We start from the raw sequence: 288,358 nt of genomic DNA, 5'->3' as shown, positions 1-288,358 counted from the left end.
TTACCTTGGTGGCTCCATGAGGCTCTGTGTGTGGAGAGGCCCCCAACTTCATACACAATATTGGATAACTCGTCTATGAATGGTAGATTCACTTTTAATGGTTCATGTGTACATGGGGAGGGAATATCAGCTGTAAGACCGGAAGAACACAGCTGTAGAATGAACCTTACCTGTCTACAGATCACCATTAACAGGAGCGCACGAGCATGTTCCGAGGGACAAACTTATCACACTCACTCCAGATGAGCTGCCCTCCAGAGGGGATGTAGGAACAATTTTTTTTTCATTCTGGGGGAAGTGCATTTCTTGGATTGTACGTAATGCGTCTGGGGAAAAGGAGGCCTGGATACCGTTTCGCTCAGGCAAACACAGCACATGCCGATGACTGTGCCTTCTTAAAACAGGCTTCGTAATCAAATGGTGAGCAGATGTGGAACTTCTTCATAAGCGCTCAGCCAAACGTGGAAAAAGTCTCTCACAGGCAGTGAGCTTTTGAGCTGCATGGATTGCTCTGCAATTGTTTAACAAGATCTGACACTCAAATCCAACTTGCTAATTGTGCATGTTGCCCGGAAATTGGCTCGTTGAAATATTTTGATAAAGTGACAATCGATTGGTCCAGCAGTATTACAGCGAAACGACTCAAAACTCAAACCTTTTCCTCTTAACACACATCTATCTGAGTAATTATATCATCATAATACTTGCATTAGAATTAAAAATCAAGAGTACTGTACTTATTGAAAATAAAGCAGCCAACCCAATGGCTATATCTCCACCATATCAAATTGGCTGGGTGGTGTACCGACCGGTAAACTCACAATACAAAGGGCAACCGGTAAACAACTGCCTTTCCTTAGGCAATAATATTCCATACTAAGGACTGCTTTTCCTTAGAGAAGAGAGAACCTGCAGCCACATATTGTAACCACATTGTCCCCAAAATATTCTCCAAAGCAAACCATTAGGAAAATCCAGCACCAAGAGCCAGAATATTTGCAGTTACTTGATTATTGTCCCCCGTCGCACCGCGGAGCGAAAGGGGGACAATGGATTTCCCCTACGTCCGTGTGTGCGTCCGTCCGTCCGTCCGTGCGGACGTGCAGGACCGAATTCTAATTTGATGTATGGGTGCAACTAGGCATATGGAAGAACCCTATTGAAAATTAGGTCGCCACGTCAAAATCCAAGATGGCTGTCACCATATCTAAACCTTGTGAGCACGATATCTTGAAAAGTAAATGTCTGAACCTTGTGAGCGGAATAGCTTGAAAAATAAATGAACTACTAACTTCTAATCCAGTGTGTGGGTGTATCGAGGCATAAGGAAGAACACTATTGAAAATTGGGTCGCAACGTCAAAATCCAAGATGGCCACCACCATATATATGTCTGAAACTTGTGAGCGAAATATCTTGAAAAATAAACGAACTACTAACTTCTAATCTGTTGTGTGGGTGTATCTACGCACAAGGAAGAAAGCTATTGAAAATTGGGTCGCCACGTCCAAATCCAACATGACCGCCACCATATTTCTTTTCTTTTGTATATTCGAGGCTCGTGAAAGAGCTAACATTTATCAAACAAACAAATCAAACAAACAAGCAAACAAAGTATATAAAAAGGGGAGCCGTCGACAATACGGGGAGAGAAGGGGAGGAAGCACACAAACACAACATTTGAGAGCAGGGACATCGGGAGATGTGTGGGAGGGAGAGGGCCTGGGGGGGGGGGGGCAGGATAGGTATAAAACGCAAGGACACCAAGGACTTCCAGGAAAGAAGTCGGCACCTCAAAAAGTGGATTTAGGGTGAAATTAGCGGGGGTAGAAAAGATCAAGGTTTTGGATTGGGGAAGACAAGAGATGGCGGTGAACAGCCGTTTTAAAGACCTGGAGGGAGGAGTGGGATTGAAGAGAGTGAGGGAGTTTGTTCCAGAGGCGGGAGAAAAGAGGAATGAAGGAGTGAAGGTGAGCAGAGAGTCTTGATTTTGGCAGTTTAACCATAAGATGGTTGCAGGCAGATCTTGTGCGACCTGTAGGAATATTTGGGGGACAGAGCCCAGAGAGAGCTGGGGGAGCAAGGCCGGAGAGGAGTCGGTAGAAGACGGAAAGACCACCAACCTGCCTGCGGTGAGTAAGTGAAAGGCCCTCGGAGATAGCGTCATCGCGGGAGATTCCAATGATTCTGAATGCTTTGGTTTCAACAGCGTGAAGTCGAGCTAGGTGTGAGGCAGGAGCACCAGACCAGAGGGGAGAGCAGTACTCCATTGAGCTGCGGATGGAAGCCTTGTATGTGGTGAGAAGCTCAGGTGTGCCAAGGAAGGACTTCGCACGACGGAGGATGCTCAGTCGGCGACTGGCTTTGGAGGCCAGCTTGGAAATGTGGTTTTCCCAGGAAAGATCATGGCAGATAGTGAGACCCAAAAGCTTGAGTGACAGAACTTCTTGGAGAGGATTATTCAGAAAGTAGATGGGAGGGTTGTCCAGTCGGTCTTTTCGGAGAGACATCCTAAGAGTGTGAGATTTGTCCGGATTGAAAGACATGTTCCACTTGTTTGCCCAGTCTGATTTTTCCAGGTCTGCAGAGAGTGAGGAGGCTGCAGACTGCCGATCTGAGGGATGAGGAATGGAGCGGCAGAGAGTGGAGTCATCAGCAAAGAGATAGAGAGGATTTTCAAGAGAGTCAGAGAGATCATTGATGAAGACCAGAAAAAGCACGGGGCCCAGAACACTGCCTTGGGGAACTCCAGCCTGAACAGGAAGAGGAGATGATAGAAACCCATTCAGGGCCACACGTTGACTACGACTAGAGAGGAAGTCCGCCAGCCATGCGTGGACATTTCCATGGATACCAAAGGAGGAGAGTTTGGTGAGCAGAGCGGGGTGCCAGACCGTATCGAAGGCACGTGATATGTCGAGGGAGACAGCTCTAATTTCCTGTTTGGCATTGAGGACCTACATCCATTGTTGAGACAGCAGAAGCAGCATGTCCAGAGTAGAGTGACCTGGTCTGAAACCAAATTGATTATCAGAGATCAAGCCATTGGAGAAGAGGAAAGATTTCATATCCGAAGCAATGATGGATTCCATGACTTTGCTGATAATTGGGAGAAGGCTGATTGGTCTGTAGTTGCTAGGATCTGTTTTTGCACCTTTTTTGTGCAAAGCGGTGATGTTGGCTGATTTCCAAGCAGATGGCAGTTGACCTTGAGCAAAAGAGGGGGTGAAGAGAACAGAGAGAGGGAGTGAAAGAGCAGAAGAACAGGATTTTAGGACCCGTGGGCTGATGCCGTCAGGTCCAGTTGCAGAATCAGAGTCGAGGGTTGACAGAAACTTTTCCACCTTGTCAGGAGGAAAGGACGCAGGAGCAGCTGGGTACGACTGGGTACGGTGGGTACAGAGAGGGATGGGTTTGGGACACAAGATTTAGAGGCAAACACGGAGATGAGGCATTCAACTTTTTCACGTGCGGAGTCAGCTGTGTAGCCGTTTGAGGTAAGGGAGGGGATGGAGGGGGAACAAACACCAGAAACAGATTTGACCAGACGCCACCAGGATTTGGAAGAGGGAGACAGATAAGAGAGTTCGGTCTTGAGAACGGAGAGATATTGTTTCCTGGCTCTCCTGAGGGTGGACACACACTTGTTTCGGGCTTTGTGAAAGGAAATGAGATTTCCTTCCGTTGGATTTGCTTTCCAGGAGACGAAGCCAAGTTGTTTCTGGGCAACAGCCTCACCACAAGATTCCGTGTACCATGGACGGGAGGAAGGGTGTGACAACTGAAGATGAGTTGGGATAAATCTGTGCATGAGAGAGAGCAATTTACTTTGGAAGAATTCCCAGGATGAGTTGATGTCAGAGGTGGTAGAGATGGGAGACCAGTCCAGATGATTGATGGCTGCTTGAAGACCGTGCCTGTTGGCCTGAGTGAAATGCCAGACTCGTCGATGCTGAGGAGGCTCTCAGAATGGTCAGAGAGATGTCCACTTTAACAAGCACATGATCAGATGAGCCGATTGCAGCAGAAGAAAGCAGCAGACATTTTCAGGGAAGTTAGTCATAACCAAGTCCAGAAGAGAAGATGCTCCGTTGACTGAGATCCGGGTCAGGAAATTGACAGATTGTGTCAGTCCCAGTGAATCGCAGAAGTCCTTTGCTGAGGAGCCATGGCTGGTGAGAGTGTACCCACACCCAGCCAACTGGCATGGTGACAATTGAAATCACCACATATGAGGAAAAGAGAGTTGGGATGAGTAGATAGAAGTTGGTCCATATTATCAGACAGCGAGATGTAGATTGAGTCATCACTGTTTGGTGGACGGTACAACACACACACAGTATGAACAAGAGGTGGGAGCGAAGGGGAAGCCGTAGCCAGAGGTATTCCTGGGGGTGAGGTGGAGAGAGGGCAGTGCAGGGCGAGTGAGGAAGAGAGTTTTTGATAAAGATAGCAACCCCACCTCCAGGACGAGGCTCAGGTCTATCATACCGGAGGAGGGAGTAACCCGGGAGAGATACTAAGGAATCAGAGACATCATGAAGGAGGAAAGTTTCTGTTAAGCAGATCACGTCTGGTTTGTCAGAAGCAACCTGTATGGAGAGATCAGTTAAGTTTGATCGAAGGCCCCGGATGTTTGAGGTCCACACCGTTAATGAAGAGGAAGGGGGAGCATCGGATACAGAACAGGGGGGAGGAGGGGTAGGGTAAGATGTGGAAGAGGTAGAAGAGGTAGGGAGAGCTGTTGAAGGTGTGTCAGAGATTTCAGAATAGCTCAGAGAAAGGGAAGGATGGGGCGGACAAAAGGTTTGATGGTGATTGGGTGAGGCACAATGAGGTGTTATTTGAGGAGCGGGAAGAGCGAGGCAGAAGGTTGGGGGAGATGGAGGTGAGAGTTGGAAGGGGGAAGAAGCGGGGAGGACGCTTTGAGGAGGGGGAGTGAGAGGGGGGAAATTGAGAAGAAATGAGGGTGGGGAGATTTCAAGGGGAGGGGCGAGGGGGGAGTTTAGGAGGGAAGGGACAAGGGGAGGGATTTGAAAGGGATGGGATATGGGGGAGATTTGGAGAGGTGGGGTGAGGGGGGAGTCTAGGAGGGGAGGGGCGAGGGGGAGTCTTGGAGGGGAGGGGTGTGGGGGGAGTTTAGGAGGGGAGGGGTTATGGGGAAGATTTGGAGGGGAGGGGTGAGATTGGATTTTAGAAAGTGTACGATTAATGGGAAACGAACATTTATTGCAAAATGAGTTTCTTGTGACCTTCGAGTCAAAAATACGTTTGAGGACGCTGGAGGGAGGATGGAGTTCAGGAGAGTTTATAGTCAGGGCCCTTCGGGATATTTTGGGGCCGTTTGGTTCAAATTCTTCCAAAAGCACCAAATTTGGCCCAGATGTTGCCCATGCCATAATCTTTCGATTTTTGACGGGCGCCCCCCCCCCCTCCCCCCGGGGGCCCCATATTGGCGAAATACTAAATGGCCGCCACCCGGATTAGAGGAAAATCAGTTAAATAACCAAAAGGGTTGGAATCATGTATGATACCACTTTTCAGGGGTTTTCGAGGTCGAGGAATCCAATTATGATGTTATTTTGATGATTCGAGGCCAAGGTCATCTTAAAAGTCATTTTTGAGTCAAACATGTCGGTTTTTGAGGTTTTTGTCAAGATTTACGTGAGGTTCACCATTTTATGTTTCTGGGTTGGGTAAGCGAACTTGTTTGTTTGTTTTTTGTTTTTTTGTATACAGAGTCGAGGCTCGTGAAAGAGCTAACATTTATCAAACAAACAAATCAAACAAACAAGTAAACAAAGTATATAAAAATGGGAGCGGTCGACAAGATGGGGAGAGAAGGGGAGTAAGCACACAAACACAACATTTGAGGGCAGGGACATCGGGAGATGTGTGGGAGGCAGAGGGCCTGGGGGGAGGCAGGATAGGTATAAAACGCAAGGACACCAAGGACTTCCAGGAAAGAAGACAAAAGTCACCTCAAAAAAGTGGATTTGGGGTGAAATTAGCGGGCGTAGAAAAGATCAAGGTTTTTGATTGGGGAAGATAAGAGATGGTGGTGAACAGCCGTTTTAAAGACCTGGAGGGAGGAGTGGGATTGAAGAGAGTGAGGGAGTTTGTTCCAGAGGCGGGAGAAAAGAGGAGTGAAGGTGAGCAGAGAGTCTTGATTTTGGCAGTTTAACCATAAGAGGGTTGCAGGCAGATCTTATGCGACCTGCAGGAATATTTGTGGGACAGAGCCCAGAGAGAGCTGGGGGAGCAAGGCCGGAGAGGAGTCGGTAGAAGACGGAAAGACCTCTGACCTTATTTTTGACAGAGGAAATATTTACATGTCTATTTCCTAATTTTCAGGCATATGCAGTTCATCAGTCTAATTACAAAGGTACGGATTTTGATGTTTTATGAACTGTATGCCATATCCTTGTTTAATTTTTGTGCGATCATGATCCGAGTTCATGTATACATGATTGTATACATGTCATAAATATGACGTCATAGGTCATGTGACCTGGCGGCCATATTGGATTTTATGAAAACCTTAAAAATGGATCCCTGCCTTCATTTTTCGATCGATTCATTTTGAACTTTGACCACCGGGTGACACCGTCGGGTGACACCGTCACAATTTCGGTCTTCGAGGCCGGCCGATAGGCAAAGTGTGACCGGAAGGGACGAGGTTCTCCTGACCACGTGGCCCTTGACTTGGTTTGTCCGCACAATGTGGGCGCTTTCAGGATGAACTTTAGCCGGGGAGCGTTTGGGCGCCCCGGTCTGATACTGCCACCCACGCGCATAACAACTTGTGAGTGCACGTGGGTCCCGGCGGTCCCACTGGCCTAGCGCTACCATGTTTAGACAGCGAACTCCGTCCCCGGGCACCACGTCTGACTCTCTTATTCAGTGAGCCATGGCGACGTGGGCACGGTAGGACACCCGCGGAGCCCCGGCGGACCAGGGACGCGCAAGCCTACGCGTTAGCGTGCTACGGCGGAATCAACGGCTTCGGCCACGGCCAGGCCGATACTCGGCCCGGTCGCACCGGAAATGAACTGGTTCGACGCCCGCGCTAGAGAGGTCGCGGGCGACTGAGATGTATTAACCAATTGATTAATTAATTTGAGACGTCCGATTTCTAGTGTTTGGAAATTTGGAAGAGCTTGACCCTAGCCTTTCCCTTGCGAGGGCAAGGAGGAACTTAACACTTGACACTTAAGCTTAGTTTGAAGTACACCCTGCCAGCGCTCCCGGTGGGACGGCAGGGCAACCAGAAGGGACGAGGTTCTCCTGACCACGTGGCCCTCGATCTGGGAAGCGAGAGGCGTTCCATTAGTGGACGCGCCCCTCACGCCCGACTTTTGGGCGGCCCCGGCAGGCCGTTTGTTTTGACGTTCCGTGACAGGCCCCGCACCCCCACCCCCACCTCCGGGCCGACCGGGCGACCGGAATGAATCCCGGTGTCCCGATCCGAACCTTCAGAGCGGGCCAGCTGGGGAGTGCCAAGCACCCCGTACCTGCACTTTCCGTCCCTGCGGTCCCAAATACCGGAACCACCCGAATACCACTTTATTCGACAAAATGAGGTGCGGCCTACAGCCTTAGAAAACCAACCCTATATAAGTCAATACCTCCGACGACACCGGCGCACATTCGTGCCGCATGACGTCATCGCGCTTTCATCTTAAAAGACATTTGATACAAGTTAATATTTTGATATGAGCCTTAGAAAACCAACCCTATAGAAGTCAATACCTCCAACGACACCGGTGCGCATTCGTGCCGCGTGACGTCATCGCGCTTTCATCTTAAAAGACATTTGATATAAGTTAATATTTTGATATAAGCCTTAGAAAACCAACCCTATAGAAGTCAAATGGTCCAATAAAGGGTGATGGGACGGTGATGGCAGGGTGATGGGAGGGTGGTGGGAGGGTGATGGGAGGGTGATGGGAGGGTGATGGGAGGGTGATGGGAGGGTGATGGCAGGGTGATGGGAGGGTGATGGGGCAGGGTGATGGGGGAGGGTGATGGGGGAGGGTGATGGGGCAGGGTGATGGGAAGGTGATGGGAGGGTGATGGGAGGGTGATGGGAGGGTGATGGGGGAGGGTGATGGGAGGGTGCAATAATCCGGTGCAATAATCGAAAACCGATTCAAAATGGCCCCTCGCTACGATTTTCCACGATCACATTTTATTTTCACCACTTCAAATCGACCGAATTTCACCAAATAAGATACCACACTCGCTGCACTGATGTCATTTTTACAGCAAAAGTGAAAACAGATTTTAATTTGGAAATAAAACGAAAGCGTGCACAATGGAATCATTCGTGCCGCGTGACGTCATCGCGTTTCCACCTTAAAAGACTTATTTGATATAAGTTAATATTTTGATATAAGCCTTAGAAAACCAACCCTATAGAAGTCAATACCTCCAACGACACAGGCGCGCATTCGTGCCGCGTGACGTGGTGACGTCATCGCGCTTTCACCTTAAAAGATTTATTTGATATAAGTTAATATTTTGAATAACTCGGTCAATACCAGTCCGAATTTCGCCAAATAAAGGTTCCCGTTATCCACAGATACCCCTGTATCCTCCTAGAGGTGAAGTCAGGATGAATTTCGCAAAAAATAAAGTCCTTCGGCGACGAAAATTTAGCATGGGGTTTTCCTATGTAAATTTACCCTGAAGTAATTTTACTGAAAATCCTGGAGATTTCGCGGGGCCAGTTTCCGTCGAGTGTTAAGACGTACTAGCGACTGTGAAATCCGGAATCAGAATTAAAATCCGAGCCTCCGTTAGCTCTAAAGGCCCCCCAAAACAAATCGCATATATTCCTGATGAAAAAACCTCGAAGCTCCTAAATCCCGAATCCCAGACCATCCGATGTCAATCCATATATCCACACCTCGCTACGAACGTTATGCATCTAATGATAAGCATAAGAACCATCAAAAAATATTTTAAAACCACTTTATTGGACAAAATGAGGTGCGGCCTAGCATCGAGTCGAGACCAAGTCACCCAGGCCGACCACACATCCCGACCCCAAATTCCTCATCGACGGTAACTAAACAATATATTATATGACTCGCACCGTACATACCTCCTTCTAGATCTTGTTCTCGTCTTGATATACTCACTCAGACTCACCCTATCACGACTGAGTCCACTCAGCTCTTCCAAATGGCATCCGCTCCGCCTCGTGTCCAGTCCAACTCCGAGCTCTTCTTCTTCGGAAGACCTTCGACACTCGTGGCGGGGGCGTGATGACGTCACTGCGCTTCAGTCTTAGAAAACCAATTTTTATATAAGTTAATATTTTCAATAACTCGGTCGATTTTTACCTAATCCTCGCCAAACAAAGGTAATTTTACCAAAAATCCCCGAAATTTCACGGGTCCAGCCCTATTGAGTGCCTCCGGCCTCTCAAGTCCCTTCACAGAGTCGGGCTAGAGTCAAGCTCAAAAGGGTTTTCTTTCCCCACTGATTCCGTCAAGCCCATTCCCTTGGCTGTGGCTTCGCTGGATAGTAGTACGCCATGTGATTGGATGCATATCCTAATTATGACGTCATAGGTCAGGTGACATGGCGGGATGGACCGGTATGGTCCCCGGATCATACCGCCCTTGGCGCCCGTCAAAAATCGAAAGAGTATGGCATGGGCAACATCTGCGCCAAATTTGATGCTTTTGGAAGAATTTGAACCAAAATATCCCTGAGGGCCCTGACTATTAGGGAATGTAGAAAAGAGGCACTGTAAGAGATGGAATCTTTTTTTGGGATGAATAGATTTGGTGAGCAAGTCGAAAGCAGCCTTTTAAAGAAGAAGAAAAAGGTGTTATAATATACGACGGAATACAGAACTTGAGGGGAAAGTGTAAACATTTTAAAGTTTAACAGTGAAAACTATCTGGGGAAATGGGGGAGAAACACGTGGTCGAAGAACGAACGAACGAATAAGAACAAATAAACGAATGAGAACAACAAATAAGAACAAAGAAGGAAAAGTTTTTTTTGTTTTTTGTGTTTTTTTTTAGTTGAGATTTTAAACAAGGAAGTAGGCTATGGGGTGAAAATACTGGGAAAACAGAGAACGAAAGTTATTGGAGCACAAACGACGGACCGTTGAGAGAAAAACAAAGCCTCAAGGTTGGACACTGTACAAGGCCTCAAAAGACACGACACGAATTAACACTATTTTCTATACAGGTATGAAAGATTTGCACCGAAAATCTTCCTCGGGACACACTATACGTACAACACCATAAAATAAATACAGTTATAACGAAAATACAAATGGGAACAATTACTTCACTTCGATTTCGATGGAGAGCGTGGAGAGCTGCGAATAAACGAAACTTCGCCAGCAGGACCGGAAGCGGAGGTCTTCAAAAAGGTCTGAACGTTGTGAGCGAAATATCTTGAAAAATAAACGAACTACTAACTTCTAATCTGGTGTGTGGGTGTATCTACACATAAGGAAGAACGCTATTGAAAATTGGGTCACCACGTCAAAATCCAAGATGGCCACCGCCATGTATGTCTGAACCTTGTGAGCGGAATATCTTGAAAAATAAGCGAAGTACCAACTTCTAATCCGGTGTGTGGGTGTATCGAGGCATAAGGAAGAACGCTATTGAAAATGGGGTCACCACGTCAAAATCCAAGATGGCCGCCGCCATGTATGTCTGAACCTTGTGAGCGGAATATCTTGAAAAATAAGCGAAGTACCAACTTCTAATCCGGTGTGTGGGTGTATTGAGGCATAAGGAAGAACGCTATTGAAAATTGGGTCGCCACGTCAAAATCCAAGATGGCCGCCACCATATATGTCTGAACCTTGTGAGCAGAATATCTTGAAAAAAATTAATGAACTACTAACTTCTAATCTGGTGTGTGGGTGTCTCCAACCCACTCGCAAATATTATCGACTCTTCCATGTTTTCTGCGTCTTCCACTTTGTCAACTTATCACTTCACCGACGGGGGACCTAGGCGTAACGCTTGTTATTATTATTATTATTTTTATAATTGCAATTATAATTAATTAAAGGGATTCTTTGAGCCTCAAATAAAACATACAAAAAGGAAAAAGCTTGATCTTTCTAAAGGACAGATCTAAAGGGCAGTGTCCTGAAGCTTTAGAAAGTTATTTTCCTCAACAAGCTTGCAGTTTTTCGGGGGGTTTTTTTGAGGTTCACCTGGCTGCACCGGGATGGGTTTGAGAGTAGAGTAGTAGCAGCCAAAACCCAAATCCTATTCAGGTTTCTCCTGATGACACAATCTTTGCCTACTTGGTTCCTCCTGATACTCCAATGCTCTATTTGGTCAGTTATTAGCCCCCGTCGGACTTAGTCCAAAGTGGGGACCTATGGATTGGGTCTCGTCCGTCCGTCTGTCCGCAACCATATCTCGGAGATGTATGGACCGATTTTGTTCATACTTGACACAAGGACAATACATTATGGTATACATATGCGGATAATTTTGTTTCGCGATGCAATCAAAGATAGCCGACTGGCGGCCATTTTAGTTGTAAAAAACCCGATGTTGAACACGTCCTCAACCATTTCTCAGACATGCATTTACCGATGTTGTTCAATCTTGGCACACAGATAAGAAATGATGGCTTACATATGCACGTCATTTTCTTTCGAGATCAAATACAAGATGACCGACTGGCGGCCATTTTAGTTGTAAAAAAACCCGATGTTGAACACGTCCTCAACCATTTCTCAGACATGCATTTACCGATGTTGTTCAATCTTGGCACACAGATAAGAAATGATGGCTTACATATGCACGTCATTTTCTTTCGAGATCAAATACAAGATGACCGACTGGCGGCCATTTTAGTTGTAAAAAACCCGATGTTGAACACGTCCTCAACCATTTCTCAGGCATGCGTTTACCGATCTTGTTCAAACTTGGCACACAGAAAGTGAATGATGGGTTACATATGCACATCATTTTCTTTCGAGATCAGATCCAAGATGGTCGACTGGCGGCCATATTAGTTGGGGATAAAAAAAAACCCGAATGCTGAACACGTCCTCAACCCTTTCTCTGACATGTATTTACATACGTTGTTCAAACTTGGCACACAGATAACAAAATATGGCTTACATAAGCACGTCATTTTCTTTCGAGATCAGATCCAAGATGGCCGACTGGTGGCCATTTTGTTCCTTAAATTTGTCCCCAACTATTTATTGAACATGCATGGACCGATTTTGTTTAAACTTGGCACAAGCACAGTATATGATGGTGTTCACATGCACCTCACTTTTTTTAGCGATCTGATCAAAGATGGCCGACTGGTAGACTGGGGGCCATTTTAATTGTAAAAAAAAAAACGATATTGAACACGTCCTCAACCATGTCTCGGACACGCATTTACTGGCCTTGTTTAAACTTGGCACAAAGACAATACATGAGAGCATACATATGTGGAAGATCTTGTTTTGTAATCCAACCAAAGGTGGCCGACTGATGGCCTTTAACTCCGTACAGCAAAATTACTAAATCAATGGGGGGCTATGACATTTTATGTCTTTTTCTTCTCGTTTGATTGCAGATCCCACATCAAGAAGTTACACAAATATAATAATATAGGTGCCATTTCCTTTTGTTATGGACAAAATATATTGGTGTTTACCGTTGTTTTCAGCATTGATCTTCAAGAAGCAGAATAATTGGATGAAGGTGGAAAGAGGAGGAAAGGAACAAATAAATGTACCGCAGTGCAAGGACAGGATTTGGGGGTCAAAGGGTTAGAGTGTCTCAGCAGGTGTAATAGAGCCAAGTGATGCTAATTGAAGACGACGGGATTGCAATGGGCAAATACAGTTTTGCAAGGTAAAGAAAAGGAGGCAAAAAAAAATGTTGGTGAGCACTACATTTAGACATAGGGAGGGGAATAACATAAGGGATTATGGTAACCTGTGGTGAAAAAGCAGGTAAGCAGGGGTATGCAGGGAAGGAAAGAGGAGGGAAGACCAGAATAGGGATAGCTCACAAAAATATAATCAGAAGGGAGTAGATAAAATATACCATATTTGTCTGTGGCAAACAAAAAGCAGACATTGAGACATAGCCTGTCACAATATGGCAAGGACATAGAAGGCTTTATAATCTATGTCCTCAAAGAGGGTATGGAAGTTAGTAGCAGATTCAGCACATAGTGGGGAGCCACATTATATGGTGCTTCAATCTTAAGATGTTGTGCACTAAATATCAGCTTCTGAGAGGAGCTGCAGAAGAGCTCATTATTCTGATGAAGGAAGGACCTGCAGAGAATTCAAAGATGGTTGCCAACTTCCGAGGCCAGCTAGAAGGGATCTTCTTAAGGTAGGTTACAGCTTATCGGGAAGCCAAGGAGCTCCAAAGATGGTCTCTCCCAGCCGACAACATCAATAAATTGGGATATTAGTCATCAAATAAAATGAACATGTGGGACTTTCCTGCATTAAAATACATGTTCAAGGTCCAAGACAAGTTGTTTGGTTCCTCTCGATTAGCAGAGGGCTGCCACCGCAGCCTGCCTGGTGGAGGAGTAAGGAATGATGGTGTACAGGGTGAGGGTTACTTGCAAAGTTATACAATGGATTTTCAAGTGACAAAGAGAGTTGGGCTAGCGGCTAGGGTGCCGGCCTATGATACCTAGGATCCTGGGTTCGAATCCCGGTCTGATCGCTGAGTTAACGCCAGGGGGGTTGACTCAGCCTGTCTCATCCTTCCGAGGTCGGCTAATTGAGTACCAGTTCACTGGTAATTCCCTGTTTGTCGTTAAAGGCGGCAAAAAGGGCTGGCGTCAGGAAGGGCATCCGGCCGTAAAACATTGCTTCAAAAAGGGGACCGAAAAACAACAACAACCACAGTTCCCGAAAAAGGCCAACCCCCGCTTTGCGGGGAAAAATGGCCTCTAAAGGTGGTTATTTTTTTATTATATAAAGAGAGGTCGTTGATGTAGACAAAGAAAAGGACTAGTGTCAGAAAGCCTCCTCGAGAGGAAGAGAATGGGGAATAAATTCCATCCAATGCAACCTGTAGTTTTTAAGTGTGGAGGAAATCTGATAACCCAAATTATGCCCTGCATTCCAAGCAACAGCGGATCGAAAGTGCAAGGCAACAAATTGTGAATTTCCTGTTTTAAAATATGGCTGTGAATTCATTCGGATCCCAGACAACCTCAACTATGAACTATATATATATATATATATATAAAACCATAAATTTGATGACCAACTTATTGAACCAGACATTCATATGGTTCATCACTCTATGAGAACTTGCAAATGCGCACTTAGTCCTTGAATGGATAGACATCCTCAAAGGCCCGACATATTCTCATCTCCCTCAGCACCCGTTTCAAATCAGCGTAGACTTTGAACAGCAGTTAAGGGGGACATGTCCAAAAATGCATTTTCAGCAAGCTGTGTTCAGATTAAATTCTCCCACAATGACCAAATGCCCTCCTGTGGATTAAACAAAAAAAAAGAGAAGTCTTACCCGTCTTCTGCGGCTACTGGTGGAAAATAAAGCAAATCCCACATTGCTGTGTAAGTTCCACAAAGCACCACAGCAGACTTGTGGGTGTCTGGGAAGGCAAGAGAGATGTCATGTCTGGAATATACAGAGGGGGAGAGGAAATGAGAGGTAAAGGCAAAGCGAGTGAGAAACAGGGTCGTCGAGGCAGACGCAGACACATTCACAGTTCCAAAGAATGAAACCTGTTTGAGATGAATGTTTTCAGGCTAATGGTTCAATGACAACGTTTGAAAGCCTACACTTTTTGCTCAGAAGGTTTGAGAATGAAAATACAAAACACTTCTGGGTTCAAGATACCATCGAGTGGGTGTGATTAAATAATTGTTCACCAGCATAAGAGTTTCATCAAACAGCAGTCAGCACAAATCAAGGTATAATTATTGTTTTCCGATACTCAAACTTTGAAGATCTTATAACTCGTCTGATATTCTCCAGCATGATGGAAATGTTCAAGTCTTTTCTGTGATTCTTGGCAAGTTAGCAATTGATCTCTTTACCAGTCACGAGATGTGGACTCTTTTAACGTTTCCTTTTTTCAGCGTTACTTATGGTGCAGGCATTTATTTGCACATTGTGGTGGTTTAGTAGATATGGAGGGTGGTGTGGGGGTTCAGGCAGAGAGAGGGGAGGACAAGCAAACAGCGCAGTGCCAGGTAGCAATAGGTAAAGCTAACATGGTTTTAGGTTGTATCGTAGGGGGATCAATTATAAATCAAAAGAGGTGGTGGTAACACTACAGGAATTTAGTGAGGACCATCTAGAATATTGTGTCCACTTTTGGTCACCACATCTGAGGAAGGATATAGCTGACAAAGTTCAGCGCAGAGCAAGAAAAGTGATTTAGTGGCTCGCTGGACAAGGTGATGAGCGACCAAAGGAGACAGGAACTTTATACATTTTCAAAACGAGGTAATTATGAGGGGATCTGCTCGAGATGTTGAAGATGTTGAAGGATAGACATAGACAAAATGAATGCAGAAAATTTTCATTAGAATGGACAGTGAGTGACAGGACCAGGGGCCCACAGCATGAGAATCTATATGATAAAAGAGATGTTTGTCTGTCTGTGTGTCACCATCTTTATCAGTTGTGGCAAAACAGATCTTCAAACTTTCAGAGGTTCAACAGGGAGTGGCAAGGAATATTTGGGCAAAAAATGAAAATTTTGAATAAAAAGGTTGGGTTTTTTATTTTATTTTATTTTACTTTACTTTACTTTTTTTGAATCGTTTTATAGTGTCAAAGCCTTTCAGCTATGTGAAAGGTAATATTAAATGATCCCCAACCCTATTCCTTAGTGGGTGTAAGGAAGTGTTTTTGGCCCCCATAAGAGTAAATTAAAACAAGTACAGATAGATTCAAAGTACACCACCCCCATGCCAAAAAAACATCCTCCAGCGCGCGGCATAGTTGGGGCGCCGTAGGCGCCCGGCAATGCCGGCGTGCAGTACATAGAGACGGTATTGGGAGGGAGAGGTGTGCAATAAATGATTGATTAATTGCATAATTAAAATCAATAAATAATTATCGTAAAATAATTTCTTAATCAATTGGTTAATAGCATACCTCAACCACCAGTGTTTTATCCAAAGCTGCAACTTTTTGAAAATTGATTAAATAAGTCTTAAATCGAAAATAATAATAATTAATTGATTAATTGACTAATCAACAAATAATCGATTAATTGATTAATCAATAAATAAAAAATATCCTTTATAGCCACATCAGTTGGTCTAAAGAAAATAAATAAGTGACTAATACCAAAAATAAATAAATAGTAATCATAAAATAATTAAATAATTAGTCAACTGGCGAATATAATACCTAAACCACAACCGTTTCATCTGAATCTGGAACTTTAAAAAAAATTAATTTGGTCATCAATCAAATAATTAAATAATTAATCGATTAATTGATCAATCAATAAATCAAAAATGTCCTTTATAGCCACATCACTTGGTCACTTGAAGTGTCCAAATATTAGCTTCCTAGCTTAAAAGGTGCCTGAGATATTGCCCAGATGAGAAAGAAAATAAATAAATGATTAATAATGAAAATAAATAAATAATAATCATAAAAATAACAAAAAATTAATCAATTGGCTAATAGAATACCGAAACCACTACCCAAAGCACACAGCCAACGCTACACTGGACTGGCTAAATAACAAAAAGATAAATGTCCTTGAGTGGCCTAATCAGAGCCCTGACCTAAATCCAATTGAAAATCTGACTTAAGACATTATTCATATGTGCAACAATCCTCAACTGAAGGATGTCCTTAAGGGGAAAGTTAAGGAAATACTTAAAGAAATACTCAAATCTGTCCATAAGGATGCTTTATGCAACTGGGCCATCATCTTTAATGATTGCTTATCCTTGTTGGAAAGCTTTTTGGGTATTCCATTCCAGGGTTTATCAATTACAGCTACCTTGATCTTTCTTTGTACTTGTTGATTGCACTTCGGATACCACACCTTGAAAATAGGGTGATGCAAGCTATTTCACGCAATGTTTTCCTTCTTTATTCAGAAACACTATTCGATGGTGCTTTCCACTGAATTTTTAGCCATTTTGTTTTAATCTTCCAGTTAATCCTGATAGATATGTGTTGTGTCATACAAAAAGTGGTGAAATTTCCGGCTTGGTTTAGTCTCTCTGGTTTTTTGCATTTCTGTAAAACTAACACTCACACACACACACACACACACACACACACACACACACACACACACACACACACACACACACACACACACACACACACACACGCGCAGTTTTACCATTGCATCTATTGTCATTTTTGTACTCTCTTCTGCCCATTTTGTTCTCCTGCTCATTCCTATTTATTTGTTTGTATTTTCACCAAGCTCTCGTGCACACGTTTCCTTTTGTTGTGGCATTGGTTCAGGAATCTGTGCAAGTGTCTGCCATTCCTCACTACCGTCTTACTTTATTTATCCCGATTTGCTCACTTGGTCTTTTTTTTCCCCTCAAATACAACTTTCATTATGAATGATTTCTTTCCTATAAATAAATGAATTAACCGACGTGCACACACAAGAACAGACAGAGTGTGAGAAAGAGACATGAGCAAGAAAAGTCAACACAGTTCTTTTGCCAAACCAAGTGAAAGTCTTTCCCAGACAGCAAGCAGGACTGGATTAGTCAGCAGACACTTGGGTAGTTTGTCATAGGATTGGGAGTAAATGGGATATGGGGGTGGAAGAAAGGTTGAGCAAGAGCAGACTAAACAGTATATATTAATCATTCCACCTGGTACTTAAATTTGTTTTGAAATTTCTGCATCACTACAAGTTGCAATATATATATATATATATATATATATATATATATATATATACATATATATACTGTATATATATATATATATATATATATATATACACAGTGCCTATAGAAAGTCTACATTCCCTTTCAATATTTTCACCTTTTGTTGCCTTATAGCCTGGAATTAAAAAGCATTAAATCAGACTTTTTCCACCTTTATTTATACATCGTAACCCACAACTTCGAAGGGAAAAACAAAATCTTCAAATTTCAGAAAATTAATTTTAAAAATACAAAACTATAATATCTTGGTTGGATAAGTGTTCACCTCCCTGATAATGGCAATTTTAAATTAGCTCAGGTGCAACCAATCACCTTCAAAATCACACATCAAGTTAAGTGGCCTCCTCCTGTGTTAAATTGTAGTGATTCTGATTATTTCAGAATAGAATCAGCTGTTCCTTTAAGTTTCCTCAGCTGGGTAGTGTATTTCACATCAAAGACTCAACCATGAACACCAAGGAGCTTTCAAAAGACTTCCGGGATAAAAAAAAAAGTTGTCCTTTTTTAATTCTCGGGAATAAAAAAAACAAGTCCAAAAGTTGTGGAAAGGCACAGATCAGGGGATGGGTATAAAAATATTTCAAAGGATGGAATATCCCTTGGAGCACAGTCAAGACAATCATTAAGAAGTGGAAGGCATATGGTACTACCAAGACCCTGCCTAGATCAGGCCGCCCCTCCAAACTGGATCATCAAGCAAGGAGGAGATTGATCAGAGAGGCCACCAACAGGCCAATGAGAACTTTGAAAGAGCTACAGGCCTTTATGGCAAACACTGGTCACTGTGTGTATGTGACAACAATATCCCAAGCACTACACAAGTCTGGCCTGTACGGTAGGGTGGCAAGACCGAAGCCATTACTCAAAAAAGCCCACCTTGAGTCCCATCTGAGGTATGCAAAAAAGCACTCAGGAAATTTTGAGCACATGCGGCAAAAGGTTTTGTGGTCTGGCGAAACAAAGATGGAACTTTTTGGCCTAAATGCAAAACGTTAGGTTTGGCGCCAACCCAACACAGCACATCACCCAAAGAACACCATCCCTACTGTGAAGCATGGTGGTGGCAGCATCATGTTATCGGGTTGTTTCTCATCAGCAGGGACGAGGGCACTTGTCAGGATAGAAGGGAAAAAGGATGGAGCAAAATACACAAAAGTCCAAGAGGAAAACCTGCTGCCCTCTGAAAGAAAGCTGAAATTGGGATGGAAGTTCACTTTTCAGTATGACAGCAACCCAAAGCACACAGCCAAAGCTACACTGGAGTGGAGAAGGAACAAAAATATTGTTGCGGATCCGTCGCCGGCCTTCTCCCCTTATCAAGGGGGGATTAGTCCCCTTTTCTTGACTGACGTGGCACGACCCGAGACCTATTACGTCCCTTCCGGACAGCGCTAAATAGGGTTTCAGGACCAAATTCGCTGTTACCTAAGTACTAGCGCTGCCCTGGAAGCGAGGGAATAAGCCTCGCACAAACCACGTGTGATGGTGATACGCCGAGCGGTTTTGCGTACATGTGATCCGCGCTATTATGAGTTGCTATACCCGATTGGAGCGATCTTGTTCGTACCACGCTTAGTCAATGGAGAAATCACAAAGGCGATCGAATTGGAAAGGAAGAACAGAATTTATTTACACTATACAAGGATTGGTAGAAGGAAAGGGACACAGAGCAAGCCTTATACAGTCTTACTTAATACCCCAGGACAACGGGCCCGTCTGACATACACACTCACATGGGAATTGCAGATGGGCAGGATGATGTCCTCCAGCACGTCCAGGGATGGCTCTCGTGCAGCTCTCTCCGGTCCCCGGCACGTCCCGTGGAGATGGAGGCAGGAGAAGGCAGGAGCTCGTAGCGTGTCGCCTGAACAATCGGGTTATCTCGGGGCGCACGGTAGAGGGCGGACTTTGGCGCAACTGGCGGTTATTCACTCGCGGTTATGGCCGCGTTCACTCACTTGGCCGAAATGCGCTATCTTCGTTACCGGCGCGTCTGGCTGCACCCGCATACCTGTACGGCCAACGCCTCTTCCTCTATCCCCTGGCGCGCACGTTCTATTGTGAGGGTCAAAGTTCAACAACGGCGAGTGATGCAAATTCTCTGGCACAGTCCTTTCTCCTCAAGTCCTATCGCGCCACTGGTGCAAGTCCTGTCCAAGTCCTTTTTAGGGCTTTTCGTATGGGCTTATATAGACCCGCCCCACGAACCTTCTGGAATTCACCAGACTCTCTTCACCACGCCCTCTCACGCTATGCCGCTCGAGCTCTGATTGGCTGGTGGCTCTTACCGTCCCCCCACGCCGCTCCCCCCGACCCCGCTCCCCTCCTTCACCTTCCGAGGCCCACCTTTTGTTAACTCGACTAGGGGACAGCCAAATGGGACGCGGGATGGATTGCGCCCATAGAGGTAGAATGGGGGTTGGAGCAAAATGATTGGGGGGCCTATTCTCCTGTCTTAACACAACGCAGGTACTAAGAGGGGAAATGGCCTATTCTTACACATACTAAGACATAACTATACTACAAATGGGCCTATATGTTGCTCGTGTGACTATCTATGGGGGGCAAACCTTTAACCTTTAATGACTTCAATGTGCCAATCTCAAAACCGCAGCAATATATATGTCCTTGATTGGCCCAATCAGAGCCCCGACCTAAATCAAATTGAAAATCTATGTCATGACTTGAAGATTGCTGTCCATCAACACTCCCCATGATGCTACTTGACTGAGCTTGAACAGTTTTGTTCAGAGGAATGGGCAAATATTGCCCAATCAAGGTGTGCAAAGTTGGTAGTGACCTATCCCAACCGACTCACAGCTGTAATTGCTGCCAAAGGTGCTTCCACCAAGTATTAACTCAGGGGGTGGACACTTATCCAACCAAGATATTCTCGTTTTGTATTTTTATTACCCTGCACTTGTGAAACGAAAACAGGGTTAGGCATTCGGTTGTGTACGTGTGGTGTGTGTGTCTGCGTATTTAAAATTCATTTTCTCAGCAACCGTTGGTCCCATCAACAAAAAACTTTTACCATAATAGAGCATCTGCCTGTATCATTTTTTATTTATAATTAGGACATCATATGTCACATGGTACAGATGCCATCTTGGAAAAACGTTACATCTCTTACATCTATCTCTGAAACCGCTCCATCGAAAAAATGGAAACATAGCTCAATGTAAATAACTCCGCATGGGGAATAAGTGTTGTTAATGAGGACGTCATTGGTGCCGTAGTTATGACGTTATAATTCGACAGGGACAACACTTAGCATGATCAGTTTGAAATTTATTGAGCATGATCTACACAACAATGATATTAGAGGATATAAGTTTATGATGTCATCTGTCACGTGGTCTGGCAGCCATATTGGATCAAAAATTCTTTCATTATCTCAGCAACAGCATTATCTCGACAATGAAATTATCTCGGCAACCATTGGTCCGTGACCTACACAACAATTTTATTAGAGAACAGAAATTTATGATGTCATCTCACGTGGTCTGGAAGCCATATTGGATCAAAAATTCATTCATTATTTCGGCAGATTCATTTTTATGATATGATGTTATAATTCGACAGGGACAACACTTAGTGTGAAATTTATTGAGTGTGATCTACACAACAATTTTATCAGAGAACATAAATTTATGACGTCATCTCTCACATGGTCTGGCAGCCATATTGGATCAAAGAAAAAAACCCTTCAAAAACAGAGTTGGCTCGCACCAAGTTTACTGTGTTAGGGTAAGTATTCTTTGAATATTGTTATGTCGGTGGGGGTAGTGACACCATTAGACCAGGTAGATTTGTGCAGGTAGCATGCTCCGACTGTCATGAAGAAGAAGAACCACCACCATGTAATAAGTAGAGGACCTGTTTAGCCCAAATGTCGGATGAAGTTGTATATCTGTCCCCATCAGGAGGGGGGCGGGGCAATAGGGGCATGCTAATTAGCTCAGGGATTGGGTTAAGTAATTCCTTGTACGTCGTTCCCTATGTGATTTACCCCTTTGTCTATTTTGGCACCACACCACACGCAGGGCTAGAATCCCACATTTAAATCCCTAATAATAAAACCTACCGGAAGCGACGCATCAAGCACTAGGGCTGACAACCCCGACTTGGCAGGCATACGAAGGTGGAGCAAGCCGAAGACATGCCCAGAAGGACAGTGATTGGACAGGAGTTGACCAACAGGAAGACCGGGGTAAGAAGGGACATGCTGATTGGAGATGTGCCGATGACGTCAGGGCCAGGACGTAAAAACCACGTCTGACCAATATTTTTCGATCTTGCTCCATTGTCGTTCTTGCTCTCTGGTCTTCTTCTACTTGTTCTCCTGATCCTCATGGCCTGTGCGCATTCTGGGTGACGGTGAACAGCTGTGCACTGACGATTCTCCTCGTTCCCCTGTTTGTCTGACGTGAGGAGGAAGAACCACGGACAAAGAGATGTAGTTTTGCCAGGCAGAAACGACGCGTGGACAAACGCTCGGGCCTGCGCGCTTGAGGCCTGGTTCCACGGACGGACTTCGCGCCAAGGCGTGTTCGCGCGCACAGACCTCCGGGGCCGTTCGCAGACTGACGAGGCCCCACGATCTGATCAGAGCTAAGTGCACAATAAATCACACCTTTATTTTCATTCCAGTTCTTCCATCCCTTTTGTCTGTGTTTGGATCTGTGTGCGGGAGTGCTCCATATAGGAAATTTATTTATCGTCGCGCTTTTCTTTTTACCGGCATTCCGTTTTAATAAACCTGTTTATTTTTGCACATTTTAAATCTGGTTTGTTTGAATTTATTTTCTGCAGGTTCAGGAACTGCCGGCAGGACCACAGGTAAGTGCTTCAGTTTTCCCCTTCTCTTTCTTCCTCCGGCGCATGTAGTAAAATCAGCATTTGATCATCACCTCAGAGTTAAAAGCTCGCTATTGGCTATCCATTCCTTGGAGAGATTTTTATCACCAGGAACACGACAATACCATCTAGTTAATTAATTTTCTGCAATTTGTAGAATTTGTTTATCACTTGGAAGTTGTGGGTTAGAATGCATAAATAAAGGTGGAAAAAGTCTGATTTTAATGCTATAAGGCAACTAATTCCAGGCTATAAGGCAACAAAAGGTGACAATTTTGAAGGGGGTCTAAACTTTCTATTGGCACTGTGCATAGGATGGTGTCTGTCCCATTTCCTGTTTTCACTGTCACCACTTTAAGCATTGTCACAATCCATTGAAAGCATAATTAACAATATCTTACAATTGTGCTTGATGGAATCTAAATTTACTTACAAACAATCCCCCATTCATCCCGTTGGGCCAAGTCAAACTAGACTTTTGTCAAAGCAATCGCCATGCTGCATGACGTCATGACATTCTGGTGGGAGGCGCTTCAAGCCCAACCGTCGTGAGATTGTTGTTCGTGTGGTGGTTGTGGTCGTCTCCATTTAAACTGTTAATCACGGGATTGTCGGTGTTGTTCGATGGACTTCTCATCACTTCCTTGCTAGTTGGAAATATTTCATGACATTGGTATGGTTTCATCGATTGCAGCTCACCCAAGAAGTGCGCACTCCATTAAATGATTTTCAAGCTGCCTCACCATTGGAAATTTATATTTCCTGCCAACCTGCTCCAGAAAAGAGAGAAATGATTTCACAACCAAAGTGGGACAGAATTGTTATCAAACAAAAATAAATAAAAGCATTTATATCATTTTAAAATCATCTTAAATATTTAATTCCATGTGAAAAGGAGTTAACTGGGAGAGGAAGCATTTGACAGCCTCACAAGTTTGAAGTTGTAAAACCACAAAGAACGAGTCATAGCTTTGTCTTTCACTTCCTCTTTCAATGTATGTTGCTTTTCCATGATGAATACAGCAGCTACCTTGTACGCACTGGTGTGAATTTTAATTCTTACCGTTTTCACTTTTTCCTACTGGCTGCTAAAGTTCGGCGCAGACTGGACCTTTGGCACCAGGCATCAGGTTCTGCAGAACTTCTCATGACCAATAAACTATTTTCTTAAGCACAATGGAGTGTTGTTCTCACTTGTGAACTAGCACACCTGCATCTCACCTCGCATTCCAGGAAACCGTGGAGGCCAAGGCTTTGCAAAAAAAAAAAAAAAAAAAAAAGAATCAATGGTATCCGTGTCACCTATCAATAAGCTGTCACACAGGGCCTACTGCTTTCTTGCTGTAGACTGGTTGGTAGTTTTTCAATCTTGTACATTCTCTCATCTCATCTTGCTTCCCCTGCCCTTTTAGCCATCTGCCTCTTTCAGCTATACCAGGGTAAACACTTATTCAGTAAACCATTCAATTTCTATATTTCATATTCCAGGCTTCCTACTCACCTGCATTCATATGTTCCTTTCTTTTCTCATCTACAGTCGCCTCCCTACATCCTCCCGAAATTCTTCTAAAATGCAACTCACCACCATTCATGTAGTTTCCCATTTACATCAATGATATTTTATTATTGCTACCAACCTCCTGCTACGTTGTGCCTTTTATTCCGGGTCATGTTTGTTTGTCTGTCAAATCCCTGCTTCTTCTTCTTTGTGTTGGTCGAGACCCCTTCATTCTCTGTGGTTTTGCTCCTCCATGAGTCGTGCGTTTGTATTAAGCGATGCAAAACATCACTTGTGCCAAAAGCAAAGCACATGTATGTATACATCCTTTCAGGATTCAGTAACAGAACAATTGTTTTATTGTATTAACAAACAACAATTCAATCTAAAATATCCCCGATTTGAAATCCAGTTATTAATGGAAAAATTCGCACTGACATTATCAAGTCTGTTATAGACATGATCGACTTGGTTTTGCGTTTGTAACAGAGATGGAAACTCACGAAAGGTGCCTATTTTTTGAATAATACTAGCAGGAGTACCTTGAGTTACGCAGTGCTGTTCTAATCATGATGGCTTTCGAAGAAATCAAATTTTGTATTTTTTGTATTTTTTTTGTGGATGCCAAAACACTTCAATTACACCCACTAAGGAATGGGGTCAGGGGTCATTTAGTATTGCCTTTTACATATTACAAAGGTGAAGGCACTATAGCGTGATTTAAAAAAAAATCCAACAGTTTTTCAAAAAAGTTTTTTGCCTAAAACTCTACCCAGCACTCACCGATTATTTTATTTTTTTGGAATTCGACCTAAACAAGGTGGAAAGCCACTAAATGTAAAGGACCACAAGGAAAAAGAAGAAGAGGAAAATGGCAAAATCTTCACCGAGTCCCAAAACAAGGAAACCTCTTCACAGGACCATAATGCAGGAGCGGGTAACTAGGCCAGGTGCAAAAGTAAATTTTCCTATTGCCACTACCCTCTGAAAGTTTGACGAAGATACATTTGGCCATCTCTGAGAAGGATGACACGCAGACAGACAAACGTCTCTCAGAGTTTAATATTCAACCTATAAAGCACCCAAAATCCATCACTCTAACAAGTCAATAATACTTAAAATTAGGAGCTAACTAATGAATGAAGATCTATTTTAATGTCTATTTTAATATCAGAAGAGGTTGATGCAAACAGGTGCTTTTTATTTAAATAATACCACTTTGTCTGGTATTCACAAAGGACAAAAGCTTTAAAAACAAAGTATGAATATAATAATTCATCACAGACACAAATTCAACCAAAACGTACTTCACAAACAGAATTTCGAAAAAAAACAAAGTTTCAAAAGAAACTTGACACTTTTTAAAATCATTTATTAAGGAGTATACCCTGGAAAGCAAGGACTTGTGTTCTCTTCAATTATTATTGTGAAATAAATGGAGCTATGGAGGCAATAATTGAGACTACAAAGTTCAACAATCTTAAAAATATTCTGAATACCAGAGCCATGATGTCGGGTTAGACTTTGTTGAGCCTAACAGGCCTGGAATTTGGAACTTTTCCAGTGTGCAAGCACACAATGCCTTACTCTTTGCAAAAGAAAGTGAGGGATCTTTAAAGTCCGCCAGTCGCAATGATGGTCGACGAGTCGCAATGCTGGTTGACGAGTCCTGAGCTTAATGTCCCATCTGATGGATGGTGACCTCATTGATGGAACAAGAGTCAACAAGGAAAACAGGTGATTAATATGGATCAACCGTTTATGGATATTTCATGTCAGAATAACCAAGAGAGTTCAGGACCAATAAAGGTGGGATGGGACATCAATTTCAAGAAGAAACAATAATAGCAAACGTTGCACTCAATCAGTAAAATTACAAGGGAACACCTCTAAAAGGAGGTCACAACCAGGGCACGAGTGGATTGAAACAACCCGGCAGTTTCTAGTTACCCCCTGGACATTACTCACCCTATCCCTATGGCACATGCGGTGATGTCAAAGTGAACTAAATGACATTATATGATGACAACGACCGTCAATCACAACCTTCCTTCTCACCTGTAACAAACAGGCAACTTCATCTTCAGTCATGCCAAAACCAGACTGAACTTTGCAGCCAAAATATGTCAAACATCTCAATTCACTGATCTGGAAAGATGAATGATAAATGTTTCATGAAAACCTTAAGATGCAAGTACTGTAGTTGGATCGTAATAACCAACATGAAAGCTGTTGATGGTAACCGAATGGTCTTAGAAATGGTTTTCGGTGCCTGGCCTGCGTTTCTTGACTTTTTACGGAGTAGCACATAGGGCAAAGCCGTCTAGCACAGTGTTTGTCTGTCCGTATGTATGTATGTATGTATGTATGTCCCCTCAAAGGAAAACCAATCAGAGCTGAGGATCTGGTCACATGACAGGGTGATGTGACGTCATTACGACGGCAGACTCCACGCACCGCCATTTTGATTCCTATGCTGTTCAGGCCGGACATATCGTTGAACCTGTCATGTGTCACAATCTGCATGGTCACCTTTACGTTTTTCATTCAGTGTGAAACACAAACACGTGAAACACATGAAGTAAAAAGTTAAAATAAGGATCTTTTATAACACTCAATTGCATCGTGGCTGTGGTTGTTGTTTGTGGATTAATTCTGTATAGTTTTATATTTTTTTTATATTGCTTCGCAAAATATCACGATCATTTTGTATGCTCCTTCCATGTCATTCTAAAGGGTTTCTAGTGTCGTAGAACAATGAATGTTTCCGTTAAAACTGCTGCGTGACTAAACCATACATTAGCACTTCTTCCTCTTCTTCAAATTCACAAAAAGGTTTTACAACTGGTAAGTTCGTGATTAAACAAACTATTTTTTAGGGCGTAGATGTTTGGTTCCTTTGTTTACAGCGTTTGTCTCGCCGCATGTATGTATGTCCCCCACATATTTATCCTACATATGGGGTGAGTTTTATAACCGACAATTACGCTTCTGAAAGATAGAATGTAATGCCACTTGGCTTTGCGTTTTGTTTCGTTCAACACCCTTTAGGGAACGTTCATATATTACGTCATATACCTGGTTGGGGCAAATTATCACACTTGATGATTGGGGGGGGGGGGGGGGGGGGGGGAACTGAAATTATGACAACAGCATCATGATATATGACAGGGTGGGAGGGGGGTTGGTGCTTGCCCCCCATATCATCTACATCATTAAAACGCTTATTTCTGAAGTTTGTAATTGGAACTTCTCTCCAGCTATTGCTCCTGTCGCCCTAAGATGTGTGATACCATGTAGTTATGACTACCCCTTCCAGATAAGCATACCTATGTCTCCAAATGTCTATAAGTGTGGAATAAAAGCTGAAAATCAGTGAAAAGTTTTGAATAACCCACGCCATTTTGTTTTACGCACAGTGAGACGCTGCACTTGATACGAAGGAGAAGAAGAAGACGTCCCGATGTGTGCCGGACGCGCAGCGACTCGAGAGGCATGCTACGCCTTTTAATACAAATATAAATGCGATCAGAAATGTAAAAGGGATACTTACCAGTAACCACACTATAAGAGACAATACTACAGTTGAATACAAAGCGATATTCAGGAGATCCGCCAGAATGAATGTTGTGTTACGACCTGGCCCTTGTGTGAATGGCTCGGGGTATTGCCTATTGCTCCAAAGATCCTAATCGATGTGCTCGGGAGACCAATACGTTCCCCGTGGGCGGGTCGCGCCGTTTGAGCAATCAGAAGTGACCGAGCGAAGCTACCATCCAAATGATGACACAATCTTTTTACACCCCCCCAATCTTCAACACACAGTCTGCCAATTCAGAAATGCAATGCAAATTCAAAACAGGGGAATAAATGCAAATACTTTACTCAAAACAAGAAAAAACACAGGGTGCAACACCAAGGGAAAGATAAATCATAAGGAAAGGAAATCCCGCTGATATGCAGCGGCAAAGATCAAGTAATTAAAGGACAGACAGGCGCCAAGACAAAACAGACAAGACAATTAAACGACCCACCCGATATCCCGAGCTAATCCCAAAGGGGAGGGAGAGGGTAGCAAAATAACAAAGAAATATTCGCCAGGATATAAAGGAAACTAGAACGCCACTCAGTAGAGCGCATACTCCCGCCGTGGGTTTAGTTGGAATAATACGTTTTGTTTAACATCCCCTCTCCCCAAAACAATAAATGAAAAAGAAAGTAAGCCCTAACTGTCAGAGAATTTATTTTGATATATCTCGGAATTAGAGGAGAAAAACATCATTTAAGAATAAGAATAAAAGCTTTAATGCAGTAAAACAGAAAAAAATCTTTCCCAAAAAAAATTCCAAAAAAAATTCCTGGATCCAGAATAATATCCTGAGCTTCACCAAAAACTAATCAATTCTTCCTTATCCCAAGGGGAATCGTCCCACCAACTTTCATCCAAATCCGTTCAGAACTTTTCCAGATATCTTGTTCACCAACACACGAACACACACACACGGACGGACACGATCGAATGCGTTACGCCCTGGCAGGAGTAATAAACCTGAAAATCGCAGAGCCAGAACCAGAATTATTTATTTGGTCTCAGAAGCCCATGCGAGGTTTCTTCTTCTTCGGCCGCGCACAACCCTGGGTGAATATGCGATCTTTTTTTTTAAAGTTGGAATTTTGCCAAATCTGTTTTATTCGTTTGTTAATATACCTCAGCCATTGACAAATCTGGAACTAAGTCTTTATAAGTTCATCAAATACTGACACCGCGATTGACATTCGCCGAGGTAAATGTTGATATCTCTTCTGAGGTTAAAAACAAAACAAAAACAAAAACAAAAAAAAACTTCTAAAGCATTGTACGTATCAAACGATACATTTTATGAAACGGGAAACCTAATACACACTTTGGTGGTTTTAAAATGACAGAATATGTCTATTAGAAAGAAAAAAAAAGACCATTGAAGACGCTGCTAACAAAATACAGCGCTCTAATGCATAACCACGAGTTTAAACTATATTTACAACAAATATGAAAACTATTTTCATATCACAATGTTAAATATAGAATATATAGAAGATAATGTAAAAAAAAAGAGCCCTATCTTCTAATGGTAAAAAAAATCCTTCAAAAAAATTCCTGGATCCGGAATAATATCCTGAGCTTCACCAAAAACTAATCAATTCTTCCTTATCTATCCCAAGGGCAATCATCCCACCAACTTTCATCCAAATCCGTTCAGAACTTTTCCAGATATCTTGTACCCACACACCACACACCACACACCACACAACACACACCACACACCACACAACACACACCACACAACACACACCACACACGAATGCATTACTCCCTGATGGGAGTAATAAAAGGTAAAATAAAACTGGGAGAGGAGGGGGGGGAGGGGAGGGGAGGGGAGGGGGAGGGGAGGGGAGGGGGAGGGGGAGGGGGAGGGGAGGGGAGGGGAGGGGGAGGGGAGGGGAGGGGAGGGGAGGGGAGGGGAGGGGAGGGGAGGGGAGGGGAGGGGAGGGGAGGGGGAGGGGAGGGGAGGGGAGGGGAGGGGGAGGGGGGGGAGGGAAGGGGAGGGGAGGGGGGGGGAGGGAAGGGGAGGGGAGGGGAGGGGAGGGGAATTCAGGCCTGTTTCAGATGGCGTCCTGGCTGCCCGCCCCAACCACGTGTCCCGAGGGTGGAGCCTCCCCTCCACTCTTCTCTTTCTCAGTGGGCGTCTTCAAAATCCACGAACGACTTGCGCAGAGCAGTTCCTGCAAGACCATGAAGCCGCACGTTGCCTCCGGCCGACTCAGACGAAACTTGATGAGGAGCACAAGCTTCTGGCTCCCTCTCCCACTTCCTCACGATCGATCCCACATGCACCCAGAAAAGCCTCCTCCACCCAAATCTCCCCTGCACCGACTGTCCCTCCAACAAGCAGCCCTCAGAGAGATTAATCAAAGCCTCAAAAAGCTCACACAGGCCGAGTTTCTCATCAAAACTTGGACCACGCATCCTGCGTTTAGTTTTCGCCTTTTTCCACCGATCCAACGCCCTCTTCTTCTTGGCTCTGGCGCCCTCTCCTCTTCTTCTTTCTTTCTTCCCAAAGGTTCTTTCTCTATTCAATTATGTGGAGCTCAGGTGGGAGGGAGAAAGTCGATAAGGAAGATCTTTGTTTTTCTTTTAACAAAAGAATAAAAATAAAGTGAAAGGGGAGGCGGAAAGAAAAGAGCAAATCTGGTTTCACAGCCGGCCCGGAATTTCACATAAGGTACACCCCAACTATCACAGCTTCTAAAAATTGCAGGCCCAGCCCAGCCCCATGAGTGTACCATCCTTAAACAATCCACCCCAAGAGTGTAACAGTTGGTGCCAACTGACAATTATTTTGAAAGGAAGTGGAAAGGAAGAGGAAGGGCAAGTTAGTTTGTATGAACATAAACACTATTTATGCCCGTGATTTTCACGGGTTACCGCTAGTCTATATCATTAAAACGCTTATTTCTGAAGTTTGTAATCGGAACTTCTCTCCAGCTATTGCTCCTGTCGCCCTAAGATATGTGTGATACTATGTAGTTATGACTAACCCTTCCATATAAGCATACCTATGTCTCCAAATGTCTATAAGTGTGGAATAAAAGCTGAAAATCAGTAAAAAGTTTTGAATAACCCACGCCATTTTGTTTTACGCACAGTGAGACGCTGCACTTGATAGTTGATACCGAGGAGGACAAGAAGAAGACGTCCCGATGTGTGCCGGACGCGCAACGACTCGAGAGGCATGCTACGCCTTTTAATACAAATATAAATGCGATCAGAAATGTAAAGGGGATACTTACCAGTAACCACACTATAAGAGACAATACTGCAGTTGAATACAAAGCGATATTCAGGAGATCCGCCAGAATGAATGTTGGTGCCAACTGACACAATTATTTTGAAAGGAAGTGGAAAGGAAGAGGAAGGGCAAGTTAGTTTGTATGAACATAAACACTATTTATGCCCGTGATTTTCACGGGTTACCGCTAGTATATAATCAAAACTTTGATTAAGGGCTCTTCAAACATTGACGCATTTCTTATGACTGCCACCAACCACCCTAAGCCTGATGTTGGCTTCACGGTTAGGGTGGAGGGCTTGGGATCCTAGGGTCCTGAGTTCGAATCCTGGTCAGCTGTTGAATTAACACCAAGTGAGGTTGACTCGGCCTGTCATCCTTCTGAGGTCGACAAAATGAGTACAAACTCACTGGGTCCTCTCTCAAGGAGGTTGGTTGCAGGATTTGCACTCCGGCCGCTGTAAAACACCTCATTCCGTAACACACACAGTGGTGTGTGTCCGAGGTCACTTTGTGTAAGGTATCTCGACAAACTACGATCAATTGTAGTACACGTTTATTCACTCTGCCGATACAGGCCCGATTCACCTCAGCGCCATCAGAGCTGGGGTGTAGGGATACAATGCGGTCCCGGTGTAGGGATACAACGGTGAATATTTGCACTTCATACATGACATCCTCCCCTTTAAGTCCAAAATTACCAAGAGCAATACATGCTAGATTTCAAGAATTGACATTTCAAAAGCAACATTTCCAAAACATGTGAAAATATGTGTGCAAACGATTATGAGAATAATGAAAATACGTGAAAATAGAACATGTGTCACCGTGAAAATAGAACATGTGTCGCCGTGGAAAAAAAAACATCTTCAAAGATTCAACCGGTCGGGTGCTTTTCTCTCACGCATTGAGCGTCGCGGTGTACCAGTGGATACAGAGTCCGAGGTGATTCCTTTGGGTCGCGGTGTACCAGTGGATACAGAGTCTGAGGTGATTCCTTTGGTCTCCACGAAGGGTGTAGCGTTCGCAGAGGTTTTCGGGGCATCCGGGCCAGTTGGAGCGGCCACAACGATCTCCTGCAGTGGCGGGTCGAACTGTTGACCTGACTGTGACGATGCTGCAGGCTCTATCGACTCACAGTGACGGTAGGTTATGTGGTCCTGAGGTCGACGAATTTCACGGCCGTCCTGCAGGCGAATCACGCAGGACAGTGGACCTGGCTTCTCGATGATGTCCCCCGGGAGCCACGTCGCACCTGCACCAAAATTTCGGGCAAACACTGGATCTCCGATGTTGATACATCGACTGTTGGACGTCTTATCGTGCACCAACTTTTGATTAAGCTGGCTCTGATAAACATTTGACGATATGTCTGGTTTGAGATTGTCAAGTGTCGATCTCAAGTGTCGTTTCATCAATAACTCAGACGGAGCTGCACCGGTTGTTGATTGTGACGTGATGCGGTATTTGAACAAGAGACGAGAAAGCTTTGTTTCCAGGATTCCCTCCTGAAGTTTCTGCAATCCGGATTTGATGATTCCCACGGATCATTCGGCCAAGCCATTTGAAGCCTGGTGATGTGGGCTGACAAACTTATGTTTGATGCCGTTCCGACGTGTGAACTCGGCAAACTCGGTACTGGAAAAACACGAACCGTTATCACTCACGATCATCCTGGGCAGACCATGAGTGGCGAAACAGCGTCTGAGTCTTTCGATGACAATGGCTGACGTAGTACCACGCGTCAATTGGCATCAATCCATTTTGTGTGCGCGTCCGTAATTATTAGAATCATGCTGCCGTTAATAGGCCCGGCATAATCGAGATGTAGGCGGTGCCATGGTTCGCTGGGCCATTCCCAGGGATGCAGTGGCGCTTTCGCAGGTGTATTCCGGGTGCTCTGGCAGGGGTAACAATGTCGAACATGATGTTCGATATCAGCATCAAGATTCGGCCACCACACATAGTTTCTGGCGAGTGACTTCATCTTCACAATCCCGGGGTGACAGTCATGGATTTTATCCATGACCCTGGAACGCAGATTTCCCGGGATCACGACACGACATCCCCAGAGTAGGCAACCATTTTCCATGCTGAGTTCGTTTTTACGTGCTTTAAAAGCCGCAAAATCTGGGTCACCTTCAGGTAGCAAATGCCATCCAAGCTGTACAGCCTGGACAGTTCTGGACAGAACGGGGTTTCGTCGAGTATGAGTGCGGATCTGGCCGGAATCGACAGCACAATCTTCCAGATGATCCATCAGTGCGATAATGGATCCTGGTGTAGGCGAATCATCAACGGATTCTGGAAGGGGTAACCGACTCATGGCATCTGCATTTGTGATAGACGAACCGGGCTTATAACATATGGTGTAGTCATAAGCAGCGAGAAACAGGGACCAGCGGATGATCCTGGGCGGTAGTGTGTCAGATGTCGCCTTAGTTGGACCAAACAGACTGATCAGCGGCTTGTGATCAGTGTGAATCGTGAAATGATGTCCAAGAAGGTACTGGCAAAATTTGCTGACGCCGAAAACGATTCCCAATCCTTCCTTGTCAAGGTTGGAATAGTTCTTCTCTGCCGGGGACAACGTTCTGGATGCAAATGCAACAGGGCTTTCCGTACCATCAGGCATCACGTGTGATAATACACTCCCCACTCCATACCGACAGGCATCGCATGTCAGCACAAGATCCTTTTCTGGATCAAAATGAACGAGAACATTGGACGATTTGAGCAGATCCTTAGAGGTCTGGAATGCTGATTGTCCAGTAGACCCCCAGCTCCAGGAGACTCCTTTCCTCAAAAGCCGATAAAGGGGGCCCAAAACGTCGGTCACATTCGGGATGTAACGACCATAGAACTGAAGCAAACCGAGGTATGACTTCAATTCGGTCACGTCTCGTGGAGCAGGAGCAATGGGAGCATCCTTGATAGCTCGGACTTTCTCATCTGTCGGGTGTAGACCCTCGGCATCAATCGTATGACCCAGGTACGTGACTGATGGCACCATAAACTTGCACTTGTCTCGACGCAAACGTAGGCCGGAGTCCGAAATCTTCTTCAGAACTCTATCCAGGTTTTGTAGATGTTCCGCGTCCGTACGACCAGTAACCAGAATATCATCCTGGTAACAAACGACGTTGCGTTCGGCGGCAAACAAACTGTCCATGACACGCTGATAAATTCCAGGTGCAGATTTCACTCCAAAACTGAGTCGGTGGTACCTGTACAACCGACGATGTGTGTTGATGGTAAGATACTGTTTCGAATTCTCGTCCAAGCGGAGCTGTAGATAGGCGGATTTGAGATCGAGTTTCGTAAAAGTCTTGCCTCCCGTGAGACGAGCATAGAGGTCTTCGATCCTCGGGATTGGATATTTATCCAATAAAGAACACTTGTTCACGGTCATTTTATAATCTCCACATATGCGGATGGACTGGTCCGATTTTATGACCGGAACGATGGGCGCCGCCCATTCGGCATACTGAATTTGCTCGATGATCCCCAGATTTTCAAGATGATCCAGTTCCTTGTCAATCCACTCCCGCAGGGCGAAAGGGACTGGGCGAGCTCTGCAAAATATAGGATTGGCATCCCGGTCAACACTGAGTTTAGCCGTATGTCCTTTCAAGGTTCCAAGCTCATCCTTGAAGACATCCGGGTACGTATCCAGCACATTTTTGAGTGTGTATGCTGCGGTAGGAGAAACGTTAGCTGCCCGGAGTTGATGAATGCTTTTCCACTTCAGTCGAATTATGCTCAACCAGTTCCTGCCGAGTAAGGAAGGGCCCTTTCCAGGACAGGGGCAGGTGAAACTCACGGTTATTGTAGCCCACCGTGACGTCGCATGTACCGTAGGGAACAATCTTCTCACCTGTATAGGTGGAGAGTCCATAGGTAGTAGGTTTCAGATGGGGTCGGTCAAAATCACTCCACAGGTTTGTGAAAACAGTGTGGCTGATGAGCGAGACGGCCGCACCAGTGTAGACCTCCATTTGCAATGGTCGATTGTTGACGACAACAGTGGCAAGAAGAGGGTCCCGCCTATGGTGAGAATCAATATGAAGCAGGTCATACGATTCAGAGTTGTCGGAAACAGAGCTCACCTGGTCAAGCTCAGGTTCTTCCGAACCGATAAACTGATGAATCTTGTCAGCAGCTTTCCCTTTTCCCGATTTGCGAGTGATGCAAGCTGGAGCAATATGGGCAGTTTTTGAACAGAAAAATGGCAGGTGGCATCTTTGAACCGACACGTCTCCGGAGGATGCTTTCCGTTGCACCGAAAACATTTGTTGTGGGTTTGAGACCGCACTTGCTTCTGACGAGGAGCCTTGTCCCAACGTTTTGGCTGAACATGATCCAACCGATTCACACACAGCAGGGCTGGTACCAGACGAGCGAGTGGCACCGATGCTTGTAGCGTTGCGTTCAGCACTTTCCATGGAAATGGCGGTGTCTCTGGCATTTTGGAACGTCAGTCTTCTCTCAGCAAGCAGGCGTCTATGAGTGCGGTCATCGGACATGCGAACCACCAGCAAATCACGAAGCATGTCATCAATCGTGTCCCCAAACTCACACAGATGTGACAGTTTTTTGAGGAGTGCAATGAAGTCTGCGATCGACTGACCTTGCTGCTGTCTGCACATGTAAAAATTAAACCGACACAAGATGACTGAAGGAGATGGATTACAATGTTCCTTCAAAGCGGCCTTGAGCTCTGCATAAGTGAGCTCTTGGATTGTCCGAGGCCGAATCAGGTTTTTAATGAGTTTGAACGTCTCACCTCCGCAAACGGACAGCAAGACGGCCTTCATCCGGGCTTCGGTCGCGATGCCGTTCGCCTCGAAGTAAAAAGACAACCGCTCAGAATACATGTCAAAATCCCCCTCATGAGGGTCGAATTCATCGATATGGCCGAAAGAAGTCATGGTCTTGATGTTTATCCTCGTCGCCATGTAAGGTATCTCGACAAACTACGATCAATTGTCGTACGCGTTTATTCACTCTGCCGATACAGGCCCGATTCACCTCAGCGCCATCCGAGCTGGGGCGTAGGGATACAATGCGGTCCCAGTGTAGGGATACAATGGTGAATATTTGCAGCTTCATACATGACACTTTGATGGTGATGACTTACTGACCAACATATAGAATAAACCAATGTCTCAATGCAATCTCTTCACTTCCATGATGACAGACAGCTTAGTGACTTAGAGTACTTCAAAATAATTTAATGCAGTACTTACATTATTTGCTAACTGGTATCTCAACGCAGGTCATACTATCCTCTTCAATTAATAATGATAATAATAATAATTCATTTATTTTGTATAGCGCTTTTCCAGAAGCCCAAAGGCGCTTTGACAGAGTGGAAAACATAATGCATAACAATACATGAAAACAACAATTGCAAAAAGACAAGAATCAATAGGGAAATATTTAAAGCAAAAGGAGGGAGAAGGAGAAGAGATAGTCAGGGGTTAAATGCTGTGGGTTGAATGTTGAATGCAGTGTTGAACAGGTGGGTCTTTAGTGATGTTTTGAATGTGGTGAGTGAGGAGGAGTCTCTGATGGTGTGAGGTAGTGAGTTCCAGAGGGTGGGAGCAGCGATGGAGAAGGCCCTGTCCCCCCAGGATCTGAATTTGGTCCGGATGGAGGGGGTCAGGAGGTTGGTACCAGCAGAGCGGAGGTTGCGGGTGGGAGTGTGTCTGGAGAGGAGGTCAGCCAGGTAGGATGGGGCCAGGTTATGGAGGGCTTTGTATGTCAAGAGGAGGATTTTGTACTGGATTCTCTGGGGGATGGGGAGCCAGTGAAGCTTGTAAAGGACGGGGGTGATGTGGTCACGGGTCCGGGAATGGGTGAGTAGACGGGCAGCGGAGTTCTGAATGTATTGGAGTTTATTGGTGATTTTTGAGGGTGAACCATAGAGGAGGCTATTGCAGTAGTCCAGACGGGAGGTGATGAAGGCGTGGATGAGGGTTTCTGCAGCCGTGGAGGAGAGGGATGAGCGGAGACGGGCAATGTTTTTCAGGTGAAAGAAGGCTGACTTTGTGATCTGTTTAGTGTATTTGTCGAAGGAAAGGGTTTGGTCAAAGATGACGCCAAGATTCCGGATGTGAGGGGAGGTGGATACTGGGATACCGTCGATGTTGAGGGCAAAGTTATGGGTGGATTTTGTGAGTGTTTTTGGGCCAATGATGATTATTTCAGATTTATCACAGTTAAGCTTGAGGAAGTTGATTTGAAGCCAGGATTTTATTTCAGTGATGCAGTTTGTCAGGATAGAGTGGGTGTCGGTGGAGACGGACTTGGTGGAGATGAAAAGCTGGATGTCATCGGCAAAGCAGTGGAATTGGAGACCATGACGGCGGATTAAGTGACCGAGGGGGGACAGGTAGAGGATGAAGAGGAGGGGGCCAAGAACTGAACCTTGGGGGACACCTTGGGGGAGGGGAGCAGTGGGGGATTTGCAGTTATTGATGGAGATGAACTGGCATCTGTCAGAGAGGTATGATTTAATCCAAGAGAGGGCAGTGCCGGTAACGTTAAAGGTGGATTCAAGTCGGGTGAGGAGGATAGTGTGATCGATGGTGTCAAAGGCGGCGCTGAGGTCGAGGAGGACGAGAATGTTGAGGTTGCCAGCGTCAGAGGAGAGGAGAAGGTCGTTGGTGATTTTGAGGAGAGCAGTTTCAGTACTGTGGTTGGAGCGGAATCCGGATTGGAATGTTTCATACAGGTTATTGGCAGAGAGATGATGTTTGAGGTGAGTGGCTACAGCGCGTTCCAAAACTTTTGACAGAAATGGTAGGTTGGAGATGGGTCTGAAGTTGTTTAGGGTGTCAGGGTTTAGACCAGGTTTTTTTAGAATGGGGGTAACAGCAGCAATTTTGAGGGAAGGTGGGACGATGCCTGTAGACAGGGAGGAGTTTATTGTTGCAATGATAAGTGGAGAGAGAGCAGGGAGGGAGGCTTTGACAAAGCTGGAGGGGATGGGGTCAAGAGTGCAGGTGGCAGTTTTCATTCCTATGAGGAGTTCAGAGAGGTCAGTAGGGGAGATTGGGGAGAACCGAGACAGGGGATGGCAGGACAAGGGTGGGCAGGTGGTTGGAGGGGGAGCGGGTGCAGCGGTGGTCAAGCTGTTGTAGATGTTGTCAATTTTGCGTTGGAAGAAAGAGAGGAAGGAGATGCAATTGTCTACTGTGAATGACTGGGTGGTGGTGTTCAGGGGGCGGAGGAGTTTGTTTATTGTCGAGAAGAGTGCTTTTGGGTTTCCGGAGCCAGAGTGGATAATTTGAGAGTAGTAGGCAGAGCGGGTGCGGGAGAGGGCATCTTTGTAGTGTTGTAGGTGGTCCTTGTAGGCTTGGGAGTGAACTGTGAGACCCGTTTTATTGCGGAGTCTTTCAAGTTGGCGAGCACGAGTTTTCATCAGGCGGAGTTCAGGGGTAAACCAGGGAGCTGAATGGGTGAAAGAAACTGTTTTGGCAAACATAATGGGTATCAATTAAAGTATCAAACAAGCACGGCTGCACCGCTGTTGACTTTTGGTCTTGTTTTATTTATGTCAGGCACCTCAGCTTTGTAGTACCCCAAGTGTGGTGTTGTTACAATTGCTATCTGGGGTGCCCTAATCCTAATGGCTCAGTGGATACCCCAGCTCAAACCTAACCCTGACCAGGGGAGGCTCCTCCTTGGCGACTTACCCTTGACCCATGATGGCCATATATTTTTCAGTCCACCATATGACCTTGACCTTCAACACTTAGGGAAAGAGGGTAATTAAAGAAAATGTATCCTCATCTACAATATATCCATAAAACTCAACATCATGAAAATTATTCAAGTTAGGATCAAAAAGGTGTTTTTTGTTATTTAGATCATTATCCGAAAAAAGTAGGTCAATAACACGAAACAAATATCAGGTGGACAACTTCAGTACAGGTACGCTATTATGATGCAAGAACATTTTGGAAGGCCAAGCAGTCTGAGATTCTGCATTGGCAGAATTGAGCGATGACAAAAATGCATTTTTCAGACCGCCATTTGACCTTGACATTTAACCTGGAGGGATATGATGTGAATGAAGTGCAAATGCGGCTTACTCTGGGCTATGTAGAGAAGGCAATTTCATTCTGATTGGACAAACTTCAGTCTAGTTTTGGTGAAAATGCTTAAATATCTATAATTGGGCCATGACCTTATAAATTAGGTCAAGGTCAAAAATATAATGTCAACCCCGCTATGTACTTTGTTGTAATATAATGTAATGTATTGATAATGTAGTAAAAATATAATGTACTTTGTTTTACTGATGCAAATGTTTATTCCAAAAGTTCCAGCCAGCTCGGAATAAATCGGCAGCTCGGAAATTGATACAGTTTGGAAATTTGGAGTGTTGAGAGTGCAGGAAGAAAATAATAATAATAATAATAATAATAATAATAATAATAATAATAATAATAATAGCCGGCGAAGCCGGTGTTGTCAATAAACGCGTACGTATTATGTCGAAAACCAGATTATGCCTTGGCTTGAGAATTCCGAAGCGCAATGGAGGCCGCCATCTTGCGGATGCGGAAGTATGCATAACAAATTGAAAAACGTTCAATAGGAGTTTCTTTCACCCGTCTTTGTTTGATTCACAATCTTATGCACCTCTAATTGATAATTAAAATAATTTAAGACCAACCTCGGCCCGCACGGGCCTGGTTAACTTCAACCAAAAGCGTCACCAAACACCGGAACCAATGAGATTCGAGCATTTGAAAAAATATTTCGAAAACCAAATCACGCAATGGAGGCCGCCGTCGACCGGATGCGGAAGTTTGCATAAAACAATTGCGAAAAAGTTCAATAGGAGTTTGTTTCACCCGTCGTTGTTTCATTCACAATCTAATGCACCTCTAATTTGTAATTAAAATACGTTAAGACCAACCTCGTTATCTTCAACGAAAATCGTCACCAAACACCGGAACCAATGAGATTCGAGCATTTGAAAAGTATTTTTAAAAAGCTTATAACGCGTTTCGGACGCTGAAAACGGCGTCAAATATTCTAAAATTGACGAAGAATTATTTTTTAGAAATCTCGCGGCCGTTGGGGATAGTTTTTCACGGCCAGAAATATCCGAAGTTGAGACGGAATTCACCGAATTAATCAAGAAGTAAATTTTATCAATTTTAATCTCATCCAGAATGCAAATGCTACCTACTACACCTACTACACCTACTACACCTACTACACCTACTACACCTGCTACACCTACTACACCTACTACACCTACTACACCTACTACACCAACGGTACCTACTACACCTACCTACTACCAACTACCTAACCTACTGATGCCATCGTGATGGGTAAAATAGTGGCAAGAGGCTTTGGCTTCGCCGGCTCATTGCGGCTTTGCAGTCGGGTACTAGTAATAGCCGGTGAAGCCGGTGTTGTCAATAAACGTGTACGTATTATGTCGAGAACCAGATTATGCCTTGGCTTGAGAATTCCGAAGCTCAATGGAGGCCGCCATCTTGCGGATGCGGAAGTATGCATAACAAATTGAAAAACGTTCAATAGGAGTTTCTTTCACCCGTCTTTGTTTGATTCACAATCTAATGCACCTCTAATTTGTAATTAAAATACGTTACGACCAACCTTCGCCGTTACGACCAATCTATGCCTTGGCTCGAGAATTCCGAAGCGGTGACGCACCAAATTTGACGTTGACGAAGACGAAGAATTATTGACGAAGAATTATTTTTTAGAAATCTCGAGGCCGTCGGGGATAGTTTTTCAATGCCAGAAATATGGTATAAGCGGTTTACATAATTAGTTTAGAAATACGGATAGTTTTTCACGGCCGGAAATATTCGAAGTTGAGACGGAATTCACCGAATTAATCAAGAAGTAAATTTTATCAATTTTAATCTCATCCAGAATGCAAATTGTGTCATTTTAGGTCTGAATTTTCGAAATTTTGTGAGCTGACCAATCAGCGATCAGCATAGGTCAGCCAATCAGCGCCCTCGACACAGGACATCTCACCAGGGCGTCGTCTGCAACGCCGGGAACGAGGTTGGTGCAAAACAACCGAATCACGCGTAAGCATATGCTGCTCGAAATAGTTCTCATCATATGCTCAAATTTCCTGAGCTAAATCGTCATTGCTTTGGGCACTGTTGTCTGTTACGGAGAAAGAAAAAGAACCGAAATGAAAGGAAAAATGGTACAACCTCCACCAGTGCTATCATCACTGAAACATGATTCGACAACACGTCAACAGTCCGTGGGAACTTGAGAGAGGTTTTTACGCTGCACCAAGTAAAGCCATCGGATGTGAAACCTTTTTCTTCTTTTTGGGAATATGCTGCAGTAGATGTCCCTGGTGATGGGTCATGGTTTTTTCACTGTTTGAGCTTGAGAATTTTCAACACATTTCAAAGCACCACCTTCTTACGGCAATTCATTTGGAATATGCTGCAGTAGATGTCCCTGGTGATGGGTCATGGTTTTTTCACTGTTTGAGCTTGAGAATTTTCAACACATTTCAAAGCACCACCTTCTTACGGCAATTCATTTGCAGTGGTATACACGCTAGGTGGGACGAGTGGAAAAACTATGTCGATACTTTCCATGAAGACATTTCGAATTATAAAGGAAATAAACAGGAGTTATATTATGAGAATATGGTTAGATGTAACGGATAGGCTACAACATGCGAAATAATTGCAGCAGCAAAATTATTAAACTGCAAGATACATGTGTGGTCTCGTGTTCATGACCGAAATTCCACAGTGGCGATGAAGCACATTCTCTCTGTTTATGAAGGTGTATCTGCTGATGCTCCAACAATTGAAATACTGCATGATAGGAATCATTTTCTTCTTATGATTCCTATTCTTAATCATTGTGCATCGAGTACAGTACCTGTTGGAGTTCCATCACAATTCAGTTGTGGAGATCAGTATGAGTATGTGGAGCCTCAAAGATCAGAGTATAATGAAAGCATGAGTTGCAAGAGACCAAGGCTTCACAAAGACAACAAGCAGTCAAATGATCATGCATATGCAAAAGATTACAAGCAGCCGAATGATCATGAATATGCAAAAGTTTACAAGCAGTCAAATGATCATGCGTATGCAAAAGTTTACAACTTCCTTAAGCTTCTTGTGACATTTATTGTATGCAGGTATTGGGGAGGACTGTCTGCTCTTCTCTTTTACCAAGTCTTACTAGGTACGGTACATACTACACCTACCTACTACCAACTACCTAACCTACTGATGCCATAGTGATGGGTAAAATAGTGGCAAGAGGCTTTGGCTTCGCCGGCTCATTGCGGCTTTGCAGTCGGTACTAGTAGCCGGCGAAGCCGGTGTTGTGAATGGACGCGTACGTATTATGTTGAAAAGCCAGATTTTTCTGGATCCCTTGAGAATTTCCAAGCTTTGACGCACCACATCGCTCAATGGAGGACGCCATCTTGCGGATGCGGAAGTATGCATAACAAATTGAAAAAAGTTCAACAGGAGTTTGTTTCACCCGTCTTTTTTTGATTCACAATCTTATGCACCTCTAATTTGTAATTAAAATACTTTAAGACCAACCTCGTTCCCCGGGCCCACACGGGCCCTGGTTATCTTCAACGAAAATCGTCACCAATTACCAGAACCAATGAGATTCGAGCATTTGAAAAAATATTTTTAAAAAGCTTTTTACCACATTTCAGAGGCTGAAAACGGCGTCAAATATTCTAAAATTATAATAATAATAATAATAATAATAATAATTCATTTATTTTGTATAGCGCTTTTCCAGAAGCCCAAAGGCGCTTTGACAGAGTGGAAAACATAATGCATAACAATACATGAAAACAACAATTGCAAAAAGACAAGAATCAATAGGGAAATATTTAAAGCAAAAGGAGGGAGAAGGAGAAGAGATAGTCAGGGGTTAAATGCTGTGGGTTGAATGTTGAATGCAGTGTTGAACAGGTGGGTCTTTAGTGATGTTTTGAATGTGGTGAGTGAGGAGGAGTCTCTGATGGTGTGAGGTAGTGAGTTCCAGAGGGTGGGAGCAGCGATGGAGAAGGCCCTGTCCCCCCAGGATCTGAATTTGGTCCGGATGGAGGGGGTCAGGAGGTTGGTACCAGCAGAGCGGAGGTTGCGGGTGGGAGTGTGTCTGGAGAGGAGGTCAGCCAGGTAGGATGGGGCCAGGTTATGGAGGGCTTTGTATGTCAAGAGGAGGATTTTGTACTGGATTCTCTGGGGGATGGGGAGCCAGTGAAGCTTGTAAAGGACGGGGGTGATGTGGTCACGGGTCCGGGAATGGGTGAGTAGACGGGCAGCGGAGTTCTGAATGTATTGGAGTTTATTGGTGATTTTTTAGGGTGAACCATAGAGGAGGCTATTGCAGTAGTCCAGACGGGAGGTGATGAAGGCGTGGATGAGGGTTTCTGCAGCCGTGGAGGAGAGGGATGAGCGGAGACGGGCAATGTTTTTCAGGTGAAAGAAGGCTGACTTTGTGATCTGTTTAGTGTATTTGTCGAAGGAAAGGGTTTGGTCAAAGATGACGCCAAGATTCCGGATGTGAGGGGAGGTGGATACTGGGATACCGTCGATGTTGAGGGCAAAGTTATGGGTGGATTTTGTGAGCGTTTTTGGGCCAATGATGATTATTTCAGATTTATCACAGTTAAGCTTGAGGAAGTTGATTTGAAGCCAGGATTTTATTTCAGTGATGCAGTTTGTCAGGATAGAGTGGGTGTCGGTGGAGACGGACTTGGTGGAGATGAAAAGCTGGATGTCATCGGCGAAGCAGTGGAATTGGAGACCATGACGGCAGATTAAGTGACCGAGGGGGGACAGGTAAAGGATGAAGAGGAGGGGGCCAAGAACTGAACCTTGGGGGACACCTTGGGGGAGGGGAGCAGTGGGGGATTTGCAGTTATTGATGGAGATGAACTGGCGTCTGTCAGAGAGGTATGATTTAATCCAAGAGATGGCAGTGCCGGTAACGTTAAAGGTGGATTCAAGTCGGGTGAGGAGGATGGTGTGATCGATAGTGATCGGCACCGTCGGGGATAGTTTTTCACGGCCGGAAATATCCGAAGTTGAGACGGAATTCACCGAATTAATCAAGAAGGAAATTTTATAAATTTTAATCTCATCCAGAATGCAAATGGTGTCATTTTGAACTAGGTACGGTACCTACTACACCTACCTACTACCAACTACCTATCCTACTGATGCCATAGTGATGGGTAAAATAGTGGCAAGGGGCTTTGGCTTCGCAGGCTCATTGCGGCTTTGCAGTCGGGTACTTGTAATGTCCCACTTCCCCAAGACATTTTTCCTGCAGTGATTACGTGTATAAACAGCTTTAATATAGATATAATGGCGTTTCCGTGTGAGCAACCGCTTTTACAGGAAGTAAAAATATTATACACCACAAACACGTATGTTTTGCTTTTTAAACAGTCGCTAATGCTCTTTATAACACTAAATGAAGAAATTTGGAGGAATACCGACAGACGTGAAGTAAGGTTTACTTCCAGAACTGAACGAAGATCTACTGTACTCTATATATCCCACAAATATTGGGTTAATAACATGGCCCTTTCTGCAGCTACCGTGGCATTTTTCGTAGCCAACTTTTGAAATTCACTCCTGCTGTTTCATATGAAACTGAAAGGGAGAAGCTCAGGTTGTGCTCCTTTACCATGCAGCTAGCTAGCGCTTGCCAAGCCAGCCGTTCCTTAACGGTTTTGAATGGAGTGCTTGCTCGAATGCTTAAACCACTTGGCGATCTCTTCACAATAAACTTGGTAAATGAATACACCCAATGTTCTTGAGACCCGCCCATAGATCGACTGTAATCTATATACCCCCACGAGGGTTGGGGGAGTGCTCCTTTACCAAGCAGCGAGCTAGCGCTTGCCAAGTCAGCCATTCCTTAACTGTTTTGAATGGAGTGCTGGCTCAAATGCTTAAACCACTTGGTGATCTCTTCACAAGAAACTTGGTAAATGAACACACACCCAATGTTCTTGAGACTCGATCATAGATCGACTGTAATATATACATATACCCCAAAGAGGAATGACCCTTCCGGAGTCTGCGGGTGTACTAGTTTCTAAAATCCTCAATTTTCATCGGATTGACTTGAAATTTTAAGAGGATTTGCATATCTGGTCACTGAATTCAACCACCAACTATTTTTGATGTCAAAATAGGCCAAAAGGTCAACATAGGCCAGATTTTTTAAATCCTCAACTTTCATGGGATTGACATGAAAATTTAAGAAGATTTGCATATCTGGTCACTGAATTCAACAATCAAGTATTTTTGAGGTCATCATAGGCCAACAACTTATTTTAGGGATTTCACAAGTATCATGCTATGCATGACATATTTCTTGTTTGCTTGTTTAAAGTCTTATGATTATGTTAGTTTGAATCTACATGCTGCCCTGTCTTCTAGCAACCATTGAAATTGGTTTTAAATACCTTTAGTCAGTGCAGTATAAAGTTAATTCTACCAGGTGAGCAACAGCGGTATTGCCCCTATGTTTTTTCTTGTGCTTTAGCCCTGCCTCTGGATACTAACGATTCGTATGCCAAATTTGGTGGATGCAGAGCTATCTGCGTCAGCCAGAAATCATGTTTGGAATAAACCTTTCTGCACCTTGTTTTCACTGTATTTCATTCATTTTTGTCCAATTTGACATTCCGACCATTTTCTGTAATCACAACAATCCCCTGAAAACCATGTAATGATTTGTTAAAAATAATAATAATAACCCTAACCGTTATTTTTGCTCTAATTCCTTCAGGTTTGGTCAGATTTGACATTCCGACCACCTTATGTACTCACGTACTCACAGCAATCCTCTTCACACCGTGATGTGATTTAAAAACTATATATATATATATATATATATATATATATATATATATATATATAAACTTGGTAAATTCCACATATATATATATACAAGCTGAAAGCACCCGGCGTTGCCCGGGTTATTTTTGAATGAATTTACTACTATAATTCAGCTTTTACTCGCGGCTGAAGAAGATTGACTACGATAATTCAGCTCAGCTTTTAATTGTGAAATGGGCCCAGCTCGGCCGAGATGGGCCTCGACCGGCGTCTCTACCTAGCCTATAACCTTCCTGGGGCCTGTCCCGACATTTTTGGTTCTTTTTGAATGAATTTACTACCATAATTCAGCATTTACTCGCGGCCGTAGAAGATTGACTACGATAATTCAGCTCAGCTTTTAATTGTGAAATGGGCCTGGCCCGGCCGAAGCGGCCTCAACCGGCCTCGCCACCTAGCCTAAAACCTTCCCGGGGCCCGTCCCGACATTTTTTGTTTAGGAGGTTTCCTCCTATCTTTCACCGTTCAGGAGATTAGCTTGCGCAGACAAACAAACAAAAACTTTCTTTTATAATATAGAGAGAAGAGAGATATATATATATATTGTTACAGACGCGGTTTTAGATGTTAGTTTACCGAGCGGTTTGGTATTACCGCGTCCGAACAGTTACTCCCCGATTAGAACCCGATTCCACCCGAACGTTGACCAGATCGCACCGCAGATATTCAATCGGGAAACCTCTAAAGCGACCGAAAGAGAATGAAAAAGAAGAAGAAGACAGAGTACGGAGGAAGAACAGATTTATTATACACACACAAGCAAAAAGAAAGAGCGACCAAAATTATTTACAGCAATGGATGGAAGAAGCAGTCACACAGTGCATTGTTAGCTTAAACTATTCATTTTACTTAACCCCAAGACAACGAGTAGGACAGACGACGTTCACACTTACTCGGGGGATATTGCAGGCAGGTAGGGCTTGAGGTGGATTGCTGGAGAGGGAGGCAAGGTCGGAGGTAGCAGCTCTCAATTCCTCGCGGGTTTTGGCGGGAAAACCCTCCGTCGCGTATCCGCTGCTGTAGACGTCACGCGCTGGCTCGGCACACCTGCTCCTCTTCTTCTGGTGGAGCCGTCTCCCTCCTTTCAGCGCGTCTCTCCAAAGCTGGTTTCCTTTGCGAGTACCTCTCCTCTTTGGCTTGGAGCGTTTCGCATCTCACCGCTCCCCTTGGTGCCGCCTCTTCGCTCCTCTCCCAGGTCATCTGGTGAAGCAGTCCCTCCCAGTCCCTTTTATTACTTCGGGCGGAATCAAGCCGCCGGCTCCGAGGGCACGCCTACCAGGTCGCTCACCGCGGTGCTGATTGGCTGTTAGGGCTGGCTCACTCCTCCCCTCTATGACGAGGTGGAGACACGCCTTTCTTCTCCGAGATTAGCACATGGGCAATGGCGGCTTGCGGGATTGAACACAACTCGGACCCTTTTGAAAGGAACTTTGGAGAGCGGAGATGTTTGGGGAAATTGCAAGGGCCTATGCTTATTTTGTTTGATACAATGCAAAGTCAATCTAGTGGGAAACACATATTTAGCCTACATAGAATAAGGAAATACACTATTTAAAAAGATATATCGTGACCTGCGTGTAAGTTTCATGGAATTAACTAGGAGGACGGCTGCGACCATTATTTACATTACCAGGGTGTTACCATACTTTTGTAACGTTCACATTGTAACGTTTTCACATTCGTTACACTTCCTCCAAAATTGTTACACTTCTCAAAAACCGTTACACTTCTCAAATTCGTTACACACTTCTCAAAACCGTTACACTGCACCCTCCTCTCTTCAGGCCCATCCTCGGGCCCACAAAACTTTAACTTAGTGTGACACGTAGGTGTAATTCCCTCTACAATTAACCTGACCCTGAGTGTGACAATCTTAAAACACAAATAAGTATGTCCCCCTATTGCATTGCACCCTGTCTAACAGACTCAAGCCCACAACTAACCGAATTACGGAATTATTCTCAAACTATACATTTACGGTGGGGAGCATTATTTACAATGACGTGATTTCTTATTTACAACGCAACCCAGGACCTGTGTTTTTTGTTTTTTTTTCTTAGGGAACAAGAAAAAGAAATTCCTGTTGGGAGGGAGGAGACAGCACGCATTGCATCGATGCACCAGTACCAATACCACCAAAGCACCCAAAAGCACCAAAAGCACCAAAAAGCACCACAAAGCACCACTCGGTGCGCAGTCACCATGGTTCTTAATAAACACAACAAAACAACTGGTGGTGGTCTTCACTTTCTCTGCTGGGCCGATGTTCTTCCCGACGTCTTCGGGCTTCATGCGGCCTAGTTGGAAATAATAAAAAGCACAACTTGTGTCCATTTTTATTTAGGGCAACAGGGGCCAACTAAGGGTGGTCCACCTGTTTGGCATAGGTGCCACCTTACCGAGGTCCGCAAGCAAGATTCCCTGGCCACTATGGCCGGTCTCCAACAGAGGTGCCCTGCCCCAGAACCTGGGGTCCATCAAGTGGTACTTGGCCGCAGAACAGCGGTCCATAAAGTGGTACATCAACGCAATGCATGCTGGTTCTGGGAATCTCGGGCGCACAATGGCCACCTCACGCACGCTCCCCTCGGCACCCAATGGCGCACAGGTTATGTGGGAGACAAAAGAAAGACAATTGAGCGAGGGGTAAGGTCACAAGGGTACACGTCAATAAGGCAATGCAAGGCGAAATGCGTACGGAGGGCGAAGTGAGAAAGCTCGTCCCTACCGTACGTCACCCCCCTGTCACCTACACTACCCTTGCCCTTACCCCATATGTACAAAATCTACCCATTACCAATTCGTCACTACTGTCACGTCTTCCCCATATTTCCCCTATACCAAATTCGTCTCCACAATCCCTCGACTTCAAAATTTGCCATCACCAATTCATCATCAATCCTCATAAGGAGGGAGAGATGGAATTACGCACAATGTCACACCCACGTCATGATGCGTCTCACAATCCAAACATTTGCATCATAAAAAATAATCAAAACATGGCATGGTGTGGAGTACCTGTCACCTCAGGTGAGTGGATGCAGATGGTGCGAGGAGACTTCATCCTAACTACTTCCTAAATGACATTAACACACTTTACACTACCCGGGGTCTCTCCCTGCCAATCCATTGGCCAACTTACACTATGGGTTCTAATAACCAATTCCCATTGACCAAACTGTGGTGCTTCTCAATTTGGGGTCTCACTCCCCCGATTCATCTCCCGGTGCCCTCGCACAATTTCTGGGCTGCGACGTGTAGCTCTCCCAGCAGGTCTACCCACCTGCACACCCCCACCACTGTAGTTGCCACCCGAGCTTACCTAGCTCCTCACCCTAACCTATCTAACTGGGGAAGGCCCTCTCCTGGCTCTGTCACCCCTTGGTGCCCTCTGGCACTGGGCTACCCGGGTCCGTCCTCCGGATCCTCGGGCCCCATCCACAACAACTACTACCGGCTCCCAGAGCCTACCTGCGGCCTCACCTGGCCGACATCCTTACAGTGGTGGAGCGCCCAACCAACTACACACACTAACAGGCTACACGCCCCGCCATTTCCACGACACTAATGCACCCATCCAAAGACCATTCTTTCACCCGCACCACAGATGCCAATATCCAACCACAATTTACCTATACCCTCTACCTAACACTTACACTACCCGCCCCGGGTATCCGTGATGGGGGTCCACTCTTCCCCCATTCACACCTTCGCACCATCCACTCCACTCCACAATTTCCACCATACTCACTCCACGACCATCCATTCCAATACTCCATTTATTCCACACTACCATTCTCCATACCTGCTGTTGCACACCTGTGCCCTCACACCTGGTGCCACCTGCACCCTCCTTTCTTCCTGGACCATTTGGTCATCACAATACACAATCACTATCACTCACTCATACACTGCTCCATCCACCTGTTCAGTTGCACACCTGTGCAATCACACCTGTTCAATCACACCTGTTCAATCCTCACACACACGGCATCATCTCAGCTAACTACTCCCCTCTGAAACTTGCGCTTCCCAGTCGTCCCTTTAAACTATTGCACTCCCACGTCATTATAATCCACACTAATCTACCTGCGTCCCCACTACAGGTATCAGTCACTAACTAATCTTAACGTTACCTAATGTCATCTTCGCTAGATCCCTACAATTATCCAAGCCCTCCCTGGCTCGGTTGTCATAGCCACCCTATAAACTATTGCGCATTTGCCCCCACTTGTGAGGGATGGTGGATTGGCCATCCCATCACATGGGGCATCTCTTACTATAAATTTTGCTTACCAAATTCCAACAAATCAAAAATTTGTCAATCACTCTACCATCATCAAATTTTGCTTTTTTTTTTCTAATTTCGGGGCCAAAACACTATCCTCATCACCCGTCTACTTATTACATCCTCTCGGTGCGCCAATTCACGTCTACAGCCCGGCTTCGTACAGCCGAGCAATGAACGCGGGTCGTTTTGTGCCAGCGGCTGGATACGTCCCGCATTCGGGGCAGGGACGGGGGCTTACCCGGGCCGAGATCCCACGCACCACCTCGGCGTGGAGCCATCCAATGTCCCGATCTCGACCTGCCGGAACGTCTCAATAGAAAGTGGTCGCCATGACGACCCTTCCTATCGGGCTGCCCGCTCCGCCTAGTGGAGCCCGGACGCGGCCGTTCCAAGCGAGGCACAGCGTGGATCGCGTACGGCGGTTCTTTCGAAACCGCCGTGGTTCGGATCCCCGCTGGTCCTCGCGGCACGCGAAGCTGCCCGACGCGCACCGAGGGCCCGATTCGGCTATAAGTCGTTCTAACCTTTAACCCGGTTACCGTCGATGCCTCACCTGCATGCTTATACGCATACGCTACCCCTTTCTTGCTCATACATGCAGCCGTTTCCATGCTCCTCGTCGTACCTTTTCTTACACACCTCGGTACACTCATTCCGCTCACCGACTTGGTCACACACCTGACCACCGAACACCTTGGCACACATTCGTCGCTCGCACACCTCACCAACACACCTCTTCACGCCCCCTCCTCGGTCACCTCCTCTGTGACCATCACAGGTGTGCTCTTACTCACACACCCAACCACGTGCCTCACGACCAACTCAAATGTGCATTCCCACACACGCTCTACCATTCCAGGTGTGCATCCTTCCATTCCAGGTGTACATCCTCGCTCACCTGTCATAACCAACTCACGCTCCGTTTCACTCTCACTACTCTCACCTCCACTCTCGGTCGCGCACTCACCCTTACTCTCGACAGCACACTCTTTCCTCATGCACCCGTCCGTTACACACCTTTCTCGCGCACACTCTCCCGTTACATCCTCTGTAACCCTTACCACAGGTGTGCATTTTCTCGTTACATCCTCTGTAACACTCACCACACCGCGCTTCCATGTACCCCCTCGCACACGCGCTTCGACCAACTCACTCTTGACGGCACACTCACTCCTCGGCGTGCACTTTTTCCTCACACACCCCATGGTCGGACATTCTCGCACACCTCTTTTTTCGCACACCTGACCTGTCGCACACTTCACCAACGGCCTCTCACGAACACCCGGATCCAAACCAATCCCCAAGCCGACTGAAGCTTTCCTCACATCATATACATTGCCACTCACCTCCGTACCTCGTCTCCGCACCTCCTCTGCCACCTGCAAACTTTTTATTTGGTTAGTGAGCACCTCCTCATGATTTGAACACAGACCTTGTACATATTCCATGACTTCCTCCTTTATCTCCCTCTTAGTTTCTGTCCGTCTCTTCTTAATTTCACTCACCTCTTCTTCCACTTCCTCTAATTTTTGTTTAACCTCTTTTATTTCTCGGTGCGTCTCCTCAAGTTCGTCCTCTAAGGCTACCGTGACCGTCTCTATGTGCATCCTCACCTGCCGGTCCTTTGTCTCCATTATCTCTGTCACCTCGTCCACCCTCATTGTCAGTTCCTCACGTACCCTCTGACATTGCCTCTGTGTCGCTACTAAGTCTTCGTTGATGTCTCTTTGTGTCGCTTTTAACCCTCCTAGTACCGCAGTGTTCTTTTGAACCTGCTCCACTAGTTCTTTTTGTCCCTCCGTCAGCTGTTCCACCTCCTCCGTCAGATCTTCTATTCCCCCCTGTAACCTAGCCGTATTATTCCTCACCTCTTTCTCCATACGCTTCTCACCTCGCTTTACCTCCTCGCGTAGCCCCGAAACCTCCTCACTTACACCTCGTCGTATCCCCTCTTCCATCTCCTCCATCTCTTTTGTAGATGCCACCCTCATCTGTCCCAATTCATCCCTCTGAGCATCCAATTTGGTTTCTACCCCGATTTTTACCTCCTCTATCTGCTCTCCCATTTGTTTGATTTCCCTGGCAGATTGTTCCCCTATTTCCCGCAATTTGTCCTCCATCCTATTTTCTAACCCCATTAACCCATTTTTCACCCCCTCTAACTGATTCTCCTGGGCAGCCATTCTGTTTTCCACCCCCGTTAACCCATTCTTTACCTCTTTTATCCCGTTGTCTAACCCCTCAAAATTATTGTCTAACTTCCCAAATTTCTTGTCTAACTCCTCAAAATTATTGTCGAACTTCCCAAATTTCTTGTCTAACTCCTCAAAATTATTGTCGAACTTCCCAAATTTCTTGTCTAACTCCTCACCGGTACCCCTCGCTTCGTCCCTCATTACCCCCATTTGCCCCATAATTCTGCTTTCCATTTTTTCACTATCAGCCCTCCTGTTTTCCATTTGTTCACTATCGGCCCTCCTTCTGTTTTCCATTTGTTCCATACTGTCGTTTTTTTTCTGCATTTCCACCATGAATTGGGCCATGAAGGCTTGTATTTGGGCCGTGCTCATTGGTTCCGCGACCGTGGCCCCCTCAACCACGTGCGCGAGAGCGCCATTTTGTGCGCCTGAAACCTCCGCAACCACATTGCTATTTTTCTCCTCCTCCCTTTCCTCCACATACATTTCCCCGAGGTCCTGGGTCGATTCCACCCTGTCTATCTCTCCCACCGACATCCGATCGCCTTGATTGTCCATGGCGCGATCTCAAAATTCGGGTTTTGCTTTAAAACAAAACAAATTTCGTCAGCTCGTAATTTTGACCAAAAAATTTTTCTACACGTTTTAAAAATTTGGTTCGGGCCTCGAATCTCACTCCCCGACACCAATTGTTACTGCTATAACACAATTGGTGTTCCAAAATTTGGGCCTAACAAATTTAGTCCCAGGTCCGAATCCAACTCCTGACAACCAATTGTTACAGACGCGGTTTTAGATGTTAGTTTACCGAGCGGTTTGGTATTACCGCGTCCGAACAGTTACTCCCCGATTAGAACCCGATTCCACCCGAACGTTGACCAGATCGCACCGCAGATATTCAATCGGGAAACCTCTAAAGCGACCGAAAGAGAATGAAAAAGAAGAAGAAGACAGAGTACGGAGGAAGAACAGATTTATTATACACACACAAGCAAAAAGAAAGAGCGACCAAAATTATTTACAGCAATGGATGGAAGAAGCAGTCACACAGTGCATTGTTAGCTTAAACTATTCATTTTACTTAACCCCAAGACAACGAGTAGGACAGACGACGTTCACACTTACTCGGGGGATATTGCAGGCAGGTAGGGCTTGAGGTGGATTGCTGGAGAGGGAGGCAAGGTCGGAGGTAGCAGCTCTCAATTCCTCGTGGGTTTTGGCGGGAAAACCCTCCGTCGCGTATCCGCTGCTGTAGACGTCACGCGCTGGCTCGGCACACCTGCTCCTCTTCTTCTGGTGGAGCCGTCTCCCTCCTTTCAGCGCGTCTCTCCAAAGCTGGTTTCCTTTGCGAGTACCTCTCCTCTTTGGCTTGGAGCGTTTCGCATCTCACCGCTCCCCTTGGTGCCGCCTCTTCGCTCCTCTCCCAGGTCATCTGGTCAAGCAGTCCCTCCCAGTCCCTTTTATTACTTCGGGCGGAATCAAGCCACCGGCTCCGAGGGCACGCCTACCGGGTCGCTCACCGCGGTGCTGATTGGCTGTTAGGGCTGGCTCACTCCTCCCCTCTATGACGAGGTGGAGACACGCCTTTCTTCTCCGAGATTAGCACATGGGCAATGGCGGCTTGCGGGATTGAACACAACTCGCACCCTTTTGAAAGGAACTTTGGAGAGCGGAGATGTTTGGGGAAATTGCAAGGGCCTATGCTTATTTTGTTTGATACAATGCAAAGTCAATCTAGTGGGAAACACATATTTAGCCTACATAGAATAAGGAAATACACTATTTAAAAAGATATATCGTGACCTGCCTGTAAGTTTCATGGAATTAACTAGGAGGACGGCTGCGACCATTATTTACATTACCAGGGTGTTACCATACTTTTGTAACGTTCACATTGTAACGTTTTCACATTCGTTACACTTCCTCCAAAATTGTTACACTTCTCAAAAACCGTTACACTTCTCAAATTCGTTACACACTTCTCAAAACCGTTACACTGCACCCTCCTCTCTTCAGGCCCGTCCTCGGGCCTACAAAACTTTAACTTAGTGTGACACGTAGGTGTAATTCCCTCTACAATTAACCTGACCCTGAGTGTGACAATCTTAAAACACAAATAAGTATGTCCCCCTATTGCATTGCACCCTGTCTAACAGACTCAAGCCCACAACTAACCGAATTACGGAATTATTCTCAAACTATACATTTACGGTGGGGAGCATTATTTACAATGACGTGATTTCTTATTTACAACGCAACCCAGGACCTGTGTTTTTTGTTTTTTTTTCTTAGGGAACAAGAAAAAGAAATTCCTGTTGGGAGGGAGGAGACAGCACGCATTGCATCGATGCACCAGTACCAATACCACCAAAGCACCCAAAAGCACCAAAAGCACCAAAAAGCACCACAAAGCACCACTCGGTGCGCAGTCACCATGGTTCTTAATAAACACAACAAAACAACTGGTGGTGGTCTTCACTTTCTCTGCTGGGCCGATGTTCTTCCCGACGTCTTCGGGCTTCATGCGGCCTAGTTGGAAATAATAAAAAGCACAACTTGTGTCCATTTTTATTTAGGGCAACAGGGGCCAACTAAGGGTGGTCCACCTGTTTGGCATAGGTGCCACCTTACCGAGGTCCGCAAGCAAGATTCCCTGGCCACTATGGCCGGTCTCCAACAGAGGTGCCCTGCCCCAGAACCTGGGGTCCATCAAGTGGTACTTGGCCGCAGAACAGCGGTCCATAAAGTGGTACATCAACGCAATGCATGCTGGTTCTGGGAATCTCGGGCGCACAATGGCCACCTCACGCACGCTCCCCTCGGCACCCAATGGCGCACAGGTTATGTGGGAGACAAAAGAAAGACAATTGAGCGAGGGGTAAGGTCACAAGGGTACACGTCAATAAGGCAATGCAAGGCGAAATGCGTACGGAGGGCGAAGTGAGAAAGCTCGTCCCTACCGTACGTCACCCCCCTGTCACCTACACTACCCTTGCCCTTACCCCATATGTACAAAATCTACCCATTACCAATTCGTCACTACTGTCACGTCTTCCCCATATTTCCCCTATACCAAATTCGTCTCCACAATCCCTCGACTTCAAAATTTGCCATCACCAATTCATCATCAATCCTCATAAGGAGGGAGAGATGGAATTACGCACAATGTCACACCCACGTCATGATGCGTCTCACAATCCAAACATTTGCATCATAAAAAATAATCAAAACATGGCATGGTGTGGAGTACCTGTCACCTCAGGTGAGTGGATGCAGATGGTGCGAGGAGACTTCATCCTAACTACTTCCTAAATGACATTAACACACTTTACACTACCCGGGGTCTCTCCCTGCCAATCCATTGGCCAACTTACACTATGGGTTCTAATAACCAATTCCCATTGACCAAACTGTGGTGCTTCTCAATTTGGGGTCTCACTCCCCCGATTCATCTCCCGGTGCCCTCGCACAATTTCTGGGCTGCGACGTGTAGCTCTCCCAGCAGGTCTACCCACCTGCACACCCCCACCACTGTAGTTGCCACCCGAGCTTACCTAGCTCCTCACCCTAACCTATCTAACTGGGGAAGGCCCTCTCCTGGCTCTGTCACCCCTTGGTGCCCTCTGGCACTGGGCTACCCGGGTCCGTCCTCCGGATCCTCGGGCCCCATCCACAACAACTACTACCGGCTCCCAGAGCCTACCTGCGGCCTCACCTGGCCGACATCCTTACAGTGGTGGAGCGCCCAACCAACTACACACACTAACAGGCTACACGCCCCGCCATTTCCACGACACTAATGCACCCATCCAAAGACCATTCTTTCACCCGCACCACAGATGCCAATATCCAACCACAATTTACCTATACCCTCTACCTAACACTTACACTACCCGCCCCGGGTATCCGTGATGGGGGTCCACTCTTCCCCCATTCACACCTTCGCACCATCCACTCCACTCCACAATTTCCACCATACTCACTCCACGACCATCCATTCCAATACTCCATTTATTCCACACTACCATTCTCCATACCTGCTGTTGCACACCTGTGCCCTCACACCTGGTGCCACCTGCACCCTCCTTTCTTCCTGGACCATTTGGTCATCACAATACACAATCACTATCACTCACTCATACACTGCTCCATCCACCTGTTCAGTTGCACACCTGTGCAATCACACCTGTTCAATCACACCTGTTCAATCCTCACACACACGGCATCATCTCAGCTAACTACTCCCCTCTGAAACTTGCGCTTCCCAGTCGTCCCTTTAAACTATTGCACTCCCACGTCATTATAATCCACACTAATCTACCTGCGTCCCCACTACAGGTATCAGTCACTAACTAATCTTAACGTTACCTAATGTCATCTTCGCTAGATCCCTACAATTATCCAAGCCCTCCCTGGCTCGGTTGTCATAGCCACCCTATAAACTATTGCGCATTTGCCCCCACTTGTGAGGGATGGTGGATTGGCCATCCCATCACATGGGGCATCTCTTACTATAAATTTTGCTTACCAAATTCCAACAAATCAAAAATTTGTCAATCACTCTACCATCATCAAATTTTGCTTTTTTTTTTCTAATTTCGGGGCCAAAACACTATCCTCATCACCCGTCTACTTATTACATCCTCTCGGTGCGCCAATTCACGTCTACAGCCCGGCTTCGTACAGCCGAGCAATGAACGCGGGTCGTTTTGTGCCAGCGGCTGGATACGTCCCGCATTCGGGGCAGGGACGGGGGCTTACCCGGGCCGAGATCCCACGCACCACCTCGGCGTGGAGCCATCCAATGTCCCGATCTCGACCTGCCGGAACGTCTCAATAGAAAGTGGTCGCCATGACGACCCTTCCTATCGGGCTGCCCGCTCCGCCTAGTGGAGCCCGGACGCGGCCGTTCCAAGCGAGGCACAGCGTGGATCGCGTACGGCGGTTCTTTCGAAACCGCCGTGGTTCGGATCCCCGCTGGTCCTCGCGGCACGCGAAGCTGCCCGACGCGCACCGAGGGCCCGATTCGGCTATAAGTCGTTCTAACCTTTAACCCGGTTACCGTCGATGCCTTACCTGCATGCTTATACGCATACGCTACCCCTTTCTTGCTCATACATGCAGCCGTTTCCATGCTCCTCGTCGTACCTTTTCTTACACACCTCGGTACACTCATTCCGCTCACCGACTTGGTCACACACCTGACCACCGAACACCTTGGCACACATTCGTCGCTCGCACACCTCACCAACACACCTCTTCGCACCCCCTCCTCGGTCACCTCCTCTGTGACCATCACAGGTGTGCTCTTACTCACACACCCAACCACGTGCCTCACGACCAACTCAAATGTGCATTCCCACACACGCTCTACCATTCCAGGTGTGCATCCTTCCATTCCAGGTGTACATCCTCGCTCACCTGTCATAACCAACTCACGCTCCGTTTCACTCTCACTACTCTCACCTCCACTCTCGGTCGCGCACTCACCCTTACTCTCGACAGCACACTCTTTCCTCATGCACCCGTCCGTTACACACCTTTCTCGCGCACACTCTCCCGTTACATCCTCTGTAACCCTTACCACAGGTGTGCATTTTCTCGTTACATCCTCTGTAACACTCACCACACCGCGCTTCCATGTACCCCCTCGCACACGCGCTTCGACCAACTCACTCTTGACGGCACACTCACTCCTCGGCGTGCACTTTTTCCTCACACACCCCATGGTCGGACATTCTCGCACACCTCTTTTTTCGCACACCTGACCTGTCGCACACTTCACCAACGGCCTCTCACGAACACCCGGATCCAAACCAATCCCCAAGCCGACTGAAGCTTTCCTCACATCATATACATTGCCACTCACCTCCGTACCTCGTCTCCGCACCTCCTCTGCCACCTGCAAACTTTTTATTTGGTTAGTGAGCACCTCATCATGATTTGAACACAGACCTTGTACATATTCCATGACTTCCTCCTTTATCTCCCTCTTAGTTTCTGTCCGTCTCTTCTTAATTTCACTCACCTCTTCTTCCACTTCCTCTAATTTTTGTTTAACCTCTTTTATTTCTCGGTGCGTCTCCTCAAGTTCGTCCTCTAAGGCTACCGTGACCGTCTCTATGTGCATCCTCACCTGCCGGTCCTTTGTCTCCATTATCTCTGTCACCTCGTCCACCCTCATTGTCAGTTCCTCACGTACCCTCTGACATTGCCTCTGTGTCGCTACTAAGTCTTCGTTGATGTCTCTTTGTGTCGCTTTTAACCCTCCTAGTACCGCAGTGTTCTTTTGAACCTGCTCCACTAGTTCTTTTTGTCCCTCCGTCAGCTGTTCCACCTCCTCCGTCAGATCTTCTATTCCCCCCTGTAACCTAGCCGTATTATTCCTCACCTCTTTCTCCATACGCTTCTCACCTCGCTTTACCTCCTCGCGTAGCCCCGAAACCTCCTCACTTACACCTCGTCGTATCCCCTCTTCCATCTCCTCCATCTCTTTTGTAGATGCCACCCTCATCTGTCCCAATTCATCCCTCTGAGCATCCAATTTGGTTTCTACCCCGATTTTTACCTCCTCTATCTGCTCTCCCATTTGTTTGATTTCCCTGGCAGATTGTTCCCCTATTTCCCGCAATTTGTCCTCCATCCTATTTTCTAACCCCATTAACCCATTTTTCACCCCCTCTAACTGATTCTCCTGGGCAGCCATTCTGTTTTCCACCCCCGTTAACCCATTCTTTACCTCTTTTATCCCGTTGTCTAACCCCTCAAAATTATTGTCTAACTTCCCAAATTTCTTGTCTAACTCCTCAAAATTATTGTCGAACTTCCCAAATTTCTTGTCTAACTCCTCAAAATTATTGTCGAACTTCCCAAATTTCTTGTCTAACTCCTCACCGGTACCCCTCGCTTCGTCCCTCATTACCCCCATTTGCCCCATAATTCTGCTTTCCATTTTTTCACTATCAGCCCTCCTGTTTTCCATTTGTTCACTATCGGCCCTCCTTCTGTTTTCCATTTGTTCCATACTGTCGTTTTTTTTCTGCATTTCCACCATGAATTGGGCCATGAAGGCTTGTATTTGGGCCGTGCTCATTGGTTCCGCGACCGTGGCCCCCTCAACCACGTGCGCGAGAGCGCCATTTTGTGCGCCTGAAACCTCCGCAACCACATTGCTATTTTTCTCCTCCTCCCTTTCCTCCACATACATTTCCCCGAGGTCCTGGGTCGATTCCACCCTGTCTATCTCTCCCACCGACATCCGATCGCCTTGATTGTCCATGGCGCGATCTCAAAATTCGGGTTTTGCTTTAAAACAAAACAAATTTCGTCAGCTCGTAATTTTGACCAAAAAATTTTTCTACACGTTTTAAAAATTTGGTTCGGGCCTCGAATCTCACTCCCCGACACCAATTGTTACTGCTATAACACAATTGGTGTTCCAAAATTTGGGCCTAACAAATTTAGTCCCAGGTCCGAATCCAACTCCTGACAACCAATTGTTACAGACGCGGTTTTAGATGTTAGTTTACCGAGCGGTTTGGTATTACCGCGTCCGAACAGTTACTCCCCGATTAGAACCCGATTCCACCCGAACGTTGACCAGATCGCACCGCAGATATTCAATCGGGAAACCTCTAAAGCGACCGAAAGAGAATGAAAAAGAAGAAGAAGACAGAGTACGGAGGAAGAACAGATTTATTATACACACACAAGCAAAAAGAAAGAGCGACCAAAATTATTTACAGCAATGGATGGAAGAAGCAGTCACACAGTGCATTGTTAGCTTAAACTATTCATTTTACTTAACCCCAAGACAACGAGTAGGACAGACGACGTTCACACTTACTCGGGGGATATTGCAGGCAGGTAGGGCTTGAGGTGGATTGCTGGAGAGGGAGGCAAGGTCGGAGGTAGCAGCTCTCAATTCCTCGTGGGTTTTGGCGGGAAAACCCTCCGTCGCGTATCCGCTGCTGTAGACGTCACGCGCTGGCTCGGCACACCTGCTCCTCTTCTTCTGGTGGAGCCGTCTCCCTCCTTTCAGCGCGTCTCTCCAAAGCTGGTTTCCTTTGCGAGTACCTCTCCTCTTTGGCTTGGAGCGTTTCGCATCTCACCGCTCCCCTTGGTGCCGCCTCTTCGCTCCTCTCCCAGGTCATCTGGTCAAGCAGTCCCTCCCAGTCCCTTTTATTACTTCGGGCGGAATCAAGCCGCCGGCTCCGAGGGCACGCCTACCGGGTCGCTCACCGCGGTGCTGATTGGCTGTTAGGGCTGGCTCACTCCTCCCCTCTATGACGAGGTGGAGACACGCCTTTCTTCTCCGAGATTAGCACATGGGCAATGGCGGCTTGCGGGATTGAACACAACTCGCACCCTTTTGAAAGGAACTTTGGAGAGCGGAGATGTTTGGGGAAATTGCAAGGGCCTATGCTTATTTTGTTTGATACAATGCAAAGTCAATCTAGTGGGAAACACATATTTAGCCTACATAGAATAAGGAAATACACTATTTAAAAAGATATATCGTGACCTGCCTGTAAGTTTCATGGAATTAACTAGGAGGACGGCTGCGACCATTATTTACATTACCAGGGTGTTACCATACTTTTGTAACGTTCACATTGTAACGTTTTCACATTCGTTACACTTCCTCCAAAATTGTTACACTTCTCAAAAACCGTTACACTTCTCAAATTCGTTACACACTTCTCAAAACCGTTACAATATATTTGACTAAGGAAGCACACTAACCCTATGACATGCCACTGACGTCAGTAGTGTAATAATGTTGCTTCTGGGACACCTCCGTTTAACATGGGAAATCCCTATCTAATGTCATTTACCCCCTTGTCTTTTTCAAAAATCATAAACACCTCTATTTCTCCCACCCTCATCTTTATGAACCTTTTGTCTGTAGTACCTATCCTTAATGTTGTTCATTAGACCACGCATAAACAAATATTTGTTTTCTCTTATAGACCTATCATCCTTCTTCTACATATCATCTGGCAGATTAATCTTTGACCCACTCAAACATTGACCCATTCACTTCCATATTAATTCTTTCCCTCCCTCATTGCCCCTAAACACCTATATTTCTCTCACCCTGTTCTTTACGAACCTTCTAACCTTTTGACATGTTATCCTTATTCATTAGACCACTTAAACACCTGTGATCCTTCTGACCTCATGGACCTTTTAACCTTTTACTCTTAATATCATCTGGTGAATATAACCCACTCAAACAACGACCCTACAAATATTTGTTTATGCGTGGGAAATAATTTAATTCTCCTACAACTCTCTTCACCATCTAATACATTAACAAAAAATATGTTTGAGTTTGGTTCTTTATTAAGATATTTTAACTGAGCTAAGATAAAATGGTAAACCTCCCTCAATGTTCTTATTTGAGCGCCTCCAGTGCCACACACTTTTTGGTAGGCTCTGCCCACCTTTTGTTAAGCTCCGTCCACTTTTTGGAAAAACCCCGCCCACTTTTTGGTAAGCCACGCCCATCTTTTACTAAGCCCCGCCCACTTTTTGTTAAGCCACGCCCATTTTTTGCTACGCCCCGCCCACTTTTGCTAAGCTCCGCCCACTTTTGCTAAGTCCCACCCACTTTATAAACTCTTCAGCATTGTATCATTTCCAGGTAATACATAACATCATTTTCAGGGAATTTCCATCACATCATTTCCAGTTAAGACACGCCCAGGGAATTTCCACAGGAAATGACACACACCCAGCCCTTCTTATAAAAGGCACCGACCACACAGGCTTTTTCAAACACGCTTTCTGCTTCACTTGAGAATGGACTCCTATGCCGAAATGGAATGGGATAACTTTGCTATTCCTTGGAGTCCTACTACCTGTGTAGCGCTCAACCTTCAGATTGATGAACTGGACTCGAACCTCTTGTCGATGGAGGAAATTGTATCTGAGCTACGAAATGAAAATTCTACTTTTAACACAACTTGGGATAAAGTTATTTTTTTGTTTGAAGATCTTTTGAACAACCAAGACCCACAGAACGAGTTCTACCTTGATGACCCAGCCAAAGAGTTATACCTTGGAGATCCACAAAATCCTGAAAAAGAGTTCTACCATGATGATACTTATTGTGAGTTATCAAAACAAAACCCACTGAACGAGTTCTACCTTGATGACCCAGCCAAAGAGTTATACCTTGGAGACTCACTAAATTTGGGAAAAACAAATTATGAGGTCTGCCTAGATGGTTCTAACTGTGGAGCCTACCTTGGAGACTCACTAAATTTGGGAAAAACAAATTATGAGGTCTGCCTAGATGGTTCTAACTGTGGAGCCTACCTTGGAGACTCACTAAATTTGGGAAAAACTAATTATGAGGTCTGCCTAGATGGTTCTAACTGTGGAGCCTACCTTGGAGACTCACTAAATTTGGGAAAAACAAATTATGAGGTCTGCCTAGATGGTTCTAACTGTGGAGCCTACCTTGGAGACTCACTAAATTTGGGAAAAACAAATTATGAGGTCTGCCTAGATGGTTCTAACTGTGGAGCCTACCTTGGAGACTCACTAAATTTGGGAAAAACTAATTATGAGGTCTGCCTAGATGGTTCTAACTGTGGAGCCTACCTTGGAGACTCACTAAATTTGGGAAAAACAAATTATGAGGTCTGCCTAGATGGTTCTAACTGTGGAGCCTACCTTGGAGACTCACTAAATTTGGGAAAAACAAATTATGAGGTCTGCCTAGATGGTTCTAACTGTGGAGCCTACCTTGGAGACTCACTAAATTTCATAAAATTAGGAAAAGAGTTTTACCTTGGAGACTTTGAAAACTGGTTTCGTTTTGGAGACTCTGAATGGGGGTTTTGTTTTGATAACTCGGAATGTGATACCTATCTTGGAGACTCAACAGGATTGTGGTTATACCTTGGGAACTTGGAAAGTTGGTTTTATTTTGGAGACTCTACCTGTGGGGTACATCTTGGAGACTCTTTGCATTCTAAAGCAATGAACAATGTTCTTTGTTTAATGACGCTTGATTTAAGCAATATCAAGAAAGTTCGAGGAAGAAAATGCTGGAAAATTCTTTCTTCCCATTTCTACTTCTTCAAACTTGAAAGCCTTGAAAGACAGAATTGGAGGAAGAGGAAAAAAAATAAAAATGAAATACGTATTTAAAAAAAGAAGAAAAAAAAAGAAATACGTATTTTTTAAAAAGAAGAAAAAAAAAGATTATGTTAGGGTTAGGGTGGGATTTTGAATGTGAGGGTTAGGGATTAGGTTGGGTTAGGGATGGAGTTGGGTTAGGGATGGGGTTGGGTTAGGGTTGGGATTTTGAATGTGAGGGTTAGGGATTAGGTTGGGTTAGGGATGGAGTTGGGTTAGGGATGGGGTTGGGTTAGGGTTGGGATTTTGAATGTGAGGGTTAGGGTTGGGATTGGGTTAGGGATGGGGTTGGGTTAGGGTTGGGATTTTGAATGTGAGGGTTAGGGTTGGGGTTGGGTTAGGGATGGGGTTGGGTTAGGGATGGGGTTGGGTTAGGGATGGGGTTGGGTTAGGGATGGGGTTGGGTTAGGGATGGGGTTGGGTTAGGGATGGGGTTGGGTTAGGGATGGGGTTGGGTTGGGGATGGGGTTGGGTTAGGGATGGGGTTGGGTTAGGGATGGGGTTGGGTTAGGGATGGGGTTGGGTTGGGGATGGGGTTGGGTTAGGGATGGGGTTGGGTTAGGGATGGGTTGGGTTAGGGATGGGTTTGGGTTAGGGATGGGGTTGGGTTAGGGATGGGGTTGGGTTAGGGTTTGTATATTATTATGACTCACTCACACATACACACACACAAAAGTTAAGCCCCAACTGAAAAGTTGAGGGATTCTGTGTTTGGGGTTCACAGATTTAAAAACGTATCCCCATTATACACACACAAAAGTTAAGCCCCAACTAAAAAGTTGAGGGATTCTGTGTTTGGGGTTCACAGGTTTAAAAACGTATCCCCATTATACACACACAAAAGTTAAGCCCCAACTGAAAAGTTGAGGGATTCTGTGTTTGGGGTTCACAGATTTAAAAACGTATCCCCATTACATTTTATTTATTTATTTATTATTTTCAAGGGTATTATCTGCTTACTTGTGTTTTTTGTAATTCTTGCGAGTAAAATGAACCCAAGATTTCTTCTCCATTTAAATCATATAATTTGTAGGTCCAAGGAGCTGTATCCATTACATCAATGATTTTAAATAATTCACGAGTCCATTTTTGTGTATAACCTTTCTCAAAATGACTTTTCCATTTGTATATCCTTACAATATCACCAACTTTAAACTTGGGCTTTCTCAAATTAATCTCCTTTTCATATTCTAATTTTGTAAATGTTTCCGATGGTTTTGATTTTGTTGATGAATGAACTGTATTGTTGTAATCATCTACAATATCCTGAATTAAATACACCCATTTTTGAGAACCGAGTTCTGTGAATTTTTTATATAATTTCTCTTTCAAAGTACGATTAAAACGCTCAATAACAACTGCCTTTCCTTCATTAAAGGTGCTGTATAATTTAATACCCTTCCCCTTAAGAAATTTCATGAATATTTTGTTATAGAACTCTGTTCCCTCATCAGTCCATAACTTCTTTGGTTTCCTTTTATCCCGATCAAATATTAGCTTAAAGGCTAACATTAAAGTATCACCCCTTTTATTTTTTAAAGGGACAACCCAGGCAAATCTACTCCTCAAATCAATAACGGTTAAAGCATACCTGTATCCCCTGTCATTATTCAATTCAATTAAATCAGCGGACCATATGTGGTCGGTGTATTTAGAATAAACCTTCCTTCTTTTAAACTTTGTGATTATAGGTTTGTGTAATTCTTCAGCCAAAAGCTCCTCAGTCTTGATGACATCATTAGAGCCTAATAGTTTTTTGAGGAATAACCAAGACCAAGTTTCAATTTAGCATTTATCAAATTTCTCACAATAAACCTATCAACTTTCTCTCTCAACGTTGGATTTTGTATCAAAGACAAATTATACAACATTTCGCTGTCGGCTTTATGTTTTTCAGTCAACGTAGTGGTTTTCCCATAAGCAATATCATGCTTCATACACACTTCGTCAACCCTATTTGTAGGTTTAGACCAAGGTTTAGGATTGTCAGCCTCATCTAATCTTTTATCCAAGTTTGTTCCTGGACCACAGAAAGAATACCCTGGAAGGTGTAATTCCCCTGGAATTCCAGTTGTTGTAAATTTACTTCCTGACAGAAACTTTTGTATGTCTCCTCCTCTTTTAGGAGAGATGAATTGGCACTTTTTAGAGCCACATACTTGACATATTCCTTTTTGATAAACTCTATTATTTTTAGCTTTAACATAAGAGATATTTTTAGATTTAGTTTTCTTTTTACATTTGAGACAATAACTCATATTTATTTATCAGAAAAATTCCGACAGAGTATCAAAACCTTTTTGGTTTTCAACATATACATTTCAATCTTTATTTTTAAAACATAAAGAATCCTAAGGAATGCCTTCACTCTCTCCTCCATTTATTTACAAATAAAAACTAACTAAAGTCAATGACACCAACATCATCAATCACATAATCTTTTCCTTCTTCTTCTTCTTCTTCTTCACCACTTTCTCGTTTAAATCTCCTCCCTGAAATTGAAGACATTGACGTTCTTATTTTTGAAACTATTATCTTCATAAGAGTTGTTAATTCTTTAATTTCCTCTTCGGTGCGTTGAGATTGATTTATTTGCTTTAATACACTCAATCTTTTATGAATCTCAATGATTTCCATCTTTTTATATTTTTCCTCCCTCTCTCTTTGCTCCCTCTCCTCCTCCTCCATTTTCTCCCTCTCCTCCTTCTCCTTTTTCTCCCTTTTCTCCCTTTCCTCCTTCTCCCTTTTCTCCCTTTCCTCTTTCTCCTTTTTCTCCCTCTCCTCCTTCTCCTCCTTTTTCTCCCTCTCCTCCTTCTCCTCCCTCTCCCTTTCCTCCTTCTCCTTTTTCTCTCTTTCCTCCTTCTCTTCTTCAACTCCTTCCTCATCCCTTGCTACCCTTGAGTTTGAACCCCAAAGAATATTATACATATACTCATCTGGATTTTGAGATATTCTTGTATCTATAATTATTTTTCTCATAATAGGATACCAATAAGATTTGTTGACGATTTCTAAAAGAGTTTTATATTTCATAACTTTGAGAAGTTCATTTTTATTTAATATTTTAAACAAGTCTCTATTTGTGGGTTTAACAATATCAGTATAAGGCCAGTTTTTAATGACAAAATTCCCATGTATATGCTCCAAATCATAAGGTATGTAATACCGAGCACCCTTTCCTTGTAGGTATCCTTGAATACAAAAATTATAATTCTCTTGTAGTCTTCTTCCTGCCATTTATGTATCAGAAATATATGTGAGATTAATATTATGACAGGTAATACCACCCCATCTTCCCACTACCAAATCGGTTTGTATTCCTCGGCTTTCTATCCTTATCTCATTACCTTCCTTCTTTGTCATGCGAACCATCGCTATACTATCATATATTTTTCTTTTCTTAAAATCACGTATTTGTTGTTTACTAATTGTACTTCCACATAAATCCTTATCCTCACCAAGTGGATAATATTCTTCTTTACGAGACTGATTTAAATCATGTAGGTCTTCTATGTTTATTGAAAAAGACCAATTATACCCTAAATCAGGCATATCATACCCCCATTTATTAATTCGCATATTAACTAAATGTCCTTCTTTATAAAATTCAATTGTAAGCAGGTAGTTAAATTCAATGAGGAAAGGTGTATGGTCAGTATAACCAGGTGTTGTGGTTGTAAATTTTACTTCTTTCACAAAACGTGCTGTTTTCTTTAAAAATATATATTGTGATAAATCACTTAATCTAATTAAGTCATTCGCATCTGTAGGGTTTGGATAATTGATTAATTTATAAGTATTCTTCATATTAATATTTTTACTTACACTATATTTTTGTCGTTCAGCCTGTGCCTTTGTATAATAATTTGATAAATCAATATCCTGAGAGGATTTTCCAAAGATAGAACCATCTTTTCCAACATAAGTCATTTATATTAGATTAAAAATGATATCATAAAAATTTTCATTATTGTTGAGTTGAAATAATACATATAAACATAATTGACCACAACATTTAGAATTAATTTCTTGAACTTGAAATGTTTGATAAACACCATTCTGTAAGAATTGTATTACTTCAACAGGTGGTGGCATACCATAACTATCAAAATAATATTTATCCTGACTATTATGAATACAAACCCAATGAGAACCATTCTGTGTGTCTAAATTCATAATAATATTCTTTGTATTCTTATTTATATGTATTAATTCATCTCTCATACAAATAACCACATTATCAATTTTTAGTGTTTTACAATACTTAGCTAGTTCTATATTTGACGTTGTATTCTTTCCAAATTGTTTAAACCATTTATCCATTTATTTATGAGAAAGATACAATCCATTACCCCGTTTAGTTAGTTTAACACCCGCTTGAGCGATAGAGGAAAGCATATCTCCAACCAACAATCTAGCTTTATCAGGTAGACTTTCAAGTTTTTGAGCAAAATCTACAATTACACCACTTCCACTAATTTGTTTCTCCAACTCCTTGTTATGTCTTTCCAATTCTTTTTGAGCTTTTAGTTGTGCCTTCCTTTCGTTAGCAGTTTTTACCGCTGCTGAAATACCACCAGTCAATGCTCCCGCCGCACTTAAACCAGCAAATAAAGGAATTAGAAACGGGAGAAATCCTCCTCTTGACTCGTCTATTGAATATTTCTTTAACATAGGTTTCGTCATTTTAATTTTAAGTGATCCAACATCATTTAGTGTTTTTACTTGTGTGTGTGTGAGTAAAACATCAATTCTTACAGCTCCTTTTCTTTGAATTGTATTAACATTAATAATACAAGGCTTTTGATTTTGAATACAAGATGTTAATTTATTAAGATTGATTTGATTAACATATACCCCAACCATTTATTTATGAGAAAAAACCTATGTGATATTAATCATAACACCATTATCTGTATTAATCTGTAATTCTGTTTCCTCCAAAAGCAAACAATATGCATTAACCTCTTCACTCTCCCCTCTTTCAATGTATAGAGAAGTATCCACTCGATTAGACTTTATAGTTTCCTTTTGAGAACTCAGGTCAATTGTGTAGATTGTATAAAGTTTTTGAAACGCAACCATATCCAAAATAGGATCATTATTACCATTACTTTCACACACCTTTTGGTAGGACTTGTAGGCTTCCGCATAATCATTTTTTTCCCAATCAATTTCCAATCTATCTCGCGGATAAAATGTGCCATCAAGAGAAACCCGAAGTTGTTTCACCTTAGCATTATCACTCAGCGCATTATTCTTATTAGTACCGTCCTCTCCATCTGGTTTTTTAAAAATGAGCCAGAGGTATCGTGGCTTTCCTTGAAGAACACCCAAATTCCAAGTGTAGGTAGTGTGTTCCAGTTTAACGTGTTGACATCTTCTTTTAAGGTATGATACATTTAGCGGTTTCTTTGAGTTAAGTCTTCTATTTAACATCTCTTCCGTTTTAAGATTAGGAGCATATTCACTGATATACCAACACAAATCATTAATAACAAATTTATTATTTTCTCCAAAAGCATTTTCAACCCCAAAAAGCAATCTATTTACATTATCATTCCTTTGTAGTTGAAATCTAATTTTAAGCCCATACAAAACTTTATCATAATCACAAAATCCAAATATACCTTTCAGAGGTACTGCTACGGTAAAACTATTCTCAGCTTTTGCGTCATCATTATACATTGACTTCCTTTGACTATAACCAGGGTCTGCGTTTGTACCCGTTGACATATCAGGAATAAAACCTTCAACAGCTCCCTTACCCATTCTATCACTAAACGAATATAGTGTAAATTTCATCATTTCAGATGTAGCAGAGACATAATCAACCGCTTCAACCTCTTGTGTTCCAATATACAGGCGGACACTGTCAAACATTTTCCAGAAGAAATCATTTACGAGTGTAGCATTAGTATTATTCGCAGCCTTAGTGAATTTAAATTTACACAGCAAGAAACTATCAGCTAGATTCAAGTAAGTTTGTTGATTATTTATTTCAAAACTTTTTGTTCCGTTTGAATTCCAGTCTGTTCCTGTTATAGCATTTACCTTAAAATAGTCTTCCTTTTTAGTGGAGTTTGAAATGATAATCGTATCATCCAAATCATAGATACTATCAATCGCTTCCATACTTGTATTTATATAGCATTAAAATTGTTGAAACCCTGACCCAAGTATTTTAATGATTTTTTGTCGTTCTTGTGAAGATAGTTGAGTTTTACCTTTTTTTATTTCTTTGATTGCTTGTAATTTATGAGACTCCTTTTGAGCATCTTTTATACTCTTTATAGCACCCGCAACGGAGCCCATGGCAGAAGCAGTTGAATCAATTAGGTCTTTATGTTTAAGGATGGTTGAACCAATACCCATTAGAGTATCAATTATCCCATCTCCTTTATTTCGAAATTGATGACCTACACCTCGTTGTCTCTTAGGTTTATAGTATCCTCTACCCACATACCTTGTATAGTCTGGTGAAAGGAACATGCCCTCCCCTGTAATTATTTTATATTTTCCCAACTCGTGTTTTCTCACAATAACCATTATTTATTTATTGAAAAACTTCACGTAGGTGAATTCTGATGGATATAATTTCATCATTAAAGGATATCATACGATTATCTTGGTCGGTTATCCTAAAACTTACTCTGTATATGGTTTTTCCTGACACAGGTAAATAGACAAGATTTTTTGGTTCCATATTAAATTTATAACCAATCGGGGTTGAGTATGCACTGAATGAAAATATTGTATTTGTTCTTATTCCATCGTTATAAGCACCATCAATCAAATCACAATGAATTAATACTGAATTTATACCGGAGGATATTTGGATAACATTATCACTGTAAAACGTCCCGTTAGTTTCAATCTTTTTTGAAGAGAAACCCAATAGCTCTCTAAACGAATTTTCAATCGTGAAATCAACTTTATAATTATTTTTAAGTTTAATAGTTGATTTTGAAGTGTGTGTTTGAATATCTATTACAATATTTTTTGGTTCATCACCTTTTTCTTTCATAAGGCGAGAGACTTCTGAAGATATTTGAGAAATCTCGTAAGCTCCAGGTGAAACGGTTATAGTTTTATATCCACTTCCTGGATTATAACTAAACTTGTTGTTTTTCTCTGTGATATTAAAAAGGGTATTGTAAGTTTCCATTGACAACAAAGATGCCTCATATGAGGTAAGGGGGTCAAGTTGTAGTGGGTAAGGGAATGAAGCTGTGTAATCGCTCGTTGTGAAATTAAAACTAAGAATTGTGCTTCTCATCTTATTTAATATCTAATAAAATATCTTTGTATTGACATTTATTAATTATTTTCATGTTCATCAACTGATCTAAAATGGCTGAGGATTCATTAAAACAATTGTTGTTTCCAGCCTTCTTACTACCTAACAACAATAATAGCCTATTAACTAATTGTGATGGGTCATTTGGAAGAAAACTAACACCCGAACCAAGCTTACTTAAAGCATCAATAATATGTTTCTCCTTCTCATTCTTCTTACTTTTACCAGCAACAGAAACTCCATAATCAAGTGCATTTAGCAACTCAATATATACCCTATCTTCCTCTCTTTCCATATCAAGTGGTTCCTCAAAATATTTTGAACCGCTGAATCCGGGGTTTGTTAGAAGAAACATTAATCTTGGAGTTAATTTAACATTTGGTTGAGTAGAACTCAAGAACATCAATTCATCATTAAATATCAATACCTTTTCTTCCACAAGATGAAACACTGCTGGTTCTTCTGTTGGAATGAGACCTGCTCTGGTTTTTGAACCCGCCGAATATTCATTGTTTTGAAGAGCTTCCACAACATAATTAGGGGGTTGATTTACCTCCTCAAGTTTCCGAAATAATCCCTCGTCATCATATTCTAATTCACCAAGTTCTTGTTTTGTTATCTGACTAAAATCTTTGAGCATTTGAAGTTTTTTCGGAGTAAATTCTACCGTGGGAACTGTAGGTGAGTGTTGAGTTTTCAAAAGTGGTTTAAAGAATTTCTCTTGTTTTCTTTCAAAGGCTTCTTCACCAGTTAGTTTCTGTCTCCGTTTCTTCTTTATCTCTTCCTGTTGTTTAACAACTTTTGAAACTAATTGTTGATGTTCCTTAAACTTTCTTTCTCTTTCTTCGGTATTCATTTTCTGTATTTATTTATTGAAAAATATCATTTAGTATCTCATCTTGTTTCACAACAATATATTTATATTTTCCAATCGTGTGTTTCATATAATTTTCAAATTCTTTTTTACTACATAACGTAGAGCAATTATCTCTCCAAAAATTATTTACATCTATTGAATTTAACTTAAATAAAATAAAAGTATTGGCATTGTTTCTTATTGAGCGTCGAGGGAGTTGAAAATATGATTGACTAAGATATATACAATTACAAGAAGAATGTCTCCCTCTTGTATAGTAGCTATCCATTACTGTTTGGTTTCTCTCATTAACACAATCATCAAAGATGACGAGGTTCTTTTTTGATTTATCTAAATCTTGAGGTGAAGGTATATCATCCGTATTATCACTGAGAATACAAGTTATGGGTTTCGATTTTGATTTCTGTGTATCACAAAATAGTTGTATTATATCTTCAATGTTATAATCATTTAGTTTGTTTTGAAGTTTAAATAAACCGATAATGTCTTCCTTTTTAAGACCTGCATTAAAACCCTGTGAGAGTAGTTGATACTCGGGTTGAAAACTTGACTTTGTAAAAATTATTAAATTATCATAATCTAAAAAATTAGGACCAAGGAGCATCTTTAAAAGTAAACAGGTTTTCCCACATCCGCTTGAACCAACTATTAGACATCTCAATGAATTTGGAATGTTTTTATGGTTTTTAAACTTTATCTTATTTTCCCAAACGGGTAAAAAATCATTCATTTATATATTTGGAAAACAAGTCATCTAACTTTTTTTGAGCTATTTTAGAAACTCTATATTTTATCCTGAGTTCGGGTTTAATTTCAAAATAATTCATTATTTTATTTATATAGTATCTTGTATTAACATTTCCATTAAAATTATTTTGAATAATAAATATCATTAAACCCTCATACATTTCCTCAATACAAAGAGTCTCTTTCCTTGTAAGAAATGGTGTATTATCACCATAATGCTTAACATTCATCTCTCTTATTAATCTTGTAAAGTAATTCATTTTTGGTTCTAATTTAAAAGAGTTATATGTTTTTTTATATTTCTTATTATCATTAATTAGAATATAATCACAGAATAAACATTGTTTATATGAACCCTCATTATTAAGCCCTATTCTATCACAAGCCGGACAATTCTCTAATTTATCATATGGAGAGTCTGGAAATTCTAAATATCCTTCAGAACTTATCATATTTATATAGTAAATTTTTACTTAAACTAAACGCAAGTTTATTCATTAATAAATACAATGTTTCAAAGCACAAAAGACAAATTTCAATCAATCTCTACTTCGGTGGAAGATATAGAAAAATATGTCAAAGATGTTAAATTGAACAAAGATAAATATGGGAATTTTTGGGTAAAACCAGTTATGGAAAATAACATGAGCCCCTCTATTTCATTTAAAGGAAGAGCTCTAACTATACCTGGAAAGACATCCATTAAAGTAAATCTAACAAAAGTTTCTCCTCTACTCCTGGCAATTTATTCAAAGCTTGAAAAAGTGATTGACCACGATACTTTGAAAAAGAATGATAAGACCATTAATAATTCTAGAGGAGACATTTGTATTTTCTTTAATAATCCAAAGGGTGTAGATCTAAGTAAAATGAATGATGTTAATATTTCTGGTGAAATGTCATTTCGTTCTATGATAGTTAGAGATTATTTAAAGATAACTTTTGATATTAAAAATGTAGAGATTGAATCCGTTAATGAAAGAAAGTATATTGGTATAGATGGAAAGGTTTTTTCTGCTAATTAAATATGAGTCAATACAGCAGTGAAGATTTTACTATTTCATTGAACTCGGACGATAGTGATGATAGTATTTCATTGAACTCGGACGATGGTGATGATAGTATTTCATTGAACACAGATGATAGTTATGATACTAATAGTTTGTGCTCAAATGATAGTTATGAGAGTAGCTTTATTGATGACTCTGAGTATGATTCTGAGTATTCATGTGATAGTTATGACTTAGATGATTCTGAGTGAAAAAGTGTTTTAGTTTAAGCACAGCGATATATATAAAACGGAGCTGTAAAGCTCAAAAGTGTTTTATTTTAAGCACAGTGATATATATAAAACACCACGTTTTCTCACGCTATAAATATGGTTTATTGTGATACTTGCGAGAAGGAAGTAAAATATTATAAACAACATATTCTCACCGCAAAACATACATACAACATTTTTAACAAACTTTCCCCTCTTCCACCTGAAACAAAACACTGTTCTACATGTAATAAAAATATCCTCAAGAAAGGCTTCAAAATACATCTTAAAACAAATCTACATTTATCAAATTTTATCACAACTAAAAACTCTGATGGAGCATTCAAAGGACATATTAAAATAAGAGTCTTTAACTTCAAACCTCCTGAACCAGAGTCTATAGTTGATGCTGTAGAAATAGTTAAACCTGCTGTTCAAACGTTGATTGAAAAAACACTAAAGGAAATGAAACCACTTAAATTTTATATGGGAGTAAAATTAGAAATGACAAAGGATGAAGGAGTTATAGATGCACCATACATGAGAACTGAGCCACACTTTATATCTTCATATCAAGATTTTAAAACATCAGGAGTCTATGATGAACTTATTAAACAAGAGCAAGATGTGGATAATTCAATCGTAGGAAGTGGATTCAATATAGGAAAAATTATTTACATAGACATTCATATTCTTAAATCAGATCCTCTTAAAGCTTCTTCTTACATTGATTTACCCAGTGTTATCAAAAATAGAAAAGCAGTTATAAATATCAAAAATAAAGACAATAAATGTTTTCTCTGGTCTATTTTAGCACACTTACATCCTCCACATTTTCATGATGAAAGAGTATCTCATTATAAAAAATATGAGAATACATTAAATACGAAAGATCTAAAGTTTCCGATGACTTTAAATGATATTCCTAAATTTGAAAAGATGAATAATTTATCAGTTAATGTTTATGGTCTAACAGAAACAAACAACATTCAGGTTTTAAAGCTTTCTGACAATTGTAAACAAACTCATATTAATCTTCTATATTTTAATTCAGACGAAAATTCACATTATACATACATCAAAGATATTGCTAAATTAATAAAACCACAAGTCTGTAAGAGAACAAATAAAATATATATTTGTTTGCGTTGTCTTAACTTCTTCAATTCACAAGAAAGATTAGATAAACATTCAAATTATTGTGGCGAACATAAATCAACGGTAATCAATATGCCTAAAGAAGGCTCAAAGATCACATTCAAAGATGAAAATAAAAAGATCAAACATCCATTTGTTATATATGCTGATTTTGAAAGTATTTTAGAAAAAATTGATACTGCTTCTCCAGATCCAAAAGAATCATACACAAATAAATATCAAAAACATACTCCTTGTGGTTTTTGTTATTATATCAAATCATCCGTTGGTGATAAATATAACAAGTTAGAGATGTATAGAGGCTCAAATACCCCAGAGGAGTTTGTGAAACGACTAGAAAAAGACTGTGTTCGATTAACCAAGATAATGAGAGAAACCAATAAACCAATGTCCTTAACAAGTAAAGAAAAAAGGGAATTTATAAAAAACAATGTCTGTCATATTTGTGAGGAGAAAATTGGTAAAGGTCTAAAGGTTAGAGACCATTGTCATCTCACTGGTAAATATAGAGGTCCGGCTCATCAAAGTTGTAATATTAATTATCAACTCCCCTCTTTCATTCCTGTCTTTCTTCATAACAACGCTCATTATGATACACATCTATTTATCAAGGAACTCTCAAAGACTTCTGGAAGTATCTCAGCAATTCCAAACACGGATCAGAAATACATTTCATTCACAAAAACAATTCACACATCTCCTATTACTCATATCAGATTTCTTGATACATTTAAATTCATGGCAAGTCCATTGGTTAACTTGGTTCAAAATCTAAAAGAGTTTCCATGTCTTTCAGAGTATTTTTTAGATAAAGATTTTCTAACACAAAAGGGAATTTACCCCTATGACTATATGGACTCATTTGAGAGATTCAATGAAACACAACTTCCTTCAAAAGAAAATTTCTATAACAAATTAAATAATAGTCATATATCTGATAAAGATTATGTACACGCACAAAATGTTTGGGAAAAATATAACATCAAGAATCTTGGCGAGTATCACGATTTGTATCTCAAAACTGATGTGCTTTTATTGGCCGATGTATTTGAAGCCTTTAGATCTGTTTGTCGCACTGGATATGGATTGGATCCTGCTCACTACTACACAGCACCTGGATTGGCCTGGAGTGCGATGTTGAAAATGACAAAACAAGATTTGGATTTGATAACCGATGTTGATATGCTTTTGATGATTGAAAAGGCAAAAAGAGGTGGAATTTCACAAGTCTGCTCGAGTAGATACGCAAAAGCAAATAACAAATATCTTCCAAATTATGATCCAACGAAAGAGAGTTCTTACTTGATGTACTATGACGCGAACAACCTGTATGGCTGGGCAATGTCTCAGGCTCTTCCTTATGGAAAACTTAGATGGGTAAAGGAAAAAGACTACAAAAACGTTTTACAAGATGTATGTATCTCTACACAAAAAGAATTGGATGAAGAAAAAGTTGGTTATTATTTTGAAATTGATTTAAAATATCCAGAGGAACTCCATAACCTACACAAAGATCTCCCATTTGCTTGTGAGAAAGCAAGTCCAAAGAAAGAATGGTTGAGTGATTATCAACGATCGTTTGATATAGGTGAATCAACAGAAAAATTACTTACTACATTATATAACAAGAAAAATTATGTTCTACACCAAAGAAATTTGCGACAATATTTATCAAAAGGTCTAAGAGTAGAGAAGATCCATAGGGTTCTAAAGTTCAATCAAAGTCATTGGTTAAAGGGGTACATTGATTTTAATACACAAAGAAGAACAGAGTCAAAAACAGATTTTGAGAAAGACTTTTATAAATTGATGAATAATGCGGTCTTTGGTAAGACTATGGAGAATGTGAGGAAAAGACAAAATATCAGACTATCAACATCTTGGGAACAAGCATCAAAATTAATTAATAGACCGAGTTTTACTCGAGCTGAGGTCTTTACTGAGAACTTTTGTGCGATCCATTTGATTAAAGAGAGTATTGAAATGAACAAACCTATTTATATTGGAACAACAATTCTTGATTTATCAAAGTCATTAATGTATGATTACTTTTATAATAACTTGAGGAAGAAATATCAAAATGATGTTAATCTACTTTATATGGATACAGATAGTTTTATTTTGAAAATTAATACCAACGATGTTTATTCAGACATGAAAAGAGACATTAATATCTATGACACGAGTAATTACAGTCCAGAGAGTGAGTTGTTCTCTTCTAAAAATAAAAAGGTGATTGGAAAGTTCAAGGATGAATTAGGAGGAAATGTTATGAGTGAATTTGTGGGATTGAGGTCAAAGGCTTATGCTTATAAATACATTGTGAATAACGTTGAAAAGACTGATAAGAAGTTAAAAGGTGTAAAGAAAAATGTTATTAAAGAAACAATAAACTTTAAGGATTATTATAACTGTTTAACAACAAAGAAAGAAGAGTTTAGAAAGATTAATGGAATAAGAAGTTATAAACATCAATTATATTCAGAAGAGATAAATAAGAAAGCATTGGGGGCTTTTGATGATAAGAGGTTTATTTTAGAAAATGGAATTGATAGTCTCCCTTATGGTTATATAAGTATATAAGTGATAAGATATATATATAAGTGATAAGATATATATAAGTGATAAGATATACATAAGTGATAAGATATATATAAGTGATAAGATATATATAAGTGATAAGTTAAAAAGGGGGGGGTTGGGGATTTTAATGGGATACCGCCGCCTTTTTTACTATTATATAAATGATAGAACCAAGTATCAACCAGACTAAAGAGTGGAGGTGTAATCAACCTTGGTATATAAATGGAAAACATAATGAATGTGAAAAATATCAAATAGGTATAATTGAAAAGGCAACTGGTAAAAAAGTTCACAAAACAAATAAGAGAATTAATTTAAATACTGGTGAATTGGGTAAAAAAGATGGAAATATTTTTGAGTGGACGGAAAACTTTGATGGTTGTCAGGAAAATATATACTTTAATTTAAAAATGGTATGTGGCACTGGAGGCGCTCAAGCAAGAACATTGAGGGAGGTTTACCATTTTATCTTAGCTCAGTTAAAATATCTTAATAAAGAACCAAACTCAAACATATTTTTTGTTAATGTATTAGATGGTGAAGAGAGTTGTAGGAGAATTAAATTATTTCCCACGCATAAACAAATATTTGTAGGGTCGTTGTTTGAGTGGGTTATATTCACCAGATGATATTAAGAGTAAAAGGTTAAAAGGTCCATGAGGTCAGAAGGATCACAGGTGTTTAAGTGGTCTAATGAATAAGGATAACATGTCAAAAGGTTAGAAGGTTCGTAAAGAACAGGGTGAGAGAAATATAGGTGTTTAGGGGCAATGAGGGAGGGAAAGAATTAATATGGAAGTGAATGGGTCAATGTTTGAGTGGGTCAAAGATTAATCTGCCAGATGATATGTAGAAGAAGGATGATAGGTCTATAAGAGAAAACAAATATTTGTTTATGCGTGGTCTAATGAACAACATTAAGGATAGGTACTACAGACAAAAGGTTCATAAAGATGAGGGTGGGAGAAATAGAGGTGTTTATGATTTTTGAAAAAGACAAGGGGGTAAATGACATTAGATAGGGATTTCCCATGTTAAACGGAGGTGTCCCAGAAGCAACATTATTACACTACTGACGTCATGCATCTGTGTTGTATCTCCGCATGATGTCAGTGTCATGTTATTTGGTTGGTGTGCTTCCTTAGTCAAATTTAATGTTGCTGACTGCAAACCTCCTAATTGTCGGGAGCAGGGCAGAGATAATGTGTCAGCGTGTGCAGCAGTTGCTGGTGTGAGACTCAATCTGTGCCTTGCTTCCCAGTCAAGTTAGGGGGTTCAACCTGTATGTATATATACGAGACGTGTTATATATGAAAAACCCAAATCGTAACCCTAACAGCATGGAAACCGCTGTCGTTTTGAATCCCTACGTGCTATGGTGCTCAGATTTTAACACCTCCTCAGGGTAGCATTTGCAGTTAAACGTACCAAATTTCGAAGTTCTAGCTCAAATAATAACAGAAATATGGACGGCATCGTCATCGCCAATCAGGAGTAAGATATAATTGCTTCTTTTTAACTGTTTTCTCAAAACACATAAACACCTAACTTGTTAATATGAATGCCCAAATAATCGTCTTTTTCGTGTTTGCAATTACAGTACAATGATGTAAAGTATGTTACTATGTTTAGTAAACATTTTTTTTTCAACATAATTTAAGAAAGATCGCTTAAGGTAGTGTATAAATAGATGACTCATTCCCGGTTTCCTTTTACACACCAAAACCTCATTCTTATTACCATATGGAAAATTGACATTAGTAGCCGCATCGCAGACGCTGCTCATAGAGTGCCCTCTGCTGTTCTTCTTCTTCTTCTTCTTCTTCTTCTTGTTCTTGCAGAGAAGACAAAACCTCAAAGCTCCACCCATTCTGGGAACCATAGCTCCACCCATTCTGGGAGAGCCTTCATATAAACAAATATCCACCATTTTATTAACTCGCATAGCTTTGAGGCCTGTTTTGTAGGCCCGTGGTGTCTTCCTCTCTCACACAGTTTTATTTCAAATCAAATTCGATATATCATTTCATTTTTCACAGTCGCTAACATAGTTTTAGACTCGGTTGAAAAAAAACGGGAAGAAAATCCGATGAAAGTTGCCCTTTATAGAACGAAATGAATTCTCAAAGGCCTGTAACTTCAAGTGCATTGAGATTTTTTTTTTTTTAAATCGCGGCATGGTCAGTCATACAACGCCCGAAATAAGAGACGGGAAAATGCCGAGATATATTAAAAATTCGTCGCCACACACGGGAAATTGCCGAGATATATTTTCACTTTGCACAAAAATAACATCAAGTAATCGAATCAATAGGAATGTCCTGTGCCTATAACATCGATGTTATAGGCACAGCTGCATCTAGGCATTGTGTAACATCGACGCGGCTTTTGTTTTAATTAAAACTTTTTGTACTTGTTGTGTATCACTTACACGATTACATCAATACACAAAGGTACGATGTTCTCATTTAATATCTCCAAAAATCTTAAACATCTGTCGGAGTTGTTTTCATTTTCCTCTGCAGAATTGTGTAATTCTGTCCATATTGATCCTTTGTAATCACCTGCTTTATGGTTGCATGGTACAAGTGTTTTGGCGGGAAATCAATTCGGCCTGGTTACTGTACGTGCGGGTTCTTGCTGATGTACACTAAAAGTTTTACTGCACACTTTGTATTGCTTCTGTACCCTAAAGGTTTTACTGCACACAAAATTTTGCCCGACGCGAACCGGAATTCGAGCCGAGTCCGAGTCCTCAAAAAAGTGGACTTGAGTCCTACATCTGACACACACGCACACACTTTTACTGTGAGTAAACTCACACATAAAATTCTGACAACTCAACACAAAAGCCACATTCACATCCTCTCAACTCTGCCCCATCATTGCTCCCCCCACCCAAACCCCAAGTCCTCACCTTTTCCATTCCAACCGTCGGGCATTGATCCCCTACCCACAATGAAGCTTTCAAACCCCCACCATGCCCCCCTCCCATGGAGGGTCCTTCAAATGCACGGACGCACGCACGGACACGCGCACGCACGCACGGATCCTCTAATAGTATAGAATCTTACTCGGAGATTTCTTCCCCTCTTCTCTCTCCCTCTTTTCCTGTTTGCCGATTCCCTTGTTTGTTTCATTTACCTCCTTCTCCACTCAGTACAATGCCTCTCCCACTCTTCTGCCATTTTCAGGCTTCTAAAAGGTAAGTGACACGTGCCATCTACCTTTACCATAACCAACAAACCTTGCCAGTCATAACTCCACGCAGTCCCATAGGTAGTTGGCTTTACTTTCCCTCACATCACTAAACTTTGTAACTTGACACAATCTCTAGGTGAAAGTTTTCATCTCTGCTTTTGTTTAAGTCTTGCGAGTAATCCCCTCCATATACAAGTTTTTGTCTCTGCTTTTCTTTAAAACCATGGGACTAAGAGAGTAACGTGACACAATATTCACCCCTCTGACTCCCTCGATGCTAGTTATATATTCGGGCAAAATCTTGAGGGTAATACTCTCCATGCTCGCTAAATCCTCGTAAACTGTATTATGGACTAGCAGAAGTACCCGGCATTGCCGGGCGGGGAGGCGAGGGGGGAGGGGGGAGGGGAGGGGAACGGGGGGGAGGGGGGAGGGGAGAAGAGGGGGAGGAGGGGAGAAGAGGGGGGGAGGGGAGAAGAGGGGGGGAGGGGAGAAGAGGGGGGGAGGGGAGAAGAGGGGGAGGGGGAGGGGGAGAAGAGGGGGAGGGGGAGGAGGAGAGGGGAGAAGAGGGGGGATGGGGAGGGTGAGGGATGGGAAGGGGTGGGAGGGGGGAGGGGAGGGGGAGAGGGGAGAAGAGGGGGGGATGGGGAGGGTGAGGGATGGGAAGGGGTGGGAGGGGGAGGGGGAGAGGGGAGGGGGAGGGGAAGGGGGGAGGGGGGGGAGGGGAGGGGAAGGGGGGAGGGGGGAGGGGTAAGGGGGGAGGGGGGAGGGTGTGGGGTGGGAGGGGGAGAGGGGAGGGGGAGGGGTAGGGGAGGGGGAGGGGGGAGGTTACATTACACCGATTTACATTGAAAACTGCTGAAATATGTACGCAACTTCAACTTAGCACAGTTTAGTAAATACTCGCGATAAATCCATGCGGTAAAAGATTGCTGAGAGTTGCTAAGGCCTACGACTTAGAAATTCCACCTGGACACACTTCAGGGGGCACTTTCAAAGGGGAGATGTGCTTATTCTTTCTAAAAAATATTTTACGTGTGGTATAGACACGATATTTGCATGCATCGGTTTCAAAAATCGAGCAAATATGGTAAATATTACTCATGTGAAACCAGGATCCGTCTCGGTGGTAGCCATGAGTGTGTAGATGTCACATGATCAGTCATGAAGAGTGGTTAAGTCCAAAATATGACATACCATGGCATAAAAACGATTTGCCCGCAAAGCATTGCACCGCAACGGCGGTCACAGAGTGCCATGCACAGCGTGACGTAAGTAGTGCGCGCAGCGCCCCTGGCGGAATTACCGGTCCCTATCAAAGACATTTAATTCATATCGCACAAAATCGACACAAAACACGATCGCTTTTCGCTCTGAATTACGTGCAAACGTGTGACGGAAATCACCATCGACCAGCATCGAATGCCAACCAAGATGGCGCCCGGTAACTGCATCTCCACCTATGTGGAGTGAATGGCAATGGTCACATCACGTGATCGCTCTGAGCGAATCAGTCTAGCGGCGGGGATGGAACATCACGTGATCGCTCTGAGCGAATCAGCGAGCTGTTCTGACACCGGCTGAGATTAGCGGGTACTTCGCTGAAATGCGCTGAGGTAAATATGAATAAAAAATATGGATCGTCAAATATTTTGAGGTCGGCCATGTTCGTCCCAGGCTCAATGGCCATGTCGATGCCAAATATCAAGCACGTGAGCCTCTCCGTTTCGGAGTCTATCGGTAACATTACACACACACACACGCACACACGCACACACGCACACACGCACACACACACACACACACACACAAACTGTGTTTTATATATATGGATGCGTAAATAATGTGGATGTATAGCAGGCACCCCCTAATGGTCGAAACCTTTGCAGCAATTGCTGGTGTGAGACAATGGTTCATGGTTACGATTCCAGTTGTTGTTGTTTCATGTGCAGCTTTTGGCTGCTGATTCCATACTTTCTCCAAGTGCGGCTGTGCCGCTGATGCAGTGCCCCTGTTACCAGTAGGCTGGTACTCATTTTGCCGACCCCGCAATTGGATGACAGGGTGAGCCAATCCCCCTGGTGTTATTTCAACGGCACGGCAAGGGCTCAAACTCAGGATCCCAATATCTTAATCCAGCCACCTTGACCCGCTAATACCAGGATTCCCATTCCAGTGAAGAGGTACCAGTTTATATTTATGCCATATGGTATTGCAAGCCAGCTCAAATGTTGAGGTAATTTACACCATGACGATGAAGACCAGTAATCCAGAAACACATCCATGTATTGATCCCCAAGTGATGGGTTAGATTTGTGGAAAAAAGTTAGCTGGTTGACCTGTCACAGTCTCCATTTAAGTGAAGAGGTACACACACACAATGAATGCTCTTTCTAACCAGTGACTCACTGATATAAATGTCTAGTACCTTCCAGGTGGGATAGAAAGCTGAAAATTTTCATGCTGATACAATTCGAAGCCAATATCGCAGGAAAAATTGACAAAACAGTTGGAACATTTCCATAAAAGAGTAAACAAAAATATCCGCAAATAAATGTCAGGTGGTGCAGACACGTGATCACCCAAGATAATGGAGCTTCCAGTGGAAATGGCTGCTCGACAATGGTAACAAGTTCCTCTCGGTTCCCTAACAAGTACCTCTCTCAATGGTTAAGAATCACTGACAATGTTAAAAAAAATCCTCATATTCGGATCTTCACCAAAATCAAAGGAATTAGTCCTTGTCACGCACCCAACCTCTCCACCAAATTTCGTCCGAATCCGTCCATAACTTTGGGATATCCTGCTCACAGACAAACAAAACAAACGGACAGACATGGTTGAAAAAATAACCTCCATAACATAACCATGACCACCGTCGGTGGCGGGGGTAACAAGAGTGTTCATTGAACACCTTACCCGACGCTGTCTTGAGAAACAAGGACATGGGCGGGGTCTACAAGCAGCAAATTTGATTGGTCGTGATGACGTAAAATGCCTCAACAGTTCGTCAAGCACTGCTAAATGGAGAGGTCTTGAAAGTGCCATTAAGGCGATTTGTGTTCTAAGTGTTCAAGTATATAAGTAAATTTAAATAAAATCAAGATTTTACAGATCGTAGAAAAATTATATTCTGGACGTTTACCGGTGTTGAAGCAGAGTCTTAGACACACCACCCTGTCTAAAACGTTATCTTAGTTATCTGTGCCTGCTGTTTGTGTCCTTTATGATGTCCTTAAAATCCATACTTTTCCTGTATGGGATGATTTTCAATTTTGCTTCACTGCCAGATAGGCAGAGTAAAAAGCAAATGTCACTCCTCTCTGTCCATGTGCGATCGGGATAATTTCAGAGCCAAAGCACTGTTAAACTATCACTGCTGAGACCACAGAAAAAAAGTAAAAAGACTGAAATATGTGAGGCAACATCAAGATTGGACAACTGAACAATTGAATCAGGTACTCTGCTCTGATAAATTTAGGTTTGAATTTTTGGGATACAAGAGCTGCGCCAGTTCGTACACTGAAGACCTGGAGAACGTTCTGACATGCAATGTGGGTAGCCTCCTGTTAAACATGAGGGACGATCTGTTACCGTCTGGGTTGTATCTCCGCTTTTGGTGTCGGAAGACTTGTTAGAATCAATGGAACGGTCAGTTCAAAAGAGAAGTACAAGCAGATACTGCAGCACCGTGCAGTTCCTAGTGGAAATTGTTTAATCGGAAGTGGGTTCATTTTCCAATAAGATAATGATGCAAACAACAACAACAACAACAACAGGCATTTTAAGGCCATTTTCCCTGCTAGGGCGGGGGTTAGCCTTGCGGTCCCCATGACAATTTTCTCCATTTTGCCCTATTTTCTGCATCTCCCCTTGTTAACCCCCTTGACCGCATTTCTTCTTCGACCATCTTTAGCCAAGTCTTTCTCGGTCTTCCCCATCCTCTACTTCCTTCTACATTCATTTCCATCACTCTTCTCAACCAGTCACTTTCATCCTTCCTCAACACATGACCAACCCGTCTCAAGCTGTTTCTCTTCACAGCATCCATCACAGGCTCCATTCCCATCATCTTTTGCAATTCATCATTTGTCTTCCTCTCTCTCAACGATACTCCACACATCCACCGAACCATTTGCATTTCCACCCTTTCCAGCCTTCATTGCTGTTCTACCTTCATTACCCATGTCTCGCTCCCATAAATCATAACACTTCTCACACATGCACCATACACCTTTCCCTTCAGCTTCAACGACACTCCCCTCCTTGCCAGCATGCCACTCAGTTCCCGAAACTTCTTCCATGCACATCTCACTCCAGCAACCGTTGCCGAGTCTGATCCACCTCCATTCAGTATGTCTCCAAGGTAACAAAATGTTTTCACGCCTTCCAGCTTCACGCCGTCTCCAAGATCCAACTCAACATTTCCTCCATCTGCAGCTCCCTCTGTGCACACCTTACACTTGAATGTAGCTGCCACACTGGTTAATGACCCTCTCAAACCACTACATTTTTGATGAACCCACTCGGCGCACATTGTACATTGAATGGAATTCACTCCGACACCCTTCCTGCACACAACACATGGCCACTTCCCAGTTCTTTCCACCTCACCACATGCTTTACCACTTGCCATCACCTTCGTTTTTCCGATATTCACCTTCAGACCTTTTGTCTCCATACATTCCTGCCACTTGTTCATCTTCTCCTTCAGTCCATAATGATGCAATAATGATGCATAATGATAAAAAAGATAATGATGCAAAACACACTTGAAATAAACTAAAACGGTATTTGGAGAAAAAGGTTACAGCTGATGTGCTTCAGTTGTTAATATGGCCACCCCAGAGTCCATACATGAGTCCCATCCAGGTAATATCGGGTTACCTGGACACAGACAAGAAGAAAAAGAAGAAGAACCCAACTAACCTTACAGAACTGTGGGATGTACGAGTAGCTCAGGATATTTGTCATAGTATTCCTGTAAGAGTGCTTCACTCATACACAGGAAGCATGGTAAATGAGTGATGGCACTCAACAAGGTAAAGGGCGGACACACAAAGTAGTGACTGATACTATACGTTATTATGTCCGCCACATAAGGTGTATGGAGGTTATGTTTTCACTCCTGTCCCAAAGCACAATATCGCAAAACGTTAAGGATGGATTCGGAAGAAACTTAGTGGACAGGTTGGGTGTTTGACAAGGTCGAAATGATTAAATTTTGGTGAAGGTCTGCATCCGGGTTTGGCTTAGCAGTGGGATACAAAATGTAAGCTGTTCAGCCTGGTGGAGGTATGCCCTCTACCGAGTTCCGATCTAGTTTACTTAAGCAGTTCGTTTCATTAATTGTTTGGGCCAACATGTCAACCTGTGAGTCATCGGGGAGGGTGGGGTGATGATGGAGGTCATGGGTCAGGGTTGTGCCAGGAATTATTAAACTGAAAGATAGAGGTGGCATGATGGCCTAGAGTTACCACAAACTTGCCTCGAAGCTGTCTTGCCTGGGTTTGATTCCCAATCCAGCGAGAATATGCCAGTCCGGTGTTTCACAGGCAGGGTGATTCATCAATCTGTGTGCCATACCTCAGATGGACATTAAACTGGGGGTTCCGTCTGCTGGCATTCGTTGGTGGACGTTAAAGATCCCATGGTGTCCTTTGCAAAGAGTGGGTGACCATGGCCAAATTTCAAATTCCTGCCCTAACCAGTCAGACGTCAGGCCTGGCCAGTCGGTTCATGAAGACTCAAGCCAAGCTTCCCCCAGCTGACTCCACCAGAAAGGTGGATTAATCATCAACGGGTCGATCTCGATCGGACAGATCATCAGTTAATAGTGGCCATAGAAGAAGAAGAAGAAGAAGAAGAAGAAGAGGTGGAATTACGCTCAAACTTTGGGTGGGAAAACTTCTGATAAACAATGCAAATTTTTCCTCCAAGGGTGAAAAAATACGATTCAAAACCCAAAGAAATACTTTCACATCAGAAGACCGGTGTCTTCGATTTTCGATGTATATTGTTGTACCCCGCCTTATTAGTCCCCTACCGGTGTACACAGGAGGGGACTATAGGTTTGCACTCCGTCCCTCCGTCCCTCCGTCTGTCAGTCCGTCACGCAAAGAACAGTTTTCCGGACTTTTTTTTTCTAAACTCTTAACGCTAATGATTTCAAACTTGGTACATGGTTTCCTCATGATAAGTTACAGATCAAGTTCGAACTTCACGACGTTTCGATCATTTTTGACAAAGTTATGGCACTTTGAACTTTGGGAATTTCCCCAGCAGTTTTCCGGACGACAGACTGCCGGTAGGGGACATGTATTGCAGCGCAATACTCAGAATGCTTGTTTTTTCTCTATTTTGTCAACTTTCCCACAAAGATAAAAAGCCTTTCACACAAAAAATCCCAAGTGAGTCTTTTTATAACATCATTACCCTCTGAATAAGACCAGGTTCAAACATTCAAAAGAGACATGGGACCATATACCTCGTAACTTACCCAAAGACCTTTCATCTCACATCTGCATTTATATTGAGATCGTGTTTGCGTGCAACTCTCCAATACATTTTACTGCTAAACTGCATCGCCCACTCTCCTGTCCCACAAGTATTTATAAAAAGAAATTTACAACTGTTTATCACCTGCAGTCTCACTGTCTGTCTCTCGTCTCCTGTTCTCTCTCTAGCTTTGTGTCTCTCTTCCTGCCGTAACCCTCTTCTCCACAAGGCCCTCTTCCATTTACCACTGCTTTATTTACCTGTGCCCTTCTGTTTGGGGAACCTGAAGATTTCCCTTCAAGGACTCTGTGCCACCCCTTTTTCTGTATATCCTCCCCACATCTCCAGCAATATCCAGGTCTAACTCTCTTCATTCCATTTCTATATCGCTTCATCAGTTTAAGTATAGTCTCTCCCTCTCCCCATCATTTGTGTCTCAGCCTCTGGTTTTGCCTTTTTTGTTCTTTGGAGTACAAATCACACAGTTTTCCCACATGGTCGTCCATTCTTACCCATCTCTTTCCCTCTCTTTCTCTCTCCCTCTCACCCAGAGGACTGTGTGTCATGGAGTCTGGAATCCCCCAGCCCAGGCAGGGCCTGATTCTTTCCATATGCAACTAAAAGCATCTGCTGCGTATCATCATCAGCATGTGCAGCACACAGTTGCAAGCCATGGTTTTTAATATTATTCTCTGTGAAAATGTTTCCATCAACTGCGGGTCAACCTTAGAGCAACCACATCTAAGCTAAGACTATTCAAAATCCTAAGTTTCTCCAACTCAAGCAATTGCATTCCTCACTTGGCAGCAAATTTCATACAAATAAGCAAATTAATTCCGGTTGCGTCTTGTTTAAACTTCCGGCGCTGCCTTGTCCAGACCATTCTGTTGTGAACACTCAAGAAAGACTCAAATAAAAGTCCAAACAATTTTCACGGAGTGCAGTGAGTAAATTCACATCTGTACTTTACAAGTTTCACGGTTACATCAGTGAGGAACAAACTAGAGAGAGAGAGGTGAGTACATTTCCGCAGAAACACTTTATTTCAGCAAACACAACAGTTTACAGTAACTTGACAGACAGGCAAAGTTTTTTTTTTGTTTTTTTTTGTGTACAAGGTCGAGGCTCGTGAAAGAGCTAACATTAATCACACAAAAATTCAAACTGACACATAAAACACAAAATAAGGGTAGCGGTAGACAAGATGGGGAGAGAGGGACACAAACACAACATTTCAGAGCAGGGACATCGAGAGAACTGTGGGAGGGAGAGGGCTTGGGGGGAGGTGGCATGGGAAGGGGGGGGGGTGGGAGAGGTATAAAACATATGGACCCTGCAAGGACTTCCAGGAAAGAAGTTGGTATTTCAGAGAAGTGGATCTGGGGTGAATTAGCGGGGGTAGAAAAGATCAAGGTTTTGGATGGGGGAAGATAAGACATGGTGGCGAACAGCTGTTTTAAAGACCTGGAGGGAGGAGTGGGGTTGAAGAGAGTGAGGGAGTTTGATCTAGACACGGGAGAAAAGGGGAATGAAAGAGTGAAGGTGAGCAGAGAGCTTTGATTTTGGCAGTTTAACCATAAGAGGGTTGCTTGCAGATCTTGTGCGACCTGCAGGAATATTTGGGGGACAGAGCACATAGAGAGCTGGGGGAGCAAGGCCGGAGAGGGGTCGGTAGAAGACAGAAAGACCACCAACCTGCCTGCGGTGAGTGAGTGAAAGACCCTCAGAGTTAGCTTCATCGCGGGAGATTCCAATGATTCTGAAACCTTTGGTTTCAACAGCGTGAAGCCGAGCTCGGTGTGAGGCAGGAGCACCAGCCCAGAGGGGAGAGCAGTATTCCATTGAGCTGCGGATGAAAGCCTTGTATGTGGTGAGGAGCTCAGGTGTGCCAAGGAAGGACTTCGCACGACGGAGGATGCCCAGTCGGCGACTGGCTTGTGAGGCCAACTTGGAAATGTGGTTTTCCCAGGAAAGATCATGGCAGATAGTGAGACCCAAAAGCTTGAGCGACAGAACTTCTTGGAGAGGATTGTTGAGAAAGTAGATGGGAGGGTTGTCCAGTCGATCTTTTCGGAGAGACATAGTAAGAGTGTGAGATTTGTCAGGATTGAAAGACATGTTCCACTTGTTTGACCAGTCTGTGATAAGTCATTTTCAAGTCAAGATGTTCTAAAAACTGAAACAATTTCAAGAGTCAAAAGGAGGAAAGAGCCGGGTTCACCATATTCATTATACATCATTATTGAAATGCGGAACATTCATCTGTAAACATATTCAAGTTGAATTTACAAACATGCAGATGTAATTTGTTTTCCATTTTTTTTGCCCCATAAAGACAAAAAGCACCCGCTTCAAAACCAACAAGTTCTGTTGCCGAGCATCACCTTTTCTAAAATTAGAAAAAACAATAAATCCATGGAGTTGGTAAAAGAGATTTAAATAAAGTTTGGCAAAAGATGCGCTTCTCTTTCTGGGTCTGGGCGCGGCCTGCCACTTGGGAAAGCTGAAGAAAATTCTCCTTTTCAGGGTGAATTATGTTAAATCAATAAAACTGGAAGGGCATGGCAATGCAGAGCCTGCATGGCACTTTGCCAATGTCAACCAACATTCTCCATACGTCATTGTTGCAGGGCTCTGTGCACGCCTCCGTACATTAGAACTTCATATATCTCATACCGGCTGATCTTTTACTTTTCTGTGACTTGTATCATAGACTTGGCCACTGTCTTTATCTGTGACTTGTTTCATATGGATCTTAGTCCTCCGATTTGAAATATATTGCTCGAACGGCACTCGGTTGACCTCCGCCAGGCTGAACAGTTCACGTTTTGTATCACACTGACAGGCTGGATCTGCATCCATACCTGAAACAAAATTGAATCAATTCGTCCTTGTCACACACCCAACTCATCCACCGAGTTTTGTCCGAATTCCTCCATAACGTTTTGAGATATCATGCTAAATATTATTTTTGTCCCCATCTCTCAATGGTGAAGAACGACTATAAAAAATTTGAGCATCTGAATACAGATGCGGATCTTCACCAAAATCTAACCATTTCATCCATGTCACATACCAAACCTGTCCACAAAGTTTCGTCCGAATCTGTCCACAACATTTTGAGATATCCTGTTCACAGACAGACAAACAGACAGGGCTGAAAACATAACCTCCGCCGACCTTCGGTGGTGGAGGTAATGAATAGTTCTGTGTTAAAGGTGGTAGGGGATGTACAAAATGAATGAATACATAATAGGTGGGGCAGCAAGACTAAAAGAGATTGGGAACCGGAGAAAAACAGATGATGGATGGCACTACTGAAGGACGGGAGAGAAAAGCACAAGGCAACAGAATCAAGGAGTTGGTTCCACAGATGAGATAGTAGAGGAATGATGGTAAGCATCCAGCTTGAACTTGAAGGTGGAAGGGTGACCCTGAGTAGTGGAGATGGATCTGTGGGGAAAATGAAGGAAAAGCCTCCAGGGAAGCAAATGTAGCAGCCCAGAATCAAAATCCATGGTCCAGGGAGGCAAATGTAGCAGCCCAGAATCAAAATCCATGCTCCATGGAGGCAAACGTAGCAGCCCAGAATCAAAATCCATGCTCCAGGGAAGCAAACATAGCAGCCTAGAATCAAAATCCATGCTCCAGGGAAGCAAATATAGCAGCCCAGGATCAAAATCCATGCTCCAGGGAGGCAAACGTAGCAGCCCAGAATCAAAATCCATGCTCCAGGGAAGCAAATATAGCAGCCTAGAATCAAAATCCATGCTCCAGGGAAGCAAAAGTAGCAGCCCAGAATCAAAATCCATGCTCCAGGGAAGCAAATGTAGCAGCCCAGAATCCAAATCCATGCTCCAGGGAAGCAAATGTAGCAGCCCAGAATCAAAATCCAAGCTCCAGGGAAGCAAATGTAGCAGCCCAGAATCAAAATCCATACTCCAGGGAAGCAAATGTAGCAGCCCAGAATCAAAATCCATGCTCCAGGGAAGCAAATGTAGCAGCCCAGAATCAAAATCCATGCTCCATGGTGATAAGGATGCTAACATCTGTGTGGCGCACTAACTTCTGTTGGGTTTGGAAAGGTTAACGGGGCTAATGTCTGTGTAGCACACTAACATCTGTGTGGTGCACTAACATGTCTGTGTGGCACACTAGCATCTGTGTGGCACACTGACATGTCTGTGTGGCACACTAACATCTGTTGGGTTTGGAAAGGTTAACTGGGCTAATGTCTGTGTAGCACACTAACATCTGTGTGGCATAGAATGGACTTGGATCTGTAGACAATAACAAAGCACTAGCCCTAAAGGCAGTTTTGAGGTTATGATCGACTAAAGACCACATTTAAAGATACTGAAACCGAGAAGTTTCAGGTATTGCAAATCTTACAGGTGTTGATTAGGTAAGCAAACTATGAGGTTCGACAGTCGATGCGATTATTGAAGAACAGAGTGACTGCTTGTGACTTCCCCGCTTTTAAATATATTGTTACGGACACCAGAATTCAGACCCATCGCCCGATCCCAATCCTGACAAGTTACATGGATCAGGTTGGTCAACTGGTCGAGATGCTTTGAGATGGACCGATTAAGGACCGACTCGCTCCAACACCTAGCTCATTTGGAATGCCCATGGCCGATCGAGTGTGTTACGGATCCCGGATTTAGGTGAATTACTATTCATGTCATTGCTTATTAATGTTTATTCTATTAAAGGTTGTTGTGGTTAAATGGTTAGAGAGGCTCCGGATAACAGGAGACCGGAAACGGGATAGTGAACCGGAAGAAGAAAAAAAGACACGAGGTCCTGGAGAAGCGGCTATCTTCTTCTTCCTCGCCCAGCTCCGACGCGAGCGGTGTCGATATTGAGCAGCGTGGGGAACGCTGCGTTTGAAAGCCCGTCTGGCGAGAGGAGTTACCTGCGCGGGGTAATTACCGGTTACGCGTCAAGTTGCCGTGGGTTCGTGCACGGAACCAAGCGTCCGGCACAGTTCGCCTCAACGTCTACAAGGACGCGTACGGGTCGCACCTTGGGCCTCGCGCGCTTTGCGAGCCGCGCTTTGCTTTGCCTGCTTTGCTTTGCAAGGAGGTGTGCGCTGCAGCAGCTGTTCCCGGTACACGACGTGCACGTTTGGAGCATGTCAGCCAGGGGTTCGTTCAACCGCCCGTGTGCGGAGAAGTCGACCTTCACCTTGGTCTGGAGGGGCCCAGAGACATTGTGAGGGACAGTGACCATTGAGGGGTCGTGAGTGGGGAAAGGGGGGAAATAGATGAGATGGCCATCTTAGTAATATTGCGGATTGATTGTTGATTGTTGTTGATGGATGGAGAATATATTATTAATTAATCCGGATCCTTGGTGTGGGGTTGCTTATTGACCTGAATTGTTTGTGTCTTTCATATTGATTGCATTACGAAAGCGTATAAATCATATATCTTTCTGGCGGGGTCCTCCCACGGTCCGGGGGTCACCAAGACCAGGTAGTTACCGGGAGGACCACGTAACAAGTGGCACACTCAGGAAACTTGCCTCGGTGGCATCGTAGTCAAAATGAAACCGGAGTGGTTGTTTTTACTGGCGAGGAAGTGAATCTAATAATGGACACCATTTTCCCAAAAGCTGAATATTGTTTAAAAGGCATTCACAGCCAACTCGGCTATTCCGACTCAGCGTTAGTCGCAATCCAAGATGACTCAAAGAGACCCAGTGGGTTCAATAAGTGTATTTAAAATGGAGAGGGGACAGAACAGGGAGGCAACCATAGACTTACAACAATAACTGGTTTATACACAATTAATACACGTGCCCTGGGGTTTCGTACCAATGGCAGAATATTGCTTATCTACCTTAAAGCCTCAAGCATAGCACAAGAGAAGATTTGGGAGAAAAATACAAGACATCGGGTTCTGTGGTTCTGAGGATAACAGCAACAATGACATCGGGTGTAGTTGCAGAATTGTTATCAACATGGCTTGAAAATTCTCAACCTTAGTTGAAGAGAAATCCACATGTTGCAGGCAGCAATCTGTGATGCGGAAAAGGGTGGGTATGAGAAGGAAGTGAATAGGTACATTGGCCTTTTCACTAAAGGCAGAACCAAGGTATTCGACTTTTTCAAGAGAGTTCATCAATATGAAAGGAAATGTGCACCGGTAACAGACTTGACCAGCGACCATGATTTTAAAGATGGCGAGAGCTAGTTATGTTGTGATGTTGGTGACTGTAGATCGAAGACTGACACACAGTCAACTACAATTAGAAAGAGAACTTGGATGAGAGTTCTGCAGATAATCCATGTTTGAGGGAAAAAGCCTCGTATATGGAGTCGTCAAAGCTAGGGTGGGTACTGGGTAGGGGAGCGGCTGACCACACGCAGATATAGGACGATGTTACGAAGAAAGGCACACAGCCAGAAATACCCCATGAGGACACCGGGAGGTAGGAGGGGAAGCAGAGGATATGAAGGCGCAACTCCACCACCGCTCACTCGAGCTGGGTCAAGGAGGTAGATTTTAAGGCCCCAGATATGTGACTTTCAGACCTCCAGATTTTGTGAGAATACTCCCACCACAATAACGCAGCTGCTTGGAACTGGACCAGAAGAGGCTGTCTTGATGTGCTGACTTTGTGGCACTTTGTAAGGATTGGGAGGCAAATCTTAACTCCCACCATGGCCTTTCCTGGTCAATCTGATGATTATTATGTAGTATGACAATGTCTTCACTATAAATATTTTGGGGCCATGTATTTATTATGCACATGGAGCAGCAGGGGAGGAAGAGGTGGGGATAAAAAGAGAAATAAAAAGATTGAGAAGAGGAATGTTAGAGGATATAATAGGGGAGACAAAAGAGGGTTTGTGAGCATGGGGGAGGTGGTTGGAGAATGGAAAACATGTTTGGGAGGAAATTGAAAGGAAGGGGCACGCATAGATCATCCGGATGGTGTAGATCATGGGAGGAAAAGTCAAAGATTCCATCATATTTGCATACATAAATAATAAATAAAATGGCCTCTTTGTGCTGTTTATTTAGACTCTGTGTTATAATCCACATGGACTGACATTTTGAATCATCAGCTTCTTCGTTCTGTCCAGTTCAGCAACATTAGGAACACTATTACAGCTGCGCTCCGGGTTGCTGGTATTTATGTGTGGGTGCTAATTCTAATTTAATTATATGTACAATACTATGTTACAGCACAATGGTCAAAAGAAAAATGTGGTCTGGCTCTGATTTAAGGTTGACTGCCTAATTCCAGAAGGTTTGTACAATTGCTTTGAGCCATTCTGGACTCAATGAAGGAAGTATACAACCCCTCCACAGATCACAATGGGTCTCCATTATTTTCAATAATCCTTCTTATATAGAAAATGCTCTTTGATTAAAGTCTTTGCTTGATGGCCGGATGAATGGCTACGTGTTCTCACGACGTCTCTCATGACATGACGTCATGACGTGACGTCTCGTCATGACGTCATGACGTGACATCTTAAGACATGACGTCTCTCGTGGGGGTGTTGTTGTGAGAAAAATAAGCATCATTGTGCATGTCTTGCCATCGATTCATAGCACTGTGCCGGCTGTAAATGGAGTACTCTCAGAATAGAGGTTAACACGATGGGTAAACCAGCACGACTACAAGGGTAAGCTGATGTGGAGTGTGCTGAGTGCACCAGACCTAAACTGAGAACTCCGAAACTCGAATTGACAGCTCCAGGATTACATGCTCGTCTTCCAGGTGACGATGATACCTTCAATTCAGAACAGAATGGGATCTGATTCTTCACAGGCAAGGAGAATGGTTGGGTTTGGAAAGGTTAACGGGGGTAATGAAGGCCATGGGTCAGAATTGCGGATGACAACTGATGGTAGGTATAGTGCACTGCCTGCTTGAAGTCCTGGCAGTTCCATAAATGGGATAAGCCAGGACTACAAGAGTTGAGTTGAGCAGTTAAGCTTGGATTTGGGAAGTTTAACCAGTCGGGGAATACTGGAATAATGCGTCCAACCTTGAGTTTCTGGCGAGGGTCGAAGGAATGAGAGAGAAGAGGGAATAATGTTGGAGAATAGACTTTTGAGAGCTTTGGAATCCGCACGCAGATTCCAAAAGGACAGCAATACTCCATTGAGCTAAGGATACAGTTATTGTAGACTGTGTACGTGGAGGAAGTCGGGGTCGCATAATTGGATGAAGATCTAGCCTTCCTCATGATATAGCTATATTGCCAATGTGCACCAGCTTTTTTTTTTATCCGACGAAGGGTTAACGGCCGAAACGTCAGCTTCTCCTCGCTTCCCAATGCGATTGTAGCATTCCTCGATCAACGTTCTGCTCATTTGATCCATTGTTGTGTCGTAAAGTCCGCCGTCCTTTGGGGATGGTTGCAGTATTGTGTTGAATGACGTGATGACGGAGTGAGGAGTGGCGCATCTTATTATATCTTTTATATCTTTTATTATTATTATAATAGAGCAAACGTATATGGTTATGTCGTTATGTCGTTATGTCGTTATGTTTATATGCGACGAAAACGTCTTCTTATTCGTCAAATAAAATTACCACCCTCTTAATTAACCCTCTTAATTGCGTTAAGACTGCTGAGACCGCTCAGACCTTTGACGACCCTTTAATTCCCCCAATACCCTTCAGACCACCAAGACCGCTGAATACCCCCAAAGACCCCAAAGACCCAAAACACCCCAAAGACCCAAAATACCCTTCAAGGCCCTGAGGCTCAAAAAGACCCTGAATACCCAAAAACCCAAAGACCCTGAAGACCCAAAACACTCCGAAGACCCAAAACAACCCCGAAGACCCAAAACACCCCGAAGACCCAAAACACCCCGAAGACCCAAAACACCCCGAAGACCCAAAAAGACACAAAGACCCTTAAAGACCAAGAAGAACCAAAATAACCTTAAGATCCAAAAGCCCCTGAAAACCCAAAAGACACCGAAGACCCTTTAGACTCAAAAGCCTCTGAAGACACCAAAGACCCAAAACACCTCAAAGACCGAAAATACCCTTATAGGCCCAGAGGATCCAAAAGACCCTGAAGACCCAAATGGCCATGAAGACCCAAAACACTATGAAGACCCAAAAGACACCGAAATGGTCAAAGATGCCTACCCCTCTGAAACGTGTGGTGAGGTGCGCGGAGCGCGCCGAGGTCACACTAGTGCGCATAATAAAGAGTCCTGTCATGGCGTCAGTCGACAGTGTCTGTCTCCTTCACTCGGCCCGGCTCCTATACTGAAACGTCGACGTGAAGGCGTTAGTTCAGTCTATTGCAGTGGTGTTAAGCTTGCTATTCTGTATGCTGCCATTTACAGGTAGATGTTTTAGATTCCGTTGTACATTTTGAAAATAGTAGGCCATTATGTGTTGGTGACCTTGCCATACTTTAAATTCCAACCCTGGATGCACCTCGAGAGGAAATGGTCATAAAATACAGCAGTTGTCCACCACGACGTATGTCGTCTTCCTTCATTTCGTTTTAAACAATATGCGTGTATATTCGTCGCTTTAAAGCCAAGACCCACTCTATAAGCAACGGAACTCTTCATGGTGACACTGTTTGGGAGACCAAGTGAAGCGCCTGCAGTTATAGTACGCATTGGCCTCATCATGTATATACATCGCCGGAGGGAACGCATGCGGCCATCCTGGGTGGTCCTCGATCCATATGTGCATCTCATTGCGTCAGGCTTATTTTACATCGTTTACATCACTGTGAAGGTCAAAGGCCTTCTCATTCCGTGGCCTCGGCTCAGTGTGTTAATGTTATCGTTAATCAAGTTATCTTCCCAACTAAAGCAAATCCGTTTCATGAAATTTCTTCATTTATCAAAACTGTTTCGTGGCAGTGACAGTGGAAGTGCTGCTCTCAGCTCTTTCTTCAAGGCACACTGGAGACACACCTTCCACATGTGGCAATGAAAGACCATTCCAAGATGCAGGGCAGCAACACAACACCACCCAGTCCTCCCAAAAGCAGACAAACGTTTGCTGCAGCCGATTTTAAAAAATCAACCTCATTAGAATAGACAGGGTTATTCACTAGATTAATCATTCTTTTCAAAATGATTAAAATTATAATTACCATAAGATGAATTTTGATGAGTTTCTGAATTGTCTGTGATACAGTTGTGTATATTACTACCATGTGGTCCTATTAATCTATTCTTTATATTTCAAAGTCTGCTATTAAAAGACCCAGCCACCCCTGCTCCCCATATAACGTCTGGGAATAGCTTTACTATTAGTCAGGTTCACTATGTTAACAAATATAATTTCGTTCAAAATTTTGGGAGATTAGCAAAACTATACATTTCTGGAATCATCAGAGCATGGAGAATCCGAAAATCAATGTTGCATTTGCACAGACACCTGCATGGCCGCCATTTTGGATTTTCAAAATGGCCGCCATTAAATACATATTTTGCGCTATCTCGGCTTCTAGTCAACCTAGAGACTTAATTAAATATGCTAATCCTATGTTTTCTGGGTTAAGGAATCCAATAAAGGCCTCAAAATAGTGCTCAGGATTATAGAAAAGCAACAAACAAAGGTAATTGAAAACCATTGTCTTTATATTTGTGATATAACTGTATTACATAATACATGATATTGCAAGTCCTTTGAAGTTATAGGTATGGGTTTATAAAGCAAGAAAGCAGCCTTGTTAGTATCAGATTGAACTATAAGTCCTATACACAGGATCTACTAGGTCTACACCGTTCAGGAATATGCTTTTACAGATCTTCATCACTGTCCTGAGGGTCATTTTCGCAAAGGTGTCTACGCAAATGTAAACATTAATTTTTGGATTCCTCATGCTCTGAGTATTCCAGAAATGTATAGTTTTGCTAATCTACCAAAATTTTGAACGAAAAAACATAGTGAACCTGACTATATCGTTATGGAAGACATCAGAGATTTATGAAACTGCTGCGTTTTTAACTTTGATCATAGGAGTTCATAAAACCTAAAAACTCTCACAAACATCATTACCTCCGCCACCGAAGGTTTGTCTGCCTGTCTGTCTGTCTGTGAACGGCATATCACAAAAAAGTTGTGGATGGATTTGGATGAAACTTGGTGGACAGGTTGGGTGTGTGACACGGACAAATCGATTCGATTTTGGTAAAGATCCAGATCCAGATACTATATTTTTTAAGTGATTGTTCACCATTAAGAGATTAGGACCAAAAACGATCTCCAGTAGTATATCAAAAAATTGTGGACAAATCCGGACGAAACTTTATGGAAAGGTCGAGTGTGTGACAAGGACGAAATAATTCGATTTTGGTGAAGTTCCAAATACGGAGCAGATTTTTTTTTTTAATGGAAATCACCCCCAAAAAGACATAAAGCCACTGTGGGTAAGGGACTAATGGAAGGTCAGAAAAAGATGAGGATAAAGCAAAACAAAATAAAAATAAATAAATAAAGAACAAATAAAACATCCAGGACGCAGGAAGTAGCAGAAGTCAGGTAAAATAAGTCAGGTAAGATACTTGATTTTTAATTTTTAAGTGATTCTTCACCATTGAGCGATAGGGCTAAAAACTATATGTGGCATAATATGTCAAAAAGTTATGGACGAATTTTGACAAAACTTGGTGTGGTTGGGTGGGTGACAAAAACAAGTCGACTCGATTTTGGTCCAAGTCCGGATCCAGATGTGGCTTATCAGTGGGATGCAAAACATAAACTGTTCAGTCTCGCAGAGATACGCTCTCTACCGAGTGCCGTTCTAGTTGACGAAGCATTGGCAACATTTTTTAAACATTGTTGTGGTTTGGCAGCAATAATCCTGTTTCTGGAAGAACGTCCTCAGAATTGAACGCCAGAAGCAGTTTGTCACAACAATAAGTTATAAAATGCCAAGTAAGAGTCCTGAAATTTATATATATTTTAATTTGCTGAAACTTGTTAAATTGGTCCAACAACACTTTCCACTGCCACTTTCAAAGCAAAAACTCTTGTGCCGTTTTGAGCACTTGGCACCTGTTTTGATAGATTGCGTCACACATCAACCAATAACCTGTCTGTTGTGTCATAATGCCTTTTCCTTTATCCTGTACTGTATATAATCTCTTTCCCCAATCTGTTGCCCTTTATATGTGAAAAAAGCCATTGGATTTGGGAAGGTTAACCAGATTTGGGAAGGTTAACCAGATTTGGGAAGTTTGGCCCCAGACATGAAATATGTAAACTACCTAGTCAATGCAATTACATGCAGAAACTGCTGCCCAGACAGCAACCACACATTGATAGCAAACGGTGTAACGTAGTCTCAAGGAACTTCCAATAACACCACGCCTCTTGCTAACCACAGTCGCGACAGAAATTTCAGGTTGCTCATAACTCGCGTACTCTTCACAAAGGACACCGTTGGACCAATAACGTCTGCCAACTAATGCTAGCAGATGGGACACCCGGCTTAATGTCCATCCGAGAGATGGCGCACACAATGATGTATTATCTCCCTGACAAAATGAAAATAATTTTCAAATGCCCAAACTTTCCCCCTTCTCTCCTTGCTGCAGAGTACATCAAATATTCCCCTCCGTCCAATTGGTAACCTTGCGTCTGCTGACTAACTTGAGCCAAGAGTTTGTGCACTGTGCTTCTGCAAAGCCTCTGTGGCTCTACGTCGTTCTTTGTACCATAAAAAACTTTTAAATTTTTTTTTTAATGACCCCAGGCTTTACATTATGAAATACTAGACGTACCTACCCATGACTTCACTGAAGGAGTAATTAAAGGACAGCATGTTGCACAGCACAAACATATTGAATGTCTTTCTGTGAGTCTCAATGAGGATGCAAAATGATGTAAAACTTGTGAAAAACAATACTGTATTTCATAGCACATAGTTGTTGTTGGTGTTGTTGTTGTTGTTGTTGTTGATGTTGTTGCATAGCCCCCTGCCACGGAGACAGCTGATCGATCTCACAGGAACGCCCCAGAGATCCTCCACATCCAGGATAGAGCATCACCTTCACAAAGTCATAGCCATGACCGAGTTAAAGAGAGAGAGAAGACACAGAGACAAGAGGGAAAGGGGTGACCCACCACCAAAGCGCGACCCACAACACCTCCCCCTAGTGGTCCTCAATATATTCCATCCCAAGCTTGAGAAACCACCTCGGACCCCCTGGAGGTCTTAACCCCCACCAGGATCCGGTGACCCTGCCGGCCCGAGACACCCACTCAGGCGGCGCCCCGATGGACAAGGGACGCCACACTCCACCAGACCCCCCGTGGGGCCCAGGTCGTACCACGACACCCATGGCTGGACCCCACGTTCAAATCTCACCAGCACAACCCCCCAGCTAGCTGGCATTCCCAAATTTTGAAAGGGGCAACTTTTGCCCGAGGCCATCCCCAATGACCTCTCTTGGTCCGAATCCCGCAGCCTGGGGACCAACTCCCTCCAAGGCTGCTCCAAATCACATTCCCATTTTTATTTTATTTTATATTTCCTTTTAACGATTTTTATCTCCTGTCCCAAACCGCAGCTGCAAGTAACAACTCCCTCAGGTTGTTCTGCCCCTCCCTGCAGCTGTTCCAAATTCCCTACGGGACCAAATTGTGTGAAGCTCGATCTCCCGATCCTCCAATGTCCAAATCCAGCCCAGAGCCAACACACTCCCCCAACTGGGTATGCAATTTCGGAGCCTCCATTACCCAATCGGTGTGCATGGTGAGGGTCCCCTCGGTCACTTCAACCTCCTCCTCGGACCGACTCACCTCCTCCCCCAAACTCCTTTGGGACTGGTCAACCTCTACCTCAATGGGACTGTCCCAGGTCCCCAGCCGCTGGGTCACATCATGCTCGTCATCCCCATCAATAATTTGCGGCCCCGATAGGTCTTCTCCCCAATAAATACCCGGTCCGGCTCCATTACTCGGACCCCCCCTATTGTTATCCCCTGTTGCATTGCACAACTGCCCTTGTGCTGCACCATTCCAAATTCATCCCCCTGTTGAGGTGTTGTGACATCCACCTGGCCCCGATAGCCTTCCAGGTCACCATGTGGGAAACATCCTCCATTTACCTCTTGGCACTCCCCATTTACCTCTTCACATGCTGCAATCAAATTTTCCACATTTAAATTTCTACCTTCCCCTCCTTCCCACTGTGATTCCAATTTTGCCATTCCTGTTGCAATTCCCTGCTCCTGAGCCCCGCGCACATCTGCATGGGCCACACTCTCCCCCATTCCCAATTTGAATTCCCCCGCGATTTGCTTCTAATTCTGCCACCCTTCACTTCACCTATGCTTCCTTCCCCGGTTCACTCCTTCATTCGTTTATTCCCTCTAGCTTTCCTTCCAAACTATCACTCATTCCCTTCATTCCTTCCCTAAATTCATTCCCCCGGGACTCCAATCGCTCACTCTGAGCCTCCATTTTATTGTTCATTTCCCCCATCTTTCCCTTCAATTCCCTTTTCATTCCCCTCATTTCGTCCTTCAATTAATTCCTTTGGGAATCCATTTTACGATTAATTTCTCCCATCAATTCCCATATCAAATTCATCATCTCGGCTTGGGAAGCGTTCGGGACCGCCTCGATAGCGGGGGTAGTTCCATTACTGTTCTGAATTCCCCCCATCTACCTCCGGCCCATCTTCCAGGACTTCCAGGACTTCCAGGCTGCGTCTCGGGCCGTGTCCGTTCATGAAGCTTTGGATCGTGGAGGGAGGACGAAGAGAAAGACGTCTCGCCATTACTAATTCTCTTGCCTCGGTCACGTGAGCAAAACGGTCGCATTTTGGCCTCGTGTGCACCTGCGGAGACGTTCTAGAGCTCTTGGCGCATCGGCCGGAAGGAGACAAGAGAGGGAGAGGACTGGTCACACGCAATCCCTTCACGTCCATGGCGAGACGGAGAGGAGCTTCGCGCCATCGTGTACATCTTTCCCACGCATGGCTGCGGGCCCCTTCGTGCTGCCGACTGCATTTGACGGCCTCGCTTGCACAACAACGCTCAGTGCCGGCATTTTCAACACCAATTTATTTTCTTTTACTTTCGTTTTCCCCTTGTTTGTATACGAGTCTGAGTGGAGGGTCCCTCATTTAGGAATTTCAGTTTACCTCACCTTTAATTGTTACTTTCATTTATTTTCATTAAATCATTATTTGTCGAATTTTACTTTTCTTGTATTGTGGATTTTGTTTTCCGTCTTTGTGTTTGTGGGTTCAGATTAACCCCTGCATGTGATTCTAATCAGATAAGGCCTCGAACCTTCCCGCGTACGCGAAAAGATAATACTGCCAAGTTGAGCATACGCCTCGGAGTTAAGCTCGTTTTAGCCATTCGTCCTCTTGGGGTCTTAACCCCCGGGGACACAACAATATTATCTTACTCCTCTCTGCGCATGTGCGGTTGGGACGAATTCAAAGCCAAATACCCAACCTTTCCACCTAGGTTTGGCCGAATTTGTGCACAACCTTTTGAGATTTCATGCTACATATCGGTTTTAGTCCTGTCTCTCAATGGTAAATAATAACTTTAAAATTCTAGTGTCCAGATCCGGATCTGGATTTGGATCTTTAACAAAATCTATTCATTTCGTCCATGTCATATACGCAATCTATATCCACCAAATTTTGTCCAAATCTGTTCACAACTTTTGAGATATCTTATTCACAAATATACAAACAAGCAGACAGACAGAAAAACAAACAGACAGATAAACAAACAGACAAACAAACAGAAAAACAAACAGGGATGAAAACATAACCTCCACCCACCTTTGGTGGCAGAGGTACCAGAGAGTTCATACTTGTGGTTCATACTTGTCTTTCTATCTTCTACCAACTCCTCTCCAGTCTTGCTCCCCCTGCTTTGTCTGTGCTCTGTCCCCCAAATATTCCTGCAGGGTGCACAAAACTTGCCAGAAACCCTCTTTTGGTGAAACTGCCAAAATCAAGACTCTCTGTGCTCACCTTGACACTTTCATTCCTCTTTTATCCCGCCTCTGGAACAATCTCCCACAATCTCTTCAATCCCACTCCTCCCTCCAAGTATTTAAAACAGCTGTTCACCAACATCTCTTATCTTCCTCCATCCAAAACCTTGATCTTTTCTACCCCCGTTAAAACACCCCAAATACACCTCTTTCAATCCCCAAGTTATTTCCTGAAATTCCTGGTAGTGTTTATTTGCTTTTTTCCGGTTTTTCCAAGATGGCGGCCGAACCACGTGACCTATGACATCATAATTATCATAAAAAATTATACAGGTGGAGTTGCACCTGTGGTGAAAATTTCCTGTCAATCGGATCAACGGTTGCAAAGAAAATCATATTTATTCTGTGCGGACAAACAAACAAACAGACAAACAAATCACTCATAGAGCGACACTTGGCAAAACAGTACAAAGTAGAATGACACTCAGTAGAGCATCCTTTTGACATCAAAAATAATTTGTGGTAGAATTCAGTGACCTGATATGCAAATCGTCTTCAAAGTTTAAGTTAATCGGATGAAAATTGTCAATTTTAGAAATTTGGCCTATGTTGACCAAAAGGTCAACACCTTTTGACCCATGTTTATCTCAAAAATAGTTGGTGGTTGAATTCAGTTGGCTGATATGAAAATCTCATTCAAATTCCAAGTCAATCAGATGAAAATTGAGGATTTGAGTATTTTTCAAAAAGGTGGTTGACCTTTGGCCTATGTTGACCTTTTGGCCTACGCTGATCTCAAAAATAGCTGGTGGTTGGTTTCAGTTAGCTGATATGTAAATCACATTCAAATTTCAAATGAATCGGATGAAAATTAAGGATTTTAGAAATTTCAAAAAGGTGGTTGACCTTTGGCCTATGTTGACCTTTTGGCCTACGCTGATCTCAAAAATAGCTGGTGGTTGGTTTCAGTTAGCTGATATGTAAATCCCATTTAAATTTCAAACGAATCGGATGAAAATTAAGGATTTTAGAAATTTCAAAAAAGTGGTTGACCCTTGGCCTATGTTGACGTTATAACCTATGTTGATCTCAAAAATAGTTGGTGGTTGAATTCAGTTTGCCGATATGTAAATCCTTTTCAAATTTCAAGTCAATCGGATTAAAATTGAGGATTTTAGAAATTCGGAAATGTGGTTGCCCTTTGGCCTATGTTGATCTTTTGGCCTACGCTGATCTCAAAAATAGCTGGTGGTTGGTTTCAGTTAGCTGATATGTAAATCCCATTCAAATTTCAAATGAATCGGATGAAAATTAAGGATTTTAGAAATTTCAAAAAAGTGGTTGACCTTTGGCCTATGTTGACGTTATAACCTATGTTGATCTCCAAAATAGTTGGTGGTTGAATTCAGTTTGCCGATATGTAAATCCTTTTCAAATTTCAAGTCAATCGGATTAAAATTGAGGATTTTAGAAATTCGGAAATGTGGTTGCCCTTTGGCCTATGTTGACCTTTTGATCTTTTGACCTCAAAATATATAGGATTTTGTCGGACCACGAACGCTACCATTTGGTGAAGTTTCACGAAGATCGGTTTCAAATTGTGACCTGTAGGCAAGGATAAGTGAGCGGACTGACAAACACACAAACAAACACACAAACACACACACAAACCGGAGTGATCAACATACTTGAAATTTTTTTTTTTTTTTTCCAAGTAACAAACGGACAAATGGACTCAAATGCAATACCCTCTCCTCAGGTGAGGGTAACCATAACGGCACTAGGTAGAGCGTGTACCTCCGCCAAGCCGAACAGTTTACATTTTGTATCCCACTGATAGACCGGCCAAAATCGAATCAGCTTGTACTTGTCACCTACCCAAATCATCCATCAAGTTTCGTCCAGTTCCGTCCATTACTTTTTGAGATTTCCTGGTGGATATCGTTTTTGGCCCTATCTCTCAATGATGAAGAATGACTCAAAGCATTGTAGTATCCGGATCCACATCAGGATCTTCACTGAAATCGAATCAATTCGTCCTTGTCACACACCCATCCGGTCCAACAAAATTCGTCCAAATTCCTCCATAACTTTTTAAGATATCCTGCTCACAGACAGACAGACAGACAAACAGAGAGGGATGAATACATAACCTCTGTCCACCTTCATTTTGCGAAGGCAACAACACAGGAAAAATAACTTAGACTTTTCATGCTTCCGGGAGCTTCATATCGAGTTTCAAAGATCATGCCTCAAATCGTCAAATATTTGTTTTCAAAAAGTATTCCATCTAAAGTATATTATTATAAGAGAATGAAGCTGCGGGAATCGTCAACACCACCCACTCCTGCGGAGCTCAAGTTATTCGAGGAAAGTGCTTTCGGAGTGTATTTTTCCCCACTTCGTATTGACTTCTTGGAAGCCGTTTTCAGGTCGGATCCATGCGATTTTTGACAAGTTTTGAGTTGTGAAGAATGCAATTCAATCCTGACTTGACTCCATGTCACTGAGCCCCACAGGCCTCTTTTGTGGGAGTTAGACTTTCACAGGTAACCGAACCGGATCAGTTCTATCTCCGTCTGGCCAATACCCCTCAGGGAGAGATTGGCAGAACGATCTGAGTGAGATGGTGGAGCAGGTGTAAAGAAAGCCCCACTTTTAGCTGCCAAAGCGGCACCTGACAAAGTAATTCCAATGATGCGACTCTCAACCTTTGACCCTTCACCCCTCAGGCTGATCATTCTAGGGCTCCACCTATGGTAGTGAACAGTTTGGACTGGATATCACTCAGTGGGGCATTCTGAACCCGCAGATTCCAGGAAATTTAACAATTTCGGTATTTCTTCGTGCCCAAATCGCTGCTCCTGGAAATACGGCCTAATCATCACAATGGAATTTCACGTGGAAGCCCAATTCGTATTCTCTTACGTTTCCCTGAAACTTCCCATTTTTCTCTGTATCAAATGTATTTTTTGGGCCCATCTGTGTACTCTATGAGCATTGCCAATGAGTGCCCAACGATAGGACTTTCCCGTTGACCCTGTCGACTTGAGTAAAAGTGGAAGGCTTTGTGTACTGCATAGTAGTCTCCACAAAAGCATTCCTAAGAGTGATTTGGCCCAGTAAACAGCATTCCCTCCACCACCACCCCCACTCGCACCATAAGAACTTCCATAGCACAAAATAAAACAAATCAGCACGTAGCTCAAAATGTCATGAATGCTTCAAGCATATTATATACGCCCAGTTGAACCCAATACTTACATCTATTGCCGCTTCTCACAAATGTCTTCCCATTGTCAAACAGTTTCAGATTCGCTCCGCTTGGCGAATTTTTGAGGCCGACATAGGGCAACTTCCAAGGGCTGTTCCATTTTAATGGTTATAGTGCTAGCCCTCCAGGGTGGAGGTGACACCTGATAAATGCCAGCATTTTAAGGGATTGCGCAAAGCTACACCTCCTCCAAACACACTCCTTAAGCAAGCCCCGTTGATCTTATCAACAGTGGTTTCCTTGTCATCTTTCCCTTTGTTCGAGGGCTCGATTTTGCCATTCCGTCCTGAATTTGCAAACCCGAGGGCAACATTTCAGCACAAGGCTCACGTTATTGCTGAAGGGCAACGGATTTGAGTTCCATAGGCAGCCTCACCTGCACTTTGACCTTGTGACCTGGTTCGGCATGTGTAAATCACACAAAGGTCACATTCTTTCCACCATACATAATACCCTGAAGACAAATGAACACAAATGAGACAAAATAATATTCACCATCACATCAACAACATCTCTTAACATAAGGAATAGTTTAAAGTTGCCATTCAAAAATGACCAGGCTCAAGGTAGCAAATCTTAATAAAGCAAAGCTCTGCGCGTCTACGCTCCCCCTGGTTCTGGATTCTCAGGCTCACAGAGGGCACACAGTTCATTGGAGCAACTTCCAGACGGGAATGTTAGGACATCAGCGTTATCTTCTCCTGCAGACTACAAACGTACGCCAGGCCTGGATATTCACACGGTGTCATCTTACCCCGGGTGCTTGGCATGATGAAGCACGGACATTTTGAGGCAACTCTCCAGCTCGCTTGTGTGAAGGTCCACCGTTACTGTTACCACCATGCTGGCCATCCGCCATGAGAATAACAAGCCAAACCTTTGCTTCGGCCAAAAAAAATGCCTCAGTAGAAGCAACAAGGATGCCAAGCTTCTTCGCAAATGTTTCTGAGGATTCCTCGTTATTTTGGAACAGCAAACTGTAAAGAGAATTCTAAGCTGTATGGACATGTGAATGAGTAGGGACGAGCATTCCCTCAGTGTTTGGGTGAAAGCATCGCTCAACAACAGCTACATACATGGATGTGTACACGGTACACAGTCATGGACCGAAAACGTAGAAACACACAAATATTTTAGTATGACAGCCCAGGAGCATTAGGTTAGGACCTAGAAGAAATTAGTAGAAAGCTGATTTTTTGCACAGAGCTTCGAAATACCATGTGGATGCCCACAATATAAAGTCCCACGAGTCCCACCTTGTGGCATTTTCAAAATTCAAGATGGCCGCCGGTTGGATGGAAAATACATAAATATGGATAACTTCAGCCTAGAACCTCATAAAAGTGTACTTTTCGTGGCTAAATATATGTTTTAGCACACTAGGATTTTAATAGAATATATTTCAGTGACCTCAGATAATGATATGTAGATATAATCCAAGATGGCTGACAAAATTGCCGCTGCTGTAATGCAAAAAAACATCAAAATCATGATAAGTTTAATTTGCTATTATTTTGTTTAATGCAAAATGTTACACATTGTGACCACAAGGCCTGCAAGAGGTAAACAACACATGGGGATTTGACATTTAATTACAATACGACACAAAAGCAGACCAACTCTTTGATCCCTGTCATCCCAACCTGATTCTAGTGTTTTGGACAGTACAGTGTTAACTGAATGTCACTTTTCTTGTTCTTGACTTAAACACTGTTATCACCCTCTAAATCCATGTCCCGAGAGTTTTTGCAATTATGGCCATTACAAACAGTACACAAGAGGGTACACTCCAGACCAGACTTGTAGCAAGTGCATCGTTTTCCACACCCCGCCTTGCATCCACAAGATATCATTTTCAGCACTTTCTCAGGGGCGACAGGCCTATCGGTCTCGATTGGAACAGGTAGTCCCTCTCTGTACTGCCACCCCCACTCAGTTGGCAGCAGTTCATTCCCCTGCCACTGCTGAACAGCATGGTATGCTCTGTAGTTGTGGAATTTGGTAGCTGCCGAAGTAGGTGGGAGTGATTCCAGCTTGAAACCAGATGACGTCAAAGATGTTCTATGGATTGATCGGAAGTACATGAGATATCGGTGTTTGTCCAGTGACTCTGATCGAGCTGCTCCATACAGCTTCAGCAGAAACAGCTCTCCCACTCTCGTTATTTCTTGTTGAGTGCTTTTAGATCGAGAGAAAACACTCAGGAAATCCCAGTTGTCACCATTATCCAACACTGCAAGAGCCTTCTCCTTCCCTTGATTGTAGAGGGCAGAGACGGTATCACATCCTGTTATTGAATGCACAAACATCTCTTTTTAATCAGTCGATCCTTGTTCTTGCCATTACCCAAAAATGCTTTTTTTCTTGTGGTGGTTTTCATTTTCCAGCTCAAACAGAATATCAGCTGATGTGTTCTGTTGTGCTCGTCGCTGCTGTTCTGCTACTTTTGTCGATGAGTCACTGCCATACCCATCAAACACGATTATGGTCTGCATCCCATAATGTTCAAGTACGTACAAAACGTAGTGGTCACAGACCTGATCATATGTGGCATTCTCAGGCCAGGGCAAGCTTTGAAGGAGGTGACCCCCATCGAGGATGAAGCGTGCTCCATCAGGAAGGCTGAGGTGGACACTCACTTTAGACTTCAGGATACTTGCCAGGCCACTCTTCACATTCTTTCTCATAAGCCCTTTATCGAACAAGGAGGGTGGTTGTTTGGCAAATTCATGAAGGAGATATCCCTCCATTTCAGCACTCTCCTTGATCACGCATGTGACCCTTAGGAATAGTAATGCGCTATTCACCTCCACCTCAACGCCGCGAACAGTGATCTTGTTTCTGTCACCACTGATACTAGTCACTCGATCGTTTCGTTTTAACTTCACGTCGCATACGTTTTGCCCGTCATCGCCGAAGCTGCCTTGGTGCCAACCGTAACCGCTTGATCCGCATTTACATTTTTGCCGGCAACCACCCCACTTGCTATGTTGACTAGGGAGTCATGTTCTCCATATGAGAACGGAGAGTGCACTTCCAGCCACTGCAAGAAAGTCTCGTAGTCTTTCCTGTCACGAGCTGTGCTGCTGGCGCGCAGGTCCACATGCTGGTCAGACGTGTGACTATGAACCCCAGTGAAATCTTCCAATGCATCACAAATTGGGATACATTGGGGCATGGCATGAACCCATTTGGCTATTGTGCTGTCTGTGATTCCACGACCATGAGCCAGACCTCCAGATGTTTTCAGCAATCGCATCAAATTTTGTTCGATTGTCTGGTCGCTGAAATTGCCACTCCATAACTTTTCTGTCCGTCGAATGGTGAAGAACGCTCTTTCCGTGTAGTTATAGAACTGCACTGAAGACATGGTACTTTCAAGGTCTTTCATCTGGTCAAGGTAGAGGCGGGCAGACTTAGCATACGCAAGGTGACCAGCAGCATGGAACAGGGGGATCATTTCATTGACTGCCTGCAGATACAAGTCCCAATCCCCAGTGCGCTCTGCTCAGATGAAACGCCTGATCATGGACACTTGCTTCAAATATTCAATCCATAGTTTACCGGTTCTACCTTGCTTTTCTGCCTTTACCATGAGAGCATCCATGATATCACTGAGCTGGTTGACACATTCCTCATCTTCCACACTTGACGTGGGGCATTCCCCATTCAGCAGGTCTTTGTGAATAGCCTTAAGATGGGGCAGATCCACACCACTGAGACATTCAGGTTGGTCAAGTAATTTTGACATTATGGCAACTGAAGACAAAAGATGAGCGCGGAATGCACGAGCATATGCATGACCTGTCATCATATGAATCACAGTGTTTGGAGCATACACGGTCTCCCACAGATCCTCTAAACCACTACCACCCATTACATATCCAATTGCTCCTATATATGACATGAGTATATGAAAACCCCCAAGTCTTACAACAATATTCTTCAGACCTGGGTGAGAGGATTTCACAATTTCAGCTGCCTTGATATAGAGGGGTTGGTCAAATGTGACAGGACAAAGACCCAGTCCATACTTTTCAGACAGCTTCTGGGCGAAACACAAAGCAGAATAGATGGTGTCAGGTTGAGATGGATCCTGGTTAATGAATGGCAGAATATGAATCTTACTCATTTCGTGATTTTCTCCCTTCACAGCATATTGCATAAAGCCACTCCATGACGGACATTGTGACACAGGGATACCCAGAGAGAAGCTTACTAACCAGATATTATCCAAGCATTCAGATAATTTGAGGAGGGGTGGTTTGGGTTTGGGAGGTTCATTGGGCCCTATTTTGATGGACTTGAACCCTGGTGCAGTTTTCATTTTGTACACTTTGATTGGCACTTGTCCAAATTGACCAGTTTGGGCAACATTTTTGTCAACTCCCTCTCTACTGGTAGTGGCCGGTTCCTCACCTGTAGGAGTAACACATGCAATACCACCTAGAACATGCCACGTACCATGCCCCGTGAGTGTTCTTATATTGATGTCAGCATTGTCAAAAATGAAATTTACAAACTCGCCAGCAAGATCATACAACTGCTCATTTGTAAGAAAAGCACCATATAGACGCTGAACCTCCCAGTAATCATCTGCAAATGACAAACTACTCAGTATATCAACAAGTTCACGAGATTCGTACTTTTGGTTAATGTACACACCTATTGCTAGCAATATGGGCGATATGAAGGATCGAGGTCGGCAAGCAGATATGATACTGTGTGCAATTGCCATACGCCGGCGTTCACAGACTTCAACCTTTTCAGATTTGGACTTGATAATACCACTCAATAATCGTTTCAGAGAGTCAGGCACTAATTTGTCACTGTCCTGCAATTTGTTCATTGCTGAATATTCAGAACTGACATATGCCTTTGACCTTATATCATCCCGTATGAGTGCCGCTGCCATATCTATGATTGAGTCTTTAGTCATGGTACCCTTCTCATAATTCTCTCTGAGGATGCGGTTGCTCTCACCAAAGAAAGTATATATGGTAGGCTTTCCAATCTCATGAGTACGTACAATGTCCTTCCCAAAATGTTCCTCCAGTTTTTGCCCCAGCCACTTTGGGTCATACCCCTCTGCTCCATCTAAGTAGTCACTCATTAATGTTTCAAGTTCATAGAGTGAATACTGACATTCATCATTGTCACGTATGTGCTGGCACAACCTTTCGAAAGCCTCGTGTTTTGTGGCATCAACAGGTCGGCCGGCATGTTGCTGGCCATCCACGTTATCTTCATTGGGACGTGGTTTACCAGCATAAAAGTTGACCTGACAGTCATGGTGATACTTGACCTCAGCGGCAACGAGATCATACTCATTTGAAATGCGAAGTTTGACAGTCTCACCCCACTCATCACCACGATCATCAGCTTTCTTGATAACGCTTTGAAGAGATTCCTTGGTCATAGCATCATGTGACCGTTCCCTTCGGTGGTGGGGTATCTTTGACTCCACACTATAGTCTCTCAGTTTCTGAGCACAGTACAAGCAGTCTTCTTTGAGGCTGAAGGTCGGGGTTTTTTAACACAGTACTGAAGCTGAGGAGTCACTAGTGGAGACCAACTCATCTTTCCTTTGCCTTTTGTAAGAGTTTATATTGCTGGCTCGGGTGTACTCCTTGCGGCATTTGCCATGGATGGCTAGAGGTAATTCTGATCTCTTGCCTTCAAATACAGGTTGGAAACCATCGTCCCTCTCAATACTGGCTCGGATGAGACCATCAAGTCCTTTTTCATGAACTAAAGCACGATCAGATGTAATCGGCTCACCACACGTGGGAATGCCACACAGCTCAGCCATCACTTACTCTTGGCCGGTACGCCGAAAGTCTGTAGAAGAGAAAACGGCAAGCATTAAAAATAGCAGAATGCACATTCACATCGGCTATGGCTCTCATAATAATAATAGTAGCCATCCTGGATTATATTTACTCATCAATGTCAAGGGTCATACAAGGACATTCATTTGAAATACATGGGTGACATAACAGATATATTGACAGAAAAAGCTAGGTATTACTTCATGAGGTATATAAGCAGAATAATGATAATTGCAATGTTTTATAGTGCAATAGGCAGCCATCTTGGCCGCCATTTTGGATGTTATTTACACTTCATTGTGAATGGTCATTCAGAAATATTTGATTGCAATTCCAGTATGCTGAAACAGACAAAAAAGTACACCTCTATGTGGTAAAAGAACAAAATTATCGTGATTTGAATGTTTTTTGCATTACGGCGGTGGCCATTTTGTCGGCCATCTTGGATTATCTCTGCATATCATTATCTGAGGTCACTGAAAGATATTCTATTGAAATCCTAGGATACAAAAAAATATATTTAGACATAAAAAGGATACTTTTATGAGGTTCTAGGCTGAAGTTATCGCAATTTATGCATTTTCCGTCTAACCGGCGGACATCTTGAATTTTGAAAATGCCACAAGGTGGGACTCGTGGGACTTTGTACTGTGGGTATCCACATGACATTCTGGAGCTCTGTGCAAAAAATCAGCTTTCTACTAATTTCTTCTAGGCTTCCCCTTCATTTTTGGCTAATGCTCCTGGGCTATGAACTCTAGTTCCAAGTTACGCAGTTTGTCTGCCATTCATCCCCTGCGTTCCCTTGAATTGTGGCTCTTGGCGTGTACAGCTCTCAGATGAGTTTGAATTTTCTTGATTTGGTTGGTTCCGATGGAGGTACAGTGGCAGTCAAAAGCAAGTCCAAGGGGGGTGAGGAGGTCATTCTGCCTCAATATTGATTGTCTTGTATGATGGACAAGACGTAGATGTGGCCTATCCATTCCTCGCTCGTCAAGGCAAATACAACAACAACAACAACAACAACAACAACATGCATTTTAAGGCCATGTTCCCTGCTAGAGCGGGGGTTAGCCTTGCGGTCCCCATGACAATCTTCTCCATTTTGCCCTATTTTCTGCATCTCTCCTTGTTAACCCCCTTGCCCGCATTTCTTCTTCCACCATCTTTAGCCAAGTCTTTCGCGGTCTTCCCCGTCCTCCACTTCCTTCAAGGCAAATCCAGGGGTTAATATAGTCCAATAGAATACTATCCATTTTAGAAAGAAAGACGAAGAGACAGCCATTGCTGGAGGGCTGTTCTTCCAATCAAATGTGTGCTGCTTCCTCGACTTGGCCCTGAAGGTGCTTCACAACCTGATCCTGAAGCTTACATAAGATACTAAGGTCCAATATGCCATATTAACTTGTTCATTATTCGAGTGCAATTAAGGGCCATACTTTTATCATGGATGCAAGGGTGGCAGAAATGCTACCCCTGATCCTGTCAAAATGTCAACAACACTACCCCTTCTCTTTCCTCATTGACTCTCAACCTTCTCAACACACACTCCCATTTTCCTCCCATTTTTCTTCCTTCTTCCATCACCCCCCCCCTTTCCCTGTTATATATATATATTATTTTTATATTTTTTTTGCAGTACTTCATCCCATGCTGATTTAATAAACAGAGGGTCTCGCAGTATTGTATCATGGTAACTTTCAAGAAGAACAGTTACTTGCAATCTCCGAACATTTTTGATCCATTCCACCAATATCCAATCAAGTAATATTTTCTGTCAGTGTAAAATACCTCAATATTGTTACAGACGCGGTTGTGGATGTTGGTTTACCGAGCGGTTTGGTATGACCGCGTCTGCACAGTTTACCCGATTATACTCGAACGTTGGCCGAGTCGTGTTATGCTAAATCAATTACGGAAAGGACACAACGGCTGGATTAAATGACACGACACCAGGGGTACAGTTCTCAAGACCTCCGGAGGAGGTTATAATAGTTCGGAACGTTAGATTACAAGGACAAGAGAGACAGCATAGGATGATAGGCACTTAATCACGGTCTTATAGTAGCCCCGACAGACGACAGATAAACGGGACAAGACTGACTCACACGGGGATTGATGGCAAGGAAGGGCAGGTAGTCGAGGCTCAAGGTGCACTCTTGGCTCAGGGACAGAATCGACCCGGTCCGGTCCAGAGATGCGGGAGGTCTCGTCGCGCTGGAGGTGGCGTCTGTTTCTCCTTTGTGGCTGAGGCGCATCTGACGTCACGTCCGGTAAGTGGCTGCGTATATCCGGCGGGGAGTGACACGCCCTCGGCTCGTTAGCTCCGCCCCAGATGGAATCGGCCCGTTGCTTCTTATTGGGTGCGGGGGTTACCGGGCTCCGCCCTTGACGAGGAGCTGACAGCCAGCCCCTTCGTGGTAACCCCGTGGGCGCACATGGCAATGGCGGCTAACCAAGCCGGTGTGAGGACGCACACTCCCCGCACCGCGGCCGCGCCGCCCCCGCTGTGGTTGTAGTTGTTGTTGTTGTTATTGTTTCATGGGGAAGATGGGAGGAGGCATGGGGAGGTCCTAAACTCACTACTGGTGCCATACAATCACATTCTGGTGCAACGAAGAGTCAGAATTAATGGAAACGAGTCCTTAGCTGACATAGACTAAGAATAACTAGCAAGATGTCCGAAAGTTGTCTACGTGAGATGCGGTGGACCTGGGCACGACATTTAATGGGGGAAGAAGGGGAAGGTCGGTTCTACAGAGTGTTGTTTACAGACAATGGGACTAGGGAATGGGGGATTGGGGATAGTTGGGGAGTATTGGGGAAATAGGGGAATATTTACAAGCGGATATGGAGGCCAAATCCCATATCCGCAACATTGCACCCTTCTCTACCCTCGAGGCGTCCTGACCCGATAAATTTTTACCTATTTTAGTGTGGCACTCAGATGTAGTTCCCTCTACTATTAACTCTAGCCTGAGTGCGACAGTTTTACAGATATTCACAAATGAGTAAATATGTCCCCCTGCGACGTTGCACCCTTCTCCTCACAGAGACATACCCACAGGATAACCGAATCGCGGAAAGAATTCGCAAACTAAACATACAGCCGGTAGGGAGCATTATTTACAAGACTACGCTGATATTTACACTACGATCCAGGACCTGTTTTTGGAGGAACACATGCAGATGTTATGCATAGAGAGAGCACGCATGCCAGCATCGATACACCAACCCACGAGTGCTCTGTGGCCTTACGGCATTTAATAATGTGCAGAGCACCCCTTCCAAGCACCAAAAGCACCACCCCAAGCACCAATCGGTGCAGTAATAAAATGTTTAATAATCATGGTGTGGTGTCGCAGCCGGCCGATGGTCTGCCGCTGGTCTTGCCTTCGTGTGGTGCACTTGGTGTTCTGGCTTCCTTAGAAAATAAAGAAAGGCGCCAACCGCGTCCATTTCCTATTTGTGGCCGTCAGGGGGCCAACTATTAGTGGTTCACCTTGTATGGCATAGGTGCCACGTTGACCCATAGGTCCATCAACGGGTGGTGCTTGCCCGCAAAAGAACTGCGGTCCATTGTGGGTGGCCACCAAAATTGCGGTCCATATGGTGTATCGATCCAGGCAGCAAGCAGCGAAAGTGCAGGCCCACAACTGCGGAGCCAGCACCTCTCTCTCCTCTCTCTCTGCCCCAAAGCCAGATCCTCGGAGGTGGGAGACAAAAGAAGAAAACAAGTGAGTAAGGTGGTAAGGGCGCAAAAGTGCACGCAATACAAGGTGATGCACACTGGGGGCACATGGGAACCAGGTGAGACAGGTACGTTCCTACCGTACGCCCCCCCCCCCCACCAGGTAACATACATGGCCCCTCCCTTACCCCTTACTGTATCCACACAACACAACACTACCCATAAACATCTACTTTACAAATCAACAAACGTCCCTACTGTCTTCCCCGTTCCTCCCATAAACCAAATTCGTCTTCTCTCCCTCCTAACCAATCAAATTTGCCATTTTCAACTCTCATCAAAATTTGCCATCTCCAACTGAACATCAAAATTTGCCATTACCAATTCATCATCAGTCCCTCCTAAGGAGGGAGAGATGGAATCACCCCAATGTCTCATCCACGTCGTGATGCGTCTCACAAATCCAACAGCAATCCTTACTTCCTGCAACACAAAACAAAGAAAACACAGGTGTGGAGTCATCATCATCACCACAGGTAAGTGGCTGCGTATGGTGCGACAGGTTCATCAATCCTAACTATTTCCTAAATGACTTTAACAACTTTACATTACCCGGGGTCTTTCCCTGCCAATCCATTGGCCAACTTACACTATGGGTTCTAAAAACCAATTCCCATTGACCAAACTGTGGTGCTTTTCAATTTGGGGTCTCGCTCCCCCGATTCATCTCCCGGTGCCCTCGCACAATTTCTGGGCTGTGGCGTGTACCTCTCCCAGCGGGTCTACCCACCTGCACACCTCCACCACTGCAGTTGCCTCCGAGCTTACCTGCTCCTTACCCTAACCTAACTACCTGGGGAAGGCCCTCTGGCGCTCTCCCCACTCGGTGCCCTCTCTGGCACTGGGCTACCCGGGTCCGTCCTCTGGATCCTCGGGCCCCATCCACAACTCTACCGGCTCCCAGAGCCCACCTGCGGCCTCACCTGGCCGACATCCTCACAGTGGTGGAGTGCCCAACCAACTACACACACTAACAGGCTACACGCCCAGCCATTTCCACAACACTAATGCACCCATCCACAATACCATTCTGCAACCGCACCACAAATGCCAATATCCAACCACAATTTACCTATACCCTCTACCTAACACTTACACTACCCGCCCCGGGTACTCGTGAAAGGGGTCCACTCTTCCCCCATCCACACCTTCGCACCATGCACACCACTCCGTACCACTTACTCCAACTCTCTCCACACACCTGTACTTGCACACCTGTGCTCTCATACTTGGTGCCACCTGCACCCTTCTCTCCCCAAGCGCATTCGCGCTGTTCCACACACTCACTACTCATACACTGCTCCACACACCTGTCCAGTTGCACACCTGTGCAATCACACCTGTTCAATCCTCACACAGCATCATCTCAGCTAACTACTCCCCTCTGAAACTTGCGCTTCCCAGTCGTCCCTTTAAACTATTGCGCTCCCTCGTCATTATCATCCACACTAATCTACCTGCGTCCCCACTACAGGTATCAGTCACTAACTAACCTTAACGTCACCTAATGTCATCTTCGCTAGCTCCCTATCGATATAACCTAACCCACCCGGGCTAGTTTTCACTGCCATCACCCCATAAGCTAGTGCGCATTTGCCCCACCATGGGAAGGGTGGCAGGGATGCCCCCCTTACCCACCGGGCCCATCGCTCACTACCAATTTTGCACATCAAATTTTAACAAATCAAAAATTTGGCCAATCACTGCCCATCATCTGCCAATCACTACTGCCAATCCTTTGCCAATCATCAAATTTTGTTTTTTTTTTCTAATTTTGGGGCCAAAACACTATCCTCATCACACAGTCTACTCACTAATGCCTCTCGGTGCGCCAATTCCTGTCCAAAGCCCGGCTTCGTAAAGCCAAGCCATGAATGCGGGTTGTTCTGTGCCAGCGGCTGGATGCGTCCGGCACTCGGTGCAGGGACGGGGGCTTACCCGGGCCGAGATCCCACGCACCATCTCGGCGTGGAGCCATCCAATGTCCCGATCTCGACCTGCCGGAATGCCTCAACAAAAAGTGGTCGCCATGACGACCCTTTCTATCGGGCTGCCCGCTCCGCCTAGTGGAGCACGGACGCGGCCGTTCAAAGCGAGGCCCAGCACGCACCGAGGGCCCGATTCGGCTAAAAGTCGCTCTAACCTCTAAACCAGTTACCGTCGATGCTTCACCTGGATGCTTACACCCCGCAGCCCGTTCCTTGCTCACACATCCAGCCGTTTCCATGCTCCTCGTACCTTTCCTTACACACCCAGGTACACCCATTCCACTCACAGCCTTGGTCACACACCTGACCACCGAACACTTTGGCACACATTCGTTGGTCGCACACCTCACCAACACACCTCTTCGCGCCCCCTCCTCGGTCACCTCCTCTGTGACAATCACAGGTGTGCTCTCATTCGCACACCCAACCACGTGCCTCACTACCAATTCCAGCGTGCATTCCCACTCACGCTCTACCATTCCAGGTGTGCATCCTTTCTCACCTGTCACAACTAACTCACGCTCCTTGTCACTCTCACTACTCTCACCTCCATTCTTGACAGCGCACTCACCCTTACTCCCGACAGCGCACTCTTTCCTCGGGCACCTGTCCGTTACACACCTTTCTCGTGCACACTCTCCCGTTACACCCTCTGTAACACTCACCACAGGTGTGCATTCTTCCTTGCCTTTGACAGCGCACTCTTTCCCCATGCACCCGTCCGTCACACACCTTTCTCGCGCACACTCTTGCGCACACTCTCCCGTCACACCCTCTGTAACACTTACCACACCGCGCTTCCATGTGCTCCCTCGCACACGCGCTACGACCGACTCATTCTCGCCAGCACCCTCACTCCTTGGCATGCACTTTTTCCTCACACACCCCAGAGTCGGACTTTCTCGCACACCTCCTTTTTCGCACACCAGACCTGTCGCACACTTCACCAACGGCCTCTCACGAACACCCGGGTCCATCTCGACCCCCAAGCTTCTTAAATCCCATGGCGCATCATACGCACGACCATATTGGTCACCACTTACACCGGGTCCTCTTCCTCTTCGCTTCTCCTCCATCACCTGCGAATCCCTCATCCGGTTAATGAGCACATCATCACGATCCAAACACAGACTTTGGACCAATTCTTTTATCTCCTCTTTTATCTCTTTCTTATCCCCTCTCCGTCGCTTCTTAATTTCGCTCACCCCTTCTTCCACTTCTTCTAATTTCTGCTTCACCTCTTTTATTTCCCGGTACGTCTCCTCCAGCTCGTCCTCCAAGGCTACCTTGACCGTTTCCATGTGCGTCCTCACCTGCCGGTCCTTCGTCTCCATTACCTCTATCACCTCGTCCAACCTCGTTGTCAATCCCTCACGTACCATCTGACATTCCCTCTTCGTCGCTACCAAGTCATTTTTTAGGTCATTTTGTGTCGCTTTTAACCCTCCTATTACCGCAGTGTTCCTTTGTACCTGCTCCACTAACTCCGTCTGTCCCACCGTCAGCTGCTCCACCTCCTGCGTCAGGTCCTCTATGCCCCCTTGTAACTTTACAGTCCCCTTTCTCACCTCCTTCTCCATGTGCTCCTTACAGTGCCTCACCTCCTCGCGCACTCCTCCGACCTCCTCACTCACCCCTCTTCTGATCTCTTCTCCCATCACTTGCATCTCCTGCCCAGATGCCACCCTCATCTGCTCCATTTCCTCCCTGTGAGCATCCAGTTTGGTTTCTACCCCCATTCTGACCCCCTCTATCTGCTGCCCCATTTGTTTAACTTCCCTTTCCGCTTGGTCCCTCATGTCCCTCAATTTGCCTTCCATGGTGTTTTCTAACCCCTCTAACCCTTTTTGCATCCCTTCCATTTGATTCTCTTGAGCGGCCATTCTGTTTTCTACCCCCATTAACCCCTCCTGTATTTCCCCTAATCTATTGTCTAATTTCCCAAATTTCTCGTCTAATCCCTTAAAATTATTGTCTAACCCCTCAAATTTCTTGTCTAACCCCTCACCGGTACCCCTCGCTTCGTCCCTCATTACCCCCATTTGGCCCTCTAATCGCTCACCCATTTGTTCCATAAGGGCCCTCATTTGCAGGAGGAAAAGGTTCGAATCCACCAGCGGCGCTACCACGGTCGCGGGCGTGGTCGCCGTGGCCATGTGCGAGGCGCCATTTCGTGCGTCTGCTACCCTCACTGCTTCGCTCCCCTCTTGTCCCTCATTTTGGTCCTGGATCGACCCTGCCTCACTCCCTACTACCGGAACCCAGCCGTCTTGGTCTGCCATAGCGCGACTTTCAAAATTCGGGTTTTTATTTTCGTAAAACAAAATCAAATTTCGCTGTTATAATTTCGAGCGCGTGAAACGCGCTCCGGATCGAATTCCACTTCCCGACACCAAAATGTTACCCTAATGGTACAATTGGTGTTCCAAAATTTGGGCCTAACTGAATTTAGTCCCAGGTCCGAATCCAACTCCTCGACACCAAATGTTACAGACGCGGTTGTGGATGTTGGTTTACCGAGCGGTTTGGTATGACCGCGTCTGCACAGTTTACCCGATTATACTCGAACGTTGGCCGAGTCGCGTTATGCTAAATAAATTACGGAAAGGACACAACGGCTGGATTAAATGACACGACACCAGGGGTACAGTTCTCAAGACCTCCGGAGGAGGTTATAATAGTTCGGAACGTTAGATTACAAGGACAAGAGAGACAGCATAGGAAGATAGGCACTTAATCACGGTCTTATAGTAGCCCCGACAGACGACAGATAAATGGGACAAGACTGACTCACATGGGGATTGATGGCAAGGAAGGGCAGGTAGTCGAGGCTCAAGGTGCACTCTTGGCTCAGGGACAGAATCGACCCGGTCCGGTCCAGAGATGCGGGAGGTCTCGTCGCGCTGGAGGTGGCGTCTGTTTCTCCTTCGTGGCTGAGGCGCATCTGACGTCACGTCCGGTAAGTGGCTGCGTATATCCGGCGGGGAGTGACACGCCCTCGGCTCGTTAGCTCCGCCCCAGATGGAATCGGCCCGTTGCTTCTTATTGGGTGCGGGGGTTACCGGGCTCCGCCCTTGACGAGGAGCTGACAGCCAGCCCCTTCGTGGTAACCCCGTGGGCGCACATGGCAATGGCGGCGAACCAAGCCGGTGTGAGGACGCACACTCCCCGCACCGCGGCCGCGCCGCCCCCGCTGTGGTTGTAGTTGTTGTTGTTGTTATTGTTTCATGGGGAAGATGGGAGGAGGCATGGGGAGGTCCTAAACTCACTACTGGTGCCATACAATCACATTCTGGTGCAACGAAGAGTCAGAATTAATGGAAACGAGTCCTTAGCTGACATAGACTAAGAATAACTAGCAAGATGTCCGAAAGTTGTCTACGTGAGATGCGGTGGACCTGGGCACGACATTTAATGGGGGAAGAAGGGGAAGGTCGGTTCTACAGAGTGTTGTTTACAGACAATGGGACTAGGGAATGGGGGATTGGGGATAGTTGGGGAGTATTGGGGAAATAGGGGAATATTTACAAGCGGATATGGAGGCCAAATCCCATATCCGCAACAATATTTATTTCCTCAATTTCAATTTCAATTTCAATTCAATAAATCAAATACCTCAATTTCAATAATAATATTAATAAATGTTAGAAACTTTATTTCCTTTTACAAAAGGAAGTCCAGTATAAAATAATTTCAATTTAAAGCATGCAGGTCAGTTGTGAGATTAGCAACACCTTCAGTACCCGGTGAGTACGTGGGGTGGTGGGCATGGCACTGCCATGATGGATCACAAATCTTCTTCATCAGATCTAAGTTTCCTTGTACGTAAGAATGGAAGAGACTATAATAACCTGCTCTTTCTCTTCGAATAGCCAATATCTGTTGGGGGTGAATGGTCCAACAAAAACATTCCTTCTTTGGCAAGGCCAAGTACAAAGACTGGATTGCCACACCAGGATCTTCAGGGCAAGGGTAGGAATTTGCAATTTGTTCAGATCATCAGCAACATCTAGCCTACTCTTCGTTGAAGGACACCATGGGAACTTGAACATCCACTAACGAATCTGAGCAGACACCTTGGTTTCATCAAAGGGATGGCATACAAATAGACGCAACGAAGCACCAATGTGACAGTTTACAGTTGAATAAGGAATCAAATCCAGACTTGACAGCTCAAAGGTAAACACACTACCTCGGCACCCACTACATCGGCACCGTCTCGTCGGACTAACAAGCTTATATAAAGCACCAAAGAAAATAAAGAGCAAAAAAAATTTTTAAATAAAGAAACATAAATTTTAAAAAGAAAAAAAGCAGAAAAAAGGAAAAATAATAATAAAAAATGAAGCTTCTACAAATTACCAAAGAAAATAATAAACCGGAAAATATAAATTGTAGTAAAGAAAAATTAACAAAAGTAAATAAAAATTAAAAAAAATTAAAAATAAAGAAAAGTCAAAAATAAAAAATAAAGAAAAATAATATTAATAATAATTAAAGCTTCTAGAAAGTACCAAAGAAAATAATAAGCAAAAAAAAAAAAACCTATACATAACGACAGTTTTGGCAAAAAATATGATAATTCCAATACATGTTTTATGACCTCAAACTCCACCAAAAGCATCATTCAGCTGCCTATCCCACACAAATTGGTATACCATATTGAGGACTCATCATCACAGTCTCGCACTACAACGGTCAGCATTTCAGCCAGATTGAGGTGGTGAATGAAGCGATCTTTCACGTTGTCATCCACCTGAGTTATCAATTGTCATTCTTTTGAAGGTATTTACCCACTCTCCCCACTACGTCACACTGCCAACAGCTGCCCCGGAAACGCTTCACCTGGGAATCTGTGTTGTGCATGGCACGGAATTCCACCAGTGCTGTGACAATGAGCCTTGCTCCGGAATATTTGACCCATGTGACCCTGTGTGTAGATTGTTTGCACCAGCAGTCTCTCTTCCCAACTCCTCCATGTTAATTTCCTCAGCCCTTCTCCTGAATTTGTGCTTTCCTCTGTCTTTATTTCTCTCCTATCCTTATCATTCTCCTTTATCTCTTCTTAACATTCCATTTATTTCAATGCTTACTTTCAATCTCCTATTCATTTCATTTGAACCTAGAGAGTTCATAGAACACCTTACCCCGTGAATCTCGATATTCCCCAATGCTGAGAGTGCGAGCGGCAAATTTGATTTGTTGAGAGGGTATAAAATGGCATAATATTTTGTCCAAGTACTGCTAAACCGGAGGTTTTTTGGGAGTGTCAAAAAGGCAATTTGTGTTCTATAGTGTTTGTGATGAAATATGAAGAAGAAGATAAGATGGGATGGCCCTGAGAAGTGGGTATAACGGGATGCAGGGTAAAGGCGGAGATTGGCTTCGTTTCTGTATTCTGTGAGTGGAAGCTTGATTAAGGTATGAAAGGGAATGATTATTTGCTTGCTTACAGGTTAAAGAAATGCTAGTACATCTTTAATGTAGTTCTAATATTATTCTTTATCCTGTGCTTTTAGGGTATGTGGAGATAGATTTCAATAAAGCCTCATATCTGGAAACGAGGTCTTGCCTTGATTTCATAACAATTTATTGAAATCTATCTCGACACTCAAGTGCATTGGGCAAGCTTCTCAAACCAGAGAGGTTCGATGGAGACCCCAATGCCAGCAATGCCGGGCGACACTGGACGTATTGGATCAGATCTCTAGAACTCCACATGCACGAAGCCACGGACCTACAGAAGTTGAATGTCCTCATTTGCAACGTGTCCAGCACTGTCTTTGACTATTTCTCCCACTGTGATACCTATACCGATTCTGTAATGGCCCTACGATCACTCTATGTAAAACCACGCAGCACTATTTACGCACAACATCTGCTCGCTACGCACAGGCAAGAGCCGACTGAGACTTTGGAGCAGTATACACAGGAGTTACGACAACTCGGCAAGGTCTGCAGAGTGCTGGATCAGAGGGCCATCAATGATCGAATGCGAGATGCTTTCATTACTGGTCTCAAATCGCCTGCCATCCATCAGTGGCTGCTAGAAAACGAGGCTATGACCTTTCAGGTTGCGTACGAACAGGCCCGGGTTCTGCAGCTGGCCCAGATTCGATCTGAGACATACGGACAACCATATCTGATGGAGAGTGCTGCTACCGCCGAGAAACGCTCAGACGCGGTTTCCGCCGCTGGGTCAGGTTGTCTGTCACATGCCGCTTGCCAGGATTTTCTCAGCGAGAGTCCCGACGCGGAGGAGAGCGGCTCGGTTACTATGGCGGCCACAACTCCTGCTGCAATGATGGGCAAATGTTTCTTTTGCGGAAATCTCAGACATCCTTAGAGCCAATGCCCGGCTCAGGATGCGCTGTGCAACAGCTGTGGGAAGAAAGGACACTTTGCCAAAGTCTGTCGATCAACTAAGGCCAGAAAAACGATGCTCGCGGGCACGCGCACCTCGAGCACGGCTCCTGGGGTTGCACCTCGTGGCTTGGCGAGGGCTGTGATTATTGTGGTGTTCAACGGCGAAGCAGCTGATGCTTTGATCGACACTGGGAGCAGTGAAAGTTACATCAGCCAGGATCTTGTTCGCAGACACGGCTGGCCCACTGTCCCAGCTACTCAACGCGTGTACATGGCCGCAACGGCCCTATGGCAAAGCTCCAAAGGATTCTGTGTCATGAACTTGGTAGCTAATGAGACACTGTACTCGGATATTAAGATGATGGTATTGCCGAATCTGTGATCCGACATTCTCCTTGGTCATGACTTTTTGAATCGGCACGGGCGTTTAGAGATGCGATTTTATAGTGAACAATCCACTAAAATCTTCTCGGTATGTAGCTTAGCGGAGCTGTTGATTGAGCCTCCCCCACTGTTTCCATGTGTGACACCTACTTGTCACCCTATAACTGTGAAGTCTAGGCCATATTCGTGCCCTGATGCACAATTTATCGCTGACTAGACCAAGCGGCTGCTAAGCAAGGGTATTATCGAACTTAGCAGCTCGCCCTGGAGGGCTCAAGTGCTCGTAGTCAATAACCCTAATCAACGGAAGCGTATGGTCATCGACTATTCTCAGACGATCAATCGCTTTACCCAACTTGACACCTACCCTCTTTCCAAGATGGATGACATGGTCAGAGAAGTATCTACCTTCAGGGTATTTGGCACCTTGGACCTCCGCCGTGCTTATCACCCGATACCCATCAGGGAGAATGATTGTCCTCACACCGCCTTCAAATCTGGTCAGCGGTTGTATTAATTACGTAGAATCCCCCTTCAGGGTCACTAACGGGGTTGTGTGTTTTCAATGGGCGATTGATGACATCATAACCAGAGAACAGCTGAAAGATGTTTTCGTGTTTGTCGATAATGTCACAGTATATGGCCGAGATCAGGTATACAATGATTCGAATTTACGGCAGTTTTTGGATGTAGTGAAGAAATACAGATTGACCTTCAACGAGGATAAGTATAACTATTCTGTCAAAACAATAGATCTCTTGGGGTACACCTTGACCGGAGGGGAGATACGACCTGACGCCACTCGGCTGCAGCCTCTGCTTGAGATGGTCCCTCCCGTTGACCGTGCTGCGTTGTGCAGAGTAATGGGATTGTTCGTCCATTATTCCTAGTGGGTTCCAGGGTTTTCAGAGAAGATAAGGCCATTGGTGGAATGTAAAATATTTCCGGTGAACGTGGCCGTGAAGGCTGCATTTCTGCTACTGAAAAACGACATAGCTGGTGCTGTTGTGACCTCGATCGACGAGACTATTCCTTTCATGATCGAGACAGATGCCTCGGCCTGCGCTATAGCGGCGACCCTCAATCAAGCAGGAAGGCCAGTCACATTCTTCTCTCGAACACTGTCTGCTTGTGAAAAGTGACATTCTGTTATCGAGAAGGAAGCTTATGCGATTGTAGAAGCAGTCAGACGGTGGCGCCATTTCCTTCAAGGGAAACATTTCCAGTTGATTATGGACCAACAGTCCGTTGCTTTCATGTATGACAAACGCTATCCGCAGAAGATTAAAAATGAGAAAATGGCTCGCCAGCGTGTTGAATTAGCCGACTTCAGTTTCGACATTGTGTACAGGCCGGGGCGAGATAATCTGCCTGCTGATGCGCTATCTCGACCTGTCTGTTCGGGAATGACCACCGGCGAGTTACGTGATATTCATGAATCGCTTTGTCACCCCATACGTGAATGGCTCACTTTGTGCGGAGTAGAAATATGCCTTTTTCTATCTATGACGTCTGGCGTCTTTGTAAAACGCGCTCCGTGTTGCCGAAGTAAAACCGAGTTTTTATAAACCATCTATGGGAACGCTGATTCATGCCGGAAGGCCATGGGAGCGTTTCAACGTGGATTTCAAGAGTCCATTTCCGGCGGCAGGGGCACGCCGATACATTCTTACTGTTGTTGACGAGTACTCACGATTTCCGTTCGCTTTTCCGTGTGTTGACATGTCATCTGCGACGGTGGTTGAATGTCTTCGGCAATTGTTTTTACTGTTATGATATCCTGCCTTCGTTCACTCCGACACAGGTATGGCCTTTTTGTCTCGAGAGATTAAACAGTTTCTCCAGGATCGAGGTGTAGCCTCTATCCATACCACGGCATACAATCCTCAAGGCAATGGCTTGGTGGAACGATATAACGGAATTATTTGGAGAGCCGTGTGAATGAGCTTGAAGTCGCGCAGTTTGTCTCCACAGCAGTGGGAGCGTGTACTGCACTGCACACTATCCGGTCGCTGCTGTATACAGCCACGAATGAAACTCCGCATGAACGCTTGTTTCAATTTCAGCGACGTAGTGATAGTGGGCAGGTGTTACCCTCTTGGTTGGCGGAGCCCGGTCCGGCTCTTCTGAGATGAGCGGTCAGACAAAGTAAATATGAGCCGTTGGTGGATCGCGTGGAAATCCTAGAGGCAAATCCGGAGTACGCTTATGTTAGGCTGCCGGACGGACGCGAGACTACTGTATTAGTCCGCCATCTCGCACCTTGTGGTGAAGGAAATCAGTGGGCTGTGATGACAAGGGAGACTGAATCTCGGTTTCCCTCGTCAAAATATAGTCGCAGCAAGGATCGACCGGGGACAAAGTGATTAATGATAATGTGAAGGTTATGGAGATCCTGTCAGTGTCAGGAAGCCCTCAAAAGGAGCGGGTTGATGAGGACGATTCTCCTTTTTCGAGATCCGGGGATCCAGGAACTGAAGCGATTTATCAAACTCGTGCTGGAAGATTGTGCCAACCGCCAACTCGTTTGGTTGGTAGAGTTCTGCACCCTGTTACGTTGCTTTCTTGTTTATTTGCTATTAGTTTGCTAGCTGGTGTCTTAACGGAGGGAGAATGTGTTGAAATACGAAGAAGAAGGTTCAATGGGATGGCCCTGATAAGTGGATATAACGGGATGCAGGGTAAAGGAGGAGATTGGCTTGGTTTCTGTGTTCTGTGAGCGGACACTTGAGTAAGGTATGAAAGGGAATGATTATTTGCTTGCTTATAGGTTAAAGAAATGCTAGTATAATCTTTAATGTAGTTATCATGTTATTATTTATCCTGTGCTTATTGGGTATGTGGAGATAGACTTCAATAAAGCCTCATATCTGGAAACGATGTCTCGACTTGATTGCATAACAGTGTTCAAGTATATAATTCAATTGAAATAAAATAATGATTTTTAAGTTTGTAGAAAAAGAAAATTCAGATGTTTACTGCGGTTGATGCAGCGTCTGTTACACCACCTTATTTGACATGTTAATTCAGTTTTTTATTCCTGTTGTTTGTGTCCTTCATGACATAAATTTCCTACTTTGAATGATTTCCAATTTTATTTCACTGCCAGACAGGCAACAATTTGCCAATTTCAGAGCGAAAGCACTGCGCTAAACTGCAGGTACATGTGTATTCCGATTCATTGTTACCCTCACCTGAGAATAGGGTTTTGCATTTGAGTCTGTTTGTTTGTCTGTCTGTTTGTTACTTGCCGGAAAAGATTCCGGCAAGTATGTTGGTTGGTTTGTCTGTCTGTTTGTCTGTCTGTCTGTTTGTGTGCAGTACTACATCTACACCGTTGCACATAGAAACGCCAAACTTTACACACATATTTGTCTTGCCCTGAAATAGAATGTACCGAATTTTTAACTCTCTAGGCCCAAGGCCTCCATTAAGACGTCATAATTCGATAATTCGACAAGTACAAAACTTCATCCAATCAAGATGCAATTTCTTGAGCGCCATGTCGGCATAAACTGGTGGAGAAAAAATAATAATGATGACGTCATTGGTCACGTGGTTCGGCCGCCATCTTGGAAAAACCGAAAAACTTTGCACCTCTATATCTCCGAAAGTGCTGAATGGAAAAAAATTGAGACATGGCTCATTGTACAGAACTCTCCATGGGGAATAAAATATGTTAATGATGATGTCATAGGTGCCTCCATTATGACATCATAATTCGACAAGTACAAAACTTCATCCGATCAAGATGAAATTTATTGAGCATAATCTAGGAATAAATTAGTTTAGACACACCTACAAACACATACACACACATATACACACACACATACACACACACACAAACACACCTACACACACATACGCACATAAACATGCACACATACACACACACACATATATACACACACATACACATACATACACACACACACCTACACACAAACACACACACACACACATACATTACATACACACACACACATACACACATACCACACACAAAACACACACACGCACACACACACATGCACACATACATACACACACACACACACACACACACACATGCACACGTACACACACACACACACATACACATACACATACAAACACATACACACAAAAACACATACACACACAAACACACTTACAAATACAAACACATATAGTTACATAACGTCTCTTCGGGAAAGCACGGGGACGTTGAGTTTTAAAGACATAACTCCCACAACTACTTCTTCCACAACCACAATCATTCCCACCTTATTGGGGATTTGGCCAAGAGGTAATCATTTGACCCAAGTGGCTGGTTGTGCAATTTGATGCATTGGAAAATGATGTGATTGGAAGCAAGGAATGGCTGTGAGTGGGAGGATTCCCAGCTGGGAGGATTTCAATATTGGGGTACCTGGGGATCAGTAATAGTATGATTAATATTCATAATTTACATCAATGGTTTGAACAGTGGGGTGAAGGGTAGGTAGACCTTCAAAATATAGACATGACACTAAGCTAGCAGATAAGGTGGATAGCAGAGAGGGAAGTGATCAGATTCAGGAAAGTATCGATACTTTCATAGATTGGGGAAAATATTGGCAGATGCAGTTCAACACAATGAAATGTAAGGTACTTGGGATTGGTAGGAATAATGAAGATTGGGATTACATGATGCAACGGGCATTGTTGGAATATGTCAAACAGGACAAGGATATAGGGGCGGCAATAGGATGGGATCATATAGGTTTAAATTAGAACAAGATATGTACCTGGAAGGTGTGCAGGGATTTTGGTAGGATTTGGAGGTAGCTTGTGTGTGGATAGGTGATTGGTTCTGGGAATGGTGCAGCACAGGCATGATGGTCCGAATGACCTCCTCACTCCTGCACCAAAGTTCTTTGTATATCCTTGTAAGTCTTTCACGAACCAGCTAACCATCCCTGGCGTTCGACTGGAGCCTATTCGAGCATTGATCAGGGTGTCCCGAAATACAGGCTGTCTCAAAATACATGGAACCCATGTCACTGCTAATAATTCTGCCAATATTAATGTTCTTGTTCTTTTTTTTCAGATTTGAAGAGAGGAGACCATAACAACTAATAATTATCAATCAAAATGCCTTGGACAAAGGAGGAAAAAATATTTTGCGTCACTACTTATTTGGAGACGAAATCATTGAAAACGGTGCAAGCAAAATTTCGCAGGAACTTCAACTTCAACAACTATCCCCAGAAAAACCAAATTTATCGTTGGGCACACAAATTTCAAGCCACTGGATCAGTAAACAACCTCAACAAGAAGGCAGAAACACCCAGTTCTGGCAGGAAGCTGACTGCAAGATCTCCTGACAATGTGAATGCGGTGAGACATTCTGTCGGAGGGAGCCCGAAAAAGTCCATCCGAAGACGTAGCCAAGAGCTGGGTCTTTCACGTGCGGCAGTACAAAGAATCTTGATCAAGGATCTTCAGCTGTACCCATACAAGATCCAGATCAAGCATAAACTCACACCAGCTGACATGGCAAAACGTGTTGTGATGTGCCGGTGGTTCGAGAACAAGATCGAAAAGGATCCTGACTTTCTTGATGATGTTTGGTTCAGCGATGAAGCACACTTCTTGCTCTGTGGGCATGTCAATAGCAAGAACAATGTGTTCTGGGGCACACAAGCCCCAGACGAGGTGCTTCAGAGGCCCTTGCACTCTGTGAAATGCACGGCCTGGGTGGCCAGTTCAAAACATGGCATAAGCGGCCCGTTTTGGTTTGAAGACGCAGACGAGGAGGCAGTCACTGTCACAAAGGAGCATTACATTGTGGTGCTCAACAAGTTCTGGAGGGGACTTGGGAGACGTCGTGGCGTGAATCGAGATGTGCAATGGTTCCAACAAGATGGGGCAACTCCACATACAGCCAACATCACGATGGAGTGGCTGGACCACCGATTCCCTGATCGGCTGATCAGCGGGCGCCGCGAACCCGAGTGGTCTCCGCATTCACCCGATCTGAACCCCCCAGATTTTTATCTCTGGGGGTTCTTGAAGGACCACGTGTATGAGAATCGTCCTCAATCCATTTCTGAACTGAAAGTGGCCATCACCCAGAAGATTCGTGCCATCAGGAAGGAAGAGTGTGTCAGGGTGATTGACAACTTCGCTCGTCGGCTTCAAGTGTGTCTAAGGCGCAAAGGCGGTCATTTGGAACATGTGCTCTAATAAATGTATCCTTTGAGCTAGAGACCTCAAATCTTCAGTTTTTTTATTGTTATCATATCAGCTTCCAGGAAATGTAATCTTTTTTGGAGTTTCTTGTCTGAGTAATAAATTATTATCATGTTAATGGGTTCCATCTATTTTGAGACACCCTGTACCTTACCTCCTCTGAAAGAGAGCTACTACAAGTCATTGAACAGTCGATTTATAGCGGTACTTTGTTGAATGCATTATAATACTAGTGGGGTATGCTTATACATTGTGTAAGCAATGACAAACCGTGCTTCGTACGTAGTTACATAATAAATAGAAGCTTTATGATTTCTAGGCGAGCATCACCGACCTGCTGCTGGATACCAATTTTGGGTTTTATCTAATTATTTTACAGCCGCGTTTACGGTTTTTACATAGGTTTTAATTGAGATTTTTATTTCACAGTTTGCAGTTATAGAAATTTTCAAATGCTACATTTCGATATATTTTTTTATGCATTTACGGTTTTTAACGTAAATTTTCATTTACGGACGCTTTTTCTTTTTTGTTCATTTTTGGACATTATTGTCATGTTTATTTCATCCCTGGTGTTGGCTTAGCGGTTAGGGTGCTGGCTTGGGATCCTAGGATCCTGGGTTCGAATCCCGGTCGATCGCTGAATTAATGCCAGGGGGGTTGACTCAGCCTGTCATCCTTCCGAGGTCGGCAAATTGAGTACCAGCTTGCTGGGATGAATGATCCTGGTGTGTACCCCGGCTTAGAATAGGTACACCGTTTCCCTGCACATCGTAAGAGCGTGACCAAGGGTTGGCGTCAGGAAGGGCATCCGGCCATAAAAACATTGCCTCAAACAGGGAACCATGATTGCCATGGGGCCCGCAAGGCTAACCCCCGCTCTAGCGGGGAAAATGGCCTTAAAACGATCATTCATTCATTCATTCATTGTCATGTTTATTTCACAGATTACAGTTATGGTTATTTACAACTTTCAAATGCTAGATATCAATAGAGGCTTTTTTTGTTTGTTTTTTGTTTTTTTTACAGACGCGTTTACACTTTTTGCCATAAATTTTCATTTACGTATGCTTTTTGATTTTTCATTTATGGGCATTATTGTCATGTTTATTTCACAGTTTACAGTTATAGAAATTACAACTATCAAATGCTAAATACGATTGAGGTTTTTTTTCTTTTTTCTTATGGACGCGTTTACAGTTTTTAACGTAAATTTTCATTTACGGATGATTTTCTTTTTTTTATTTGTGGACATTATGCTCATGTTTATTTCTGTTTGCAGTTATAGGAATTACATTTTCAAATACTAGACATCGATAGCGGGGGGTTTTTTTTACAGACGCATTTACAGTTTTTAACGTAAATTTTCATTTACGGATGATTTTCTTTTTTTCATTTATGGACATTATGGTCATGTTTATTTCAGTTTGCAGTTATAGGAATTACAATTTTCAAATGCTAGATATCGATAGCGGGGGTTTTTTTACAGACGCATTTACAGTTTTTGACGTAAATTTTCATTTACGGATGTTTTTCTTTTTTCATTTATGGACATTATTGTCATGTTTATTTCACAGTTTGCAGTTATAGAAATTACAACTATCAAATGCTAAATATTGATTGACGTTGTTTTTAATTTTTTAGCGGACGCGTTTACAGTTTTTGACGTAAATTTTCATTTACGGATGATTTTCTTTTTTTTCATTTATGGACATTATTGTCATGTTTATTTCACAGTTTACACTTACAGAAATTACAATTTTCAAATGCTAGATGTTGATTGAAGTTTTTTTTTTAAAGAAGGTGTTGACAGATTTTTTTTACGTCAATTTTCCTTTACGGATACTTTCCGACGGTTCTGTGATTTTTTTTCTCCCTGGTGTACCAGTTTTGATGTCCGTCGGCACGCCGAATTTCAGCTTTCTTCAACATCCTGAAGTTACCGAGCATGAATATCAGTCAGTGAGTCAGTGATTAGAAAGAGGTGTATATATTAGATATTATAATGACATTTCCTTTGCAGCATGCAAGGGATGTGGTGGTGGAGGGGGCGAGGGGAGGGGTAGGTGACCAGATATTGTTCGCAGCAAAAGTCCCATTGGATGAACAATGGCAAATGGACGGATCTTCCGTCCCCACCGTGTCGGAAATGTCAAAAATGAAGGATAACATCCTGGAGTATCGGGGTGTGCTGGAACGCGTGCCACAGACAAGGCCATCCTGCTTTGATTTCATGCTAGCAGCATGACGTCATGCAGTCATTCCCACCTTTCCTCAAATGGTTCGTGCATCTTTGGTTCCATCGTTCGTCACGGGTCTCAGCCAGATGGTGCAATCCTCATGTCAGCGGGTATGAAATCCTATCTAGTTTGGTTTGAACCACTTTTTAAGGAGGATGTACTAAACCTGGTGTCATTTGTTACTCAATATTGTCCCTTCGTGCCATTTTGAGCAACGTTTTTATTTTTATGTTTTTACTCCTGCCTGTCTGTCTGTTTGTCTGTTTGTCTGCCTGTGAATAGCGGTATATATGTGCGGTTGTGGACGATTCGGACGAAACCTGGTGGACAGATTAGGATTTTTATTTTTATTTTTATTTTAAGTGATTCGTCATCATTGAGAAATAGGGCCACAAACTATACATAATATGATATTTCAAAAAGTTGGGGACGAGTTATGACAAAACTTGGTGGATGAGCTGCTTGGATGACGAGAACAAGCCGATTACATTTTGGTTCAGGTCCGAATCCAGATCCGACCTATCAGTGGGATACAAAACTTGAAACGTTCAGCCTACAGGAGGTGTGCTCTCTACCTCGTTCTTCATCTATTGCTCAATATATAACCTGGCTCAATAATGTGTTAAGTTGTGCAAATTAGGCATTTACAGTACCCATTATGTTATATGACGTCACAGTCACTCGAATTGGGACATCCTGCAAATCGATCATTTGAAGTAGATTTGCCCTAAGTGAGGATCCATGAATTTCGGCCTTAGCTCAAAGGTGTGTTTTCATTTGACAACCTTGTTTCGGGTATCCACGGAACTACACGTCTTTAGGAGGAGGAGCGGGTTCAGCGTCATCACAATGTGTTGTTATTGCTATTTGTAAACGCCATTTTGTACAAAAAGAGGAGTTCCTCAATGGAGAAGCATTGTTGCCAAGGGCAACGGGTATGACTATTTTGAATGGTGGTTCTTTTTTGTCTTGGGGGTTCAGGTGAGTGTGTGTGTCCCTTTGATCAAACCTTTGCCACTGAGTTACATAACCACGCACTCTCATACCTGAGCTAGCGGAGAGAAGCAGGGAATACACATCAAACAATGAAGCTTATAAATGCTAACTTGCATATTTACCCAAAGGTTTGCAACATCAATTCTGAGGACAGATGTGTGCCTGGGTCCATGCCCGTGAATTATGGCTCCAAACCATCTAACGCTCCGTGTTCATCTTCATTAGAGGAAAGATATGCCAAAACCGCACATGCCTTTGTGTATTTCAGAACCCATACTTTCTTTACTGACCGACATCTGGAGCGGCATTGCCGCCCGAGGCCTGTAAATCGTGGACCAACGTTACTCATCCAGATCGCAAAGATATAACACAGGAGTGATGGTTCCTGCACACCACACACCGGGTGAGTAGGCCTATCCAGGATTGTAATGCTCCACTGTTTCTGTTTGTGTCTTGGACCATTCGAATAGGCGCCGCTGTGACCAAACGTTAGTCCAAAACGAAAACACGACATCGAAAGGTGTCAAAATCCGACTACAAGACTCATTTTCAACACCTGTACCTTTTGTCAACTTCTCCACTTTACCTATTCTTGTATCAATTTCGTTTGAGGATATGAGTTCCGCAGCTCAGAGAAGAAAACTTAGAGAGTGAGGTTGGAATATAATATAGGGATACAAGAAGGACGTGATGAGTTTACGTTTTGTATCTCAAAATATAACCAGCTTGTCATTGTCACCAAACCAAATCATGCACCAAGTTTCGTCCAAATCCGTCCATAACTTTTTGAGATATCCTGCTATGTATCGTTTTTGGCCCTATGGCTATGTATGTATCTATATGCTATGTCTATGCTATGCTATGGCTATGGCTATGTATGTATGTTTGGCTATGTATCGTTTCCCAATGGTGAAGAATCACTTTTAAAATTCCAGTAGCCGGATCCGAATGCAGATCTTCACCAAAATCTAATCATTTCGTCCTTGTCACAAACACTACCTCTCTACCAAATTTCGTCCAAATCCGTCCACAACTTTTTGAGATATTTTGTTCACAAATGGACAGACAGACAGACAAAGGGACAGACAGACAGACAAACGGACAGACAGACAAACGGACAGACAGACAAACGGACAGACAGACAGACAGACAAAAGGCCAGACAGACTGACAAGGGTAAAAACATAACCTCCATCCACCTTTGGTGGCGGAGGTAATAAGGCACGAGTTGGGATCTGAAGTTTCAGGGGGTATAACGCCCCCTGGGAGCCCCCATAATCCGAAATCGAAAAATCGAAGCCCTGGCGATTGTGTGGGCTACCCTCTTGTGTTCACGTGTCAGGTTTCAATACAATCAACCAGGTGATAAGGGAGGAGTAGCAGAAATAACAAAATGTTAATGGGTGGACGGACAAACATCCGGACATCATGACCCATTTTCATATCTTCGAGAATCGAGATGAGATGATCGAAAAACACAGTGTGATAAAAATCGCACATAGCCCCTTGATTACACGCGATAAAACTGTTTAAATTTTTTTTTTAAAGGTGGGGAGACTAATCCCGGGCACCCAACAAAAGCATGAAAATTGATTCAGGGACATCACTGAAGGGACACGCATTTTTATTTTTTTGGTATACAAAGTCGAGGCTCGTGTAAGACCAACACAAAGACATAAACAGAAAACACGTAAACCATATAACAAAGGGAGCGGGAAACAGAAGGGGGAGAGAGAGGGAAGCACATCAACAGTCGAGAACGGACACCGGTAGATCTGTGGAAGGGAGAATGCTGGGAGGGAGGGAAACGGTATAACACAAATGAACACTAATAGGAGTTTCAGGAAAGAAAACGGAACTTGAAGGAGGTGAATTTTGGGTGTATTAACGGGGGTAGGAAAGATCAACGTTTTGGATGGGGGAAGATAAGAGAAGGTGGTGAACATCTGTTTTAAAGACCTGGAGGAAGGAGTGGGATTGAAGAGAGTGAGGGAGTTTGTTCCAGAGGCGGGAGAAAAGAGGAATGAAGGAGTGAAGGTGAGCAGAGAGTCTTGATTTTGGCAATTTCACCATAAGAGGGTTGCTGGCAGTTCTTGTGCGTCCTGCAGGAATATTTGGGAGACAGAGCCCAGAGAGAGCTGGGGGAGCAAGGCTGGAGAGGAGTTGGTAGAAGACAGAAAGACCACCTACCTGCCTGCAATGAGAGAGAGGAAGGCCCTCAGAATCAGCTTCATCGTGGGAGATTCCAATGATTCTGAAAGCTTTGGTTTCTGCAGCGTGAAACCGAGCTGGGTGTGAGGCAGGAGCACCAGCCCAGAGGCGAGAGCAGTACTCCATCAGGCTGTGGATGAAAGCCTTGTATGTGGTGAGGAGCTCAGGTGTGCCAAGGAAGGACTTTGCATGACGGAGGATGCCCAGTCGGTGACTGGCTTTGGAGGCCAGCTTGGAAATGTGGTTTTCCCATGAAAGATCATGACAGACTTGCCGTGAAAGACTTGATACTTGACTTGAGACTTGACTTGAGACTTGTCCTGAAAGACTTGAGAATTGCCTCAAGTGAATTATAGTTATTGACATCTCTGCTATAGACCCCTTCAAAATAGGATTTAAAAGACGAGTACACCCGTTCCCAGGAAACCTAATATTGTTTTGTAATAACATGAATATTATGCTACTGTATTTAGTGTTGTTATTATGTTTGGTATTAGAAGCGGCTTTAGGAAAACACCACGATAAAGCTATCTTAACACGGATATACACCTCAACACGCAACCCCATTGGCGGGGAACCCCCCATTGGGGAGAGGGAGGAGAATTAAACCGCTACAGCTTCCGTCATGTGACCCCTCAGTCTCTCTGTCAAGTTTCGTTGAAATTGCATAAGTAACAACTAAATGTATTGCGGTCAAAAATCGTCAGACAGACAGACACCAAATTGCGTATTTTAGTGTGATGATTGAGAGGGAATAGTCGCTGGCATCATGGAGAATGGTAACTGCGTGCCGGACTTCCAGCATGCTTCTGTAGAACAAGGGGACCGACCAATGTTACATAAACTCTGTTGATATCAATTATAAACAGTTATTCATCAAAGCTGAGTTTCCCGGCTTCCCTAAGTAGGCAGTGAACAAAGGGCTTTCCACAAAAAATCAGTGTACAACTGCCTGTTTAATGAGAGGACTCTGGGCTGGAGCCAGTGCTTTCTTCCCACAAAAAAAAGTTAATAAAAATATTTTGGGGTTTTTTCTTAAGAATAAAAGCTGGGGCCTGTAGTGCCATAAATGTGTGCCATAGCAATGATGCTGCAAGGTTGTTTATTATCAGAGTTTGACCCCAATAACAAACCTGACTCAATAAACCTCTCCATTTCAGTAATTGCTGCTGAATTTTAAGCATTAATAATTCCCATTTGTTTTTTTGTTTTTTTTTCAATTTTGAGAGCCAAAAATCCCCTTCATGGTGGATCCCATGTTGTACCCATCCGAGCTGCCCAGGCAGACTATGGGTGGACTGGATCAAGGCAGAGACATCCTCATCAGATTGAACGACTGCACAAACATCATCCACATTGGCGATTGTCATAAACCGGATTTGCCACTTGTCGGGGAGAGAAACCATGAAGTTGCACATGCAGTGGAATAAGCAAAGGCTAAATGGAGAGCGAATACAATGGGGCCAGATAAAGGGCATGCACCCTTGCCGAATGCCACCACAAACTGAAAAGGCCCGACATAGAATCTTATTAACTTTGAGCAAACTTTAAATGTTATCATACAACAATTGAATGTGAGAGATAAAATTCTTCCCCAAAAAAATCAAAACCCCTTAAAACAGAAAAAAAGTCAATGGTGATCAATCGTATCCAAAGTTTTTCTTGATCTAAAAAGTTCAAGCAAATATTTATTTGTTCAAAAGCACATATAATGAGTTTAGCTCTCGCCACAAATAACGATGGAAGTGTATGGTCAGGGTACCAGCATCAGTTAGTGGACGGTAAATATCCCACAGTGTCCTTCAAGAAGAGTAGTCAAGCCTTCGCTGGCACCATGAAAAAATTCCAAATCCCTGCCCTCACTACAAACTGTACTAAGTCGAACGTCAGGCCAGGCCAGCCGGTTCATGAAAGACGTGGGCCAAGCTACCCCTGGCCAATCCCCCAAGAACATGGGAATAATTGTGGCTGCTAATGAGAAGAAGAGGTTGATGACATATCGGAACACGCTGCAAACGTGGTTCGTTCCACAACATTATGCTCTCGCAGTTCCAGATTATCCTAATAACACCTTCAGTGGATGATGGACTGGACGAGATTCTGGCCACCTCGAAGTCCAGACTTGACAATATGCGATAATTCACTTTGGGCCATCGTGATGGAGATTACCAAAATAGAAGGCTATTGGATGTTGAGGATCTAAAAACAACTATTAGGGATTGCTTTTTTATAATATAAAGCATTCAACGTGGAAGCAAATGTCCAAAGAAACATGGAGACGGATCAAGCAATGTGGTGAGAACGGAGTAAACAAACAGATGTGCAGTAACCTCACTGCATGGGGACTTTACACCCACCCTGAACATCTTTGATTGGCTATACAAAACATGTGACAAGTCCCCGCCAATCAAAGACCCAAGCGATTCCAGAGGCTTCTCTTTACTGTCAAATGCAGATATGTTTTGTGAACTCTATAGACAAACAAACTTTGTTATTCGGCATAATTAAAAGGGCATGTGCCATGGAGAATTTGAGAGAGGCGAGGCGAAAATTGCAGCCACATGCCAACAAACCTTTGCGCGAGCAAGCTAATGCCCTCTAAGCAATGGCAAACAGACCATTCCCAGAGAGTGCTCTTTGCGGAAAAATCAGGGAAACAATTTCAGGCATGGAAATTCAAACTTTCTGCATCTTGCACCTCTTTTTGATGCCATGCTCCACTTTATTTCCTACCATGATCTAAAAAAGACATCACTGTAATGATTGAATAAGTTGCTTTGCCTTGCGAATGATGTACTGCATCCCAGAGCATTGCATCCTATGAAGGCCTTAAGGGTGTAGTACTGGTGAAAAATTGAGAAAACTACATAGGTACCTTTGAAAGGCCTTTACACAAAAACAAAGTCAAGTTAAGATCTAATTTTCAGTTTTTCTTGAAAGATATAATCTTGGCTTTAACTCAGACCAGTTTCAACGCTTCTTTGTCATATTACATGCATATAATTTGCATAAATTAGACCGTCAATAAAAAACAAGGAAAAACAAAGAACACATTTCTACTTCTATCTTCTATGTCACCTATCATTCTTTTCACACAAAACTTGGTACATGTATTATACATGTGTTACTCTACTACCTGATGAGAGGATTTTGTGAAATTATGTCAAATGTTCACTAATTAGCTAATTATGCCAATTACCAGATAAAACTTAGTTGTCCTTCAATAAATCCACAATGGCTACTCCTATAAACAAAAGCCTTCATCATTTAAAGGAAGTGATATTCTGAATATCCTGTCCAAATTTCAGCCCAAAGGAATGATGCATTTCCCAAGTTATAACAAATTTCATGCAAAATATTATATTGAATTGAATTGAAATTTGAATTTTTCAATAATTAGGGGTACTTCTATGACCTCTAATAGCATGATTCTTGTTTATAAGACTATAAGGAAACTGTTCAGCTAAAAAAACAAAAAAAATCACCTGTTCACCAGTACACCCTTAAACCGGTCTTATGTTTGGTTTAATGGTCGTCTATGTATAAGGCACAACAATAAAGCAGGATGCAAAATTAGAAGGGAAGGAAAGAAGATAAAGAGAGAGAAGAAAGAGGGAATGTTAGAGTCACATAGTGGATTGTGGTGTAGGGAAAAGTGTTTTTTCCTTTTTAGGGAAAACACATTAGATAGACACCAAACTCAGTCACACCCTTTTTACATTTGGAGTTCACCCCTCTAAGCCAAGCAAAAACTATGGCACTTAGATGGAATTTGTTTCGAAAGCATTTAATTTGACATATGTATATTTCAAGTTCCAGCTAGTGTCAATATATAGTCCTCGAGATACGAGCGCCAACACATTTTGGGCGGACGGACAGACGGACGGACAGATACCAACGAGAATTCGAGGGTTTTCTAAATAAAACTCAAGAATGTGGAAACGGACGTTGTTGAAATTTGGAACATATTACCTCAACGTACAAAGCATTTACTTCTGAAATTTGCAGCCGATTTCGTCCAGTGGAAGCCAAGAAACGTATTTTCAGGCCCCATGTTAAATCTGCATACAGAGAAACGATTCCTTATACTCGTATAAAGGGAGGGGCGCTTTGCGCTTCCCTTGATTTGCAATTTGTTGTATAAACTAAACAAGGAGAAGTATCGAGAGAGTAGAGAAATATGCAAGGTTATCAATTATTGGTACGTTTATTTCGTTAGCGATCACATCTAGGAGCCTTGCAAGTAACATCCTGTACCAAATGCTGGGAGACATCCGTGTAATACTACACCATTCCTCCTTCAGAGCAAGTGCAAGTTCAGTGGAGGATTGTACTCTGTTGGCTATGGCCTTCAAGAAGAGGTCCAAACGAGTCCCAGGGTGGTTTGATGGGTTTTCAAGTCTGGCCTCTGTACTGGCCATTGTCGATTTTCAACATTCTTGTCCGTGAACCGATTCTAACAGACTGCAAGTACTGTACTGCAAAGTGTGCTCTCGTGCTTTTACAAGGGCCCTCACCATATAGCATTTCATCAAAGCTAGCAATTCAAACTTTGTCCACAATTTCACTCCAATACGCCTTTATAAATCACATGCTGATTTGATGGGAAGAAACATAGATGCAAACTGGTCTGGAAGGTTAATTTCAGCTTTGGCTGCGACACCAAATACCTGTGATGCCCATAAACTCGACCGTATTTATCAAGTTCACCAGATATCGATAGAGGTAAGGAATGCCATAAGAAAACTTTCAGAAGTAAGTGAACAAGCTTGGAAAAAAATCATGTCGAGTGCTACAAGTAAGGTTGACTGAGATTGTACAGGACAATGCTGCGATGAGTGCGGAATCCACCCATGCGTGGTGTTCCAAAAAAAGCAGATGTCGTGTGGAAAGTTTTGCGAGAGATAAAGTTGTGGAAAGAGCACCAGAATAAAACTTACAAATCCATAATCCGAACCAGAACAGTCACAGAGAGCAGCTGAGAGACGAGAGATGTTTCCGATGCAAATCCGAAAGCCCACCCATGATCAACTTGAGAAGCGTAAATTGTTGAGCATGCAGTTTAAAGATCTTGTACCGACCTTTTCCCACAACAACAGAAACAAAGAAACAAAGATGGTTAAAACAGACACAGGAAGATGAGAGTAGAAAAAACCCAAAACACTAAGGCCGTTTGAATATAATGGATGTCAGCAAAACAGAGAGTCGTTTTTCTCCAATCTTTTCGGCCCTGCCAAGTCTCTCCATCATGGCGTTGGCGTTGATGATCACATGCTGTAAAGGATGGTGTTCGAGCTTCTGGATCCCCTGTGGATGCGGAAAAAGTTTCCTGCCATGCCAATGAAAGAGAAAGAAGGATCCACTTTCAGAAGTATAAACCCACGGAGATTGCAGCTGTGCAACTTTGTGAGACTTTTCAATAGACAGAGGGGTCGACGGGACAGATCTGTATCTTGTCTCCATCTATCCGACCATATCTGTCTTGTCCACTCACAAAACATCAAGAAGACCGCAGCTTGTTGCCATGGACAAGAAGATTACACAATTTGAGCCTCTGTCCTTCGAGCTGCAAACCATAAACGCTTGAAGACGGGTTCAATAATTCTCACCTGTCGCGGGGCCTTACTCCCACTGAGCTCACCTGCCACCAATTTGTACCAGAGATCCGGTCCTTAAACCCCGCATCACCTCGAGCACTACAAACACCCACCTGGTTCTAATCCCACGGCACGTTCCACGATTCTCAGCAATGCGTGAAAGAGATGCAAGTATAATCAAAAGAGGGGGAAAAAAAGAAGCAATTCAGCTCATCAAGCCCCCATTGCATTCCCTTCCCAGAATGCTGCATTCCCTTCCTAGCATTCTTGCGAGACGCCGGTCATGACCCACACACAGAAACAACTGACATAAGGAGGGAAGCATAAACAGTTAAACACTTAAGTACCCGACAGGCAACGCACTCAGAAGAAGGACCACAGAGGCAAATAAAGAGTGGATGTAAAGGAAAGATGGTTGAGAAAACAGCTGTATTCAGGAAAACGTGGTCGCCCAGAGCCAACAATGTCAGAATGCACCTCTAATGGTGCCTGGAACCATCCCACTCTAGTGCAATCTTGAAAACTGCAGTGGTTTGCATGACTGTTGCATTTCTACAGTTTCCCACAGTGTGTCAGATGCTTTGCAATCCATGTCAGATGTTCTGCTTATTGGGAGGTGTTTCATCCCAAAAAATTTTCCATTGCAAAACAGACCAGAGAGACCATCGTGATGGATATCTTCATCAGCGTAGTCACTACTTTGAGAGACAGCCAAGCTGTACGGATTCTTGCGAAATGACCCAGGCACAACACTGCAGCTTGTTTTAATATACACCCACCTAAGGGGCCGTATATTTATTATGTAGGCAAAAGTAGGCTTGTTTTCCCCCTTAACCCCCACTCCCCCCAAGTGTGCTTTAACATGCCTTACACCTTCCCTCCCATTACTCCCATCTCCTCCAAACATTGTTTTCCTTCTCTTCGTCATTCTCCACAGATGCTTGGCAATCTTTGCACTTTGCACTCCAACACATCCATTTTCTCAATTTAGCTCTCCTTGGTGCATTCGTCACATATGGGTGGCCTTCAATAATTTGAACACTCCATGGCCCATCCTTAAGTATCAAATACTTCAAACGGAGCAGACTTTGTGTTGTTATAATTCTTATAAACCATTGAATGCCGTGTGAAGGATGGGGGGTTAAGGGGGAAAATAAGCCTACTTTTGCCTACATAATAAATATACGGCCCCTTATGTGGGTAGATAAATTTAATAAAAATATTTAAAACAAGCAAAAGCAAGCAAAAAAAGTAAAAGAAAAAAGCAAGCAAAAACAAGCAAAAAAAGCAAAGCAAGAAAAACAAGCAAAATAAAAAAGCAAGAAAAAAGGCAAAAAATACAAAAGCTAAAAAGCAAGCTAAAAAGCAATAAAAACAAGCAAAAAGCAAGCAAAATAAAAAAGCAAGCAAAAAAGGGGAAAAATACAAAGGCAAAAAAGCAAGCTAAAAGCAAGAAAAACAAGCAAAAACAAGCAAAATAAAAAGTAAAACAAGCAAAAAATCTAAAGCAAAAAAGCAAGGTAATAAGCAAGAAAAACAAGCAAAAACAAGCAAAATCAAAAAAGCAAGCAAAACAAGAAAAAAACAAGCAAAAAAGGCAAAAGAAAAAAGCAAGCAAAAAAGCAAGAAAAACAAGCAAGACAAAAGCAAAAAAGTAAAAGCAAAAAAAGCAAGCAAAACAAGAAAAAAAGCGAAAGAAAAAAAAGCAAAAAAGCAAGCAAAACAAGAAAAACAAGCAAGACAAAAGCAAAAAAGTAAAAGCAAAAAAAGCAAGCAAAACAAGAAAAAAAGCGAAAGAAAAAAAAGCAAAAAAGCAAAACACAAGCAAAAAAAAGGAAAAGCAAAAAAGCAAGCAAAACAAGTAAAACACAAGCAAAGAAAGAAAAGTAAAAAAGCAAGAAAAACAAGCAAAAAAAAAACAAGCAAAAATAATTTTAAAAAGCAAAAAAAAGCAAAACACAAGCAAAAAAAGAAAAGCAAAAAGCAAGCAAAACAAGCAAAATCAAAAAAGCAAGAAAAAAAGGCAAAAAAGCAAGCAAAAAGGCAAAAAAACAAGCAAAAAGCAAGCAAAAACCAGCAAAATCAAAAAATCAAGCAAAACAAGCAAAAGCAAAAGCGCAAAAAACAAGCAAAAACAAGCAAAAAAGGCAAAATCAAAAAAGCAAGCAAAAAAGCAATAAAAACAAGCAAAAAAACAAGCAAAAACCAGCAAAAGTGAAAAAGTAAGCAAAATAAGCAAAAAAAAGCAAAACATGCAAAAAGGCAAAAAAAACAAGCAAAACAAAAGCAAAAAAGAAAAGCAAAAAAAGCAAGCAAAACAAGAAAAAAGGCAAAATAAGCAAAACACAAACAAAAAATGGAAAAGCAAAAAAGCAAGCAAAAACGCAAAAAAAGCAAAAGCACAAAAGCAAGCAAAAGAAGCAAAAAAGCAAGCAAAACAAGCAAAAAAGCAAACAAAACAATTAAAAAAACAAGCAAAAGAAAAAAAGCAAAAAAAAAAGCAAAAGGAAAAAAGCAAAAACAAGCAAAAAATTCAAAATAAAAAAAGCAAGCAAAACAGCAATAAAAACAAGCAAAAAACAAGCAAAAACCAGCAAAAGTGAAAAAGCAAGGAAAAGAAGCAAAAAAAGGCAAAAAAGAAAAACAAGCAAAAAACAAAAGCAAAAAAGGAAAAGCAAAAAAAGCAAGCAAAACAAGCAAAAAAACAAGCAAAAAAGCAAAAGAAGCAAAACACAAACAAAAAATAGAAAAGCAAAAAAGCAAGCAAAACAAGCAAAAAAGCAAAAGTACAAAAGCAAGCAAAAGAAGCAAAAAAAGCAAGCAAAACAAGCAAAAATGGAAACAAAACAATAAAAAAAACAAGCAAAAACAAGCAAAAAAGGCAAAAAGCAAGCAAAAAGCTTGTTTGTTTTTTTCAAAAAAAAAGTATTTTTTCTGCTTTTTTCCAAAAAGGTTGTTTTTTATTTATTTATTTATTTTCAATGAAGCGAAAGGGCAAAAAACCATTTTCAAACAAGTCAAACAAGCAAAATGATGCAAAACAAAGTCAAACTTATGAGACAGCTTGGAACAACATGTCGCAGATTGTTACTGTACACCACATAGGATAGTTTAGACATCCCACCTAGTGGGGCATCCATATATTATGTAACGGTGCGGGGTGCGTGGCCATTTGATGGTGTAACTTAGCGTTGCGGGGAGTGTCAATAATTGCCAAAAATGTGTTGCGCAATATCTGGATGCCCCCCGATCAGTGGCTTCACACACCATCTATGTGCAATCCATGCTGTCGGTCTTTGAATCCATGTTCAAATGTCCTCCAATGTTATTAGAACATGGTGGCACTGCAGGCAGGCAAGCACTTTGCTCTTCTGTTTAGACAAGTTAAACTATTCTATAAAGACCTAGTAGAGACCAGTAAAAGGTGGTCTTTCTGTCCAGGTTAAAGTCTGATGGGAAATAGAGACAAAAGCATCCAATCATCAATCGCTATTCTTATTACATCAATACCAAAGATCAATGTTAAGGAAATCAAATGGAAACACCATGAACGAAATGCAACTTTTCACATCCTCTTGTTCTGTAAAAAACAAGACTTCCAAATATTCCATCAATATGGTACGTTGACTTCCAAATTTTTGAAAAATGGGAGAAGCACTTCTGAATTGTGCATGGTTCCACACCTCATCCCAGGCCTTGGTAATCCAGTACGCAATGTCCAACAGGTCGACCTTCTTTCATGAGTGCTGTACAAGTAGAAGTCTTATCATTCTCCATGGCACTAATCATGTGTCACGGATCCAGTTTGCTTTATGGTCTTCATTCACAGCTGTGGGTCTGATAGAGCTTTGTCCAGGAACAGAACAATCAAACACATGTCTTTCAAATTACAACAATGGAGATCCAACTGACGCATCGATCGCTCAATTTGTTCTGATGATTAGTGGGGGATAAAAAATGGCGTCGCACGTGTACGTCATTGTCCGCAGGGGAGACCAACTTCACTGCCATTCAAGCGACCGTAGACCAGTAGGATATGCCCTTCGGTCATTATGGCCCCCAATATTAGTGAGTAATTAGGAGAGATCACCAGAAAGCTGTGATTCAACAATGAAAAGACGCGGCCATTTTTATTTTACAAGAGGCCGTAAAACCTGGGATTACCCAGACAATAGATTTTATGGCTGATGTTTGTTACCTGTGGGTTGATTACTGACACCTGCCTAGATTAGTAGTCGCTGGTTAAAGGTATAATGTTAAAATCAAGGGACTGATAACTGTACCTGAAAGACAACAGTGGTGATAAACAAGAGTTCGCATAACAGCACCAGGGTTCAAGCCCCTGCCTCAAACCTTCATTTTGTCATAGGTTTCCTGGTCTATATGACATTGAGACCCTAAATCCGCATGGACGGATCTCATCTGAAATGAGATCAATGAGAGGACTTTTCCACCAAAAGGAACCTTTGTTTGTTGGGCAGCTCAACTGTCATGGACAAATCTCATCCTGCCATTAGGTAAGTGGATATTTGTAGCACCGTTACACAGGTGGTAGCTGAAGGTCATTGCATGTATAAAATGGAAGGACCCGACCAAAACCGGTCATTATGAGCAGGTGGTCATGGACCCAGGTTTGACTTGATATGACATACACTACCGGTCAAAAGTTTTAGAACACTTCAATTTTTCCAGTTTTTATTGAAATTTACGCAGTTTAATGTCTCAATGTATTCTGAAATTAAGCATAGAACAAATAAACAATTGGAGATAAAAATAAATCATAGAATCATTTTGTTCCAAAAATTTTAATTTAAATCTTTGACTCAGCAATGTGGCCACCTTTTGCAGATATAACCGCCAGACACACCCGTGGCATTCTTTCTACAATGGAAATCAAATATTGTTTGGGAAGTTCTTCCCAACACTGTTGCAGAAGTTCCCACAAATGTGTTGCACTTGTCGGTTGCTTTGCTTTCACCCTTCTGTCCAGTTCATCCCAAACCAGCTCGATGGGGTTTAAGTCTGGAGACTGTGCTCGCCATTTCATGATTTGAAGCCAACCGTCTTGTTCTTTTCCTCGAAGGTAGTTTTGACATAGCCTGGAGGTGTGTTTAGGATCATTATCTTGCTGTAGGATGAACCCCTGACCAACTAGGCGTATACCAGAGGGTATTGCATGGCGCTGCAAAATGCTGTGGTAGCCTTTTGGTTCAGGGTGCCCGTCACTCTGTGCAAGTCGCTGACTCTGGATCCAGCAAAAGAGCCCCAGACCATCACGCTTCCTCCTCCATGTTTGACAGTTGGTGTCACACACTGAGGAACCATCCTTTCGCCTACTCGACGGCGTACAAAATCCCTGCGTGATGAACCAAAGATTTCAAATTTTGATTCATCGATCCATAAGACCTTCTTCCAGTCTTCAGTAGTCCACTGGCGGTGCTTCATGGCCCACTGGCCCAGGCAAGCCTCTTTTTCTTATTTTGCCATCTTAGCAATGGCTTTCTTACTGCCACTCGACCTCTCAAACCTGCAGCTCAAAGTCTTCTCTTCACAGTTGAAACTGAGACTTGTTTACTTCGACCAGTGTTAAGCTGTGCTTGAAACTGTTGTCCTGTGAGCCGCCTATCACGCAAGCTGTTGACTCTCAGAAACTTGTCTTCTGATTCTGTTGTGGCTTTGGGTCTGCCAGACCTCTTCCTGTCAGAGTTTCCTCCAGTTTCCAATATACTACTTCCTGCAGTGCAATATTGTCCAAATAATGCTTCAGAGGGATGTAATAACAGTCTGTTCCAATACTGCTTTTATACAGACAGGGGGTTTATAATCAAGTAATCAGCAGAGGTTGGGACACCTGTAGGAATTGTTTGCATCAACTTTCAAGGCTTAATTTACTTACTTTGCTGCAGAACAGCTGTAAGTCGTTAACCCATTACTTGTTCCCTGAAGAAGGCCTTTTTTATAATATAACTGTGCAATTTACATTATTTTCCCGTTTTTGCTAACCTAAACTTTTTTTTTAACCTCAAGCAGTTGACTGCTTACCTTTGTACCATTTCAGGTTATTCACTGGACATTAAACTGCGTAAATTTCAATAAAAACTGGAAAGATTGAGGTGTTCTAAAACTTTTCACCGGTAGTGTATATCTGAGAAAGTTGGTGGGTTAATAAACATCATCTGATACTGTCTGCTTTATCCTGTTTGCCAAACATCCACCACAACAACAACAAAAACTAGGGTCAATACCCTTGGCACTCACCTGGTAGAATAAACAGTAGACTGCACTGAGTAAAGGTATTTTAAACCAATTTCAATGGTTGCTAGAAGACAGCGAGGCATGTAGAATCATACTAACATAATCATAAGACTTTAAACAAAGAAACAAATAAATACCTATTTTGGGGGTACCAAATAAATACCTGATATAACCATAATATGTCCCTCACGGCCCGATTTATTTAATGCTGTGAACAGACTTTGGTACAACACGGGTGATTAAGGTTGTGGTGAAGTTTCATCAGAATCATGTGTGTACTTTTAGAGAAGAAAGCAAATACCTATTTTGGGGGGCAACCCCCCTCCCCCCGTAAAACTCCTAGGGTCCGATTTTTTTTAATGCCGTGAACAAACTTTGGTATCAAGAGTGGTGAAAGTTGTGGTAAAGTTTCATCTAAATAGTGTTTGTACTTTCAGAGAAGAAAGCAAATATCTATTTTGGGGGGTCAAACCTGGACCTACTTTGACCCCCCATAGATCCGCTTAGACTTCGATTTTCTTAGTGCCGTGAACAAACTTTGGTACATCATGGGTGATGAAGGTTGTGGTCAAGTTTCATCGAAATAGTGTGTGTAGTTTAAGAGTAAAAAGCAAATTCCTATTTTGGGGGAGTCAAACGTGGATCCACTTTGACCCCGATCGACCCACTTCGACTTCGATTTTCTTAGTGCCGTGAACAATCTGCACCATTGCACCATCCTGCAACATCTTGCATCATCCTGCCCCATCCAGCACAATCCTACGCTATACTGCACAATTTTGTACCATTGCACCATCCTGCACAATCTTGCACCATACTGCACAATCTTGCACCATCTTGCACCATTGAACCATCCTATGCCATCCAGCACCATCCTATGCTATACTGCACATCATGCGCCATACTGCAATTCCTGCACCATTGCATCATCCTGCGCCATCTTGCACAATACTGCACAATCCTGTGCCCTACTGCAAATTCCTGCAAGATCCTGTGCCATATTGCACAATCCTGCGACATCCTGCAAAATCCTGCGCTTCCTGCACATTATTGTGCCATACTGCACCATTGCACAATCCTGTGCCATACTGCCAAACACTGCACATTCCTGCACCATACTGTACAATATTGCACCATCCTGCACAGTACTGCGCCATCCTGCAAAATCGTGTGACATACTGCACAATCCTGTGCCATCCTGCACCATTGCACAATCCTGCACCATCTTGCGCCATCCTGCGTAACTTCCCAGAATGCACTGCACTGTTGAAATCATGTTTGCAGTACCACACACCGAGCCTCAGGTTCCTTTGGCCACGAAAAATCTTTATGTCATCATCAGCATCATCTTGTCTCCGGAAGTGCAGGTAGTCCTGTAAATCTCCGGACTGCACTATGGATGGTGCTTGGTTAATTTGTTGGTTGGTGCAAGATGGAGTGCTCATAATTAGTTGACGATCAGTGCAATTGGAAACGCTCATCCCACCAAAACTTGTCTCGGCCCTGTATGAAACTTCAAAAGACTGAGCATCCACAACATTCCGGGGAAGACTGTTCCAGTCTTTGACTACCCTCTGACTGAAGAAACTTTTCCTCACGTCTAACTTACACCTCGGCACAAAGACTTTTCAGAGTGGACCGTTACACACACACCTTAAACAGAAAGGAGTAAAATTTAATATTTAGCAACATATTAAACACTGCAATCCACATCGAACAGCATGGAACATCTCAAACACCTCCTCCACATTTCATGGTTCCATATAAGCTTTCCCAATATCACTCGGCTTGTTGGCCCAGACCAAATCACAATTTCTGCGGTCGCAACTGTTACGGAAACATTCTCTGGGAACACCAACAGTCGCTTCTGATCGGTCACCACCTCCCAATCCCTGGCTGTCACCAACACACTTCCCCACACACATTCTTGGCTTACTCACATCTTTCTTTTTTTTACCTGCAACGTGCTCCGCATGGTTGTTGTTGTTGCTCAATTTTTTAAATGTGCACCCATTGGTCAGACAGCTGCCGTGTGGACGTATCCCACCCACATTTGTCGCTTGACTCCATCCACCACTGCCATGACAACCAAACGGAATAATATGTCCGCCATCTTGGTTTTATAGTGGGTCTAGGCCATCAGGCTTGCAGGCTTCTTCTAATTACACACTGCCCAGGTTTGTTGCGTCAGATTTCCATTGGCTTTGTTTGGGTCGATTGTTGCTCACGTCACGATGAGGTACCCCAAAAAAATTCATCATTAAGCGGCTTTCTAAAAAAATACCGTCACGTAATTTTTGAATGGTCCCATATTTGGTTGAAACAATCTGTGACCGTGTGACGAATCAGCTCGTTCTGATATAACCATGGGGGTCCTATATAACCGTGGGGGTCCTGATATAACCATGGGGGTCCTAATATAACCATGGGGGTCCGGATATAACCATGGGGGTCCTGATATAACTATGGGGGTCCTGATATAACCATGGGGGTCCTGATATAACCATGGGGGTCCTGATATAACCATGGGGGTCCTGATATAACCATGGGGGTCCTGATATAACCATGGGGGTCCTGATATAACCATGGGGGTCCTGATATAACCATGGGGGTCCTGATATAACCATGGGGGTCCTGATATAACCATGGGGGTCCAGATATAACCATGGGGGTCCAGATATAACCATGGGGGTCCTGATATAACTATGGGGGTCCTGATATAACCATGGGGGTCCTATATAACCGTGGGGGTCCTGATATAACCATGGGGGTCCTGATATAACCATGGGGGTCCTGATATAACCATGGGGGTCCTGATATAACCATGGGGGTCCTGATATAACCATGGGGGTCCTGATATAACCATGGGGGGCCTATATAACCGTGGGGGTCCTGATATAACCATGGGGGTCCTGATATAACCATGGGGGTCCTGATATAACCATGGGGGTCCTGATATAACCATGGGGGTCCTGATATAACCATGGGGGTCCTGATATAACCATGGGTGTGCTGATATAACCATGGGGGTCCTGATATAACCATGGGGGTCCTGATATAACCGTGGGGAGGATGTCAAGGATAAGAGGAGTCGAGTTAATCTTTTAAGAGTGCTTTAAGTGTGTTTCCCATTTGGCCCGTTACCGGATTTTGTCACAGGGTGTGGCCACAGAGCGGTCGTTATTCTTTGTATACAAGGTCAAGGCTCTGAGGAAGAGCTAGAACACAGAACAGATCAGGAGGAAACACGACAAACCACGGAGAGAGCAGAGGGTGCAAGACCAGAAAGGAAGCTGTAGAATACAGAGACCACCGACCGTCTGTGATGGGAAGGTGATTGGCTCGTAGACCTGGCTTTATCGTGGGAGATTTCTATGATCTTGATGGCCTCGGCTTTCACGGCATCAAGCTCAGCTGGGTGTGACTACCTGCCCAGAGAGCAGAGTAGTGTTACGGTCCGCGGATTAGGATGTTATTTTTACCGAGCGGAGGTATAACCGTGGCCGAACAGTTCTTCCCTGACCAAAACCCGATTTACCCAAACGTTGGCCGTATCGCGCCACAGCTACTCAATCTGGAAAACTCTAAAGCGACCGAATGCAAAGAGGAAGAAGACGTACAGAAGAGTAACGGGATTTATTATTATTTACACACATAAGCAAAAAGAGCAGTCACGATTATTTACAGGGGACATGAGATGCAGATGACACAGTGAAAATTACTAGCTTATACAGACTTAGTTACTACCCAGGACAGAACAAACAAAGACGACTCACACGGGGAATTGCAGAGTGGATTGGCTGGACGGAGGTGTGTGGCTGGAGGGGGAGGACGGCACGGAGCTGGCTGGAGCTTGATCCCGCACGGGACGTCGGGCTGGACCTCGACGGCCGCTGATGCCACCGATCCTGTCGTGTGCGCGGGATCACGGGTAGGATCACGGGTCGGATCACGGGTCGGATCACGGTCGGAGCCGACGCGCTGGTGAGGGGTCCGGCGTGACGGGTTCTCTCCTCTCTCTTTCTTGGTCCAACCACTCTTTCTCCACCGACAACTCAACGCAACCAACGCAACCACTCAACGCAACCACTGACCACCCGTGACGACCAACTCAGCTCTTGTCATGGACCTCTCTACGCGCTCTGTTCTGACGACCCAGCTCTTTCCTCGGACTCTTCCTTTTCGTGTACCTCTCCACGCAGCTCAGCTCAGCCTTTCTCTCACTTCTCTCCAGCCCATCTCTTTTGGGGGACACCCCGCGGCGGGTTATATAGGCCCCGCCCCTCAACCTTTGCGAACCTCCCCCAAACGCTCTTCCTCCGCCCTCTCAAACCAAACCCCTCGTGCTCGGTTGGTTGTTCGGGGCTGGCTCACTCCTCCCCTCTATGACGAGGTGGAGACACGCCCTTCTTTCCCAACCCTGCCTCGTGGCCAATGGTGGTTGAAGAAAACCGCCCAAAATGCAGTTGGCCATTGAAATGAAATGAAAGGGGATCTACTCTTATTTCACTTGGTGCAATGGAGTATTTAAATTAATGGGAGACACAGCCTTACCCTAAGACACATAATAAGATATAAGCTACTGAACAAGGGTTTTATCGGGTCCTGCAATGTGGTGTTTCATGGAATAACTACCGAGACGCCCTTTGACCTTTACACTGCGGAGGTATTTACAAGGAATCATTGTTTTTTTTATTGTGTTGTATTGTAGAGTAAATTGTTGTAAATATCACCCTCTGTAAAATGTAATCCTCATACCCGCAACACTGCACCCTCCTCCTCTTAGGCACGTCCCGGGCCTACTACTTTAAGTTAGTGTGACACGTAGGTGTAGTTCCCTCTACTTTTAACCTGACCCTGAGTGCGACAGTTTTAAAACATAAATAAATGTGTCCCGCTGCTCCATTGCACCCTGCCTAACAGACTTACGCCCACAGTTAACCGAATTGCGGAATGGTCTTCAAACTACACATTGACGGTGGGGAGCATTATTTACAATTGACACTACTTTTATTTACAAAACTAACCCAGGACCTGTGATTGTTCTTTCTGGGGGGGGGGGGGGGGGGGGGGGAGACAGTCTGCTCTGCATCGACGCACCATTAAAGCACCCTAACGCACCAATACACCCTCAAGCACCAATCGGTGCACAGTCATCATTGTTCATCAGTGTTCATGAATAATCAAAATAAACCAACAACCCCTAACCCTGCAGGTGGTCTCTTGCTCTTCGGCTCCCTCTGCTGGCTATTATTATTTCTCTTCCAGATGTTGTCTTTTTCCTTTGCTGGCGGCCTATTTGTATTAAAACTTGCACCCAACGTGTCCCTTTTATTTATTTTATTTATGGCCCACAGGGCCGACTAGTGTGGTTCACCTGTGGGGCATCGGTGCCCTGTGGCCCAGGTCCGCCAGCAAGATTTCGGGCTTTCATGGCCGGTTCCAGCAGAGGGGCCAATACGCCATATATCCCATCTCCATGGGGTCCATAAGTGGTGCTCGGCCACAGACATGTGGTCCATAATGTGGTGCATCGATGCAGACAGCTGGTTCTGGGAATTTCGGGCGCACAATGGCCGACTCACGCACGCTCCCCTCTGCGCCCAATGGCGCACAGGTCATGTGGGAGACAAAAGGGGGAAGGCAAATGAGCGAGGGGTAAGGTCACAAGGGTACACATCAAACAAGGCAATGCAAGGCGAAATGCGTACGGAGGGCGAAGTGAGAAAGCTCGTCCCTACCGTACGTCACGTACGGAGGGCGAAGTGAGAAAGCTCGTCCCTACCGTACGTCACCCCCCCCCCCCCCCCCTGTCACCTACACTACCCTTGCCCTTACCCCATATTTACAAAAATCTACACATTTACCAATCCGTCGCTACTGTCACGTCTTCCCCATATTTCCCTTATACCAAATTCGTCTCCACAATCCCTCTAGCCAAAATTTGCCATCACCCAATTCATCATCAATCCTCATAAGGAGGGAGAGATGGAACACAAAGTACAATGTCACACCCACGTCATGATGCGTCTCACAATCCAAAACATTTGCATCAAAAATAATTAAACAACCTGGCATGGTGTGGAGGTACTTCATCTCAGGTGAGTGGATGCAGATGGTGCGAGGAGATTTTCATCCTAACTACTTTCTAAATGACATTAACACACTTTACACTACCCGGGGTCTCTCCCTGCCAATCCATTGGCCAACTTACACTGTGGGTTCTAAAAACCAATTCCCATTGACCAAACTGTGGTGCTTCTCAATTTGGGGTCTCACTCCCCCGATTCATCTCCCGGTGCCCTTGCACAATTTCTGGGCTGTGACGTGTAGCTCTCCCAGCAGGTCTACCCACCTGCACACCTCCACCACTGCAGTTGCCACCCGAGCTTACCTAGCTCCTCACCCTAACCTAACTAACTGGGGAAGGCCCCTCCTGGCTCTGTCACCCCTTGGTGCCCTCTGGCACTGGGCTACCCGGGTCCGTCCTCCGGATCCTCGGGCCCCATCCACAACAACTCTAACGGCTCCCAGAGCCCACCTGCGGCCTCACCTGGCCGACATCCTCACAGTGGTGGAGTGCCCAAACCAACTACACACACTAACAGGCTACACGCCCAGCCATTTCCACAACACTAATGCACCCATCCAAATACCATTCTGTCACCCGCACCACAGATGCCAATATCCAACCACAATTTACCTATACCCTCGACCTAACACTTACACTACCCGCCCCGGGTATCCATGATGGGGGTCCATCCTTCCCCCATTCACACCTTCGCACCATCCACTCCACTCCACAATTTCCACCATACTCACTCCACGACCATCCATTCCAATACGCCATATATCCCACACTCCATGTATTCCACACAACCATTTATTCCATACACCTGTTCCTCATACCTGTTGTTGCACACCTGTGCACTCACACCTGGTGCCACCTGCACCCTCCTCCTCTTCCTGGACCATTTGGTCAATACAACACCCGTCACCTTCACTCACTCATACACTGCTCCACACACCTGTTCAGTTGCACACCTGTGCAATCACACCTGTTCAATCACACCTGTTCCTCACACACTGCTCAATACACTTGAATACACCTCCAACACTCACACGGCATCATCTCAACTACCTGTTGCCCTGCTAACTTAGTGCTCCCCGTCTTCCCTTTAAACGAAGCACATACCACGTCATTATCATCCACACTAATCTACCTGCGTCCCCACTACAGGTATCCTTGTCACTAACTAATCTTAACGTTACCTAATGTCATCTTCGCTAGATCCCTACACACGATATATCCTAACCCACCCGGGCTAGTTTTCACTGCCATACACCCCATAATCTAGTGCTCCTTTGCCCCCCGCTGTGAGGGATGGTGGATTGGCCATCCCATCACATGGGGCATCTCTTACTATAAATTTTGCTCGTCCAATTTCCACAAATCAAAAATTTGCCAATCATCTGCCAATCACTGTACCATTACCAATCATCACTCTGCCAATCCTTTGCCAATCATCAAATTTTGTTTTTCTAATTTCGGGGCCAAAACACTATCCTCGTCATCACAGTCTACTTACTAGTGCCTCTCGGTGCGCCAATTCACTTCCAGAGCTCGGCTTCGTAAAGCCGAGCAATGAATGCGGGTTGTTTGGTGCCGGCGGCTGGATGCGTCCGGCACTCGGTGCAGGGAAGGAGGTTTACCTGGGCTGAGATCCCACGCACCACCTCGGCACGGAGCCATCCAATGGCCCGATCTCGACCTGCCGGAACGTCTCAACAAAAAGGGGTCGCCATGACGACCCTTCCTATCGGGCTGCCCGCTCCGCCTAGCGGAGCACGGATGCGGCCGTTCTAAACGCGGCCCAGCGTGGATCACGTACGGCGGTCCTTTCGAACCCGCCGTGGTTCGGATCCCCGCTGGTCCTCGCGGCACGCGAAGCTGCCCGACGCGCACCGAGGGCCCGATTCGGCTAAATGTCGTTCTAACCGCTAACCCGGTTACCGTCGATGCTTCACCTGCATGCTTACACGCATACGCTACCCCTATCACCCTCACTGAGCTCGATGCTCCAACGCCGCCCGCAGCCCGTTCCTTGCTCATAGATCCAGCTGTTCCCATGCTCCTCGTCATTGCACCTTCTCTAACACACCCAGGTACACTCATTCCGCTCACAGACTTGGTCACACACCTGACCACCGAACACCTTGGCACACATTCGTCGTTCGCACACCTCACCAACACACCTCTTCACGCCCCCTCCTCTGTGACAACCACAGGTGTACTCTCACTCGCACACCCAACCACGTGTCTCACTACCAATTCCAGTGTGCATTCCCACACACGCTCTACCATTCCAGGTGTGCTTCCTTCCATTCCAGGTGTACTTCCTCTCTCACCTGTCACAACCAACTCACGCTCCGTGTCACGCTCACTACTTTCACCACCACTCTTGACAGCGCACTCACCCTTACTCTCGACAGCGCACTCTTTCCTCATGCACCCGTCCATTACACACCTTTCTTGCGCACACTCTTGCACACACTCTCCCGTTACACCCTCTGTAACACTCACCACAGGCGTGCATTCTCCCTCACTCTTGACAGCGCACTCTTTCCCCATGCACCCGTCCGTTACACACCTTTCCCGCGCATTCTCTTGCGCACACTCTTTCGTTACTTCCTCCGTAACACTCACCACAGGCATGCATGCTTCCGTTACATCCTCTGTAACACTTCTCACTACGCGCTTCCATGTGCTCCCTCACACACGCGCTACGACCGACTCACTCTCGACAGCACACTCACTCCTGGGCACGCACTTTTTCCTCACACACCCCATGGTCGGACATTCTCACACACCTCTTTTTTTGCACACCGTACCTGTCGCACACTTCACCAACGGCCTCTCACGAACACCCGGGTCCACATCAACCCCCAAGCCGACTGAAGCTCCCCTCACATCATGTACAATTCCACGTATATCGCCACTCACCTTGGCACCTTGTCTCCGCACCTCCTTCGCCACCTGCAAACTCTTTATTTGGTTAGTGAGCACACCATTATGAGTTGAGCACCGACCTTGCACATGTTGCATCACCTCCTCCTGTATTTCTCTCTTAGTTTCTGTCCGTCTCTTCTTAATTTCACTCACCTCTTCTTCCACTTCCTCTAATTTTTGCTTCACCTCTTTTATTTTCCGGTGCGTCTCCTCAAGTTCGTCCTCTAAGGCTATTTTGACCGTCTCTATGTGCGTCCTCACCTGCCGGTCCTTTGTCTCCATTACCTCTGTCACCTCGTCCAACCTCATTGTCAGTCCCTCACGTACCATCTGACATTGCCTCTGTGTCGCTATTAAGTCATTTTTAATTTCTTTTTGTGTCGCCTTTAACCCTCCTAGTACCGCAGTGTTCCTTTGAACCTGCTCCACTAACTCCGTCTGTCCCTCCGTCAGCTGTTCCACCTCCTCTGTCAGGTCCTCTATTCCCCCTTGTAACTTTGCCGTTCCATTTCTCACCTCTTTCTCTATACGCTTTTCACCTCGCTTTACCTCCTCGCGTACCCCCGAGACCTCCTCACTTACACCTCGTCGTATCTCCTCTTTCATCTCCTCCATCTCTTTTGTAGATGCCACCCTCATCTGTCCCAATTCATCCCTCTGAGCATCCAATTTACTTTCTAACCCGATTTTCACCTCCTCTATCTGGTTCCCCATCTGTTCGATTTCCCGGGCGGATTGCTCCCCTATTTCCCGCAATTTGTCTTCCATCCTATTTTCTAACCCCATTAACCCATTTTTCACCCCCTCTAACTGATTCTCCTGGGCAGCCATTCTATTTTCCACCCCCGTTAACCCATTCTTTACCTCTTTTATCCCATTGTCTAACCCCTCAAATTTTTTTTCTAATCCCTCACCAGTACCCCTCGCTTCGTCCCTCATTACCCCCAATTGCTCACTCTGAGCATCCATCCGGTTCCCCATTTGTCCATCCAATCGCTCCATACTGTTTTTTAAACCTCCAATTTGGTCTCCCATTTGTCCCATAAGGGCCCCCATCATTCTGTTTTCCATTTTTTCACTATTAGCCCTCGCTTCGTCCCTCATTTTGTCCATATAGGCCCCCATTTGCAGGAAAAAAAAGGTTCGAATCCACCAGCGGCGCTGCTACGGTCGCGGGCGCCGTGGCCATGTGCGAGGCGCCATTTTGAGCGCCCGTAACCTCGTGCGCGAGAGCGCCATTTTGTGCGCCTGATACCCCCTCAACCACATTGCCTATGTTCTCCTCCTCCCTTTCCTCCACATACATTTCCCCGAGGTCCTGGGTCGATTCCACCCCGCTTATCTCTCCCACCGGCATCCCGTCGCCTTGACCAGCCATGGCGCGATTTCAAAATTCGGGTTTTGCTTTAAAACACAAATTTTCAGCAGCTCGTAATTTTGAGCGCGTTAAGCGCGCTTCGGGCCTCGTATCCCACTCCTGACACCAATTTGTTACGGTCCGCGGATTAGGATGTTATTTTTACCGAGCGGAGGTATAACCGCGGCCGAACAGTTCTTCCCTGACCAAAACCCGATTTACCCAAACGTTGGCCGTATCGCGCCACAGCTACTCAATCTGGAAAACTCTAAAGCGACCGAATGCAAAGAGGAAGAAGACGTACAGAAGAGTAACGGGATTTATTATTATTTACACACATAAGCAAAAAGAGCAGTCACGATTATTTACAGGGGACATGAGACGCAGATGACACAGTGAAAATTACTAGCTTATACAGACTTAGTTACTACCCAGGACAGAACAAACAAAGACGACTCACACGGGGAATTGCAGAGTGGATTGGCTGGATGGAGGTGTGTGGCTGGAGGGGGAGGACGGCACGGAGCTGGCTGGAGCTTGATCCCGCACAGGACGTCGGGCTGGACCTCGACGGCCGCTGATGCCACCGATCCTGTCGTGTGCGCGGGATCACGGGTCGGATCACGGGTCGGATCACGGGTCGGATCACGGTCGGAGCCGACGCGCTGGTGGGGGGTCCGGCGTGACGGGTTCTCTCCTCTCTCTCTTTCTTGGTCCAACCACTCTTTCTCCACCGCCAACTCAACGCAACCACTGACCACCCCTGACGACCAACTCAGCTCTCGTCATGGACCTCTCTACGCGCTCTGTTCTGACGACCCAGCTCTTTCCTTGGACTCTTCCTTTTCGTGTACCTCTCCACGCAGCTCAGCTCAGCCTTTCTCTCACTTCTCTCCAGCCCATCTCTTTTGGGGGACACCCCGCGGCGGGTTATATAGGCCCCGCCCCTCAACCTTTGCGAACCTCCCCCAAACGCTCTTCCTCCGCCCTCTCAAACCAAACCCCTCGTGCTCGGTTGGTTGTTCGGGGCTGGCTCACTCCTCCCCTCTATGACGAGGTGGAGACACGCCCTTCTTTCCCAACCCTGCCTCGTGGCCAATGGTGGTTGAAGAAAACCGCCCAAAATGCAGTTGGCCATTGAAATGAAATGAAAGGGGATCTACTCTTATTTCACTTGGTGCAATGGAGTATTTAAATTAATGGGAGACACAGCCTTACCCTAAGACACATAATAAGATATAAGCTACTGAACAAGGGTTTTATCGGGTCCTGCAATGTGGTGTTTCATGGAATAACTACCGAGACGCCCTTTGACCTTTACACTACGGAGGTATTTACAAGGAATCATTACATTTTACAGAGGGTGATATTTACAACAATTTACTATACAATACAACACAATAAAAAAAAACAATCCTCATATCCGCAACAGTTGTATTCTATAAAGTTGCGGATGCAGGCCTTGTCGGTGGATTGGAGTACAGGTGTGCCAAGGAAGGACTTTGTACGATGGAGGATGTCCAGTCGGCGGCTGGCTTTGGAGGCCTACTTTGAAATGTGGTTTGCCAAAGAAAGATCATGGTTGTGAGTGAGACCCAAGAGATTTTATTGACTGAACTTCTTTGAGAGGGTTTTAAAGAAAAGTAGATGGGAGGGTTTGCTGTACAGTCCTGAGGTCGAGAGACGGAGAGACGCGGAGAGAGAGAGAGAGACGGAGAGACGGAGAGACGGAGAGACGGAGAGACGGAGAGACGGAGAGAGAGAGAGAGAGAGAGAGAGAGAGAGAGACAGAGAGAGAGAGAGAGAGAGAGAGAGAGAGAGAATCATTTCTCTCAGGATTGGAAAACATATTCCAAGTGTTTGACCACATTGTGATTTTGTGAAGGTTTGAAGAGAGGGAAGAGGCTGCTGCCTGTCCGAAGGATGAGGGATGTCACGACCGAGGGGGGAGTTATCAGCAAATAGATAAAGAAGATTTTCCTGAGAGTTAGAGAGATTATTGATGAAAATCAGGAATAGGACCTGGCCCAGAACACTGCCTTTGGGTACTCCAGCTTTGACAAGGAGAGGAGATGAAAGGATTCCATTGAGAGCCGCACGTTGGCTACAAGAGTAGAGGAAGTCAGGAAGCCATGTGTGAAGTTGACCTTGGATACCATAGGCAGAGAGTTTGGAGAGTAAGTTGGAATGCCGGACTGTATTGAAAGCTCAAGATATGTCTGGAGACACAGTCCTGAACTCATGTCTGACATTGACAGCCTCCATCTATTGTTGGGAGAGTAGAAGCAGCATGTCCAAGGCAGAGAGACCTTGTCTGAATCCAAATTGATTCTTCCAGCTCGGCCCTGGTTTGCAAATATCACCACACCATATTTCCCTCTATCTAGTTCTCTGCATTCCATCCTCTCTGCTCCATCACCTTGTTTAGCACCATCTCTGCCGTCACTTAACTGTGATGTCACCTTTCCCTCCATGCTGCCAACGCCACCACTTCCACGATTCCAGCTACCGGACATGCGCTAAATGCCTGCCTCAGAATTCCCAGAAGATTCACATCATCAAGAGTTCAAAGCGGTCAATGGAACCCACGGCCTTGTGTCCTGTCCATAAAACAATAGTTATCAGGCAGTATGGTACTCCCAACCATCTCCTCGTGAACCTACTCACCATGACAACTTCTATTATCTCCACATGTCCTCCTGCATTGTTCTACAACATCAGGGGACACATGGCCCCAAACCTCACAGACTGTCACAGTATCAGACTAAAGTTCAGACACCAGAGCTTGAACGTCCCCGACAACGTCATGTACCCATAAATCCTTCTCAATAGTTCCAGAAGCTTCTCGCACACTTCTTCCAGACATATTCCACCATTCCCAAATCTCTCAGCTCCACAGTAGGTACCACATATTCACAAGTTATTCACTGGAGTGCCAACGTTGGTATAATTTATCCTCCAAACTCAATTCGTTTCCGGTGCAAGCTGTTGCTGTCTTCAGTAAGGGAGAGACATGGAGATGGACATTCAGATGAAAGTAGTGCGAGATGGGAGTATGTCGGGGAACAGAAGGAAGCACTTGCCGGGTCAAAGGAACTCTGTCACAATTGCGTACGTATTAAATTGATGGCAACGTCTTTGAAATTTATACTTCGCACAATGCATTTACATTGTCATTCATATTCCATTATTCATTCCTATAACATCCGCTCATCATTATTCTTTGAAATTCCTTCTCATGTTCATGATTTGTGGTTCTCCATTCGTGTCCTTTTCTCCCCCAAAATCAATAAACCCTTCGCAATCAATCAACGCTCCGTTATAACTGACCCCCTCGCCCCCCCTTTTTTCCACCACCCACGTCTCCCCCAATTCCCCCCACGTGCTCGCATAAGGAATTCGTTTGCAAATCTGCATTTTGTACCCTGGGATGTCGAGGGGAAAAGCACGAACGCGAGTTTGCTGCCACCTAGCGCCCAATGAGCAAACAGCAACCTGTCGCTGATTTAAACTTTTGTAAAGTTACGTGACCGTTACCAATTATTCTTTCTGTTGGAGATTGATCTGCCGGACGACCACGCCCCTTACACTGCCACGCCCCTCCTCCCGTAAAGGTAAACGTTACAGTTAAGTACGTGTGCTGCTCCATGGCAAGACCTGCATGCTGTGCTCGCCTCAATTCCCGCCAGGCCACAAAGTGTCCACAGAACGGAGGTGTGGAATTTGAGAACAAGCACTATTTGGGAAGGCTGTGTTCCCATGATTAATTTCCCTGGATGTTGTATTATTAGCTCACCTGGAACGAAGTTCAGGTGAGCTTATGCGATGGCGCATCGTCAGTCTGTCCGTAAACACTTGAAACTTCTTCTCAGAAACCGCTGATGGGATTGAGACCAAACTTGGCACAAATGATATATGTTGTGTTGTGACTAAAGTTTGTTCACGGCATTAAAAAAACATCTGGGTCCAAGGGGGTCTAAGTGGATCCGGGTTTGACCCCCCAAAATAGGTGTTTGATTTTTCCCCCTGAAACTACACGCACTATTTCGATGAAACGTCACCACAACCTTCACCACCCGAAATGTACCAAAATTTGTTCACGGCATTAAAAAAAAAATCTGCCCCTTTGGGGCTCTACAGTTGCCCCCAAAAATAAGTATTTGTTTTGTTTGTTTGTTTAAAATCTTATAATTATGTTAGTTTGATTCTACATGCTGCCCTGTCTTCTAGCAATCATTGAAATTGGTTTAAAATACCTTTAGTCAGTGCAGTATACTGTTTATTCTACCAGATGAGCACCAGGGGTATTGCCCCTATGTTTCCTATGCTGTTGACGCAACTCCCCCCCCACCCCCTGATCCCCCTCCACCCTCCCCTCGGTACCAGTATGCACCACAGCACGGCTCACTTGCGAATACACCAACATATCATGGTGCATGTAGGCCTACTACTTGGCATTCCCAAGCAGCCTGCTCCTTGAGGGAAATAGTGCTGAGGACACAAAACTGACTGTTCCTTTTGGTGTGAAAACAAACCCACGTGACTGCTGGAGGTATGGGTACCAAGGTTCTACTTAATACCGAGAGTTCCCATTAAGTGGTGCTCTCCTCATATATGTTCATTTTGAGACAATATAACTGACGGTGCGAGCTTTGTACACCCTGAACCCTGAATACGTTGCTTAATTAAATCAACCAAGTCATCAACTCACCTGCGGGTTTTTAACGTAAATTTTCATTTACGGAAGCTTTTTCTTTTTTCATTTACGGACATTATTGTCAAGTTTATTTCATGCCTTACAATTACAGAAATTACAATTTTCAAATGCTAGATATTGATAGAGGGTTTTTTGTTTGTGGGGTTTTTTTTAACGTAAATTTTCATTTATGGACGCTTTTTCTTTTTTTCATTTACGGACATTATTGTCACGTTTATTTCACGCCTCACAATTACAGAAATTACAATTTTCAAATGCTAGATATTGATAGAGGGTTTTTTGTTTGTGGGGTTTTTTTTAACGTAAATTTTCATTTATGGACGCTTTTTCTTTTTTTCATTTACGGACATTATTGTCACGTTTATTTCACGCCTCACAATTACAGAAATTACAATTTTCAAATGCTAGATATTGATAGAGGGTTTTTTGTTTGTGGGGTTTTTTTTAACGTAAATTTTCATTTATGGACGCTTTTTCTTTTTTTCATTTACGGACATTATTGTCACGTTTATTTCACGCCTCACAATTACAGAAATTACAATTTTCAAATGCTAGATATTGATAGAGGGTTTTTTGTTTGTGGGGTTTTTTTTAACGTAAATTTTCATTTATGGACGCTTTTTCTTTTTTTCATTTACGGACATTATTGTCACGTTTATTTCACGCCTCACAATTACAGAAATTACAATTTTCAAATCCTAGATATTGATAGAGGGTTTTTTGTTTGTGGGGTTTTTTTTAACGTAAATTTTCATTTATGGACGCTTTTTCTTTTTTTCATTTACGGACATTATTGTCACGTTTATTTCACGCCTCACAATTACAGAAATTACAATTTTCAAATGCTAGATATTGATAGAGGGTTTTTTGTTTGTGGGGTTTTTTTTAACGTAAATTTTCATTTATGGACGCTTTTTCTTTTTTTCATTTACGGACATTATTGTCACGTTTATTTCACGCCTCACAATTACAGAAATTACAATTTTCAAATGCTAGATATTGATAGAGGGTTTTTTGTTTGTGGGGTTTTTTTTAACGTAAATTTTCATTTATGGACGCTTTTTCTTTTTTTCATTTACGGACATTATTGTCACGTTTATTTCACGCCTCACAATTACAGAAATTACAATTTTCAAATCCTAGATATTGATAGAGGGTTTTTTGTTTGTGGGATTTTTTTTAACGTAAATTTTCATTTATGGACGCTTTTTCTTTTTTTCATTTACGGACATTATTGTCACGTTTATTTCACGCCTCACAATTACAGAAATTACAATTTTCAAATGCTAGATATTGATAGAGGGTTTTTTGTTTGTGGGGTTTTTTTTAACGTAAATTTTCATTTATGGACGCTTTTTCTTTTTTTCATTTACGGACATTATTGTCACGTTTATTTCACGCCTCACAATTACAGAAATTACAATTTTCAAATCCTAGATATTGATAGAGGGTTTTTTGTTTGTGGGGTTTTTTTTAACGTAAATTTTCATTTATGGACGCTTTTTCTTTTTTTCATTTACGGACATTATTGTCACGTTTATTTCACACCTTACAATTACAGAAATTACAATTTTCAAATGCTGGATATTGATTGAGGGTTTTTTATGGACCTGTTTGTGGGTTTTTTAACGTAAATTTTCATTTACAGACCCTTTTTTTTCATTTACAGACATTATTGTCAAGTTTATTTCACGCCTTACAATTACAGAAATTACAATTTTCAAATGTTAGATATCCATTGAGGTTTTTATTTGTTTTTGTTTTACGTATCCTTTTATGTTTTTTTACGTAAATTTTCATTTACAGAAGATTTCCGACGGTTCTGTGATTTTTTCCCCCGGTGTACCGGCTTCATTGCCTTTCTGCACGCCAAATTTCAGCTTTCTACGACACCCTAAAGGTGCCGAATATTAATATCAGTCAGTCCGTGGTTAGGAAGAGCTTTATATATTATAGTCAGGTTCACGATGTTTTTTCGTTCAAAATCATGGTAGATGAGCAAACCTATACATTTTTGGAAACGTTATTACATGGAAAATCTGAAAATCAATGTTTACATTTGCCAATTCCGACCAATTCGATTCGACCAATTCGACCAATCGACCAATTCCATTCGACCAATTCGACCAATCGCTTCGATCGACCATTCGACCATTCGACCAATTCGATCGATTCGATTCGATTCGATTCATCGAATTCGATTCGATCGACCATTCGACCAATTCGATTTGCCAATCAATTTGACCGACCTTTGCTTGTGTGGAACGGACTGTGAAAACGATGCGGACTATATTGTCGGATACGACACACAGGACAGTGATGACGAACTCTAAATGGCATATTCTGTTATCGTGTATGTTTGATGCCATTGACTGCCTGTGTATATTTTGTCATTGACTGCCTGTGTAGATGTGAAGTTATACTGACTGCATGTGTATGTATGATTTTGCTGACTGCCTGTGTATGTTTGGTGATATGAATTATTGTGACACATTTTGATGTTATTAACTGCCTGTACAAAATGATAACATGTATTTGATTATGCAACTTATCGCGAATATAAAGACAGTATTTTGCAATTCAAAACCTTTGATTCGTGTCTTACCATTCCCCATAGCACTAATTTGATACTTTCATTGGATTCCTTGTCCCTGAAAATATAGGTTTAGTATATATTTTAAAGTTTTTAGGGTAATTAGAGGCAGAAATAGAACAAAATATGTATTTTACAGTGGCCATTTTGAAAATCCAAAATGGCCGCCATACAGGTATCTCTCCAAATGTAAACATTGATTTTTAGTTTCCTTATGCTATAACTTTTACAAAAATGTATAGGTTTGCTAATCTACCATGATTTTTAACGAAATATAATTTATTGACATAGTGAACCTGACTATTAGACAGAAAGATGGGCTCATGAGCTGTGGCAATACAAAACAAGTCACTCAAAGGTCTTTCATCATCCTTTAGAAAAGAGATCAAAGATCGGGCTATGGAGATGCATGGGGGATTAAATGTGAAATCTTAGGGCAACCAAAACAAAAGCTATAATCTCAGACGCCAGACTTGTCTGACAAGTAAGAAGTCCTGTCTGAAACTCACAAATCGTTTATTCCGGCCTTTCAACGTTGATTTGAGTAACTGATGTTATTAATTTTTTTACATTGATCAAAAGCTCTTGGAAGAGCGTTCAGGTAAATCACATTGAGGACAAAGGCATGAGTAGACATCAGTGTACTTTAATGTGAATTGCAAGCACAAACGTAGACAACGGACAAGTACATGTGCAAGTATATGGGATTTCAACCTTTGTTCCCGACATGACGAACCAGGGGTTCAAATTGGAATGCGAAACAGGACAACCTTCGGTTTCATTTCTCCGAATGAAAATGTCTCATGGATGTCTGGAGCCAATTTAGCATGATTTATCATTTCCACATATATCTCGATGTAACAAGAGCAGGCGGACAAGACAACAAACAATAAAGCTGATATTTTATGAACAGAACTTCAAAACAACAATGAAATGGAAAAAGGGAGATTCTTGAACAATGACGGACAAACGTTATGATGATGAAAACGATGATTTCAGTAATTCGGATTTCATTGTGCATTTGTGAACGAAAAGTATGCTTGGTGTGCGGAAATATTTAGAAACAATACATCCATGATTAATTGGCCTGAGACATACCAGCAAGATAGTCTAGAGGCCTGTGCCAAAAGCATTCAGTTTTGAGCCGTCTAACCTGGGTTCAAATCCTGACCCAGGTATAAACTGCCATCCTGGTGTTTCACAAGCAGAGCGAGGATCAATGTGCCTTGGATGGATGCTAGTTGCCACGAGATATCCCGTCCGCCAGCATTCGCTCACATCAGGAACCATGTTCCATACAGAGTGTCTGTTCTGCCGAAGCAGTTTTATTTGGCCGGGGTTACAATCTTGGCTGGGTGGCCACTCCGACACATGAATTTAGACTATGACCGGGATGCCGGCGATAGGTCGCCTACTCTTCGCGAAGGACACTGTGGGATATTGAACGTCCACCAACTGATACTGGAAAATGGAACTCCCAGTTTAACATCCATCCAAGGGACGGCACACACATAGATGTCTGCAAAATACCAGGTTGACATTTTATAACCGGACCCAGATTCAAAGTCAAGATATACCGATTAGAGGTGAGTGTGCGCACCTCGAGGTCATCCTGCAAACCCTCAGAATTAACCGGTGAACATGAAAGATCCAATGGCGACCTCCGTGAAGAATAGGTGAGCTATTACGGGCACCCTGAACGAGTTCCAAAGTTCTGCTCTAACCCTGGAGGGGGCACCGCATCAGCGGCACAGCTGCATCCCCGACAAATGATGCTTCCGGCAGCCATGTGTTGGATTGTCATGAGGCCTGCACAGCAAGTCTCATATATGGCCATACGATGAGACTTTATGGGATTGTGTAAGCACGAAAATGTTAATGGCCATATATCTAATCGTAAAAACAAAAGCAAATTCACTCCATTTACTTATTCCCTCGATTGTGTTGAATTTAAGATGAAAAATCATGTCAAAACCACAATCGTGATGCTTAACCAACAGTAATCTATAAACCTCGCTGGGAATTCAACGCAGGTATCTGCCAAAGTACTTCAAATGAAGCTGCGAGCGTGTGTGTGTGTGTGTGTGTGTGTGTGTGTGTGTGTGTGTGTGTGTGTGTGTGTGTGTCAAAATGCAGATCTACATCAATATCGATCCTTCATTCTCAGATCGAATGTAATTTGCATATATCTGTGACGCTCTTCAGGTAAAGGCTCTTGTCAGTTTTTTAAACAATTTATTTAGAACACATTTGTCTAATTTAACCATGACAAGTGAAGGAGGCCCAGTTTATGTGCAGCATCCGCAGCGTGCTCATCGAGCCCGTGGCCTGCAAGGTTTAAGGGTCCAACTCGAGCGCCCGACTATCCCTGGGCAGCGTTGGACAAATTTGACCAATTTAACGATAACATTTTAATGTCTAATTTCACCATTAGCCAATTGTGACCCGAGAATGGAGATGACGCCGACGTGAGCCAGGCTTTGTCTCTGCCAGCAAGTCGGTGTGTCCGCACTGGTTCTCAGATCTACTACGATCTATGTACCCTGGTGACGCTCTACATTGTTACATGCTCTGTCTTGGTGGTTTTTGATTTTTTTTTTTTTTCATGGCGTTCCCACACAAATGAAAGAGAAAAAACAAAAGGCAGACAAAATCAAAAAAGAATATAAAAAAAGGAAAGGGCAGAAATATACACGGAAGGCAATTACACCATTTGGAACAAATAGACGGGATCATAAACCACAGACACAAACAAACCTTTACGTACAAGACAAACAGTTATTCAGATCGAATCATATCACTGCTTTCCAGAGTGAGATAATGTTCAAATGTGGCAAAGCCTTTTTTTTCTAGCTTTACCCACTAGTTGCCATTTTATAATTTAACACAATGTACATTCGATAGAGAAAGAGGACTTTTAACACGGTGTTGAAAACGATGCCAATGTATTTACAATATGCCAATAGATATGACAAGGATATTGAAATGAAATGTTGTTTCTAGACTCTGATATTGATCTGAAAGAACTCCTTAATGAAAACCTGTAAATGTTGCCGCCCTGTTAACAAGTAATAGCTTCGTTAACATTGTCTCAACTTGATGCTTTCCGAAAGAAAATCTCCATGCAGTAGGTAGAGCCTTACAAGCAGATGGTCTTATGTTGTGCGACAGGTCTCTCTATCTGCTCACGCGTTCCTTGGACTTTCTGAAGACACGCCGACCAGCCGACTAGTGTCGATTCAGAGTCCGCTGTACTCGATTTACAGATGCCAGGAAGTTGTGAGGACGCAGTTTCATCTCGGTGAATTGGATGGAGTACTCGTTACCCTTCCACGCATACCAGATGACACCTTTCTGTGAGGGAGGAGGGCCAAAGGTCAAAGGTGATGCAAACAAGCATGGCTGCCTGTGTAAAGGTGTGTCATTATCTCAACAGTTTTTTGTTTTTAAAAATCCTATCTCTGGTGAGATGAATGAAGGAAATCCTTCGATATTCTATAGAACAACACGGCAGGTTGAAGATGCTTCGAAGATATTATCTGTGTTTTTATTATTTTATTTGTTTTGTGTACAAGATCGAGGCTCATGTAAGAGCTACCACTAATCACAAAAAAACAAACTGACACACAAAACATAAGACAAAGGGAGCGGGAGACAAGATGGGGAGAGAAAGGGAGGAAAGGGAGGGGAAAAAAAAAAGGGAAGCACACAAGTACAACATTTGAGAGCAGGGACATCGGGAGATCTGTGGGAGGGAGAGGGCTTGGGGGAGGAGGCGTGGGAAAGGGGGGGGGGGGGGAGGTATAAAACACCTGGACACTGCTCGAACTTCCAGGAAAGAAGTCGGAATTTCAAAAAAGTGGATCTGGGGTGAAATTAGCGGGGGTAGAAGAGATCAAGGTTTTGGATGGGGGAAGATACGAGATGGTGGTGAACAACTGTTTTAAAGACCTGGAGAGAGGAGTGGGATTGAATAGAGTGAGGGAGTTTGTTCCAGAGGTGGGAGAAAAGCGGAATGTATGTGGTCAGTGGTGAAACCATTTATGGCTGACAAGGGCATAGGCCATAGTACTGCCCAAGTCTGGGTTGTATTCCCAACCAGACTACAATCCGTCGGATTGGCGTCTCACAGGTTGCATCACAGAGTGTGCCCTCCCTCGGACAGATGTCAACGAGGTTGTCCCATCTACTAGCGTTAAGTGACGGTCGTTTACTACTCTGAGAACTCTTTTCCCTTTAATACCGGCCAAAGCCAATTAATTGTCAACTTCTTCAATTCATAAAGAAACCTTTATATAATTTTCAAGTCACCAAATATCTGAATGATGGCCTTAGTAGGACATAGTTCAATGGGCAAGCCATTTCCTATTCGTAATGTACTGTGAAATGATTGTTCAATTAATTGTGACGTCAACACACTCTGACATTTGCATATTGCTAAAACAGCCACAAGGTGATTGCGTCCCGACCTGCATATTGGTATTTCCGTAGTCTCCATTTAGGTTGGCACGATGGCAGTTGTGGTACCACCAGCCTCCCTTGTAAGAGATTGCACAGTTCGTAGGTGCGTTGTCATAGTCACGGTCAATGGTGGTGAAACGGTGGCCATTGTGGTATGACATGGAGTCACCTGCATGCGACAGGCAGCGATTAAAAGATGAATTTTAAATAATGTACACACCGTTATGTTCTCATAAGATGGAAATATGGAAGACAAATCAGGTACAGAAAGGGCATTTGGCCCAACACAGTCATATACATTTTCTGAATACACAATGGAGTCTCCTGTAAGAACGAGATGGCAGAGGGGGTAACAGGTGGACACAATAAGCAAGGGAATAACCAACATGAAAAATGAGAGAGAGGAGGGGTAAATACACAGTGACTCGCAAGTAAGAGGATGGGTTGGGTAGGTTGAATTGAGGTAGAAAATATCTCAGGTAGGGATGGGGAGTGGGTGACGTGAGATAGTGTTGCACCACTGTCTGGATTGAACCACCTTAGTAAGGTATTTCCACAAATTAAACAAACAAAAGAGTGGAGGTGTGTAGTAAGCCTGGACTTTGGGACTTTAACCAGGAGGGGGCTCCGGGAAGAAGAAGAAGAAGAAGAAGAAGAAGTGCATCAGTAGAGCTGCGAAGGGTGGGAGGGGTGAGAGAGAAGAGGGATCCAGACCAGATGAGAGGTTGTAGGAAGAGAGATCACCAAGCTGTCTATGAGGTGAGAACATTTCATTTATCCCTTATTTTTATAATGATTTAGGACGGATGGAGGAGGTTGAATAATAATCTCATGTAGGACAAATATGATCTGCGTCAATTACAAGGACATTCATAGACAGTTGGCACACCCATATAAGCGAATGGGATTTGAACCTTGGGATCAAAGTGTCATGGGCTACAGGATAAAATGGGAATTTTAAACTGGCAGCACATTAATTAAGAATTAAAACTGTATTTATTGAACTTGCACCAGCCATCCAATTCCCATTAAATCAATCATTCTGGAGAGTCATGTTGTCATGGTATCAGCCCAAAGGCCCGGCGACATTGTAACCGATAGTGCGATACCAATGGATTTTCACACCTACATCTTTGTAAATGGTACAGTCTACTTCCTATCCACTCTACAGGATGATTTACTCCAGAATGGAGCACCTCGGCTGCTCCTAATTCAACCCAGGAGCAGGTAGCTGAGGACTACCTGCACTACTCCCACAGAACTATTCCTGCTGCTCTTAATGATCAAAGGAAAAGCTTAATCAATTAAAGGTGTAACATTACTTCTCCATGCAATCCGACACCTCGTTTGTCATTCTTTAAGCTTCTTCTGCCACTCACCAGCTGTGCCACTGTATTGACCAACAGCAAGGCGGAAACGGCTGCGGCTGTTTCCAACGGAAAACTGGTCATACACAGCGTGCACAGACTGACTACCATCACGTAGATCCACCCGTAGATCGTAATGACCTTGAGCCGTAAGATGGTGTAGTTTCTGTAGCCCTGAGAAGATCATCCATGTATTGGAAACACACACACATATGCATGACTTGTATGTTAGCTGCTGTTCAGTTATATTCCAGTGTGTTATATAAGTTACAGATTCCTGTTTTTCCTGTTTGGTTTATCATGGACTCTTTTGCAAAGCCTCAGCTGAAATGATAGTTCAACTGCAATCTACATATGGTACTTCAATCGGAGTATTAAGGCGTATGATTGCAGGAATAATATTAAGACGTACCCATCCAAAACTCATCGTTTATGTCTCCAAAGCCCTTTTCGTAAGTCCTCCATTTTTGCCAAAAGTTGACGTTGCCATTCTGACGTCGCTGAAAGACCTGTAAAACAATATAAACAAGAAAAAGAGCAATCAGAGATTGCAAACCCTCACCAGGATGTATTTTCAGTGGTTTTTAAAGCTTTTGTGTTAAAACAAATATGGCGGCCGAACCACGTGACCGATGACGTCATTATTTGTTTTTCTAAACTAATTTATTCCTAGATTATGCTCAAGAAATTTCATCTTGATCGGATGAAGTTTTGTACTTGTCAAATTATGACGTCATAATGGAGGCACCTATGACATCATCATTAACATATTTTATTCCCCATGGAGAGTTCTTTACAATGAGCCATGTCTCAATTTTTTCTATGCAGCGCTTTCGGAGATATCGAGATGTAACGTTTTTCGTTTTTTCCAAGATGGCGGCCACAAGTGACCTATGACGTCATCAATATTTTTTTTCTCCACCAATTTATGCCTACATGACGCTCAAGAAATTTCATCTCGATTGGATGAAGTTTTGCACTTGTCGAATTATGACGTCATAATGGAGGCACCTATGACATCATCCTTAACATATTTTATTCCTCATGGAGAGTTCTTTACAATGAGCCATGTCTCAATTTTTTTATATTCAGTGCTTTCTGAGATATGGAGGTGCAAATTTTTTCGTTTTTTCCCAGATGGCGGCCGAACCATGTGACCTATGACGTCATAATTATCATTAAAACATTCCACAGGGGGAGTTGCACATATGGTGAAAATTTCCTGTCGATTGGACCAACGGTTGCAGAGAAAATCCCATTTATTCTGTGCGGACAAACAGACAAACAAACAAACGGTCTCAAATGCAATAGCCTCTCCTCTGGCGAGGGTAATAAATGATGTGCATCTTCAGACGACTTCAGATATGCATCTTGTGTCAACTTATCTAGATAACTTCGGAATATAATTGGCACGTGACAAGATACTGCTGTTACCAGTGTTTTCACCACTGTGTGCAATAAACTCGTTAAGAAATTTATTTATTTATTCCCTATGGATTTGAGGCTCATGGAAGAGTGTCGCTGTTCACACCGGGGAATGTATGAACAGGTAAAGAGGAGGTGGAGGAAACACAGCAACAAACCCAAATGAGGCCCTGAAGAGCATGCGGCCGGGAAAAAGACAGACAAATCCAGCAAAACACGCGGCCCAGAAATATGTGACATTAACTAGAACGGTACTCGGTGGAGCACATACCTCCGCCAGGCTGAACAGTTTACGTTTTGTATCCCACTGATAGGCCGGATCTACCTCCGGACCTGAACCAAAATCCTACATCCGGACCTGAACCAAAATCCTACATCCGGGCCTGAACCAAAATCCTACATCCGGACCTGAACCAAAATCCTACATCCGGACCTGAACCAAAATCCTACATCCGGACCTGAACCAAAATCCTACATCTGGACCTGAACCAAAATCCTACATCTGGAACTGAACCAAAATCCTACCTCCGGACCTGAACCAAAATCCTACATCCGGACCTGAACCAAAATCCTACCTCCGGACCTGAACCAAAATCCTACATCCGGACCTGAACCAAAATCCTACATCCGGACCTGAACCAAAATCCTACATCCGGACCTGAACGAAAATCCTACCTCCGGACCTGAACCAAAATCCTACATCCGGACCTGAACGAAAATCCTACATCCGGACCTGAACCAAAATCCTACATCTGGACCTGAACCAAAATCCTACATCTGGAACTGAACCAAAATCCTACCTCCGGACCTGAACCAAAATCCTACATCCGGACCTGAACCAAAATCCTACATCCGGACCTGAACCAAAATCCTACATCCGGACCTGAACCAAAATCCTACCTCCGGACCTGAACCAAAATCCTACATCCGGACCTGAACGAAAATCCTACATCCGGACCTGAACCAAAATCCTACATCCGGACCTGAACCAAAATCCTACATCTGGACCTGAACCAAAATCCTACATCCGGACCTGAACCCAAATCCTACATCTGGATCTGAACCAAAATCCTACATCCGGACCTGAACCAAAATCCTACATCTGGACCTGAACCAAAATCCTACATCTGGACCTGAACCAAAATCGAATCTGCTTGTTCTCGTCACCTACGCAACTCGTCCACCAGGTTTTGTCATAATCCATCAACAACTTTTTGAGATATTATGCGTTTTTGACTTTATCACTCAATGGTGAAGAATCACTTCGGAAAAATTAAATAAAACTGGTATCCGGATTGAAATCTTCATCAAAATCGAACAATTCGTTTTTGCCAGACATCCAAACTGTCCACTTATGGCGCTTTTCCATTGGACAGAACGGTCCGGTACGGCACTGTACAGTACGGTTCGGTACGGTAATCCCTGTGTCGTTTTTCCATCGCACAACAGAACCGTGAAAATAGGCAGAGTTACCTGAAGTGACGAAAAAGAAACGCGACCGCTGTGGTGACGTCATTTCTCACGCGACACTAAACTGTAAACAGATCTGTTTACAACTATGCAGGAACTTGAAGCTGTGTTTTACCTCTTCGTTAGGTTTTGGTTTTATCTGAACATGAGTTTTTTAAGCGAAATGCAAAAAGAGAGAGAGGACGTGTTTGAGAAGGAGCTGAAAGACGCCAGAAAGAGGAGGCAGCTAAAAAGAGAAAGAAACTTTTGCAGACAATTATGAAGACCGACCACGAATATTTGGGCCTTGTTCGTCGGTGCAAACAAAGAATACAGGTACAGTATGTTACGTTAGCTTTCATATATAGCTAGTAACATCACGACTACCTTTCACTTTCTTCCTGAATTGCCGATTGCGAATGACCAATCAACGGTCTGCAGTATTGCTAGCTCCACCCATAGTGCAAGGATTCGTATGTGAAGACCGAGAAACGTGGTATTCAAACAGGACGCAGGTGCATTCATCAGCCTTGGGTTTAATCACGATCCAGCCCAGCGCACCACACAGTGCTCGGCCTGCACAAGTCCAACACTTCGCGCCCATCCAACGCGTCACATCCGGAAGTCCCAACATCCCCTTACTAATAGGTCCGGGTTTGGCTCGCTTGGTACCTATCCATAGCAGGAACCAAATTTAGCACGGGTACTTAGGTACGGTACGGTTCGCTTGCCAATGGAAAAACGAAAAAAGGGATTTTGGTTACGGTACGGTACGGTTCGCTTGGCAATGGAAAAACGAAAAAACGGAGTTTGGTTACAGTACGGTACGGTACGGTACGGTACGGTACGGTACGGTTCGCTTGGCAATGGAAAAACGAAAAAACGGATTTTGGTTACAGTACGGTACGGTACGGTACGGTACGGTTCGCTTGGCAATGGAAAAACGAAAAAACGGATTTTGGTTACAGTACGGTACGGTACGGTACGGTACCGCGGTGGAAAAGCGCTACAAGTTTCATCCGAATTCATCCCTAACATTGAGATGTTGTGCTATAAATCGTTTTTGGCCCCATCTCTCTCAATGGTGAAAAATCATTTTTTTAAATCTCGGATCTTCAGCAAAATCAAAACAATTCGTCCTTTTGACGCACCCAACCTGTCCATCAAATTTTATCCGAATCTGTCTCAAACTTTTTGACATATCCTGCTCACAGACAGACAAACAGATGGGTGAAAACATAACCCATCCACCTTTGGTGGCGGAGGTAATGAACACCAACTGTTAATCAAGAATGTTCCGGAACAGGTAAGTTGCCTTCATATGAATAACACGGACTTTATAAGACTGGACAGATCAACATAATACAGCAGAATCCCATTACAAAAGGAACTTTCATTAAAGTGAACTTCCTTTTCATGAACAGTGCCTTTGGTGAACCGTTATAATGAACAAATTCCAACTTGATATAAATAGGTGAAGTGTAGTTTTTATTGATCATCTTAACCCGATGAACCATTTCAAAACCAAAGTTAGGTGAAGCTCTATTATGGACAGTTTAAGCATGACAATGGTCAAACGGGAATTGCAGGATGAAGCTCCCCTCCCCTTCCCACGCCTCCTGCCCCCAAGCCCTCTCCCTCCCACACTTCTCCCTGCTCTCAAATGTTGTGGTTGTGTGCTTCCCCTTCTCTCCCCATCTTGTCTTCCGCTCCCTCTTTTTGTATATTTTGTTTGTCTGGTTGATTTGTTTGTGAAATAAATGTTAGCTCTTTCACGAGCCTCGATTCAGTATACCAAAAATAATAATAATAAACACAATATATCTTCTTCTGTATGCAACACATGGCTGCAGGTAACATAATTTGCTGCTGAGGGTGTGGCTGTACTTCCGATTGCAATTCCCCCTACATGATAAACATGAATTTGTAATTTGTTCAGGGTGCTGGAAATAACTCGCCTGCTCTCCTTAATGTCCACCAACTAATACCGGAAGATGGATTGTCTGGGACTCCAGGTCAACGTTCATCAGAGGGACGGCACACAACCGTAATACACGACATGCAGGTGGTGTGGCATGTATTTATTTGGAGTGGGGGCGGAAGTTATGACTTTTAGCAACTGAAGACTGATATTAAGAGTATGCTAACTAATAAGAGTGTAGAGGTTGCTTGGAAAAAAATCTTGAGACATGTAAGGAAGAGGTTGAAAGTTGAACAGGAAGGAAAAACATCATGGAAGAGAAGAAAATTAGGAGGTGGAGATGGATTGGTCATGTGTTGCGCATGGAGGATCAAGACATACCGAAGAGAGCAAGAGGCCAGGCACCTAATGGGAAGAGAAGGGATGGATGGCCAAGAGATATCGAGTGACGTACCGTCGAGAAGGAAATGAACGGAATGAAGGACACCTGGAATAAAATTGGAACATTGCCCGAAGACCGACGAAAGTGGCGAAAGTTCATAAGAAGCTCCATTTGCCAGGCGGCCTGATTGGATAATGAGCAAGTTTGCTTGTAAAAGGATTTTGAGAAATGTACTTCCTTTCACATATGGTACTTCAATGTACATACTTCCTTTGACATATTGGACATGTCTTGCAAATGTGAAACGATTATAACAAGCATTCCTCTTCTTTTTTTAATACAACCATACATCTTCAGGTTGTCTAACATTCATGTGCTCAATATTAGCACACATGATCTTTGTTAACCAATGAACCCTGAGCTAGGAATTTTTCTGGTCCTTTGGAGAGGAAGTGAGAAGTTGATGAGGGAACGCTAGGCCTGGCACTTTTCCTTTCTTTTCATTTTTCCTTTTGACAATTTAGGACTCAGACGTTTTTGTGACATTTATCCATTTAGAAGTGAACTTTATTATTATACAAGTATAAATGCCCATCAAAAATGGCAGCAGTACAGCCTCGTGTGCATGCCAAAGTCTGAAGCCTTGGCCTATAGTGTCAGGTGTGCTTCTACCTTCTTTATTTATTAGGCATCCTATGGATGTAAATGAACACTCGTTTTACTCTGCGCGCGTTCAACATCACGTACAGCGAATTTCACATCCTTGCGCCTTGCATTTAATGTTATTTTTAAAAAACGCTTCTGTATACCGCCCTTGAGGCTCGGTTTGGAAGCCACCATCTACATATCCAATAGATGACATGTAATTGCCCTTTATGAAAAATGTTTTTGGAGTTTTTATCCTCAAAAATAGATGACAGTGAACACACAGTCGTGCTAAAAGATTGGCCTTTAAAATCATACTCAAATCGACCTCATGAAAGGGGACAGACAAATACACACTATCTATTACATAGGTAGAAGTTTGTCTTACATTTATATCACCTTTTGCATGTAAATGATGAAATGTAGGATAGGTTTATTTTGTACTCTTCCTATACCGTGGCAGTTTAGACTTGCTTTAAGTGACAAAGCTTTTACGACTAAGGCCTTGCATCACCATTAATGGATGCTACACAAGCAGTGGATACAAGGTATTGAAGTATTTTGTCAATGACTTCAATCATAGTGACGTTTGGACTCTCATTCACAGGAGCCGTTCACTTCAAGAAAGAAGTTTAATCAGCGAAGGCCAAGTTCTTCTACGGGCCCAGTCAGCAACCATCCTCATCTTGCAGACACATTTGGCAAGTGGATATTAGTAACCTAATGGATTTCATTTCATTGGTGACCGAGACATGATATTTTACAATGTACGAAGATTCTTCTTCCTTGTCTCTTTCAACCTCACCTAAACCTGTGTCTGCCATGAGCCTCAAGCTACCTCAGTTTTTTCCGAATCATCAAACGATTTGGTTTGCACACATCGAGCCTCAATTCCTCATGAGGGAGAATACAAACCAAGAGACACGTTTTGCCTAAATTGTGGCCTCACTCCAACCTGAATATGCCGAGGAGATTCGTGACTTCGTGACGCGACCCCACCTGCTCATAGAACCACCCATGAACAATCCCTACGATGTACTGAAGGAGGAACTGATATGCCGAACCTCTGTGTCTAATCAAAAGCACTTGCACCAACTCTTGATCTCCGAGGAACTGGGCGACCAGAAACGGTTGCAGTCATTTCGCTGGATGAGGCAGATCTTAGGGGACAGCAACTTGGAAGAGAAAAATCTCAAACAACTTTTCCACCATCTGCCAAGTAGTTCCCAGCTCATCCGAGCGTCTACAGGCTATTCGGTGAATATCGAGCAACTTGCCAACATGTCCGACAAGATAATTGAGGTCGCCACCCTGGTTTTCTCCACCATCAGGAAAGTTGCCACAAAATCAACTGGAGCAAGACCAGATCTAACCAGCACAGACATCCAACATCTGCAGCAGCAGTTAGACCAGTTATTTCTCACCTGAAGGAGAAGGAAAGCAGAAACCACATCCAAGGCAACGCACAATAGCAGAGATCATCGTGCGGCCGCAGGCCACTGGTATAATTGCTGTTTTTGCTTAGATGCACACAAGTGCATTCCTCCCTGCTCTTTCACCACCCACCTTTATGCCAACCAGGGAAACCAAGAAGCCAGTGGCTAGGGGTGACAAGTGCAGCTGGTGACCCTTTCAATTGCATATTATATGTAACAGACAAACTCGCTAGTACCATATTTTTGGTCGATACAAGTGATGAGGTCCTCCTTCCAGAGTTGAATGTTGCCAACCTTCATCACAATTCAACCTTCAGTCTGAGGCGAGATGGCGTTTGGACGAGAGGCAGGATGGTGTCCAGCAGTGGTAGGATTGTGTGTAGCAGTGCTAAGATGTGTTGCAGAGGCAAGATGCTGTGTGGCAGAGGGAGGATGCTGTGTGGTAGAGGCAGGATGCTGTGTGGTAGAGGCAGGATGGTGTGTGGCAGTGGTAGGATGGTGTGTGGCAGATGCAGGATGGTGTGTGGCAGAGGCAGGGAGCTGTGTGGCAGAGGCAGGGAGCTGTGTGGTAGAGGCAGGGAACTGTGTGGCAGAGGCAGGGAGCTGTGTGGCAGAGGGAGGATGCTGTGTGGCAGAGGCAAGATGCTGTGTGGCAGAGGGAGGATGCTGTGTGGTAGAGGCAGGCTGGTGTGTGGCAGTGGTAGGATGGTATGTGGCAGATGCAGGATGGTGTGTGGCAGATGCAGGATGGTGTGTGGCAGAGGCAGGGAGCTGTGTGGCAGAGGCAGGGAGCTGTGTGGCAGACGCAGGCTGGTGTGTGGCAGACACAGGCTGGTATGTGGCAGACGCAGGCTGGTGTGTGGCAGAGACAGGATGTTGTGTGGCAGAGGCAGGATGGTGTGTGGCAGAGGCAGGATGGTGTGTGGCAGAGGCAGGATGGTATGTTGCAGAGGCAGGATGGTGTGTGGTACAGATAGGCTGGTATGTGGCAGAGGCAAGATGGTGTGTGACAGAGGTAGGATGCTGTGTGGCAGAGGCAAGGTGGTGTGTGGCAGAGGCAGGATGGTGTGTGCCAGAGGCAGGGAGCTGTGTGGCAGTGACAGGATGGTGTGTGGGAGAGTTAGGATGGTGTGTGGCAGGGGCAGGATGGTGTGTGGCAGGGGCAGGATGGTGTGTGGCAGGGGCAGGATGGTGTGTGGCAGAGGCAGGATGGTGTGTGGCAAAAGCAGGATGGTGTGTGGCAAAAGCAGGATGGTGTGTGGCAGAAGCAGGATGGTGTGTGGCAGGGGCATGATGGTGTGTGGCAGGGGCAGGATGGTGTGTGGCAGGGGTAGGATGGTGTGTGGCAGGGGCAGGATGGTGTGTGGCAGGGGTAGGATGGTGTGTGGCAGGGGCAGGATGGTGTGTGGCAGGGGCAGGATGGTGTGTGGCAGAAGCAGGATGGTGTGTGGCAGAAGCAGGATGGGTGTGGCAGAAGCAGGATGGTGTGTGGCAGGGGCAGGATGGTGTGTGGCAGAAGCAGGATGGTGTGTGGCAGAAGCAGGATGGTGTGTGGCAGGGGAAGGATGGTGTGTGGCAGGGGCAGGATGATGTGTGGCAGTGGCAGGATGGTGTGTGGCAGGAGCAGGATGGTGTGTGGCATGGGCAGGATGGTGTGTGGCAGAGGCAGGATGGTGTGTGGCAGAGGCAGGATGGCGTGTGGCAGGCATTCTTATGGTCAGGCTCCACATGGCAATAGCCAATATGGCATATAGTTCCTGATCCAGTAGTAACAAAACTATATATTTTAACAGAGTGTATATTTTAAAGTAAAAGAGAATATATTTTGAACAAAACTTCCGCTTGATTATCGACACTTGTTGTTCAACATAAACGTCTTCCATAGAGAGATACTCCTGACTTCTGCCTCCAATATGTTGGGCTGTGAGGTGTATCTTACACCTTACCACTCATGCACAAAAATACTACAACACTTTTAGAAACAAATAGAAAGAAGAGAAAAGGCAATACTTACAATCCATCCACCTCCATCAGTGGTCATGTCACAGTAAACCTGAAATGGTTGCTTTTTGTCTCCATTGATGTAAATAGTATGAACGCCATTCCGCTTCTCTCCATTCAGGAGCATTTCCCCACAGTCCTTGGGATTTTCGAACACTTGACCCATACCTGGTGACCGTTTGAGTGAAGAATAGTTAGGCAAGACATGGGACAAAGGAAAACGAATGTTTTATTAAGTTGATAATGTCAACGTTGTTATTTGTTGATAATGTTAAGTTGATAATTGTCTGGCAGGATAGCCTAGGCCCTAGCAGTATGCCCACTCGCCTTTGAGTTGGTGATTCTGGGTTTAAATGTCAACCCAACTATAAACTGTCATCTTTGTGTTTCGTGGGCAGGGCGATTCATCAATGTGTGTTCCATCCCACAGATGGACGTTACACTGGTTGTCCCATCTGCCAGCATTAAGTTAGTGGATGTTAAAGATCACAGTCCTTCGCCAAGAGTAGGAGAGAGTATGTGAGTTATCGCCAGTACCCTGACCAAGTGCCAAATTGCTGTTCTTGTGTACAGGGGGTACTGCAGCATGGCACAGCTGTGCCCCCCTGGAAGTTATGCTACTCACAGCCATGTGCTGTATACGAATGAAGAAAAGCGAGGATGTGAAGCCAAAGAACCCATCTGTCAGCACAGGTCTTTGGGAATGTTTCCATTGCTGAAAATTATGGCACTTGGTGGAGTACATACCTCTGCCAGGCCGAACAGTTTACGTTTTGTATTTTGCCGATAGGCCAGATCTGGATGCGGATCTGAACCAAAATCGAATCGGCTCGTTTTGTGGCACCGAACCAACTCATCCACCTAGTTTAGTCATAACTCGTCCACAACCTTTTGAGATAACATTCCACATTATAGTTTTTGGCTCCATCTCTCAATGGTGACAAATCACTAAAAAAATTAAAATAGTATCTTCTCCGAAATCTAATCAATTCTTCCTTGTCACACACCCAACCAGTCCACCAAGTTTCATCAAATCCGTCCACAACTTTTTGATATCTTGTTCACAGACAAGCAAACAGACAGGGGTGAAAATATAACCTCTGCCCACCTTCAGTGCCAGAGGTAACCAGGTCAGGAGTTTCAAATTTGGTCACTGTACCGTCACACACTGCATGGCCTGCAATTTTTTAAAAGGTGCCTCGGAACGTTTAATGTCCACAAGAGAATGTTATTCTTTGCTGAATAAGAACCCATCTTGCACTATATTGATGGGAAATAAGGAATGCTTCAAAACTTTTTTTTTTAAATGATTATCTCAATATCGACCATTTGTGGCCTTGCACGTCATTGCACCAATCCCCTATAATTGTGCAATAAAACAGGCCACTCTCTCAGATAATAAGCATTTTCTTTATGGTTTTGTTGCATGTGTGCTTATAGCTTGATCAATAAGACAGTGAAGTATTCAAGTGCGAGAGCGTGCTGTACCTACCGGTTGTAAAACCTGTGCCGACGGTGGTACTTTGCTCTGTCCCACCTACGGCGTACAGCTCGACGGAGTAGAGAGTTGAAGGGTCGAGGCCAGATAACTTGTGGCTTGTCGCTCTCCTGTCCAAATGTACTTGCTGGGACAACAGATAGATGACAAAGCTGATATACATCGCACATGTATTGTGGGTAGATCCAGTTCAGGCAAGCTTAGTCTATCGTGCACTAACCTCTACCTCTTTAAAATTTAATTTTTCAGGGCCCACCTTTATCAGTTTTTAGCTACTTGTCCGAAAGCCCTGCTGTGTTGTCATATTTCGGTGTTTTAAGAACGTATGAGGCTTTTAATTCCCCCCTTTAGGCATGTTATTACATTTGCAATAAATGTTGGCATTTTTATCACTGCACCCCCACAAACCTCTGCACGTCCCATACATCCCACTTCTTTTCCTTTCACTGTCTCATATTTCCTCTCAACTCCCTTCTCTTCTCTCTCCTTCCCAACTCATCTGCCCCTATCCATTCTCTTCCTTACCCCAAATACCCTACAACATTATCTTCCTGATACAAAAATGTTATATTCTCCCCTTGCCACTGCGACAACTCCTCACAACTCCCCAGTGCCTTGCATGCATAACATAGATAAACTCGAACTTTATCTTTCATATTGATCAGTATGCAACTAATTATAAGCACAAATTGAATATAAAAACAATGCATTAAAATCCAAGGGTACTTAATATGTGCAGAGTTGGTCAGAATATATACTCACATCCCCAAAATCAGGACCAGAGTAACTGAGCACATATTCCGTGATCGCACCACGAGGAGGTCGCCATGATATCGTGGCGGAGTTTTTATCCACATTCCGCACCTCCAAGTCTCTGGGAGGATCCAGACCTGGTCCCCCAGGAGATGCAAATCAGTTGACCATCTTCGGAATATATGACTGACTTATGAGGATGTTACTCTACCACATACCTCAAAGGTAAAACACACTCACACCGCTTCTCTGGTGGCTGCCTGCACAATGAGTGACTACGTCAAAGACAATTATTGATATTGTAAGAAAAAAACGTGCACCTTAACTTGTAAATTATTTTTGGGTGGTCATTGTTGGGGTTGTGTTGATCCCTGGTGTTGGGCTAGCGGCTAGGGTGCCGGCTTAGGGTCCAAGGATCCTGGGTTCGAATCCCAGTCGATCGCTGAATTAACGCCAGGGGGGTTGACTCAACCTGTCATCCTTCCGAGGTCGGCTAATTGAGTACCAGTTCACTGGTAATTCCCTGTTTGTCGTTAAAGGCGGCAAAAAGGGTTGGCGTCAGGAAGGGCATCCGGCCATAAAACATTGCTTCAAAAAGGGGACCGAAAAAACAACAACAACCACGGTTCCCGAAAAAGGCCAACCCCCGCTTTGCGGGGAAAAATGGCCTCTAAAGGTGGTTTATTGTTGGGGTTGTGTGCACTCCTGTCTTTCCGATTTAACATTTCTATACCAATCCCGAGTTCAATGAGGGCGATAGAGTTCAACCGCAAGGTGTGGACTGACATGACATGTCAGCTGGAGGTGCAGTTGCTATGCCATAATAAACCCTTCATTGAGGTCATTAGTGAGCCATCTAGGTTTTCATCGGTAATTCGATAGTGACATGCTGATCCATCATCCTGCTATGTTGAAACAGATTTAAACCCAGAACGTTAGTCCACTTTCCTCACCACTAGGCCACCGTATGTTCAGGAAAATACAGCAAACACAAATTGTGTGGAAATATTGTGTCGTTTATCTTAATACGAGTAAAAAGCCCGTCAAAAATGACGGGTTGGAACAGTTTATTGGATGGTACGGCCTCGTGAGCATGTCAAGGTCTAAAGTCTTGGCCTCGCGTCAGGTGTGCGTATAGCTTCTTTATTTATTAGACTTCCTACGGATGTAAATTAACATGCGTTTTACTCTGTGCGCATTTCATATTGATCGTTGCACATCACATGCAGGGTATTTTTCACCTACCTGCATCTTGTATTTATTGTTATTTTTAAAAACGCTTCTGTACCCCGCCCTTGAGGCTCGGTTTGCAAGCCACCGTCTACATTTCCAATAGAAGACATACATTTTACTCTTTTATGGAAAATATGTTTCGAGTTTGTTTTATCCTCAAAATAGACCGCAGTGGACACATATTCGTGTTAAAAGAAAATTGGCCTTTAAAACCTACACTTGTGAAGGGGGACAGACATCCATAGAAACACACAGACAACATTGTGTTTTATATGGTAGATACCAAAAGTATTATTTTCTCTGCTTTATTAATGAGAAATAAGTAAGTTTGGACGAACAATACTTATCAGTTTATGAAATACTAGCTGAATGCAACCGGCGTTGCCCGGGTTCTTTTTGAATGAATTTAATCTTCTGTACGGTACATAGGTCTGAGGCGAGCCCAGTATCAGTTAGTGCTCAACGATTCCTTGTTCTTTCTTCTGTCGTGCCCCGCGAGAGAGAATTTTGAAAGCATGTGTTGCAATCAGTCAGATATTCCTATTAAGTGCATAAGTTGTACTTCAAGAGAATTTCAAAGAAGAAGATTTATTGCGAAATGGGCCCAGCCCGGCCGAGGCGGCCTCGACCGGCCTCGCCACCTAGCCTATAACCTTCCTGGGGCCCGTCCCGACATTTTTTGTTTCAGAGGTTTCCTCCTATCTTTCACCGTTCAGAAGATTAGCGCGTGCAGACAAACAAACAAAAACTTTCTTTTATATATATAGATAGATAGAAGATAGATATATAATATTAGCAGAAGTACCCGGCGTTGCCCGGGGGGGGTGGGGGGGGAGGGAGGAGGGGGGCAAGGGGGGGAGAGGAGGGAAAGGGGGGAAGAGGGAGTGAGAGGGGGGAAGGGGAGGGAAGAGGGGGGGAAGGGGGAGTGGGGGGAGAGAAGGGTAGGGGGGAGAGGGGGTGAGGGGAGGGGAGGGGGGGAGGCAGAAGGGAGGGGAGGCAGGAGGGGAAGGGGGTTCATATATATGCTGGTGGGTGATGCCGATCAGGAAGAAGAAGAAGCTGTACTACCAACTTTGTAAACTTCCAGAATTGTTTGATTTATTTGCATTCAAATGTCTGGTGATTGTTTTGTATTTATTTATGCGAATGTGTACTTGTATATAACTGTCATTAATTTTAATAGGCTTCGGCACTATCGAGCGATTAACCTTTTTTTTTTCCCCCAATTTTTTTTTTTGCCTAAAACACTCTCCATCACTCACTGATGAACCTCTGAAAGTTTGACGAAGATCCGTTCAGCCATCTCTGAGAAAAATGGCGACACACAGACAGACAGATACACACACAGACAGACATCTCCCTTATATAGTAGATTTGTTTAATTATTATGAATAAAGTAAGAGTTATTTGTGGAAATGCAAGTGTTATCACATCTTGTATGAATTATTTGGTGACAATACAATTACTGATACAAACCGGTTGAAAAGACGGTATCAATCGTGGAACTCTGCCCGGTGTCACTGACAGCATAGAGCTCGACCGTGTAGCGAGATGAAGGGTCTAGATCGACAAGCTGGTGGCTCATTGCTGTCCCGTCGACATTTACCTCCTGCACACACAGAAGCCAAGAACAGACTCTATAACGTGTACATGGAGACACCGCACTGAGGAGTCACCCTGACTCCTCGTTTAAATAAATAATGTCTTGTGCTTCCTCCAAAGGTTAGGTGAGGACGTGGCAATTAGTTGTCACTTTTGATTTGATTTTCATTTTCAGGATATTAACCTTGCACCTCCTAAGCAGACCAATGAGGCTTCTTTCATTTAATTTTGCGAAATTTTAAAGGTATTTTAATAAAGTTAAACAAATAAAGCAGATTTGATTCTTTTAAATGCAGTAAGTGGCTGCGAGTAGCATTATTGGCTGAGGACACGGATGTGGGTTAGGGCAGGTGTTTGGAAATTGGTCAAGGTGCCCAGGATACTTTGTCTACTCTTAGTGAAGGACACAGTGGGATCTTTAATGTCCATCGGCGAATGCTAGTAGGTGGGACACCCAGTTTAACGCGTCAATCCGAGGGACCGCACACACTTTAATGCCTCACCCTGTTTGCAAGACACCACGATGACAGTTTGTAGCTGGGATGACATTCAAACCTAGGCAGGAGGGCTCAGAGGTAAGTGTGCTAACCTCTTGGCCATCCTGCCAGCCCAAAGCAGAGCTGTTTGCCTTTTAAGAACATATTCAAGTGAAGCTAGACATTGAAGGCCAAGCATAATACTCGTATAATGACATTCGGTACATCATAAGCAGTGTGTAAGTAATGCAAAATTAATAACCTGAATAGAACCATCAGAATCCAAGTACGTGAGCCCGTAGCCCGTGATAGCTCCACGTGGTGGTTGCCAAATGACCTTGGCAGACTCTGGTTCCACATCCATTATCTCCAGATCTCGTGGTGGATCCAGGACTAGACAAAATAAACAAACAAAATGCATGGATAATATGCGTGGGAAAACATGGTAATCTAGACACCGTACAAGTCCATTCAAACCCAAATTGCCTGGGTTGTACTTCCTCCAATCACCTCAGCCAAAAACCGGCAACTCAGTAGCAACAAACACCATGTCGTGTATAAAGGAAAGATCTAGGGGAAATAGAGTGGCTGATAGATTGGTTTTAGCTCGTTATTCAAATGAGTGAATATGATGCGCACACATCATAAGATGCCGCTGCGCACATGTAACAATTACCCTTCTAGGAAAAACAGGTGAAAAAGCCTCTCTACCCTTCACCAATGCCTATTATAACACTCAAACCCACTACTCAATGGGAAGGAGCGAGTTTCATCTTACACTATGGAAATACCTACACTAAGGGACCTGTATGTTGGTTTCCATTGCCTCTGAGCGGTTTCCTAAAACTGCAACAATATATAGATATACTAGCGAGGTAACCGTGCTACACACGGGTGGGGAGGCCAGGTGCAAACAGTCAATGTAGAAACGGTGAATCCTATACCATGAACCATCCACATTCCTGTGACACCTTCAGTCGAACATCAGGCATGGATAGCCAGTTAGTGAATAACTTGGGCAAAAAACTGCGAATGGCAAACCATGAACCAATAAATTCCACATTCATGTGCCACCTTCAGTCAAACGTCAGGCATGGAAAGTAGGTTACGAATCTTCCAACAACACATTACTTATAGGCCCGGCAGAAGGGGCATGTTATTTACACACCCTTGTGGGGTATATAGATTACAGTAGATCTTCGTTCAGTTCTGTAAGTAAAGCTTACCTCAGGGATGTCAGGATTCCTCCAAATTTATTTGTTTGATGTTATAAACAGCATTAGCGACTGTTTAAAAAGCTAATCAGATGTGTTTGTGGTTTATAATATTTTACAAGCCTGGCTACGCCGCTGTTAGATTCCGGTCTTGTTTTTAATTGTTATTTAAAAATATATATATTTTATTAAAATGGTACGAGCTGCTTCCTTTCTTGACGTTCAGCATTTAAAAGGACTAGGGCATTGCCCGTACTATATCTATATCTAAAATTATATCCCCCCCCCCTCTATTTACATGAAATGGTTTGGTCCAAAGCGAACGGCTTCCGGAGTTTGGTAAAGAAATCGCCATCGCGTGCACAAACGCGCAGGAAAGCGAATGAATCGCAAATTCGGTTTTATTAGTTTTAAAACATAGTTTAACGCCAACATAGTTTGCAAACGTGAAATAAATGAATACGCTCTCAAATGTGCCATCCGAGGCAGAGTGTGTCCTCCACGTTCGGCACACGCGATCGTTCGCTGCTCTCTGATTGGTTGAATCGTTTTTTGGACATAGCTCGGTAAGTAATTGTCCGATTAATATGAAACCTTGAAAAGGCACATCCTCGGGTCCCCAGCAATATACCTGGCAAGTTAAAAGTATATCGGACCCGTGGTTGTCGAGAAACAGCGGTCACAGACAAACAAACGTACAGACGTACAAACGTACAGAGATTACTGGAATTATAGATAGACTAGGGCATTGCCCGTACTATATCTATATCTAAAATTATATCCCCCCCCCCTCTATTTACATGAAATGGTTTGGTCCAAAGCGAACGGCTTGCGAGTACGGTGACAATCCCCCCCCCTCTATTTACATGCAATGGTTTGGTCCAAAGCGAACGGCTTCCGGAGTTTGGTAAAGAAATCGCCATCGCGTGCACAAACGCGCAGGAAAGCGAATGAATCGCAAATTCGGTTTTATTAGTTTTAAAACATAGTTTAACGCCAACATAGTTTGCAAACGTGAAATAAATGAATACGCTCTCAAATGTGCCATCCGAGGCAGAGTGTGTCCTCCACGTTCGGCACACGCGATCGTTCGCTGCTCTCTGATTGGTTGAATCGTTTTTTGGACATAGCTCGGTAAGTAATTGTCCGATTAATATGAAACCTTGAAAAGGCACATCCTCGGGTCCCCAGCAATATACCTGGCAAGTTAAAAGTATATCGGACCCGTGGTTGTCGAGAAACAGCGGTCACAGACAAACAAACGTACAGACGTACAAACGTACAGAGATTACTGGAATTATAGATAGACTAGGGCATGCCCGTACTATATATATGCCCGTACTATATATCTATCTAAAATTATATCCCCCCCCTCTATTTACATGAAATGGTTTGGTCCATTCGCAACGCCAAAGCGAACGGCGAACGGCTTGCGAGTACAGTGACAATCCCCCCCCTCTATTTACATGAAATGGTTTCGTCCATTCGCAACGACCACAGAACCCCCCCCTCTATTTACATGGAATGGTTTGGTCCATTCGCAACGCCGGCACACGCGATCGTTCGCTGCTCTCTGATTGGTTGAATCGTTTTTTGGACATAGCTCGGTAAGTAATTGTCTGATTAATATGAAACCTTGAAAAGGCACATCCTCGGGTCCCCAGCAATATACCTGGCAAGTTAAAAGTATATCGGACCCGTGGTTGTCGAGAAACAGCGGTCACAGACAAACAAACGTACAGACAGACAGACAGAGATTACTGGAATTATAGATACTAGGGCATTGCCCGTACTATATCTATATCTAAAATTATATCCCCCCCCTCTATTTACATGAAATGGTTTGGTCCAAAGCGAACGGCTTGCGAGTACGGTGACAATCCCCCCCCTCTATTTACATGCAATGGTTTGGTCCAAAGCGAACGGCTTCCGGAGTTTGGTAAAGAAATCGCCATCGCGTGCACAAACGCGCAGGAAAGCGAATGAATCGCAAATTCGTTTTTATTAGTTGTAAAACATAGTTTAACGCCAACATAGTTTGCAAACGTGAAATAAATGAATACGCTCTCAAATGTGCCATCCGAGGAAGAGTGTGCCCGCCACGTTCGGCACACGCGATCGTTCGCTGCTCTCTGATTGGTTGAATCGTTTTTTGGACATAGCTCGGTAAGTAATTGTCCGATTAATATGAAACCTTGAAAAGGCACATCCTCGGGTCCCCAGCAATATACCTGGCAAGTTAAAAGTATATCGGACCCGTGGTTGTCGAGAAACAGCGGTCACAGACAAACGTACAGACGTACAGACAGACAGACAGAGATTACTGGAATTATAGATAGATAGAAGATATAGCATGAACAATACTGGAAAGGCAATGGCAAACCACCCAGGATAAACCTTGCCAAGAAACTGCTTTGGAGGCATTCAACTCTGAAAAGTGTATGGTACATCAAAATCAATGAATAATGTGAGTATGTTAATAAAGTACATTCTATTCGGAACATGTTTTTATCTGTATTGTATGTATTCTTAGAATGCGCGTAGGTTTATACAGTGCGTACGATTGGAATGTGAGTACTTCTATAAAATACATATGGTTGGAATGTGAGTACTTCTATAAAATACATATGATTGGAATGTGAATACTTCTATAAAATACATACGATTGGAATGTGAGTACATCTATAAAATACATACGATTGGAATGTGAGTACATCTATAAAATACATACGATTGGAATGTGAGTACATCTATAAAATACATACGATTGGAATGTGAGTACATCTATAAAATACATACGATTGGAATGTGAGTACTTCTATAAAATACATATGATTGGAATGTGAGTACATCTATAAAATACATACGATTGGAATGTGAGTACATCTATAAAATACATACGATTGGAATGTGAGTACATCTATAAAATACATATGAGTGGAATGTGAGTACTTCTATAAAATACATATGATTGGAATGTGAGTACTTCTATAAAATACATATGATTGGAATGTGAGTACTTCTATAAAATACATATGATTGCAATGTGAGTACATCTATAAAATACATATGATTGGAATGTGAGTACTTCTATAAAATACATATGATTGGAATGTGAGTACTTCTATAAAATACATATGATTGGAATGTGAGTACTTCTATAAAATACATATGATTGGAATGTGAGTACATCTATAAAATACATATGATGGGAATGTGAGTACTTCTATAAAATACATATGATTGGAATGTGAATCAATACAATAATACCGAAAAGATCTGTTTGTGTGCCGTATGAACATAAATCTACGTCATCAATAAACCGCACAAATACAACAGCTTATAAACACCACACAACACGTCCTGGCAAGGGTCTGCAATCTCCGATTGCTCTTTCTTGGAATCCATGTGACCTTGTCTGGAGTCATATGACAGTGGACTCAATGTGTGAGAGCTTCCCGTCCCTACCGGTTGTATATGCTGTGTTGATGGGGGTACTTTGCTGTGTCTCACTGACAGCGTACAGGCGGACGGAGTAGCCAGTGGAGGGCTCGAGGCCTGAAAATCTGTGGTCTGTCGCCCTCCAGTCCAAACGTATTTCCTGCCACAACAACCGCGTGAGAAAGCTGATTGCATGTTCATTAACATCAGGAGAGATCCATGATCCATGTTAATCTAACTCCATAAAATTGATCAACCCTCAATTATATTTTTCCCTCTAGCATTTTTAGAGACACTTTGTAAGTTTTTAGGTAGTTTGCCAATATCCCTGGGGTGTTATCATGATATTTGTGCAAACTTAATGGCTTTTCATGTGAAGCCTGAAATAAATCTCCACTTTCCTCTTTCCCTTTTTCATCTCCCATCACCACCATCTCTCTACCCAGCTTTCCCTTTTTGATCCTCCCATTCCCATCCAACTTTCCAATGTGTTGTTTGCACTTTACCAATTGCACTCCCCTCCCTTCACCTTACGGACGTGATATGTGAAATCCCAAGTGTTATTCGATGATGATTAATTATCTTTTCTACCTCCGTTAATCCACCCCAAACCCACCTCTTCACATTCCGTGTTTTCTTTCCCGAAAGTCCCCGTAGTGTCTATGTTGTTTATCCCGTGTACAGCATCCCAGCCCTCTCTCTCTTCCACTGATGTCCCTGTTCTCTACTGTCGTTGTGCTTCCCTCTCTCTCCCCCTCTTGTCTCCTGCTCCCTTTATTATATGTTCTATTAGCTCTTACACAAGCCTCGACTGAGTATCCCAAAAAAAAAAATCCGTTGCAGTGGCTTCTATTATTAAGTGCAAATTTTCTTCATTTGTTCAGATAACTGGGCGTGTTTTAAAACCAGGAACAACGAATCGACTCTTAAGTACTTTTCCATATCCCTCATGGAATTTTTTTGAAGAAGATTCATCCAGGCTCTCGTGAGGGCTCTTGAGCTACACGACAAGTACCGTGCCTTCAACCAGCTACCAGTTTTTCACCGTTTGTCCCCCCCCCCCCCCCCCCCCGGGACTATCGGCAGAGTTCTACCTCACTACCCGCCAGATATTCGTGAGGACCTGATAAAATTACAAACTTTTCTACTTCTTGTGTATTTTTCCGCGTTTTGTAGCATTCTGCGTTTGCCTTCCACCATTTTTGATTTTCTTTGTGGAAGATTTGCTTTTATCCACTGGGTGTATCAGCCTGGGACATTTGTATTAAATACAAATTAAATTAAAGAAAATTTTACTGTGTGCGATATTCACTCTTATTCAGCATTTGTATTTTCTCCCGCTGATACTCAACATTTTGCGACATGACCAAAGCCTCCAGCGCAGAGTCAAAGAGCTTTTGCTGTTGTTGAATCTTGGGAAATTGTTCTTCTGTTTTGCTGTGTTGGAGGAGTGTAACGTTACATTCACGGAGCGTATCTGGGACCATGGGATAGCCTGCATTTGTCGAGCCGCCATATTACCAAACATGAGTATATATATATATTTTTTTGTTTGTTTTTTTGTATACTGAATCGAGGCTCGTGAAAGTGCTAACATTTACTTCACAAACAAATCAACCAGACAAACAAAATATATAAAAAGCGGGAGCGGAAAACAAGATGGGGAGAGGAGGGGAAGCACACAAACACAACATTTGAGAGCAGGGAGATGTGTGGGAGGGAGAGGGCTTGGGGGGAGGAGGCGTGGGAAGGGGGGGGGGGTGGGGGGAGGGAGAAGTATAAAACACAAGGACAAGTAGAAAAGTATAAAACACAAGTATAAAACACAAACACAAAATATATTCATTTGCACCTGATTTTTACACCATTTAGTGGACTATTACTACTTGGAAAAGATATTTTGAAATCCTATACTCAACCTTGACTCCTCCATGTTACGCATATTTTCTCCCAATCCTCTTTCCCTTTTTCATCTCCCATCTCCACCATCCCTCTACCCAGCTTTCCCTTTTTGATCCTCCCATTCCCATCCAAATTTCCAATGTGTTGTTTGCACTTTAAAATTTCATCCCCCTCCCTTCACCTTACGGACGTGATATGTGAAATCCCAAGTGTTATTCGATTATGATGAATTACAAAGAAAAAGTAAAACCTCATTTTATTTACCTTATTTAAGCATCAAGAAAAAGGCAGATCATACAATGGCCTAAGTTAAGGTACCTATTTGACAGGAGGGGACATCAGAGAATGTACTGACCTGACCAGAATAAGGACCAGTATTGCTGAGCACATATTCTGTAATCACACCATGAGGAGGTCGCCAAGTGATCGTGGCAGAGTGAGGATCCACCTTTTGCACCTTCAAGTCCCTTGGAGGATCTAGACCTGGTCCGAAGAAGATGCAAAATCTCTTCAACATCTCAATAATAACTGCAACTACAAGAAGGGTATACTCTGCCATACAACTCAAGCATAAAAATTACTATCAACTTCAATAAAAAAAAGTGGTTGTAGTTTCGTAGATCCACATTCAAAAGTGAAGGCCCCATCAATTAATGTCGATACCTTTCCTCCTACTGAGCAGCAAAGCTTGCTTAATGGGGGTACTGATGCATGTGATCCCAATGTCACATGGTGAGAGGTGAAGCGGCACCATTGATGTGAAGCTTATGCACATCAACATCTTGAGGATGCATCTTTGGATAGTCAGTGTATTGTTTAGCAAACTTCCTTTAACATCCAAAGCAAAACGTGCACTTTTACATTGCAAGTCTCTTTACAACTTGAACTGAAGCATTTGTTGCACGTCGCTTATTAATCACATGTGCTGAAGGGTTGAGTGCAGCTCTGCCTTTCCAAGTTTGCATTTTCATGCCCATTTTATGTTGTCTTGACAGCATTAAGAGTGAACCACAAGGCGTGGACTCGCCTCGTACATTGGATCGTGCTGGATCAGGAATTGCAGCCTTATTATGAGCATAATCCCTTCATCGAGGCCATTTGTGAGCCACGTGGGTTTTAATTAACAATACAACATAGACATGGTTGATATCCTGAGACAGATCAGTTTCTTGGAACTTGGAATGCAAATTCTTCATACAGTAACCTTCACCCGGATTTGATCCCACACTCCTCTACTTTTCTCACCACTAGGCCACCATACTTTGAGGAAAACACAGCAAGCACAAGTCATGTAGAATCATTGTGTAATTTCATAGAAATAAGAGCAGAGGTACCTGGCGTTGTTCAGAAGGGGAAGGGGGTGGCAGGAGAGGCAGGGGGGTGGGAGGGTTAGGGGAAAGGGGGGGTTAGAATGAGGGCAGGAGAACCATGGTGGTGGGGGGAGGGTGCGGCAAGAGAGCCGGCGTGGCGGAGGCAGGAGAGCTAGGGAGAGTGAGAAAGGGGGAAGGAGGGCCGGTTATTAGGGCAGGAGTACTGCCAGGGGCGGGTAGATAACAATTTGAGAAGAGGGGGGGGGGCGGGCAGAAGAGCAGGGGACCCGGCAGCACAATGCACTTGGTGTCAAAGTATGTTTTAAGCTTCGGAAAAAGCCAACAATACGATGAAGTCATTCACAAGAACACATCTCTTTCTTTATAACAAATCCCTTAAAAATACACATCTCAGCCAAGCAATGGAATTTTCACACAAGTCCCACACTTCCCAACTGGGGAAGAAATTGCACCCTATGACCACAACCCTGTCCGAGAGGGGGGATGCCCCCTGGAGCGACACACCCATCGGGACGTCGAGCACATCCAGATGGGCCTTCAAAAAACGAACCAAAAAGGGCTTCACACCACTTCCAGAGCATGGCCAATTTGGGGGGATTGGGTGGTAGGAGGTAGAGTCCCTTTATACAGAGAGGTACGACATGACGATCCGGAAAAATACGGTCACGTGACTCAGGGAGCCATTTTGGAGCCAAATTCGCGTTCGCTTAACTTCTCGCGTTCGCGCGTTATGCAAGTACAATCGATTCGACTACCTACGGAAGCCTTAGTTCACTGAAAATGCCGGGTCGTTGTGCATTTGGATGCACAAATAGACATGACGAGGGTTTCAAGATGTACAGATTCCCTTCAGATCCCAATAGACGTAAAATATGGGAGAATAAAGTGAGCCGTGTGGGCTGGAAGCTTCGTCTTCAAAGCTTTGCGAGGTAGGTCAAGTTACTGTCCAGTCCCATGTATTGTATTCCTTTAACACAGGGAGCACGCGGTTCCCGTAGAGAACGGGTTAACAAATTGAATCATTAACCTGTAATGGGATGCAGCCTCGACAATCTTGAATACATATTTCTTTCTATTTCTTCTTCTTTCTTGATAAACAGGCACATTCTGATCCTCATCAGTTTGAATGTGGACGTGCTGATCAGAAAATGAAGCTGAAGAATTCTGCAGGGCCTACCATTTTTTGCCATCGAAGGACCACAAAGTCACGAAAGTCTCCAAAAAAGCGTGACCGGCCGACAACAGAAATGTGTCCACCCAAGCAACATGAGACATCTCCTCCTTGTAGACCATAGCTATGCTGCTGACCCACGACTTCAGAGATTGTCAAGTTCTTGTAAGTATCTTGTTTTACAATTTTGTTTAATGTTTAAGACTTTTTTGTAATGCATGTATGAATTTAAATTTAAACAGTTTGCCCTTGTCATGATAATAAAAGAGAGATAAGGAAAATCTCTCCTTACTTTCATTTTAAATCTATTTTTTGTTGTTGAAATATTCAAATTATGAAAAAGGGCAACAAGAATTTCCTTTGTTTTCTTTTATTTATGATTTCATTACTTCAACATACATGTATTTCTTTATTTTGTTTTAAACCCTTTGTTTTGGAAAAAAAAGGTTAAAACGCGAGGAAAAGCCTAACCCTAACCTAACAACCCTAACCCTAACCCTAACCCTAACCCTAACCCTTTCCTATACAAACCCTGTTTGTATAGGAAAGACCGGGGAGAAGTGGGACATATTTGTGATGTCATGAATTTTGCCCTGTAACTCAAAGAATATTTAGGATGGCCAGCTCATGTTTATATGTCAAAGACTATGAGTACTAGGGTATATGGTGTAATACTTTTTATTATCTCTAATTTCGTCTTTTAATGTAATCATGTAATCATGTAATCATCATAGCCTATTATCCTTCCTGATTGTTCTCCCCACCCCCCTTTCTTTTCTTGCAGGTGAAGACACTGCTTCTGAAGCTGAAGACACCACAGCGCCGTGTGGAAGTTGCAGAACACCAAAACGCCAGACAAAGATGCGGGATCGGGTGTTGCCATTTTTTTTTTTCAGGGGAACACAAAAGTTCTCAAAAAATTCCACATAATGCAATGAAAGTTTTAATGATTGTAAAGATAAAAAGCAGGAAGTTGCTATTCATATTGGGGTCTCAACCCTCACAAGACCTCTAATTTGTATCGTTCTTCAAAATGGTAGAGATAAATGCTAAAAAAAAAATCATCACATATTGCAATTTTGACAGCTGTACTACGTTTCATTTATTCTGATTGTACCTGGATCTGTTGCTGAATGTGGTCAACTGATGAAAAGAAAGCTGAAAAGGTTAATTTACAGTATGTGTGCATTGACCGAGAGCCTGTGTGTGTGTGTGTGTGTGTGTGTGTTTATCCCGTGTGTGTGCATGTGTGTTTTAATGTGTTGGTGTTTGTGTGTATGTTTGAGTTTATTGGCTCTGAAAACGCATTAAATTTGTTACAGTTTGATAATGTTTACATTAAATTCATTTCTTTCAGACAAAACACACGTGTGTTTTAATGCCCCCCCCCCTCCCCCCACCCCGCTTTTCCTATCCTCTTAATCGAAGAGGTTAAAGATTATTTTAGGTTACAAGACTACCTTGTCACATAGTATGTTCAAATTCTCTCCAGGCATCGTGAGTAACCCAAATTATTATTGCCAACATCGCGATAATGAGGATTCAGAAATCACCCATTTTCTCACTTCTCATCAACCGCTCATTTTTTCAGACAAACTAATATCCCATTATAGGCAATCTGGAACATAATGGAGCTAATACTCATAGACCTACATCTCGATGCAATAAAAAAAAAAAAAAAACATTCACCGTACTCCCTAACCCGCCCCGTGTTTGTGCAGTGGTGCATTGCATTATACACGCATAGCTCATAGTGCACTGTGCACTGTGCATGTGCCGGTTCAGGGGATCCGCACAATTGGCCCCAAAATGGCGGCGTATTCTCAGTTGTCGTAACTCTCTGTATAAAGGGACTCTAGTAGGAGGGGAACTGACTGCAGAAAAAGTTCAAACAAAGTCCCCTCCCTCGGGAGTGACTTTTATTTGCAAGATACACAAAAACATTATTTATTCTATTTCATTAATAACTGATAAGCAGGTAAAAATAAAAATACTTGTCAGGTTAAAGTATAGTAATTTTATAATTATCATGCTAAGATACACATTTTGGTGTCTGTCTGTGGCCAATGCATTCGGTTGTATTCCAATCTCAACCAAATTTGCCAGGAGGACTAAGGATCATAAGACAAAGGTTGCAGCTACTTGGTTTGCCACCCCACCTCCACCTATATGTTAAGGTGTACAGGTAGCAGCTTGAGCATAATTCCATGTTATTGTGGGGTTTTTCGGAGAGCACTTCCTATAACAGAAGTAACAAGAAAAAGAGCAGTCAGAGATTGCAAACCCTCGCCAGGATGTATTTTCAGTGGTTTTTAAGGCTTTTGTGTTGAAACAAATATGGCGGCCGAACCACGTGACCGATTTCATAATAAGGTGCAAAGTTTTTCGGTTTTTTCAAGATGGCGGCCGAACCACGTGACCGATGACGTCATCATTAATTTTTTTCTCCACCAGTTTATGCCGACATAGTGCTCAAGAAATTTCATCTTGATTGGATGAAGTTTTGTACTTGTCAAATTATGACATCATAATGGAGGCACCTGTGACATCATCACTAACATATTTTATTCCCCATGGAGAGTTCTTTACAATGAGCCATGTCTCAATTTTTTTCTATTCGGCGCTTTCCGAGGTAAAGAAGTGCATAGTTTTTCGGGTTTTCCAAGATGGCGGCCAAACCACGACTGATGACGTCATCATTATGAAAAAATTATGCAGGTGGAGTTGCACCTATGGTGAAAATTTCCTGTCAATCGGACCAACGGTTGCAGAGAAAATCATATTTATTCTGTGGGGACAAACAAACAGACAAACAAACATGAAAAATCGGTCAGAGACCGAGGACTTGCCAGAAAGTACTTTTTTTATCGGCCATTTTGGATCAAAATAATAATACATAAGGACACGGGTTGAATCCCTAATTGAGAGAATGCCAAACCCCTCCCCGCCATCATGGTCGTCTCTCCAACTCACAATCCCACGAGATATGCGGAAAGGACGACCCAAAACCAATTATCTTCTTTTTGATTCGTATATAAACATCATTAAAAGTAAATAATGACCTCTGCTAAAGTTCAAACGACGTGGGTTTAATCTCTACATGAGAGAATTCCACATAGCTATTTGGGTGGTGTATAAGCTAACAGATCGCTGTCTCCATCGATCTTACCAAGGCCGTAACACCTATCGGCTCAAAATCCTTTTAACTGTTGACTTGGTAGTTTTTACAATGAAGGAAACACATATCGGGAGTACATACGACATAGCGATTGTGAATGTGACAGTTTTGTATACTGAATCGAGGCTCGTGAAAGAGCTAACATTTATTTCACAAACAAATCAACCAGACAATGAATATGAATGAATATGAATGATCGTTTTAAGGCCATTTTCCCCGCTAGAGCGGGGGTTAGCCTTGCGGGCCCCATGACAATCATGGTTCCCTGTTTGAGGCAATGTTTTTTTTATGGCCGGATGCCCTTCCTGACGCCAACCCTTAGTCACCTCTTACGATGCGCAGGGATACGGTGTACCTATTCTAAATCGGGGTACACACCGTGATCATTCATCCCAGCAAGCTAGTACTCAAACATGCCAACAAACAACAACAAAGACAAACAAAATATATATAAAGTGGGAGTGGAAGACAAGATGGGGAGAGAAGGGGAAGCACACAAACATAACATTTGAGAGCAGGGAGATGTGTGGCAGGGAGAGGGCTTGGGGGGAGGAGGCGTGGGAAGGGGGGGGGGGGGGAGAAGTATAAAACACAAGGACACCAAGGACTTCCAGGACAGAAGTTGGTATTTCAAAAAAGTGGATTTGGGGTGAAATTAGCAGGGGTAGAAAAGATCAAGGTTTTGGATGGGGGATCAGCTCTTTCATCTTTCGAAGCACCAACATGGCAGCTGTAAGATTAAAATCTGGCTTCAAGCCCCCTCACCACCCAAAATCTATTCCGGCGAGTAACAAACCAACCAACCAACATACTTGCCGGAATCTATTTCGGCAAGTAACCAACCAACCATCATACTTGCCGAAATATTCCGGCTAGTAACAAACGGACAAACAGAGAGGGGTGAAAACATAACCTCCATCCACCTTTGGTGGCGGAGGTAACGAAATCAGGATGAAGGTCCCAATGAAAATCCGCCTCATCGCAGCTTCATTTAATTTAAACCGTCGAATCCTTCCACTGTATCACTCCGCCTCGCCCCAGCTTTACGCTGCGGTCACGATTTTCACGTTTTGGGTGACCTTGAGCTTGACCTTGGGCCTAGAGAGTTAAAAATTGGGCACAGTCTATTCCAGGGCAAGGTAAATATGTGTGTAAAGTATGGCGATGCTATGTGCAACGATGTAGACGTAGTACGGCGCACAAACAGACAGACAGACAAACCAACCAACCAACATACTTGCCGGAATCTATTCCGGCAAGTAACAAACAGACAAACAAACAAACAGACAAACAAACGGACTCAAATGCAATACCCTCTCCTCTGGCGAGGGTAATAATAACAACAAAATTAATGATAATAGCATAATATTACTTTCAATATTACAAAATAATATTTCTGATAATATTAACAATAATAAGTCATATAAATTAGCAATAAAATAAGGATAATAACATGACCCCTCAGGACTGCTCCAGTAGGGAGCCGGTGGTGGAAAGAGGTATATTCCTCGTGAAAATATTATGACATCTTGTATTCATTTTGTTGAGGACAATACAAGTACTTATACAAACCGGTGGAAAAGACGGTATCGATCGGAGAACTCTGCCCGGTGTCGCTGATAGCATAGAGCTCGACCGTGTAGTGAGATGAAGGGTCTAGATCGACAAGCTGAAGGCTCGTTGCTGTCCCGTCGACATTTACCTCCTGCACACAAGAGCCAAGAGTTGACTATTAACCGTGCACGTAGAGGAGCAGCATTGGGGAGCCATCCTGCCTCCTCGCCTCAATATATATATTTTTCTGATCCTTCCTCCAAAGGTTAGTTGAGGATGTGGAAATGTGTTGGCAATCTCTGCAAGACTTTTCTTGTTGAGTAAATGCAACTGTGATGCCCCTTTCATTTTACGTCTTAAAAAGCGTTTTGTTAAATTCATTTAAATAAAGTCGACCGCTTTGCATTTTATGAGCAACAAGAGTAATATGTGACATCTGAGGTTTCATCGTATAATGACATTTAGCGCATTGCCAGAAGTGTGTAGGGAACGCAATATTAATTACCCGAAAAGAACCATTTGGATCCAGGTACGTAAGCACGTAGCCCGTGATATCTCCACGTGGAGATTGCCAAACAACCTTGGCAGTCTCTTCTTCGACATCCATTACCTCCAGGTCTCTTGGTGGATCCAGGACTGGTCAACAAAAACACAAACAAAAAGCTTCAATGCAATCAGACAAATGCATGGAATCTTAACAGGACTGACCACGAGGCGAGCGGGAAGAAGACAGCCCCAAAGAAACACCCATTGGAAGCAAACAATTACTAGCCGGTTGCTTGATGGTATTTTTGGTGGGGTTAGTAGTGGGGGGGGGGGGGGGGGGGAGTTCACATTGTTCAATTTTTGTACCCTTGCTTTAAATAACACAGACAAACTAACACAGCAGTTCGGAATGACCTAAAGGCTTCTCTTGAGGGGCCTCCATTCCACGTATGCTTCCAAATCTTGTGTACCAAACTCTTCACTCCCTGCACCTACCTTACCCTCTCATACCCGATTGCTCCTCGATTCTGTGCTGCTTGTGCATATCCTGTTTATGCTCTGTTCACTCGATCATTCACTGTGGGTGTTTCCGTTGGACTTGAAGTTAGCCAACATCATTGCAATTCACAAACATGGTGCAAAAACGGATCCTCTTAACTAAAGGCCAATTAGCTTGCTTCCAATTATTACCTTGCTTCCAATTATAAGCACAGTCATGGAATATATGATTGCAGTTGACAGCAAATCCTTCCTTTTCTCCAACGGCCTGATCTCAGATCATCAGTTCTGTTTCAGACCAGTCATTCTATCCTGGACATATTCCTTCTACACGACCAATAATGGATGGAAGCCCTCCATCTCAGACATTAGATCAATGGATATATCTCAAGAATTTGATAAAATCTGGCACACTACCTTGATCTCCAATCTCTTTGCTTATGGCATCCAAGGCCACCTTCTTTCATGGATCACTGGCTTCCTCCACTCCTGTAGTCAGCGTGTAGATCTTCACAGGATCCTCTCATCTCTTCTCTCGATTAAGGCTGGAGTGCCCCAAGGCAGTGTCTTGGGCCAGTCTTCTTCCTCATCGACATAAATGATCTTTGTTATTCCCTGAAAAGTCCTGCCTTTATCTCTTTGCTGATGATTCCACCCTCTGCCATATAATTTCTCATCTTTCAGACAGACAGGCTGCCTCTTTACTCTCTGAAGACCTTGATAGAACCAAGAGCTGATCCATCAGTTGGAATATGTCTTTCAACCCCCGACAAATCCCACACACTCACCCTGTCTCTTCTGAAAGCACCATTTGACAAACCCTCCAATCAATTACATAAACAAACCACAAGAGGAGGTTGTCACTTTTGGGCTTCAACATCGGCCAAGATATTTTTTGGGCAAACCATATTTCCAAGATGGCCTACAAAGCGAGCTGCTGACTGGTCATCCTTCATCGTGCAAGTTTTTCTTTGTCCAATCTAAGCTTTTGACAATCTGCATGGCCTTTATTCGCAGCTTGATGGAGTACTGCTCTCCCCTTTGGGCTAGTGCTCCTGCCTGACACTTTTCCCTTCTTGATGCCATGGAAAGCAAAGCGCAAAGATCATTGAGATCTCCCATGATGAAGCTGAGTGTCTCGGCCTGTTATTTTTGTATCACAGGCAGGTTGGTGGCTTCTCTGTATTCTACCACTTCTGTTTTTGATCTTGCAGCCGCTGCCCTCTCTTGGCACCGTTCCTCCCAGATTTCTGCAGGGTGCACATGGGCAGCCAGTAACCCTCTTCATGTTAAACTCCCAAAGTCCAAGCTCACTGCTCATTTGTTCCTCTTTTCTCTCGCATGTGGAAACAACTTCCCCAATCTGTTCAGTCCCATTCTCTCTTCCAGGGCTTCAAGACACCTCAATAAAATAAAAACGGCACTGCAGATGAGCTGAGTTCAATATATTTCTGCATGTGATAAATATATAATTTTTAATTCACATCTTAAGCTCATTAAAATGCTTGTACATACACAATTGATGCAGGAAAAGGGACCATCTACTATTTACAAAAATGGCCGGATATCTTGCACCCTCACCTCTTGCAACAAGACACCTTCATTTAACAAAGATGGACCAATAAATAGATGTCAGCAATTTGAGCTCAATGTATTATAGGATGCAAGTGCTCAGAAGGAAATACAATAAAGGCCAACATACAGGGTGTTTCAAAAAGATTGATTCAACTTTGACTTCCTGCCATTTCTTTGTTTTTTGACCTATATCGTTTTCCTTTTCAGGGTTTGGTGCAGTTATCGTGGTATGTGTTCTCTGCGATTTCTAGCTCCGTAGCTCAATTATTCCATTGACAGTCGAGCAGAAGACAAAAGTGGTGGCTCTGTAGTATGCGACTAAATCAACAACCACAACAACATTTTCTGGGGGGCAGAACCACCTGAGGAGATCACTGAGAGGTACCTGAAAGGGCCTAAGGTCACATGCTTCTGCACCTTCAATGCCAAATGGGGAATGCTAGGGCCTTACTGGTTTGAGAATGACAACAGCAGGACGGTGACGATCAACCGTGAGTGCTACCGGGTCGTGTTCCAGAAGGTCCATAATGATCTAGCCCAAAAGGTCACCCCAAGCCAGCTCAGCATGACCTGGTTTATGCAGGATTGTGCACCCCCGCAATACAGCTGGTGACATCATCACTTTCCTGCAGCAGCTCTTCAGAAACCACCTCGTTGTCCTCGGTACCGCTCTGTCTACGTCAACCGCCCCGCCACACTGGATGATCTGAAGCAGGAGGTGTCAGACTATCTCTAGGCAGTGCCAGATGAGTCCTACAGGAAAGTTGGACAGAACTTTGGAGTCAGGATCAATACCTGTCTGAACCGCAGAGGGCCACACATCGAGAACGTCATGTACAAGGATTTTGCGTAAATGCCAATTTCAGACCTCGGGCTCTCAGTAACTCTCACTAACTTACTGCAATAGCAATCAGTGACAGAAAATTCCATGTCATAAGCTTTCAAGAAATGTTTGGTTCACGTTCCTGAGGTTTCTGTTTCTTTGTAAATAAACGTTTATGGTTGTATCACTCTTTTTGAAACACACTGTACTTTTGTAAAATTTGGATAATAAGGCCAAATCTTTCCTGCAGTGTCATGCAAGTAAATTTGGTGTTGTGTCAACACACGTATGACATGTGATGGCCAATTAAAGTATTTCCTTCCAACCATTATGGAATGGCCCTGCACCAGTGAAACCTGGCAGAGATGACAGTCTATTCATTAGTAGTGTTTGGCAAGTGACAAACATTCGTGTTTTGGGATTTGAAACTTTTTGGAGAGATTAATAATTTGTACCGCCTGTATATTTCGGGGAAACACACCACACGTTCCAAACATGCAGGCCATACAGTCATCCTCAACGAGTGTTCCACCTACCAGTGGAAAATACAGTCTCGATGGCAGGGCTTTGCTCAGCTCCACTGACAGCATAGAGATGGACGTTGTAAAGGGTTGCAGGATCAAGATTCTTCAGCCAGTAGCTGGTTTCTCCTCCTTCGATGTCTATCTCCTGTAAATCCGAAGACTTATTAAATCAGAGCAGAATGGGTTCCCCTTCTTCAGCAGTATGACCGCAAGTTGCTCAAACGTAAAAAAAAATTTTTAACATCACACTCATGAATGACCAGTCGAACACTGAGTGCATACCTTTTATAGGGCTGGCCGAAAAACACATATGCAATCTCTTTTGAATTACAGGACACACTTTCCAATGCATTGCAGAAACTAGAGGTTCCAGGGAACCTGAACTCAACTGGTCTATATCAATATGGTTAGAATATGCATAATAGAACCACAAACTATATAGTTTATATGTGCTAAAAATATATGACAAAAATTGATTTTTCAATATGGCCACCCTGCCGCGCCCATTTTTGGGCGTGCAACGCCCAAATGCAATCCCAAGCTAGTTTGTCTTAAAGATGCTGCATAACAAGATTCATCAAATTTAATCAATATTTGTGACTTTTAGAGCGTAGACGTAGAATTGTTTACAGACGACAGACAGACAGACGGACGACGGACACTGGGTGTCGACAAAAACTCAGCTGGACATAGTCTAGTTGAGTTAAAAATATAAGCTGTCCCAATAACCATGTCCGTTATCTTTCATATAGGCCTTGTCACTTACATGTGATCTGGTATTGTATGCGTGTGGGTGAATATGTGCTTGTTATTGTTTTTGTGTTTCCGGGGCATGAACATGGCTGTCTTTGTGTCTGGGTTGGACATGATGAGGTGTGAGGTGTGTGATTGTTGGAGTTTCCGCTAGGTATTGTGTATATGTGGGTGTGGTGTTGTGGGCCAAGCGCCGTTTTTTGTTTTCCTTATCCAGTTGCTTGCACGATCCAGTTTCAGCCATTTCGCTCAGAGGTGTGTAATTTTTTTTTTTTTTTTTTGTATACAAGATCGAAGCTCGTGTAAGAGCTAACATTAAAGACAAAAAAAAACAACATAAAACAAACGGACACATAAGACAAAATAAAGGGAGCGGGAGACAAGATGGGGAGAGAGGGGGAAGCACACAAGTACAACATCAGAGCAGGGACATCGGGAGATCTGTGGGAGGTAAAGGGCTTGAGGGGGAGGAGGCGTGGGAAGGGGGGTGGGGGTGAGAGAGGTAAAAAAAAAAAAACACATGGACACTGCTTGGATTTCCAGGAAAGATTATTCGGTATTTCAGAAAAGTGGATTTGGGGGAATTAACAGGGGTAGAAAAGATCAAGGTTTTGGATGGGGGAAGATAAGAGATGGTGGTGAACAGGTTTTAAAAACCTGGAGGGATGAGTGGGATTGAAGAGAGTGAGGGAGTTTGTTCCAGAGGCGGGAGAAAAGAGGAATGAAAGAGTGAAGGTGAGCAGAGTCTTGATTTTGGCAGTTTCACCAGAAGAGGGTTGCAGGCAGATCTTGTGCGACCTGTAGGAGTACTTGGGGGACATGGCAGAGACAGGGCTGGGGGGCTTGGCCAGAGAGGAATCGGTCGAAGACAGAAAGATCACCAACCTAACTGCAGTGGGTGAGTGAAAGGCCCTCACAATCGGCTTCATCCCGGGAGATTCCAATGATTCTGAACGCTTTGGTTTCAACAGTGTGAAGACGAGCTAGGTGTGAGGCAGGAGCATCAGCCCAGAGGGGAGAACAGTATTCCATTGAGCTGCGGATGAAAGCCTTGTATGTGGTGAGGAGCTCAGCTGTGCCAAGGAAGGACTTCGCACGACGGAGAATGCCCAGTCGGCGACTGGCTTTGGAGGCCAGCTTGGAAATGTGGTTTTCCCAGGAAATATAATGGCAGATAGTGAGACCCAAGTGATTGAGTGACAGAACTTCTTGGAGAGGATTGTTGAGAAAGTAGATGGGAGAGTTGTCCAGACGGTCTTTTCGAAGAGACATAGTGAGAGTGTGAGATTTGTCGGGATTGAAAGACATGTTCCACTTCTTTGACCAGTCTGTGATTTTGTCCAAGTCTGCAGAGAGTGAGGAGGCTGCAGACTGCCGATCTGAGGGATGAGGTTTGGAATGGCAGAGAGTGGGGTCATCAGCAAAGAGATAGAGAGGATTTTCCAGAGAGTCGGAGACATCATTGATGAAGAACAGAAAAAGCACAAGGCCCAGAACACTGCCTTGGGGAACTCCAGCCTGAACAGGAAGGGAAGATAAGAGAAATCCATTCAGGGCCACACGTTGACTACGATCAGAGAGGAAGTCCGCAAGCCATGCGTGGAGATTTCCATGGATACCATAGGAGGAGAGTTTGGTGAGCAGAGCGGGGTGCTAGACCGTATCGAAGGCATATCAAGACATCTCTTGGCAGGATATATGAAGGCATATCATATATCAAGGGAGACATCTCTAATTTCCTGTTTGACATTGAGGACCTCCGTCCATTGTTGAGACAGCAGAAGCAGCATGTCCAGAGTAGAGTTACCTGGTCTGAATCCAAATTGATGATCAGACATCAAGCCATTGAAGAGGAAGGATTTGATATCCGAAGCAATGATGGAATCCATTACTTTGCTGATGATTGGGAGCAGGCTGATTGGTCTGTAGATGCAAGGATCTGTTTTTGCACCTTTTTTGTGCACTGATGTTGGCTGATTTCCAAGCAGATGGCAGATGACCTTGAGCAAAAGACAGGGTGAAGAGAACAGAGAGAGGGAGTGAAAGAGCAGCAGAGCAGGTTTTTTGGACCCGTGGGCTGATGCCGTCTGGTCCAGTTGCAGAATCAGAGTCGAAGATTGACAGAAACTTATCCACCTTGTCAGGAGAGAAGGACCACAATCTCCAGATTGTCAGGAGAAGGCATTGTGAGGGTATGTCCACAATCTCCCCAGTTAGACCACCCTCTCCGCTCATGACATGCCATACTTCCAGTATCAATCTATGTCGTTTGTTGGATGTCGTGTCTAGGACACAGGTCCCATCAAAGCCAAATTTGTGGCCAGATTGCAGGTAATGAAGTGCTATGGCTGACTGTATCAACTTTCTCAACCTAATTGTTATATCATGTTCATCTCGCCTTTGTTTCAAAATACTTCAAGTGTCACCAATGTAGAATTGGTCACTGTCTCTGCACAACAAATGGTAAACTACTCTGGATTTGTCATCAGTTGATAATGTATCCTTTAGTTTTGAAATTACATTACAGATGGTGCGTAGAGGCTTGTAGGCTACACAAATCCATGTGCTGTGTACTATCTTGCCAATCCTTTCAGAAAGGCCGAGGTAGTACGGCAGTACACAATGCCCAAGCATGTCTGCTTCTTCCATTCTGTCCGTTTTGGTTCTTTCAGGGTAGGGAGTAGTCCTTTGCTATACCCATCATTGAGCAGGACATCTCTAATGAATCAGATTTCTTTAATTGCATCGGCCTTGGAAGATGAAACAGTCCATGCCCGAGCTGCCAAAGGCCCGTGCTGACTGCGCTTGTGGGTGATTGGGTTGCAGGAATTAAAATCCAGTAGTCTGTTGGTGTGTGTTGGTTTCCTGTAAACCAACGTCTTTGGGGTATAGCCATCAGTCTTCCGGTAAACCTCCACGTGTTTGGGCCTTTTTGTATGCTCGAGGTCTTTTACAATGGGGTTTCACCTTTCTTCTTAAAAAAAAAAGAAGTACACAACAACACAACAGGCATTTTAAGGCCATTTTCCCTGCTAGAGCGGGGGTTAGCCTTGCTAGAGCGGGGGTTTCCATGACAATCTTCTCCATTTTGCCCTATTTTCTGCATCTCCCCTGGTTAACCCCCTTGCCCGCATTTCTTCTTCCACCACCTTTAGCCAAGTCTTTCTCGGTCTTCCCAGTCCTCTACTTCCTTCTACATTCATTTGCATCACTCTTCTCAACCAGTCACTTTCATCCTTCCTCAACACATGACCAAACCATCTCAACCTGTTCCTCTTCACAGCATCAATCACAGGCTCTCTTCCCATCATCTTTCGCAATTCATCATTTGTCTTCCTCTCTCTCAACGATACTCCGCACATCCACCGAACCATTCGCATTTCCACCCTTCGTTGCTGCTCTACGTTCATTACCCATGTCTCGCTCCCATAAATCATAACACTTCTCACACATGCAGCATACACCTTTCCCTTCAGCTTCAACGACACTCCCCTCCTCGTCAGCACGCCACTCAGTTCCCGAAACTTCTTCCATGCACATCTCACTCTAGCAACCGTTGCCGAGTCTGATCCACCTTCTCCATTCAGCATGTCTTCTCCATTCAGCAAAAAAAAAGTATATATATATATATATCATCTATATAAATAAAGGAGGAGTGTCTGTGTGTGTGTGTGTGTGTGTGTGTGTGTGTGTGTGTGTGTGTGTGTGTGTCTGTCTGGATGTCCGCTTATAACCCAAGAACTACACATCGGAGAAACGTTTTAGACACAGATTCGGAATCAGCATAAAATCCTGGTGGTTATAGGCTACTTTTTATTTTAATATCAATGGTTTAAAAGACCGGGCCAGCTGCAATTCCATGGTGTAGTTTGTGGCGGCGCTATGCCCCTTTCCGATCCCATGACGCATTGCGGTTCCGATTCGTGATAAGGTCTATGCGCTATCACCGACACTTTTCCACTTTTTCCATACCTTTTAATCAGATTTAACTTATCGTCCATCGTAACCACATTACGCTTGGAAACACTAGCATTATCCTTCTTCGGACCCATGGCTAATACAGACACAGTAAAGGAATACTGTACGTCGCCTCTGTTTTGAATGAGAATCAGCAGTTGCGCGTACGTACAGTATACTGTACATACATATTTATATATTTTTAACGTGCTTTTTATTGTATTTTAAATTGTTTTTTAGCTTCTTTTCTTGTTAATTTATGTACCATTTTATTTATTTTAAATATATTTTCAAGGAAAACAAGTTTTCACGTCTGTAGGAGTGACGTAAAGTCGCACATAATGACGTTCGCTGCCCGGTCATGAAAGAAATTATGAATCTCTTGACAAAGTGACATGAAGATCAGGCAGTAAACCTCCCAACTGAGTTTCTCAACAGTCGTCAGCCTCAATTCTAAAATCCTTAATTTTCATCCTATTGACTTGAACTTAGAATAGGATTTACATATCGGCTTACTGAATTAAACCACCAACGATTTTTGAGATCGGCGTAGGCCAAAAGGTCAACGTAGGCCAAAGGTCAACCACTTTTTTTTTTAGTTTCTAAAATACTCAATTTTCATCCGATTCACTTGAAATTTGAATGGGATTTACATATCAGCAAACTGAATTCAACCAACAACAATTTTTGAGATCACCATAGGCCAAAAGAGCAACATAGGCCAAAAGTCAACAACAATTTCAAATTTCTAAAATCCTCAACTTTCATCTGATTGACTTGAAATGTGAAGAGGCTTTGCATATCAGGTCACTGAAATTGAACCACCAATTATTTTTGAGGTCAGCATAGGCCAAAAAGTAAACATAGGCCAAAGGTCAACAACTTAAGGTGAAGTTTTTAAAATCCTACATTTTCATCCAATTGACTTGAAATTTGGATAGGATTTGCATATTGGGTCACCTAATTCAACCACCAATTATTTTTGAGGTCTAAAGGTGAAAATATCAACATGGGCCAAATTTCTAAAATCATCAATTTTCATCTAATTGACTTGAAATTTGAAGAGGATTTGCATATCAGATCACTGAATTAAACCACCAATTATTTTTGAGGTTACCATAGGCCAAAAGGTCAACAACTTATTTCAGGAATATTTCAAGACATATTTCTGGTGCAGGGGCAATCAATGAAGGTTGTAGGCCTGAACTTCACAGAACAAGTGTTTGCCCATGGCCAGCTGTACGTGGGCTGCTCGAGGGTTGGAAAACCAAGCAATCTTTATGTCTTGGCACCAAGTAAGAAAACCAGAAATGTTGTATACCCAGAGGTTTTGAGAAATTGAAAATTGAAAAAACGTCATGTAGGAAATGTACTGTGATATTGCTCTAAAATATACATGTTCTTTTCATCATATATTTGTATTATTCTTATTCAACCCGGGCGAAGCCGGGTACCTCAGCTAGTTATGTATATATGTACATACACACAGGAGTGTCTGTGTGTGTGTGTGTGTGTGTGTGTGTGTCTGTCTGGATGTCCGCTTATAACCCAAGAACTACACATTGGAGAAACGTTTTAGACACAGATTCGGAATCAGCATAAAATTCCGGTGGTTATAGGCTACTTTTTATTTTAATATCAATGGGTTAAAAAACCGGGCCAGCTGCAATTCCACTTGAGGCCACAGCCAGAGCAATTTCCGACTTTTGGCGAACCTTGGCCAGGATGATATTAATGAGGAATGTTTTTCCTGTCCCGCCAGGAGCATCGAGGAAGAATATCTTGCCAGCATCATCATCAACACTCTTCAGGATAGAATTAAAGGCTTGCTGTTGGTCCTCAACCATTCTTGGGACATTCTGCTCTACAAATGTGGTCAGGTCTTCCATAGTGTAGTTTGTCTTATTCTTATTCAACCCGGGCGAAGCCGGGTACCTCAGCTAGTTATGTATATACATACACACCACCAACAGAATTTGAGGTAAATACTACTTCATTGATTTTGAAATAAAGGAGAAAGAGCAGAATTGGTCTTGGGTAACATTTTAAACAATAAGACCATAACATGTGGACTTCCTCAGGCCATAGTTGTTAGAATTATTTGGATGGCTTTCGTTTGTGTGAATCACCTTAATGATGCCATCAGGCCCATTGTAACCAAGCACATATCCTGTGATAGCTCCATATGGGGACTGCCAAGTGACGAGTGCAGATTCCAGACCTACATCTCTTGTTGCAAGAGCCTGAGGTGGATCCAGTCCTGCAAAAGAAAAATATTCAAAAGATTGAGGTCTTGATCCTCATTGATAAAACTCTGTCAATATCGGATGAACTACAAGATGGAAAGACCAGCAACCATATTTGTTTGAAGGATCTGGCAACCCCATTGTAAAATATCCAGAACATGCAATACAGGTGTCATTTGAGATCAACAGAGCCATGCTGATCCTGTGTTTGAACACTTCACTGGAAAGCTCCAACTTTGTGCATAATTTGAATCGTTTGGAATTGTGGCAATTGCAGCTTTCGGCAGCTATAACCTAAAAATTATGAACACTTGATTGCTTGACACATTATTGGAACAAAATGCATGCTGGGAGAGCCATCCACAACCTGTGGTGAAGGTGGTCCTGGTGTAAACACTCTCAAGTGGATCGCGCACTGCACGGAGCTTGACCAAGTACAGGGTGATGGGTCGAAGACCCGACAGTTCTAACTCCACCTCATTTCCTGGAACGTTCACCGATATGCTGTCTCCGTCTGCACAAGTGAAACAGAACGAATCTTCTCAAATGGTTTCACATTTGACAAATTAAACACCAACTCAGAATCAAATTCACAATAAAAACATGAGTAAACATTGCAAATGGAAGAGGAATTAGGTTTTTTGAGAATATGCACCACATCATGAACATAAATGTGTCATGGCTCATGGCAAACCGATAGCTATTTGTTTGCATCGGTAGGATTTCAGCAAAATATTAGAATGCAAAAGATGGACAATAAAAGGAGTATTTTCACCGTTGGAGAGAACAAGTATCTCCTTGAAAAATCAAAACTACTCACAGCTGACAACTGGCCATCGAATGAAACTCAATGGAGTCATGCTCTCCCCTATAGGCTGGTGCACCAGCATCACATATGCCTGTCATAGATTCTGTGGAATCTGAAGATCTCCACACTATTGAATCTGATGAGGTTGACTGACAAGGTCTGTTAAATTCACATCACAGAGAGGTCAGTGGCCTCTCCTCCAGTCGAGTTCTTTCTGCCCCCTTAGCACGATAACGCTCAACAGAAACTTCAGGACGCACATGTTTAGTAACTCACTTCTGGTTAAAGTCACAAAATCCAGGCAGCCTGCACACCTCAATGCTTTATATACAAGAGTCTTACCTCATGGAGGAGCAAAATGGCAAAGGGCAGCTCATGGCAACTACCAAAGTGTGTGAGGGAGGGAGAGTGAACATACGCAAAGAAGAAAGGAGGAACAGAATGGAATCAGCACTTTTAGAAAAGGTTGTGGATGTGCATGGATGAGTACATGAGATGGTGAGGGGCCGCACATTTTACAGCTTCATGTGAGGAGGATGAGACAATGGACACAGAGAGACGATTCCACAATCGGGTGAATAAATTAATTGATGAATTGATGGGGAAATAGCCAGGATATGGGAAGGGTGAGCTGTGAAGGTTTCTTGAGGAACATGTGTGACCTGGAGTGTGCAGAAGAGGTCAAGAAGCATAAGGCGACTATATGTAAGCTAATATAAAATAGAGAGGGCACAAACTTGTCACCAGTGGGAAACTGACAGTTCTTTGGAATAAACAATTTTGTTCCTTTGTTCTCCTGTCCATGGATCCACCTTGCTGAGGGTCATCTCAATATGGCAGCATATGGAAAAATGACAGACTTTTTAGGTCCTATATTTCCTCCCCCACCCCCCTCCCACTACACAGTTCATTTCTCTGTTCCTCCATAAACCCCACTGACCTCCCTCTATTTGCTCCAATTTCCTCCGAATATTCCTACACTCCCTTTCCTCTCCTCTTTGCTATTCCTACCACACCCCCCTCTCTCGAATCCCTTCACCTTACTTTCCGTGTTTTCAAAATAGCTTTTTGTATGGTATCCTATACATGTTGCTTATATATGACAAATGTAGAAAAGCTTACTACCTTAAGCATTAGGATTATAACTACTGTTACTACCTTTTATGTTGGTTGAAAGAACTGCAAGCATCAGACTTCATGACAGTCACATGACTACCATCGATGATTATCCACATATTGTGGGGTTAACCTACATATTGTGGGCTCAATCTACATATTGTGGGGTTAACCCTAAAACAGCTATTTACCTTCCATAAATATATTTTACTTAGCTTTTATAATCAATAAGAGAACTATCCTTACAACTGCAATTGTAAATAATGAAAGTGAAACTTTTTCTGGATTCAATATGGCAATCCAGCATGGACCAGCTTATTGTGGTTGTATTATATACAGTATATGTGAGTTCCATGAAAAGTCCTCACCATCTTCTGCTGCATAAAGAATGATGTATTCGTCCACTGTGTCCAGGTCTGTCTCCCATCGCAGCTTCGCCGTCGTGGCAGTGACATCTACAGCCATTAATCCTGCTGGGCTTTTTAGGACTGGGCAGAATAGGCCGGAGACATTTTTCAATTAACACACTATATTTTTGTGGCACATCAAGAAAGTATATCTTATTAGTGCAGTCTTTCCACTTTGAGCTGTTCTCAAAACCCAGCAATAACTCGAGGGTTGGCTTCATTGCTCGATGTTACTCGTACACATTCTGCTCTTATTTGAGCTACATTGTGGCTGATGTGTAAACCCATACACTGGACTAGAGGATGTTCCATCTGGACTCTCGTATGACCTACTTGTGCTGAACGATCCTGTGGTTGGCTGACTCTCCTGCGTGTCCCGCACGCCGAACAGTGCTACTTGGTACTCGGTGCTCGGTGACAGGTGAGTAAGAGAGTATTCTGTGTTGGCTCCATCCACCGTAAGTGATATGGGTTCTCCTGCATGATGAGAAAGTGATGAAAACAACAACTCTTGAGCATACATCAAATGCTGTTCCTGATTTGTGGTCATCAGTGATCATACCATTTTTCTCCCAAACTCCCATCACCATCTGGTATCGTCATATAAAGAGCCATGCAATTTAGGGAAAAAGTTTTTTGGGGGGAATGTGGGGGGAAGTGGGGGGGGGGGGAGAGTGGTTGGAGCGGGCTAATTTCACTTCTACAGAGAATATATGAGGGCCAGTCAATAAGTAACCTTAAAATGGCGATATAAATTCGAGAATGTAATGTGTGTAGTTGTAGACGACAAATCTTATATCTATGGGTAAGAGTCATGTTTTGCCTGTTTTGGATCTGGAAACATTGAGCGTACGACATCAGTAGAGCAGTTCCAAGATGGCGGCTCACTTAGAGACATGCACCAGGGAGGAGCAATGTTCTGTCATCCGTTTCTTGGGAAGTGAGCGTGTGAATCCCAGTGAAATCCATTGCAGAATGAAGATGCAATATGGTGACATGTTTATCGCTGCAGCAGGTGTACGACTGGGACAGGAAGTTAAAAAGTGCAGTGTCCAGTGTGGCAGACGCTGCTCGCTCGGGCGGCCTCACACAGTCGACACACCAGAAGGGGTTGCAGGAGTTGAGCGCGTGCTAAGGGTAAACCATCGCATTACGCTAGAAGAAATGGTCTCTGAATTGAACATTAGCCAGGTTCAGCACACCATATCATTCACAACGTGCTGGGGTTCCACAAAGTGTCTGCAAGGTGGGTGCCTAGACAACTCACACCTGAACTGAAACAACGGCGAGTGGACGCATGTGAAGAACATCTGAGACATTACAAAACAGAAAGCGACGCTTTATTACAGCGCGTAGTGACTGGGGATGAAAGCTGGGTCCACTACTTTCAGCCAGAAACGAAGAGGGCAAGCAAAGAGTGGCGCCATTCAACTTCACAAAAGCCAAAAAAATCTCACACACAGCCGTCCGCTGGAAAAGAGATGCTGACGCTCTTATGGGATAGCAGATGTCCACTTGTGGAGCATCACATGCCCAGAGGGACCACAGTCACCAGTGCATCATACTGCGACCTCCTTAAAAATCATCTGAAACCAGAAATCAGATCAAAACGTCATCGACTACTCACTACCAGTGTTTTGCTGCAGCATGACAATGCTCAGCCCCATACTGCCCATGCTACAGCTGCAACAATCGAGGACCTGCATTTTGAGTGTCTTCCTCATCCACCCAACTCGCAAGACCTCACCCCTTCGGATTACCACATCTTTGGGCCACTTAAAGAGGAGCTTGGTGGAACCACTTTCCGTTCGACGAATAGGTCCAAGAAGCGATGCACGAATAGCTACACAAGCAGCCAAAGGATAAATATTTTTTCTGGAGGAATCCAGGCCTTAGTAAAGCGCTGGAAAAATGCATTGAACACAATGGAGATGATGTTGAAAAATAACAGTTGTTACACACGTACATGCAATAAACAAGTTGTGAAAAATATTTTAAGGTTACTTATTGACTGTCCCTCGTATATATATACATATACATATATAATATATATATATATGAATGAAATGAATGAATTAACGTTTTAAGGCCATTTATCCCCACTGGAGCGGGCGTTAGCCATATATATATATATATATATATATATATATATATATATATATATATATATATATATATATATATATATATATCAACCCAATCTCCCTCAGTTTATTCGTTCTCCTTCTATCCACCCTCTTCACTCCCGCAATCCTCCCGACCCAGTTGTTCTCGCAAACCTGCAGCCTCTGTTGTTGTCTCTCTGTCAGTTCCACTGTCTCCAGACCATAAATCCAGGCTGGTGTTACACAAGACATTAGAACCTTTCCATTCAATCTCCTTCAAATATTTATGTCTGTCATTACTCCCTCCACCATCCCCCACACATCCACACGTACCTGAATCCACCTCTTTCACTGACTCTGACTTACCATCACCGGACACTGTTCCACCCAGATACTCAAACCTATTTCCTTGTCTGATCTCCTTCCTCTCTAACCTAATATTCATTTATTTTCTCTGCTGCCCAACCCACATCACCAACATCTTCTCCATGCTCATTTTTAGCCCATGTTTTTCAAATGCCTCCTTCCACTTCCCCAGTACTTCCCGCATCTCCCACCCACTCTTCACCACAACAGCCAGATCCTCCGCATACAATATCCTCCCCAGAATATATTTCATGTTTACCTTCTTGCTTACCAGCTCCATCCCCCATGCTAAACAGGAGTGGTCTGAGAGCCTCGAACCAATGTACCCCTCCGACATCCCAGGACCAACCAAAACTCTTCCCTTCATTCTCTTGTGCATCCCTTCCACCAACTTAACTTCTGCTTCCGGAAATCATCACAGTGTCACCATCGCCACCTGTCGTATGCCTTCTCCAGATGCATGAATCTCAATACCATTTCATCTTGAACCTACAACCTCTTCTCCACCAGCTGTCTCAGCATGAATATCCCATCTGTCATTCTCCTCTCCTTTCTAATCCCCTGCTGCTCTTCTCTGATCTCCTTCTCCACACTCTTCCTTATCCTCACATGCAGAACCCTCTCCAGCACCTTTGTGACATGACTAAGGAGTGTCATGCCCTTGTATTTCTCCGGATCTTGAACACCTCCCTTCCATTTCCATATCGGCACAGTTAACCCTGTCCTCCATTCCTCCGGAATTGAACCATCTCTTATACATATATTAAACAACCTCTTCATCCAACTTACTCCGACTTCTCCTGCTGTAATTACGTCTCTGCACATACCTCATTCACCTCAGCCTGGATCCCATCGCCTTTTCACCCTCTTCAATGCCACCCCCACTTCCTCTTCCATGATCTCCACCAACTCCACTTTCCCCTGCACATAACTTGGTAGCTCCAGCTTGCCGTTGCTTCCTTAGCGGTTCAGCAGCTCTTTGAAATATCCTTCTCACATTTTCAACTCTCAGCCCCTCTTTGTGACTTGCCTCTCGCTACTACCATCCACCACCAACCACCACCTTTTCTCCAATTATTGCATGATTATTGTATGTTCCTTTTCTCCAATTGCCTTCATTACTTTCTCCATCCACCATCCCTTGACGATGCACCCTTTCCTGACGTACTTCCACACAACACTTCTGCAATTCCCCTAAATGCCTCTCTGTACTTCTTCCATTCTTCCTCCAAACCTTCCACTTCTTCGCTACGTTGTTCATACCTTGCCCTCACCCTCTCCTTGTACTCTATGGAGACATTTCCCCAACGCTTCCTCCACCTAATAACCTTCTGACCCCTGCTCCTAACCTCCCTTCTTTTCTTCAGCCTCTCCACAAACATCACAGGCTTGTGCTGGGTGGTAACATGCTCTCCCACCACTGCCTTGCAATCATTAACCCTCCACAGCTGTCACTCCCTTACCACCACCAAATCCAGTTATGTTTTGTGCTGTCCACGCCGATCAGTAATCTTCTGCCTTTTCCACTTTTGAAAGAATGAACCAGCTATGGCCATCCCATTCCTGGCCACCAGCTCTTGACCTTCTCTATTCCTCGTTCCCCAACCAAATTTACAACACGTTTCTCTTCACCCACCTCCGCTAAAGTCTCCCACAATGCACCGCATCACCTCCATCTCAACCATTCCCATCATCCTCTCCAGTGCGTCCCTGAATTACTGGTTCTCCACCGCCAGTCCTTCCCATTTGTGGCCCATGTACCAACATAACACATAACATATAACACACATCATTTGCCTCTGTATAAACACCCCTGCCATAACTGTCTATCCCTCCAAACATTCCACTCTGAACACCTGCTTGCTGATCTCTATTATCAACACTTGCTTGAACACTATTATCTATTAAACCTATCTATTGCTTGAACATTATTATTCCTACACTGTTACTCCTTCCATCCCTACCTGCATGCAATAACTTGTAACCTCCGACCAACCTTCTCACCCTGTCTCCTTTCCATCTGGTCTCCTGCATGCACAAAACTTCCAACCTCCTTCTCAGCATCATCTGCACCACCTAAAACCCTCTCCCTTCAAACCCCCCATTGATCCCACATTCAAAGTACCATTCGAAACTCGCTTCTGAACCACTGGTCACTTGGCAGAGCGAGTACCATCTTGATTAATTTGGGATGCTTAGGTCATCACTGCTGGACCTACAAACCTAAGCTATCAAAATCATGTGCACACACACACACACACACACACACACACACACACACACACACACACACACACACACACACCACTCTTTCTCCACTCGCTCCTCTCCTGCCTCCCCACTCGACTCCTCTCCCCCACCCTCAAGGCACTCATCCCCACCTCCACCCATGTCACTCCCTCTATGCCCTCCCCGTCCCCAAGCCCCTGAATGCGTCTAAGACTTTTGCACAGCAGTGTGTGTGTATATATAAACGCACACACATAAAGCCTGAAAATCAAAGCCTTGGCATTTCTTGGACCATTACATTTCATTGTGAAAACTTTTTGAACAGCGAATAAACAGCGTTTCCACTGTTCCCTTTGTGCCCTGTTTTGCATGTTGTGCGTGTTTTGCATCCTGTTTTTGTCTGTGTCCTGATCCGTTCAGCATCCTCACTCTTCAATGAGCCTCGACCATGTAAACGTAAAACCCCAGCAAACAAAGTGTAATGCTGAAAGAACAAGATATCACATTTAAAAGAAAAAAAAGAGGAAAATGAAGGCATGTCCAGAAGAGGCACCATCTACAGTCACGTGAAAAAGTAAGTACACCCCATGTAAAGTTTTGACTTTTTCAACATATTTCAACATACAGCTATTTGATCTTCATTTCAACAATATTGAAAGATAAAGGTGGTATAATATAACAAATATCATGAAACATTTACATTTTGTATTCCATTGTATAATTTAAATAAACATAAATGCAAATTTCGCATGTGGAAAAAGTAATTACACCCTTGGCTCTAATAGGTGGTATTGCCCCCTTTGGCAGAAACAACCTCAAGTAGGCGTTTCTTATAACTGTCTACCAGTCTCTGACATCGACTGGGAGAAATTTTTGCCCACTGCTCCATACAGAATTCTTTCAGCTGTGCGATGTTTGACGGGTTTCTTGCATGCACAGCTCGTTTCAAATCCCCCCATAACATCTCGATGGGATTTAGATCCGGGCTTTGACTTGGCCATTCCAGAACCCTCCATTTCTTTCTTTTCAGCCATTCCTTGGTGGATTTACTGGTATGTTTAGGGTCATTGTCATGTTGCAAGGTCCACCTTCGGTTGAGCTTCAACTTTCCGCCAGATGGCCTCACATTATCCTCAAGCACCCTCTGGTACAATGAAGAATTCATAGTGGATTCTATAATGGTGAGCTGCCCAGGCCCTGATGCAGCAAAGCTGCCCCAAACCATAATATTTCCACCACCATGCTTTACAGTTGGTATCAGGTTCTTGTGGTCAAATGCTGTCTTTGGTTTTCGCCAAACATGTCTTCTGGTACTGTGGCCAAATAGCTCTACCTTTGACTCATCTGTCCAGAGCACATTGTTCCTGAAGTGCTGGTCTTTGCCTCGGTGTTCATTGGCAAACTTTACTCTTGCCCTGATGTTCTTTCTGGACAGCAAAGGTTTCCTCCTGGCACACCTCCCATGTCGATCAAATTTGTGCAGCCTCTTTCTAATAGTAGACTCGTGCACTTTGAAATCAACAGTGGTAAGAGCTACCTGTAGGTCCCGTGATGACATTCTGGGGTTCCTAGAGACTTCTTTCAGCATCTTGCGGTCTGCTCTCGGGCTGAACTTGCTGGGGTGGCCTGGCCTGAACAAGTTGGCAGTTGTTTGGAATCTTCTCCACTTGTAGATGATCTTCCGGACAGTCGAATGATTGATTTCAAATTGTTTGGAGATCTTTTTAAATCCCTTCCCAGACTCGTAGGCATCTATAACCTTCTTTCTGAAGGCCTCAGAGAGCTCTTTTGATCTCGGCATGGTGACGCCGCACACTTCAACAACAAAGAGCAAATCAAACTAAATGTCTGAGGTTTAAATAAGACAGGTTCCTCCAAGATCCTCTCTAACAATGTTCTAATCATTTGCACCTGAGCTGGTGCACCTGATTCTAATTTTAGGTATTTGAAGTAGTGATAAATGTAGGGGTGTACTTACTTTTTCCACATGCGAAATTTGCATTTATGTTCATTTAAATTATACAATGGACTACAAAATGTAAATGTTTCATGATATTTGTTATATTATATCACCTTATCTATCAATATTGTTGAAATGAAGATCAAATAGCTGTATGTTGAAATATGTTGAAAAACTCAAAACTTTACATGGGGTGTACTTACTTTTTCACGTGACTGGATATGCCTCGTGTAGCCTGTTTAATAACATCACGTTATAAATTCACAATGGCCTGCTCTGTGTAAGGTATGTGCACCTCCTTTTGCTGGAACATAGGTGATGCGGAAAGCATCGGCAATGGATCCCGGTGGAATCCATGTTATAGTGGCAGAAGTGTCTGTGATTTCACGGAAATCCAAGCTCGAAGGAGCATCCACAACTGCAACAATCAAAAGCACGGTTGGAGTAGAACACACAATAATCACAGGGATTAAAACAACAAATAACCCTCTCTCTTAACTTGGTGGAAGAACTATCGTAAATTACAGGATTTTTAATAAAACATTTATATATATATTGTTGTGGATATGAGAATGTTTTTTTTTTTATTGTTGTGGTAAAATGTTGTTGTAAAAGGTTGTGGTAAAATGTCACCCTCCTTCCTGCATTTGTTGTTGTATAAAGATCAAAGGGCGTTCCCGTAGTTAATTCCATAAAGCATACACGAAGGACACCATACATCCCTGTTCAGTAGTTATATCCTTATTATGTGTATTAGTGTAAGGCTGTGTCTTCCAGTAATTAAATACTCCATTGCACTGCATTAAATAAGAGTAGATCCCCTTTCCCTTCACATTCCCCTTCCAACAAATTGCCAACTGTTCCCTCCGCGACTCCATTCGCCATGTGCTCCGGCTCGGAGAAGAAGGGCGGGTCTCCACCTCGTCATAGAGGGGAGGAGTGAGCCAGCCCCGAACAACCAACCAAGCACGAGGGGTTTGGTTTGAGAGGGCGGAGGAAGAGCGATCGGGGAGGTTCGAAAAGGTTCAAGGGTGGGGCTATATATAACCCATGGAAAACGCCCCCACCTCAGATGAGTTCGGAGAAGTGCGAGAGAAGCGCGGGGAAGCCTTTGACAGAAGTGCGAAACAGAAGCGCGGGGAAGCCTTGACAGAAGTGCGAAACAAGAAGCGCGGGGAAGCCTTTGACAGAAGTGCGAAGTAAGAAGTGCAACGAAAGAGTTGCGCCCCACCAGTAGTTTTGGCTCCACCAGCAGTTGACTCCACCAGGCCGCTTAGACCCGTTACCCCGCGGGAACCAGATTGAGGTGGCATCGGTGGCCGTCGAGGTCCAGCCCGACGTCCCGTGCGGAATCAAGCCCGAACCATCTGCCCCAGCTGAACCTTCCCATTCCTCCTTCCAGCATTCATTCCTGCCATTCTATCCTTCTTGTGTACGTGAGTTTGTTTTGTTTGTCTTGTCCCTGGGTTAAGTTAAGCCTGTTTAGTTAAGCTAGAGTTCACTGTGTCCTTCTGGTCCGTCCCTCTTTCTGCTTTATTATATTATCTTTCCTTCTTCCTTGGTTTCTTTGGTCCTGTAAATAGTAATAAATTATATTCGTATTGCAAACCCTTTTTGTCTTCTTCTTCTTCTTTTTCACATCCGTGTCGTCTTTGTCTTTTCCAAATTGATTATCTGTGGCACGATTCGGCCAACGTTTCAGGAATCGGGTTAGTCGGGGTAACTGTTCGGGCGCGGCGGCCATCCGCTCGGCAAACAACATCCTAGCCGCGTCCGTAACAATATATATATATATATATATATATATATATATATATATATATATATATATATATATATATTTGAATGAGGTTTACCCTTTAGCTGTTCAAAGATTGCGCCTCATTGCAGCAATTGCCACATGATTTGGCAATAAATGATGCCTGCCACACGAATGGATTATTATTATGTATTTATTTTTATAGATTGTTATAAATTTTGATTTGTACTTTCCTACAAATTTTCTACAGCCGGATGAATTTGAGTTGCGGTTGGATCCACCTTTGGTGGCAGAGGTAACAACGGAAGTATCCTTTGGAAGACATGCAGGCATTTATCAATAAAATCAACCTGTGTGCAGGTGCACAATTTTAGTACCTCAAGAATTTTCAAATACGAGATAAGTGTAGTAAAGGTATGCTGTAACACATCTATTTTGTTATCCATTCAACAACAACAACAACAACATGCATTTTAAGGCCATTTTCCCTGCTAGAGCGGGGGTTAGCCTTGCGGTCCCCATGACAATCTTCTCCATTTTGCCCTATTTTCTGCATCTCTCCTTGTTAACCCCCTTGCCCGCATTTCTTCTTCCACCATCTTTAGCCAAGTCTTTCTCGGTCTTCCCCGTCCTCTACTTCCTTCTACATTAACTTCCATCACTCTTCTCAACCAGTCACTTTCATCCTTCCTCAACACATGACCAAACCATCTCAACCTGTTCCTCTTCACAACATCAATCACAGGCAATATTCCCATCATCTTTCGCAATTCATCATTTGTCTTCCTCTCTCTCAACGATACTCTGCACATCCATCGAACCATTCACATTTCCACCCTTTCCAGCCTTCGTTGCTGCTCTACGTTCATTACCCATGTCTCGCTCCCATAAATCATAACACTTCTCACACATGCAGCATACACCTTTCCCTTCAGCTTCAGCGACACTCTCCTCCTCATCAGCACGCCACTCAGTTCCCAAAACTTCTTCCATGCACATCTCACTCGAGCAACCGTTGCCGAGTCTGATCCACCTTCTCCATTCAGCATGTCTCCGAGGTAGCAAAATGTTTTCACACCTTCCAGCTTCACGCCGTCTCCAAGATCCAACTCAACATTTCCTCCATCTGCAGCTCCCTCTGTGCACACCTTACATTTGAATGTAGCTGCCACACTGGTAAATGACCCTCTCAGACCACTACATTTTTGATGAACCCACTCAGCGCACATTGTGCATTGAATGGAGTTCACTCCGACACCCTTCCTGCACACAGCACACGGCCACTTCCCAGTTCTTTCCACCTCACCACATGCTTTACCACTTGCCATCACCTTCGTCTTTCCGATATTCACCTTCAGACCTTTTGTCTCCATGCATTCCTTCCACTTGTTCATCTTTTCCTTCAGTCCATCCATACTTTCCGCAATCAACACCAGATCATCTGCATACAACAACTCCCACGGTAAACCCTCCTTTACGTTCTGAGCTAGCACCTCCATCACAGCTACAAATAGTAGTGGACTTAGTACCGACCCCTGATGCACTCCCACCTTCACCTCAAACTCACCACTGTTCCCGTCCTTCGTCCTTACAGCTGTGCGCGCTCTTTTGTACATTGCCATCACTACTCTGATCAACCATTCCTCCACTCCTAACTTCCTCAATGCCCATGTCAATACTTTGCGTGGAACCCTATCGAATGCTTTCTCCAGATCAACAAACCCAAAAAACAACTTCTTCCTCTTATCCATGTACTTCTCCTGCAACTGCCTCACAATGAAAAGCGCATCTGTCGTTCCTCTTCCTGGCATAAATCCAAACTGCATTTCGTCGATCTTCACTTTCTTCCTTATCCTCCTCTCCAACACCCTTTCCAATACCTTCATTCCATGCTCCAATAACTTTATCGCTCGGTACGAGCCACACTCCAGAGGGTCACCTTTCCCCTTGTATAGAGGGACGAGGGTACTCAGTTCCCAATCCACTGGAATGCGGCCTTCTTTCACCACCAGATTACAGATCTGTCATTCTCTTCACACCCCAACTTCCTGCTGCCTTCAACATATCTCCCACAACGCCCGTCGGCCCTCCCGCTTTTCCACTCTTCATTGCTTTTATCGCTTCCTCAACTTCCTTCTCAGTTATCTTCTCTGCCGGTCCTAAAACTGGGTTACTCTCTATGTTGCCATCCCATTCATTCTCTGTATTCAACAGCATTTCCATATATCTTTTCCATCTTCCTTTAATTCCATCTGGGTCGACAACGATTTGTCCCACTTCATCCTTCAAGCAACTCACTCCCATCACATCACACCTCTCTTTCGCTATGTGCTTTGCAATCCTGAATACTGCTTTCTGACCCTCTTCCGAATCCAAGCGTTCTCCGAACATTTTCCTACATGCCTCCTGCGCCTTTGCTACCTCTTTCTTTGCAGCCTTCCTGGCTGCCTTATAACTTTCATGCTCTGCTGTTTCTGCTCCCGTTCCCTTCGCCTTCTGCCACTCCTTGAACTTCTTCCTCTTCTCGTCAATCCTCTTTCCAACTTCAACATCCCACCACCATGTTTCCGAGTGCCTTGGTGGTCCTTTTGTCCATCCACATCCCTCACCAACGGCTCCCAACAGACTAGCTTTCATTGACATCCAACCACTTTCAAGCTCAACCACATCATCCTCTACCCTACTCAGCCTCTCTTTTAATGCCTCCCTTACTGTCACCTCTTTCAACCTCCACACCTTCATTCTCGGTTGGTACTTCACCCGCCGAGCTCTCCTCGCACCTTTCACCCTTATGTCGCAGACAACCAAGTGGTGCTGTGAAACAGCCTCCTCCCCCGGGATCACCTTTGTGTCCCAGAGGTGCCCCCTATCTCGCCTACGCACCATCAGGTAGTCAACGGTTGTCGTCGACCCACCTGACGTGTATGTAACAAGCTTATTATCCTCTTTCTGGAAATGAGTATTACAAATCAACAAATCAGCTCCATCAGCAAACTCCAAAATCCTTTCACCTTCTCCATTTCTCACACCATATCCGTAACCCCCATGACCTCCCTCAAAACCATCCATACTCCTTCCCACATGTCCATTCAGGTCTCCTCCCACCACAACAACTTCCTCATCTTTCACGTTTTCCATCAGCTTCTCTATCGCACACCAGAACTTGTCCTTCTCTTCATCGCTTCGACCAACCTGCGGAGCATATCCCGAGATGACGTTCACCAAGAGCTTTCCAATCATCATTTTCACCATCATCAACCTATCACTCACTCTAGTCACACTCACCACACTGTCTACAAACTCCTCAGAAAACAGGACACCAACACCATTCACGCCCTCCGGGCACCCTTGCCACACAAACTTGTATTTCTGTCCCTGCCTACCCTTCACCATTCTCACACCACTTCCCTTCCATCTCGTCTCTTGCACACAACATATGTCCACTCTTCTTCTGACCAATACTTCCACCACTTCTCCTGATCTCCCTGTCATTGTCCCTACATTCCATGTCCCAAACCTCAGAAACCGATCTCCACTTCGGGCTGCACCCTGCCCATATGTACTTGTAATTGTCATGGTTCTCTTTTTGAGGCAATGTTTTTATGGCCGGATGCCCTTCCTGACGCCAACCCTCTTAGTCGTCTCTTACGACACGCAGGGATACGGTGTACCTATTCTGACTAGGGTACACACTGGAAAACGTTTAAAACATGGAAATTCTGGGGGGGGGGGGGGGGGGGGGGAGGGCGTCAGCATCACGGCTGCAGTTTAAACATATTCCAACAATATCCAAACAGAACCATGAAAACCATGAAAAACAATCCGGGAAAAGTCTCCAAGCGAGAACGTGGATTTGAGAAAGAAGGAGCAGAGGCGGAAGAAAACGAGATACAGGGGGCGGGGCACAAGCCGAGACGAGGAGGAGAGCGAACAAGCACGTGTCCGGGAGGAGAGAAAGAATCAATATAGAATTATTTGTCTAGGGAGGTGAGGTGAGGGGGAGAAAACAAAATAAAATAAACAAGCAATACAGCGAAGGAAATAACCCAAACCGACAAAACACCGACGGGGGGAGGGAAGCCCCAAGTCACCAGGCCGCACACGAGGTACGACCCAGAAAACGATTAATTACACACAAGTTTGCACAAACCACAAACCAACACCAACTAGAAACACACAATAACACGTACACAGCAAAATAACCAGTGGAAATTTGACAAAGACAAGAATGGGAAAACACTCAAACTTCGATGCCGTGGAGAGCTCGAAGCACGCCTCACTCGCCCAAGGAACCCTGTTCCTCGGGCAATGTTATCCATTCCAATGATTATAATGTCATTACACAATCACAGGTTCATATTTTACAAAAGCCATTGACAAATAAACTAGAGCGAAGTCGATGGCATTCCCCCTGCACAAATCCCCCCCGACTTCCCATCTCAAAGTTGAAAGATGGTAAAAAGTTCCACCAGGAATGACCCAATCTCAAATTTTGAGTTAAATTTTTTTTACCGTTTTGAGCACTGTGACCCAAAGTCCCCACCCACTGGAGCATGTTCAAATCCAAAAAATCGTTCCATATTTTATGCGTCACCCCAATGTTGAAGGAATATGGAGTTTCATTTAAAATGTTTTAAAATGTGCTCGTAATTGCATTTTTTTGCATTTGTCCTTTTGACCCTACCCCAGGGGGTGCAAATTTGTTGCCGCAGGTAGCACAGTGGACAGGGCCAAAAATATACTGCTTTTGAACCTTCGTGCTATATGGTGCTCATAACTACCAAGTACGGTGAATTTCTGCACAACCGTTTAGGAGATAGCGTGACGGACAGACAGACAGATGGATGGACAGACAGATGGAGCCGATTAGAATATATATATATGTTGTTTTTTTTAACGGACAGACAGACAAACAGATGGACGGACAGACAGATGGAGCCAATTACACTATCTATCTGGTTGTTGTTTTTTTTTTTGGACAGTCAGATGGAGCCGATTACAATATCTATCTGTTTTTTTTTTACGGACAGACAGACAGACAGATGGACGGACAGACAGATGGAGCCGATTACAATATCTATCTGGTTTTTGTTTTTTTATGGACAGACAGACAGATGGACGGACAGACAGATGGAGCCGATTACAATATCTATCTGTTTTTTTTTTAATGGACAGATGGACGGACAGACAGATGGAGCCAATTACAATATCTATCTGTTTTTTTTTTTAATGGACAGATAGACAGATGGACGGACAGACAAATGGAGCCAATTACAATATCTATCTGGTTTTTTTTTTACGGACAGACAGACAGACAGATGGAGCCGATTACAATATCTATCTGTTTTTTATTTTACGGACAGACAGACAGACAGATGGACGGACAGACAGATGGAGCCGATTACAATATCTGTTTGTTTTTTTTTTGGTTTTTTTTAAGCATGGGGATAACGAGATGCCTCAAATGCACTTGATGTTCAAAAAAGATGAAATCATAGAAGTGGTGAATCAACACCGACCTTCCAGACCACAATATTAAAGCATTCTTTAACCAGAACCACAAATGCAACCCAAAAAGTTTTGATTTAAAGGGAGAAACATCAAACAAGTGTATTCAATTACGGAATTTGCAGCTATCTCGGTATTGATCCTAGTTGATCAAGTGCACGATCAATACCGAGTGAACTATCTAAAAGAAGGATCTTGTTGAATAATTACTTTGATTTCACAGGGATGCGAGGCAATGATGCCAAGGCCTTCTCGGACAACAAACTCTCCCATATGGATTTTCAGATTAGCACTCGAGCTTGTCAGGAAGCATCCAAACCAGCAGAAGCAAAGAAAATGTAAAGCATGCAGCACCAATCAGCCGTGAGAAAAGTAATGGAGCCACACAATCACAATGCCAAACATACAACGAGGGCGCTCCTCAGCTTTGGAGTGGCAGGCGATGGCGAGGAATCCGAACCTACCTCTCCACCACTCAGCTCAAAAACAAAGCCACTCTCAGCTATGATCATCCATGAGGTGAGGAGGTGGCAGTAGAGGAAAGGGAGAGAGGAAAACGAGGGTAGATGCAACTGTGAGGTGTAATGGTGTCTTTTCAGGATCAGGGACATTTAGTATTATTATCCAGGGAGATCCTTTCCAAACCATGGCTTGTGACATTGGGATCCTCGGTTCAAATTCCATGTACTGTGTTGATTTTTCTATTATCGACTAAGGTCTTCGTAATTCGTGTAGATATACTGTCTACCCATTGTTCTGTTTCACTGGACATTGTTAGTGAATGCGTGTTGGACGGGGTTTCAATTCCGAATTCAGGAAACCAGTTGCATCAATTCCTGCACACTCCATCTTTGCGAAAGGCAACATGGGAGCTTTAATGTGCAGTGTACACCAACTAGAATTAGCAGACAGGATGCCCAGCTTAATGTCCATCGAAGGGACAGCTTAGTGAACACAACGATGGCCCGTCATGCATGGGAAACACAAGGATTCCAACCAAGGCTAGACAGATCAGGGCAAGTACAAATACCTCAAATATTTCTTGTCGGCCCAGTCAAATGTAATAGTAAAAGGACTTACAGTATTTAAAGCACTGAATGAACTGTAGGTAATATGAATGACAAAGTTTGTTTGTCATTTGTTGTGAAATTGGTGAAACCACAACTTACTGGTACTTCCGGTGACGTTAGCGGGCAGGCTTTGATGTGAGCCCCTCTCGGCATGCAGGCCCATCAGATAATGAGTGCCTGGTTCTAGATTGCTGAGCTCAGAGGTAGTGGCGTCTCCAGGCAGAATCAGTTCGTTTTTAACTCCCCCAGTAGAGGGCCAGTACACGAGCACATACTTAGTGGGTTTTACCCTGCCCGGTGTCCAGGAGAGTTCCATTTGAGTTGACGTAGCTCCAGTTACAGTCAGATCCTGGGGTCCATCAATTCCTGTGAGGAATACACAAGATGAGGAGGTAAGAAGAGGGCCCTGGTCTACCTACAAATCTATGGCCATGTTCTGTCACTAGAGTATACACGTTCGCAAATGACAAGTGGTGACCATTTCCATTGCGGAGACGGAACTCTGGACAGGTTGACAACCCGTTGCAGGGCGATGCAGCTTTGGAAACAAATTGTAATTTGTTCAGGTTTTTTTTTTTGGTTTTTTTTGTATACAAGATCGAGGCTCGTGAAAGAGCTAACATTAATCACACAAAAAGTCAAACCGACACATAAAACACAAAATAAGGGGAGCGGTAGACAAGATGGGGAGAGAGGGGGAAGGACACAAACACAACATTTGAGAGCAGGGACATCGAGAGAACTGTGGGAGGGAGAGGGCTTGGGGGGAGGTGGGAGAGGTATAAAACACATGGACACTGCAAGGACTTCCAGGAAAGAAGTTGGAATTTCAAAAAAGTGGATCTGGGGTGAATTAGCGGGGGCAGAAAAGATCAAGGTTTTGGATGGGGGAAGATAAGAGATGGTGGTGAACAGCTGTTTTAAACACCTGGAGGGAGGAGTGGGATTGAAGGGAGTGGGGGAGTTTGTTCCAGAGGTGGGAGAAAAGGGGAATGAAAGAGTGAAGGTTGGGGGAGAGATTTGAAGGGGAGGGGTTGGGAGGAGTTTTGAAGGGGAGGGGTGAGTGGGGAGTTTAGGAGGAGAGGGGAAAGGGGGGAGTTTAGGCGGGGTGGGGCAAGGGGGGAGATTTGGAGGGGAGGGGCAAGGGGGGGAGTTTATAAAGTGGATGATTAATGAAAGACGAACATTTATAAGAAATGGGGTTTATTGTGATTTTCAAGTTCGCGATCCATTTAAGAACGATGGAGGAGGGGTGGAATGAAGGTGAATTTTGAGCATGCAGTGAGGAAGAATTATAAGAGATTGAATTTTTTTTTGAAGTGGAATGTGTTGAAGAGGAAATTGAAAAAAGCCTTTTAAATAGGAAGAAAAACAGCGTGTTGTAATATACCACTGAATAAAACACTGCAAGGGGAAAGTTTAAACATATTTAAACAGAACCGTGAAGAACAATCTTATATTCACAAAAATACCAATGGGGAGAGGGCCGAGAGGTACAACCACGTGTCACGTGAACAGGGCAAAAGGTGGAAGGCAAGGAGATAATGGGGGCAGGGCGAGACAGCGCACGTGGACAGAAGCACACGATGAGACGACAACAGCACATGTGGAGAAAGGGAAAATGTTTTTTTTTGTTTGTTTGGTTTTTTTTGGGGGGGGGGGGGGGAGAGATTTAAAACGTTAGACAAAGAGTAGATGTTCGGGGAAGTTCGGGGGAGAAGGGAAAAATCGAAGAACCAAGCAAAAACAGCGAAGGAAAGAACTTAAGTGAACAAACTTCGATGGGGGAAGCCTCAGGCTTCAAGGCGACAAGGCCGCCCACGCGGAGCAAACCAGTGATTGCTCACGATTGCTCCATGATTGCTCACGATTAAACCAGCGATTGCTCCGCATGCAATCACAAACCAGCGATTGCACGCGGAGCACACCAGGGTGCCAGCGATTGCTCGCCTACTCATTGCGAAGGATACCGTGGGATCTTTAACATCCACCAACTAATGCTGGCAGACGGTATGCTCGTTTAAAGTCCATCAGAGGGACGGCACACACATTGATGAATCACCATGCCTGTGAAACACCGGGATGAGTTATATGTGGACCAAAATTCATACCTAAGCTAGAGAGATCAGAGGCGGGTATGTACAGTGCATTCAGAAAGTATTCACACCCCTTGATTTTTTTCATATTTCCTCGTTACAGCCTGAATTTAAAATGGATTAAATTGAGATTTTTGTGTCAGTAATCTACAAATAATACCCCATAATATCAAAGTGGATTTTTTTTTTTTTGAGAAATAGAAAACAATTAGAAATGAGGTACAGAAATATCCAATTTACATAATTATTCAACCCCTTGAGTCAATAATTTGTAGAAGTACCTTTGGCAGTGATTACAGCTTTGAGTCTTCTTGGGTATGTCTGTATCAGCTTTGCATATTTGGATTTGTGGAGTTTTTCCCATTCTTCCTTGCAGATTTTCTCAAGCTCTGTTAAGTTGGTTGTGGAGCGTCGGTAAACAGCAATCTTCAAGTCTTTCCACAGATTCTCAATGGGATTCAAGTCTGGGATTTTTCTGGGCCACTCAAGGACTTTCAAGTTCTTGGTCTGAGGGCATCCCAGTGTTGCTTTAGCTGTATGCTTGCGGTAATTGCCCTGTTGGAAAGAAAATCTTTGCCGTCGTCTAAAGTCTTTTGCAATCTGAAGCAGGTTCTCCTCAAGGATTTGTCTGCAATTGACTCCATTCATTGTTCCCTCTATCCTTACAAATCTCCCTATCCCTGCCATTGAAAAGTATCCCCATAGCATGGTGCTGCCACCACTATGCTTGATGGTAAGGATGATGTTAGATGGGTTATGAGCTGTGCTCGGTTTCCGCCAGAGGTTGCGTTTGCATTCAGGCCAAATAGTTAAATTTTCATCTCATCAGACCACATTATCTTTTGTCTCATGGTCTTGGAGTCTTTCACGTGCCATTTTGAAAACAACAGGCGTGCTGTCATGTGACTTTTTCTCAGGAGCGACTTCCGTCTGGCCACTCTCCCATAAAGCCTCGATTTGTAAAGCGCTGCGGAGACTGTTGTTCTTCTGGCAGATTCTCCCATATCAGCCAAGGAACTCTGTAGTTCGGTCAGAATGGTCATTGGGTTCCTGGTCACCTCCCTGAACAAGGTCCTTATTGCCCGGTTTTTTTTTTTTTGTTTTTTTTGTATACAAGATCGAGGCTCGTGAAAGAGCGAACATTAATCACACAGAAAGACAAACCGACACATAAAACATATAACATCGGGAGCGGTAGACAAGATGGGGAGAGAGGGGGAAGGACACAAACACAACATTTGAGAGCAGGGACCGAGAGACATGGAGACATCGAGAGATCTGAGAGAGGGCGAGGGCTTTGAGGGGGGGGCATGGGAAGGGGGGGGGGGGTGGGAGAGGTATAAACCATATGGACACTGCCAGGACTTCCAGGAAGGAAGTTGGAATTTCAAACAAGGTGGATCTGGGGTGAATTAGCGGGGGTAGAAAAGATCAAGGTTTTGGATGGGGGAAGATAAGAGATGGTGGTGAACAGCTGTTTTAAAGACCTGGAGGGAGGAGTGGGATTGAAGGGAGTGAGGGGAGTTTGTTCCAGAGGCGGGAGAAAAGAGGAATGAAAGAGTGAAGGTGAGCAGAGAGCCGAGATTTCGGCAGTTTAACCATCAGAGGGTTGCTGGCAGATCTTGTGCGACCTGTAGGAATATTTGGGGGACAGAGCACAGAGAGAGCTGGGGGTGCAAGGCCGGAGAGGAGTCGGTATAAGACAGAAAGACCACCTACCTGCCTGCGGTGAGTGAGTGAAAGGCCCTCAGAGATAGCTTCATCGCGGGAGATTCCAATAATTCTGAAAGCTTTGGTTTCAACAGCGTGAAGCCGAGCTAGGTGTGAGGCAGGAGCACCGGCCCATAGGGGAGAACAGTATTCCATTGAGCTGCGGATGAAAGCCTTGTATGTGGTGAGGAGCTCAGGTGTGCCGAGGAAGGACTTCGCACGACGGAGGATGCCCAGTCGGCGACTGGCTTTGGAGGCCAGCTTGGAAATGTGGTTTTCCCAAGAAAGATCATGGCAGATAGTGAGACCCAAAAGCTTGAGCGACAGAACTTCTTGGAGAGGATTGTTGAGAAAGTAGATGGGAGGGTTGTCCAGTCGATCTTTTCGGAGAGACATAGTAAGAGTGTGAGATTTGTCAGGATTGAAAGACATGTTCCACTTGTTTGACCAGTCTGTGATTTTGTCCAAGTCTTCAGAGAGTGAGTAGGCTGCAGACTGCCGATCTGAGGGAAGAGGAATGGAGCGGCAGAGAGTGGAGTCATCAGCAAAGAGATAGAGAGGATTTTCAAGAGAGTCACAGAGATCATTGATGAAGACCAGAAAAAGCACAGGGCCCAGAACACTGCCTTGGGGAACTCCAGCCTGAACAGGAAGAGGAGATGAGAGAAACCCATTCAGGGCCACACGTTGACGACGACTAGAGAGGAAGTCCGCCAGCCATGCGTGGAGATTTCCATGGATACCAAAGGAGGAGAGTTTGGTGAGCAGAGCGGGGTGCCAGACCGTATCGAAGGCACGTGATATGTCGAGGGAGACAGCTCTAATTTCCTGTTTGGCATTGAGGACCTCCATCCATTGTTGAGACAGCAGAAGCAGCATGTCCAGAGTAGAGTGACCTGGTCTGAAACCAAATTGATGATCAGAGATCAAGCAGTTGCTCAATTTTGTCGGATGGCCAGCTCTAGGAAGAGTCTGGGTATTTCCATATTCTTTCCATTTCCTAATGATGGAGCTCACTGTGCTCTTGAGAACTTTCAACATTCTAGAAATTGTTTTATACACTTCGCCAGATCGATGCCTCCTCACAATTCCATTTCAGAGTTATATGAAGAGTTCCTTGGGCTGGATGGTAGAGATTCTGCTCTGACCTGCACAGTCCACACTGGGACCTTATATAGAAATATACCTCCAAAAACGGCTCCTCACCAGATACAAGGCTTTCATCCGCAGCTCAATGGAATACTGTTCCCCCCTCTGGGCTGGTGCTCCTGCCTCACACCTAGCTCGGCTTCACGCTGTTGAAACCAAAGCTTTCAGAATCATTGGAATCTCCCGCGATGAAGCTAACTCCGAGGGCCTTTCACTTACTCACCGCAGGCAGGTTGGTGGACTTTCTGTCTTCTACCGACTTCTCTCCAGCCTTGCTCCCTCCACACCCCCCCCCCCCCCATTTCCCATGGCCCCTCCCCCCAAGCCCTCTCCCTCCCACAGATCTCCGGACGTCCCTGCTCTCCATGTTGTCTCCCGCTCCCTTTATCATATGTTTTATGTGTCAGTTTGTCTTTTTGTAATCAATGTTAGTTCTTACACGAGCCTCAATCTTGTATACAAAAAAAGAAAAAGAAAAAAAAGGTGTGTTTCTTTTTAAATCATGTCCAATCAATTGAATTGGCCACAGGTGGACTCCAATCAAGTTGTAGACGTCTCAAGGATTATCAAAATTAATTGGATGCACCTGAGCTCAATTTGGAGTGTCATAGCAAAGGGAGTTTCGGGAACTGGGTGGCGTGCTGATGATGAGTGGAGTGTCGTTGAAGCTGAAGGGAAAGGTGTATGCTGCATGTGTGAGAAGTGTTATGATTTATGGGAGCGAGACATGGGTAATGAACGTAGAGCAGCAACGAAGGTTGGAAAGGGTGGAAATGCGAATGGTTCGGTGGATGTGTGGAGTATCGTTGAGAGAGAGGAAGACAAATGATGAATTGCGAAAGATGATGGGAATAGAGCCTGTGATTGATGCTGTGAAGAGGAACAGGTTGAGATGGTTTGGTCATGTGTTGAGGAAGGATGAAAGTGATTGGTTGAGAAGAGTGATGGAAATGAATGTAGAAGGAAGCAGAGGACGGGGAAGACCGAAAAAGACTTGGCTAAAGATGGTGGAAGAAGAAATGCGGGCAAGGGGGTTAACAAGGAGATGCAGAAAATAGGGCAAAATGGAGAAGATTGTCATGGGGACCGCAAGGCTAACCCCCGCTCTAGCAGGGAAAATGGCCTTTAAAATGCATGTTGTTGTTGTATAGCAAAGGGGTTGAATACTTATTGACTCAAAACATTTCAGCTTTTCATTTTGAATTATTTTGTGAAAAAATTCAAAAAAAAGATACCACTTTGACATTATGGGGTATTATGTGGAGATCAGTGACAGAAAAATCTCAATTTAATCCATTTTCAATTTAGGCTGTAACCCAACAAAATGTGAAAAAGTCAAGGGGTGTGAATACTTTCTGAAGGCACTATATACCTCAAGGCTAGCCTGCTCGCCAAGGTAAAGGTGACTCTTGTAGAAAAACAGGATGATGGGTCCATATATTTATTATGATGGATGATGGGTCCATATTAAACAGATACAATGGTGGATCTTTTTTGAAATGTTGCACAGTATTTCTTAAACTTTAATCTCTCTGCAAATGTAATATAATTTGTCGAGCAGGATTTTTTTTTTAAAGTTTTTTGGTGTCATTATATGTTGGGAGGAAGCCCTGCATGACTTAAAAATACATTTCAAAAATGAATCAAAAGTCGTCAAATACAGATACTAGTTGAAAATGATTAGATTGTTTCACCACGTGATGTGGTCTTAAAAATAGTGTTTAAAGCACTAGAATGAACTGTAAGCAATGTGAATGACAAAGTTTGTTTGTCATTTGTTGTGAAATTGGTGAAACCACAACTTACTGGTACTTCCGGTGACGTTAGCAGGCAGGCTTTGATGTGAGCCCCTCTCGGCATGCAGGCCCATCAGATAATGAGTGCCTGGTTCTAGATTGCTGAGCTCAGAGGTAGTGGCGTCTCCAGGCAGATTCAGTTCGTTTTTAACTCCCCATGTAGAGGGCCAGTACACGAGCACATACTTAGTGGGTTTTACCCTGCCCGGTGTCCAGGAGAGTTCCATTGAAGTTGACGTAGCTCCAGTTGCAGTCAGATCCTTAGGTCCATCCATTCCTGCGAGGAATACACGAGATGAGGAGGTAAGAAGAGGGCCCTGGTCAACCTACAAATCTATGGCCATGTTCTGTCACCGGGGTATAAGTCACAAATGACAAGTCGTGAACATTTCCATTCTTGAAAACCAACGTTGCCACTCTATCGCAGGGTGGTGTAGGTCAGGACACAAATTTGGAATTTGTCTGGGGATGCAGGCACATAATATGGCATACCCTTTTGTAAAGGCCCAGTGAGATCTTTAACCTCTGCCAGAAAATGCTTGCAGACAGGGTCTTCGTAAATGCTTGAAATACTAGTGCATTGAAGCACTAGTAAACTATTGGTGGTCTTGATGCATTAAAATGAGATACATCAGTTGTTTAAATTTCAACTGAGAATCAAGTCTAGAATATATGGATGAATTGATGGATGGAACTTAATCACACAAGTGACTGATACTGTTGAAGAAGAACACGTTAAGGTTCAAACCTGTGCTGGCCGTGGTGGTCGCATGGCGGCTTTCCTCTGGGCCTTTCATTGCCGTCACGCTGATGTCATACTCCGTACCAGGCTGCAGGCCTGTTCAAACAGCACCATTTAGCATTGTAAAATGTAGAAATATGGAAGAGACACAGCACAATATTTTCTTGAGAGAGGGAGGAGACCCACCACACTCGCTAAAGACAACTAACTTTCGGAAACACTGACCACCAAGAGCTGTTCGTGTGGTCGGGCCTTCATCAGGATCGACGTCTTTCTCCGATTGGGGTCCACCAAGTGCAACACCATATCGTATCCGGTATCTATCAACGTCTGCGCGGCAGTTCTTCCACTCAAGCTCCACACTTGTTTCACCCTCAGATACGACGGTCAGGTCCTTCGGACGGTCCAGTTCTGTACCATCCAAAGATGATGGTTTTAAGGCAGAACAACAACAACAACAACGGGAATGTTAACCATATAAGATGTACGATGCTTCTGGCAAGCCTTCTATTACATCCCTCATTATACCCTATATGAACATAACTGCATCGATCTCTGTTTGATCAAATGGGTTTGTAAATATGTTTTATGTTTTGGGGTTTAATATGTAAAAAGTCAAGGCTCGTAGAAGAGCTGGAACACAGAACAGATCAGGACGCAACAGAACAAAAGGAACAATGGAGAGAGTGGAAACACCAACAGCATGGGATGGAATAGATGGATACAGAAGCAGACTCTTGGGAAGGGAAAATTGGAAATTTGGAAGAAGCTGGGCTTGGCAGTGATGGTTAAAAAAAAAAAAATAACCACCTTTAGAGGCCATTTTTCCCCGCAAGCAGGGGTTGGCCTTTTTCGGGCACCGTGGTTGTTGTTGTTTTTTGGTCCCCTTTTTGAAGCAATGTTTTACGGCCGGATGCCCTTCCTGACGCCAACCCTTTTTGCCGCCTTTAACGACAAACAGGGAATTACCAGTGAACTGGTACTCAATTAGCCGACCTCGGAAGGATGACAGGCTGAGTCAACCCCCCTGATGTTAATTCAGCGATCGACCGGGATTCGAACCCAGGATCCTAGGATCCTAAGCCGGCACCCTAGCCGCTAGCCCAACACCAGGGTTAGTTAATGATGCAGTGATGGTTAATGAGGGTAAAAAATATAATGGTTTTGGATTGGGGATGATCTGAGATGGTGGTGAACAGCTGTCTGAAGACCTGGATAGGAGAACGAGATTGATGAGAATGTGGAAGTTGGTTCCACAGATGGGAAAAAGAGGAACGAATGAGTGGAGGTGAGCAGTGATCCTGGATTTAGGTAGTTTCGCTAGAAGGGGGTTTCTGGTGGACCACGTGTGTGCTGCAGCTACCTGGGTGTTGGAGGGGGGCACGTTAAGAGCAGAGGGTGCAAGAACAGAAAGGAGGTGGGAGAAGACATACTGTCTGCGACTGACCTGTCTGTGATAGGAAAGTGCGATAGGGATAGCCCACACACTCAGTCAGCTTCATCGTGGGAGATTCCAATGATCTGTATGCCTTGGTTTACATGAGATCAAGCTGAGAAAGGTGTGAGGCAGGGGAATCAGCCCAGAGGGGAGAGCAGTACTCCATCAAGTTGTGGATGAAGGCCTTGTAGGTGGATAGGAGTTCAGGTGTGCCAGGGAAGGACATTGTATGATGGAGGATACACAGTCAGCGGCTTAGAGGCACTCTTTCAAATGTGGTTTGCCCAATTGCCCAAGAAAGATCATGGGTGATAGTGAGACCCAAGAGTTTGAGTAACTGAACTTCTTCAAAAGGATTGTTAAGAAAGTACATGGGACGGTTTTGCCAGTGCCAGACTGTCCTTTCAGAGGGAGAGAGAGAGGGATTTGTCAGGATTGAAAGTCATATTCCAAATATTAGACCAGCTTGTGATTTTTGTCAAGGTCTGAAGAGGGGGAAGAGGCTGCTGCCTCCCGGTCTTAAGGATAGAGGGGAGTCATCAGCAAAGAAGGCAGGAGTTTTCTGGGAATCAGAAAGATCAATGATAAAGATGAGGAAGAACACTGAGCCCAGAACACGACCTTGAGGCACTCCAGCCTCGACAGAGAGAGGGGATGAAAGGATTCCGTTGAGAGCCACACATTGGCTACGAGAGCAGAGGAAGTCAGTAAGCCATGTGTGGAGTTGGCCTTGGATGCCATAGGAATAGAGTTGGGAGAGCAATACGGAATACAAGATTGTTTGGAGAGCAATACGGAATACCAGATTGTTTGGAGAGCAATACGGAATACCAGATTGTTTGGAGAGCAATACGGAATACCAGATTGTTTGGAGAGCAATACGGAATACCAGATTGTTTGGAGAGAAATACGGAATACCAGATTGTTTGGAGAGCAATACGGAATACCAGATTGTTTGGAGAGCAATACGGAATACCAGATTGTTTGGAGAGCAATACGGAATACCAGATTGTTTGGAGAGCAATACGGAATACCGAAACATCGAGATTTGTCTAGAGAGACGGCCCTGATATCATGTCTGACATTGAGGGCCTCCATTTGCAAATGACACCGACACCACTCCCACAGCAAATGTTGATAGAACTCAATTCATTTTGCACGATTCGAAAATCATGAAATCTCAAATGTTATTATTTATTTGCATGGGAGGGGGGGGGGGGGGGAGGATTATGTGACACCTTTTAGAGGTAGCATTCTGGTGTTCATCCCAAAATTTCCTGAAGAAATAAACACTGGTATTATTTATAGTGTTGTTGATCACACCAGACAAAGGAGGAAGATTACCTCCTCCTTGAATCTCATTAGTGACCTGGCTGCATTGGTTATTACTTATTACCCATCACAGTCAAATAGTTATATGGTAATTCTGATAAGTACATGGGGAATTTTCTGTAAGCTTAGAATCCAAATCTTTACTGCTGCTGCCTTTAGTCAGGTGTGAGTGACATTTGTCCTTTGAGTTGTTTTCAAGATAACTGTGGTTCTCCAAAGACAACTCCAGGTTTCACCTTGTATATAATCACCATACTATTTATGATCTGCTCTCCCATTGGAAACTCACAATTTGTGAAGCTTCCTGTCCTTAGAAAAGAGTACCATTTACTCATAAAACCACCGTTTAGAGGCCATTTTTCCCCGCAAAGCGGGGGTTGGCCTTTTCGGGGACCGTGGTAGTTGTTGTTTTTTGGTCCCCTTTTACTCATAGATAACATGAAAAATTACCATAGTACCTGCAATGATTACAAAGGTAATTAACCCATTCAACCCCATTGAGGTAACATTCCTTTTTTTAACCACCATAAAATATGCCAATTCAACACATTTTTAGAAGGGTGGGCCTTCCATGGCAGTTAATCAGGAAACTCCAACCTACAAAAGAAATTTAGATCATGCCCAGGGGTTTGTGCACTCTCAAAGGCCTACAATTTGCAAAACTTGGGGAAGGATCTTTCATGGATCCAAAAAGACAGCTGACTTCACCTTTACTCTATAGCATGTTATACCTTCTTGACTCTCCACAATCACATCCATAATGTCATGTAATTCTAACCTCTAAACATGGCATGTGTTTTGGTGCTATTAAACAACTTAGCCTATGTGTTGGGCAGAGCTTGTACCTGTAATAACAGAACTATGAGCAGGAGGGCTCTTTGTTCTATTCTTAACTGCCACCAGGTTGACAATGTACTCCCGGCCAGGTTGGAGATTATCTTGTCGATGTGACGTCTCCATGTTGTCTAGTACTGTCATATAAGGCCCATCCTCTTCAACTGAACTGACACTCAGGTCCTGCAATCACATAAACATTGATCATAAACTACAAACATTACATACATATATATATATATAAGGTATATGTGGGAAAATTACGTTTACAAGTCATAATGTAATACAATATGTCAATTCACTGCATGAAAACCATAGATATTGGGAACTATCATGATAATTCGAGGTGTTTGTTTGACCTGTATGCATTCCTGAACCGCATCAGCAAATTAGCTTGAAACGGCAATTTGTGCTCAGGGGGGTGGAAGAGTTGAAAAGGTAGTGAGATAAGGGATGTAAGTGGGAGTGGATGAAGGGATTGAGGGAAGTGAGTGATTGGGTTGAATGGAGGTACGTGAAGGTCGTGTAAAGAAAACAGTGGGAAAAGGAGAATAAGCAGGAGTGGATGAAGGCTTTGAGGGATACGTGTGAAGAGGTGGAGGGTAATGGGAGAAGGGGTTTCCCAGTAGATAGATCAAAGGGAGTAGGTTTGCAGGCATTATCCACAATGGGCCGTCTAGCATAAATATATACATATACCGTGGAACCCCGCTATTCGCAGGGGATGCGTTCCTGGAAAATGCCACGAATTGCAAAACCGCGAATAGCGGGGCATTGTTTAAGTGGAAAAAGGGGGGATAGGTTCCCGAGTCGTGAAAATCCATGAATAGAGAGGACCAAACCGCAAAATGCGAGACAAAATCGGCGAATGGGGAGGCAAATCCCGAGAATGTTGACGGTAATACGCGAATGTCGGCGATAATCCCGGAAATGGTGAGGCAAATCCTGCGAATGTCGATGAAAATCCGTGAATGCATGGTGCCAGTATCAATGTGGAAAAGGAAGACAGCTAATTGCACTAATAGATACTGTGGAGTGTTTTAATTCTGTGCAGTAACTCGCAGAGATGACGTGTTATGCAGCTGGTGGAACACCCCGCGAAGCTCTCAATTATAGTGCGGCTAAAATTTGCGGCTGCGAAAGCCAAGAAAACGCAAAGCACACAGCAGTGAAGGTAGAAGCAGGTCAAGCTCGTGGCTCGTAGATGTTTTTTGCATATGTCCACCTGCTTTATGCATGGCTAGTGAAAGATGGGTTTTTAAAATGTGTCAAGCTGGCAGCTCGTGAATTTTTTATTTTTCACCCTGAAAAACCGCAACTTCAAGGAACATGGCCGGGAATAGGGGGAAAAGAACCGCAATTTCACGAAACACGGCCACGAATAAAAAAAACCTGCGAATCGGCAGGACATTTTTCCGCGAATAGAGAAACAGGTCGCATTTTATCAACTGCGAATACCCGGAACTCGCGAACAGCGGAACCACAAATAGCAGGGTCCGACAGTATATACATTATACAATATACGTACATACATATCTACATATATATATATATATATATATATATAAAATGTTATATACATATAAATATGAACATTAATAAATAAATATTTCAAATTGGATATTAATAAATATTTTATTGAGGGAAATTTTAATTTTTGAAGGATTTTTTTTAAAATTAATTTCTTTTGAAATGTTTTTTATTTTATTGAGGGAACTTTTTTATTTTGCTCTCCAAACTCTGCCTTTGGCATCCAAGGCCACCTCTGCACTTGGCTTGCTGACTTCCTCTGCTCTCATAACTATTATTCTTTCAGGGAAATGGGTGAAGGAGTCGAGGGTAATGCGAGAAGGGGTTGCCCAGTAGATAAATTAACGGAAGTAGGTTTGCAGGGATCAGCTGCAATGGGTCATCTAGTATTAAAAGTATTATTTATATTGTTAAAAAATTAAAAGTATTATACATCTAGTATAATATATATATTGTCGTGTGCCAGCCCTCTGGTGAACACCGCAGGGCGACACAGATGACCAAACGAGCTTTAACTCTGAGGCGTTCAATTCAATGGCGGACCTTCGTTATACACGCGGGGAGCAAGTGGGGGAGAAGCCAGGAACGCTTACCCGCACAAGTCCACCCGACGTCTCCGACCCTGCAATAATCAACTCAAACGACACGGAATTAAAATGTACAAAAATACAGGCTTTATTAAAGAAAATGCCGGTCACGAAATAATGCACGATAAAAACTATTAATTCTAAATGAGACGTCCCACACACACAGACTCGAGTACGGACAAAGGGAAATATAAAAGAACGAAAATAAAGGTGTGCTATTTATTGTGGGGACCTAGCGCCGAGTTTCTCTTGAACCCCGTCAGGAATCATCAAAGATTGTCTGAGGCCTCTACGTCCTTGCGCGTGAAAACATGCTCGTTGGCGCACAGTAGGCCTTAGCGAGCAGCTCGCTCTTACAGCCATGCATATCCTCATGATCCTGTTCACCAACACCAACACCACAGCCAGACAATGCGAGGTAGTCCAGAGCCTCGACCGTTCGTTGTCAAAAACCAGGACTCGAGAATGAAAGAATAAGAGTGATGTCGGGACACAACCGTTCACCACCAGATCTAGAACCCAAGAGAGAAAATGTCCGCCGTTCTAATTGTTTTGTACTCGAGGCTCAGACGTCATCCCACGATGTCTCCGTGTCCACTCCTATCAGCGAGTCCCATCTTACCAGTCCTTGCGCTAATCAAATCCCGGACCAATCACTGCTCTTCGGGACGTGGCTTCACGGACCTTTTGTGTCTGTGTGCGCACCAGGTCGATGTTATCCACGGTTGTGCTCAATGTCCAGTTTCCGGTTGGTTTTTGTTTAGTGTGGTAAATGGGCGATTTCTTACTATTTGTGTGTGTGCTGCATGTCATAAAGAACAGAGGGAAAAACAACAGAGGCCATTACATACAGGGGATTAATTTACCCATTATCCCTCACTAATTAACAAACCCCAACCCTCTCATGGGGAGGAAGATACACTCTTCCACAACATACGGTCTGTACAAATTTCCTACTTATTACATGGGGTTTCTTCTTCTTCAAGACAGTCGGAGCACACTACCTGTGCAATTCTACCTGGACTAAGTCCATGTTTCCCGAAGTGCAGCCTGTGATGGTGGTTTGTATGCAGACTCTGGCTGCTGATTGCATCATTTTCTGGCAGCACGTCGCTGATGCAATACCCTCTATTACCAGTCAGCTGGTACTCATTTCACCGACCTAGGAAGGATGACAGGCTAAATCAACTCACCTGGTGTTAATTCAACGGCATGACAAGGACTCAAACGCAGGACCCTATGATCTCAAATCAGCCACCTTAACCGTTAAGCCAACACTAGGCTTCGTGCAGTTTGGTCATAATAATGTTAATAATAATAATAATAATTATTATTATTATATATATATATTTCTTTTTTTATATATATGGTGGGTTATACTTGTTCGCGTGACGTCAAATATCTAATGGTGTCTTTTGCGAAGAGTAGGTGGGTTAGACGTCTTCGTTTTCACTGTTCATTTATGGTTACGACATCCTGAAATATCTTATAGAACATCATCATCCTCTTGAAAGGATTCCTCTAGAATTCTTTACATCCTACAGGACTTCTTATCGGATTCTTAAAGGACATTTAGCTAAGAGTTGGAAAGAATATATGGATGGTAGGCATAGACAACTAATTGTATTGATATTTACCTGTGGTCAAACTCAGGCGGACTTGGACCGAACTGGCAAGGGTGGTGTTAACAAACCAATAATTAAGGCAAGTTATTTACATTGGTTTCTACTTGTATTTTCTAGCCGATTCCATTTGAGTTTTGCAGAGCAATACCGTTGGGATGAAAGAGATGTCCCACTCGTCAAAGTTTATGTCCAGTGCATCCCATTCAACTGTCACCGAGGTATCTTTGATGGACGTGAACCGGAGACCTTCTGGGGTGGGTAATTCTGTGGGAAGAGCAAGAGGCACGACCATAAAACGTCAGAGTTGTTTTTGGTAGGAATAACAACATCGGATGTCTCAAAGAAAATACACTCAACGTACACATATGACACATTGGGATACTACAATGGATGATGCTCATATGGCCGTAGGTATGAATAGTAAAATAGAAATACCAAACTCATTGCCATTGTGGTTAAAGCATCTGCTTGATCATCTGGCAGGTCCATGATTAGATTCTGACACGCCTGGGTCATACGAAAAACTATAAAAAATAGTATGTGCTATTTCCTCGCTGGATGCCCAGCCTTTAGAGATTAGAGTACCAGAGCATGGGTAGACATCCCAGGCGGAGAAAAACAGCGCCATCATGAGATGTTCCGCAAAGTTACTTCTCCAAAGCTGAGGACTATGTGTCTTTGTAGTCGATTCGCATGTCGTTTCGGTGTTGTCTAACTTTTCTGTCAGTATGCGAGTGTGTGATTTGTGTTGCAGCTCATCCATAAGCCTTAGGCCCTGTACAAAAAAGAGCTGATTCACCGGAAATTAAAAGAAAACAAGAAAGAGTAACCAGAGATTGAAGACTCTCGCCAGGACGTGTTTGTGTGGTGTATTTTGTGTGGTGTTTATTAGCTGCTGTGTTTGTGTGGTTTATTGATGACATAGATTCATGTTCAATCCGATATGGCTGCCGAACCATGTGACCAATGACGTCATCAATTTAATTCTCCTGCACAATATTTGTGGAGATCATCATCAATAAATTTCATACTTATCGGATGTAGCATTCTACTTGTCCAATTATAACATTATAATGAAGGCAGTGATGACGTCATCATGAATATATGTTGTTCCCCATGGGGAACACTTCAACAATGAGCCATGTTTCAATTTTTTCCATGGAGCGTTTTTGGAGATATAGACGTGCAAAGTTGTTCAGTTTTTCCAAGATGGCGCCCGTACCACGTTTTTAGAGATATAGAGGTGCAAAGTTTTTCGGTTTTTCCAAGATGGCGCCTGTACCAGGTGATTTATGACATCATAATTATCATTAAAACAATTCTACAGGAGGAGGCGCTCCTATGGTGAATTTTTTTTGTCTATTGGACCAACGGTTGGGAATGTTCTACCTGGAAAGGTCGTGGCATGAGAAAGAGTCGATAAGTTTAAAGTGGAATTAGATAGGTACCCAGATGAATTGGAGATAGAGGAGAAAAGGGATTTTGGTGGGACTTGCAGGTAGCATGTGTGTGGATGTTTGATGGTTTCTGGGGTTGGTGTAGAATAGGCATGATGGGCCGAATGGCTTCCTCCTGCACTAAAGATCCTTGTATCTATCCCTGTATATAGCCTTTTAAATTGTCCACTGATGGTTCATGTTCCTCACATCGTGAAAGGAGGTGGATGGAGATGTGAAAATGAAACTATGGGCTTCATAAAACAGCGCAATTCTGCTCAAACCGATGGATGAAATCAACAGCACATTGATTGAGATATGCTAACCCACCTTGAGAAGCAAGGAGTAGCTAACGTTTCAGGAGTTAAAACTTCAACATACCAAAACAAGAAGACGTTGTGCAGAGCACTATACTTACAAAATCCACCGCTCACCCGAAAAAAAAGTTGCCATGGATACATCAAATTGTCCATTTCACCAACATTAAAATTGACGATCTTAATCAAAGCTCGGGTCAATTTGATTAAAATTGATTTTTCAGATGAAAATTAATGATTTTAGAAATTTGACCTTGAGATGACCTTTGACCTTTTGACTTTAAAATAGTTGTTTCCCAATTCAGTGATGCACTGTGTAATTGCTATTTAAATTTAAAGTCAATCGGATGAAAATTTATGATTTTTCAGATGAAAATTGATTTTGAAATTTTGACCTTGAGTTGTTGACCTTTGACCTTTTGACCTCAAAATAGTTGGTTTCCCAATTTAGTGACTCAATATTCAAATGCTGTTCAATTTTCAAGTCAATTGGATGCAAAATGACAATTTTAGACTTTGACCTTTGACCTCAAAATCAATGGGCTTCTTCCTTATGACCAACTCTACCATCTGGTGAAGTTTCGTGAAGTTGGTTTAAAATTGTAACCTGCAGGCGATCGACAGATAGACAGACAGATAAACAGACAGAACAACACACAACATCAACCAATATACTTGAAAAATCTTCGATTGTCTTGTTGATGTCATACATTGTTCTACCTGTCCTCTGATGCAGACCAACACTAGCCTTTACCAGAAAGACAATTTTTTCATTATTATACTCAAAATGATAAACTTACGCGTAGCCACACGAGCTGACACAGGAACGCTCTGGTCACCATTGAGAATCGCAAACACACTGATGAGGTACTCAATTCCAGGTTCGAGTTGTTGCAAAAATGCCGAGTGCTGGTCACCAGGAACGGTCACCTCCAACTCAGTGCCATCAGGTAGCGTGGGGATGTACGTAATGTGGAACTTGTTCACCGGAGTTTCCTGCTCCCAGACCAAGTCTATGGTGTGCGCCGACACGTTGGTGGTACGTAGGTTCTCGGGTGGTATGACTGCAACACGGGTCAAAGAAAGAGCCGATTTTAAGGAGATAATCATAATCCGTCCAAATAATCATAGTTGTGTCATAATCCGTCCACAACCTTTTGAAATATCATGCTGTGTGAAATATCATGCGTTTTTCTTAGCTTTCTTAGTTTCTTAGTTATGCGATAAAAACAAGCTTTCTTAGTTATAACAACCTAGTTATGAGTCAGAGGCTGGTTGAGAACCTACACGTTTAATATCACCGAGGTTGAAAGAACCGAGACATACCACCTGAGGCCCTATGGACTGTTATGGACCTATGGACCTATGTTAGACATATGGACCTATGGACCTATGGACCTACACGTCTCCATGGACTGTTATGCCATGGACTAACAATGAGGATAAGCTCTCAAGGTGTGTAAAATACTCCAATGGCTCAGCATCTCAAACAGCCTCTGACAGTTGAGCCTCACAGCAGCCTCCTCTTGGTGGGGTTGTTCTCAATAACAGGTTTAGAGGTGAAAGCAGGGGGCTCTTCTCCAAAATGAATCTACGTACATTAAATATAAGTAGTTTAAAAAAAAATTTTTTAAACAATCATTATTCAAGAATGCATTTCAACCATTGTACATCTCTCACAAATGCTACGCGTGCTCTTCTTCTCTGCCACGATATATGTCTTCTTTTTCTTCAAAAGGATTATTTTTCTGAGGTGTCTGCCTGTCTCTGTTTGTCTGCCCTTCATCTAACCCTCCGAAACTCCTGGGCACACCCCACACACTAAAACCTTCCCCCACATCCAACACACTTAAACCATCTCCCACACCCCACAAACTTGAACCAAGACCCGAAAAGACCACCTACCTCCCACCAACCCAACGCTTCCTAGCTCCCCCCAATCTCTAACTGTGTGAATGTCAAACATCAAAGGTCTCCACCGAGTAACTGGGCAAATCTCTCAATCCAGGCAGCTGCCGATAAACCAGACATCATCTGTTTAACAGAATCCTTGCTCCCACAGGATGCCCCCGACTCCTTGGGGTCTTTACCCTGGTTACTGTATCCTCTAATTGGATAGGTCTGAACCACGCACCGGTGGTGGAGTTACTCCTTACATCAATAACTCAATTTCCCACTGACCTTTACCTTACACCTCCCATTCCCCAGGAGTGCCTCTGGCTGCAACTTCCCCCCTGACCCCACCTTTTATTCGACTGTGTGTTGTACTATTCTCCGAACAGTGATGACTCCATCTTCATCTCTTTGTCAGACAACATGACCAAACTTTTAACCACTCATCCCAACTCTCGCTGCCTTATATGTGGTGATTTAAATTGTTACCATGCAAACTGGCTGGGTATCTCTGTCACCAGCCATGGCACTTCAGCAAAGGACTTCTGGGACACCATGGGACTGACGAAATCTGTAAATTTTCCAACTAGATTTCTCCCAATGGCAAATCCATTGCACCAACCCAACACTTCCTAGATCCCCCCAATCTCGAACTGTGCGAATGTCAAACATCAAAGGTCTCCACCCTAACCAGACAAAAAGACATTCTGGACTTGGTGATGACTAACCTTCCCTCAAATATCTCCTGCTCTTCCTCTGCTCCAATTGCTTTATCTGATCATATGCTCATGAAAGCCAACATCTCTCAGGCTATTCCCCGAGGGCTGCCTCAATGTCAGAGAGTCTGACATTTCACTCAAGCAGATTGGCAGGAACAGTAATTAGCCATCTCTTTACAGGACTGGTCTGCCATATCTACTCCATCTGTTAACTCACGATGTTAATTCAGCCTGGGAATTATTCCACAGAAACATGCTCTGTCTCATGCACAGATTCATCCCAATCTCGTCTTCAATTATCATTTCCTTCTTCCCTCCCAGTGTGTACCCTGGTCAGAATAGGTACACCGTATCCCTGCGTGTCGTAAGAGACGACTAAGAGGGTTGGCGTCAGGAAGGGCATCCGGCCACAAAAACATTGCCTCAAAAAGAGAACCATGACAATCACAAGTACATATGGGCAGGGTGCAGCCCGAAGTGGAGATCGGTTTCTGAGGTTTGGGACATGGAATGTAGGGACAATGACAGGGAGATCAGGAGAAGTGGTGGAAGTATTGGTCAGAAGAAGAGTGGACATATGTTGTGTGCAAGAGACGAGATGGAAGGGAAGTGGTGTGAGAATGGTGAAGGGTAGGCAGGGACAGAAATACAAGTTTGTGTGGCAAGGGTGCCCGGAGGGCGTGAATGGTGTTGGTGTCCTGTTTTCTGAGGAGTTTGTAGACAGTGTGGTGAGTGTGACTAGAGTGAGTGATAGGTTGAAGATGGTGAAAATGATGATTGGAAAGCTCTTGGTGAACGTCATCTCGGGATATGCTCCGCAGGTTGGTCGAAGCGATGAAGAGAAGGACAAGTTCTGGTGTGCGATAGAGAAGCTGATGGAAAACGTGAAAGATGAGGAAGTTGTTGTGGTGGGAGGAGACCTGAATGGACATGTGGGAAGGAGTATGGATGGTTTTGAGGGAGTTCATGGGGGTTACGGATATGGTGTGAGAAATGGAGAAGGTGAAAGGATTTTGGAGTTTGCTGATGGAGCTGATTTGTTGATTTGTAATACTCAGTTCCAGAAAGAGGACAATAAGCTTGTTACATACACGTCAGGTGGGTCGACGACAACCGTTGACTACCTGATGGTGCGTAGGCGAGATAGGGGGCACCTCCGGGACACAAAGGTGATCCCGGGGGAGGAGGCTGTTTCACAGCACCACTTGGTTGTCTGCGACATAAGGGTGAAAGGTGCGAGGAGAGCTCGGCGGGTGAAGTACCAACCGAGAATGAAGGTGTGGAGGTTGAAAGAGGTGACAGTAAGGGAGGCATTAAAAGAGAGGCTGAGTAGGGTAGAGGATGATGTGGTTGAGCTTGAAAGTGGTTGGATGTCAATGAAAGCTAGTCTGTTGGGAGCCGTTGGTGAGGTATGTGGATGGACAAAAGGACCACCGAGGCACTCGGAAACATGGTGGTGGGATGTTGAAGTTGGAAAGAGGATTGACGAGAAGAGGAAGAAGTTCAAAGAGTGGCAGAAGGCGAAGGGTACGGGAGCAGAAACAGCAGAGCATGAAAGTTATAAGGCAGCCAGGAAGGCTGCAAAGAAAGAGGTAGCAAAGGCGCAGGAGGCATGTAGGAAAATGTTCGGAGAACACTTGGATTCGGAAGAGGGTCAGAAAGCAGTATTCAGGATTGCAAAGCACATAGCGAAAGAGAGGTGTGATGTGATGGGGGTGAGTTGCTTGAAGGATGAAGTGGGACAAATCGTTGTCGACCCAGATGGAATTAAAGGAAGATGGAAAAGATATATGGAAATGCTGTTGAATACAGAGAATGAATGGGATGGCAACATAGAGAGTAACCCAGTTTTAGGACCGGCAGAGAAGATAACTGAGAAGGAAGTTGAGGAAGCGATAAAAGCAATGAAGAGTGGAAAAGCGGGAGGGCCGACGGGAGTTGTGGGAGATATGTTGAAGGCAGCAGGAAGTTGGGGTGTGAAGAGAATGACAGAGATCTGTAATCTGGTGGTGAAAGAAGGCCGCATTCCAGTGGATTGGGAACTGAGTACCCTCGTCCCTCTATACAAGGGGAAAGGTGACCCTCTGGAGTGTGGCTCGTACCGAGCGATAAAGTTATTGGAGCATGGAATGAAGGTATTGGAAAAGGTGTTGGAGAGGAGGATAAGGAAGAAAGTGAAGATCGACGAAATGCAGTTTGGATTTATGCCAGGAAGAGGAACGACAGATGCGCTTTTCATTGTGAGGCAGTTGCAGGAGAAGTACATGGATAAGAGGAAGAATTTGTTTTTTGGGTTTGTTGATCTGGAGAAAGCATTCGATAGGGTTCCACGCAAAGTATTGACATGGGCATTGAGGAAGTTAGGAGTGGAGGAATGGTTGATCAGAGTAGTGATGGCAATGTACAAAAGAGCACGCACAGCTGTAAGGACGAAGGACGGGAACAGTGGTGAGTTTGAGGTGAAGGTGGGAGTGCATCAGGGGTCGGTACTAAGTCCACTACTATTTGTAGCTGTGCTGGAGGTGCTGGCTCAGAACGTAAAGGAGGGTTTACCGTGGGAGTTGTTGTATGCAGATGATCTGGTGTTGATTGCGGAAAGTATGGATGGACTAAAGGAAAAGATGAACAAGTGGAAGGAATGTATGGAGACAAAAGGTCTGAAGGTGAATATCGGAAAGACAAAGGTGATGGCAAGTGGTAAAGCATGTGGTGAGGTGGAAAGAACTGGGAAGTGGCCGTGTGCTGTGTGCAGGAAGGGTGTCGGAGTGAACTCCATTCAATGTACAATGTGTGCTGAGTGGGTTCATCAAAAATGTAGTGGTCTGAGAGGGTCATTTACCAGTGTGGCAGCTACATTCAAATGTAAGGTGTGCACAGAGGGAGCTGCAGATGGAGGAAATGTTGAGTTGGATCTTGGAGACGGCGTGAAGCTGGAAGGTGTGAAAACATTTTGCTACCTCGGAGACATGCTGAATGGAGAAGGTGGATCAGACTCGGCAACGGTTGCTCGAGTGAGATGTGCATGGAAGAAGTTTCGGGAACTGAGTGGCGTGCTGATGAGGAGGAGAGTGTCGCTGAAGCTGAAGGGAAAGGTGTATGCTGCATGTGTGAGAAGTGTTATGATTTATGGGAGCGAGACATGGGTAATGAACGTAGAGCAGCAACGAAGGCTGGAAAGGGTGGAAATGCGAATGGTTCGATGGATGTGCGGAGTATCGTTGAGAGAGAGGAAGACAAATGATGAATTTGGAAAGATGATGGGAATATTGCCTGTGATTGATGCTGTGAAGAGGAACAGGTTGAGATGGTTTGGTCATGTATTGAGGAAGGATGAAAGTGACTGATTGAGAAGAGTGATGGAAGTTAATGTAGAAGGAAGTAGAGGACGGGGAAGACCGAGAAAGACTTGGCTAAAGATGGTGGAAGAAGAAATGCGGGCAAGGGGGTTAACAAGGAGAGATGCAGAAAATAGGGCAAAATGGAGAAGATTGTCATGGGGACCGCAAGGCTAACCCCCGCTCTAGCAGGGAAAATGGCCTTAAAATGCATGTTGTGTTGTTGTGTCTTCCCTCCCATGGTACACTGAATCCTGTGGTGAGGCATTTGCTCTGAAACAACCTACCTTCTCTTCCTGGAAGGCAAATCCGACCGAAGGCAATCTCAGATCATTCCACAACCACACAACAATTGTGTGTCCTCTCTCAGGAGAGCCAGAAAACAACATATCTCAAACCTCAAGAATGAACTTTCAAACTCATCTCCCTCTAAAACCGAGTGGCACCATGTTGTCTTCTCTGGAGTTTGCTTCCCTTCCATCCCTTTCCTCTCTTCAAATGGCACCACAGCCGACTCAGCTCGTGAGAAGGCCGAATGTTTCAATTCTGTGTTTGATTCCAAAGCTTGTGTTCTCAACCCCTCAATCTCTGTACCCACCCTATCCAGTCATACTCAACTGCTCCTGGTATCTGTCTCCTTTGCACCTGAGAAGATGCAGAAGGTTCTTTCAACCCTCGACGCTAACTGTACAAATGGACTGGATGGTATCAGCTCATGTGTCCTAAAAACTGGCTCTGCTCTTCTTGCACTTCCCCTCTCTGCCCTTTTCACCCTTGCACTTCCCTAACTTGTGCTCAGTCATCTTTCACCTGATTGGAAATCTGCCAACATCACTGCATTACATTAAAGAGGTGTAAAAAGTGATCCCCTCAACTACAGACCTCTCAGGTTACATCCAATCATCAGCAAGGTAATTTAATCCAGCATCCTCATCTCGGATCACCAATTATGTTTTAGATCTGATCACTCCACCTTGGACATGCTGCTTCTACTCTCCCAACATTGGATGGAGGCCCTCAATGTCAGACATGACATGAGGGCCATATCTCTGGACATATATCGTGCCTTTGATACGGTCTGGCATTCGTAGCCAGCATGTGGCACTCAACAAAATCTTTCCCTTTCAAGCCTGGAGTGCCCCAATACAGTGTTCTGGGTCCAGTCCTATTCCTGATCTTCATCAAGGATCTCTCTGACTCTCTGGAAAATGCTCTTTGTCTATTTGCTGATTACTCTAGCCTCTGCCGTGATGCCCCTCATCCTTCAGACAGACAGGCCGCAACCTCTTCCCTCTCTTCAGACAATGAAAAAACCACAAGCTGGTCAAACACTTGGAATATGTCTTTCAATCCTGACAAATCTCACACTCTCACTATCACTCTTCAAAACGATCTTCTGTACCGTTCTATCTCCTTTCTTAACAATCCTCTTGAAGATGTTCAGTCATTCAAACAGCTGGGTCTCACTATCAGCCATGATATTTGTTTGGAAAACCACATTTCAAAGTAGGCCTCCAAAGCCAGCCGCCGACTGGGCATCCTCCATCGTACAAGTCTTTCCTTGGCACACCTGTATGCCTATCCACTGAAAAGTCCTTCATCTGCAGCTTGATGAAGTACTGCTCTCCCTTTTGGCTGGCTCCCCTGCTTCACATCTTACTCAGCTGAACTCAGTGGAAACCAAGGCATTCAAGATCATTGCATTCTCACACGTTGAAGCTGAGTCTATAGGCTTATCACTTCGCCATCACAGACAATGTTGGTGGTCTCTCGGTCTTCTACTGCCTCATTTATGGTCTTGGACTCTCTGTTCTCTCTGTTCTCTCCATGCTTTCCCCCCTCCCCTCAGGTTTCTGCAGGTCTCACAAGCTCCACCATCTATTCCCTTCTGGTGAAACTACATAAATCCAGGATCACTTATCATCTCCACTCATTTGTTCCTCTTTTTTCCTGCCTGTGTAACCAACTTCTACATCCTCTTCAATCTCGTTCTTCCCTCCACATCTTCAAGACAGCTGTTCACCACCATCTCACATTGTCCCAAATCTAAAACCATGATCTTTTCTACCATCACTAATCCCACCCCCAATCACTCCTTCCAATTTTGTAGTTTTATATCTTTGGAGTTTCCTTTTGCATCCAACCTGTCCACCCCACGCATCCTCTGTATCCATCTTGTCCACCCCATGCATCCTCTGTATCCATCTTGTCCACCCCATGCATCCTCTGTATCCATCTTGTCCACCCCATGCATCCTCTGTATCCATCTTGTCCACCCCATGCATCCACTGTATCCATCTTGTCCACCCCATGCATCCACTGTATCCATCTTATCCACCCCATGCATCCTCTGTATCCATCTTGTCCACCCCATGCATCCTCTGTATCCATCTTGTCCACCCCATGCATCCTCTGTATCCATCTTGTCCACCCCATGCATCCTCTGTATCCATCTTGTCCACCCCATGCATCCTCTGTATCCATCTTATCCACCCCATGCATCCTCTGTATCCATCTTGTCCACCCCATGCATCCTCTGTATCCATCTTGTCCACCCCATGCATCCTCTGTATCCATCTTGTCCACCCCATGCATCCCCTGTATCCATCTTATCCACCCCATGCATCCTTTGTATCCATCTTGTCCACCCCATGCATCCTCTGTATCCATCTTGTCCACCCCATGCATCCTCTGTATCCATCTTGTCCACCCCATGCATCCTCTGTATCTATCTTGTCCACCCCATGCATCGTCTGTATCCATCTTGTTCACCCCATGCATCCTCTGTATCCATCTTGTTCACCCCATGCATCCTCTGTATCCATCAAGTCCACCCCATGCATCCTTTGTATCCATCTTGTCCACCCCATGCATCCTCTGTATCCATCTTGTCCACACCATGCATCCTCTGTATCCATCTTGTCCACCCCATGCATCCTCTGTATCCATCTTGTCCACACCATGCATCCTCTGTATCCATCTTGTCCACCCCATGCATCCTCTGTATCCATCTTGTCCACCCCATGCATCCTCTGTATCCATCTTGTCCACCCCATGCATCCTCTGTATCCATCTTGTCCACTCCATGCATCCTCTGTATCCATCTTGTCCACTCCATGCATCCTCTATATCCATCTTGTCCACTCTATGCATGCGTATTTTGCATCCTGTTTTATCTGCTACGTCTTGATCCATTCTGGATACCTGATCTTCCACGACCCTCGACTATGATTAAAAATATAAAGTCCAAGTTATACTGATGATACCACTATGTTGACAGAAAGTAAAGTGGACTCGACGAAACTGCTGCAGACAGTGAAGAAGGAAAGTGAAAAAGTAAAGAAGGAAAGAAAGAAAGAAAAGACTAAACTCTTGTCAACTGAGAAGATCGACGTGTTCGTGTTGGGAGACGATCATGTGGAAAGTTCATCTTTCTGGGTTCTAAGATTGAAGTGAGTGGAGAACATACAGCGCTGAGGAAAAGTTTGTGAATCCTTTAGAATTTTCTGTATTTCTGCATAAATTTAACCTCCCTTCTGGACTATTCATCTCGGTCCTAATACTGGATAAAGAGAATCTGGTTAAACAAATAGCACACAAAAAAAATCGACTTATTCATTTATTTATTGAGCAAAATGATCCGACATTCAATTTCTTTGTCGGGAAAAGTATGTGAACTTCGAGGTTAATGAGCTCAATTAATGGGGTAATTACAGTCAGGTGTTTCAATCCATGGGATGACAATCAGGAGTGAGTTTGGGTGGCCCTGCCATATATATTAAAAAAAAAAAAACTTTGTTCATCACCATCAGAGTATGGTCTTCACCACAGAGGTTGTGGAAGCATGTCATGCCCTGATCAAAAGAGATTTCTGAGGATCTCAGAGTTGTCGATGCACATTGGCCTGGAAAGGGTTACAAATCATTTCTGAAGAGGTTGGGCTCCACCAATCCACTGTCAGACAGATAGCGTACAAATGGAGAAATTTCAACACCATTGTTACTCTTTCCAGGAGCGGTGCAACAACAACAACACGCAACACGGTGCAAAGCGTACAATAATCCAGGAGGTCACAAAGAACCCCACCGTAACGTCTAAGGGTCTGCAGGCCTCTCTTGCATTGGCTAATGTCAGTGGTCATGGGTCCACAATCAGGAAACCACTGAACAAGAATGGTGTGTATGGGAGGATAGCAAGGAGGAAACCACTGCTCTCCAAGAAGAACATTGCCACCCATTTCAAGTTTGCTAAAGACCACCTGGATGATCCAGAAGGCTACTGTAAGAATGTTCTGTGGACGGACGAGTCGAAAATTGAACTTTTTAGCTTAAATACATCCATAGAGGCTCCGGTCGCAAGTTTGTTTACTCCCAGACACGTCACTCCGTCCCCTCACTCTGGTCAGCTGAGCGCACTCTCACCCGTCGATTACGTCATCACAACAACATACACGAACGCGCCCCCTGTCTGCAAGCCCTGGCAAAATCACCCGAGTCCATCCAAACCATGCAAAGCAATATGAAGCTTACTCTGTTCAATACCCGGTCCCTCAACAATAAAAGCCACATCCTGAACGACTTCATTCTGGACAATAAACTGGACTTTCTCTGGCTGACTGAAACCTGGCAACAACCTCTGGACTACCTCTCACTCAACCTCACTACACCCAATGGTTACTCATACATCAATAAACCACGCTCGGAGGGCCGAGGTGGTGGAATTGCTGCAATACACCGACAGGACATCAAGACCAGCCTCATCTCCATCTCATCTGCTCCATCATTTGAACACCTGGCTTTTAAACTTTCTGGTCACACACAGTCAGTCATGGCAGTTGTCTACCACCCTCCCAAACCACACCCATCATTCCTGTCTGACTTCTCTTACTTTCTGACCCAGCTCTGCTCTTTCTCCCCCTCAACCCTCCTCCTCGGTGATTTCAATATCCACATGGACTCCACTGACTCCACAATAACCGCTGACTTCATTGATATTCTTAATTGCTTTAACCTCACTCAACATGTCAACTTTCCCACCCATAACCGTGGTCACATTCTGGACCTTGTCTGTTCTATTGGACTAAATCTACACCATCTCTCTGGCTCTGACCTCACCCTCTCCGATCACTTAGCCATCACTATGACCATCAACATTCCCACCCCAGCACCAAGGCAAAAACACATAATCAACTTCCGTAAGCTGAACTCTCTTTCACCTACCTCATTCTCATCTTCCCTCTCCGAAAAGATGTCCACCTCTCCCTTCGTTGATTTGCACAGCCCCTCTGACCTCAGTGACTACTACAACCACACTCTCTCCTCCTGCCTCGACCAGCTTGTGCCTATAAAAACCAAAACAGTTTCCTTCACCCATTCTGCTCCCTGGTTTACCCCTGAACTCCGCCTGATGAAAACCCGTGCCCGCCAACTTGAAAGACTCCGTAATAAAACAGGTCTCACAATCCACTCCCAGACCTACAAAGACCACCTGCAGCACTACAAAGATGCCCTCTCCCACGCCCGCTCCACCTACTACTCTCAAATAAGCCACTCTGGCTCCGGAAACCCAAAGGCACTCTTCTCCACAATAAACAAACTCCTCAGCCCCCTGGATACCACCACCCAGTCATTCACAGTCGACAACTGCATTTCTTTCCTTTCATTCTTCCAAAGCAAGATAGACAACATCTACAGCAGCTTAACCACCACCTCACCTGCTCCCCCTCAAACCATCTGCCCCCCTTGTCCTGCCAACCCCTATCTCAGTTTTCCCCAGTCTCCCCTACTGACCTCTCTGAACTCCTCACAGGAATGAAAACTGCCACCTGCACTCTGGACCCCATCCCCTCCAGCTTTGTTAAGGCTTGCCTTCATGCTCTCTCTCCACTTATCACTGCAACGATAAACTCCTCCCTGTCTACTGGCATCGTCCCACCATCCCTCAAAATCGCTGCTGTCACCCCCATTCTGAAAAAACCTGGACTCAACCCTGACACCCCAAATAACTTCAGACCCATCTCCAACCTACCCTTTCTGTCAAAAGTTTTGGAACGCGCTGTCGCCGCTCAACTCAAACATCACCTCTCTGCCAATAACCTGGATGAAACATTCCAATCCGGATTCCGCCTCAACCACAGTATGGAAACTGCACTCCTCAAAATCACCAACGACCTTCTCCTCTCCTCCGACACCGGTAACCTCAACATTCTCATCCTTCTCGACCTCAGCGCCGCCTTTGACACCATCAATCACATCATCCTCCTTACCCGACTTGAAACCACCTTTAACATCACTGGCACTGCCCTTTCTTGGATCAAATCATACCTCTCCGACAGGCACCAGTTCATCTCCATCAATAACTGCAAATCCCCCCTGCTCCCCTCCCCCAAGGTTCAGTTCTCGGTCCCCTCCTCTTCATCCTGTACCTGTTCCCCCTTGGTCACTTAATCCATTGTCATGGTCTCCAATTCCACTGCTTTGCCGATGACATCCAGCTTTTCATTTCCACCAAGTCAATTTCCACCGTCACCCACTCTATCCTGAAAAACTGCATCACTGAAATAAAATCCTGGCTTCAAATCAACTTCCTCAAACTAAACTGTGATAAATCCGAAATAATCATTATTGGACCAAAAACGCTCACCAAATCCACCCACAACTTCACCCTCAACATCGACGGTATCCCAGTATCCACCTCCCCTCACATCCGGAATCTTGGCATCATCTTTGACCAAACCCTCTCCTTCGACAAACACACTAAACAGATCACCAAGACAGCCTTCTTTCATCTGAAAAACATTGCCCGTCTCCGTCCATCCCTCTCCTCCACAGCTGCAGAAACCCTCATCCACGCCTTCATCACTTCCCGTCTGGACTACTGCAACAGCCTCCTCTATGGTTCACCCTCAAATATCATCAACAAACTTCAATACATTCAGAACTCCGCTGCCCGTCTACTCACCCACTCCTGGGCCCGGGACCACATCACCCCCGTCCTTCACATGCTCCACTGGCTCCCTATCTCCCAGAGAATCCAGTACAAAATCCTCCTCCTGAACTACAAAGCCCTCCATAACCTGGCCCCATCCTACCTGACTGACCTCCTACCCAGACACACTCCCACCCACACCCTCCGCTCTGCTGCTGCCAACCTCCTGTCCCCCCCCCATCCAGACCAAACTCAGATTCTGGGGGGACAGAGCCTTCTCCATCGCTGCTCCCACACTCTGGAACTCACGACCTCAAACCATCAGAGACTCCTATTCACTCACCACATTCAAATCATCAGTCAAGGCCCACCTGTTCAACACTGCATTCAACCCCTGACCGTCTCTTCTCCTTCTCCTTCCTTTCTGTTTGGTTATTTAATTATGTATTTTTGTCTTTTTTGTCTTTGTTTTACGTACTATGTCAAAGCGTCTTTGGGTTTCTTGAAAAGCGCTATCCAAAATAAATGTATTATTATTATTATTATTATTAAATGAGAAACGTTATGTTTGACGAAAACCAAACACTGCATTCCAACATAAGAACCTTATCCGAACCGTGAAGCATGGTGGTGGGAGTATCATGGTTTGGGGGCTGCTTTGCTGCCTCAGGACCCAGGCAGCTTGCCATTATTGATGGAACCATGAATTCTGGATTGTACGAGCAAATTATACAGCATCCGTCCGTGTGGCGAAACCTAACGGAAAGAGGGTCATACAGCAACAGAATGATCCAAAACACAGAAGTAAATCCACAACAGAATGGCAAAAGGAGAAGAGATTTTGCATTTTGGAATGGCCAAGTCAATGTCCAGACCTTAACCCAATTAAAATGTTGCTGCAGAACCTGAAGTGAGCAGTTCATGCAAGAAAGCCCACAAATATGAGATGAAGCCGTTCTGTAAGGAGCAACGGGACAAAATTCCTCCAAGCCAATATATGCAGGATTGAGCAAGAGTTACAGAAAACGTTTGGTTGAAGTTATTGCTGCTCATGGGGGTGCCACCAGTTACTGAATGTAAAGGTTCATAAACTCCTTCCATCAAACAAATTGAAAATTGGATCATTTTGCTCAATCAATAAATGAAAAAGTATATATTTTTTGTTATATTTGTTTAGTCAGGGTCTCTTTATCTATTACTAGGTCAAATTTATCTTTATCTTTATTTATCTTTATCTGCAGATATTTATCTTTATCTATTATATTAGATGAAGATCTGATCACAATTTAGGTCAAATTTATGCAGAAAAATCAGAAAATTCTAAAGTGTTTACAAACTTTTTCTCACCACTGTACAGGAGAAATTAATAGGTGGTTCGCTTTTGGAATAACAGAAATGTCAGGATTGACAAAGATCTGGAAAGACAAAGATGCGACAATACAAACCACGAGGAGGCTGGTGATGCTCAGGTATTTCCATTTGCAATGTATGGATGCGAGTCGTCGACAGTGAAAAAGAAAGAGAGGAAAAAGATTGACAGTTTTGAAATGTGGTGTTAGAGAGGAATAAGAAAAATTCCACGGACTACAAGAAAAGCAAAGAAATCATTGATTGAAGAAATTATACCACAATGCACATTATAAGCCCTGATGCCAAAACATCAACTGTCATACACTGTCATTTGGACACATCATGGGTGTAGAAAAGGAAAATCTGGAGAAGTCATCCATGCTGGGTGTCATTTGGGGAGGAAGAGGCGGATCTTGTATCATGTGGTGGATGGCTGGAGTAAAGGTTGCAACCAATATGTCTCTATCAGAGCTTCAGGAAGCAATGAAGGGGAGCGATGTTTGGAGAAATCCAATCAAGGACGTCACTAGAAGTTGAATATGACTTGAAAAAACGAGATATCTAGTTATGAGTACTAAGAAAAGTCCAAATCAAATACTACGTATAAAGTGTCCTCGTAGCACATCCCTTTTACAGCACAAAGTGATCATCATCATGTCCCATGCTCTCCCCAGAGAGTTGGTTCTGCCAAAGCAGTTTCTTGGCAAGGATTACAATACCGTGGGATATTTAACATCCACCAAATTCTGGCAAAAGGGACATCCTGCTTAACGTCCATCTGGGGGACGGTCAATTGATGTTGATCGATGCCTGGACACCGTAAACCTCCCTGGATGTGAAACATCAGGACGACAATTTATAGCTGGCAGAGATTCAAACCCAGGCTGGACAGCTCAGAGTTTAGTGTGCAAACCTCCATGCTATCCTGCCAGTCCATAAATTGATTAAGAATGGAAATTCTTACCTTGTGAGCAGTCTTCACCGCTGTAGCTTTCATCACAGACGCAGGAACCGTTTACACACAAGCCTTTGCCATTACAGTTGTTAAGGCATGTAAATTCACTACAATCGCGCCCTGCAAATCCCGCATTGCAAATGCACTCTCCGTTGACACAGCGCCCTCTGTTGCTGCAGCGTCCAGGACAACGCTTCTTGCTACAGTCATATCCTGAGAACCCCGCATTGCAAAGGCACTGCCCATTGATGCATCGGCCTCGATTCTGGCAGTTGTTTGGACAGAGAAGCTCACTGCAGTCATGACCCGTGTAGCCAGCGATGCAGACACAGATTCCATCGACACAGCTTCCCCGGTCACTGCAATCATCTGGGCAACCGAGCTGCGAACAGTCCTCACCCATAAAACCGGTGTCACAAACGCAAACTCCATCAGCACAATATCCATTGCCCCTGCAGTCGTTTGGGCATCGTTTCTCAAAGCAATTATCTCCAGTGAATCCAGGGTTGCACACGCAAACCCCATCGAGACATTTCCCTTGATTGCTGCAGTCATCTGGACAGCGTTTCTCACTACAGTTTTCACCGGTGAACCCAACATCACAGATGCATACGCCGTCAACACAGCGTCCAAGGCCACTGCAATCACCGGGGCATTGTATCTCTCCACAGCTGGTGCCTGTATGAGGATGTCTGCAGATACACACTCCATTGATGCATTGGCCATTGTCATTGCAGGAATCCGGACACTTCTTCATGATGCAGTCTTCTCCCGTGAACTCCGGGTAGCAATGGCAAACACCATCAACACAATGCCCATTGTCATTGCAATTATTGAGACATTTTGTCTGTCCACAATCTTGACCAGTAAATGGTTCGTGACAGACACACACTCCACTCACACATTGGCCCCTATATTTGCAGTCACCGGGACAACGCAAATCTCCACAATCATTTCCCGTAAACCCCTCATTGCAAATGCAGATACCATTCATGCATTTGCCACGGTCGTTGCAGTTACTTGGGCATCGTCTTTCTGCACAGTTCTCTCCCATGAAGCCCGAATCACACACACACACACCATCGATGCAGCGCCCGTGGTTATTACAATCGCCCGGACACCGTTTCCCACTGCAGTCTTCGGCAGTGAAACCTGAGTCACACACACATGCACCATAGACACACTGCCCATGACCACTGCAATTGTTAGGGCATTGCAAATGTCCACAGTCTTTACCGGTATAAGGTTTATTGCAGATACACACCCCATTAACACATCGGCCTCTGCCATTGCATGAATTAGGACATGATTTCTCACTGCAATCAGACCCTGTGAATCCTTCAAAGCAGACACATTCTCCATTGATACAACGGCCTTCGTTATGGCAATCATTGGGACAGTTAACCTGCCCACAGTCCTCGCCCGTGAAGCCCTCTTCACAATAGCACTTCCCGTCAATACAGCGACCCCGGTCATAGCAATCCATTGGACAGAGCAGCTCCCCACAGTAGAGACCTCCATATGCTGCATCGCATACGCACTCTCCGTCTACACAACGTCCACGGCCGTTGCAGTTTTTGGGGCAGTTAGAGACCTGCTGAGAGCAGTCTTCACCGACGAAGCCCTCCTCACAAATACAGGTGCCATCAACACAGTGACCCCGCTCGCTGCAGTCTCCGGGGCAGCGTCTCTCGCTGCAGTTTTTACCTGTCCAGCCAGTTTCACATAAGCAGCTGCAAATATCCGGGATGAAAGTGCCATGGCCACTGCAAGCTGGAAGGTAGTCCCTATGTCCAGCTGTTGGAGAAAACATGGACATGATTTCACAAAGATTATATTCCAAGTCAATATATACGTTATGACACAAACTTTAAAAGGTGCTCACAAGCTCGCAAGTACTCCCTCAATGACCAAAATGTTACTATTACTCCCTCAATGAAGGTCAAGAATGAACCCGTTGGGGTTTCGCTGACAATCCAAAACATGGTATTTCTCCAAAGACGAGTATCTTTTCCAGAAGCTTAGAATCCAAATTATTAATAGTGCTGCCCTCAAGTGTATACGAGCAGACAATAGCTGTGATGACAATGATATTGACACGATAGTTCTCCTGACACCAGCTCGAGTGCATTGTCTCCCCACTAAATCACCACTGCACTCAAGCTAATTTCACAATTATCAAATCCAGAATGGTGATGAGAGAAAAAGCTCTTGGAATTGCTCAGTGGCACCCATCCTCTAATTCAAATTATCCAAACCAACCGGCAGCAGCAGCACCGCAGCAGCCTCCCATCGTTGGCTGACACAACTGCCTAAGGGATGAGATTTCTTGCTCGAGGGCTTGTAAGCGGTTGAGAAGGCTCAGAAGGTCAGGAGGAGTTCCAGATCCTGAACCCATGCACCCGCATGACTGGTTAGGGATGTTGATGCGATGTGTGAATACAATGTGGTTTCCGGGGTCCAGGGTTCGCTCCATGGATGACCTGCTCTCACGGGTCTGAGCAGAGATCTGATAGACAAGTAGAGAAAGAGATAGGTAGAACTGTATTTAAAATCAGGATTGATGTCTATAAGCAACTTCGTGTGTGATGCAACCAAAACTAATGGGGCACAATATTATTAACATTACATAACAAGTCTAAGTATACAGTCCTTTAACATCTTGTAGGCCATCTCAAGGACATAATCACATATAGGTTCCTTGCTCTAAAATCCGCCACCAGGTTTTGATAGGTTGGAAGTAGGATTCTCTGCCCTTCCTCACATAATGCATCCTCTAGTTCTTTCAGAATTATTTTTATTCTTCTTTTTTCATATGCAGCACATTAATTATCACCTCAACATCATTTGGGATGGGATGCGGCTGTGCAGTCTCCAGCTGGGTGGGGATTCAAAATTTACCAGTGGGGCAAACGTAATCTAAAACTCAATTTCTTCCCATCTATCTCTCTATATGTCTCTATATGTCTCTATATGTCTCTATATCTCTCTCTCTCTCCTCCCAACTCTTCAATATCATTAGAAAGCTCCACAATTACACCATGTGATACAACAAACCTACTAGGTATTACCCTAACATCAAATTTATCCTGGAATCCACACATAACACAAACAGCTACGTCTGCCTCTAAGAAACTGGGAGTCCTGTTCAGATGTCGAAGATTCTTCTCCTCTCAACAGTTGCTTCAACTTTATAAAGGATTGATTGATCCTTGTATAGAGTTCTGCTCTCGCATCTGGGGAGGTTCTAGTTCCACATACTTAATGGACAGAATTGAATCCAAAGAAATCCGATTTATCAACTCTCCCCATCTGACCTCAAACCTCGACCTGCTCAAATTGCAAATTGCAAAGTTGGCTCTCTTTCTCTTTTCTACAGATATTACTTTGGTTTTTGCTCCCAAGAACTTGCTGCTTGTGTACCTCCACGATTAGCGAGACGCCGGAATACTCGACAAGCCACGACATCACATGATTATTGTGTGGCCATTGGCAACTCATGGGTGTGTCGTTATGCTTGTTTCTTCCCCTCCACTGCCAAACTCTGGAACTCTTTACCTTCTCATCTCTTTCCAAACACTTACGACCTTCCCCTTTTCAAAAAGCAGATTATTTACTTCCTCAAAAACTCTTAAGCTATTTTCTCTTTCTTCACTTTTCTATCTATGCAGGTCTTTCATTTAAGGCCTGACCTTAATGAGGAGTATGTAGTCCTTGACTGGAGCCTTCAACATAAAAAAAAATCCTGGTTAGACAGCTCAAAGGCGAGTGCTGTTACCTATAAGCTGTAGGTTCAGGACACCAACGGTTTAATCAGGAACAAGTAGGTTTAACTGAAGAAAAGGACGGAGGGGTGGTTGGGGGAAATCTTGCCTCACCTTTCCCAGCAGGGTATCTGGTGAATTGAGATCCACATTACTCTGTGGTCATAAAAGGTGAGCATACCATTACTTTAAGAGTTTGAAGAATATAGAGCAATCACAGAAGGAGAAGGAATGCAAGTTTCTTACCTTTGTTGATTCTCCATCACTGGGAGATATGAACTCACCCCCCTGACTACTGGCATGACCACCACTTTTCACTGCCACGTCACACAGTGAGCCCATTGCAGGTACATTGATATTGTAGATGTGATTGAAGAGCACTGGCTCTTCACTGATACCATCTGTAAATGCTGCCTCCAATGTCTGCTGCCTCATAGACTGAGTCTCGGATCGACGTGCTTGAAGCGTCCGCAACACTCCGGCATCTACCAATACCACATACACCAAAAGGAGCAGCACACGGCTGCCTTGAGGCATTGTGGCCATGTCCAGGAGATCTCCTCCTTCAGGTTATTATGCTGATCCACAGAAGACCTTCTGATGCTCTTTCCTTTCCAAGAAGTTGAGTCCTGGTCGTGGCTGTAAAATGTTGATAGCAGACACTCAAGTTTGCATGCAGTTCGTGGTTTTCTATAAAAATATAAAAAAACAACATATAAACATAAAAATAAATATAAACAAACACTTAAAGAAGGACTGTGAGCTAACATTCAAGCATTCCATTTGTTTCCATGAGAATGAGTTAAATGGGTACACTAAGGATACAACACAGAGGCTGAGATATAGGAAGAGGCCATTTGGCCAGTCACATCTATGGTGCATCCACACCCTTTACCATTTACTCAGCTTTTCAATTCAATAAATTTGCTAACTTAGTCAACTAATAAAAGTTCAATAATCGACACATTGTTTACCTGTAATATTCTTGGGAAAAATGCTCGGGGCATAGAAAAGGCCCCTTTATATGGTATATACCATATGGCAAACTCGAGAAAAGAAGGGAATTTCCATAGCTTGTGGAAAATTCCAGACGATAGAATGAACTTTCCGAGAGCATTACTTGGTTCCTCCTAAGAACACAAGGGTAGTCCAGCATGCCCATGAGATTTTGAGAATGTCCCTTATTTTCTATCGTCTGGCATTTTCTACAAGCTAAGGAATGTCCCTTTTTTCTATAGTTTATATATATATATATACATATATATATATACATATACAGTATATATATATACAGTATATATATATACAGTATATATATATACAGTATATATATATACAGTATATATATATACAGTATATATATATACAGTATATATATATACAGTATATATATATATATATATATATATATATATATATATATATATACTGTATATATATATACTGTATATATATATACTGTATATATATATACTGTATATATATATATATACGTATATATATATATATATATATATATATATATACAGTATATATATACAGTATATATATATATATATATATATATATATATATATATATATATATACAGTATATATATATATATATATATTTATATATATATATATATATATATATATATATATATATATATATATATATATACAGTATATATATACAGTATATATACAGTATATATATATATATATATATTTATATATATATATATATATATATATATATATATATATATATATATATATATATATATATATATATATATATATATATATATATATATATATATATACAGTATATATATACAGTATATATATATATATATATATATATATATATATATATATATATATATACATACAGTATATATATATATATATATATATATATATATATATATATACACAGTATATATATATATATATACAGTATATATATATATATATATATATATATATATATATATATATATATATACAGTATATATATATATATATATATATATATATATATATATATATATATATATATATACAGTATATATATATATATATATATATATACAGTATATATATATATATATATATATATATACATATATATATACAGTATATATATATATATATATATATATATATATATATATATATACAGTATATATATATATATATATATATATATATATATATATATATATATATATATACAGTATATATATATATATATATATATATATATATATATATATATATATATATATATATATATATATATATATATATATATATTTCTATGACAGGCAGCATGCCGGCTAATGAGCCAACCGAAATCTCCTCATAAATTCTGTATCCACAAATAAACTTTTTTCCTTTTTTGCAACTTTCCTGACCTACTTTAAAGTCTCAGCCAATCAGCTGACTGGGTGATATAATTTGAGTGATGAATGAAATGAAAAAAAAGGACACAGCGAAAGAGTAACTCAATGTCGGCACAAAGTTGCGCAAATAAGTTGCCCAAAAGTTACACATTTTTTGTTGCCGGAAACACAAAGTGGAGGAAAAGCTGCATCTCTATGGACCATTTGTATTGATCAGTACTTTTACAGGTGTGTGTCTGTGCACATTGAAAAATAAAATGAAAACCTTTAAGTTATTTACTTCTCATTAGCAGCGTCCATAAACTACATTACATTCTCCAACCAATGCACACCATTAACTATGCCTCTTGCCACTACTTTAATGGCTCCAATTATTGTCACTTTTTTTATGGGTTCGTGGGGGACACGCTTTTAGTCCAAGTCTTTCACGAACAGGGTGGCCAGGCCTGACATTCGACAGAAGGTGATTTGAGCAGTAATTCGTAATTTGTTCAGCATGCCGGTGATGACTCCAGCATAACATCCTTCCGACAGACGGCAAATACATTTATACCTTGCCCTGGTTTCGAAACACCAGAGTAACAGTTTACGGCTGGCTGGAAATTCAAACCCAGAATAAACAGCTCAGAGACGAGTGTGCATACCTCTAAGCCATCTTAACAGCCAATAAATCAAACTACGTAACTGCACACACACACACACGTTTGCCACAGTCAGATCCAAATATTCAACTTGGTACCTTCAAGCGCTCGATCCCCGAATGGACTTTTTTGTAACCCCCGTTTCATTTTTATTTTCCAAACTTGACCAGCAGCCCAAAATGAGTATATGTACTGTATATGCCATATGTAGATTGTCTCAAAAGGTATAGTGCTTGGAAAATGATATTATCACAAGTAAAAGAAAGTTTTGGCATTTCTGTACAAATAAAAATGTATTTATAGCACAAAAAGTTCATTTATTTCAACAGTTGGCCTTTCACTCCTCTTCGATCACAACATATATATATATATATAATCTATAGATTGTGCAAAAGAAAAAACTATAAACGAGTTCAAAAGATTCGACAATGTGCCCTTAAGCGACTTACTAATGGATTTCCAACTCCTAACCATTTCTCCGTTCAGGTATCCTCAGGGTCCTCCCAGGCACTCAGTCACACAACCGCATGAAATCCCATTCCCAACACTGCTGGCTAGAGTTGTTTGTCCTACTGGGCCACAAACGACATTTCCACGTGTGCACAATGAGAACTTCTTTTTTTTTTAAACAAATCCTTATTCCCCTCTTCATTTGTCCCTCCCTCCATATGTCGCTCATCCAACGGTCCATCCATTCTCTCCCTCGAAGACCCGTCTTACCGTGAATGCGTCACATCAGAGTTATGCGTGACGTGCCCAACCCCTTTAGAGAGTGTCCAATGAGAGCACTGAGTCTGCACTTGTTATATGTACAATGATGACTTAACCCACTTTGATGGATTCTCCATAACAGGCAATGCGCTTGATGTATGAGCAAAGATGACGTCAGAGGCAGGCATCATGATCAAAGTGAGTTAAAGGTTTCATTTTCAGGTGAAATCGTAACCGTACCAAGATGTCGAAAGAACTTTGAGAATTTCGAGTTGAAAGAAGGGAAGGGTCTGCATAACAGAAAGACCACGACCACACACACACACACACACACACACACACACACACACACACACACACACACACACACACACACACACACACACACACACACACACACACACACACACACACACACACACACACACACACACACACACACACACACACACACACACACACACACACACACACACACACACACACACTATTATATCACTAGTGAAGCACCCGTGGGAATCCCACGGCCATCGACGTGTGTGACATTTGGACATCTTCATTTAGTTGCTGCACATTCGGTTTTACAGAATGGTGACTGGAAATTCACCAGATACACAAATGATGTAATCTACACAATTTATTTACTTTACATAATATTTTACCCCTCACTCATCTCCTCTCCCCCTCGTTCATCTGTCCCCCCTGTCACTCCACTCCTCTCTCCTCCTCACTCCTCCCTTTTAGGGCTGCAGATTATTGTCAAAAAGTGCCTTAAAAATGTCGGAACTGGCAACTAGCTTCCTACCAGCTACTTTTGGTATTTTTATAAAGTAGGGGCCTTGACAAGTTCACAAACCAAAAATACCCAGAATACCTCTGGGGGAACATGCTTAAATGACGTCATCAAAATGGCGGCCAAAATTGTAACGTTTGGCATTGTGTACAGGTGCTGACGTGGTACCTAACCGTTTATATAGTAGTTTTACTGTCAAGATTAAAAACATCAGCCTTTTCCTGGGATGAACACTTTCATTTGTGGAGAACCAGAGAATAAAAAGAAAGGAATAAAACTTACAGCAGCGAATATGAAGCCAGCAGAAGTTCGTGAGAATGTGCTTACAACAATGGTTCTGATTACAAAAATGATTCCCAAATACTTCACCGTGGAGTTAGTATTATTCGCAGAGATATAGAAAAATTACAACCAACAACTGAATACCCTAATACCCAAGAAATTGATCTTAATGCATCAGCTGCGTTTAATTTAAATATTATATAAATATTTAAATTAAATTATTAAATTAATTTAAATGCATTGCATGCATGCGTTTAAATTAATTTATTATTTAAATATTATTTTAAATATTATTAAATATAATTCATAATATTATTTTTAAATATTATTAAATATTAATCTATCTATAATTCCAGTAATCTCTGTGTGTATGTGTGTGTGTCTGTGTGTGTGTGTGTGTGTGTGTGTGTGTGTGTGTGTGTGTGTGTGTGTGTTTGTCTGTGACCGCTGTTTCTCGACAACCACGGGTCCGATATACTTGAAACTTGCCAGGTATATTGCTGGGGACCCGAGGATGTGCCTTTTCAAGGTTTGAAATTAATCGGACCAGTGGTTCCCAAGGTATGGTCACCGTACTCGCAAGCCGTTCGCTTTGGCTTTGCGAATGGACCAAACCATTTCATGTAAATAGAGGGGGGGGTTCTACCGTACTCGCAAGCCGTTCGCTTTGGCTTTGCGAATGGACCAAACCATTTCATGTAAATACAGGGGGGGGGGGTTCTGTGGTCGTTACTGCCACGTGGTTTCAAAGTTTTTTTTTGTTGTTGTTGTTTGCACGCATGTTTTTTTGCACCCACGTACGGGCACGCCCTAGTGATCTAAATGGAATTAAACCACAAGTTGGACTAAAGTTGTGTGGACCTGATTGGTTTTCCACAACAGACAGACATCAAGATCAGTTGGGCAAGGACAGACATCAAGATCAGTTGGGCAAGGACAGACATCAAGATCAGTTGGGCAAGGACACATCAAGTTCAGTTGGGCAAGGACACATCAAGATCAGTTGGGCAAGGACAGACGTCAAGATCAGTTGGGCAAGGACAGACATCAAGATCAGTTGGGCAAGGACAGACATCAAGATCAGTTGGGCAAGGACAGACATCAAGATCAATTGGGCAAGGACAGACATCAAGATCAGTTGGGCATGGACAGACATCAAGATCAGTTGGGCAAGGACAGACATCAAGATCAATTGGGCAAGGACAGACATCAAGATCAGTTGGGCAAGGACAGACATCAAGATCAGTTGGGCAAGGACAGACATCAAGATCAGTTGGGCAAGGACACATCAAGTTCAGTTGGGCAAGGACACATCACTATATGTAGCACATAATACAAAAACAAATGTATTATTTAAGATTATAAAATGATTTTGTTTTTGTAATGAATACAACCTAAAACCCTATTAGTCTTACCTATAGCTGCTTAGCATGCTGCTGTCTGCTCACCCCCTGTATCTATAAACACCTCCAGATCATTCTCCTGTGTCACATGCTCCAAATCTACCCCTTGCCTCATGTAGTCCCTATTTCTATAATTTCCCCCATTCCCAGCACCTTACATTTACATGTTAAACTGCATCTGCCAATCTATTGCCCAATCCCGGCATATCTCGTCTTTCCTGAATCGGATCACCTTCCTTTCTCCTATCTACCTTACCTCGAATCTTTGTGTCATCTACAAATTTGGAAAGCCATATCTCTTAACCCCATTGTCCAAATCATTGATGTAGATAATGAATAATAACGGTTCAAGAAGGGATCCGTGAGGTACCCCACTACCTACAACCTCCCAGCCCGACATCCTCAATAAACTCACAGCCTCTCTGTTTGCTATCACTAATCCAGTTAGCTACTCTACTAACCACTACACAAGCACTCCCCTTAGATCACAGCCTTGTCTGTCTGGACTCCAATCAAGTTGTAGAGACATCTCAAGGATGATCAAAGTGAATTGGATGAACCTGCGCTCAATTTGGAGTGTCATAGCAAATGGGGTTGAATACTTATTGACTCAAGACATTTCAGATTTTCATTTTTTCTTATTTTGTCCAAGGGGTGTGAATACTTTCTGAAGGAACTGTATAGTCCTTTAATCTTCCTGCAATGCAAGTGAGGCAGATCAGCTTCCGCTGCTCCTGTCTGTGCAAGTAATGGGTACTGCATGATTGAAGGCTTCTGTGACTGAACCTGTTGTTATGAACGCTGTATAAACCGCAGGTGAGCCGTTTCTCACACTTTTCTTTAAAGTTGAGTGTTTGGTTGGTAACACTTGTGTCCCAGGTCATGATTAATATTTCAAAGAGCCAATATACTGCTTCTGTTGTGGAAATGTTAGCTCCATCTTCTGACATTAGTATGGATCAAACAGGCTATGATGGGACCTCTTTCGTAACATGTCGTGATGCTGGGGTTATAAGTGATACATATCCTTTCCTATAAGTCACATGACAGTGATTATGCTTTCTGCTGGCATTGAGGATACATTTTTTCAAAGACAGGTAAAAAATCGATTTTCAATGGATTTAACTCATTTTTATGCATCTGTGCAATTTCTTATTTTCAAACCATATCAGCTTTGATTAACTGAGCTGCAGGTTCATCATCAAAGGGATTGCATGCTCAAAACTACTTGGGACAATCTTTGTTCACTTTAATTTTCTTGTTCTTTCTTGTATTATTAAATAGAATATTTAAATCAGATGCTAGTATCATTTTATTACAGATCAGGACACAGGGACCCTCAATGTAAAAATAAAATACAAAAACTTAATAAAAATGGAGGCCATCTTGATGACGTCACTTGAACATGTTCCCCCAAGGGGATTCTGGGTATTTTTGGTGTGTGAAGTAGTCTGGGCCCATACATTATAAAAATATCAAAATTAGCTGGGAGGAAGCTACAGTAGTTGCCACTTCACCCTCATTTTCATGCTCAATCTGCAGCCCTATAACTCTTCCTCCTCTCTTCTCACTCCCTCACTCCTCTCTTTCTCTTACTCCTCTCTTCTCTTCTCACTCCCTCACTCCTCTCTTCTCACTCCCTCATTCCTCTCTTTCTCTTACTCCTCTCTTCTCACTCCCTCACTCCTCTCTTTTTCTTACTCCTCTCTTCTCTTCTCACTCCCTCACTCCTCTCTTTCTCTTCCTCCTCTCTTCTCACTCCCTCATTCCTCTCTTTCTCTTACTCCTCTCTTCTCTTCTCACTCCCTCACTCCTCTCTTTCTCTTCCTCCTCTCTTCTCTTCTCACTCCCTCACTCCTCTCTTTCTCTTCCTCCTCTCTTCTCACTCCCTCACTCCTCTCTTTCTCTTACTCCTCTCTGCTCACTGCCTCACTCCTTTCCAACTACTCCACACTCCTCTCTTCCCTTTACCCCTCTCACCACACTCCCTTGCAACTCTTCCTCACTCCTCCCTTCCCTTTACTCCTCTCCCCTACAATAGAGAGATCACACACTTGAGAGAGGACCACACACTGGAAAGGGGATCTTACACTGGAGAGGGGATCACACACTAGAGAAGGGACCACACACCAGAGAGGGGATCACACACCAGAGAGGGGATCACTGTTACGGATTCGTCACTTCCGTCATTGTGGTTTTCATCCACTGTAAGCATTTTTAGTTCCATGTGCTATTATTGTTATAGTTTAAGTGAAATGGAGATAGCTGTTTTCAAAAGGTAAAAAATTTGTGTTTTAAAAGAAACCGGAAACCGGATCGGGAGAAACCGGAAGAAGAAGAGGAGGAAGCGAAAAGCGGAGGAAGAGAGGTCGGGAAGAAAAAGCCGAGCTGCTTTGGGGTCTCGAGGAGATGCTGGTGAACGTGGGTCACGAGCGAACTTTGGTTTTCCCGGGAAAGGGATTCCTGTGACAGAGTTGTGATCGCTGTGACAGATAAACCTGCGTGACGGATTTTGCGGTTGATTCCGAAGAGAATCGTTGTTGGAGAGCAGGTACGCCTCCATTACGGGCCCGTCCGCCACATCGCCTCGCTCCAGCCTTTTCACCTCGCTCCAGCCATTTCACCGCGCCCAGCCGTTAGCCTGGTTTGCGTGTGTAACGTGGATTTCGAGTGGGAATTTGCGGTTCGCCGTTTGGGAGCCGTTGAACGTTCATACCCGAAGGTGTGATTTCCCAGTCTCCTTTTTTGGTGCACCTTTGCGCCTCTTTGGCAGCGTTGACTGTCAGCCGAACTGGATTCTGGTCTCGATACGACCCTTTTCTTGCGATCACCGGAGCGTGGATCGACTTTGGCTTGGTGCCGGGACAGAGACTTTGGGGAATGTTCTTTTTGCTCACTTGGAGCACAGTGAGTTATTGAGTAAGAAACTGATGATAACATCATAGGAATTATATGGTATTTTTGGTTGTGCAACTGAAAGAATATTGTACTTGTGCTGTTATTCTTGTGTGACATTAATACAATACTTGTTTTTTGGTAACAATCGGTTGGTGTGGTTTCACCTCTGGTCATTGACACACATAATAACACATCTTTCTGCCGTGACTCCTTTCGAGGCTCGGAGGTACACCATGACCGGGGTTTGGGGAGGAGCACGTAACAGAAATTGGGGGCCTCGTCCGGGATAGAATTCCTTAACATTCCCAAAATTCCCAAATTTGGAATTTTCAAAATTCCCAAATTTTTCTAAAAATTTGAAATTTTTGTGTGAAGGTTAACAGGTGCTAACTAATAGTCACCATGGTGTTTGATGCAGAAAAGTTTGCGACGTCCCCTAATGAGGCACAGTTCCAGGCGTTAAAAAGATCGGAACTCATGATATTGGCCAAATATTGTAACTTGGAGGTCCGAGTTAGTATGAGGAAAGCAGAGATTCAGACATTGGTGGTAGAATCTCTAGTGGGTCAAGGAACATGGGAAGAGGTAGCCTTGGATTGGTTACCAGAGGAAAAAGGAAATGTGGAGCTCCAGAAAATGGAGATGCAACTGCAGAGCCAGGAAAGGTTAAAAGAGTTGGAATGGAAAGCGGAAAAGGGAAGAGCAGAACGGGAACGAGAACTCGAGGAGAGAAGAGCCAAGGAAAGAGTAGAGGAAAGGAGAGCTGAAAAGGAAAGAGCAGAGAAAAGAGCAGAACAGGAAAGAGAACTCGAGGAAAGAAGAGCAGAGGAAAGAGCAGAGGAAAGGAGAGCCGAAAGGGAGTTAAAGGAACGGGACATGGAGTATCAGAAGGAACTTAAACTCAAGGAGCTGGAATTACTGGGGGAACGGAGAGAAGTAGTATCCATGCCGGCTAGTTCGACAACTAGTCAGAACTCTTGGGATGTTGGTAGGCATGTGAGGTTGGTTCCACCCTTTAATGAAAAGGAGGTAGCCAAGTTCTTTTTACACTTTGAGAAGGTGGCTCAAATGTTAAAATGGCCTGTGGGGTCCTGGACTATGTTAGTACAAAGTGTTCTGGTGGGTAAAGCTCAAGATATCTCTTCGGCTTTCCCGATTGACCAATGTGCAGATTAAGAGATAGTGAAGAAAGCCATTCTCAAAGCCTATGAATTGGTCCCTGAAGCTTACCGACAAAAATTCAGGAGTGCCAGGAAGAGGGAGAGTGAGACCCATGTGGAGTTTGCCAGAATGAAGGAAACTATGTTTGATAGGTGGTGTGACTCGAAGGAGATTGGGAAAGACTTCAACCTTTTATGACAATTGATATTGGTGGAGGAATTCAAACAGTGTGTCCACGTGGACATTAAAGTACATCTGGATGAAAAAAAGGTACCGGAGTTGTATGAGGCAGCAACAGTGGCAGATGACTATGCCTTGACCCACAGGATGGGGTTCCACAAACCTAACTTCCCACCTAGAGTTAGCCAGGGGAGTTATGGTAAATCAGGATCAGAGAACAAATTTTCATGGAGGCGGCCTAGAGAGGACTATGGGGACAAATCTGATACCGTGACTTTTAGGGATCAGAAGACTGCAGTTCCAAGACATACCTATCTTCAGGGGGGCCCGAGACAGACCACGAGTTTTTCCTCCGGGCCGACTTGCGCTTTTTGCAAGAAACCTGGGCATTTGATGTCCCAATGTTACGCCCTGAAAAGGAAAAATCAGGAGCGGAGTTAGACTAGTGCAACTCCGAATGCGTTGGCCAATGCGAGAAATCGTCCTTGGAGGACAGTGCCTTGTGAAGGTTCCCGTGCCAAAGTTACGGCATCACAGAACGACCTTGTCCAAGAGGGTTACAAACCTTTTATTAGCGCTGAGGAAGCGCCTCTAGCGAATGACTTCCAGCCAGTGTAACGCGAATTCCTGTCACAGGAATTCTGAGATCATATAAGTGTGACGTGGCAGTTCCTGATTGGTTCGTGTTGGGGAACCCCTTCTCGCTGCCGACGTGACGTAAATTCGCGCACGCGCACTGGTGAAGCGCGAGATTCGGCCCAAGGTTCTTATTATTATTATTATTATTATTATTTTTGTATACAAGATCGAGGCTCGAACCATGATCGAGGCTCGAAATTCCATGCCCGAACCTCAGCGCAATCCAAGAGGATTCACTTGTTTCCGATGGGTTTGTGTCACTGGATGGGGACTTAACGAACCAGAGACCTGTTAGGGTATTGAGGGACACAGGAGCACATCAATCTTTGATGCTTGAGGGCATTTTGCCATTGTCGGAGAAGACGGCAACGGGGGTTAGTGTTCTTTTACAGGGGGTTGGTGGCTATGTTAAAGCTCCTCTTCATGTCATCCATTTAGAGTCTGAGTTGGTGTCAGGACCGGTCACTGTGGGGTTACAAGCCACTCTTCCTGTAGAGGGAATCTCTTTTATTATCGGGAATGATTTGGCCGGGGGTCGAGTTTCTGGTAATCCGATGTTGGTTGAAAAGCCCAGTATGGAAAATAACACAGCACAGTTAGAGCAGGAGATTCCGGGTATCTTTCCATCCTGTGCAGTGACTCGTGCTATGGGTAGGAAGTGCTCGGAAGAGAAGGAGAAGGAAGGTGATGTGGATTTGGGTTCCATAGAGATATTGGAGGAAAAGTCTGGAAGAGATAATAGGAAAGAGAATGACATCAAGGAACAGAAGGAAAAGGTGGCATCTGGACCAAAAGAGGAAATGGAGTGTCCGTCGGAGACATCTGCGAACGAGGCTGAACAAACGGTGCTTGTCCGAAAGAGACTTGTTGAAGAACAACACAGAGATTCGGAGCTCCGGAGTTTGATTGATAAAGCCGTTACAGAGGAAGAGGCTATGAAGATACCTGTGGGTTACTTCATGAAAGGGGAAATACTCATGAGGAAATGGAGACCACCGGAGGTGCCAGCAAATGATGAGTGGAAAGATCATTACCAGATTGTGGTGCCACCGCCGTACCGGAAGGAGATATTGAGTTTGGCGCATGAGACACCTTTGGCCAGGCACCTTGGAGTGAACAAGACATGTGACAGAATATTGGTACATTTTTTCTGGCCAAGATTGCGACCTGATGTGGCAGAGGTGAGTTATTGTGGCACAGTGAGTTATTGAGTAAGAAACTGATGGTACCATCATAGGAATTATATGGTATTTTTGGTTGTGCAATTGAAAGAATATTGTACTTGTGCTGTTATTCTTGTGTGACATTAATACAATACTTGTTTTTTGGTAACAATCGGTTGGTGTGGTTTCACCATTGGTCATTGACACACATAATAACACATCTTTCTGCCGTGACTCCTTTCGAGGCTCGGAGGTACACCGTGACCGGGGTTTGGGGAGGAGCACGTAACACTACCAAGTAATTCAAAACACCTCACCACCACGTAATTCAAAACACCTCACTTCCAAGTAATTCAAAACACCTCACCACCACGTAATTCAAAACACCTCACCACAAAGTAATTCAAAACACCTCACCACCACGTAATTCAAAACACCCCACCACAAAGTAATTCAAAACACCTCATCATCACATAATTAAAAACACCTCACCACCACGTAATTATAAATACCTCACCACTACGTGATTTAAAAACACCTCACCACCACGTGATTTAAAAACACCTCACCACCACATAATTCATTCATTCACACCACCATGTGATTCAAAACGTTATTAAAAACACTTCACAACCACGGAAACAAAAGTTTGAGGGAGTAGTTCAGTGACAGACACTGCACAGATATATATATATATATAATCTATAAAACACACCTTATATCGCGCTTTTATTTGGTGATGTTAGTAAACTAAGTTCTGTTTTATTTACCAGAGAGATCAATAGATAAACAGGGAGGGGTGCGTGCGAGACTGAGCAAACTCTCCTCGTGCGCTTTCCACCCGAGGGTACATGACGTCAAGCACACAAGGCGCGTGTCCACCTGCCAGAGCGCGAATGTGTTCAAGGTGTGTTGTTGTTTCATCAAAACTGGTCGGATTTGCTCCCCAGTTTAGCTTCGGTCGTCGCTGAGGTCTGAACCGTGTCAAAGCTCCGACAGCCTTGGAATGCTTTCTATTGGAAAGGAAACCCAGGGATACGAAACTGGGAGAGAATGCCAGGGAGACGAAACATCCGCTGGAGTTTGCTACTGCTGTGTGAGATGATAATGATGATGATGATTATACAGTACTTTGCAATGTTTAGGGTTATTTTTGGTTTTCTGGTGTTATTTTCCATTAAGCATTTGTGGGAAGTTGAAGAAGATCGTGTATAAAATAGGTGGATAAAATAATTCAAATTCCTGTGAAAGTCAATTTTATATTACAGTTACCTTTAAGTATATAAAATAAATTCGGAAATTGAAAAGGTTTTATTTTTCCTATGTATAAAACACTAAATTATCATTTGCTGGGAATATGAATTTACCACAAAGATAATATGCAGGTTAGTTTGTAGATTTTTGTCCATTAAATAATAAATTATTGAATTAATCAACACCAGTTACTTTCTTGTGAATTAGATGAAACCACAATAAAAGTCACAAATTAGCGAAGTTCCCTTGCTTGAAAGTCTATGAATGGGTTCAGAATGGTGCCAAGGAAGCAACTTCCAACAGAACAGCGTGTGAAGATCCAAACTCTGCTTCAAGAAGGGCTCAGTATGAAGAAAATGACAGAAAAGCTGAAGATATCCTTCACTGGTGTGAGATACACTTTGCAGTACACTTTGCAACTGGCTCGGTACAAGACAAACTATGGCCAGGAAGACATAGAAGTACGTCCTCAAGGCAGGACAAGCACCTGAAGTTGCTCAGCTTGTCCGACAGAAGAAAACCAAGTGAGCAACTGACAAATGAAACGAGAACAGTCCTGAACATTAACATCTCATCCAGCACGGTGTGCAGAAGTCTGATCGCAGCACGACTCCATGACAGAGTCACAGAAAAAAACCCACTGCTGAGACCACATAATAAGGTGAAAAGAGTGACGTTTGTAAAGCAACACCAAAATTGGGTAAATGAACAATCGCATCAGGTGCTCTGGTCTGATGAATCTAAGTTTGAACTTTTCGAATCTAAAAGACGCCAGTTTGTACCTGGAGACTGTTTTGGCATGCAATGTTTGCAGCCAACTGTTAAACACGGGAGAGGCTCAGTGACTGTCTGGTGTGTGTCTCATCCTTTGGTGTCGGAAAACCTGTTAGAATCAATGGGACGCTAACATAAGAGAAGTACAAGCAGATACTGCAGCACCATGCAGTTCCTAGTGGGAATCGTTTAATCAGAAGAGGAATAATTTTCCAACAAGATAATGATCCAAAACACATTTACAGTATCGGAAAACAGAATTTGGAGAACAAGGTTACAGCTGGTGTGCTCCAAGTGTGAGAATGGCCATCGCAGAGTCTGGATATGAGTTCCATTGAGACCATATGGGATTTCCTGAAAACAGAGAACAAAAGGAACCCAACTAACCTTGCAGAATTGTGGAATGTACTCCAGGATGAATATGAATAAATGAATGATTGTTTTAAGGCCATTTTCCCCCGCGAGAGCGGGGGTTAGCCTTGCAGGCCCCATGACGATCATGGTTCCCTGTTTGAGGCAATGTTATTTTTATGGCCGGATGCCCTTCCTGACGCCAACCCTTAGTTGCCTCTAACGATGCGCATGGATACAGTGTACCTATTGGAATGTGAATGAAATGAATGAATGATCGTTTTAAGGCCATTTTCCCCGCTAAAGCGGGGGTTAGCCTTGCGGGCCCCATGACAATCATGGTTCCCTGTTTGAGGCAATGTTTTTATGGCCGGATGCCCTTCCTGACGCCAACCCTTAGTCGCCTCTTACGATGCGCAGGGCTACGGTGTACCTATTCTAACCAGGGTACACACCGGGATCATTCATCCCAGCAAGCTGGTACTCAATTTGCCGACCTCGGAAGGATGACAGGCTGAGTCAACCCCCCTGGTGTTAATTCAGCGATCGACCGGGATTCGAACCCAGGATCCTAGGATCCCAAGCTGGCACCCTAACCGCTAAGCCAACACCAGGCTATTGCAATGTACTCCAGGATATTTGGCAAAATATTCCTGTTGGAGTGCTTCAGTCGTATATAGGAAGCATGGGTAAAAAGTGATGGCACTCAAGAAAGCAAGTGGCAGATGCACAAAGTATTTGCCTGATACGAGAAAATTACACTGTTCTTGTTATTTACTTGTTTCCCGCGCATTGATAAAGGATGTTAATTTCCAATAAGAAACACATATGATTGTTAACATTGTTAATTTGATCGATTTACCCTAAAGTATGAATATTATTGGAAAAATTAAAAGTTTTGCAAATTAAGTACATACTGTGTATAATTACAGAGTCACAAAAATTACTTTTGCAGGGGCTACCCAAAGGGGGGTGGGGTATACCCGATGCTGCCCGGCTAGGTAAGCTTTTTCAAGCGGGCGTTTTGGGACGTGTTAGACATTGGAAAATCTATGGCGTTATTGGCCTCATGGTGGTTACCTTTTGTGTGCAGTCTGGCGGCAGCACTGCACGACGCCACATCCAAACATACACTTTATGGAGACCTTTGGTGGCCTCACAACTGACATTGAGACCAACGCGTGGTCGCTTTAACGCTTCCCAGATTCTGAAGTTCATACACCCAGGTTACCAGGGTTACCAGGTTCACAACCAGGGTTAGCCCTGGTGTTGGGCTAGCGGCTAGGGTGCCGGCTTAGGATCCAAGGATCCTGGGTTCGAATCCCGGTCGATCGCTGAATTAACGCCAGGGGGGTTGACTCAGCCTGTCATCCTTCCGAGGTCGGCTAATTGAGTACCAGTTCACTGGTAATTCCCTGTTTGTCGTTAAAGGCGGCAAAACGGGTTGGCGTCAGGAAGGGCATCCGGCCGTAAAACATTGCTTCAAAAAGGGGACCGAAAAACAACAACAACCACGGTTCCCGAAAAAGGCCAACCCCCGCTTTGCGGGGAAAAATGGCCTCTAAAGGTGGTTATTTTTTTTTATACACCCAAAATGTGGGGCCTCTAGGTACAAGGAAGGAATTACATACAACAACAACAACAACAACAACAACAACAGGCATTTTAAGGCCATTTTCCCTGCAAGAGCGGGGGTTAGCCTTGCGGTCCCCATGACAATGTTTTCCATTTTGCCCTATTTTCTGCATCTCGCCTTGTTAACCCCCTTGCCCGCATTTCTTCTTCGACCATCTTTAGCCAAGTCTTTCTCGGTCTTCCCCGTCCTCTACTTCCTTCTACATTCATTTCCATCACTCTTTTCAACCAGTCACTTTCATCCTTCCTCAACACATGACCAAACCATCTCAACCTGTTTCTCTTCACATGCCAGCATCCATCACAGGCTCTATTCCCATCATCTTTCGCAATTCATCATTTGTCTTCCTCTCTCTCAACGATACTCCGCACATCCACCGAACCATTCGCATTTCCACCCTTTCCAGCCTTCGTTGCTGCTCTACGTTCATTACCCATGTCTCACTCCCATAAATCATAATTCATAACACTTCTCACATGCAGCATACACCTTTCCCTTCAGCTTCAATGACACCCCCCTCCTCGTCAGCACGCCACTCAGTTCCCGAAACTTCTTCCATGCACATCTCTCTAGCAACCATTTCCGAGTCTGATCCACCTTCTCCATTCAGCATGTCTCCAACGTAACAAAATGTTTTCACACCTTCCAGCTTCACGCCATCTCCAAGATCCAACTCAACATTTCCTCCATCTGCAGCTCCCTCTGTGCACACCTTACATTTGAATGTAGCTGCCACACTGGTTAATGACCCTCTCAAACCACTACATTTTTGATGAACCCACTCGGCGCACATTGTACATTGAATGGAATTCACTCCGACACCCTTCCTGCACACAGCACATGGCCACTTCCCAGTTCTTTCCACCTCACCACATGCTTTACCACTTGCCATCACCTTCGTCCCTCCGATATTCACCTTCAGACCTTCCGTCTCCATACATTCCCTCCACCCCTTCATCCCCTCCCTCAGTCCATCCATACTTTCCGCAATCAACACCAGATCATCTGCACACAACAACTCCCACGGTAAACCCTCTCCCACGCTCTGAGCCAGCACCTCCACCACAGCCACAAACAGCAGTGGACTAACCACAAGGAAGGAATTACATACAAACACACAAACACTTGAAAATATTTATATCGATGGAATGTATCATTTTTATACAGTATAATTAAATATTGATCTGCTCTCCTTTTGGATGCCCAGAAACTCTTGCACTGTGGTGGCTCCTTGATCTTCAGCACGAATGTAAACCAGCAAGACCCCAAAATGAATTAAACAAGTTGTACAAAAGTTTATTGTTTTCTTTACTTTTACAAACTACAGAAATAACGACTACAATATTACAATGCAAGTGAGGCTCTCGGATCATTAAAAACACGTGACTGGTCATGTGACATGTTGCATGCAATTTCGGTGGCGATGAAGATTTTGTCGTTGTAAAGACATCAACGAGCTTGATGATCGACTTGAAAACGAATAGAAGCAATGAGAACTCATGGAGAGCTATTCTAAATTTCATCGAAATCGTCAACAAAATACAAATACGTCAGAGATGACATCATATATGACGTCATGATAGTGACAAAGTCAAAGATTCTGGAAATTGCACTGAAGCATTATCGTTAGGGTTGCATCTTCTACATTGATCATCGGTTCATTCCCAATGTGATGAGGATCTAATGCTCGAATCCATTTCAAGCCCTGGGGTGTTGCCTCCCTACCTCTCTCCCCCACTCCTCACACCTCCCACCCCCACAACCTCCAACCTCACTTCTCTCACCACACCCCCACTCCTTGACCCTGACTAGGGTGCCTCTCGTAATTCGACATCCCTGGCCATTAACCCTGGAGGAGTCTTCATCCCTGGAGGAGTCTTCATCTATGATTGAAAGTAGAAATGTTTCGCCACCAACGTCGATATTCATGTAAATCATGTGAAACAATCCAGATTCACAATCGTATTGTTCATTGAAAGGACTGCCTGAACACAATCAGCACCACGTGATGTAATTGGGTTATTTCAGTGCAACAATGGTATTCTATGGGGTCGAGGTTAACTAAGGATAACTGGCACTAAAAAGGGGTCTTTTGGACTCGGACTCTCTCTCTCTCCTTTCTCTTTATCTCCCTCTTGGTTAAAACCTTTCATGGTGTTCCTGGAATGTGCTCTTTCTCTGGACACACCTGATCTGAGTGAGCGAGGGCTATTTCGCAGATTAAACACTCAAGGCAAATGAAGGAGCATTTGCTTATTGCACACAGAGGTACGCACACTCGACTCTGACCTGTCTAGCCTGGGTTTGAATCCCGACCCGGCTATAAAATGTCATCCTGGTCCTGGTGTTTCACATGCAGGGACATACACCAGGTGTGCGATATCCATCCGATGGACCTTACGCGAAGTGTCCTGTCTGTGAACAATGGTCATCGGTGGGTGGACGTTGAAGATCACACGGGGTCATTCGTCAAGAGTAGGCGAGTTATCGCCGGCACTCTGAACAAATTATAAATTCCTGCCCTGACTAACTGCTGGGAAGGCAACGGCAAACCACCCAAACCAACCACACCACACAACACAACACAACACAACAACCAAACCACCCAAACATAACCAAACCACCCAACATGACCAACCAACCCAACATAACCAAACAACCCAACCCAACACAACACAACCAAACCACCTACCATGACCAAACCACCCAGCATAATCAAAACACCCAAAATAACCCAATCACCAAGCACAACCAAACCACTCAGCACAACCAAACCACTCAGCACAACCAAACCACTCAGCACAACCAAACCACTCAGCACACTCAAACCACCAAGCACGACCAAATCACCAAGCACGACCAAACCACCAAGCACGACCAAACCACCAAGCACGACCAAACCACCAAGCACGACCAAACCACCGAGCACGACCAAATCACCAAGCACGACCAAACCACCAAGCACGACCAAATCACCAAGCACGACCAAATCACCGAGCACGACCAAACCACCAAGCACGACCAAATCACCAAGCACGACCAAATCACCAAGCACGACCAAACCACCCAGCACGACCAAATCACCAAGCACGACCAAATCACCAAGCACGACCAAACCACCAAGCACGACCAAACCACCAAGCACGACCAAATCACCAAGCACGACCAAATCACCGAGCACGACCAAACCACCGAGCACGACCAAATCACCGAGCACGACCAAATCACCGAGCACGACCAAACCACCAAGCACGACCAAATCACCAAGCACGACCAAATCACCAAGCACGACCAAATCACCAAGCTCGACCAAATCACCAAGCACGACCAAATCACCGAGCACGACCAAACCACCAAGCACGAGCAAATCACCAAGCACAACCAAATCACCAAGCACAACCAAACCACCCAGTACGATCAAACCACCCAGCATGACCAAACCACACAGTACGAGCAAACCCCCAGCACAACCAAACCACCCAGTACGATCAAACCACCCAGCATGACCAAATCACCAAGCACGACCAAATCACCGAGCACGACCAAACCACCGAGCACGACCAAATCACCGAGCACGACCAAATCACCGAGCACGACCAAACCACCAAGCACGACCAAATCACCAAGCACGACCAAATCACCAAGCACGACCAAATCACCAAGCACGACCAAATCACCAAGCACGACCAAACCACCAAGCACGAGCAAATCACCAAGCACAACCAAATCACCAAGCACAACCAAACCACCCAGTACGATCAAACCACCCAGCATGACCAAACCACACAGTACGAGCAAACCACCCAGCACAACCAAACCACCCAGTACGATCAAACCACCCAGCATGACCAAACCACCAAGCACAATTAAACCACCAAGCATAACTAAACCACCAAGCATAACTAAACCACCAAGCATAACTAAACCACCAAGCATAACCCTTACTCAGGATATTCTTTGGCAGCACAGATGCTCTGCCAATTGAGTATGGTATATTTGATTGATTAATTGATTGATATCATCCATCCCTCCTATATATGATCATTTCTGTGTGGACCTTAGGTCATCAATGGCTATTCCAAATACGAAAACGTAACATCATGAAACGCATTTAGATTAACGTGGGGCAAGACTCGCCCCCACCCCCCTAAATCCCCACCGCAAATATAAGTCAGGGAGTGGGGTATTGCCCCACCTTTCCCAATAGTGACACCATTCCAACACCTTCCCTCTACAATCAAAATATAGCTTACAGGTGCAATCCAGCAAATACTTAAAAACATTAATATTTAATAAATACATTAATGATTTCTAAAAAGTTTCTAAACAATGGTCACAATGCAAAGTGTAGTTGTACTCACAATGGGATTACTATATATTATGACATAGGTAATGATTATCTCATTTATATTGCCAACCATAACATTTGTCAGCACCATATCATTCTTATTTCTTACCTGGAACTCTCCTGCAACTCACAAACGCTTCTCCCTCCCTTCTTATGAATCTAAGGGTTTTCCCTGCAGCTTAAACCTTCTCGTTCTGTCCTCGAATCCCCCATATAATCCATTTCTCCTCCCATCCCTCCCATTCGCTCGAGCCCCGCCCAAAGGAGACCCCAGCCCCCGTGTCTGTCTGGGTTTCTGCAATCACCGAGTTATAGTAAAACAGAAAATCCACTTTCGTGCTGATCCGAGATGTATCGACATGTAAACTTTTGTTTTCTGTGAGCATTCATCAATGTGCAGTAAATGAAACGGAATCCCATCTCAAATGGTCTTTCTCCAGTAATCAGTTATATTGTGTCCTGCTGATGAGGGGACCCTTAAAGGGTGTTCAGAGCATTTTGGGTCTTAAAGGGTCATTTTGGTCTTAAAAGGTCTCCGGGGTATTGGAAGGTCTTAGGGATCATGCAGGATATTAGGGAAATGTGGCAATTGCATAATGACCCTATGGATTGGTGGTCCATGGTAATACCCTTTGGGAGATCCATCTTCTTCATATTTAATATTTTCTCTTTTAGTTACAATGTTAAAGCTTCTTCCCTCTTACTCTTCTTCATTACTCTCCCCTGTCCAGTACCTACTCCCCCACGACCCCCTCTCCCCCTGCCTTCCCCACACACACACTTTCACCTTTTCCCTACATTCCCATCTTCTAACCCACACCTATTCTCCAACTTCCACCTTGTTTCAGCCTTCAAACCTGGAAAGTCTGTAGAAACACAAACGAAGTATTCTTCGAAGCATGTGGAAAACCAAATACTGTACTGCACATGTGCCACAGCGGAAGAATGTTTCCTCGCTTCCTTGCGTTCCTCACACCACCCAGGACACTACTGGGTTTTTTTTTCATTTAAGATTGTAGATCATTGATCCCTCGAAAGCCAAAACATTCTCTCAATGGTTTTCACGATGATAAATCAAACACACACACACACACAAACACACACAAACACACAACACACACACACACACACACACACACACACACACACACACACACACACACACACACACGATAAATGATCAACTGAGCAACAGTTCTCGTCTCAAAAAGAAAGTAGAACAGCACTAAGTCGAGCAAATACCAACACCAGGCTGCACAGTTCACGTTTTGTATCCCACTGATTGGTCCCCATCATCGGCTTTGGTCCCATCTCTCAATGGTGAAGAATCACTTAAAAATTAAAAAGTTCTCGTATCCAGATCCGGGTTCAGAACTTCACCAAAATCGAATAATGTCGTCCTTGTCACACACCCAACCTCTCCACCAAATTTGTTCGAATCTGTCCACAACATTGTGAAATATCCTGCTCACAGACAGACAGGGGTGAAAACATAACCTCCATCCACCTGGACGTGGTGGACGTAATGAGGAATCTTCTTTGGTCTTTCTCTCCGGTTTTCCTGATTGTTTGCACACCCAAGCACGAGTTTCAGAACCAAATAACATTAAAAAGGTAAAATGGATTTTAAAAATAAAATGCTTACATTCCAACCTAGGACATGTGATTGAAATAAATGAGGAAAACTAGAATGGCACTCACTAGAGTTTTGTATCCCAATGATAGGCCGGATGGGTATTCGGACCTGAACCAAAATCTAATCACCTTGTTCTTGTCGCCGACCCAACTCATCCATATCGTTTTGTCATAATCCATCCACAATGATTTGAAATATCATGCTACATATTATAGTTTTGGCCCCATCTCTCAATGGCGAAGATACACTAAAAATCCACGGATGCGGATCCGGATCTTCACCAAAATTTAATCAATTCATCCTTGTCACACACCCAACCTGTCCACCCGAATCCGTCCATAACTGAAATATCCTGCTCACAAACAAACAGAAAGTGGTGAAAACATAACCTCCGTCCACCCATAGGTGTAGTGAAGGCGGGGCGAATGGGGCGACCGCCCTGAGCGCGAACATAGGTGAGGCGCCAAATGACAACCCCTAAAACACGTTTTCATGCTCCATTTGGTTGTATTATATACATCCCTGGTGTTGGGCTAGTGGCTAGGGTGCCGGCTTAGGATCCTAGGATCCTGGGTTCGAATCCCGGTCGATCGCTGAATTAACGCCAGGGGGGTTGACTCAGCCTGTCATCCTTCCGAGGTCGGCTAATTGAGTACCAGGTCACTGGTAATTCCCTGTTTGTCGTTAAAGGCGGCAAAAAGGGTTGGCGTCAGGAAGGGCATCCAGCCGTAAAACATTGCTTCAAAAAGGGGACTGAAAAACAACAACAACCACGGTTCCCGAAAAAGGCCAACCCCCGCTTTGCAGGGAAAAATGGCCTCTAAAGGTGGTTATTTGGTTGTATTATATAGCAGTGGTGCTGCATATCTCTCCCACTCTCCTATAATTCCCTGTTTGTCGTTAAAGGCGGCAAAAAGGGTTGGCGTCAGGAAGGGCATCCGGCCGTAAAACATTGCTTCAAAAAGGGGACCGAAAAACAACAACAACCACGGTTCCCGAAAAAGGCCAACCCCCGCTTTGCGGGGAAAAATGGCCTCTAAAGGTGGTTATTTGGTTGTATTATATAGCAGTGGTGCTGCATGTCAATGTGGCATGTCGACGTTTACAAACTTTCCATCCAGTTTAGCATTTTTCGTAATTACTAATCACCTCCACACAGTAAATAAATCCATATTATGGTGTTAGTAATTATGGAGCTTCCTGCTGCGTAGATCTCTTGTCTTGTCTGAGTTTTAATATGCATTCTGTAATATGGAGATCGTCCATAAGCCCAAGGGATGGAGGGGTTATAACTATTGGGCATTTATTTTGTAATTACGTGTATATCAGATCGAGATGTCTCGTGCTGAACGAGCGCAATTAGTGATGGCCAGGATCACGTGTCAAGTTGGTTCTTTAACTTCCTTCTCTCTCTCTTTTCCTTCTGACATCATCAATTGGAATCCCACTCTCCTATAATTTCACCCTCTTTATAATGAGTGTGGCCATTTGAGGATAATTGTTTCTCTCACTGGTAGTTTCCTTAATCCCGGCCCGCATGTACACACGAGCGAGATACGCCATGACGTATAAGACATGTGACATCTTGACAGGCGTGTAAGGGGGAAAAAGCGAAGGCGCTAGCACTCCAAGGGTCAGGACAAAAGGTTAAACATGTTGAGAGGCCTCAGCGAGTGTGTTGGATTGGAGGAATACCTTATATGTATGCACATCTAGTCTGTGTACGAATCCAGACCCAGCTATAAACTGTCATCCTGGTGTTTCACAGGCAGGTTGAGATTCATCAATGTGTGTGCCGTACCTTGAATGGACGTTAAAATGGGTGTCCCTTCTGCAGCAATTAGTTGGCGGACGTTAAAGATCCCCTGGTTTCCATCACGAAGAGCAGGGGAAGTTAGCCCTGCT

The 288,358-nt window shown here is 43.8% G+C and overlaps 1 protein-coding gene and 1 long non-coding RNA gene across 2 annotated transcripts; one reads left to right on the top strand and one right to left on the bottom strand.

Annotated features, from left to right (window-relative positions):
* Positions 1-133,308: 133,308 nt before the first annotated feature.
* LOC137438888 (uncharacterized) lies at positions 133,309-169,439 on the top strand. Its single transcript, XR_010986812.2, has 3 exons — positions 133,309-133,398; positions 134,553-134,687; positions 169,195-169,439. It is a non-coding gene; the product is annotated as an uncharacterized LOC137438888 (long non-coding RNA).
* Positions 166,650-284,972, bottom strand: TNC (tenascin C). The gene is made up of 30 exons (XM_068134334.2): positions 284,927-284,972; positions 264,435-264,878; positions 262,687-262,933; positions 260,434-262,221; positions 246,046-246,309; positions 243,641-243,756; positions 239,762-239,933; positions 236,372-236,557; positions 236,153-236,242; positions 235,415-235,681; positions 228,753-229,019; positions 220,612-220,734; positions 213,990-214,133; positions 213,618-213,737; positions 211,693-211,839; positions 211,209-211,339; positions 204,382-204,514; positions 200,969-201,099; positions 200,482-200,614; positions 193,585-193,712; positions 191,355-191,487; positions 186,935-187,065; positions 186,071-186,203; positions 183,371-183,498; positions 182,603-182,735; positions 181,124-181,278; positions 172,264-172,360; positions 171,864-172,025; positions 170,493-170,653; positions 166,650-169,377 (listed from the first exon to the last, which is right to left on the bottom strand). The coding sequence occupies exons 2-30, from the start codon at positions 264,732-264,734 to the stop codon at positions 169,252-169,254; spliced, it is 6,246 nt and encodes a 2,081-aa protein (XP_067990435.2). The 5' UTR covers positions 264,735-264,878; positions 284,927-284,972; the 3' UTR covers positions 166,650-169,251.
* Positions 284,973-288,358: the final 3,386 nt, after the last annotated feature.

Source organism: Myxine glutinosa, chromosome 13 (assembly GCF_964187855.1).
Source record: "Myxine glutinosa chromosome 13, kmMyxGlut1.1, whole genome shotgun sequence".
NCBI classification, from domain to species: Eukaryota; Metazoa; Chordata; class Myxini; order Myxiniformes; family Myxinidae; genus Myxine; species Myxine glutinosa.
The sequence above is the reverse complement of the archived record's forward strand: the minus strand, read 5'-3'. Positions and strand labels throughout refer to the sequence as shown.

Excerpts from the sequence above, each read along its gene's own strand:
- TNC (XM_068134334.2), bottom strand. The coding sequence starts at position 264,734 with ATGGCCACAATGCCTCAAGGCAGCCGTGTGCTGCTCCTTTTGGTGTAT. Across the intron at positions 229,020-235,414 it reads TAACGTCACCGGAAGTACCA|GAATTGATGGACCCCAGGAT; the intron begins GTAAGTTGTGGT and ends TATTCCTCACAG. Across the intron at positions 182,736-183,370 it reads CTGGTCCTGATTTTGGGGAT|CAAGTACATTTGGACAGGAG; the intron begins GTGAGTATATAT and ends CTGTTGTCCCAG.